Raw genomic sequence first — 288,358 nt, forward strand, 5'->3', positions numbered from 1 at the left:
TAGCACTGTTACTGTAGAGGGGGTGATTTGAGTTTTTTCAAACACCAGGGGTGATCTAAGTTGCGTTTGAAAATCAAGGGGTGACGTGTAATTTACCTTAAGATTTAATAGAATAGATGTCTTGTCATGATTTTTTAGACACTAGTGGCCAATTCCCAACTTAATATGAATTTTATTTTTTTTTAATCAAATTTTGATTGTGTGTTATAAATTGACAAATACAATTAAGACGAAAAATTACTTTCACCATGGGTGAAAAGATTTTAACTATTGGGGGTAGGGGTTTATCATTATTTCCCATACCCTTTATTGTTCCGAATTATAAAATGCCTTGGCACTATTCTATAAATCTCGTCAAAACCATCTCATTAAGAGAAAACTCAATCCAATTGAATCTAAATTTTATCTAAACTTGAATTTGTCAATGATTTTTCTATTTTTGAGTTTTTCGGAAGTAATTACCTATATCACTTTTTCCTTATTCCGGTAAGGTCCAACCACCATCAAAAGGTGAGATCCCCACAAGGAGAGACAAGGGGGAATAATAGGATGTCAAGCATTTGATGGGGGAGGAAGAGTCAAACAAGCAACCTGTCCTCCGAGGTAACCCATCTCTCAACTGCAATTGAGTATTTGAGTGACACCATCACCATGCCAAGGCACTATGACTCACTGTAGACTATAGGTTTATCATTAATTCCCTCCTCTATTATGTATGTGGTGAAGGGATTCTTGAAACCTCAATTTTTTTTAAAAACAATTTTAATTTTTGGCTTCCGCTTACACCTGTAAACTAGTTCCCTACTGTCCCAAAAATGGGAAAACCACTCTGACTCCGAGTTAGAGTGAGACCTACCATCTTCAATCAAAATTTTTCGTTCTCTACTTCTCTATCGCTGTCTCGTGGGCTCGCAGCTTTCTTGAAGCCTTGATACACCCTTTCTTGCCAAATTCCAAAGTCCAAATCCTCTCGGCAGATCTTCACTCTTCACTCTTCGTCTTCAAGGAAAAGTGGTTGCGGGAGCGGGACTACCGTTCATTCTTAAAAACAAAGACCCATCACTTATTCCTCAGTAAGGTGCTTTCCCACTTTATTTGAACTGAAGATTTCTGTTCTGTCCGCAGAATCATTCTTTTGGTTTTTTTGTCGAAACTCTGAAGTCCAAAAAACAAATGTGATCAGAACAAAGGAGAGACCGAATGGTCCCAAAATTGCGTTCTTTGAATTGCAGAATCATTCTATTTTTTTTATTTATTATTATTTCTTCCTTTGCTTCTAAAACTTGCCCCAGCACATGCAGTTCCGCATTCTGAAGTATGATGTGATGAAGACCCAATTGTTTGCAGTCGGTCATGGTCTTGCTTGTAGAATACAGGTGCCGCTGGTATGTCTAGTGGTATTTGTATCTATAAATAAGATTATGATTTATGACTCTTTTTTTTTGGTAAAAATGACTTATGACTGTTTAACGAGTCATCTTTCCCAAAAAACATATAGATTGACTGGTGTTGTGCAAAGATTTCTACCGGAGAGAAATCTACCGGCGACACAACAAATATGCTAGTGTAGAAACTAGATGGAATTGGGAATAACAGAGATGAGACAGAGGAATAACGTACTCTCTTTATTGATCATTTAATACTGTCTAATAAGTCCCCTTACATGAGGGTCTAACCCTTAATTTATAGTAATGGATGCGAACTTGGGCGATCCTTCTTGTTTTAGTAGTTTCCGTTTTTGGGTGCACGGTTTTTTTAGGAAAACTCCCATTCTGGTTGAGATCCCCTCCCATAAATCTCGGGACCTCCGCGATTCTTAATGCAAGTGGGACCTTCTCTTGGTGGTTACGTAACTGCCGTAGTGGGCCTAGCTTCATAACCATCACGCATGTGGGATTCTCCAGGCATGCTTGCAACTTCCTTGACTTTGCGAATCCTGGGGAGACCACGTGTACAGTCAGGATTTGAAGTACAAATTATGGTGTATCATTTGCCCCCTATTCCCTTTACCTCGGTTGAGGTGTAGGGAGTAATTTGATAAGCATCGTCGATGGGTCTCGACAAATTGCCCGAAGCTCGGGTTGCTGGTCTGGGTCTGGCTAATATGGAGACAGGCCTGGTTGGAGATGATTCTTCCTCTGTGGGACATCTTTTCCCTTCATTGGCTATCTATACCTGCGCTGCCACTAGCCGCTATTAGCGCATGGGAGCGAAATATCTGTCGCCTTTCGCGCCTTTTGAGGGGAGATTGATGGGACGTCATAAAGTTTAATTTTTGAACTTCCTTACTTTCCCGGTGTTCTTTGATGATGACGCTCTTCCTTCGAGGTCTAGGTCCCTTCCTCTCCCTATCATCTAATCCGTTGAAAATAATTGAGCATTTGGATCTAATGGGAGTTATGAGGGTGTCCCCAAGGATATAAAATGTTTCAGCCTTCCTTAGTTTTCTCATCTCATTGTCTTTAAGCTCCTCTGTCAAAGATATTTCTTTGAGTTCTGCTATAGCATCGTTCTGTGCATTCCTATCTTCTTCGATCGTAATCTTTTTCGTCCCAAGTAAGTGCTTTTCTCTCTTTCTCCTCTTCTTTTTATCTGCATTTCCTTTCTCTTCCTTTTTATATCCGCTTCGGGGAAATGGGGAAATCCAGGAGAAATTCTTCTTTTAAAGTTGACTCAGAAGTAGAATCCCTGTTAGACGAGGGTGAGAGATTATTCCACGGGGTTACCCAGGAAGGAAACCAGGGAATCCCCCCTCGATCGCCCCTAGCTGGAGGCGCAAGTTCTAGAATCTTCGCATTTGTTCTTCGGAGCTCCACTGGGGTGTTTGCCAGCACCTCTAGCCTTGACTCCATGAAACGACTAGGAAGGAGGGGTTATCGAGTTCGACAACCGCAACAGGATCCTACCATTGGAAAAGGGGTTGATGAGATTCCTTCCATTCTGACTGATTATAATCTTTTGGAGATCCAAAATGTCTATGCAATTCCAGAGGGGGTCGTTCTCAGAGTTCCCTCTCCCGAAGATAGATTGAACCAGCCCCGACCCCGGGAGGTGGGGCTTATCCTTGACACCTTTGAAGCGGGACTTCAATATCCCTTTTCTCCTTTTGTGGGTCGACTCCTCAGGCATTATAAGATGGCTGGAGGTGTGTGGGAGCCTTTTTAATCAAATGCTTTCGGCTGGGGAGATGCCCTTCCCCTGCACTATTCATCAGGTGCTTTACCTTGAATCAGAATAGTGGTCACCCCGGATGGTAGTATTTTCGCCAATGTGGTGTATCGGTAGTGGATTCTCTACCATAGTCCAACCATGGTTGGAAGCAGAGATTTTTCTGGGCAATATGTGAGGGGCCTAGGTGGCCCACTGTGTGGAATTACCCTAATACCACCGTTGAGAACAAAATTCCACCCTTGGACTCTGAGGATCAGGCGACTTTGGAGAAGATGATAGTTGATAGGAGCCGCATCAAAGTAGAGGTTATCGATGTCCAGGATATAGGCGAGCTAGAGCGGGGTGAGCATTTCGGGAATTCCTCCCTTCCCCCTTCCTGAGGTGTTTCAGGTTGTATTATAACATTTTCTTTGTTTAGTACCTTCCTTTTGTTGGTTGCAGTGGAGTTTCCTTTGGATTCCCTTGCGTCATTCATTGAGGAGGAAGATCTTCAAGTTATCGGGGATAAAGTTCTTGCCCCCTTGAACAAGAGCAAGAAGAGAAAAGCGTCCTCTATTGAGCTGGGTAAGGATTCCCCGAAGAAGGGATTGTTCAAGCTTCCCCTCGTGCCTCCCCGAGGTTCAGAAATTGTAGAAGCTTCCTCGGGTAAAGAGAAGACTCCAGGCTCGAGCTTGGTCTCCCGAGAGGAGGGGTCCTCCACGGTCCCGAAAGGCCTTCCTCTCCCCACTAATACCAAGAAGGACAAGGGCAAAGGCAAGGCCAGTCTCGAAGTGTTTGTTCCCCGATGGTCCATTAGCAACAACCAGAGGGTGATTGACAATATTGCAGCTGCCGAGAATATGGCTCTGAATTGTATTGCCCCAGTAGACCAGGACTGGCCCTCTGAGATGTTCGATGAGACATTGGAGAAATCCTCCCTTGCACGGGCCTATGAGGTGACGTTCTTTCCTCAGTTTGTACTCCTACTTGTTCTCTGTGCTTGTTGATCCTCATCCTCTCTCTATTTTAGACTTTGGCTTTTACCTCGGAGTTGGTGGAGCGCAAGAGGAAAGTTGCCTCGGTGTACCAAGAATCCGAGAAGGAAATGACAGAGTTGAGGAATGTTGTCAAGTACCACGAGGAACGGTCCTCTCTTTTGAATAACGAGTTGACCACTCTGAAAGCAAAAAAAGATTCTACAGTGAAAGCGCTAGCGACAGGTCAGGAGAGTCTGGCGAAGGCGGAGGGGCAAGTCTGATCCTCCGCGACATCTTATGGGAAGGCCAAAAAGAAGCTGGCCGAGAAGAAACAATTGCTCCGTGATCTGCAAGTTGATGTCGATAGCCTGAGGGTTCAAGTTAATGATGCTGGAACCAAGGCCCTTAACGAATATCTTGAATCTGAAGCTTGTACAGTTCATCATATGGCGACGGCTTCTCTGGCTATGCTGAAGATTGCTCTCTCCATCTGGGTTCAGGTGAAGGAGAGGCAACCGGATTTCAACTTCGAGGGGATATCCGAGGTGGAGAATATGCTTATGTGGTTAGAGTCAGGTGCCTACAAGCCTACCTCCTCGGTTGGAAAATTGGACATTCCTTGTCCCTCTTCTTTTGTGACTCCTCAGGTGCCCCTCAACGAGGCCGGTGGGCAAAGCTCTGGGGTCAGCCCTGAAGGAGCTACAGCTAGTGAAACTGGCCGGGCTGTGACTTCTGTTCCTTCTGAGACTGCCCCCGAGCAAAATATGATGCAGAGTGTTGAGCAGGGAGAGGAGAATGCTCCCCCAGCCATGTCAACCATGCCAGCTGCCCCCTTAACCCCTGAAGATGATGTAGACACCCCTATGGTTTAATTTCTCTGTTCCCTCAGATGCTATTGCGTTGTTGCTTTTTTCTTTTTTTTTTGTAATCCCGCGCACTTTAATTAATGAAAAATGGCCACGGGTTTTATTTGCTATTTTGGATTTCTTTGTCTTATATCCGACCATGACTAGGGGTGTCAATAAAGCTCGCTCGGCCCGAACCCGCCCTGAGCCCGGACCCGACCCGACCCTGATTTTTCAGCCCAAAGGGCGGGTTAGGGTTTAAGAGTAGCTTGACCCTAGCAAGGTCGGGTCGGGATCGGGTTTAGGCCTCGGGTTGAGCTCGGCCCGGCCCTACCCGACCCTGAATTGTTTATAAATAAATATATAGATAAATAGATATTTATATATATATTATATTATTCTTTATCCTAACAAAAAATAAATAAAAAAACACTCAAAACCCTTGATTTTAAAACTCTTTCCCTTCTCTTTCCCTTCTCTTTCCTTTCATCCGTCGTCCCCAAATCCCATCTCTTTTCCTCTGTACGCTGAGAAGTACTTTTCACTAGACTCTACCATCAACGAGAAGGGACTTCTATTGAGCTTCGAAAATCGCAACGGCAAACCATGGTGCTTTCGATATTCCTACTGGAACAGCAGCCAGAGCTATGTGGTGACTAAAGGCTGGAGCTGGTTCGTGAAGGAGAAGAAGCTTGATGCAGGAGACATCGTGTCCTTCGAGCGCGGTGTGGGAGACTTGGGCAAGGACCATCTCTTTATTGACTGGCGGCACCACCCTGATGCCCATCACTCTTCATCCTCACTCCAACGACTAGGTCTACCACTCCGTCACCCACTCTCCCTGGCCGCTCCGCCGCCTGTCCCACTTCCATGGAGCCAATTTTTCTGTCTGTACACTTTGTTTCTTGGATTTTCTTCTGGTTTGGAAATTGGATTGAGAGATTTGAGAGGTTTGAAGGGTTGTTGAGGTTGAGGGTTTTACTTCATCTCTCTCTCCACTCTCCCACACATCATCAGGGACAGGGTCAATCAGGGACAACCCGACCCTGCCCGACCCTATTAGGGTGGGGTCGGGTCGGGCCGGGTTAGGGAAAACCCTGACAGGGTCGGGTCAGGGTTGAGGGTTTCTTGGCCTTGCCAGGGTTGGGTCAGGGTCAGGGTTTAGGCAGGCCCGGCCCAACCCGACCCATTGACACCCCTAACCATGACTCCTTACCCCTCTTTTGCTTAGGACCATCCTCCCTTGTTTGGTATCATGGCTGGGGAGGCTTCAGAGCGTGAGAAGGAATTGCAATCTTGAATAGAAGCATATGATAGAGCTAATGCTATACTAAGGAAGCGTAATTCTCATTTGGAAGCGGAATTGGAAGATCATAGGTCCCTTTAGCCCTAGGAGGAAGATCTACTGGCCAAGCTGGAGTTTGCTCGGGATATTGTGGATAACGTCAGTGACTATCTCTGGGCTAAAAAATACGCTGCGGCAAACCTTACGATCAACCACGTGGTTCAATCGCCTGCATTCATGCATTTTTGCGCAGATAAGGCTTTGGAAGGCGCTCAACGCCTATACAATCGGGTGAAGGAGGTTGCCCCCTATTTCAATTGGGGGAAGATGAGGTTGGGTTTTGACCCTCGTGTTCTAGTACGGGAGGTTATACTTGACCCTTTAACACTATCCATACCTTTCTTTCCTCCTCCACAGAATGTTCCAGGGCCTTTGCCCCCTAATCCACCTCGTCCCGAGCTCACATACCTATAACTGTGGTTGTTGTATCTCGGGCAATGGTTGTCGCCCCTCGGATGTATGTGGTGTGTTTTGCTTTATGCTCATAATTTATTGAATCTATGCCACTTGGTTTTTCTTTCCTTGACTTGTCAAATCCTTCTTTTCTCTTAGCTTCTGGTGACGTTTGTCCTTTTCCCTGGTGTAAATATCCATCATGGCGCGAATCCTCTTTTCAGAGATTTTTGTGGATTCCCTACACTAACATTTATTGCTTCCTTGTTTGACTAACGTTCCACATACTTTTACATTAATGGGGCTGGTGAAGAAGCCGAATCGCTGTCTGGGTAATCGCACCCCTTCTAGTTTTTGGAGAAGCGTTTGTCCAATGGGGTTGGAGCACGTGGCCCTGGGTATAATTTCCCATTAAGTGGGGTAGTTGTTCCCTTAATATTCTCTTTCGCCTTTGAACCGTCGTTTTGCCCTATAAATAGGGCTGGCATCCTCCCCGTTTGTGCTCCCCAGGGAGATATGGGTTCTTCAGTGTTGTCTTTCCGTTGCCGTTCCATAGAAACTCTACGCTTCTTATGGTGTTTTGGTTGCCTTTGTTTTCTCAGATGCAGAGGTTGCATATTTTTGAAGGTTTACCTTCTTGGAAGTGCTACTTTCGGCTTCAATCTTCAATCGACATTGGCCTTCACAGCTTCGATCCTCAATCGACACACAGTGTCCTTTGTGTTGACAGGCCGTGATGGTCCCTCTCTGTGTGCTTTTCCTTTGCTAACTCTTTGGAGAGGGAATGTTGCATCAGAGAGGTGGAGAATCTTGAGGAGGCTGCTTCTCGCCGACTTCACTGTTAACGTATTTGGTGGGCGGTGGTGTGGATCTATCAGTGCGCTGGGGAACCATAAGCCAGTGAGATGCCTAGTGCTCTTCGGGCTCCTCACTTCATGTGGTTTGAGAGAAGTAGTAACATGGCTATCTTGGTGCTTCGGCGCATTGATGGTGAATCCCATTTAGCAAAACAGCAGCCTCTTGATTCTCAGGGTTGCTTTGGAGCAGGTGGGGCTGTGTGACTAATGTCGAGCTCGGTGTCGTCCTGCGTGATGCTGTTGTCAATGCTACCCCTGTCTCACACTTTGTGACCCTCGGTGCTCAATTTTCATCAACCTTCTTCTGCTCGGGAGCATGAAGTCAGTTTCCTGCTGTCGTCATAGCTCCCCTATTAGTTTGCCGCGTTTTCTCCTTTCGAAGAACTTGTCCTAAAACCGAGCATAGCTTCCTGTGGGTACTTGTAAACCTTACCGTGTATTTGTATTTGAAAGTTATGACTACTTTGTAAGCTTGTACCTGAGTCATGGCATACTTGTACTGGTAGACTGAAATATTAATAAAAGAATCTTGTTATCCGAGCAATTTTCCTCATATACATTCTTTGCATACTTTATCTTTGTGTGGCTTGGCCTCATATTCCTGTTTGGTGCTTACCTCCATGATCGGATGACCGTTTCCTTTGATTTGGGGAAGCGCCCCTATGGTGCAACTCACCATTATGGTCAGGTGACCATCATCTTTGATTTGGAAAAACGTCCCTATGGTGCAGCTCACCATTATGGTCGGGTGACCATCATCTTTGATTTAGGGAAACGCCCCTATGATGCAACTCACCATTATGGTCAGGTGACCATCATCTTTGATTTGGGAAAATGCCCCTATGGTGTAACTCACCATTGTGGTCGGGTGACCATCATCTTTGATTTGGAGAAACGCCCCTATGGTGCAACTCACCATTCTGGTCGGGTGATCATCATCTTTGATTTGGAGAAGCGCCCCTATGGTGCAATTCATCATTATGGTCGGGTGACCATCATCTTTGATTTGGAGAAACGCCCTATGGTGCAACTCACCATTATAGTAGGGGGACCATCATCTTTGATTTGGGGAAATGCCCCTATGGTGCAACTCACCATTGTGGTGCTTGCTAGCACATCATTAGTAACAAAAATAATAATATTGCAAAGAGTCATTATGCTTGCCATTAACTTGCTTTATTAATCATTGATGTCTCTATTGGTTGTGGCCTGAACTTTCAACAGATGATAATTTGGGATTCACACAACTGGGAACTGACCTTTATTGATAAAATTTTCACAGGTTCTCTGCATTCCAGGATCGTGGTATTGGTATCCCCTCCAGGGTCTCCAAATGATAGGCTCCTAGGGCTGCTTGTTTGGAGATTCTGATGGTCCTTTCCAGTTGGGTGATAACTTTCCCATGGATCTCGGGTCTGAGGCTTCTACCTTGCGTAGGACCAGGTCTCCCTGGTGGTACCTTCTAGCTTTCAATTTTGTGTTGTAGTGGCGTGCCGTTCGCTATTGGTGTACCGCATTCCTTACCCGAGCTGTTTCTTTGATTTCCTCCAACAGGTCTAAGTTTATTCTTAATTCTTCATCGTTCACCTCAGGATCATAGAGTTGCACCCTCAACGAGATTTATCCTATCTCCACCGGGAGTACTGCTTCTGTTCTATATGCCAGCATGAATGGTGTTTCGCCAGTTGCCAACCTCGTGGTTGTCTGATATGCCCATAGAATGTTAGGCAGTTCTTCCACCCATAAACCTTTGGCCGTTTCTAGTTTTTTCTTGATCCCATCTAACAGAATTTTGTTCATTGCTTCTACCAGCCCATTGGATTGGGGGTGGGCTACTGAGGTTTTCCTTAGCTGAATTTCATATTGGTCACTAAATTCCTTGAACTTCTGCTCAAACTACTTTCCATTGCCAGTAATGAGGGTTCTCGGGATTCCATACCTTTAGATAACTGAATGGAGGAAGAATTTCCAAACCTTTGCTGCGGTGATTGTGGCCAAGGCTTCCGCTTCTACCCATTTGGTGAAATAGTCGACGGCCACCACCACAAATTGTCTGCCTCCAGATGCCTTGGGGAAGGGTCTCAATATGTCCATTCCCCATTGGACAAAGGGCAATGGACTTGAAATTGAGGTGAGTTCCGTTGCAGGTTGGCGCGTGATGGGTGCAAACTTCTAACATTTCAGGCATTTACGGACAAAACTCATTGCTTCTTTGCGAAGATACGGCCAAAAGTATCCTTGTCTAATGACCTTATGGGCGAGTGCCATGCCCCCCAAGTGTTGTCCACAAATGCCTGTGTGTATCTCCCGAAGAACATACTCTGCCTCAAATGGTCGGAGACACTTCAAATAGGGCATTGCAAATGCCTTTTTATATAGTGTTCCCCCTATTATCGTGTACCTGGCGGCCCTCATTCTGACTTTCTTTGCTTCTTCCTTATCGGGGGCAGTATGCCCTCCTGGAGGTAGTTGATTAAAGGGTCCATCCAGCAAGGTTCCACCTCGATTGGTAATACTTCCTCGGATTGTTCTATACTTGGAGTACCGTGCACATCTAGGTACACTGTTCTGCCCAGGTCTTGAAAATCTGAGGTGGCTAGCCTAGAGAGGGCATCTGCAGATGCATTTTGTGTCCAGGGTACCTAAGGTATCTCAAAATGGCTGAATTTCGTGATCAGGTCTTGCCCTTTTCTCAGGTACTGGGCCATTCGTGATTCTTTTTCCTTATACTCCCCCTTGACCTGATTAACTATCAGTTGTGAATCACTACGGACGGTGATACGCTTTACCATCAGACTTTGTGCCAGTTTCAGTCATGCAATCAGGGCTTCATAGTCGGCCCCATTGTTGGTTGTCTGAAATTCAAACCTTAGCGCGTACTGCACAAGGAACCCTCCGGGGCTGGTTAGTATCAATCCTGCCCCACACCCTTATGTGTTGGATGAACCATCCACATACAGTGCCCATTCTTCTACCACTTCTTCAGGTTCCGCGGTGGTGGGAATTTCTTCTTCAGGGAGTGTGCATTCCACCACAAAATCCGCTAGGGCTTGTGCCTTTATGGCAGTTCGGGGCTTGTAATGGATGTCGAACTCCCCCAACTCTACACACCAGGCTACTAACCTTCCCGAGTGGTCGAGTTTGGCCAATATCTTCTTCAAAGGCTAGTTGGTGATCACTTCGATGGTGTAAGCTTGGAAATATGGCCTTAACTTTCGAGCCGCTGTAACCAATACGTAGGCGTATTTCTCCACACTGCTATACCTGGTCTCGGCGTCCAGGAGTACCTTGCTAACATAATATATCGGTTTTTGGACCCGCCCATCTCCTCGGACTAGTACCGCGCTAACTACAATAGCGGTAATGGTCAGGTACAGCTGTAATATGTCCCCTGGTTCCGGCTTGGCCAAAAGAGGTGGTTGCACCATATATCTTTTTAGCTCTGTGAAGGCTATCTAGCATTCTTCGATCCATTCGAAGGTGAGCTTGACCCCTTTGGTCTCCCGTTCCCTTGCTCGGTTCTTGAGAGCCTTAAAGAAAGGCAAACAGCGGTCCCCCGAAGTTGAGATAAATCTCCTGAGCGCCGCTATTCTTCCTGTGAGTTCTTGTAATTCCTTGACTCTTCCAGGCAGACGCATCTCTAATATAGCCTTGATCTTTGTTGAATTTGCCTCTATCCCTCTTCTTGAGACCATGAAATCGAGGAACTTTCCCGACGTGACCCCAAAGGCGCACTTGGCTGGGTTCAACCTCATCTTGCTTTCTCTTAAAACCTGGAATGCCTCATTCAAATCTATAATGTGGTCTTGTGCTTTCAAGCTTTTTACCAGCATATCATCTACATAAACTTTCACATTGCGGCCTATTTAGTGCCTGAAAAGGTAGTTTATCAAGCATTGGTAGGAAGCTCTGGCATTCTTTAATCCGAAAGGCATGCGAATATAACAGTATGTATCTCTCCCCGCGATAAAAGAAGTTTTCAATATATCAGGCTCATACATCCTGATCTGATTATACCCCGAGTAGGCATCCATGAAAGAAAGCAGTTCATGACCTGCCATAGCGTCTATCAATAAGCCAATACGAGGCAAAGGGTAGTAGTCTTTAGGACAAGCTTTATTCAGATCTGTAAAATCAATACACATTCGCCACTTGCCATTCGGCTTGGGCACCATTACAACATTAGAAAGCCATTCTGGATAGATAGCCTCCTCGATGAAGCCAGCGTCAAGCAGCTTAGTTACCTCCTCGATTACTTTTTCCTGTCGCTTGGGAGCAAAGGTTCTTTTCTTCTTAGACACTGGCTTGGTAGTGGGGTATACACTGAGCCTGTGTTCAGCTATTTTCCTGTCTATCCCTGGCATATCAGCAGCGGACCAGGTGAACACGTCTGTGTTTGTTCTCAAGAAGTTTATGAGGGCTGTTTTTCTTTCGCCGTTTAGGCTTGTGCCTACCTCCACGGGGACCAACTCCTCGGTTGGTTCGCTCCTTTCCTGCTCACGGATATCTTGGTTGTCATCCAGATGGATTAGATGCATTTGTGGCTCATTTCCTTTGGTTCTTAGGTATCCTTCATAGCAGCGATGGGCCGCCACCTGGCTTCCTCGATACTCCCCTACCCCATGGTCAGTTGGGAATTTTATGACTAGGTGGGGGGTTGAGACCACTGCTTGCAGTGCATTGAGTCCTGGTCGCCCTAATATTCCATTATGCGTGGAATTCACCTTTACCACTAGGAAGTTCATCATCATCGTAGAGAGTTTGGGTTCTGTCCCCACGGTAACCAACAGCTCAATTGATCCTTCCACCTGTACCAGGGCCCCATTGAAATCGTATAAGGGAGAGTCCACTCTTTTTAGCATCTCGGGTTTCAGGAGCATCTTTTCGAATGCATCATAGTATAGGATGTTAGCTGAACTCCCATTGTCCACCAGGATCCTCCCTACCATGCAGTTGGCGATAACCATCTTGAATATCTGCCAGGTCTTCATCGGAGAATGTTATGTGGTAATCGGTTCTCCTCTTTTTGACTGTCATCTCGGCTTGGAGTACATTCCGAGCGTGTTGCTTTCGGGAATTTGAGGTTTCTCCTCCCATGCCAGGCCCACCAAATATGGTTGTTGATTCCCTCAGGGGTGCATTCTTGGTATGGGGCTTACCTCGGTGTAGTTCCTCTTTATCAACTCTGGGGGGTGATCTTTGTCTTCCCTTTGGCTCTCGAGCACGATAGTCTGACCTTCGATCACTCCCTTCTTTATTGATGAATCGGCCTAAGCGTCCTCTTTGGATGAGAGCCTCTATCTCGTCCTTCAACTGTCTGCATTCCTCAGTATCGTGACCGTGGTCCTGATGAAAGCGACAGTATTTGTTCTTGTTGCGCTCATGCGCCGGCTTGACCATCTTGGCCAGCCACCGTAAGGTCACCTAGTCTTTAATTTCATTCAATATGTGTTCTCGGGTATGAGTCTGTATCGTATAAACCGGCCCGGATTCCAGCTCTACAGCTTTGGGGACCCAAGCTTTCATGTCATCTTTCTTTTTCCTGCCATCCTTGTCATCTCGACTGCGTTTTGAGCTAACTTCTCGGGGGGTCTCCTCCTTTTCTTGAGCTTTCTTCTCTGTTTTATCTTCTTTCTCAGCCGCAAGAACTTCAGCTAGGTTTATATACTTTTCACGTCTGGAGAACAGCTCATACATGTCTCCTGGTTCTTCCATGATTAAGGACTTTTTCAACTCGACATCTCGAATTCCGCTACGCAATGCCTGGAACTTCACCATTTGGTCCAAGTTTCGTACCTCCAACGCTTCTTTATTGAACCTGGTAAGAAAACCCCTGATGGACTTGTCGGGGTGCTGCTTTATGGCCAGAAGATTGGCGGTTGTCTTCTTGTGAACTCTACTGCTCATAAAGTAAGCCAAGAAGGCCCGCCCCAGGTCTGTGAAATTGGAGAGAGATTATGGGGGAAGCCGAGAGAACCATTGTCGCGCCTCTCCCTTCAGGGTGGAGGGGAAAGCCCTGCACGTTATAGCGTCTGAAGCGCCTTGAAAGAACAGGAGGGACTTGAAGGTTTCCAAGTGATCCTCTGGATCCGTGGTGCCGGCATATTGCTCTATGGTTGGCAACTTGAACCCTTTTGGGAGGGGCTCGAACCGCACTTCGTCCATGAACGCTAAATCCGTAGTGAAGTGAAAGTTATGAATCGGGGCTTGGTTCTTTCCCCTTATGACTTCTTGAATTTGGTCTTTGAGTTCTAAGACTTTGTCGTTCAGGGCTTGCTCAACCTTCATCATATGTGAATCTTGATTCTTGGCGTTTCCCTGTATCTCCTTGTTCCTTCGTCAGGTGTTGTTTGCATTGCTATGGTTCTCACTATGCTCTGGTGAACGAGATCTTTCTCCGTTCGGCAGTGGAGGAGGGGGTATGGGAATCCCCTGTAAGAGACTGCGCTGCATCTCCAACATCTGCTCCGTCTTGTCATCCCAGCGGGCCTGCATTGCGTCGAAGTGTTCCACCGCTACGTAGTGGGGTGGGTCCCCCGGGAGCCTTGGCTGAGACTCCTCCTGACGCAGCAGCTCTTGATCTTCTGGGATAAGATTTTCACCTTCTTGCCGGGAAGCAGTCGGAAGTGCTAAGGCTCCTCCCTGACCAGCGGCAGAAGGTCCTGCAGGAGGAATAGCCGCGGCGGTGGCTGCGGATCGAGTGATCCTTGACTGGTTTCTTGTGTTGGTCATAGTGGAATCTTCGTAGGTCTTTGTTCTCGATTCCCACAGACGGCGCCAAATATTGTGCAAAGATTTCTATCGAAGAGAAATCTACCGACGGCACAACGGATATGCTAGTGTAGAAACTAGATGGAATTGGGAATAACGGAGATGAGATAGAGGAATAACGTACTCTCTTTATTGATCATTGAATACTGTCTAATGAGTCCCCTTACATGAGGATCTAGCCCTTAATTTATAGTAATGGATGCGATCTTGGGCGATCCTTCCTGTTTCAGTAGTTTCCTTTTCTGGGTGCACGGGTTTAGGAAAACTCCCATTCTGATTGAGACCCCCCTCCCACAAATCTCGGGACCTCCGCGATTCTTAATGCAAGTGGGACCTTCTCTTGGTGGTTACGTAACTGTCGTAGTGGGCCTAGCTTCATAACCATCATGTGCGTGGGATTCTCCAGGCACGCCTATAACTTCCTTGACTTTGCGAATCCTGGGGAGACCACGTGTACAGTAAGGATTTGAAGTACAAATTATGGCGTATCAACTGGAAATTTGTGTTTCTACCCAAAACGAAAAAAGACTGAAAATCTGAACTTCACATGGTTCGTTAATTTTTGTTTAAACATATCATCAACAATGATTTTACATGTTACTAAATATTAAAAATAACATCTGAATTTTTCGCCTAAATTTGATTTTTGTAAACGAATAATTCTCGAATCCGAATCCAAATCCAAATTTTATTTTATCCGATTTTTTTACCCTTTTTTTGATCAAATCCCTAAATCTATCACACGCATTATTCTGAATAATTCTTCGAATAATCCTCGAATCCGAATTTATTAACTATGGGTGTAACCTGAGTCACATAATCCTCGAATCCGAATTTACTAACTATGGGTGTAACCTGAGTCACCAACGGTCAGTGGAACAGAGTAAGTTCAATAACGGTCACTGCGCGCTTAATGTGTACTGCAGCACTGGCTCCGAACGCCACGTGGGAGTTAGGGATATTTTGGTAAATCAGCGCTACATATAAGTTTTCAAATTTCAATACCATGCTTGGAGCTTTCCGTCCGTGGGGATGGATTGAGCGTTCGCGGCACCTGCCCCGAGTCTCTTTCTCTCTCTTCTGTGAGGTTGCGTGTTTGCAAGCAGAGTTAGCAAACCCTAAGCTTTTCAAAACCGTCTTCCCGAACTTTGGCTTTGAAGTTTTCATTCAGTTTCAATATTCCATTCGAGCCCAAATGCTTGAAATCTTATATTGTTTCTCTCGATCTGTGATATTGGACGGCGAAAAGTGTACAACTCCGGTCGATGATGGAGGTGTCGAAGGAGAATCCAGCGGGTGCTTTTGTAGACTTCGGGAGTTCTGCGGAGTCTTTTCAGAAATTGTTAGCATCTCAGACAGAACTTTTTCACATCCAGGTCGATCTACTTCAGAAGATTGTTGTAACGCAATGCAAACTCACTGGTGTAAATCCTCTGTCTCAAGAAATGGTACGACTCTTTTTATTTCCCTCTTGATTAGGGTCTTGGACTTTATAAAAAAGTAGAAGGGGACAAAAAGGGTAACATTGATGAAACATTGGGTGGTAATCAAATTGTTGTGTATGTATGCGTTGTGTTTTCCTGAAATGCAGTTTCTTGTGCCATCTTCTGAATTCATCTGTATTCGTTAGGTAACTTACGCTGGTAAGTCTCGTATCTGTAACCACGATTTAGCAGTCTGGTTGTGACCTCGATAGCATTTATGGTCAATTAGTTTTGTTGAATGTTCTCATTCTTGCTCATTGAATCTATAGGCCAGGCCTTAACATCTATTAGAGGTGAATTCAAAAAATTACGAGTTGTGCTGGATGAAATAGTGAAATTTGTTTAATTTGATCTTTTAAATTTGGTGCCATGGAGTGTTGCTGGCAGGAGGACTCCACCAGTGTTTTGCTGTCGGTCCCAAGCCCAGATAAAGGAGGAGGCTTGGTGCATCAGGTCGACAGCTGTCATAAAAAAAGCCAAACTCTTTTTGCATGGATCCTAGAACCTTATATTTCGACCTTATGCTAGGGTGTCCCCCCACTATACTTTGACCCAGGTGTAGTGAGTAGAGAGCAAGGGTTAGCTAGGGTGTCTCTTGTAACCAACAGGTGCCTGAATACGGTGATAAGTAGGCAAGGGTTTTCGAAACATGGATGAGTGCGGTTAAAGGAGCTAGTCCAAAAGTGTAGGATTAGATTAGCATCTTAGAACATAGGATTTTTAACGGGTAAGAATCTAGAATTTATAGATGTTATGAGGAGTAGAAGGATTACCATAGCTTGTATTAAAAAGACTAGGTGGAAGGTTAAAAAAGTGAAAGAGTTGGACGACTTTAAAACTTTGGTATAAGGGGGATAAAAGTAATAGAAGTGGAATGGGCATAGTAGTGGATAAAGATTTAAAAAATGATTTTGTGGATGTTAAAAGATTTGGTGATAGGATTATATCTAACAAGCTTATGTTGGAGAAAGAGGTTGTCAATATAATTACCACTCAAGTAGAATTGGATGAAAATAGTAAGAAACAATTTTGGAAACACTTGGATGAATTAGTGCAAGTTTTTAATCAAGGAGAAAAGATAATTAGGGTGGAAATCGACATGGATATGTTGGAATTGATCGTAGAGGCTATGAAACATGGAGGATATAGTTTTGGAGAGAGGAATGGAGGGGACTTCAGTTTTAGATTTTTCCATTTGATTTATCCATAGTAAACACATACTTTGAAAAGAGAGAGGATCATTTAGTTACCTTCAAAGTGGGGATCATAGTAGCCAAATAGATTTCTTTTTAACTAGAAAGACTGATAGGTTTTTATGTAAGGATTGTAAGGTTATACTAGGGGAGAGCGTAACCACAGAACATAGATTAGTGGTCATGGATATGTGTCTCATAACATTGAATCGTAAGAAAGTTGGGATTATTTGCCCTAGGATAAGGTGGTGTAGCTTAAGAGGAGAAAACTTGAAATCACTTATTGTTAAATCGGTTAAACAAGGAAGGTTAGACTTTGATGGAAACACTAATACGATGTGGTACAAGATGACTACTTATATTAAGAAGGTTGTTAAAGATGTCATTGGCGAATCGAAAGGAAAACGTCATTTGTCTAGGGTGACTTGGTGGTTGGATGGTGAGGTTCAAGTAACCATTAATGTTAAGAAAGCTAGTTTTAACTTTTAAGGCATGGTAAATAACTAAAAATGTAGAGGATTTAAAAAGGTATAAGTTTGCTAGAAATGAAGCTAAGAAGATTGTGGGAAAAGCAAGGGCGAAGAAATCTGAGGATCTTTATAACAATTTAATCACATAAGAAGGGGAAAAAGCTAGATAAGATAACCAAAATGAGGGAAAGGAAGAGTAGAGATTTTGACTATGTTAGATGCATTAAAAATGAAGATGATAAAACTATTTCTACTGCTTTATAAGGGATGAAGACAGTAAGGAGAGATGGAAAAACTATTTCTACTGCTTTATATATGAAGACATTTCGAGTAATAGTGTCCCGGAAGGTTGCATTACCCATCAAAACACCACATATCGTAGATATATATGAAAAATTAAGGTGCCTAAAGTAAAAGAAGCTTTAAGGAGGATGTAAGTAGGCAAGGAGCCAAGTCTAGATAGGGTTCTAATAAAAGTTTGGAAGAGCTTAGGAATCTGTGGTTTATCTTAGCTAACCAAGTTGCTTAATAAGATTTTGAGCACAAAGAAAATGCTAGATGAAGGGAGGAGAAGCATTATGGTTTCGATTTATAAAAGTGGAGGTGATATCCAGAGTTGTAATAACTTTAGAGGCATAAATCTAATGAGCCATACTATGAAATTATGGGAGAGAGTTATTGAAACTCACCTGAGACAAGAAACTATTATTACAAATAACCAATTTGGTTTTATGCCAGGAAGATCAACGACAGAAGGTATTTATTTAGGAAACTCATGGAAAGATATAGAGAATGTAAGAAGGATCCCTATATGGTCTTTATTGACCTAGAAATAGCTTATGACAGAGTCCCTAGAGAGTTAATTTGACAAGTATTAGAGAAGAGAGGTGTTTCAAATAAATGTGTGGACATAGACACATAGTTATAGATTTGTATAATGGTGTGGTAACTAGTGTAAGAACTGTGAGGGGGGGGGGTGGGCACTGTAATGCCCCAGATTTCTGAAAGCCTAAAAGTGTTAATGATTAATTAATTATCTATAACAGGGGTATTTTTGTAATTTACACATCAGGGTATTTACGTAAGCTTCACACCTCAGGGGCAATTCTGCTAATTTTTAAATATTCTTTTTTTATACCATTATGTGCAGAATCTAAATCTTAATTATTAACCTAATGCTGAATGTCATAGTTATATTTATGAATTAAAGAGTGCCTTATTTCTTTATTTAAATTTGTTTTGCGGATTTAATAATCAAATGGGCATCTAGCTTGGTGGTTGAGTTACTAATTAATTAAGAGGTCTTGGGTTCAACTCTTAAGGGTGGACATTATAGTTAAATTCTTTTTTATTTATTTCAGCCTTAGGCTGTGGACTCCACCCTACCAAACAAACCGTGAGAAGGGAAGAAATTTCAAAATTGTGAAAGAAGGAAAGAATAAAGGGGAATTTCTAGAATCGTGGACTACAAAGGGAAGAGGGAAAAGAGAGAGAGTTTGAAATCGAGAGGGAGTGTGAGTGGGGTGTGCATGAGGTATAAAGAAAGAGGAGAAGGAAATTAGAAACGTGAGAAAGAGGAGGGAGAAAAACCGAGAGAGAGAGAGAGAGAGAGAGAGAGAGAAGAAAAAGAAGAAAATAAGAAGGGGGAGGGGAAACAGCAAACCGAGAAGAAGAAGAAGAAGAAGAAGAAGAAGAAGAAGAAGAAAAAGGAGAAGGAGAAGGGAAAAGAGGGAATACCTGTCAGTTGATGCTACTGTGGCACTCTTTTCGGGGATTTGATCTGGCTATTAATTGCCATTACCGCCTTGCAAGTAAGCATCCAACCTGTTTCTCATATTGGATTTCTACCCATTGTTCATGTTTCCCGTATGGTTTCTTATTGAATTCTTACCCATTATCCTCTTGATTTTCCTATATGTTTTGTCCTATTGTAATACCTAAAAGGAAGAGATCAACCATTGATCAATTTCTGATTTGTGTTCTTCGAATTTACTGAAAACCCTAAATTCTATCTATAATTTCTTGATATGTTTTCGATCTCCAATTGACCTTTTTAATCTGTGATTCATATAAATCTTGATGATTTATACTCTATTACAATGTCAATATGATTCTTGATGATTAGTGGGATCAAATCTTGAGTTATTTTCAGTTCTTGAATAGGTCTCTCCCTGATTTCTGCATAATCAGATCTGACCTCAAAACCCAAATCGGTAGTTCGTTTCCACCCTGTTCTCAGATCTGAAACGGAAATCGATGTAATTAGTCTGATTTCTATTGGTTCTTGTGATGATATTCATAATTTTGGCTGGTTCTAACCCTATCTCAGCCCTATGGTATTCTTTTTATCCGATGTTTATTATAATTACAAAAGCTCCAGAATCAGGGATCGATTTTCCTATTTCAGATTTTTCTTAATCATCTTCTTGTTATGCCTTGGTTTTGGGCTACACTCTGTCGAGTAACCTACAGTACATGAGATTTGGTGCCTAGTTAGTCTTATTGGTACCTAGTCCTATTGGGGGAGCTTGTAGATGCACGTGCTGGGAGTTTATTTAGATGATCTAAGAGGGGATTTTGTTTTGAGAAAATAATGTCCTGGTTTGGTGCTTAGATTAGGGTATTAACGGAGGACAAATTGTATTTTGCAGGCTTGTGACTATTTTTGAGTATTTAGAATTCAAAGAGTTGAAGTAGGAGACTTGCAGACTGAGGTAAGTGGATTATAGTATGATTACAATATAGGTGAGTGGTTTAGTTGTGTGACGTGATGTGTGATATGCCTGTAACGTCGAGATGTGTTGACATGTGCATATGGAATTGTGTTTATGTGTGTGCCATATGATATAAGAGATAATTGGAGGTTGGAGACGAATATTTTTGTATAATGTATATTGGGATGTTGATTGTTACTTGGAGATTTCACTTGTGTTTTATGTGTGTTATACGATTATAGGAGATGATTGAAAGTGGGAGATGAATATTGTTGTATAATTTATATTGTGATGTTGATCATTACTTGGAGATTTTACCTATGTTTTCTTTTCACATGTTTGTTTTATTTGGAGAGTGATTTTGAAAGGTGAAATAAAGGAGATTTTGAGGGTAAATAGGCTGTACTGGACTAGCACCAGAGAGGTTGTTTATTCCGTGGAGCAGCGGAAATGTACCCACTGTACACATGAGTTGTCTGTGGGATATGATATTAATAGGAGACAATTGGAGATAATTGGAGACAAATGGAGATAATTGGAGATGGGCCATGTTCCTCTCTCGTGTTATGGGCAGTAGCAGCCTGCTTCCCCCAATGCCGGCTAAAGAATGATAAAAAGAAGATGATTTTGTTTTAAAAAGGATAGTTTTTTATTGAAAGTGTTATGTGATAAAAAGGAGATGATTTTGTTTTAAAAGGATAGTGTTTTATTGAAAGTGTTAGATGATAAAAGAGATGATTTTGTTTAAAATGGATAGTGTTTTATTGAAAATGTTATTTCTGAAAAACTAAAAATATTTGTTCTTACTATTGATTTTGTCTGATATTTGTCCTATGTTGTACTTTTACTATATTCTGTCTTGCTGGGCTGTTTGGCTCATCCCATTTTTACGTCACAGAGGATTGAGACGAAGGTATGCTTTTGGCGGAGAGTTCAAGGGTGACTTGAAGATATATTTTATCACTCACTCTTTTATCTCTTTTGATGGATGTAATAGAGAGCTATTTGAGAGGTAAACTCTGATGGTTTGGAAGTTTAGGATTTTAAATTTGGACAAACTTTAGACTGCCACCAGTAGGAGTTTTATGGGATTTAAGGCTATTGTTTGAACATTTTGTGTTTAAGATTTGAATTTGATGATTTGTTTTGAATGATTCCGCATGATTTTGTCGATCATTTGATCAGTGCCCGTGAGGGCTGTACCTTTACCTGTATCTGGGTTCGGGTCGTTACAGGCACGGTAGTGAATTCCCAATTACAATTATATTACATCAAGGATCAATTTTAATCCTATATTTGTTTGCGTTTATCATAGAAGAACTAACCAGAGACATTCAAGATTAGGTCCCTAGGTGTATGCCTTTTGTTGATGATATTGTTTTGGTGGATGAGAGAAAATTGGAGATTAATGCCAAGTTGGAATTATGGAGATCAAAAGATTTTAAGATAAATAGAAACGAAAACGGAGTATATGGTGTGTAACTTTAGTTACAATAGGACGGGTAATGAGGTGAAAATTGATGAGAAGGAGATTCCACAAAGTGATTGTTTTAGGTATATGGGCTCAATCATAAATAAAGGAGAAATAGAGGATGATTTCAATTAGGATGGATGAAATGGAGTGGTGCGTCCGAAGTATTATGTGATTGGCGTATTCTTTTAAAATTCAAAGGAAAATTTTATAGGACAACCATATGACCAGTGATGATGTATGGTGTGGAATGTTGGGCAGCTAAGAAACATCATATAGATATTCTCAATGTAGCTAAGATGAGGATGTTGAGATGGATGTGGTTAAACTAGGAAGGATAAAATAAGGAATGAACAAATTAGAACTGATTTGTAGTAGCTCTGATACATGATAAACTGCGAGCATAGTTCAAGAACTCGTCTCGAGTATAGTTTTCGACCTGGCCAAAGAGCGAGTTAGGGTTTTTTTTTTTTTTTTTGGGAACTCGATGGCTGGTTTCGGTGGGTTTTAGACCTAGTTTGGTCATGAAAGTTGGTATACAACCTATTTTGGGCCATTTAAAAACAATGGCACTATCAGATTTTGAAAAATCAAAGTCCAAATAGGAGTTTCACTTAGTGGGAAACCAAGATAGACACTTATGTCAGGAACCAGGACAAACACTTATTTATGCTTAATATCATTTAAGTAAATGTTTTGTATTTAGTTAAGATATTATTTATAATTAAGCAAATACCCCCTATTTGAATCCAATAAAAATAGTTAAAAATTCAAATTTCAAAAGGATAAAAAGTTAACCCCCACTTCAAGAACAAAAGCTGAATTTTTGATGGTAGGTGTAATTTTCAACTTTCTAATGTTGGGGTTTTTTTTAAATCTAAAAATTCCATAAATCTTAATATGGTAAAACATTGTTAACAACCAAAAGTGCGGTAAAATATTCATTTGTTTTGATGCCCAAAAAAATATTTTCATTCAGAGCGATTTTGAGAGCATTTCGTGCACACCAAATTAAGTTTGATCAGTACATAACTCCTTCAATATACACCAAATTTAAGCAATCTTGGATTTGTTGGAAAGCTTTGTTTTGATTGCTGATCTTGAGTTATTCTCTATTTAAGTAAGTGAAATACAAATACAAAAGCATTTACTTAAATGATATTAGGCATAAACAAGTGTCTGTATACCATGGTTTGCATAAATTGGTGTTTGTATACCAAGATTTCCCACTGAGATGACCAAAACCACTGAGATCTCGCTTCTCGCTCGAGATCTGGCACTCATGTAATGGTGTTTGGGTCGACCCAACCGAGATCTTGGCCGAGATGAGGTAAAAAGAGATTTCGCCCTTCGTCTTGTCTCGAGGTCTTGATTCTTGAAAAAGCGAGATCTCATGAGATTTAGTTCCATGGCTGCAAGAAAGTTGTTTGAGGTGGCATGATCATGTACTGTTGGATTATATGGGCCAGAATACCGTGGGGGGGTATTCTGGACCTTTTTTACTGTTTTATTTTTATCTCTATTATGTGGGTTTAGTCCCACATTGCTCACATGTAATTTTGTCTTTTATTTTTACTAATATAAGTACAGGCTTGGGGGTGATCATTAATCATCCAAGCATTCTCTCATATTCTATTTTGTTAACATGGTATCAGAGCTTATGGCAACCATACTACTACTCAGAAGGAGTTGTCAGTTACCAAATACTATGCTGTCCTCAAGAGCTTATGGCAACAATTGGATCACCATGCTCGATTTGAGCCCTCTACATCTGACGACATTACTGCCTATTCCAAGTATGTAAATCAGTTTCGGGTTTATGATTTTTTGGCTGGTCTTAGTGCTGAATATGATCCAATTCGAGTGCAAGTTCTTGGTCGGATTCCTTTCCCCACATTGGAGCAGGCCTTTTCTTATATTCACATTGAAGAGACACGTTGGGCTGCTATGATGTTGACTCCTACAGTTGAGAGATCAGCCCTACATGCAGCTGGTTCCAACTCTTCTACTACTACTAAGAGTAGTGCTTCTGTTGTTGCTGCTCCTGCACGTGAGCCAATCAAGTGTGATCATTGCAACAAACCCTATCATACTAAGGCTCAGTGCTGGAAATTACATGGGAAGGCCACTGATTTTGAGACCAAACGTGGTTGTGGTAAACCTAATGGCAAGGCTAATTACATTGAAAGTGTAACTACAGCCTCTACTACTGAACCGGTTTTCTCCCAGGAAGAATTTCAGGCTCTTAGGCGTATGTTACAGACTTAAGCTGCCTCTACTACATCTGCTGCCAGTTATTCTACACCATCAGGTTCTCATTTTGCCCGTTCAGGTATTCCCTTTGCTGATCATTGTGCATCGGTTGTCTCCACTCCATGGATCATCGACTCCGATACCACTGATCTCATGACAGGTTCTTCTAGCGTTTTTCATACCTATTCCCTTACTTCTGGAAGGGATAAGGTTAAAATAGCTGATGGGTCTCTCTCATCTATTTTCGGGAAAAGATCCATTAGTTGTTCCCCTTCTCTTACCTTGTCTTCTGTGTTGCATATTCCCAATTTCACTACTAACCTTCTATCTGTTAGTAGTATTACAAAAAATCTGAATTGTAAAGTGACCTTTTTTCCTCCTGATTGTGTCTTTCAGGATCCGGACACGGGGAAGACGATTGGATCGGGTAAGGTGCATGGTGGATTGTACCTGCTAGATGGTGACCCACTTGTTACACAGGCTTTACCTTCTCAGCTATGTCAGCCTGCATCATTCTCCTCTAAAGTACACAAATGGCATTCTCGACTAGGACACCCCCCTTAAGAACTTTATCACATTTATTTCCAGCATTAATAAAAAATTGTAATAAGGAAGATTTTTTTTGTGAGCCTTGTGTCTTGGCCAAACAGACACGTTCAAACTATCCTATTTCTAATAAAGGGTCTTCTTCCTTATTTCAATTGGTTCATACTGATGTGTGGGGTCCTAGTCGAAAAGCTTCTCTCCCTGGTCATAGGTGGTATGTCACTTTTATGGATTGTTATTCCTGATTCACTTGGGTCTACCTGATGCACACAAAAAATGAGGTTTTTTCCTGTTTTCAGCATTTTCACACGATGGTTTAGACCCAATTTAATACCACTCTCAAAGTCTTGAGAAGTGACAATGGGACAGAGTATATGGAAGGTTAGTTCCAAAGATACATTGCTGCCCATGGGATTTTACATCAGACCAGCTGTGTTGATGCTCCAGCCCATAATGGTGTGGCTGAAAGAAAAAACCGCCATCTCTTGGAGGTGGCCAGAGCACTTATGTTTGCTCGACATGTTCCTTCCTTTTATTGGGGAGATGCTGTCCTCACTGTGGCCTATTTGATTAATAGGCTGCCCAGTCGGGTTCTTGACTCCAAGGCCCTTGTCAAGCTCTTACTTGGCTCTTCTTCTTTTATTGTTCCTCTTAAGGTGTTTGGCTGTGTTTGCTATGCCAGGGATACTAGGTGCCCTGGTAAACTTGAACCCCCTAGTCTCCGTTGCATTTTTTTAGAGTACTCTACCACCCAAAAGGGGTACAAGTGCTATTATTCTCCTACCAGACGTACATTGGTCAGTATGGATGTTGTTTTTAATGAGATTGTGTCTTATTAGTTGTCCCCACCTCTTCAGGGGGAGAGTGTTGGTGAAGATGTGTTGACCATAGAACCTCCCTTACAGTCTGTCTACAATGAGTTTGTCCCTATTCCTCCTACTCCTAGTCCTCCCTCTGCTTCAGGGGGAGAGGTCCCTATACAAGAGGAGACCATCCCAGATGATGTTGTTGACATTCTTACTCAAGGGGAGCAGACTCCTGTCCAGAAAACCATTAGTGAATTTCAGAGGAGGATTAATGAATCGAATGTGCAGACTTATACTAGGAAACATAAACAGCTTCAATCAACTATTGCACCAGTACCCATCCAATTGTCGAACCTGGTTCCAGAACCTACCTCTCCACCTGGTAATGCTTGGTCTCCTGATTTACCTATTGCTATTCGCAAGGGTGTTAGGGCTTGCACTAAGCATCCTATATCCCATGTTGTTTCTCATGACTCCCTTTCTCCATCTTTTCGTGCTTTTGTTTCTTCTCTTTCTTCTGTTCGTATTCCTAACAATTGGCAGGAAGCTCTATCAGATGGAAAGTGGAAGGCAGCAATGATGGAAGAAATGGAAGCCCTGAAAAAAAAATAGGATATGGGAGCTTGTGATTCTTCCACCTGGGAAGAGAATTGCTGGATGTAAGTGGGTGGTTGTAGTGAAACAGAAGGTGGATGGCACTGTGGATAGGTATAAGGCACGACTCGTGGCAAAGGGATTCACCTAGACATATGGCATTGATTACCAAGAGACCTTTGCCCCTATTGCAAAGCTGAATACTGTTTGGGTTTTGCTATCCTGTGCAGTCAATCTTGGATGGGAATTGCAACAGTTGGATGTGAAGAATGCTTTCCTCAATGGAGAACTGGATGAGGTGTATATGGACATTCCACCAGGGTTCTCTTGTGACAAAAACCAAGGTAAGGTATGTAAATTGAAGCGTGCACTTTATGGGCTGAAGCAGTCACCTCGAGCATGGTTTGGCCGGTTTCACAAGGCCATGGTTTCTGTAGGCTATAAGCAGAGTAATGCTGATCACACTCTCTTTATAAAGAGGGTTGGTGAAAAACTCATTGTTCTTATATTCTATATTGATGACATAGTGGCCACTGGCAATGATGGTGATGAGATCAGCCGGTTGAAGTCCTTTCTTGGCTAGGAGTTTGAGATTAAAGATCTAGGAAAGCTACGTTACTTTCTTGGGATTGAGGTTGCTAGATCTTCTAAAGGTAGTTTTCTCTTCCAAAGGAAGTATGTCCTAGATTTATTGGCTGAAACTGGTTTGCTAGGATGTCACCCTTCAGATACTCCTATGGATGCTACTGTTTGTCTCAAGGAAAAAGAGGGTGAACTTGTTGATAAAGGCCGGTACCAAAGACTAGTGGGGAAGTTGATTTATCTCTCACACACACATCCGGATATTGCTGTTGCTGTGAGTGCTGTGAGTTAGTTTATGCATGATCCCTACTCTTCTCATATGGAGGTTGTTTTTCGTATCCTTCACTACCTGAAGTCAGCTCCTGGAAAGGGCATTCTCCTGTCTCCTCATGGTCACCTACGGATAGAGGCATACACTGATGCTGATTGGGCTGGTTCTACAGATCGCAAGTCTATCTTTGGGTATTGTTCTTTTGTAGGTGGCAATCTTGTCACTTGGTGTAGCAAGAAGCAGAATGTGGTTGCTCGTTCTAGTGCTGAAGCAGAATTTTGTGCTATGGCACAAGGCATATGTGAGTTACTTTGGCTCAAAGGCTTGCTACAAGACTTTGGGATTCCTATTCGTCTTCCTATGATGTTGTACTGTGACAACAAAGCTGCAATCAGTATTGCACATGGCCCGGTACAGCATGATCGCACTAAGCATGTTGAAGTAGATAGGCATTTCATCAAGGAGAAATTGGTAGAAGGGCTGATTTGTGTTCCCTTTGTGAAGTCTGCTGATCAGCTTGCTGATATTTTCACCAAGGTATTATCCGGAAAACTATTTCATCCTAATCTAGTCAAGTTGGGCATGATTGACATATTTGCTCTAACTTGAGGGGGAATGTTGGATTATATGGGCCAGAATACCGTGGGGGGTATTTTGGACCTTTTTTACTATTTTATTTTTATCTCTATTATGTGGGTTTAGTCCCACATTGCTCACATGTAATTCTGTCTTTTATTCTCATTAATATAAATACAGGCGTAGGGGTGATCATTAATCATCCAAGCATTCTCTCATATTCTGTTTTGTTAACATGTACAACGGAGGCCTTTAGATTCTCTAGTACAGAGGAGTGATTTGATTCAGATTGAAGAAGCTAAAAGAGCCAGGGATAGACCTAAAATGACTCTAGGAGATGTGAGGAAAGACATGCATAGCTTAGGCCATGTAACAACTAACAAGTATGGCTTTAAATAGAGCCAAGGTTTAAAATTTCGTTTCGTTTCGTTTCGGTGTTTCTGTCTGACAGAAATTTCCGAGATACCGATTTCGTCAAAATATGGTATTTTTTCTATGAGCTTTGCTTGGCCATTTGTAGGTGTAAAATGCCAAAATGATCGAAATAATCGAAATTTCCGAAAAGAAATGACTGAGATTACCGAGATTTCCAAAATTTCCGACCGAAAATTTTGAAATATTGCATTTTTCAATTCGAACTTGTGTTTCGTTTCGACTTGACCGAAATACTCGAAATATTTGAGATTTCGACCGAGACGAAACGAGTTTTTGAACTATGAATAGAGCTGATTGGAGGGTAAGGATACATGTAGCCAACCCCATTTAGTTGGGATAAGGCTGAGTTGAGTTGAGGAGTGTTGCTGGCAAGAGGAAGATCTTCCTGGGTAATCCTTTCCTCCAGCTTCTGTGGGGGAGGACGAGGAACGAAATGCTGAGATTTTTAAGGGAAATATTTGCTTATTAAAGCTATTTATTAAGTTTCAAAAAGTAGTTGGTGAAACAAGTGAACATAATTTTTCAGCAAAACCTAATTTTATCCAATTTGAATGGTTTTTCTGATGTGCAAGTGAAACGTTACATAATCAATGGACCGGCCTTCAACTTTCCATTCTAAAATAAAATAAAACTAAATTATATTGCTAAGATGTCCTACAAAACCCTAATGCTAATTTCCCTTAGAAAATTTTCCATTCATTGAAGCCAGCAAGGTATTATTGTTTGACAAGGTGAAATTACGGTTTAAGATGGAAGGCACTAGAAGAGTTTAATGAACATGAAGGAATTTTATATGCTGTGAGGCTAAGATAAGTTGGAAACATGATGAGGTTTTCTACTTTTCTCCATGGCCGTTAACAGAAGTACATGTACAGAGGGCCGTGGGCCAAGGGACTTTCAGGTTTGATGTCTTAGGCTTAATTGAGAAAAAGAAGTAACATTCCTTTTGGTGGGGCTGGCCATAGTGGGTGGGTACTATCCCACCCATCTCCTTTACTTGCAGTTGTGTTCACACATCCAGAGTGGATGACTCGATGCTGAAGTGGTTAAACAGACCACAATCTCAGAGGTTTACTGTATTTCTTGGATTATTAAATGTGGTCGTAAGGGTTTCTTTTTAAATAGTAGAAGGTTAAAAACCTTCCAACATGTTTTCCCCTTTCATTCATGATGAAGTTTTTATGATTTATTAGCTTGTACTTGCATTTTATTTTATGGCTTTATTTCCCTTTTTCATACTGAATCTAATTCATTTTTTTTTTAAATTGCACAGGCAGCTGGTTCACTGTCAATTAAAATTGGTGAGTTATGGAGCATATCTGGTTCTTGTTTATGACAATACCATGTAGTTTTAATGGTTTGTTCTTCTTAATTTCTCATCTCTCTTAGTGCTTTTAACATTTCGATTGAATCAACTTGAAATTTCTGTAGTTGTTGATGTGCCATGTGCTGATTTGGAGTAAATAACTTAACCTATAAATATTCTTTGGCGATTGTCTGTGGTGATATAATTGTCTGTGTGACCTTACTTGTGTATCTTGGTTAGAAATATCCTTTTTTTTGGATGGTAATTGTTGAAACATCCTTGTTTTCCAACAATATAGTTATACTAGGAACTGCCTTGTGTCTTTTGTGCTGTATCTTGTGCATCTATATTTCATATGCAACTAGCTAGTATCATATTATTTGATTATTTGATTCTGCAACCTATGTATTGGAGTTACCATTTAATTATAATATTACTTCCTTTGTAGGGAAAAGACCAAGGGATTTGCTAAACCCTAAAGCAGTAAAATATATGCAATCAGTCTTCTCCATTAAAGATACGATTAGCAAGAAGGAGTGTCGTGAGATCAGCGCTCTTTGTGGTGTTACTGTTACACAGGTTGTGACTTTCTCACATTGAGTTCTATCTAATGCATGGCCTCTAATCTTTTCCACCCTTATTCTGTAGTGCTTGTCTAATAAAGTGATCTTTTGTGTCTGATTTAGCCTTCAATGCAAAGTGATAATCTTGCTATTCTTAATTCTAGCGCAAGTATCTGAGCTTGTTGACTTTATGGGCACCATATTAGTGTCTCTTATTTCAATTTTTCCCCATGAAATTGCCATTGACTATCCATCCATTTAATTTACATGATCTCTTGTTGAAAGATAAAACATGACTTGGTATTCGAGTTCAAAACACCTCTTCAACTGGGAAGTTATTTCCAAAGTTTGCAAATCTAATAAGAAGATACTTACAAGCTTCTTTTCTTTTTTGGGGGGTTGGGGTGGGTGGGTGTTAGATTACTTCAAGTTAAATCTGTATTGTTTTGGCGTGCAGGTTCGAGAATTCTTTGCTGGTCAGCGTTCAAGAGTGAGAAAGCTTGTCCGATTGTCAAAGGAGAAGGTGGTTAGGTCTAATGCATCCAAGGCTTCCCAGGATGGATGCTCAATTGGCTCTGATCCTGCCATGTCTATTGATCAAGTGCCTTTAAATTCTGTGGACTATAAGACTGTTGAAGAAGTCCCCTCTTGCTCATTGCAGGAGGAAGCTCTACCTGACATAGACAACTCAGATAAAACTTTCCTTGAGAATATTTTCAATTTGATGAGGAAAGAGGAAACATTCTCTGGGCAGGTGAAGCTGATGGAGTGGATCCTGCAGATAGAAAATTCTTCAGTTTTATATTGGTACTCACCATTGAACTTTCTATGACCAGGGAAGATAATAATATATTGAGGGTTCACAGTGTAACCTAGCCATTTTCTATTTCCAGGTTTTTAACTAAAGGTGGTCTGATGATTGTAATGACATGGTTGAGCCAAGCAGCTTTGGAGGAACAGACAACTGTTCTCGTTGTCATATTTAAGGTGTTTAGCAATATTTATTCTGCGTGGTATCAGTTCTGTAATTTTTATCTAATGTATCCTCATAATGTATTGTAATGGTTATTTTGTAGGTCCTTTGTCATCTGCCACTACATAAAGCTTTGCCTGTTCATATGTCTGCCATATTGCAAACTGTTAACAGATTGCGGTTTTATAGGACATCAGGTGTGGCTTTGTTGCAATTTTTATCTTCTCGCTTTCTCTCTTTTCTCCTCCCTCTCTCATTCTATATGTGGATATGTATGTATCATCTCTTTATGTTTGTCTTTTTGTTTAGGTTGTAATTGATCCCTCTAAATTTTCATTGCTAAATATTAAGCCTAAATGCTGAACTATTGACCCTACTTTTTTGGATGGTTATTGCCTAGGCTTGAATTGGTACTATTGTCAGCTTATTGTTCATATAGCTTAATATCTTCAAAAAGCTACGGCTGTTTGTGAATTTGGGTTGTAATACAGTTGTTTATTTTATTCTTTTGGGTTTGGGGGTGTAGCTTTATGGTTCTATATTTTAGCATTTTACAAGTGAATTTATTAGTATCTAATATTTTTTGTTTTATTTAATCTCCGAAAAATGTCAACTATACTGATGAATTAAACTGCCTGAATTTAACTTGTTTTACAGCTGAACTATATAGTTAAGGCAATGCCTAGGTGCCGCCTAGGCAACAAGGCGAGCCTTGACAACCAACTCGACTAGTTGCCTTAAATGTCAAGGCACCTAGATCTAAAGATAGAGTCTTGGGCCCTCCATTTGTTATAAATCAAACGCATTTCTTGTTTCTACCTAACTTTTTATAGTATCAATCTTAAACCCTTGTGTTCTATTTTTAACTTTATAATTCAGCATCATATATTTATGAGTAGACACATAACTGGAATATGGAATGGCCTATGAAATATGGCGCCTGCTTGGTGCCTTGGCCATGCGCCGTGGGGGCTGGTCATCGCCTTGGTGCCATGACAACCATGTGAGCAATTAGTAGACCACTTTAGCCGTGCAACCTTTAGTTAGCTATGAAGTTTCAACGGAAGGAATATGGTTTCTTGTTCTTTACCCCTTTGTTTGTGAAAAGTAGGGTGAAATATTTTGTTAAAGGAAAAATAGAAGCATATGGCAGTTGAAACCTTGTTTGGCTGATGAGTTTGGATATTGGGGGAGGAAACTGGAATGTCCTAAAGTTTCATAGGGCATTAAAAATTGTCTAGTGTGTGTATCCAAGGATTGCTAGTCATGGTTTATTCACAAGGAAAAAGAAAAAGAATAGGTATTGGTTTTGAAAATATCAGTTTAATTCATTCTTAAAGAAAAAGAATAGGTCTTGGTTTTGAAAATATCAGTTTAATTCATTCTTTTTGAGACTTCCTACTTGGTGTACTCGTGAAAATATCTTACATAAAACAGACAATTCCTTTCTGTGCTAGTTACATTAAATCCTTCCCCTGCTCTTTTCTAAATTCTGCGCTTGACCTTTTGAAACTCATTTATCTGATTTGGAGATCAGACATATCAAACAGGGCAAGAGTTCTGTTAACAAAATGGAGCAAACTATTTGTGAGAAGCCAAGCTTTGAAGAAGCCCACTTCTATGAAATCGCCCAATGCTACACAGAAAGAGATAATCCAGAAGCAGAGGCATGCTTTTATCCTTTGTGCTTGAAGTCACATTTTCCTATCAATTTTTCATAATCAAACTTATGTCATCTGCAGGATGGGTGAAATTCTCTGTGATGAATCTTGGCAGTCAAAAGTTGATATTCCTGTAAGGCTTTGTGGCAATCAAATAGTTCCTTTAGGCAACCATTAAATGTCATGGAAGTTTATTTTCTTCTCGGCTTTTGCAGGAGATTCTTGCTCTCACTTTTGAGGGTTCAGAGGATTCCAGGCAAGAACCTTTTGCCACTAAGATTGAGCTCATGTTGGATTTGTGCTTAAGAGTATTTTCATGATTGTTGAGGTATTTAATTTAATTTTTTGTTCAGGAAATCAGAACCTCCGCGGACACTGAAACTGCTCCCTGCTTCTGCCGATGTTCCGAACAGAAGACACATTCGAAGTGTCTTTTCACCCCGTATCCTTAACTTGTGTTTTTCCCACCACACATTCCATTTTAACAATAAGTTCCATTTGTTTCCTGGTAAAAGCCATATAAAAGGAAAAATTTCAGGTAAAATCCTTTATTTATCCTTATTTTACTTGATAACTTTTCTTCTACATTGTTTTTACCTGGAAATAAGTGAAAATTGCAGTAACCCTGTTTAGAGGAGAACTAGAGTATGCAGAAGTAGCAAATTGGCTGGTCAAGGTTCGCAGCCAACCAACAAATCAGCATAGTTAGTAGCAAATTTTTTTTTTTTGGGGAAAAAGAACGCTAACCGGTTGCGTGGTTAGCATGGCTCCTGTGCCTGGACACAAATCAATGTCTTGTGCTAAAAGACTGTTCAGCCCCAAGTGAAATCTAAAATCGCATCCAAACCAATGTTTCTGTGCTCACTTTTGTTGGTGGCTACTGTGCTGGTGCAAGGGCTACATGACCGGTTAGCGTTTTCTTTCCCTTTTTTTCTATAGCCTAGTTAGTAACATTTCTTATGACATACTTAAACAACACGTACAAAACCACCACAAAGCCTATGGATGTATTCTAATCTATTGGTGAGCCATTATGGAACTCATACATCTGGAAGTTCAATAATAACGAGGCTATTCTTCTATAACTGGGTTGCCAAAGCACCTTGATCTCCAAAAACTAATTCGAGGTTTATTGCTTTGCTTCTACTTATCTACTGGCATTAAATTACCATCGAAGTTTAACATTCTCAGTACAAGGAAATTGAAAAAATCGACGAGTTAATATTGTAACTGGCTTTTAGGCAGCCTCAGCAAGTTAAAATTGAATTTTTGGTTAACTTATCGTTTATATTTCTCCCTAAGGTTGACAAAGATTAGGTTTGCATAACTCCTGTGGGATTGCAACAAAACCTACACTGATACTTTTAAACCTTGTAGTACCACTTCTTAGGTCATGGGTAGATATTGCTTTTCTGATCAGTGAGAAATTCAATTTCGAGATAAGAACTTGTATATCATTTGAGATTACTAAAATCTACTCAAAAAAAAAGGAAAAAAAAAAATTACGAACTGCGACATTATTACACTTAATTGATAACCTTCTGATGAAATGGGCGAAGTTCTGCTTATTTAGTAAAGTAAATTTTCTCTGGGAAAAAATCCTTCACTTGAACCTGCGGCATGAGGAACCCCTTTGTAGGATCTAAAAATTGAGTACAAGGGTCCAGAATCCAGATCACCAAGAGGAGGATTGGTAGTAAACTAAGCCCACGTGGTTGCATACGTTTTCTTCTCTTCTTATGATGCTTTCAACAATTAGACGGCTGAGCATGCATGTAATAGTATCTTATGCCTCTGCAACAATGATCTGCTTTACGTGTCAGCCGTGTCTTTGAAGCTGATGGAATTGAGAATAGGGGGCACTATTTCCTCTCTCAACCTGGGTTGATTGAAATTAGATCCACTGTCTGATTGCTGCTACTGACATTAGATTATGTTTGCTGCTGCTGCTGGCTGTTTATCTATGCCCCCACTTAGCTTTGCATTGTGACCTTTTATTATTATCTCAAGCCTTGACCACGAAGCCAAATCCCAAAATCATTTAAACTTGTTGGTCTAAATGAAAAACAACTGTGTATATGTCCTGGTCATATGTGTATATGTCCTGGTCATTTGGACGATATCAACTACAATGTGAGGATTCTTTTATATTTAAACTAAAGCTAATGGAATGCATTATTACAGATATGGGACATTTTATTTTTTAAACCTCTCATATACCAAAGGGGTGTTGTGCAACCCGTCATTGTTTATGCCTTTTCTTGTGAAATGAAGTTACAAGTTCAGAAGAACGTAGGTGCATTTGAACTCTTTATGCTAAGAGAGAATGGAGGGAGTCGACCCAGGGTACTATTAAACATGAACTTTGACTTGAAATATTTTGTGGGTGTCAAGTATTGCTGTGCGAAAATGGATAGGTAACTGTAAACAGCAGTAATGGGAACCCAGTGATGTCACAGCAGAATATGGTGGGAAGCTGACAGGGTTTTAGCAATCTGTATTGGCTGATCTGTATCGGTGTCAATTGTGACCGATACATATTTGACGATATGGTATAGATGTGGGTTTTTTAATGAAAAAAATGGTGTTTTGATTCAGTATCAGACCGATATAGATTGATACAACCGACCTATATCAGTATTGATGTCGGTTTTGCCAATGACCGATACCGTAAACTAAATCCATGGATGCTAAGGATCAACATGTGCTCAAAACAAATAAGCATTAATTGTTTCCAAAATTTTTGGTATTAATTTCCTTAGCTAGTTCCAGAAACCAAGGAACGCAGAAAAGTTCTGTTTGTTGAACAGCCAGGGCAGAAAACAGGCGGCAGAAGTCCACAGGTCGGAAGGGCATTGCCTTTGATGCAAGGGCGTCCAATGTCAGCGGATGATATACAGAAAGCCAAATTGCGTGCACATTTCATGCAGATTAAGTATGGCAAGATTGGTTCATCTTCTAGTGATGACCACAAACGGAAGATGGAAGATCCAATGAAACCTTCTGCTTCTTGGAGTAGCAATTTGCCTTCATCATCAAAAACACTTGTTAGGCTCAATGAGGAAAATGCTAATTCAGGTGTACTTCCCTCAACAATTTCTCCCAGCAAATTGGTAGATACTATTGAACCGAAGTCAAGCTTGGACCACCAGGAATCCTCACAAGAGAAGTTTAGGCGGGATCAAACCTCATGGCAGATGCCTCCAGGTACTTTCTTTTACTTGTCAAATGATTTATACTGTTGGATGGAGTGGATATTCATTTTAGGAAAGTCTCCGGTACTGGAGAAAAGCAATTTCAAGTACTGAATGGTAGTTGGTTACATACCCTTTAAGGGAACTTCAAAGGTGGGCTAATGTGTTAAGTAATTTCAAGTACTGAATGGTAGTCGGTTACATACCCTTTAAGGGAACTTCAAAGATGGGTTAATGTGTTAAGCAATTTCAATGACCCAATTTATTTTATTTTTGTGAATAGTGATTTAACATACAATATTTTTTTTAATTTATAAATAATGGGTTAATGTGTTGATTTCTGTCAACTAACCATGCTGATCAGGTGTGTTAATATTGGGCCTTGTGACTGACATTCAATATGCGGTCTTGATTGTACTACATTCTGTACTAAGTTGTTGAACATCCAAAGAAAGTAATGATCATCCCTTGAGTTCAAGTTTAAGTTTAAATAAACCTACTTGACTCTCTTATTCTGGTCTACTTTGTTGATGAACATCAAATGAAAGCAACGATCAGCCCTGATTGTCAATTTTATTTTTAAACAAACCTGCTTAACTCTCTCATTATGGTCAGTTTTGGTATCAAGATTTTTTAAGTGGCAGCTACTGAATGCGGCTGGACCCTTTCATGTTGGATAGTGGATGAAGTATGATCTTTGCCTGTAACCTGGTTTGCGCTAATAATCAAAAGATTAAAGATTGGAATACTCTCCATAAAGGAAATATTCCTTAACTGTCTGTTTGGACAGTAAAAATTGAGACTTTTGGTGGTTTATGCTTACTAGCTATCAATTTAAGATCAAATCCACCATTAGTTGTCTGTTTGAACTCACACTGTGCAAATAAATCCCAATTCTTAATTAGAATTCTAATCACAGTTTTGGATGGAGGTTTGAGTTCCTTTTGCCCTGGGAATCAAATTCGAAAGATTGGAAAACTAACCCCGAATGATTCCTGATTTGCTCCACTTGATCTACTGTAAACCAAGTATTTGACTGCAGGTTGTATTCTTGGGATCCAAACAGATGATAAAATATAAGGGAAGTAGTTTTCTGACCAGGAGTGTAGACTACACCACCACTCCCATGTGTCTATCTCTCTCCTCCTCAATACAAGGGGGCAGAGATGTCTTTTCAAATGAAGAGGAGAGAGATAGACTCATGGGAGTGCTGGCATAGGCCACACTCCCGGACAGAGAACTTTCTCCCAAAATATAAATAGTTGGTATTACAGAATAATGTTGTCTAGTTTCAGATAAAAGTAGAACAATATTTTGCTTTCAGATCTTCTGTTGAAGTCCAGATGATCATCTGGTGGGTTAACCAGGAATTGAAGAATCTTCTTACAAAGGGGTACCTATACCAATACATGGGCAATGAATTGTCTTACTAGCACTGTTTATTTTTCAGTACCTTTCTAATGAGTCTAGTATCTCTTACAAGAGTGCTCATTGCATTTGACTGGTTCTGCTGTCTCCTTTAAAGATGACCTGATTCCTGCCATTGGTTTTTTCATTGTTTTCTGAACATATAAGTTCGAATGGAGTCTGATTGCCCCATAACAGCTCTGCTTGATGAGACCCTTTGTTGAAATGGTGACTAGGTGGTCTCCCTTTATCAACATTGCAGGTCCAACAATTTTAAATGCCACTAGTTAAGGAACTTAACTACTTGAATCATTTGACTGATGAATAAATGGGGAATGCTCCTGAGCAGCAGTTAGATGATCATTAAATGTAAAAACACACATTTTCATGCAAGCATTTCGTTTGATATGGCTAGATCCTTCCTTCAAGTGAGATCAATTCTCTTTAGTAAATCACGTGACTGATGCAATGCAGACATGGGTTCAAAACCTGGATTTACACCTAATGTACTGACATTGATCTGCTTCCGTATCCAAAAACAATTAAAAGCTAAAAAAATGAAAAGAAAAAAAATAGAAGATAAAATTGATTTAAGTTTGTGGAGTTTAGATGGAGGTGCATTTTTTTGCTTCTGTTTGGTTGTGACTCAATCTATTGGCCCATGTTCTATTATAGACCCTTTTGATTTGGATGTGCAACTAAAGCAAATTAAATAAGGGAGTCTGTGTGTAGTGAGGTCAAATTTTCTGAAGCTGAATATATTAATCGGTTAGGGTAGCAATTTTATCCCGTTTTAGTGTTTTCCTCTTGTTTTTTAGTTTCGTTTATATGATCTCTTAATAGATTTCTGATTTTTTTTTTGGTCTAAAGTAGAATTTCAGATCATACTCTTGACAATTTCAGTATTTTGTACCCCATTTGTCTCTCTGCAGAGATGAGGATCAACAGTATGTGGAGGATTGGCACAGGAGAGAGGAGCAAAGAAGTTGAAGTTCAGATTGAGCGGATAAGACGGGAGAAGGAAACCTTTTACCACAGTAATCAGGAAATTCCACCTAATCCCAAGGAACCATGGGACCTAGAGATCGACTATGATGACACCTTGACCCCAGAAATACCAACTGAACAGCCACCAGATGCCGATGTTGCAGCATCATTGGCTTCCCCTATTGATAAAGGAAAAACCTCAGATACTTCTCCAGCCACTGCAACCACAACCAGTAAGGAATATTGCCCCCCTGCGGCCGCAACAAGTAATGAGTGTGCTCCTGAACCGGATCTTGAGTTGCTTGCTGTGCTACTGAGTAACCCACAACTGGTTTTTGCCTTGACTTCTGGCCAAGGTGATAGCTTATCTAGTGCAGAGACAGTGAGGCTTCTCGATATGATCAAGGCTAGTGGGATTGGTTTACCCGGGATTTTAAGTGGGATGGGTGGAAAGGCTGAGGAGAAGGTCGAAGTGACTACTTCTCTTCCATCACCAACTCCTGGATCAGATCACATAATGGTGTGTAACTTAGTTCTTACATTTGTATTCTGTTGGTTATATCCGAAGGACATATTGGTTAACATTAATCTAACAGGAATATGGACTTGCAACAAGAAACTCTATGACATGTTTAACCCTCCCATCTCAATTTTCATTCCATGGACTTCTATAAGTGATTACTGTGAATTAGCTGAAGCTACGAGGAACTTTACTAGTATAGGTTTTCACTGGTTTGATGTTCCCTTTTTGTGTACAACTCTGTAGGTCTTTTGTTTTTCTATATATATACCTTTGATCAAAAAAAAAAACACTATACTGCCACACCTGCAAGGGATTGTATCCACAATCGGTCATTAGTTTGGAAAAATTCTCCCAACCTTGTCTGACGGTTAAGGTAGACTTTTGTGTTGCAGACTATCCATTTGGGGACACTGATTAAAAGAGCACCCTTTTGGATCTCTGCAACTAGAATTCTGTCCTCTTGGCTCATAAGGACAATGGATCTTGTGCTCTTTCAACTAATTATAACCTGCCAACCAATGGGTTTCTCATGGTGGATCTTCCATGTTGCCAACACATTACTATCACTCTTAATGCTTAACCACTGGACTTGAGGGCTTGAGGCACTCTCTCATGGCTATTCAAAAGATAAAAAGAAAAGGGTGGGTGGTGTTGCAAAATGGTTGTGTTCAGTTGTTGGATTTTTGTTAATCATCACCTGCAAGTATGGCATATCTGTCCCCACAAATCTGATTAACGTTTGTAGGTTAATAGGCATCGTTATACTCTATTTTTTGGGTTAAATCCTCCATGTTCCCTCTTTTGATTGAAATTTCTTAATTTTGCAGAGTGGATGGAGATCTGAAGTAGGTAAAGATCGTTTCTCACATCCTGTTTCAGCAGCTTATAATGACACAGCGGTGACTTCCTCCATTCCTTCCATGGGAAAGCTCCCCCTTGGTGGTTCAGTGCAGCACCAAGTTCCAAGCCAAAAGTTTTCATCACCGCACATACCAACCATTATGCCCCAACAGCTTCAAGCAGCATTTGGTGCTGTGTTGCCCGAGAGACAACTACCCTCATCAACTCCATTTCTAAGCCAACAATCTCCCACAATTTACCCCTTACAACAGACTCCTACCAGTGAAGCTATCTTACCTGTGAAGCAGTTCTTACTTCCCAGTTCAGCCCAACAGCAACCAGAATCAAGAGGGCTTGGGCAAATGCACAATCTGAAGGCTGCAACTGTATCAATTGGATTGAAACCCACGAAGGAGAGGCCACCCGCTACTGCCTTGCATCCTTCATCAGCTTCGTTGCGGCCTCAACCAAGGCCACACCCGCCTCTGTTACCAGACCCTCCGCTCATTCAGCCACTGCACACCACATGGCCACCCAATGCAGTCGGCCCTGGGAGACAGGCTTCTGTGTCTGCTCCCCAGAATGTTAGGCAGTTTGCTGCATCAAGTAACCATTTCCAAGCTAACCAAAACAATTACAATGTATATTCACGGGGAATTGTGGGTGAGCCAGAGCTAGAGACTTGGAGTCCAGAGGATAGCCCAGTGAGGCCCCCATTGTATCAATCTGGATGGGGCTTTCATGAACCCAGAAGTGATTATGGCTGGAATATTAGACCTGATCGGTCAAGGCAGCATAACTCTGGGTATCGGGACCGTAGACATGGTAGAAGATGGCGAGAACAAAGGCACTGAGTCTCTGTATATTACTTACTGGCAATGGCCATGACTGCCAATTTGATCATCTAATGACAAGCATAGAAACTGTGTATAGGTCCAAAATTTGATTCAAATGGGCAGTTAGGGGGAAATATTCCTAGATTCAAAATTGAATTTGTTGATTAATTGAATGTTGAAGCAGTGAGATTTACCATTCAAAAAAACAAGGGAAGTCCTTTTCTTATTCTATCCTTTCAATAGTTTTTGTGAGGACCAGAGAAATGGGAGTGTTGAAATGCACATAGCATGTAATATATAAACAAATTTGGGCGTTGTTTGTTAATGCCTTAATGGTACAAAAATATCATAAAAAGGTGATGCTCAATGGGTTAACAACAAAGGGTATTGTTGGAGATGCAGGGGATCGAACCCTGTACCTCTCGCATGCAAAGCGAGCGCTCTACCATTTGAGCTACATCCCCGTTTGATTACATTTTCTGCAATATCAATTTTATTGAAATTTAATAGCAACAGATCGTTGCATCACCATGTAACCTCTGCACCAGTGTGGGGGGGGGGGGGGGCAATGAGAGCGTGTGTGGAAACATTACCAGGGGCTGGATTTTCTCTTTTCATGAGGGGTGGGGTGGTCATTTTCCCCCCATTGTATCTGGACTCACGACCACATTGTCTTTGCAGATTCTATATCCCTAATAAATATTAGGACCAAGTTTTCGTTCTCTTAAAGTTAAAAGAGAATCTCTTAATCCACGGGATCTGACACTTTGTTATTGGATTCTAATTTCGATCGTGGTTCAAGGTTTCAGTCTTAGATCAGTGAAATCACTCAGATCAGATCGGTATGGACTAGGAGTGATCACGATTCTTGGTCAATTCGATATTGATCTAGTGATACAACCAAAAGGTAAAAAGGTAATAAAAATAAATTTTTATTAAAAAGCGAAGGGCAAATCCGTTCGATCTAGCTCAATTCAGGGTGATTCGATTCGGTATCGGACGAGACTGACCTGATTCAATTTTCGACTACTAAAGCCTTGATTCCATTAATTCATAGGATGATCTGTTGGAATATTTCATCGGGTCATTTGACGACTTGGTTCTATACCAATCTAATGACAACTCTAGCAGCTAGAAACCACTATGGGATCTTTTGAGACCACTAGTTCTTGAATTATTTTTTGGTAGAAACTAATTCTTGCATTTAAAACACCATGAAACTTGAATTCTGCAATCCCGAAACATTAAATCTGTTATATGCATGGGAAGTTATGTATGGGAGTAGAACATTATTGTAAGAGGTTATATGAGTTAGTCTTGTCGTACCAAAAAAAATATATATAAGTTAGTCTTACATGGGTTAGCTTTGTGAGTTACAAGTAGTTAGTCTATGGGTGATGGACGTGTAGGTGTCTTGTGTAATGGAACGATGAGGTGTGAGTGCAATTATGTAACTAAGAGTCATGGGTGTAGTTGTAACTAAGTTGTAATCATATGGGATACCTACTTATATGGGCTCTTATGAATGAGAAAGAGACGAATAATTATCCTAATTTTTCTCTTTGGAGAAGGAGGCAAGTTTGCTCACGAGCTTGGATCAGGTTCTCGTATGAGGACCGTCCTTGGGAGCTAGATCCACCCACATGGAATTCATATATTGACCCCTTAGTGGGTCGTCTGGATTCCATGTGGGTGGATCCGAGCTCCTAAGGACGGTTCTCGTACAAAGACCTAACCTGACCTCCTTCCTCACCATAAGCCAAGACGTTATGGCTTCGTTGGTAAAACCAAAACTCTCCCTATTTTATCTTCCATCTCTTCTCATCTTCTTTATCCTATTTTCTCTCCTTATTATTTTTTAATTATCTCTTCTTTATCATCTTTACCTACTCTATCTCTTCACCTTGCTACGTACGTATCAAGTGGTTCTTTTTTTTCTCTCCCATGTACGAACTAAATTGGTATCAGAGCACATGGATGACGCTACCACTGAATTCCGTATCCATCCAATATTCCACTTATCATTACTCAAGCAGAAGATTGTGGATGCTCACTACGTACAAGATGACCTTCCAATGGTCTAGGATAAGACTACATTTTATTCGACATCACAAGCTATTATGAATTAATGTAGCCATATAAGAATAAAAAGCAGATTCACCTCCATTGGTAGGGATTATCACCCGTAAAAGCTACATGGGAAGATCTTACGGTTATCCAACGACATTTTCCTGAATTTGAGCTTAAGGACAAGCCTACTTTTCAAGAGAGGAGTAAGTTGTTACATGCATGAGGCCAAGTATGGTCATGCATGAGAAGTAATGTATGAGAGTAGAATATTATTGTAAACAGGTTATATGGGTTACCCTTGTGAGTTACAAGTAGTTCTTCTAAGGGTGATGGACGTGTAGGAGCAGTTTGTAATGGATCTATGAAATGTGGTGCAGTTATGACAAAGTCACTGGTATAGTTGGAACTAAGTTGTAAATATATGATTTGCCTTCTTATGTGGACTCCTATGAATGAGAAGGGGACGGATGATTATCGTAATTTTTTTTTTCTTTAGAGAAGGAGGAAGGCTTCCTCATCATAAGCCAAGACCTCATAACTGTTGCATATAGGTTGTCATTATTGGCAACCAAGCGCAGAGCAGTGATGAGATGGCCAGTCTTGAGGCTATGGCAGTGTCCAGTGGCTCAGGAAATTTTGTTTGATAGCAGTTCAGAGCATTGCAAGCATGGACAGCAGTGATACAAATTGTTTGGAGGTGATTAGTGGCTTATAGATTCATTCTTGTGTCCTATTTCACAGGTCACCGTGGCAGTGGTATTTTTAGGAATTTTTTCAGTGGGTCCTGCGGCAGAATTTGGAAGAGCTTTGAACTGGAAAAAGGTAATTCGTCGAGTCCTCTTTCCATCGGTTCAAACGGTTCGTTACTCTGATGTCAGACGAGGGAGTTATGAATTTTTTTGTATGGGTGCGCAGAAAAGGAGCAAACCTAAAACATATTTGAACTCAAATCATGCTCTCGGGTTCAGTCTTTTATCTTAGGGGTTTAATTGTAAATCATTAATAGTTATGCCTATAGTGGCATAAATAGGTGAAACAAGGGGGTCTTTTGAAATTAATAAGAAGTTGGAGAGATATCATAAAGATGGGTCGTTGGTTTATCACGTGAAGTCCGTGAGTGGCTGAGTTAAAGAAGGATTTATAAGTTCTTAGATTCCTTTTTAGAGCATTTGATTAGCTCTCCAAAAAGGCATCTCCTAAGCCGTGCAAGTCTCTTTCCATCTTCTGAGAAGTTCAGTTTTTTTAATGCCTAGCATGTGCTCCATAATCTAATTGAAGATTCCTTTTGTGAAAAGTTGATTGGCTCATCTCAAAAGGGCTTTGTGGTCTTTTTACAAATATTTTTATGATTGAAGAAAAGGGGTTTTCTTCCTTAGCATGTACAATTGACAGAATCGACTTAGAAGAAAAAAAGAGGGCTTTCTTCATTCTTTTGAGAGGAAAAAAAAAAATTATACATTGGGATGAACTCCACTCACTCAAGTTTCCAATTGAGAAATCCAAAGGTTGTTCTTCAGTGCATAAAAGCTCATTTCAAATGCTTCTTTGAAGATTGTGATTTGTTTATTGAAGCTTTGTTCATGAAGAAAGTGGGGTTTTGATTGTATTTTTGAGAAAATACAAGAAGAGGAAGAAGACAAGAAGAAAGAAGCTATTGTGGTCTCCTCATGGCAGTGCTTATTTGAAAGCTCAAATCTCTTCATAAAGGACAGAGTTGATACTTCCAGTGGGCTCCAGTTGATCTCATTAAAGCTCAGACCTCTTGTGTGAGGGTTGTAAGCATTTTTATCTCTCTTTATTTATTTATGCTTCATCCCTGTTAGTGATGTTTGTTAGAAATAGGTGAATGTTGTTGATAGACCTATTCTAGTTTGTACTTACTTGTAGGCATTGCTATAAGCCCAAAACCCTATTGATTTTTGCTCTGTATTTAGTGGGTGCTAAATACTGGGAGTGGGTGCTCTCAGGTAGTGGGTGCTATTTTGTACTGGCATTATTTGCCCTCTCAGTTCTATGCTGAAAAAATTTGGGTGTTGGTGGTCCTAGTTGTAGGTGCAGCAAAGTTGAGTATTGAGCAAATACGAAGCCCATAGTCGCATTGCTCCATGGATGTAGGCAATTTGCTGAACCACGTATATCTTGTGTTGTGCGTGTGTAATTGTATGTTTGTTCATACTTGCATTTGAAGTGTGTCGGTTGTAGGATGGGTGTACACACTTGGTAGAGCCTTTGAGTCTGGCTGAGGTGTGTACACGACTTTGTGATTTGTATTCAGATCCTCCCAGTAACTACCAGTGCCAGTGGGGAAGAAATTGAAAGAATTCAATCACTGATTCACCGCCCTCTCAGTGACAGCTATCGAACAACAATAACTTCGTCCATAAAGCCAATACACTCCCTATTTTATATCCCTGGCTCTTCTCATCTTCCTAATCATATTTTCTCTTAATTATCTCTTCTTTATCATTTTTACCTACTTTAATATTGTGTACATATCAAGTGGTTCTCTTTTCTCTTCAGTGTATGTACCAAAATCCTAAATATTGAATCATATACTTTCACATTCAGCATGAAATAATGAAGCTCTAAACCTTAAACCCTAAACCATTAATCATAAAATTTATTCACGAAAAGATGAAAAATGATGAAATTTGGAACCTAAAACAAGAAACCTTAAAGTATCAAGGGAAAATCAAAATTTTCCAAGAGCATAGATGGTTGTACGGAGCCTTACCCCCTACTTGTAAGAGAAATTGTTTCCAAGTTTTGAAACCACAACCAACAGGTTGCACTAGCATAACTTAACCACTGTGTTAAGGCTTATAGACCCTGCAGTAGTAGGAGCTTCGTGCATTGGGGCTCTCTTATAGTTGGTTATAGGCGGAGAGGGGATTTCAATCATCAGAACACTTAGTCAAGAACATTGAGATATTTGGTATGAGCCTTGGTTGCCAAACATGGACTTTTAGACACCCTCATCTAAATGTTGTAATTAGAATTACATATTTTAAGGGAAAAAGGTCCCTACTAGGCTATACGCAACCTATGCCTAGATACAAGACCGTGCAAAATGACGTCCCACCTCCCAAAATTAAAAAAAATCCCATCCTCGTTGATGTCGCTGCATGCTTTCTCATTGTCCCCATGCTTGTGCAGGTCCACACAATGTTTTTTCTCCCATATTTTAATTACAAGAGAGAGTTCTCTACCTGGAGTGCGGCCCCTACGCCAGCATGGGGGCCAATCATAGTACGCACAGGGGCATCAACATTGGTAGGATTTTCCCATTAACAGGGGTGGGGAGGTCATTTTGCCTCCCTTTATGTTTGTGTATGAGCACAAATGCCATGCTTCCAAGTAAGGTACCTGACCCTGAAATTGGACATTTCAAAGGCCTATGACATAATAGGTTGGGGTTTCCTTAGGACCATCTATGAATTTCAAGGGTTTGATTAGCATTGGTGTGATATGATCAATATTCTTTGTGCTTGTTCCTTCTCTTTCAAAATGGCTGGTAGCTACTTTGAATTCATTGTTTAGTCTAGTGGAATTCACAAGGATGACCCTTCGAACCCTTACTTTTTCATTACTGCGATGGAACATCTTTTTTGTTTTCTAGGAATATATCGTGAATTGTGCCTCTTCCATGGTATTAAGATTGCACGATCGACACCTGAATTGATTCATCTCCTTTTCGTTGATGATATCCTCCTCTTTGTTTGAGCTACTCTAGACGATGTCCTTACTATTAAGGTAATCCTCCATCTTTTTGAGGATCTTTTGGATACAAAATTAATTTGTCCAAGAGTAGTGTTTTCTTTAGTTCTAATACATCTCCCTCATTGTGAAAGACCATTTCAACCACTCTTAGAATACCGAAAATGTCTTCCTCTTTCAAATACTTAGGCACACCATTATTTCCCCTCGTTCTAAAACCCAGTGTCTTAACCACATATTAGCCCACGTCTATCATCATTTATCCGAATGGAAAGCCATCTCATGTATGAAGCTGGATGCTTGGTAGATGTAGAGGAAATATCGGCAAAGTTTCTGGACCCCCTGGACCGACAAAAGGTGACTCGGTTCGGCAGAAAATCCTAATTTTCCTAGGGCTAACTTCAGACGACATAACTTTGCCCACAATTAGCAGAATCACTATTATAATATGTTTTTGAAAATGGGAGACAGAGATCTACAAGTACTTAGGGCATCGTCTAGTTCAACCAACGTGTTTTTCCGTAATTCATTCGTTTTCAAGGCCGTCTGGGGATCCAAAGTTTTGGCGCAATTTATTTGACTTTTGAATTTTAGTGTTATTTTTGAATTTTAAATTTTGTATGGTCGAAATGTCCTATGACCTATTATATAAGGTCTCTTTGGGCGCTTGTAAGGGTGTCCATCGGTTCGATGCAAGATATATAATGGTGAAACCAAAACTAAACCAAACCAACTTATTCAATTTATAAAACAAGTCGTCGTCTTCACTATTTTCCATTGGGGTGTTGGTTGTTCCTATTTTTGCTCCTATTGTTCTTTACACCGATAGACTTGCAAGTGCGAAAGTTTAGGGATGGAACCGAGTGGCAGGGACGGGCGGTGGTGGGGTAGAGCAATAGGGAGTGGGAGTGGAGGTTGCCCAACAGGGCCGCGGTGGCTGAAAATGAGGTGGGGGCGGAAGTTGAGGTGGAGGTGGAGGTAGAGGATGAGATGGAGAGGGTAAAATAGGAAATTTGTTTAGGAATAGGTTTTTTTTTTTTTTTTTTTTTTAGTGTAAAGGGTATATTGGTTATAGAAATTTCATTTGTTAACACCGTTCAAAAATGGGTAACGGTTGATATTATTGTAGTCAGTGGATGTGCCTTAAAATATAGGCAAACGTTAGGGGGTGGGGCTAATAATTTCCCTTTTTTAAATATTGATGATTGATGTTACTTTTGTAAAATGGAACTTGAAACTCCTTGGCACCTCTTGTTCATTTGTCCATTCTCTAGAAGGATTTGGGTAGCAGGTCCGCTTGGATTGCAGACTAAATTTCTGTCTAGTTAGAGTCTTCTCGACCTCATTCACCAGATTTTTTCAAACCCTAACTTCTCTACCTCTAACAAATCTCTTCTCTTCAACATTGACTCTATCACTGATTATTTCTTATGGATAACCAAAAATACAGTCGCTTTCCACCACATCCTCCCTAACCCCTCTTCAATTCTCTACTCAATTACCCGATGAACCAATGACCTAAAATTGATCCTTTCTATCTAACTCCCGTCATTACCCCCCTCCCCCCTTCCTTATTCTTGTCTTAGACATTAGAAAATTTAAGTATCATTATCATTGATGGTAGTTCCTTTTGTGACACAAATGAGGCAAGCTAGGGAGTGGTTTTTCTTCCTAACCATCATTTTTGGTTGCATAATAGGATTCGAATATGTAGGAAGTCTTGAAGAGGCCGAGGCAAAAGGAATCAAGTAGGGGCTCCAAGGAGTACTTTCTTTGGGATGCTCAAGAGTGGAGTTGTGGACTGATTCTTAGAGCTTGACGGATTATCTCACAACTCAAAAACTTAACTTATGGCCTTGAAAACATTTATGCGCTCTGTTGCGTCAAGAAATCGCTCAGCGGTCCTTCGAGTGCCATAACCTGCAAAAGACCCTGGGGTGACAAAGGAGAACTGGTGTGGTTCCGGCCTAGGACTTTCCGATGCCTAAGTTAGATCTCTCTGAGCAAACAGTTGAATAGTAGTATTCAATATGAGTTAAGATGTCTTCTGATGGGATTGTGTACCTTGCCTTTTATGGTAGTGTATGGTGGTGTGGAGAGTCCCAGTTGATGTAGAGTGTTTGCTGTAGGTGATAGAGTCCCTGAGTAGCAGGGCTTATCCTTGACTGATTGTCTTCCCATGAGACGTGGTGTCACGGTAGACCTGGTAGTCGTCTTCCTGGGAGACATAGTGTCATGATAGACTTGGTAGTCGTCTTCCTGAGAGACGTAGTGTCATGGTAGACTTGGTATTTGTCTTTCTGAGAGACGTAGTGTCATGGTACACTTGGGAGTCGTCTTTTTGAGAGACGCAGTGTCCTTGATAGACTTGGTATCCTTGATGGATAGACCTATCTACATGGTAGATGAGGTTTCTGGTGTATGAGTCCGTTCAGACTACGTGACTTGATAGGCGGTGGCCCAGAGTCCTTGATGATGCGGTCTGTGTCTTGTTGATGGCGGTGGTTGCTACCGTGTTCGAGGGAGACTGTGCCCCGGGATGACGTGCTCGAGGAATCCGTGCCCGGGGTCTTCATCCATGTTTAGACCGGGCCCAGGCAGTCTGCACCCGGGGTGGCCCACGCCCATCTCTGATCTGCGCCCGGGGGTGGTCCGCACCCAGGGCAGTCTGCACCCAGCGCTGATCCGCGCCCAAGGCAGTCCGCGCCAGGGTTCGGTTTGGGTCAATTCTCTTCTGGATTGGCCTGCTTGGTTCTGGTCCTGTGCTGGCCCTCTTTCTTGGGTTAGGACACGTGGCAGTCCCTGATTGGTCAGGGTGATTTTGGGTTCATCACGCTCCTTTATGATCTTTATGATCTTATGACTCATTTTCAGTTTGTATCTACTTTAAAGAAACATAAGCAACTTATTCACCCTGCTCATCTTTTAGCTTTGACTGCTAGAAGTGGTTATATTTCCTATAAATGTAAATACAATGTTGAAGCTTTTATTTTCAACTAATTTATATTTTCGTTTCATAAAAAGGGGGGGGGGAATTTCTTTTTCCCTTTAATTATAGATTTAGTAAAATTTTGGAATGATCAATTTATTTATATTGGTTTTGTGGTCCACCTGGGAATTTCTTTTTGTACACCTCTAATAGTTATGTAGATTAATTGAGGTAGAAATTTTGTGGATAAGTAGAGTCCAATGATCCTTTACAAATGTAAGACTGGTCTCTAATGGAGCTGATTATTTGGTGAGAGAAGAAAACAAATAGATGGTTAAAAGTGGAAAGAAAAAAAAGGCATTAATTATAAAAATATAAAATGGAGTGGGAACTGATGCATATCATTGAATTTCGTCATATATCTAATAAGTGGCCAATTCACACCATAACCTATATATCCAACCGTTAAAATTGCCACATCATATTTTCCGCACAACAAAAGTGGGATAATTTCCTAAATATACTTCGATAAGAAAAAAAATTACAAAACAAGTAAATTTATGATAAAAATAAGTGTAAAGCAAAGTCAAACAGAATTGTTTTATAATTTTTTTTCTTATCTTAGTAGATCTAGGCATTTTCCTTAACAAAAACTAAGTGGGTGACCTAGAAAGACCTATTTTAAATACAGATGGGAAGAGAAGATCCATACAACATCATAAAGCCAAACGCACGCCACTTCTCAATTACACTACCTGTACTTGACGTCATATACATCTACCAGAGGAGACAAAAATGACTATCCTACCCCCTGCCCGAACACACTAACCGAGGTGGGATCCACGTGGGGTCCACCTCCTTCTATTAGATGTACTTGACGTCAAGTACAGGCAGTGTAATTGAGAGGATAAAAATGCCCCCACTAGATGGGGTGGCATAGAAAGACCTTCAGTAGATGTGGAGATCCATCCAACATCATAAAGCCAAACACCAAAGATGACAAAAAAATAACAAATAAAACATAACACCAAGGTTAGCCGATACTAATACTGATATCAATACAGATTGACCGTATTAACCCGATTTTGGACCTAGATATGTATTGGTGTCATATCAGTAGACCGATACGATACCTACATCCATACAAAACACACACACCAGAAGAGAAGCCGACCCTCGTCTAAAAGCAAAATGTTTAGAGGAATGCTTGATCTGGGCCTCTCCATTGAAGCAAAATGTTCTAAGGTCAAGGTTGCTTATCTATTTTCTAAGCAAACGAAGGAGACGTACAACCGTTGACGGAAGACGACAACCATGGTAGATCGATACAAATATCACAGTAGTGATGAATTATTGATGAAGATATACTGGGCAAATTAGCTGCCGTGATTTTCTCTCACTTGTGTGAGCTCAAATCAGATGATGAGGATAGAGGCATCTGTTAACACTTTCTTAAGAGGTAATGATGAAAGAATCAGCAATGGTGTAGAAGACTGGTTTGATGTCCGTCCAAGCAGATTCAGGCGCTTGCGCATTTAGACTGAACAACCGGCCACCACGAGCACAGCAAATCGCCACATTGTGACGGCGGAACGAGGAGCCTTCCACCCTGAAATCCAGTTTGTAGTAATTCACTTTCTTCGTTGGATCCTCTCTCACTGTTAATTCCATGAGAGTTGCTTTAACATCTGCAACTCCTCGACCTGATGATCCTCCTCCTGCAATTGTCCTCATCACTGCCTCCCCAACTTCTTTTGGCCCCCCAAAAGCTTCAATTCTAAGGTCAAACGATTATTTTCCAATGTCAGAAAATAAAAAATCATATTTTTCTTCAAGTCTATTATAAACATGAATCTGAAATCTTACGAGAAATCAAGAGGAACACGAGAAACAATGACGCTGACATTAAGCTCCCCGTTGGAGCCTGGAGGGCCGAATGCAACCACGGGGTCACTGAAATCCTGGCGACGACGACGTGAGGGAGATATTGCTTGGTTGTTGATTAAGGGAGGAGGGTCGAGGGATCTCTCAGACTCTGCCTTCCCGATTGCTCTGTACAACAGTGTCTGATCTCCCACCCAATTCACTGGATAGATGAATTCTGCTTGGCCTAGAAGAACCAATAAGAGAGATCAGCTCAGTCATCAGATGAGAATTTGAATCATTAGTACTTACCGAAGCCTTGGGAGGTGTCGAGGGAACGATTGTAACCACCGATGGGATAAACGATGTCCAGCTTCAGATTCCTCCCAGTCTCCGGGGAGAGACCCAGAAGAAAGCTTGTGATTCCAGTGAAGTTAGCGCCGAGGGCAACGAGGGAAGCAGAGCCAACACCGGTAAGAAGCCGCCACCTAAACACAGAAGCTAAGGGTGCAAAGTCTTCCGCTGGAGATTTCCCCAGTCGGGGTGTTTCCTCCTGTGAGCTGCTCTCTTTTCGGTCACCGGAATATTGTGTCTGATAAATCCGGTGTAGGCGATGGGTTTTGCTTTTGCTGGTAATGGTAAAGCAAGGTTGCAAGTGTAAGGCCATTACCTTCTCTCATCTACTTTTTTGGGTCTGATAACGTACATGAACCAATTATCCTGATCGAAGCATCTACAGTTCAGGCACGGTGGCTCCCTCATCCAAAATTGGGGCCAATATGCATCTGGATTCTGGTTGGAACTCAAGAAAAGGTCACCCAAAAAAAAAAAGAAAAAGAGAGTACGTTATGTTTGGCATGCATTCTCGGGGTATTTTGGGTCTAGAACGCATTTTTAAGTAAGGTTGTGTTTGTTATGCATTCTTGGTCGATTATGCATTCTCAAGCGATAAAAACAACTATTTTTATCATATGAGAATGTGAAATCAACTTAGAATGCATTTTAAGAATGCATATCAAATGTTACCAAAGAAAATAAGAAAAATCAGATTTCAGAATGCATTCTAAACCTATTAAACCTATAATCAATTCCGAAATGCATCCCAAACATAATCCTAAATCTATCATTAATTTTGTCTTATTATATTTTTTTTTAGGAAAAAGAACGTCCGAGAGTGTGGCTAACCGCCTACGCTAGCACGAGTCTCTCTCTCTCGCTCTCTCCTCATATGAAAAGGCGGACTTGGCTCTTGTGCAGCTCAAAAATCCACCCCAAATACAGGGGGGAGGTGGTCATTTCACATGTAGGGCCCAGGTGAGACCCACCTATGAAATGACTACCTTACCCCTGTTTTTGTTGAAGTTTAGCGGTGCTGCACAAGTGCAGCTCCCGCCACGGCTGGATAAGATCTTTTTCCATGAAAAGGCACCTCTGCTCCCGTTTTAAAGAGGAAAGAGATGGACACAATGCAGGCCACACTCCCGGGAGTCCCGGACAAAAATTTACTTCCCATTTTTTCAAAATCTATTTCTCACATTCCAAATATTAAAAAGAAAAAGAAAAAGAAGGTACCAGTCATCCTTTACAAGTTCTCATCATTTGTTCAACCTGGAAGATACCCCATTGGGGATTATGAAGCACTTTACAATACAACCCAGTAACCATTGTCATTCTCCCACCCTCCCACTCCTTCCATTATTGAGCAATCGACGGAACAAATGACCATCATTTATTGATTATTGTGATATAAGAAACATTTCTTGCTTTGTATCTCAAAAAAAAAAAAAAAAAAAAAAAAAAAAAAATTGGTTAAATAGTATCTCAGATATCAAGGTACAACTCAGAACAAGGTCACAATCTCATACAAAACTTCCTACACATGAAAAGGAGACAAACGATAGCTCCGTATCTTCCACTCCAACCAATCTAGGAGCATTAGCCAATTTAGCAGTTTGAAAAGTGCCCCATCATTTGGAATTCTTAGGAGAGCAAAAGAAACTTAAGGCTACGTATAATCAGGGCCTGTCTTTCTGTTTGCTGTGGTCTTCTGGAGGTAGTGATAGGAATTGCAAGATCTTCTGAACCTGCTCTGTATCGACCCGGAAATTCTTGGCGATCTGGTGGATATCCATAGGGCCATCATGGTCATCAGCCTTGCCCTCATGCAGAAGAATGATTTGCCGAAGCTGGGCCACATTCAAAGTTCCTGGAGGAACAGGCGTTTCTTCATACCGTCCTGATCCTGGCTTTGTATCCCGCAACTTAGGCATGGGGCGACTATACTTCTCCGCAACAAATGCCTACACCAAAAGCCTGGAATGAACCATCAATAACTCTAAAGTATTGCACAAAAGATATAGAAGATGATAAGCAATTAGATAAACGACACCTAGGGCTACCAGTGAAAGCATGCTCCAGCATGTAGTTTATGTGGCTAGCATACTTGGATGTGAAACAGATTTCATGATGTATGCCTGTCACGCCCATAGTTAGTACATACGCATGTCCGAATGTTTGATTCTAAATAACGTTTTTTGCGACTTTTTTTTCATACATACAGAAAAAATCGTGTATTTTATGAAACCACGTATTAAACATGTTTGATATGTATAAAACGTATAATTTGTTTAAAAAAATGCCCCCAACACCTCTCTCTTAGATCTGAATCCCCGCCCCAACATCTCCTTTAGGAATTCATCACCGACACCACCACTGCAGAATTCTGAAGCTAAGAATAATGAGGGAGATGGCATCCATGGTGATCAACAGAACTTAGAATCAGGGATTAGTGAGAGGTCATAATCGAAGAGACCCTACAACAAGAAGGGCAAGGTTCGCCAGAATCCCAGATAACAGAGGAGGAACATCCTCAACAAAACGGGCAGGGAGAGAGCATATCGGCATCAGCTGAGAATCAAGAAACTCGGTTGCACAGCATCATCATCAGAGTGAAAGCAAAAACAGAAACATAGAATCTGGGAATCAAGAATCACAAGAGCGAAACTGAAAGCAACCCAACTAAGAATCAAGAACCTCAACAGCAACAGAGCGAGAGCGAAAACCAAAAACCTCAGCAGCATTGACAAAGCGAAGTGTGATAATGGATACTATTAACCTAAAAAGGGCGTACCCAGTGCATGAGGCTCCCACCATTGCGGGGTCTGGGGAGGGTCATATTGTACGCAGCCTTACCCCTGCTTTCGCAGAGAGGCTGTTTCCAGACTCGAATCCGTGACCACTTGGTCACAATGGAGACTATTAACCTATTATAGAAAAATGACACTGGAAAGAACATATCTACATCATGCAAGAGAGAGAGAGAGAGAGAGAGAGAAGACTTTACCAAAATGTAAAAAGCGGTGATAGAAAAGAAAGAGAGAGAGAAAGGACTTTACCAAAATGTAAAAAGAGGTGATAGAAAAGTGATAATGGATAGTCTTTGGCGGTGGATGGAATTTCTTTGGGATCCACTCCTCTGTGTGATAGTGTATAACATTCTTCCTATGACATCATTATTTAACCTTAGGATTGATATCAATGATCACAATATACTATTTTAACAGCTTTTGACTTGAAATCCCAACTACATGTGTGATGCATAGGTTCTTTTGAACCATTTGGGCTTCACAATTCAACTAAATGTGTGATATATATATGTCTGTATTTTAGCTCTAGAGGAACCGTATTAGACACGGATTGTATCATTGCCATACGCGTTTTATTGCGCCGGATTTTTAATAAGTATTATTACTATCTAGTCTGTTTAATACCTGTATGTATCTGTTCCCGTTTTATTTCTGTATCTGAACTAACTAACTATGGTCCAAGGTTTTAGGTCTCGGTTTCGCCAGGCCATGAAACCGAGATCTAGGCGAGATCATGTATTTTTTTTTTTTCTCAACTCGATGGTAGGTTTTGGTGGCCATATGGCCAAGATAGGGGCTGAAACTTGACATTCCCCCTATTTTGGACCTTCTAAACACTGTGGAACCATTAGTTTTTACAAATTCAAACCCAAAATGGTACTTTGACTACGGACCCTAAGTTTGTAGTCTATGGCGTGTGTGAGGTCTATCCTAGGCTATTCCACACAAACAAGGTTAGCTCATGTTTCTATGAAAAATATAGTTTTTGAGATGAATAGTTAACTTAGGTTCTTGAGATGCAGCTTGGAGGAGATTAGTAGCTTCAATCTTCAATGAATCAAGCTTTGATGAGGTGTTGGAGGTGTGATTTGCCAAAAGAAATGAAAAAAATCACCCAAGGATGGAGCTTCCCCTTCATAGAGGCGAGACAGGCGAGATCCCATCGAGTAATGGTGTTTTATAAGCTTTAATAAGGTCGAAACTGAGAAATAGCTCGAGATCTCAGCGAGATACCGAGATCTCGAGCGAGATATTGTATTATTTCTGTATCCCATGTAATCTCGTCTCGAGATGCTACGAAACCGAGATTAGAGCGAGATCTATTTTCCCTATACTGGATTTTACTTGGAAACAAACCCTAAAGACTTTTATTTGGAAAAAACAATTAGATTTAGAAGCTTTAAAGCAATATGGTGAGAAAAGAGGGTAAATCAGAAAATAAAATAAAATGGTCAAGATGAGGGATAGCACCTCCCAACATCATACCAGTAGATGTTTTTGGAATCACACCTTGCAGATTGAAAGTATCATAGCCTTCAAGTAATGCAACAATAAAATTCTTCATTCATTAATCATAACAGAAATACATGAAAGTATATCTAGAGTCTCGAATCCTAAACTAAATGGGGACTTATGACAAGGAGTAAGTTGTACACCAAGAAAAAGAAAAAGAAACAAAGGAGACAAATTAAAAAAAGGAACACAATAATATCCCACTATGATGTGAAAATAGTACAGATCATTGTCAGAGGAGAAGAATTGTAGTCCAAGTGAAGACATGAAATATAAGAGTAATAAGAAGAGGAAGTCGAAGAGTGATGAAAGCTATACTTCTTCACAATTATTATGAATCAAAACATCACTAGTCAGCACTTGTATTAAAAAAAAAAAAAACAGAAGGTTTCTAAGAAATATTCAAATTCAGGGACAAACCAGTGTGATAAGTTCATACAGCATGACCAATATTTCAGCAGCATATATGGTCCCAAAATTGCCAAAACCAGCATACAACAGTTACTCCAGTTTCCATATAACAGTTTTCTAGCCCTTCTTTTTTTTTTGTAACTCCAATGGGGCAATGACAGTAAAACAACACGATAACAGTGGTATCAGTACTTGTGTCCACAGGAAATCCAAGAAACAAGAGTCCCATGGTTGAACAGTCATAAAACAACATTAAAGGATATAAAATACCATGTACAACTCAACTCAATTAAACCCTATCTCAGCTAATTGGGTTTGGATACAAGCTCTTCATCCACCTTATTTAAAGTCACAACAGTTGTTACATTTTTATATTGTAGAAAACACAGGTAATAATAGTAAAATAGTCTACAAGATTGTGGGATCAATGATCTACCAGAACAGGAAATAATAGTAAAATAATACCATTATATGCAATAGCTAATAAGATGAACTCAAGGAGACAAATTATCGACATTCCCATGAATGGAATAGCCCTAGTGCTATTAACTTAAAGGTTTCGGGTTTCAACCAGATTTCGATCGAAACCTAGGATTTTTCTGGGCCAATAGAAACCTAGGTTTCAAGGCCCAAAAAAAGGTTTTTTGACCCTTTTTTGTGCTGCCTATTTTTACCATTTTACACCTAAAACATGAATTAGTTTCACAAAAAAAGAAAAAAAGAACAATGGTACTTGTGATTTGGAGAGCGGGTCTTGGTGCAACGGTACTTGTGATTTGGACCCAAGTTAGGTAGCATACACTAACCCTATTTGGGGAGAAAAACCATTACCTTCAACCTCCAATCACTCACATCCAAGCTGTAGAAGGGTTGAATGAGTAGAAGAACGCAACAAAGTGGGAAGAAATCAAGTGATTTGGTCAAAAACTAAAAGTTTTTTTTTTGCTGCAAAATCCAATGGAGCAGTATCGAAACCAGTTTCAACCCTTGGTTTCATCTCAGTTAGTGTTGAAACCGAGCTGTCTTGGTCGAAACTGCGACCGAAACTTAAAACCATGCCATTAACAATATATTCCAACATATGCTCAGGTTAGTAAATTATTAAAAGAAAATGAAAGAAAAAGCCTAAACTTAAAGCTTTTGCCCATCTAACAAAAAGAGTAACTAGAACAAGTTAAATAACATATCTTTTGGAAGACTGAAAAACAAAAAATTAATGACTTTCATAAACTCACCTCACCCATTTCAAGTTTCCCTCCAGGTTTTGATGTAATTCTACCCATCATCTGACTAAGCATAGCATCATATTGTGGGTCTCGCTCTTCAAGGACATTTTCAGTGTTCACCGTCGAAACGTCCACTAGAAAAAAGAGAGAAAGGGAACATCACTAAGAGAATTTGAAAATTAAGATTTTGAAGCATAACATCAAGAACCCCCCCCCCCCCCTAAAAAAAAAAAAGATTTGTTTTATACACAAAAATCTAGCAATTATCAAGGTGACAGTTCAAAAGACTCATACATTGCAACTTGCACGCTCAGTAGATGACATTGATGAACAATAGGAAAGGCTATGAATTTTCTTCTCCGGTCATGGTTTGGATTGTTAGTCAATACCGAAAAGGGATTGAAAAACAGAAAAGAACTTCCTGATTGAAAAAAAGGAGAAAAACACCATCTTTGTTTAAACATTCGTGGTAATTTGTTCTCTTGGTTTTGCTAACTAGGCCTTACCTGGTCTGCTGAGGAGTAAAAAGGAAAAGTATCACAAAATTAACTTGACTAGCTAGTCTCCTTTTTTCTTTATGGATATTGATTTAGAAGAAAGGTTGGTCTAACCTTTTTGGGGACTGAAGGGGAATAAAAAAGGTGAAGGGGGGGGGGGGAGTGGTTTTTAGTCTTGTAAAGTATATATTCAATCAAAACTTCCAACCAAAAGTTAGTGAACAGAAGATAAATGAGGCTTGAACAAATATGAATTATTCCCAATCAACCATTTTGTCTGCCAAGACATTGGGTGGTCAACAAGCCTACAGAAGATAATTGCCCAAAAATTGGACTAATAGCAAAACAAAGGATACATATTTAATATAATTGAAAAGGAGAACTCCAGAGCAACCAATTTTGCTATATGGTTCCATTGTTCCATGTAAAATGACGAAAAAGGAAAAAATTCCTGTAAAATAAAAATTTCCACTCTTTGTGTCAATACAAAACAAACACACTAAAGAAGTAGGAAAATTCTACATGAAGAAAAATTTTCTTGTAACATATTATTTTCACGGAAAATTTTACATAGAAACAAACGGGGCCAATAAGTTCAATTACTATTCATCAAAAAGGGGTATGAGGCAGAGTGTTTTTTGGAGAGCAGGATGATCAACCTAAAGGTTTAAAGGTAAATTAATATAATCCCCATAAAATAGCCGAGTTTTATGGAGCAAAAGATTGAGCAATTAAGAAACAATGCATACTCACAATGAGAATAATTGAAAGGGAAATGTCAAGATGGATGAGTGGCAACACTAGAAGCCACAGATCAGAAATAAATTCAGAGCAGGAACTTGATGCAAACACAAATAGGCAAAAAGATGAGGGTAAATCAGTGGATATGGTCCAGTCATTTGCACCAGTTAAGAGTTTGACAAAGTACAGACCAACACTTAACCATTATTCAAGCTTGAAGAAGAGGAGGAGAGGAAGAAGAGATAGACGATGGAAGAACTTTGCTGAACCACAATAGACTGAACTTGAGTTCTATCGTGGTCAATCTACCCTTTATTTATACTCACAAATTACAACCTAATAGAGGTGGACTCTAAGTAGGAATCCTACAAGTAGGAATCCTACTTAGAGTACACGATACTAATTACACAGTAAAAAGGAAATAAAAGAAAAGAAGTAAACCAAGTATATCATGTTAGGGACATACCCCCAATCATGACAAAATAAACACATTACTGCAGGGACAATAATACCCCTGCGGTATACTTGACAACTTAACAGTTAACACTGCCTCTCAAGCTGGAGCATATAAATCATCCATGCCCAGATTGGAACAGCCCTTCAGGAAAGTAGGGCGAAACAAAAACTTGGTAAACATATCACCCAGCTGATCCGCAGAAGAAACAAACGAAGTAACAATCAACTTCCTCATAACTGCATCCTGCACAAAGTGACAATCGACTTCAAGCTTAGTCCTTTCATGAAACACCGGCTTACTTGCAATGTAGATGGCAGTCTGATTATCACAGAACATCTTCATAGGCTTAGTAACCGGAAAACCCAACTCTTGAAGCAGTGACTTCAACCACATCAATTTAACTATAGTATGAGCCATAGCCTTATACTCAGCCTCAACACTAGATCTAGCCACAGTTGTTTGCCTCTTGCTCCTCCATGTGACAAGATTCCCACCAACAAATGTGCTATACTCTATGGTAGATCGCCAATGACTGTCAGAACCAGCCCAGTCTGCATCAAGAAACCCAACTACATCAACATTTGGATGTGGCCGATAAATGAGCCATTTTCTTAGAGCCCCCTTCAGATACCTTAGGATACAACATGCTGCCTCCCATTGAGTCTTCTTAGGTGATTGCATAAATTGACTAATAACACCAACAACAAAAGATATATCAGGTTTAGTAACAGTCAGATAAATGAGTATTCAAACTAACTTTCTGTACCCATGCTTGTCCTCAAATTCCTCCCATCATTTGTCCCCAACTTCGTGTGGATCCATAGGAGTATCAACTGGTATAAAAGCAAGCATACTAGTAACCAGACTTAGACAAGAGGTCTAACACATATTTTCTCTGTGATAGACTAATACATTTCTTACTCTATAGAACTTTAACACCAAGAAAATACCTGAGGACACCTAAGTCTTTCATCCGGAAATGCAGATGGAGATAAGATTTTACTTCTTTAATCCCGGATGCATCATCCCCAAATATGATATACAAAAAAAACCAACACTTTAGAATTTCGACACTGAACAAAAACAGAGTGATCAAAATACCATTGTGTGAATCCACACCGAATAAAAATTGAACTGAACTTGTCGAACAAGGCTCGAGGTGACTGTTTCCATCCATAAATCGCCCTATGTAGCTTATAGACTCAGTGAGAATTCTCCCCCTGAGCAACATACCTTGGAGGTTGCTCCATATACACTTCCTCAAGCAAATCACCATATATGAAGGCATTCTTGACATCCAACTGATATAGAGTCCACTTCAAATTCACAGCAATAGAGATAAGTACACGGACCGAATTGAGGGGGGCAATCATTGAAAAAGTCTTAAAATAATCCACACCGTAGGTCTATTTGGAGTTGTAATCCTAATTGGTATCTAGCTTTGAATCCTAGTTGGGAATCATAGTTTTAGTTTGAGTCCTAGTTTAAGTCTGTTTTTCTATTCATCCATGATGCTATAAATATATAAGAGCTCTTGAGAGCCCGACGAATTAATGGATACAGAATTTTTGTTTAATGCAATTGTGAATGGAAGTGTGAGACTCCCATCATCATACTCAATCCACTCCCTCTCCTATTCTTCTATTTCCACTGCTGGGTCTTCAAGGTGATCCTTTGCAACTTCAAGAGGTTTCTTATATTAGATTTGGTGATTGTTTTCAACGACTCAAGAGGGCTACTGGATCCATGTTGGTGAAGAATCAAGTCACAGATCTGGTTGGAATCTGATTTCTCCCATTATTTGATCTCCAAGCTTCTTCTACTGCATCTTCTGAATTCTACTTCAAGTTATTGAATATGAGTTTGGAGCACAGCCTGCAAGAATTATCTTCTCTTCTCATTCCAGATCTGACATTCAATTGGTGACTGGTTTGTTTGAAACCCTAAGTTTTTATTTTCATTCTTCTATTTTCTAATTCTGTGATTTCACCATAACTTTACATCAGACCATCAAAATCCACCCAAACTTGGACCGAATCTCCCTCACACCTAGTGGAAAACTCGATCTTGGTTAGAGCCACAACAGACAACCCTAAACCCTAGATTCCATCATTATTCTCTTTCCAGAAACCCAGAGACCTAACCCTAAATTGCCGCAATTCAATTCCAACACACTTTCCCCCCCATTAATACTTAACGTAACCTTCACTGATAGACTTCCTACATCAACTTAGCCTAACCCTACCATCAAACCGTAGGTTCCATTAAATCCTAACCCTGATTTGACCAAAAATCCCAATTTTGACCTACCTGATTTACCAGTTCATAGCAGATCCTGGTTAAACAATCTTGGATTTGTTGGAAAGCTATCTAATTTATATTGAAGGAGTTATGTTTCGGTCAAACCTTATTTAATGTGCGAGAGTACTGTCAAAATCACTTTGAATGAAAATATAACAAATGAATATTTTACCGCACTTATGGTTTTTAGCAATATTTTATCATATTAAGATTTATGGAATTTTTAGATTTGAGAAAACCCCCAGCATTTAAAGGTTGAAAATTGCACCTACTGCTGAAAATCCCGGTTTTGTTCTTGAACTGGGGGGTTGACTTTTTATCCTTTTGGAATTTTATTTTTTAACTATTTTTATTGGATTCAAATAGGGGGGGGGATATTTGCTTATTTATGAATAATATCTTAAGTAAATGAAATAACAAATATAAAAACATTTACTTAAGTGTTTGTCCTGGTTTCTGGCATAAATAAGTGTCTGTATACCAAGGTTTCCCACCGAGATGACTGAGACCACCAAGATCTCGATGAGACAATGCAATCTTCTCATTTTGCCTAGCATCTTGTCTCGGTTTTTCAAAAAACCGAGATATTACCAAGATCTCGGCGAGTTCTTGTTCCATGTTCAGAGCTGGGTGACCACCTAGACATTTATGATGTGCTGCTAATTAATAAGACTAAGAGGCAAAGAGTTTACAGGCAGCAGCATTGTAGTGGAAGGAAACAACCTTTCAATATGAAAGCAAACAGGTATTTGGACATATGGACTTTGCCGGTTTAGGGTTTACTATTCCAAAGTTAATGAAATAAGAGACATAACAAGTAAGAATTGCTGCAGATGTTTTGGATTACTTGATATTCCAAGTTAGGAGCCGCATTGAGTCTGACATTTCATTTTTAAGTACAACGCTGCATCCATGATGTATGTTGGCTGTGTGCAGGTAACATAGCATTTAAGTGGTTATCTTATTTTCATCAATATTCTACTTCTTTCTGCCTAATTCTTTTCCCTGCTTAATTTTATCCCAAAGGTTAACAAGTTCAAATGTTGACTAGCCCATGAAAAAGTTTGAGGGGGGTGGGGGGGGTGCGGGTGGGGGATGCGAACCTGAGTCGCGAAACCCACTTTGGGTTGCTACGGGCCCACCTGAATAATAGAAACTCAAGAAATGAGAATAGTGGCAGTTTCGTAAATTTCACAACTCAATAAGGGCCTTATTTGGAAGGGCAAGAGAGCTAGGGTAATTGGTAATTATCTTGAAAGAAAAGGATCAACTTGGCATTCTGTTTGATCAAAGGATAAGTTTACGAGACAACAACATAATTGGCAAAACCAAGACTGGGGAGGGGTAAGGCTGCGTACATTATGACCCTCCCCAGACCCCGCAGTGGCGGAAGCCTCATGCACTGGGTAAGGCCCTTTTGGCATAATTGGCAAAACCAAGGGGAAGGAGATCTTAGTTGTAATTGATTAACTTGGTTGTCTTCAACCTTCAACCGAAGGTAAGCAACCCATAGAGCAGAACTCTACCCACACAAGACCCCAATCACCTTGTGGAATAAACAAATATTTTCATAATCTTCAGCCCTATAGATTCCAACCCATAGATATCCCCAACAATTTAATACTAGATTGCAAATAAACTTGTGAAACCAGATCTCGCAGAAGACGGAGCCAGGTCTGAGCTTCGATGTGGTTCTCTCAATAGGAAAAGCTTTAGGGGACGAGATTCTAGGGATTGAATTGCCCCTTGATTTATAAACACCCCTGACCCCACTGAATCTCAGGCCGAACGGAGTAGTTATGAGGGCTCTGCAAATACCCTTCGCAGATCCGACTGTACCATCTAGCAGTAAAATTAGAAAAGAGTATTGAATGTCAACAGTGAAGAAAGGAATCCAGAATGAAGAACAGGAACAGAAATGGACGAAGAAGGAAGAAGGAAGAAGAGAAGGAGAGTACCAGAGAGAGAGAGAGAGAGGAGGAAACAACAGCTAACATGCTGCCCAGGCCATGCAGGCACACTCAGAACGAAAACCCAATATTCATTCCATTTTCATTCGTCTAGTAAATCATTGGATAACAAGCATATTTATAAGAAAGAAACTGCACCCAACAAGGAAACTTGAAGCAAACTTAGACAAAACTAAAATTGGAGTATCCTACATTCCTACGTATCTAACCCCTACCTAAATAAAAGATTACACAATATTCTCCTAAATAAAATAAAGCTCCCTAAATATTGTACTGAACCAACAAACCATAGATGGATTGATTCATTTTAATATGGGCCTCCAAATGGGTTCGTAATGGTCCAATGCAGTGGTAATGCATCAGGGGATGGGCAATCAGCTACAAATTTGATTCACCAATTGGCTGCCTAGCCCAGCAAGATTAAATGCCTCTAGTCGCCTTTGAGCTTTAAAATACTGGCCCAAAGTAATGTGCTGCAAGTTCAAGGCTCTAAAAGGACAAACGGAATAAAACAAAGCAAATGGATTGAGATTGCCAATAATGAATAAGAGGACTATGTTCAATGAAGGACATGGTCCTCAGTTGAGTGGAATGGAGAACATAATCTGTGTAAAGTAGGATTAGCTGACCTAAGTCATTTTCTTTTACTCTTTCCCGATACATATAAAGTGCATTTCCATGATTAGTATATTCCCACATGAAGTGCTATGTGCATATAGTGTTTGGAAAACAACAGGTGGATTTCACCTTCCAAATAAAGAAAGATATAAGCATGTATCCATGCAATTATTTGCCACTTTGTTCCACTCTGGTACTCTTCTATAGGGCATTATACACATACCTCAGGTTTTGTATCCCTTGGAAATAATTTTTAAGAGTCTATAAAACTTTCAAATTTCCATTATCAAATCATTGCAAGCTTGTATGCTATAGATCCTGAGTGAAGCTTATAACTCGAAAATAAAAGCTGGCCAAATTCAAATGGAGCAAGTATCGAACAAAAGAAGGCAATTTAAGGAGGATTTGGAGAAAATCCATGCTTTCTTGACAAATAAGGAGTCTTACAAATTTATTAAATACAATGAAGAACATAGAAGCATTGTTCAGCAGCGAATAGTGCATATGTGCAAGATAAACAACAGATAATTCAGTGTTTTCCGACAGGTTAAGGACTACATGTATTTTCCAGAAACACAAACAGCGCGAGAAGTCAGACAAGAAAGGGAGAAAAGGAATCTTAATATATGGTTAAATGATCGCCGGAAATGGGTCTAGCTTTGAGAAAATTCAGCGTGGGATCCATCAGATGAAAGCCTGGACCCAAATATCATTCACAAAGTGGAGAAAATTTAGAGTTTAGACCATGCCCGGCTCCGATTTAACAGTTCAACGGAACATTGAATTTCGATGATTACGTACTGTATTTAGACAAGGGTTTTTTATTTTCATAACATCATAATACGCAGTAGAAGACACTTACCTGAATCGGGAACTCCAGTGGCTCCACCTTCGCTGCTCTTCGTTGAATCAACAGGAACCGCCGGTGGCCGCCGCTCCTCGACATTCTTCTTCACATGCGAAACCGATGTGGGCGCTGCCACGGGACTCGAACTCCGGACTCGTCCTGAGGCTCGGCGCAATGCCTGGCCCATTCCTAACTCCTCTGGTCGTTTCACCGATAGAAAGGTCTTCTGCGGAAGTTGGTTTGCGGGGCTTCAACTACATATACACTTGCTGCCGCAGAACTACGAACTAGGTAGAGTTTCGCCTCTATGGACTATATGATCCATCACTACTCACTACGGAGAGCATAACGGGAAGCGAATGGCACTCGGTAGGCAACGAAGGTTGCAAGCGAAGATGGAGGAGAGAAGAAAGAAAGCAGGGGAATGTCGTCTCACATGTCCAACTTCAATTCCTCAAAGTCGCAACTTCTTGTTGCGCTTTAGAGGTAGTGACTACAGCATTAAATGCAATCAACCCATGTGGCTCGTGGCTTTTGCCACGTGTTCACTGCCACTCTCCAGTCTCCATAAGAAGAGTTGAAATGGTCTATTTGATCCCCACTTCCTCTCCTGCAAGAGCGAACTGAAGAGAGACGGCAAAGAGGTCGGGGGAGAGACACGCAGCGATCTGATTAAAATAACGTCAAATGGGGTTCAGATTTTCTATTCTCAGTCCCATCTACAAAGCCTACATTTCTAGGATCTCTTCCCCGTCATCTCCACATACGAGAACGCGCTTCAATTATCTGCTTCTTCCCTCCAATTCTCATCTGCAAGACTCGTTGGTATTCTCCGACAATTATCATCCCCATTACAATATCCCAAGGAGATGGCACGTGGGTCATTCTCACCACCACCACCATCATTCGGGGGAAGAGGGAGAGAACATATTCAAGTTGGGTCTCGCTGCCGACGTCGCTCTTGCCACCGGGAAAGTTTTGACTGGATACTTGTCCGGCAGCACTGCCATCATCGCCGACGCAGCTCATTCTGTCTCCGACATCGTACGTCCAATTCACAGACTCAAGGCTTTCTCATTATTTGTCATTTACCTAGTTGCCTACTTTAATTACTGTATCTTTTGAGGTTTCTCTTTCTCTCTGTTCATTTCCGACCTGAATAACGAAGATGACTTGGTTGTGATCATTTCATGATTTTATTTGATAAATACTACTTCTGGGATCACCTTGTTCATCTGAACAGTCACAAAGGATCCTTTAGTGGGTAAATGATGTGCACACCCAAAAAAAAAAATGCTAGCTTTAACCTCTGCCAGATCGTCCGAAAAAACCATCAGGGGCAGATTGAATTATAGCACCCATACCATCTTTCTCTGTCTCCCCCCCCCACCCCCCCACCCCATGTAAATATCTTGGAATTTACTTACAGAAACAAAGTTTTGAATTTCAGTTCTGTTTTTGTTTAGGTTCTCCTGGATATAGTTGAACATATTGTAAAAGCCATGTGATTGATGAAAAGTGTTGATAATCATGCTTTCAAGATATAAATTGGGTATGATATTAAAAACAGGAAAGAATTTATTTCACCAAATTATATTTTAATGCAAAACCCAACAAACAATAGATTAACCGGTCTGCAAAGGATCACCCCCATTTCTTGACCAGTGTTTTATAGATAGTCTTGCATGTATGGGCCCATAATATCCAGGGATTCAGTTATTACGGTTTGTGATGTGGTGCATAACATCGTTGCAAGGTTTCTTGCAAGTTGTAGTAGGTAAAAACGATGAATTTGAAGTTGCAATTGTTGACTATGAGAATAATGGTATTTTATGTTCCCATGAAAGAAAAGCTGGAATTATCAGATCTAGATGTTCTCCCATTAAACACACACCTATATACTGGTGACATAAGCTAGAAAAATTTTGTAATATGGTTTAAAGAGATCAATACCTCTTGACATACACTATCATGCACTCCTGGAAGACTACCCATATTCACTCTACTTTATTGCTTGAATCCACTAGAATCTTTTTAATCTCCAATCACCACTGCCTCTGGAAAGTGCTTTCCCACCCTTGGCCCCAATTTCCGAAATATTCTATATGTGCAGCTCTCATTCCCTTGACTCAAAGATGTTGGAACAATTGAAATATTTCGTTGATGAATTAGGAAACATTGAGTAGCTTTTTGTATATATCTGTATTTATATCTATCTTTTAGAACATGGTGAGAGCTTAAGTTTGTATTCGTCCATGCTTATTTCCGTTATATATTGTGATTCTGCAGGTCCTTAGTGGTGTTGCTTTGTGGTCATTTCAGGCTTCGAGGGCTCCCAAGGACAAAGAACACCCATATGGTTGATTTGTACCTACGCGTTACTCTATGAATCTCAGAATATGCATGGCTAGCCTGTTAGTGCATCTGATATTACTCTGCATGGTTATTGTTATCAAAGAAAAAAGACAAATGAACTTATTTGAGTTAGGGATTTCCTTTTCGCTTTGGTAGTTAGCCTTGACTGCTCTGGTACTTTTTTGTGGTTGATATCTGGATGGAAGAGTTTGGATAATTTTATAAGCCACTTCTCGAACTTGCTATGCCAAAAACTTTCAAGGAATAAGGTGGTGTGATAATTATTATTAAGGTGAAGATCCATATAAACACCAAAAAGGCAAAAACAATGTCCAAAATCAACTGAAAATCCTGAAATTTGCTCTGTCTATTGGAATCTTATTGCCAACTAATTTAGGTCACAGATTTAATATAAAATTCACACCTTTTTCATGTTTCAAAATGTTTACAGATCGGAGTACTACTGTAATAGTTTCTTTGGGTCTGGTTTCAAACTGTCAGTAAAATTCATACGAGTCATATACTTGGTACAGCAGTTCCTGAGATCTTGTGGAAATATACTGATTGATGCTTTTTCAAACTCTGGAGAGACTTTACTTATAGTTTTCCTTAATAATGACCCACCTTTGCTAAAGGAGACAAATTCATCAACACTTAGCAAGCGTGACCTCAAATGTAGACCTTAATTTCAATATAATTTTGTTCCCATTTCAGTCGTCTGTTCACATTCATAGTGACAAAGGAAGTTTTGTCTTCATACATGATACGCCCAAACAAAAACTGTTGAAGTGTGTATCGACTTGGGGAGTCCATGGGCCTTGTAGCGTAGGATCATGCCCAAGTTAGATTACGATTTACCTTTATCTTTAGTGTTTATTCTTATCTTTCTTATTTTTCCTCTTGTAATTAGGCTTAGGCTTAACTAAGTATAGTTCTGTTTTGATTCTAGATTGCAATAGGTCTTTATTTTCAGAATATATAAATAAGTGTGGCTGGGAGATAGACTTACTTTTCTATCGCACAGCCTTCCTCCATCTGCTTCCTCTCTTTTCTGTTTCTCGTCTCTGGTTTAGCTAGTTCTGATTTAATCACATGGTATCAGAGATATTTAATGAATATTAGCATCTTCTACACCCTGCTAAACGCGGGAGCCTTGTGCACTGGGTACGGCCTTTTTTTTTTTAGCATCTTCTACACCAAGGTTTTAATTGGCGTTACATAATCTCTTCTCCTCAGTTTGAGAACTCGGTTTCGGTACTGGTTTCGCCCAGCCAAAAAACCGAGTTGGATGGAGATCTTGGCGAGTTGGTGCATTTTTTTTTTTTTGGAACTCGGTTGATGGTTTCAGTGGGTTTTTGACCAAGTTTGGTCATGAAACTTGGTATACAGAAAATTTTAGTGTTTTTCCACCGAGTATTTTGTCCATCACTGCTACAGAGATGCCATTGAGTGCGGTTCCGGTAGCCTAAGACAGAGGCGCCAGTAAGTGCGGGTTCCGATACCCCCTGACGGAGACGCCAGGATGCCATTGAAATTTAAGTTGGCTATAGAAGGTGCTACGATGTAATTGCATGAAATTTGGTGATCTTGGGTTTAGTGAAATTTTATGGTTGGTTTTCTATCAATTTTGAGAGATTCTGGTATGTAGAGTACTGATTTCTAGGAATGTCTTGAATCCTATTTTGCAAACAGAGTAATGTTCGTATGGGATCAGTTGACTCGTAGATGCCGGTTGTTCTGCTGTGTGGTGTGCATCAGATCTATTGAATGACGAAAGATCCAATTTCAAGACATAAATTTTATATAGAGTTTCATATGTTATCATTCATATAAATTTGAAGTGATTCCACTCGCTTTTATGACTTCAATTACTTGCTTTTGTTTATGCAATAATTGCAAAATATATTTTCTTAATGATGGTCTTGGGCTTATTTGTACCATCAACTGTGAACAACTTCTTCAAATCATGCTTTGGTAATGTTGATGTGCACTCTCTCTCTCTCTCTTGATGAATTTTCTCTATTTTCTTGCAGGACATGGAAAATTTGAGACTCTGGGAGCTCTTGGAATTTCTTGTATGCTTTTGGCAACAGCTGGGGGCATTGCATGGCATGCTTTAGATATTTTGCAAGTATGATTTCTTTTCCCTCTTTATTTCATTTCATAACTCCATCTTATTGTAATGGCTAGTTCTATGTCCTCTATATTGACTTTAGTTCTGAAGAAATAATTGAATGGCTTACCAATGTGGTAGCCCTCCACGATTTATTTATAATAGAAGTTCAAGCATAAACCAATTACAAATAAAACTCTAACTCTAACTAACTGACTGTAATAATAATCAGAATAGAACTAGGAATAGAAAATAATAACTAGAATAAGAAAAACACCCCATGGGTCGATCCATGATACTAGAATAAGAAAAACACCCCATGGGTCGACCATATATCATGGGTCGACCCATGTCACACGAATACCCATATTCCAACACTCCCCCTCAAGTTGGTGCATAGATATCAGTCATGCCCAACTTGCACAGTAGAGGTTGAAAAACTTTTCCACTTAATCCTTTGGTGAACACATCAGCCAACTGTTCTCCAGATTGCACATAAGGAACACAAACAGTCCCAGTATCCAGATTCTCCTTGATAAAATGACAATCAATTTCAATGTGTTTCGTCCTATCATGCTGCACTGGATTATAGGCAATACTTATTGCTGATTTACTGTCGCAGTAGAGTCGCATAGGCAGAGTAATAGGAATTCTCAAATCTTGTAACAAGGTTTTGAGCCTCAATAGCTCACAAATACCAAGAGCCATAGCTCTAAATTCAGCCTTTGCACTGGAACGGGCCACCACTGTTTGCTTCTTGCTGCGCCATGTAACACAATTTCCACCCACAAATGTACAGTAACCTGTGGTGGATTATCGATCATGAGAACCAGCCCAGTCTGAGTCAGTGTAGGCTTCAATCTGTAGATGATCTTGACGGGATAATAACACTCCTTTACCAGGGGCTGACTTCAAGTATCTCAAAATCTTGAGTACTGCCTCTAGATGATTAGATCGGGGATCATGCATAAATTGACTGATAAGACTCACAGCATAGGCAATGTCAGGCCGAGTGTGAGATAAATAAATTAGTTGCCCGACTAACCTCTGATATCTCCCTTTGTCCACTGGTTCTCCATCAATGTCTCGGAAACGAGCATTTGCCACAATGGGAGTATCCACAGGAGAACAGCCTAACATGCCAGTTTCGGAAAGAAGATCTAGAGTATACTTTCGTTGAGATAAGAATAGCCCTTGAGAAGAATGGGCCACTTCAATCCCCAGAAAATAGCGAAGTATGCCTAGATCCTTGATCTCAAATTCCTTGGCCAAATAAGTCTTCAACTTGGAAATTTCAGCAGGGTTATTTCCAGTGACGACTATATCATCGACATATACTATGAGAAGAGTAATAATGCTGCCCGATGTCTTGATGAATAAGGTGTGATCTGCGTTGCTTTGTTTATAACCAAATGTCAACATCGCCGTCTGAAAGCGACCAAACCATGCACATGCTGACTGTTTCAGACCATACAACCCCTGCTTAAGTTTGCAAACCTTGCCGTGAGTTGCAGTAGATGAGAACCCAGGAGGAACATCCATAGAACCCAGGAGGAACATCCATATATACTTCCTCCTCTAATTCACCATGGAGGAAGGCATTTTTAACATCAAGCTGTTGTAGACTCCATCCTAAGTTCACTGCACAAGAGAGAATTACCCTGATAGTGTTCATTTTGGCAACAGGCGCAAAAGTCTCCAAATAATCTATCCCATATGTCTGAGTAAATCCACGAGCAACCAGCCTTGCTTTAAAACGGTCAACAGTTCCATCAACTTTTTGTTTAATTACAAAGACCTACTTGCAGCAAACAGTCTTCTTTTGTGGTGGAAGTGTGACAAGGTCCCATATACCACTCTTCTTAAGAGCTTGCATTTCTTCGACCATGGCCTCTTTCCACCTAGTATCTACAAATGCCTCCTGCCAAGTCTGTGGTATGGAAACAGAAGATAAAGAGAAAACAATGCATGAAATGAGGGGGATAAAGACTCATACGAAACAACCTGTGAGATTGGATGTTGCGTACAAGACCTTTTCCCCTTCCTAAGAGCAATGGGTAGGTCAAGTGATGGATCGAAAATAATAGTAGAAGGATCCAAAGGAGCAGAATCTAAAGGATCAGAAATATTACCAGAGAAAGTGTCATTCGGTCCTGGTTCAGAGGACAACTCTTGGTGTGGTAATACTGCAGTGGTGGGCTGTCGTTGCCCTTTTTTTTTCTTCGATAATACTGCTGACTAAAGTCTTTCTCTGGCTGTACCTGCTGCTCTCCCTGGACATCATCATCTAAAGGTACATGATAGTCATCAATAGGTTCATGTAGAGGAGGAATAGTAATCGGCACATCTTCTAGAGTAGATGTAGACTCCCCCTGAAGAGGTGCCGAGGAGGGAAAGAAAGCCACCGCTTCATGAAAAACGACATCCATGGAAACAAAAACACGACGAGATGTAGGATGGTAACATTTATATCCCTTTTGGGTGGGAGAATAACCAATGAAAATGTAGCGGAGACCGCGATGGTCAAGTTTACCATGGGCATAGTGGTTTCGAACAAAACAAACATACCCGAAAATTTTGGGAGGAATAATATAGGAAGAAGACCCCTTTAAAAGGTCAAGAGGGGATTTATAGTCAAGAACCCAAGAGGGCATTCTATTGATAAGATAAGCGGCTGTTAAAACAGCCTCGCCCCAAAAATGAGAAGGAACATGCATTTCAAACATAATAGAGCGAGCTACATCAAGAAGATGTCTATTTTTGCGTTCAGCCACTCCATTTTGGGGTGGAGTGTCAACGCAACTGGTTTGATGAATAATACCTTGATTAGCAAGAAATAATTGAAATGCCCCATCTAAATATTCACGACCATTGTCCCTCCGGAGAGTTTGAATGATGGCTTGAAACTAAGTTTGAACCGTGCTATAAAAAACTTTAAAACAGGAAAACACTTCACTTTTGTGTCGCATTAAATAAACCCAAGTGGTGCGTGTGTGACAATCAATAAAGGTGACAAACCACTTAAAACCAGAAATAGAGGATGTGCGTGAGGGACCCCAGGCATCAGAATGAATCATAGAAAAAGGCTTGGAACATCTTTTATTTGAACTAGAATAAATAGAATGAGTTTGTTTTGCAAAAACACAAGCCTCACATAATAAAGAGTGAGGATTACAATGCTGAAATAAAGCAGGAAAATTTTTAGCTAATGTTCCTAAAGGTGGATGTCCCAATCGGCGATGCCATCGATGCAATTCAGATAAATGATGGTCAGCGGAAGTAGCAGTAAGAGCTTGGCCAGACTTAGCAGCAGTACTGGAGATAAGATCATCGTCAAGCAAATAAAGGCCACTGCACATTTTACCAGTTCTAATCGTTCTCCCTGTCCCCAAGTCCTGAAAGACACAATGTGAAGGATAAAAAATAGCTTTACAATTGAGATCAGATGTCAAACTACTAATAGAAAGCAGATTAGAAGTTAACTTAGGGACATGCAAAACAGAGGATAAGGATAAAGAAGGGGAACAATGGAGGGCTCCCTTCCCTGATACAGAGGAAAGAGAACTATCGGCTATTTTAATTTTATCTTTGCCAGAACAAGGAGAATAGCGAAAAAATAAATTAGATTGACCAGTCATGTGGTCAGTGGCTCCGGAATCGATTATCTAAGGATGAGATAATGCCGAAGCACAATGACCAGCAAAAGAAATACCTGGTTTGGAGAGAACAAGGTTGGATTAAGAAGAGGGAACCACAGTCGAGGTAGAGGTAGATGCAGATGAAGATGTGAGAGACCCAAAGTTGGTCATTATACGACGAAAGACAGCAAGTTCTTCTGCAGAAAGCGTGGTAGTAGGGGCTGTTTCAGTAGCCTCAGAAAGGTGGGCTTGTGTGCCACCACGACCACGACCACGGCCTCGACCACGACCACCACTACGACCATCAGATGAGTCAGAAGGCCGACTATGCAATTTCCAGCAATAATCCACAGTATGTCGTTCTTTTCCACAATGGGAACATTTAAGAGGTTCCTTCTCAGACGAGGAACGTGTACCAGTATTAGAAAGGCCACCCCCAGAAGTAATTAAAGCTGATCTCTCTGGCTGTGTAGGTGGTAACATGGTGGAACGACGAGTATCTTCCAACTGTATCATAGAGTAGGCTTGCTCCAAATTGGGAAAAGGGGAACGACTCAAAACTTGAGACCGAAGCTGATCATATTCCACATTAAGTCCAGTCAAAAAAGTATATACCTTGAATTTATCCTCCCTATGCTGAAATTTAGTAATATCAGAAGGACAATCAAGTTGAAAGTTATCATAGTAGTCAAGCTCTTGCCACAGACTACGGAATTCAGAGTGATATTGGGATAAAGTAAGTTCACCCTGTTTGGTTGTATGGAGTTTTCTTTGAATATCATAAACTTGTGCATCATTTCCTACCTGGGAATAAGTATCTTTAGCAGCCTTCCAAATTTTGGCGGCTGAATCAAGTAGTACATAACCACGGGCAATGGATGGAGTCATAGCACTGAGAAGAAAGGACATAATCAGGGAGTTACTTGAACTCCACTTATCTTGTAATGAACCAGCCTCACTTGGCTTGACAGTGTTACCATATATATATCCCTTATAGCCCCTTGAATCAATGGAAAGAAAGACTGATGTAGACCAGAGCAAATAATTAGTGCCATCGAATTTCACTGGGCTGGCTGGAAAAGAGGGATAATTATGATGATTCCCTTGTGTAGAAGATTGGCCAGTGGTGGTGGTAGATACATCTGAATCAGGCATATTGATGAGATTATCGATCACAAAAAAAAACCAAAGTATAAATATGATGTGATGAAAAGTGCAGGTATCGATTCCTGCAAAAGAAATAAGTCTTTGCTTTGTGTAGCAGATGGGATCCTTTATGGTTCCAATCTGATAGTGCAGGAAAAAATAAGATGAAAACCAAATATAAATCCTGGAATGCCGAGAGCCTCAATAACCGAGAATCTTCAGAAAAAAATTGCAGAATCTTCTGCAGTGGCTGAAAAATAATCTGCAGGTCTTCAAAAAAAAAATCTGCAGGTCTTCGAATCAGAAAAAGTAATCTGCAGGTCTTCAAACAGAAAAAAATCTGCAGGTCTTCAAACTGAAATAATCTGCAGGTCTTCAAACAAAAATCTGCAGGTCTTCAAACAAAAAAATCTGCAGGTCTTAAAAAAATCTGCAGGTCTTCGAATCAGAAAAAAATAATCTGCAGATCTTCAAACAGAAAAAATCTGCAGGTCTTCAACTTCAAACAGTGATCTCACTTTGTATGGAGATCATAAAAAAAAGGATAAAAGAAAGGAGGTAAGATCTAGGGCAGGTACTTGATCATTATTAGATCACCTCAAAGTACCGCCCCCATGAAACAGTGGAGACTTAAGAAGAGAAGAGAGAAGAAGGGTCTCGGTGGGTTTAGGGGTTTAGAATAACTGAGTTAATCGATCTAGGAGAGATCGATCTTGAAGGGAGAAGATGGATGAGGGAAAAAATCAATCTCAAAGAGGGAGATCGATTTTTGAAATGTGGGTTTTATCTCTCAGGTATTGATTTTCTGCTCTGATACCATGAAGAAATAATTGAATGGCTTACCAATGTGGTAGCCCTCCACGATTTATTTATAATAGAAGCTCAAGCATAAACCAATTATAAATAAAACTCTAACTCTAACTAACTGACTGTAATAATAATCAGAATAGAACTAGGAATAGAAAATAATAACTAGAATAAGAAAAACACCCCATGGGTCGACCATATGTCATGGGTCGACCCATGTCACACGAATACCCATATTCCAACAAGTTCCTTATTCTTCATAACTTTAAGATTATGATGTATTGAAACATTTTCAATTAATATCTTTCTGTGACAGATTAAGGCATTTTCAATCACTACTTACTGTGATACTTCAATATGTTTGACTGTTGAAGTGTTCTGCAATGGTGTTTGATTGATTGCCTCTCTTAGAATTGAATTTCCCTTTCGTATGCAGGGAGTGCTGACGTCGACCTCTGAAATGGCAAATCATTCTTCAGTCCATGAGCATTTGCATATCCATGGTCATGGTGGCCATCACCATGGAATCGACATGGCACACCCTATTTTGGCTTTGAATATGACTATTGTGTCAATTGTTGTCAAAGAAGGGTATGGAGCATTTTCTTACTGTATACCAAAAGAAACTTCCAATTAGTTTTTTTTTTTTTTTTTTTTGGGGGGGGGGAGAATCGCTTATTAGGTTTCATGCTCAATATCACTAGTTAATTTATTTGATGCTTTTTTCTAATAATATGATCTAATTATCTAAATAACAGCCTAAACTGCATACTGATGAGCTCAGGCTATTCATGGCCATATCTCTGTTTGCTTATTTTCCCATGCTTTCGTATGTGAGAATGAATACTTCTATTGCATCTTAGAACCATTCTCAGCACGTCCCTACGTTAGAAAGATTATCAGCTTCTTTGTGGCATGTTTTTAGTGTTAAACTTATAATTACTATGTTTCATTCCATGCCTTTGGAAGGGTAAATGCTATCAGATTTTCTAGCTCAAAGCATTGTTGATATGTCTCAAAAAAATTGGTGCTATTCCTTGCTGTTAAATATTCTACCCGGAGGGGGAATGTTTGATGTTGAGTTATTGTCTTGCTTTAAGTCATTGACTCACTCTTAGTAGGTTTCCTAATTTAATATATATTATGGGACTAGACCATGATAGGTAAGATTCTGGTTCCTATGCTTTAGAATTCCCCGCTTCTCCTTCATCATTTTCTCTCTTTTTTTTCTTTCTTCTTCTTCTCCATTCTATCACAGGTACTGTTTTCAGGTTCTCAACTGTCACTTGGTATCAGAGCTTTGAAGAAGAAAAAAGGAAAAAAATTGCTCTGAAACCCTAGTTGGAAAAATAAAAAATAGGGTTTCTTACCTTTTTATAAAGACTGGCTGCCATTTGTTACTGTTGTTCCTGCTGCTTATCGTCCCTGGTTATTCCCCTGTTTGGTTATTGTTCCTGTGTAACCTGTTGTTGTGCTTTGCTCCTGATATGGGAGTTTCTCTCCTCCTCTATGATCTGCTGTCCTGCTGCAACCAGAACTGTTTTTCTTCTTCCCTTTCTTTCCTGTTCTGTTTTGGGCGACTGGTTCAGCCCATCATCGGCCTGAAATTTTGGGTGTGAGTATCACTGGCATAGGCGACCTGACCCAAAGAATCTTGTACTCGAAAGTCACTCCTGCTATGAGAAAAAAAAAACCAGCAACAAGGGCTGGCGCTACATCTTCCGCTTGATTCAGCTTCACTTGCTAGATGTCACTCGTTTACTTTTGTTTTTGGGTGTTTTCTGGTTTGAATCAATACACCATTGAGTGATCGACCTACCCCAAGATTTCAGCTTAATTGATTCCTTCTTGGAGGAGTTCTTTCCATCTTATTTGGTTGCCGCTGGACGGTGTATCAGTTGTGTTTCAGATTAGGGAAACAATGGAGAAGGAAGGAAGATGTTAGAGAAGAAGGAGACAAGAGAGGGAAGAAGAGAGAGTTACGGTTGAAAGTTGTGTGTGTTAGAGAGACTTCTCCAACCCACCTATATTGCTCAAATAGAATTACTAGAAGTATTACAATCACCTCCCTAGGGAGGTAAAAGGTAAAAAGACAAAAAGTTAAAAATACATAATAAGGGAACTAGTTAGAAGTCTAGTTCCTGAACTACCCTTGATACATATTTACTATCAACTCTAACACTCCTCCTTAAGCTGGAGAATATATATCATGCATTCCCAGCTTGCTTAGAAGGATATTAAACTGAGGAGAGCAAAGAGCTTTGGTGAGGATATCTGCCAATTAATCACCAGTCTTCATAAAGGGAGTACAAATGCAGCCAGAGTCTATCTTCTCCTTGATGAAGTGTCTATCAACCTCTATGTGCTTGGTTCGGTCATGTTGAACAGGATTGTGGGCAATACTGATGGCTGCCTTGTTATCACAGTAGAGTCTCATAGGACCTTCAGTGTCAAATCCCAGTTCCTGAACAAGTCTTCTCAACCATATAAGTTCACATACTCCATGGGCCATAACTCTAAATTCTGCCTCTGCGCTGGATCTAGCTACAACATGCTGTTTTTTGCTTCTCCATGTAACCAAATTACCCCCTACAAAGGTGCAATAACCGGAAGTGGATCTCCTGTCTATAATGGAGCCAGCCCAATCAGCATCTGTGAAACCTTCCACTTTCAAGTGGTTGTGTCTGGCATACAACAATCCTTTCCCTGGAGAAGACTTCAAATATGTAAGAATACGGTACACGGCATCCAAGTGGCCACTCTTGGGAGCATGCATGAATTGGCTCACTACTCCTACTGCATAGGAGATATCTGGACGTGTCATGGCAAGATAGATAAGCTTCCCCACTAGCCTTTGGTACTTTCCCGCATCAACTAGAGAAGAACCACAATCTTCTCCTAGTTTATGATTTTGCTCAATAGGAGAATCGGCTGGTTTGCAGCCCAACATTCCTGTCTCTGTCAACAAGTCAAGAACAAACTTCCGTTGACATATATTAATTCCTTTCTTGGTCCTTGATACTTCAATGCCTAAGAAATACTTCAAGGGACCCAAGTCTTTTATTTCAAACTGTCGTGCCAAGTAACTCTTCAGGTTATCTATCTCAACTATATCATCTCCTGTGACCACAATATCATCAACATAAACAATAAGGGCTATAATGGTACCATGGCCCCTCTTAGTAAAGAGAGTATGATCAGCTTGGCTCTGGGAATATCCATTCTTCAGAACGGCCTGCCGAAAGCGCTCAAACCATGCCTTTGGTGACTGTTTGAGACCATATAATGCCTTCTTGAGGAGACATACCTTCCCTTCAGCTGATAGCATTTTGAAGCCTGGAGGAGTTTGCATGTACACTTCCTCTTCCAAATCCCCATGGAGAAAGGCATTCTTCACATCCAACTGGTATAATAGCCATTCTTTATTGGCAGCCAATGACAAAAGAACTCTAATTGAGTTGTGTTTGGCAACCGGAGCAAATGTCTCCTGATAGTCAATTCCATAGACTTGACTGTATCCCTTAGCCACCAACCTTGCTTTGTATCTCTCAACACTCCCATCAGATTTGTACTTGATTGTGTAGACCCATCTGCATCCAACAGGGACACGTCCCTTAGGAAGATCCACCAGTTGCCAAGTACCATTCTTCTCAAGTGCCATCATTTCCTCAGACATATCTTGTCTCCACTTTGGGTCGGACATAGCATCAATAACATTTTTGGGAGTAGAAGCAGCAGAGAGGGCAGTAACAAAGGCAAGACCTGTAGGAGAAAGAGCATCATAGGAAACAAACTGGGCGATAGGATTAGTACAAGCTCTTTTCCCTTTGCGAACAGCAATAGGGAGGTCTAAATCACATAAAGAAGGACAAGGTAGATCACCTGAGTTAGAAGAGTGGATCTCAGGTTGTGGATCTGGATCCAAAGAGGACTCTTGGTAGGTCTTCTTTCTTTCATTATGCAAGCCTTCACCTTTTCTGTATGTAATGTGGTAATCTTTCTCCTTACTAGGACCACTGGCAGTTCTGTCAACCACCGAATCAGTATGCACATCATCCAGATTCACAGACTTCCCAATGTCAAACATAAAGGGAGAGATAGGTAGTGGGTAATGGAGAGAATCAACAGCCTGTTCATTCCCACAATTCTCCCCCTGAAGAGGATGCTGAGATGGGGCAAAAAAAGGAACAGATTCAAGGAAGGTGACATCTTTGGAGGTGAAGCACCGGCGAGAAGAAGCATGGTAGCACCGGTAACCTTTAGAAGTAGAAGAGTAGCCAAGAAAAAGACACTTGAGGGGTTAGGGATCAAGTTTTGTGCGATGTGATTTGTTAACATGCACATAACAAACACAGCCAAAGATTTTAGGAGGAAGAGAGAAAGCAGAAACCTGTGGAGATAAGATGTCTAAGGGAGATTTGAAACCAAGAAGTTTGGTTGGCATGCGATTGATGAGGAAAGAAGCAGTGAGAAGAGCAGCCGACCAAAAAGTCTTGGGAACATGCATACCAAACAAGAGACTACGGGTGACCTCCAATAAATGGCGATTTTTCCTCTCAGCAACCCCATTTTGTTGGGGTGTGTCAACACACGCTAACTGATGGAGAATTCCATTCTTAGTAAAGAAAGCTTGGGGACTACTAAACATATATTCTCCCCCTTTACCAGACCGGACAACTTTGATACGAGTATCAAACTGAGTAAGGATCATTTGATAAAAATTCTGAAATGCCTCACAAACATCACTCTTATTTTTCAGAAGAACAGTCCAAGTGGCACGAGAAAAATCATCAACAAAAGAGACAAAGTAACGAAAGCCAAATAAAGAAGTAGTGGGAGAAGGTCCCCAAACATCAGTATGTATAATATGGAAAGGAGCAGCAGTTCTATTACCATGATATAGATAAGAGGAGCGACAATGTTTGGCCAACATACATGGTTCACATTCAAAAACATGGGAAGATGCAACAGAAGAAAATAAGTGAGGTAAATGTTTTCTCATTACAACAAAAGATGGATGGCCTAGACGCCGATGCCATAACATAACAGACTCCGCTGAATTACTGTCATCACGTCCACACACATAGGACTGAGCTGTGGGTACACCAGGATAAAAAAGGTAAAGGCCTTTCTCCTCACGTCCGCTACCAATAATCCTCTTCGTCACCAAATCCTGAAAGAGACAGTGAGAAGGAAAAAAGGTGACACAACAGTTGAGGGATTTAGTCAAGTGACTTACAGATAAAAGGTTAACAGCAAGGTTAGGAACATGAAGAACTGAGGGTAAGGGAAATAGAGGAGGTAACAGGGATACTACCTTTACCAGATTTCGAGGAAAGGGATCCATCAGCTATCCTGACTTTATCCTTACCAGAGCAATTGGTATAGGAACCATAAGTAGAGGACATACCAGTCATGTGGTCAGTGGCACCAGAGTCAATGACCCAAGACTGGGCTGCAGTAGAGGCTATAGCGGAGACCTGCAAGGTTGAGGACGAAGATGAGCTGGCCACGGTAGATGCAGGAGATGTGCTCAACTGGGATATAATCCGGCGGACTATGTCAACCAAGATAGGATCATCCTGTGGAGCATCTGCCTCAGTCGTCACGGAGTGAGCTCGAGCTCCCCCTCTACGACCACCACGACTACGTGTGCTAGGGGGGCGACCATGAAGGGACCAACACCTATCCTTGGTGTGCCCAGTTCTCCCACAGTGATCACATTTAAACCTGTCTCTCCCAACTCCACTGGCACCAATTGTCTCTACTACACTGGCTGCCTCACGATTGGGCCATTGGCCTCTACTACCCCCTCGGGTGTCTCGAAAAGAACTAGAATTGAGAGCTGACTTGTCATGAGATGATGCTGATGTGGAGTCCATAGTGACACGGCGAGTCTCCTCACTCTGTAGGTAACTACAGACCTCACTAAGAGATGGAAGAGGAGATCGGCCTAAGAGTTGGAGCCGGATGGGTTCATAGTCTGGGCTCAGACCACCAAGTAAAGTGAACACCCGCTCCCTTTCAAAGGTTTGATACACCTTCGCTTCATTTGCCGTTTTAGTCAAATGGAGGTCCCGGTAGTGGTCATATTCTTCCAAAAGACTAAGGAAGGCATTATAGTACTCAGAGATAGTTCTGTCCCCTTGCCTCATGGAATGAATCTTTTGGTGCAGCTGATACACTTTGGCAGAGTCACCCACTCTGTCATAGGCCTGAGAGACACTATCCCAGATGGCCTTGGTAGTCTCCTTTCTTATAAATCTTCTCCCAATCTCAGGCTTCATGGAGAAGATCAACCATGTCATGACTGTAGAGTTCTCAGTCTCCCATTTCTCATAAGTAGGTGCATTCGGCTCTGGAGGCTTGATAGCACCTGTGATGTACCCAAGCTTCCCTTTGCTCCTAAGGGAAAGCTTCACGGAATATGACCAGTCCAAGTAATTTGTCTCATCAAGTTTCACAAAGGAAAGCTGAAACTGTGTGCTTTCATAGGCAAATTGAGGAGAAGGGACAGGCTGTGATTCAGCTATACCAGGTCCCGAAATCTCAGAATCTTCCATTGTTCAAGTGGGGAGCACACACTCTACCCAAATCATAAAAAAAACTTCCAAACAGGTCTGATAAAACAAAACCAGCAAGTAAAGGCAGCCTGTAGAGGTTCAAGTAAAGGAAAAAACAGGAAAAAGAGGCTTCACCCTAGCATTCACCAAGAAATAACATATCTGAAACAATCTCAAGGCCCTCACACAGGCTGATGTTAAACATTTCTCAGCAAAGGCAGCAATACATAGCAGTCCAGAAACAAGAGGAGCAGAGAAATTGCAGTCCCGATATTACCTGGGCAGAAACAGAGATTCCACGAAAGAGAGTACTGCTCAAGCAGTAGTGGAAGATTGAAACCAAGGCCAGATGGGATGAAAAGAACACCCATATGAAATTCTATGGAGCCATTCCAAGGCTGAAACCAAGGCCGAGAGAGAGAGAACCAGGGGCTCGAACTTGAAGCTGGCGGTAATAGTTGCAGGTAATGGAATGGCTTCAAAACTTCATAATAGCTTCAACCAAGCTCAAAGAACACCTCCAAGCAGCTGAGTAGGTTATTTCCAACCTATTTCATACTTCTATACCACAGATTTTTTACATTGGTAGCTTCTCTTTGAAACCCTTTGAATCCTAGGATTCCAAAGAGAAGAAAAGAATAGAGAAGAGCAACCAAATACGACTCTCAAACCAACCTTCTCTGATACCAAGTTGAGTTTCAGATTAGGGAAACAATGGAGAAGGAAGGAAGATGTTAGAGAAGAAGGAGAGAAGAGAGGGAAGAAGAGAGAGTTACGGTTGAAAGTTGTGTGTGTTAGAGAGACTTCTCCAACCCACCTATATTGCTCAAATAGAATTACTAAAAGTATTACAATCACCTCCTGTTGAGAGAACAACTAGTTGATTAATGCTTTAGTGATTAATCCTATCACTTAGCCCTTTATTTATAGTAATAGAATCAAAGAGTACAACTCCTAATCAAAGTAGGAATGCTAATAACAGAAATAGAAACAACTAGGAATGCACACTCCTAGTCAAACTAGGAGTGCTCCCCTTGTCTATTCTAATAGAGATCGACAAGGGGAAAAATACAGAAATAAAAGGCAAATTACAGAATAATAAAAACAGAAAATAAAGAGGGAGAAAGTGGGAGATAAAGTGGGAAAAAGGACCAGAATACCCCTACGGTATTCTGGCCCATATATTCTAACACTCCCCCTCAAGTTGGTGCAAAGATGTCGCACATGCCCAACTTGGCTAGAAAAGGACGAAACACTTTGCCACTCAGACCCTTTGTGAACACATCAGCCAGTTGATCAGTAGACTTCACATAGGGAACACAGAGTAGTCCAGTTTCAAGTTTCTCCTTGATGAAATGTCGGTCTACCTCCACATGTTTTGTACGATCATGTTGGATAGGATTATGAGCGATGCTTATGGCAGCCTTATTGTCACAATATAACATCATTGGAAGTTGGACAGCAACCCCAATATCTTGCAACAACCCTTTAAGCCACAACAATTCACAGATGCCATGCGCCATTGCACGGAATTCAGCCTTAGCACTGGACCTAGCCACCACATTCTGTTTTTTACTACTCCAGGTGACGAGGTTACCTCCTACAAAAGAGCAATATCCAGACATGGACTTCCGATCACATGAACCAGCCCAATCTGCATCAGTGTATGCTTCAACCTTCAGATGACCATTGGAAGATATCAGAATTCCTTGTCCCGGAGCAGACTTCAAGTATCGTAAGATGCGAAGAACCACCTCCATATGAGAAGAATAAGGGTCATGCATAAACTAGCTGACCATACTAATTGCAATGGCAATGTCTGGCCGAGTGTGAGATAGATAGATAAGTTTGCCGACCAACCGCTGATAACGACCTTTGTCAACTGGTGTGCCTTCTTTCTCCTTGAGTCTTGTCGTAGCTTCTATGGGAGTGTCTGAAGGATGACACCCTAGCAGCCCAGTTTCAGATAGTAGATCCAGGACATACTTTCTCTGAGACAGAAATATGCCCTTTGAAGAGCGAGCAACCTCTATCCCTAGAAAATATTTTAGAGTCCCCAGATCCTTAATTTCAAACTCACGGCCAGAAACGGCTTCAACCTTTTTATCTCATCACCATCATTGCGGTCACTACAATATCATCAACATAAACTATGAGGAGAGTAACCCTATCACCCATACGTTTGATGAACAAGGTATGATCAGCATTGCTTTCTTTGTAGCCCAAAAGCATAGCCCTGTGAAATCTACCGAACCAAGCTCTTGGTACGCTTCAAGCCATAGAGTGCACGCTTGATTGACAAACCTTACCCTTGGTAGCAGGACTTGAAAAACCTGGAGGAATGTCCATATATACCTCTTTTCTTAGTTCACCATGGAGGAAGGCATTCTTCTCATCCAACTCGCGAAGATCCCATCCGAGGTTCACACGGATAGCAATACCCGGCAGTATTGAGTTTTGCTCTTGGTGCGAAAGTCTCCTGGTAGTCAATGCCATATGTCCGAGTGAAGCCTTTAGCAACTAGGCGTGCCTTGTACCGATCCACTGTACCATCCGCATCTCCGACCACAAACACCCATTTACAACCCACTGGTTTTTCCCTGGGGAAGAACTACAAGATCCCACGTATTGTTTTTGTTCAATGCTCTCATTTCTTCCAACATTGCTGCCTTCCACTTCCCATCTGTAGATGCTTCCTGCCAATTTTTAGGAATGGAAACAGAAGAAAGGGAGGAAACAAAAGTACGAAAAGGAGAAAGAGAACTATAAGAAACAAAACGGGAAATAGGATGTAAAGTGCAGGTCCTGGTACCTTTGCGATGTGCGATGGGTAGATCGAAGAGGAGGGCTCACTAGGAGGAGGATCGGATCTGAGGCGGCAACTGGATGGGTATCGTGCCTGATGAGGCGATTCGCCTCTGTTAGAACATCTCCGGTTATAAGTGAGAATGGTGGAATTGTCAATGGTCCTTTGAAAGTTACGAATGGTCCTCTGTACTGGAGTCAGCTCCCCCTGAGTAGGAACATTACCACCACCTATTTCCAAGGTCTCCCCTTGTATTGGAATCCCCCCAGGTAAAGGGACAGCAGCCTGGGGAGGCTGGGCAGCAGCCATGGGAGGCTGGACAGCAACCTCGGGAGGCTGGACAGCAGCCTCGGGAGGCTGGACAGCAGTTATGGGAGGCTGGTTGGTGGCTATAGGTGATGCTGGGAAGGGAAACCCAAGAGGATGAACCACATCTTCACTAGAGTGCTCCCCCTGAAGAGGCGGGGAAGAATAATAGGAAAGGGTTTCATGGAAAACCACATCCATACTGACCATAGTACGGCGGGTAGGAGGGTGGTAACACTTGTAACCTTTCTGGGTTGGAGAATAACCCAAAAAAAATACACCTCAACCCCCGGGGTTCAAGTTTGCCAGGGGAATGAGTATCCCTAGCATAACAGACTCAACCAAAGACCTTGGGAGGGACCACAAAAGAGGAATCACCAAGTAAAAGGTCAGCGGGGCTACGGGAATCCAGAACCCGTGAAGGTAATTTATTAATAAGGTAAGCTGCAGTGAGAACAGCATCACCCCAATATTGGGATGGAACATGGCGAGCAAACATTAAAGCCCTGGCCACTTCCAACAAGTGGCGATTCTTTCTTTCAGCCACACCATTTTGGGCTGGGGTATCAACACAACTAGTCGATGTATAATCCCGTGATCGTAGATGCTTGTTGAAATTGGGATTCTTTATATTCGATGCCATTATCACTCCGTAAAACCTTAAGAGGCCTGGAATTGGGTCTGGATCATTTTATGAAAATGTTGAAAGCAAGAAAAAACTTGGTTTTTAGACTGAAGAAGATAAATCCAAGTATTACGAGAATGACAATCAATAAATGAGACAAACCAACGGTGGCCAGAAATAGAGGTCTTACGACTAGGTCCCCAAACATCCGAATGCACCAAATTAAAACAAGAAGAACTCCTTTTATTTGATAAAGAAAAAGTTGCACGTGTCTGTTTGGCCAGAACACAAGCCTCACAAAAAAAGTTATCCTTATTACATTTGGTGACTAAAGAAGGAAATAAATGTGCTAAAATTCCTAATGGAGGGTGACCTAATCTAGAGTGCCATTGGTAAAGTTCAGAAGAGACCAAGGAGTTCTGATGTAGTGGAGAAGTTACCGGTGGAGAGAGATGACCATCATCAAGGAGATACAGCCCACCGTGAACTTTACCCAATCCAATCGTCTTCCCAGACGCCAGATCCTGAAAAACACAATGGGAAGGAAAAAAGGTTACCTTGCAGTTAAGATCACGAGTAATACTACTAATGGAAAGGAGGTTAGTAGTAAAATTAGGGATATGTAAAACAGAAGACAAAGGGAGGTTTGAAGTGCAGTTGATGATCCCTTTTCCAGAGATAGAGGAAAGGGAACCATCAGCCACTTTGACCTTGTCTTTCCCAGAAGTGGGAGAGTATCTATAAAATAAGCTAGAAGAGCCAGTCATGTGATCTGTAGCTCCGGAATCAATTATCCAGGGATGGGAAGCTACAGAAGCACAATGACCATCAAAAGGGATACCTGACCGGGCAAAATAAGAACCTGAAGGAGCCGAGGAATTGGCAGTAGCAGTGGAAGTAGTAGAGGCCGCAGCAGTGGAAGACCTGAGTACACGCAGGAAAGCCTGTAGATCATCCTGGGATAGACCAATGTCCGTAGCTGGGGCTGGAGCAACAGATTCAGATTGATGTGCCTTGCTCTTAGGTTTTTTCTTGGCAGCCCGCTTGGCTTCAAAGTCAGCCGGTTTCCCATAAAGCTTCCAGCATTTGTCCTTGGTGTGATAAGGCTTGTGACAGTGGTCACATGTAATAGGACTGGAAGTAGAACTACCAACAGATAACGTACCAATAGGGGCAGCAGTCTGGAGAGCTGATCTGTCCGAAACAAGAGGATGTAACATAGCAGCCCTGCGGTTTTCTTCTGAAGAGACCAGGGCATAGGATTGTTCAAGTGTGGGAAAAGGTGAATGGCCCAACACCTGAACACGTATCTGGTCATATTCAACATTCAACCCAGCCAAGAAGTCATAAACCCAAATCTTGTCAACATGCTTCTTATATGCAACTATGTTGGTAGCGGTATCAGGGTGATAATCTGAAAAATGGTCCAATTGCTGCCAGAGGCTGCGGAGAGTGGCATAATATTTAGACACAGTGAGGTCCCCTTGAGTAGTATAAAGAACCTTCTTGTGAAGCTCATAAACCTGAGCATCATTACCAAGCTACCCATATGTCTCCTTACATGCTGCCCAAATCTGAGAAGCCGTATCAAGTAAAAGAAAACCCTGTGCAAGATCCGAAGTCATAGAACCAACCAAATAGGACATAAGAAGACCATTGTGGGCTAGCCATTTAGTCCAGGCAGCACCAGGGGTAGTCGGCATAGGAATAATCCCATCAATATAATCAGTGAGGCCACGACCAGCAATAGCAAAAGAGGCTGATCGAGACCATAGAAGATAGTTGCTGCCGTCTAACTTGATAGGGTTAGGGTGGAGATCACGAAAATCAGACTTGTCATTGGTAACCTGATCAGATGTGGCAGTGGAGATATCAGTGGAGTCACCCATAGTGCAGAGAGGAGCTGATCAGCAGAGAAAGCCACTCGAAGAAGCCAAACAAGGGATGGAAAACACACCACCCAAAAAAGCAGCAGCAAACAAGGAGCCCTCCCCAATATTGATTAAGTTAGGGTTTGGAAGAAACCCAAAAAGAAAGCAATCGATGGGGGGAGAGGAAACCAAAACTATGCTGCAGATGAAGCCAGGTGAATCAGTCCAAGAGCCTGCAGGGTATGCCTTTGATGAAGAATAAAACCAAAAACAAACAGCACCTGTAATCAGCCCTAATCCCAATATCGATAAGGCCCAGGGTTTTGTTGTAGGAAAACCCCGAAAATAAGAGATCGAGTGGGAGAAGGGGTCTTGATACCAATATGAGGCTGGAAAACAGCAGTCAGTTTCGCAAGTGCTCCAATATAGGGAGAAGCAGTCCCAATAAACTCAAGCCTGATCTGCAATAAAATATGGAAGCTCCAATTTTCGCAAGAGGGAACCAGCAGCAGCCATCGAACAGGAAAATTAGGTCATGAATTAGGAAAAAAAAAGAGGTGAGAAGGGGCAGCAACTAGATCATAAGATCACCTCTGTAGTGCTGCCCTTAGAAAAGGAGAAGAAGCAAGGAGAAGGAAGAGAAAAGAGATCGAGAGAGAGGGGAAAGAGAAGAGAACACGATGGGAGGGTGGGGAAAAAAAAAATTTAGGTTAGATCAATTCGTAGCTCTGATTGTTAGAGTTGATAGTAAATATGTATCAGGGGTAGTTCAGGAACTAGACTTCTAACTAGTTCCCTTATTATGTATTTTTAACTTTTTATGTCTTTTTACCTTTTACCTCCCTAGGGAGGTGATTGTAATACTTTTAGTAATTCTATTTGAGCAATATAGGTGGGTTGGAGAAGTCTCTCTAACACACACAACTTTGAACCGTAACTCTCTCTTCTTCCCTCTCTTGTCTCCTTCTTCTCTAACATCTTCCTTCCTTCTCCATTGTTTCCCTAATCTGAAACTCAACTTGGTATCAGAGCAGGTTGGTTTGAGAGTCATATTTGGTTGCTCTTCTCTATTCTTTTCTTCTCTTTGGAATCCTAGGATTCAAAGGGTTTCAAAGAGAAGCTACCAATGTAAAAAATCTGTGGTATAGAAGTATGAAATAGGTTGGAAATAACCTACTCAGCTGTTTGGAGGTGTTCTTTGAGCTTGGTAGAAGCTATTATGAAGTTTTGAAGCCATTCCATCACCTGCAACTATTACCGCTACTTCAGTTCGAGCCCCTGGTTCTCTCTCTCTCGGCCTTGGTTTCGACCTTGGAATGGCTCCATAGAATCGCCCAGGGTGTTCTTTTCATCCCATCGGCCTTGGTTTCAATCTTCGCTCTTGCTGAGCAGTACTCTCTTTCGTGGAATCTCTGTTTACGCCTAGGTAATATCGGGACTGCAATTTCTCACCGCAATTTCTCTGCTCCTCTTATTTACGGACTGCTATGTATTGCTGCCTTTCTTGAGAAATGTTTAACATCGCTTGTGTGAGGGCCTTAAGATTGTTTGAGATATGTTATTTCTTGGTGAATGCTAGGGTGAAGCCCCTTTTTCTGCTTTTTCCTTTACTTGTGCCTCTACAGGCTGCCTTTACTGCTGGTTCGTGTTATCGAGACTGTTTGGAAGTTTTTTTTATTATTTGGGTAGAGTGTGTACTCCCACTTAGCAATGGCTGATTCTCGAGATTTCGGGACTGGTATACTGTCCCTTCTCCTCAATTGCCTATGAAAGCACACGATTTCAGCTTTCCTTTGTGAAACTTGATGAGACAAATTACTTGGACTGGTCGCATTCCGTGAAACTTTCCCTTAGGAGCAAAGGGAAGCTTGGGTACATCACAGGTGCTATCGAGCCTCAGAGCCGAATGCACCTACTTATGAGAAATGGGAGGCGAGAACTCTGATCGTGACATGGTTGATCTTCTCCATGAAGCCTGAGATTGGGAGAAGATTTATAAGAAAGGAGGCGCGAGGCCATGCGGGATAGTGTCTCTCGGGCTATGACAGAGTGGGTGACTCTGCCAAAGTGTATCAATTGCACCAAAGATTCATTCCATGCGGCGAGGGGACAGAACTATCTCTCGAGTACTATCATGCCTTCCTTAGTCTTTTGGAAGAATATGACCACTCACAGGGACCTCCATTTGATTAACCCGGCGGATGAAGCGAAGGTGTATCAGACTTTTGAAAGGGAGCGGGTGTTCACTTTACTTGGTGGTCGAACCCGGACTATGAACCCATCCGGCTCCAACTCTTAGGCCGATCTCCTCTTCCATCTCTTAGTGAGTGCAGTAGTTACCTACGAGTGAGGAGACTCGCCGTGTCACTATGGACTCCACATCAGCATCATCTCATGACAAGTCGGCTCTCAATTCCAGTTTTTTCGAGACACCCTTGGGGGTAGTAGAGCAGGGCCCGCTCGTGAGGCAGCCAGTGTAGTAGAGACAATTGGTGCCGGTGGAGTTGGGAGAGACAGTTTAAATGTGATCATGTGGGAGAATCGGGCACACCAAGGATAGGTGTTGGTCCCTTCATGGTCGCCCCCTAGCACACGTAGTCGTGGTGGTCGTAGAGGGGGAGCTCGAGCTCACTCCGTGACGACTGCGGCAGATGCTCCACAGGATGATCCTATCTTGGTTGACACAGTCCGCCGGATTATAGCCCAGTTGAGCACATCTCCTGCATCTACCGTGGCCAGCTCATCTTCGTCCTCGGCCTTGCAGTCTCGCTACGACCTCTCTCGCAGCCTGAGTCTTGGAGTGGTGACTGCGGTGCCATGACACACTGGTGGTATGTCCTCTACTTATGATACCTATACCATTTGCTCTGGTAAGGATAAAGTCGGGATAGGTGATGGATCCCTTTCCTCGATATCGGTAAAGGTAGTATCCTGTTACCTCCTTTATTTCCCTTACCTCGTTCTTCATGTTCCTAACCCTTTGTTAACCTTTTATCCGTAAGTCACTGACTAAATCCTCAATTGTTGTGTCACCTTTTTCCTTCTCTTTGTCTCTTTCGGGATTTGGTGACGAAGAGGATTATTGGTAGCGGACGTGAGGAGAAAGGCCTTTACCTTTTTATCCTAGTGTACCTGACTCGATCCTATGTGTGTGGAGCGTGATGACATAGTTCAGCGGAGTCGTATGTTATGGCATCGGCGTCTAGGCCATCCATCTTTTGTTGTAATGAGGAAACATTTACCTCACTTATTTTCTTCTGTTGCATCTTCCCATGTTTTTGAATGTGAACCATGTATGTTGGCCAAACATTGTCGCTCCTCTTATCTATATCATGGTAATAGAACTGCTGCTCCTTTCCATATTATACATCTCGATGTTTGGGGACCTTCTCCCACTACTTCTTTATTTGGCTTTCGTTACTTTGTCTCTTTTGTTGATGATTTTTCTCGTGCACTGGACTGTTCTTCGAAAAATAAGAGTGATGTTTGTGAGGCATTTCAGAATTTTTATCAAATGATCCTTACTCAGTTTGATACTCGTATCAAAGTTGTCCGGTCGATAAAGGGGAGAATATATGTTTAGTGGTCTCCAAGCTTTCTTTACTAAGAATGGCATTCTCCATCAGTTAGCGTGTGTTGACACACCCCAACAAAATGGGGTTGCTGAGAGGAAAAATCGCCATTTATTGGAGGTCACCCGTAGTCTCTTGTTTGGTATGCATGTTCCCAAGACTTTTTGGTCTGCTGCTCTTCTCACTGCTTCTTTCCTCATGAATCGCATGCCAACCAAACTTCTTGGTTTCAAATCTCCCTTAGACATCTTATCTCCACAGGTTTCTGCTTTCTCTCTTCCTCCTAAAATCTTTGGTTGTGTTTGTTATGTGCATGTTAACAAATCACATCGCACAAAACTTGATCCCAAAGCCCTCAAGTGTCTTTTTCTTGGCTACTCTTCTACTTCTAAAGGTTACCGGTGCTACCATGCTTCTTCTCGCCGGTGCTTTACCTCTAAAGATGTCACCTTCCTTGAATCTATTCCTTTTTTTTGCCCCATCTCAGCATCCTCTTCAGGGGAGAATTGTGGGAATGAACAGGCTGCTGATTCTCTCCATTACCCACTACCTATCTCTCCCTTCATGTTTGACATTGGGAAGTCCGTGAATCTGGATGATGTGCATACTGATTCGGTGGTTGTGAAGCGCCAGTGGTCTAGTAAGGAGAAAGATTACCACATTACATACAGAAAAGGTGAAGGCTTGCATAATGAAAGAAAGAAGACCTACCAAGAGTCCTCTTTGGATCCAGATCCACAACCTGAGATCCACTCTTCTAACTCAGGTGATCTCCCTTCTCCTTCTTTATGTGATTTAGACCTCCCTATTGCTGTTCGCAAAGGGAAAAGAGCTTGTACTAATCCTATAGCCCAGTTTGTTTCCTATGATGCTCTTTCTCCTACGAGTCTTGCCTTTATTCTGCCCTCTCTGCTTTCTACTCCCAAAAATGTTATTGATGCTATGTCGACCCAAAATGGAGACAAGCTATGTCGAGAAATGATGGCACTTGAGAAGAATGGTACTTGGCAATGGTGGGTCTTCCTAAGGGACGTGTCCCTGTTGGATGCAGATGGGTCTACACAATCAAGTACAAATCTAATGGGAGTGTTGAGAGATACAAAGCAAGGTTGGTGGCTAAGGGATACAGTCAAGTCTATGGAATTGACTATCAGGAGACATTTGCTCCGGTTGCCAAACACAACTCAATTAGAGTTCTTTTGTCATTGGCTGCCAATAAAGAATGGCCATTATACCAGTTGGATGTGAAGAATGCCTTTCTCCATGGGGATTTGGAAGAGGAAGTGTACATGCAAACTCCTCCAGGCTTCAAACTGCCATCATGAAGGGAAGGTGTGTCTCCTCAAGAAGGCATTATATGGTCTCAAGCGATCACCAAAGGCATGGTTTGAGCGCTTTGCAAGCCGTTCTAAAGAATGGATATTCCCGAGCAAGCTGATCATACTCTCTTTACTAAGAGGGGCCATGGTACCATTACAGCCCTTATTGTTTATGTTGATGATATTGTGGTCACAGGAGATGATATAGTTGAGATAGATAACCGAAGAGTTACTTGCACACGACAGTTTGAAATTAAAGACTTGGGTCCTTGAAGTATTTCTTAGGCATTGAAGTATCAAGGACCAAGAAAGGAATTAATATATGTCAACGGAAGTTTGTTCTTGACTTGTTGTGAGATCGGAATGTTGGGCTGCAAACCAGCCAATTCTCCTATTGAGCAAAATCATAAACTAGGAGAAGATTGTGGTTCTTCTCTAGTGGATGCGGGAAAGTACCAAAGGCTAGTGGGGAAGCTTATCTATCTTGCCATGACACGTCCAGATATCTCCTATGCAGTGGGAGTAGTGAGCCAATTCATGCATGCTCCCAAGAGTGGCCACTTGGATGCCGTTTACCGTATTCTTAGATATTTGAAGTCTTCTCCAGGGAAAGGATTGTTGTATGCCAGACATAACCACTTGAAAGTGGAAGGTTTCACAGATGCTGATTGGGCTGGCTCCATTACGACAGGAGATCCACTTCCGGTTATTGCACCTTTGTTGGGGGTAATTTGGTTACATGGAGAAGCAAAAAACAGCATGTTGTAGCTAGATCCAGCGCAGAGGCAGAATTTAGAGCTATGGCCCATGGAGTTTGTGAACTTATATGGTTGAGAAGACTTGTTCAGGATCGGGATTTGACACTGAAGGTCCTATGAGACTCTCTTGTGATAACAAGGCAGCCATCGATGTGCCCACAATCTGTTCAACATGACCGAACCAAGCACATAGAGGTTGATAGACACTTCATCAAGGAGAAGATAGACTCGGCTGCATTTGTACTCCCTTTGTGAAGACTGGTGATCAGTTGGCAGATATCCTCACCAAAGCTCTTGGCTCTCCTCAGTTTAATATCCTTCTAAGCAAGCTGGGAATGCATAATATATATTCTCCAGCTTGAGGGGGAGTGTTAGAGTTGATAGTAAATATGTATCAGGGGTAGTTCAGGAACTAGACTTCTAACTAGTTCCCTTATTATGTATTTTTAACTTTTTATGTCTTTTTACCTTTTACCTCCCTAGGGAGGTGATTGTAATACTTTTAGTAATTCTATTTGAGCAATATAGGTGGGTTGGAGAAGTCTCTCTAACACACACAACTTTGAACCGTAACTCTCTCTTCTTCCCTCTCTTGTCTCCTTCTTCTCTAACATCTTCCTTCCTTCTCCATTGTTTCCCTAATCTGAAACTCAACTCTGATACCATGTTGAGAGAACAACTAGTTGATTAATGCTTAAGTGATTAATCCTATCACTTAGCCCTTTATTTGTAGTAATAGAATCAAAGAGTACAACTCCTAATCAAAGTAGGAATGCTAATAACAGAAATAGAAACAGCTAGGAATGCACACTCCTAGTCAAACTAGGAGTGCTCCCCTTGTCTATTCTAATAGAGATCGACAAGGGGAAAAATACAGAAATAAAAGGCAAATTACAGAATAATAAAAACAGAAAATAAAGAGGGAGAAAGTGGGAGATAAAGTGGGAAAAAGGACCAGAATACCCCTACGGTATTCTGGCCCATATATTCTAACACCTCCCTGGGGAGGTAAAAGGTAAAAAGACATAAAAAGTTAAAAATACATAATAAGGGAACTAGTTAGAAGTCTAGTTCCTGAACTACCCCTGATACATATTTACTATCAACTCTAACAGTATCGTAAGGTTGAAGGCAACCTCACAATCGTGGGTTGTCATTTATTTTCCTATTGGCTTGATTTCCTAAATTGCCTGTACCTTTATTCTTTATCATCACATATCCCTTTACCATATTTTCATTCCAACATTTCCTTCTTTCTTTAGTTGTTATCTTTGTTTAATTGATTCCCTTCCTTCCTTCCTTCTTTATCCGAGTGTATTCCTCAATTTATTTCAGTTCTACAAATGCCCTTCGAAATCTTAGTTAATTCCTTTTACCCTCTTCCTTCTTGTTAGATTCCAGAATTACCCTTCACTTATAACTCACTTCCATCCAAGTCCACCTTTGTTTCTGTTTAGCCTTCGAACTTTCAACAAATTACAGTTCTGTCATTCTCTACTATTTTTTTTGGTACCGGGCATTTATATGAAGATCTAGCCGTCGAATTACCACCAATTTTTGCAGTCATATTTGTTTGACCGGTCAATATACTTGGTCAAAAAATCTGCCAGATCGGATTACTGTTTCTTGGGTTCCTTGGTAACCTGCTATTTTGGTGGGCGTACTATATGTAGTGCAAACCAGCCATTGGATCAACACAATATTTTGGTATTGTTATTTCTTGCAAGGAGCATTTGACCAAAATTTGGGAGACATCAGGCTCTCTGGTTTTGGGTTATTCATTTACTACTATTCTGCCCTGTTTGTGTCCTACATTGGAGTTCTTTATCTACTTTGATCTGATCCGTTGTTGCTATTGCAGCTGCTCTTGATTATGGGATTTATTGTTATTTCGTGATGCTGGTTATTGCTATCATATGTGTGTTGCTACATGTGAGGGGGAGATTAGAGTTATCATCTGATATCTGAATATTATTATTATTATTATCTGTTCATGTCACCTACTTGTGTCCTCAGCAACAAGACTATTACATGTGGTTCACAGCTACCTTATGTTGTTACTTGTGGTTCACAGCTACCTTATGCTGTTACTTGTGGTTCATAGCAACCAGTTGAGAAGAGAGGATTTGAGAGAATAGATTAGCTTGCCAAGGTGACAGAGGCCACAACTTTATTTGCAATATGAAATTGTTACAAATATGGAATGATTGACACCATCCTAATCAAGCACAATTAACACAATTAACATGTGCAAAATGGACCTAAACACTATAATGTATCTAGTCACACTAGGAGAACCAAACCGGGCTGCACTTCAACACAACCTTATGTTGTTACTTGTGGTTCGCAACTACCTTATGCTGCACTTTTATTAGTGGTTTGCAGCAACCTATGCTACACTTTTATTAATGGTTTGCAACACTTTTATAAGTCTTCTTTGTGAAGATTACTACTTGCCTTCCTTGATGTTGCTGTTATGATATTTTGGATTATGGTTGGTATTCTCTGCCGCTTATTTTGTTCGTTGTTGTCTAGATTTATTCGATACGAAGATTTTTTTTCTACTATTTCCATTGATGATTGGTGTGCTTAAGTTGGTATTACTATTAGAATGAAGTTCTCTCAGTGTTCACTAATGTCTACGACTGTTATATATGGTCAAGTTGGGCTTTGCTGATTATGTTTATCTTTTGTTGTTCCAAGCATGGTACTATATCTCGCGATATATCGGTATCTCGGGCCTACCGAGAGACCCGAAATATCCGAAATTTCACGAAATTTGGTTGAAATATTGCATTTTTTTTGCAATATTTCGGGGGTCCATCTCGGTGGGTATTTGGCCATATCTAGGCCTGATACTTCGTGGACACCCTTATTTAAGCTAAATAAACACATTTAAACCATAAAATTGTAAAAAAATGAATTCAAAGTGGTGTTTTGGGCTTGCACCCTTGATTGACAGTATATGGTCGCCGACCCTAATGTATAAATAGTTAAATACACATTGATTAGGCAGTTAAAGACATAAAAGAAATTTAAACAAACTAATTAAAACTCATAAGACATAATTCATAATTCATAAATCATATTCTCATAAACTCCGTAATAGTCAATAACTCTATACTCAATAGCTCAAATGCTTAAAGGCAATACACAAAGTGTCAAAGTCACAAACTCACAACTCACAAGTTCACAAATCAGTGAAATCACAACTTACAACTTACAACTTACAAGTGCTAATAATAGTTACTGTGCCTCCCTGGATCAACCTCACTCATGGCCCGCTGGAGTCGACGTCCATTGTTCTCTGTTTGAAGGACATATGTGGACCACGGTATAGTTTCGGAGAAGAAACGAGTGTAGTCATCCACAAGTGTCATGCAAATGGAGTCATCAACATACTGTAGGTAACCTATCCTAGGATATGGGCTAGGGTTACCAATCGATCCAGTCTGTGAAGAAGATGATCCAGTATGATATGATGTCGGCGCTGGCGGAAGCGGCATTGGCACTGGCTGCATGTATAGCTGGTGAGGTTGGTAGCTAGGGTATGCAAAGATGTCATCTACAAAAGATGATCCAGTATGTCCTTGGGACTGGGACTGGTAGTCATAGTCCCCTACCCCACTAAACTGCCCATATGATCCATATCCATATCCACCGTGAGGTTGTGATGCACTATAGTCCGATGGAGTGGAATATGCGTCAAAAGATGGGGCACGCCAATGCCCAATCGGTCCTCCCTCTCTAGCACCCATACTCAAACTGCCAACAGAGCTAGATAAGTCATCAATGTCCATATAATCAGCTTGTAACTGTGTTTGTCGACCCCTACGCTTCCTGTTGTATGGTTGTAGGGCCTTGCGGGTGGGGGTGTGGGGTCACGTGCTCCGTGGTCTGTATCCTATGTGGCATGATCAAATTGTGTCTCTTCAGTGAATCAGACTGGCTCTATAGGCGCCGTATCCTTGCCTACCAAATAACGCTCTCGCATTCCATCAAAACCTTCAACACCACCACCACCATCACCATCACCATCACCACCATCACCATCACCATCACCACCATCATCATCATCTGAGGACCTAGACCAGTCATCATCACCAGCAACATTGCTACTAGTGGGCTGGAATGGTATGGGTGAGGCTTCCCGTGCATGTATCTGACCCTCGTCAGCCATATAATCATCCACATCAGCACCAATCTCGGAAGCTATCATGGGGTCGGGCCTACCTCCCTCCTGATCCAACACTAGCTCACCTCTATCCCTTACCCAATCCACAATAGGGTCCTCATCGTCTGAGTCAACTTGAAAGATGTCGGCGAGGTCAATAGTGCCCCTTTGTCCCTCATGTCCCATGCATATGTGTTGCAGTTTTAGCCTCAAGTTGTAGTGCACATACACCATGTCAGATAGACGTTCAGACCCCAATCTGTTGCGTCTCTTGGAGTGGATGAGTGCAAAGGTACTCCAGTTCCTCTCACAGCCAGATGCGGAACATGTTTGGGCAAGGACTTTGATTGCTATTCTTCTTAAATTCTCAGCCGATTCTCCATACAACACCCACCATTTAGCTGCATTACAAGTTTACAACAAAAAAAAGACGTGTCAAATGTTGTTTCAACTTTCAAGTTTCAACTTTCAAGTTTCAACTTTCAAATTTCAATACATATGTAATTTAAAACTTAAATGAATTACCAGCATCACCGCGTGCTCTGCCTTGTATTGCAGCATCAGTTCCAAAACTTCCCAATGCATCCCTAAATATCTTGATCTACACCCATGTGGAAAATTAGTCAGTACTTCTTCACTACTTGTTTCACATCATCAATAAGTTGAGTTTCCAAATGAATTCTAAGACTCACCTCATTATTGCAAATAGCTTGTAGTGCACCATCTGGCTCCAACTTCTTCACTACTTGTTTCACAGTATCAATAAGTTGAGTTTCCAACCCAAACCTATTATTATATTGATACTTGGGGTTCAAGTAGTATGCTGAAATTTGACATATAGAAATGAGATATTGTCAAATGCATAGGTAATTAGTAAATAGTAATACTATGAATTAGTTATATAAAACAAATTTACTCACCAGCCTTATGCAGTGGATGCATAAGTTGATTCTCCCAGCGAGTATTGATGATATCCAAGAAGTGCTTGTTACTGCGAGAAGCCACACTGTAGACACTATCTTTCATCAAGTCCATTGCAGCATATAGGACTGGCATGGTTGGGCCCTTGAGAGCGGAGTCAACAATATGTAGAATTTTAACTACTGGCTCCAAAACTTTCACCAATTTGCTTAGTTTTGTCTAGAAGTCCTCAGATGACATGATTGCTTGTGCTTCCCTCCCACTTGCAGTATTGGAACCCTTCCATCCAAACCACTCCTCAGAAGCAAACATACTTCTCAGCCCGGCCTTCTTTGTTTCAATGCTCTTTAGGGCAATGTAGTTGGTGGCAAATCTTGTGATGCCAGGCCTAACCAAGTCACCCCCACATTTTTCCCTCAGTAGATTGAGTGCATAGGAGTGGTTGTATACAAAGTTGGTGACTTGTCTGGCACTTTCAACCACAGTCTTCACCAACTTTAACTTTCCCATATCCTTTAGCATTAAATCAATGCAATGGGCTGCACAAGGAGTCCAGAAGAGCCGGTACTTATTGTTGTTCATCATCTTCTCACCGGCTAGCTTGAAGTTGCTTCGGTTGTCCGTTACAATCTGGACAACGTTCTCAATTCCCACATCTTTTTTAACTACTTCCTTTAACAATCTGTAAATGTATTTCGCATCCTTTATCTCTTTGGATGCATCAACAGATTTGAGGAAAACTGTCCTCCCATCACAATAAACCATAAAATTGATGATGGACTTTCTTGTAGGCCCAGTCCATCCATCTATCATTATAGTCACCCCATATGTCTCCCACATACTCCTCATCTCCCTAATGTACTCATCAATCTCAGACTTTTGTTGAGGAAGATAAACATTCATTACCTTATATGGGGTGGGGCCCTTGAATTCTGGGCCAGCCTCTGCAATTGTATTTATCATGGTATCATAATGGGGGCCTTGTGCAGTGTTTGCTGGGATGGTATGGTGTAGCATCCACTTAGCTATTGATTATTTAACCAACCCCTTCATCCCCTTCCATGCTCCTTTGATTCTTGGTTGACTGCTTCCTTTCTTCCTATGCAGTTTAGGATTTGATGCTGATGGTGGTACTGGTACTGATAGAGGTGTTGGGGCTGCCCTCACACTTTGTGATCTTTTAAAAGGATTGAATGATCTAGAACCTCCAGATGTGTCAGCTCCTCTACTACCCCCTACTCTCTGTCTCTGCTGATCATCTTGAATACTAACTCTACTCCTTGAAACAGTCCGTCGAAAATCCCTAGCCTCCTTTGCTGTTTGTATATCATCAGGTACTACAATGTCCTGATCATCATCATCATGATGGTATTGTCCTCCTCCTCCCATTGAACTCTTTACTGTATCCTCAAGTTGTTCTCTTATCCTCTATTTGTCAGCCCTCCTCTTCTTCTTTCCCCTCAAACTGTTACCAATTTCTCTAGCTACTTGAGTAGGGACCATATGACAACCTACAACATCTTTAGATCCTCCAGTCAGATGTTGTTTAAGTCTACTGGACCCACCTCCCAAAAACTGCATGTGACAATAGTTACATTGGGATTTTCTCTTATCCCCATCAATTAGAGTGTCATGTAACCATGCAATGTCATCCCTATGCTGGCTGGCTGGTCTCTCTTGTTCTCTCTGTTCTCTTTGCTCCCTCTGCCCCCTCTGTTGACTACTTTCCCCCACCTTTTGCTTGCCCTTCGCACGTTGTCTTTCATGATCCGCCATAATAATACTTGTTTACTACAATGTAAGTAAAACAAATAATTAAAAACTTAATGTAGAAGCACTTCAATTGACACTTTTAGAATACTAAAACACTTGTATAGCTATTTAATATTTTTCCCCTAACCCCTATATTTTTCGCATAATTAAAAACAATTTTTTATATATAATTTTAATATAAATATTGACCTAACACAACAAAACCGAAAATTATTAAACATAATATATATCTAATGCATTTCAAAACATGTAGAAATTACTTTCATATTTTTTCATTATTTTTCAAACCTAAAACTCATATTTTTCCTTATTTATTTCTTTTTTTTTGTAATTTTTTAAATATTTTTCTTAATTTTTGAAAATTAAATAATTATTTATGGCCAGAAAAATAAGTTCAGCACCGTGAAGCCGTAGATCGGCCATTGGTGTCTAACATATATTTAATTCATTCCCATCTAAGTTATATTACCCCTAATTTTTTCCTATTTTAATTGTAGGAAAATCAATTTTTAAAACCAGAAAAAAAAAAAAAAATTGCATATGGAAAAAAAATTTCGACACTGTGAGGTTGTAGATCGGCCTCCGGTGTCTAACATATATTAATATCATCATCATACAACAACTCTAGGACATAGTATTTTCAAAAAAATAATTTTAAAGAAAAGAGATTTACCTTAAATAGTGAAAAAAAGAGGCTTGTAGGATGTGCTTAGATGAGCCTCCAATGAGTTTACCAGCGACAATCCGTCAACAAAGTGCTTGAACAATGGTTGGAGTCTTGGATGAGAGCTTGGAAGAGTGGAAGAAGAGGCAAAACACTGAAATTTCTAAGCATAAGCAGCTCTCGGTCGAAATATCGACCGAAACCTGCAAAATAAGGTATTAAAGCCCCAGCTCACGTGACACTTTAAGTGATTTTTCAACATTTCGTCGATATCTCATGAGTCCACGATATATCGTCGATATCTCACGAGATATCGACGAAATATTGTATTTTTTCATTTCGGATTGCCATCTCGTCTCGGACAGCTTGAGATTTACGAAATTAGGCGATATTTCGGCGAAATATCGTGAGATTTTGTACCATGGTTCCAAGGCAGAGCCTAGGATATATTTGCTCCAACTTGAGGGGGAGGGTTTAATATTGTACCGTGGCAGGGAGTCTTAGCTGTACTGTGAGGGAAGTGTTTGATGTTGAGTTTTTGTCTTGGTTTATGTCATTGAGTCATTCATTGAGTCATTGTTAGTTACTTTAAGTTGTCTTTGTCTTTATTTGTAATCAAACTTTTAGTAGGTTTCCTAATTTAATATATATTGTTGGACTAGACCATGATTGGTAAGATTCTGGTTCCTATTGTGGCTCTAGAATTCCCCTCTTCTCCTTCATCATTTTCTCTCCTTTTTCCTTTCTTTCTCTTCTCTTCTGTTTCTCCATTCTATCGCATGTACTGTTTTTGGGTTCTCAACTGTCACACTTACTAAGATAGCCTTCTTGTCTAGGATATCCATCAAATCTGTATAGAGGAGACAAGCTTGGGTATCCTGGACCATACATTTGTTTAATCATTATTTCATGCCTTATGTATTAGGATGGCTCCCGACTCCTGTAATGATTGTGTTTTCTGCTGCAATAATCGTTAGAGTTACATTGCCATCACTATTATATTTGATGATTCAGTAATTGATTGTCACAAATTAGTGTTTCGAGAATCAGTGAAATATGAATAATTGCATTCTGTAAATGGACAATTGTGTTTTTCTTTTTGAATATTAAATTTATCTGGCAATGTGCTTCAGTTTTTCATTATTTGGTATTGGTTTCAATTCAGAATGTTATGTGGTATTATAAGTAATTTAATTTACTTGGGTACTTATGCTATATTTCTTTATCTTATAGTCTTTTTTGGATAACAAAAAGAGCTGGGGAAAAGCAAGGAAGTGGACTGATGAAAGCGAATGCATGGCATCATCGTGTTGATGCTGTCTCGTCAATTGTTGCTCTCATTGGGGTTGGTAAGAACCTTTGTTGTTTTCAGACACATTCTATTATGATAACTGTGATAAGATTATTTGTTAAGGTTGATTTTTTTTTTTTTTAATCTAAATGATGCAGGACAAGTAGGGTTCTAGTACCCAAAGTCCCAAACTAACCAGATGCAATCTTTTGTGGTTAGGGTTTGGGAATATTTTGGGGTGGGACGTAGAAAGTGTTGGGGTTTCAACTTGAGGAAGCGGGGAACAATATGATATAGAGTTAGTGAAATTCAGGGTTTGATGAAACATGGAATAATTAGGTTGATTGAAGAACTAGGCTAGGAAAGAAGATTTAATAGTTGGCTGATGAGACAGGGATATATGCTAGCTATTGAAGGTATTAATGAAGGTTTATGAAGTTTGAGGTTTGGTTATATAAGATTATGCCTCCTTTTCTCCCCAATTTACTTCACTAACGGTGTTTGTTTCCATTGATGTGGAATGGTCAAAAGATTTTACTTGAGTTTAAATGCTTCTTGCCTTTTGAGAGAAATTTTTTTGGGAAGAAGAATGCTGTCCCGTCGCTTGTGCAGGGGCATCCAAAAGGAGGGGTGGGGTGGTCATTTCGCCCTCCTTGTGTTTGGGCACAGGGGAACGCGACCGGACAGCGTTCTTTTTCCTTTTTTTTAATTATGAAATATCACCTCATGAAGTTCAGCCTTGTGAACATAGGAGGCTCTATTCTCGGAGTGAAGTTTCTAGATCCCCTTGCGGGGCTCATTGTCTCAGGGATGATCCTAAAAGCTGGAGTTGAAAATGGGTACCAGAGGTATACCTTTTCTACTTTCTATTTTGTTAATCTTAGAGTTTAGTGTTAATTGAATCTATTGGGGTAAAACCGTAAAAGTTTAAAGAAGGAAGAGGGTAAGAGCGAGACTTCTAGTTAGTTTGCTTCGCTCAAATCCAACTCTAGAATTGTATGAATTGCCTTGGATGTTGACTGTATAATTCTGGGATGTCTAAGCATATGCAAGATCTTCCATATGTATTATTAAAATTATCTCTAGTGGCAATCTCTTCGCTTGTAGAGCTGTAGAATTTTTCTAAATTTATTTGTTGTGCCAAAAGTTTCTTTACTACATTGAGATCGATTAACATATACATGCAAGTGATCTGTGAGTATCCTTTGATCTTGCACTTTAAGTAGTCCACTTCAGGGACTGAATAGGCAAGAATAAAGCCTGTGCACTGGTTTGCAGTATTTTTGTTTTAAGGTAGATGCTCTCAGTAACATGATTGAATAAAGGGCATTAATAAATAAATTGTTGATTATCCTCAAATGAAAAGGAAAATAATGCATGATTCATATACTGACAACAGGATTCATTCATTCATCTTCTTTTATTTTTTATGGTATATATGGCATTGGTTTTTTATTTCTATTTATGATGAAACTTTCCGAGAGCTCACTTGATCTCCTCGTTTGACATGTTTGGTGGTTTAAAAATTTAGTGTCATGGAACTGGTGGATGCTGGAGTTGAGCCGCATCTTTTGGATCTTGTTAAACAAACAATACTCCAAGTTGAAGGGGTCAGGGTAAGTGCTATGCTTTTATCTTTTTCTCTTTTTAATTGGAAAAATTGTTTTTGTGTTCATGATTTAATCTCTCGCATTTATTCTATGATGGACTGGTTATTTTCTTTCTTGTTTTTTCTTTACATTTGAATTTTTTTTTTGTCATTCTGATCCATTTTTCTTTTCAAACGCCTAGAGGTATTGAACAAGCCTTTATTAGTTCTTTATTCAATATCGGTTATTATCTGTCAGTCATAATGGATAAACATTTACATATGGATCATTATGGACCACATGATACCTATTTAGCGTGCTTCCAGATACTAGTTCCAACTTTAGTTTTGATCAATCTATTATTGATGAAATGGCATTTTGGTGGTTCTACTATTCATGTTGGTGAGAATATGCATGTGCTCAACTTCATAATGATGTTTCTATCTCTAAAAGGACAGTCATAGATAATTTCCAAGTTTCCCAGGGGTATCCTGGGCAGTAGTCCATTGTACATGTTTAAAATAGTTTATGCTTCATCTGCTAGTTTGGTTATATTACTTGTTGCAATTTCAGACCTGGAACAACCAATAAGAAGAAGAAAACAAAGTAGATGGTGAAGAAGAAACATAGGGCAGTAGGGTTCCTGCCTGATGTGGGGATGATAGGTTGACACAATTCAACACTAACAACCTAACAGGAAGAACCAGAATCGCAGTGACAACACAGAAAATAAATGGACAGAATATAACAGAATTAATAACTATGAATCAAACATTGAATGGGGGCTGAAATCATAATCGGAAGAAGAAACTGTTATGCTGATTGAATGTCCAAATTGCAGATTAATCCAATGGAGGAATAGGGAGAAATAAACAAAACTGAAATTAGAAAGTAAGGAGAAACGGAAATAACAACTACAAGATTTTTATTTCTGTCAATCCAGCAGTCTGATGGAGACCAGACTGGGATCGAAGACAACAAACAGGGAAAGGATTATCATACTAAAAATTCAGAGCAATCCGATGGTCTGACCACTAGAAATCAAAGATGAAAAATCGGACTGGGAAAACTGTCCAACAAGGTATCGCAGGCACAAAACAGAGCAGGAAAACTTCAGAATAGATTAGGATAATGAAGAACAGTACAGTGAGTTAAATAAGCAATAAAACAATACTGAGATTACCTTCGTTATGAGCCACAGTAATGAAAGGATGGTTGCTGGACTTGGCTGAACCAGAATAACAGTTGAAGAACAAAAAAAAAAAGATAGGAAGAAGAAGGTTGACCTGGCTTCACCACCTAGGTATGCACCTTGAATCACCACAAGTTGCTGCTCCATTGAAGAAGACTCAAACATTCTTTTTTGCCAAAACCGATAGGGAGGTTCCCCCTTTCTTGTATTTATAATAATGTTAAAAAATCAGATTACAAAATTAGTAACCCATAACATGCGTTGGCTACTTGAAGGCTAAGAAACTAACTTCAACATCACAAGGGAATGGAGAGAAAGAAAATAGAAACTCCTAACTAACTAGAGTCATTACAAAGAAATAGAAAGTGACAAAAATAGTAAGTAGATAAGGATGTTGAAAGATCTCATCAGCAGCTCCTATTCTCCTCCATGCAACCTGGCTATGGGCCCAAAAGATCTCTTCTAAGAGTCCTCTCAAAATAAGGAAACAAACACCCAGCAATAGCCTCCATGCAAAGACCAGACTGGGCCCTACATAATCCCACAAAATCTGGAAAATATCTTCTTAAAGACCTGCTGACTGATGGCTGGACTATGATCAACATATAGACCTACGAAATCTGTCTAGAATCTCCCATTCCAGCTTCTGGTCAATGGCTATATGGGAGCAAAAGAGGGACTGGAATATGGGCTTATGCATAAGCCATATATGGGCCTAAGTGTGAGCCTGTCTAGGAATTAAATCGATGGCTATGTACTGCATCACTGCCGAGAGAGGCAAAGAAGAAAGAGAGAGATGAGGAGAGAAAAAAGGGAGAAGAGACTGCCAATATAAAAGAATAGAATGGCTATTGGCATTCCTCTCATATATTCATATAATAGGGTAAACAATATTACAATGCCGCAAGGACAAGAATACCCTTATACTACTTGTGGTAGGCCTAAAGTAAACCATAAAATTAATCTACCGCTGGGTATGATAAGTATACCCCTGCGGTAACATATAACACATCTTAACACTACTATTAACTGTCAATGAAATAAATTGATAATAAATATGATATTGTTGGTCATATATATACTTTTATTTGTATGTTTCCATTTATTAGTCTTCTTTCATGCTTGCTGCTATTGGATTTGACTGGCTGTTGATTCTACTTTGATGAATGTAGCATTGTGTTTCAGTTTTGGGAACATATTAGCCATGTTTGGGTTCTAATAGACTGTTGGCATCTTGCAGAACTTTCTTTCTTTAAAAGCAGGGGAAAGAAGAATTTCCCTTATTTGATGACTTGCTTTCATTTTGCAAAACTTACTTCGTTCTTGTTTGATAAGAATTTCTGTAACACCTGTAGGGATGCCACCACTTGAGGGGAAGGAAGGCTGGGTCGTGTATGCATCTTGATGTACACATTGAGGTCAGTCATTATGATTCTTGTGTTATTCTAAATGCTAAGACGGCCTTTAGTTTAATTTTAGTACTGCATCTGCATATAGCTGAACTTTAGTTCCATCTCTAGCTTTTGCAGCTTGGTATTTATTATTTTTCTTGCAGGTTGATCCGTTTTTGAGTGTTAGTGCTGCACACGAGATTGGTGAAAATGTTCGTCGCCAAATCCAGAGATCCCATACTGAAGTAGCTGAAGTTTTCATACACATAGGTAGAGTCATTAATGTTTCAGATGGGAATGTTGGAAAATGGTAAAATAGTAACTCTCATAAATAGTAGATCTGTTGAGATGTGTTACCCGATATTATAAGGGTATTTTTGGTATTTTATTTATGCTTTATTTATGTACTTTTGAACAAGGGTAGAATTGTAATTTGGGCTATGACGCTGTTCACGTGAACAGTGTTTCCCTTTATAATCTCTTTTATTATTATTATTATTATAAATAGAGCTTGACTGATCTCATTGATCATTCAAGTCATTCACGAAATTCCTGTTTTGTTAACATGGCATCAGAGCCAAATGCACTCTGATCTAGGTTTTCAAAACCCACCTCCCTCCCTTCGATTTTTTTTCTCCTTCCCTCCATCGACCTTCTTCCCTTCTTCTTTCTTCCTTTCTTTTGGTTCTTCTTCTCCTATCAGGGCAGCACTATTGAGGTGATCGTAATGATCTAGCTGCTGCCCCAACATACCTCCTTTTTATGCCTCTTTTTTGGATCGAGTGGAGCTGAAGAACTGTCTGGGATTTGAAGATTCCTATTTTTTTTTGGAGATCAGGCCTCTACATCTGTTTTGTCTGCATCTTCTATTGTGGGATCTTTATTTGATATTGTTCTCAGCCCCTATTCCCTTCATCAGATTGGTTGAAGACCCCAGCCCCTTATCGATCTCTCTTCTCAGGGTTTTTTTCAAAACCCTGACATTAATCGATCTTGGGGTTGGGCTGCTGGTTCCTGCTGCATCTGATTGGCACCCTTGCTGCCTTCATTCAACATCATTCCCAGCCTACATATCTGAGATTTTTTGCTCCAATACAACCCTCTTCTATTGGGGGTCGATTCCAGAATTTTTTTTTGGATATTTTTTGGCTATTTGCTGCTTCATTGAATATTGGTTACCTGCTGCAATGATTGGTTCAGATTCTTCTTCGGCCTCTTCTGGCATTGATGGCCAGCCCCGGACTGATTTTCTTCCCCTTGCTGCCCCAATCAAACTTGATGGCTCTAACTACCTGAAGTGGTCTCGGTCTACCTATTTGACAGTGGCTGGCCGTGGTCTCACTGGCCATCTTCTTGGGACAACAACTAAACCAGTGGAAGAGGGTTCTTAGCTCAACAAGTGGTTATCCAATTATGCGATTGTGATGTCCTACTTGATCCATTCTATGCAAGGGGATATCTCAGACAATTTTCTTCTACTGGACACAGCCCATACTATCTGGAATGGTGCCAAAGAGACTTATGGTCGCACGGGGAATGATGCATAGGTTTATGAGATTAGAAAGAAGGCTAATGCCACTACCCAACAGGAGCTACTATGTTGCCCTCAAGAACATGTGGCAGCAATTGGATCATTACTCCGACTATCAGCCCTCTACTGCTACTGATCTGGCTGCCTATCGCAAACACGTTGACAAAATACGTGTCTATGATTTTTTGGCTGGACTAAATATGGAGTTTGATCCTATTTGGGTGCAAGTACTTGGGCAGTCCCCTTTTCCATCCCTAGAGCAGGCCTTTGCCTTGGTTCATAATGAGAAATCTTGTCGGGCTGCTATGCTGCATTCCTCTACTGTTGATCGATCCGCCTTGCAAGTTGCTTCCAGTACTCCTTCTCTTACCACTACTGATGGTGGTACTGCTGTCCCTAAAGGTCCTGTCAAGTGTGAACACTGCAACAGGCTCTATCATACCAAGGCTCAATGCTGGAAGCTCTATGGGAAGCCTGCTGATTTTGAGGAAAAGAAAGCCCGTGGGAAGTTTAAGCCCAAGGCTCGTATGGCTGATTCTCCTACTACTGCTGCTGCTGCTGCCCCTTCATCTGACATTGGGCTTACTCAGGATGAGCTCCTAGCTTTCCGTCATATGCTATAGGCCTCTTCCGCTGCCTCCCCTCCGGCATCTGTTCCTGTTGCCCCTCCTGGGTCTAATTTTGCCTCAGGTACTCCAGTCAGTAGTCTGTGTGCATCGGTTATATCCAGTCCTTGGATTATAGATTCCGGTGCCACTGACCACATGACTGGCTTCTCCCATGTATTTCATCTTTATTCTCCATGTTCTGGCAAAGACAATGTTCAAGTAGCTAATGGTTCCCTTTCTCCTATTAATGGGAAGGGTTCCATACGTTGCTCACCTACCCTTTCATTAAAATCTGTTTTGCATGTTCCGTCCTTTTCTACCAACCTTCTCTCTATTAGTAGTCTAACTAGAGATCTGAACTGCAAATTGATTTTTTTCCCTTCTCATTGTGTCATACATGATCTGGAGACGGGGCGCACAATTGGGAGTGGTAAGATGCAGGGTGGTCTCTACTTACTTGACCCGGGTCAGCCTTCTACTTTGCATTCGGCTTCCTCTACAGCTCATCATTTACAGTCCACCTCGTCCCTTGACCTTCATCTCTGGCACTGTCGACTTGGTCATTCATCCCTTAGTACTTTGTCTCTTTTGTTTCCGTGCTTGATTAAGCATTGTAATAGGAATGAGTTTTTCTGTGAGGCTTGTGTTTTGGCTAAACAGACTCATTCCAGTTATTCTTCATTAAATAAAAGAAGTGAGTCTCCTTTTGCTTTGGTTCATTCTGATGTGTGGGGCCCCGCCCGTTGTACTTTCCTTTCTGGTCATCGATGGTTTGTCTCGTTTATTGATTGTTATACTCGTGCCACTTGGGTGTACATGATGAGCCATAAAAGTGAGGTCTTTCGCTGTTTTCAGTTATTTCATCGTATGGTTCAGACCCAATTTAATGCCACCTTGCGCATTTTACACAGTGATAATGGCAGAGAGTACATGGAGGGTCGGTTCAACTTTATTTGGCTGCGCGTGGTATTGTCCATCGGACAGTTGTGTTGACACACTTTGCCCGAGAATGGGGTTCTTTGAAAGGAAAAATAGACATCTTGAGGTAGCCGGGCCATTATGTTTGCACGGCAGGTTCCTTCTCACTACTGGGGTGATGCCATTCTTACCACTGCTTATCTCATCAACCGTGTGCCTACCCGTGTCCTTGATGGTTGTTCCCCCGTTGATCTCCTCCAGGTTCCTCCTCCTTTGTGGTTCCCCCCAAAGTTTTTGGTTGTGTTTGCTATGTTCGCAATCATCATCCTTATGTGAAATTTGATCCACGGAGCATTCGGTGTATTTTTCTGGGCTATTCTGCGACTCAGAAAGGATACAAGTGTTACCATCCACCTTCTCGTCGTACTTTTGTCTCCATGGATATTATCTTCCCTGAGTCCTTGTCATATTATTCCCAGACACTTCTTTAGGGGGAGCAAGATCAGGGTTTTGAAGATGTGTCTGCTATTCTTCCGGCTTCTATTCAGGGGGAGCCCTTTATAACTTCAGCTTCTACAGTGGCTCCTATTCAGGGGGAGCATAGACCAATCAGTCAAATCCCTGTTGATAAAGTATATACCCCGGAGCACACAGGACAAGTTGAGACTACCACCACCACCATACCTGTCACACCCTGGCCCGATTATTAAGGGCCAAGTGTGGCGGGATGTCTCTGACATCCAACCAATCCCCAAGGATCACAAGTGCAGTACCCTATTCACAATCATTGCTCACAGATACAGTAATCAGAGGCAGCGGAAACAATTTAATTAATAGAGATAACATCATTAGTTAGAGAAGTCTAAATGATATTTCATTTATATAAATGATAAGGCTTGTGATACAACTATACAGTTTTCAAAGGTAGCACAGAGTAAAAGTATACAAGAAACTATTCTATAACTATATAAAACATTTATAAAGCATAAAAGAGTGGGGAGGTAGTCTGGACTATCAGGCCAAGATCAGGAGGTTGCCCAATCATTACGTGCGTACGAAGTATCGTGCACTTCAAACTCCAGCGCCGCAAATCCAACATTAGAAGTAACTAAATCACCTGAAAAATAAGGATATCCACAGGGGTGAGCTCTCAACTGAGCCCAGTAAGGGGGGGTACCAGCATACAAACACAATAAATCCATGATGCGTGTGCTAAACTAACATGTTCTAAGACAGATACTAAGTCTCACGGGGTATAAGTACTACTACTAGTGGTAGATGCTAACCTCGGTCCCGGAACTAACCCTTCGGTCACCCGAGCGAAACCATTCTACCATGGTGAGGACCCGCCAGTTCCGGAACTAACACATCGGACCCCGACAGACCCCCAAATGACCAACCCTGCCTGTTTATTCCCACAGCGGAATTAGGGACCCGCTAACATGGGACAGAAGATGGCATCCCGGAACTAACACATCGGTCTCTGCCACGGGTTGTCCAACACCTTTCCCCCTGTTGGTAAGGGGCGCGATTAGGTAATAAATATCAACCTAGCCATCGAGTCTAAACATGATGAGGCAAGCATGATCCGAGTTATAATTTACCAAATTCCATCATCATAAATTCACATCATATAAATAATCAATGCAAATGCATCGCAGTATGTCTTTGTCGAACCTATTTTACATGCATCTAATGCATTAAATAAAAGCTAGAAAACTACATGCTCCAGGTATAGAGGTAATGATGCATGAGCTTGGTATTCAACATAAAGTTGAAATTAATGTGATAAACACGCAGAAAATTAAGGTCGAATCCGCTTACCTGTAGTTGTAGATAGCCTAGGTGAATAAACTCCAATAGGCAGGCAAGAACAGACCCAGACAGTCCTAAATATGAGACAATAATATTATAGATTAGTTATAGAAGGAATCCTATGTCAGTTACCCACCAACAATCCAACAAACCGACTAGAAACATTAGAAACAACCCTAAACAACATACTAAACACCATGCAATAGGTTTTGGGATGGTCCAAGGTCAAGTCCCAAGGGGTCTAGGTCATAAGGGCACAAAAATGGGGGAGCCGGATGCGGACTTCCAGGGAGCGGTCAACCGCCCCTGGCCCGCAACAAGATCCGGTCGGTGTCCGAATTTGGGGGTTTTGCTTGATTGGCGGATCTTTGCATGTATGGCCCAAAGTAGGAGTTTTAACATTGATTCAAGGTGGGTCAATCTATTTTGGGTGTTCAATTTCATAAATAGTTAGTTAATTTAGGAATTTCTTCAATTAAACCTAAATTAGCTAGGTTAGGGTTTACTATACAAGTAATAGCTTCAACATTGAAGGTTTGATTAGAGTTTAACACTCAATTTCAGGTCTGATTGGGCTGGAATTAGTTAGAACAGCCCAATCTCACAACAAAATCTAATTATTCAAGCTTAACTTTGAAGCTTTAATGGAGTCCAACCATCTTAGGTGTATTTAGACTAAAAATAAACTAAACTTAGAGGAGAAGGAGAAGGATACAGCAAGGGTTCTCGGGCTTACTAGAAATTAGAGGCGAGCAGTCTTGGAAGCACTTCTAATGGAGATTCAAGTTCGAGTTCGGTTGTGGGAGGTAAGCCTTCAAGCGTACCCTTGTTCTCTCTTCTTCTCTTCTCTTTTCCCTTTTCTTTCTTCCTTCTCCAAGTGGAACGAATTTTTCAGCTTCTCTAACTTGTAATGTGTTTTGTAAATGGTATAAGAGAAGTTATATATATATAGGATACTTAACCACTAAGGGGCAGAATGGTCATTTGGTTATAAATTATTTCTAAAATTGATTCTTTTGTATTTATTACCTTATTCCAGCTACAGATCGATGTCATGCGACATCAGGGATGATCCGAATACGGGTAACTGTCCGGAACCACATTCCCCACTGGGGAACTGGGTCCCACGGGATCAATTTTACTAAAATACCCTTCTAACCCTATTTGGTCGTACAAAACGTTATATAAATATATTTTAAATTATATTTACATTGAGTTTAATTAAGGGGGAGGTCCTGCAGTCTGTCCAGCCAGCAGACCAGACACAGGTAGCTCTGGTGCGGGGTCCCACAAGGTAAAAATTACTATTCTGCCCCTAATACACTAATTAATTAAAAATAAAACATATATACATATAAAATGGAATTCTTACCTGAGATTCGGCTTAAGACAGAGAGAGGCTTCGCAGGCCATCAATCCAGCATGCCAAGCTTATGTGTTGTCTTCCGCTAGACACCTCAGACTCATTTAAGGTCACGGTAGTTGGCTGATCGGAATGCCTTTACAGACGAGTCATGAGATAGGTCTGAATTTCTTAATCAAGACGGCCCACAACTTAGAGGCTAGTATGGGCAAAGTTGAACCAGAACTTGAAATCACACAGATTCCAAAAGTTCAAATTTATTCGGAAATTTGACCGGGTTTCACAATACCACCTCCACTATCGTCTGCACTTGATCCAGATCCAGACCCTGCTACATCATCTGGTAAGGATCCTTCCCTTGACTTACCTATCGCTGTTCCTAAAAACGTTAGGTCATGCACCCAACACCCCATCTCCAATGTTGTTTCCTATGATGCTTTATCTCCTTCCTATCGTGCATTTGTTTCTTCTCTTTCCTCTATTTCTATTCTTCAGAAATGGCAGGAGGCGATTGCAGATCCAAAGTGGAAAGCAACCATGATGGAAGAAATGATGGCCTTACTTAAAAATGAGACATGGGAGCTAGTTGTTCTTCCTTCGGGTAAGAAACCAGTCAGGTGCAAATGGGTATTTGTTGTCAAGCAGAAGCCAGATCGAACAGTGGATAGATATAAAGCTAGGCTTGTGGCCAGAGGCTTCACTCAGACTTATGGGATCGACTACCATGAGACATTTGCCCTTGTTGCGAAGTTGAACACTGTCCGGGTCTTCTTGTCTTGTCTTGTCAACTTTGGTGGGACCTACAGCAGTTGGATGTAAAAATGCATTTCTTCATGGAGAGTTGGAAGAGGAGGTTTATATGGATGTTCCTACGGGTTTTTCCTCTGACAAGACCCATGGGAAAGTTTGTAGGCTCAAAAGGGCACTCTATGGGTTGAAGCAATCTCCACGGGCATGGTTTGGTAGGTTTCATAAAGCCATGGTCTCCTGTGGATATAAACAGAGTAATGTTGATCACACTCTGTTCATCAAGCGAAAGGGGGAAAAGGTCACTCTTCTCATAGTTTATGTTGATGACATAGTTATAACTGGTAATGATACAGATGAAGGTTCTCACCTGAAGGCTTTCTTGGGATGGGAATTTGACATAAAAGATCTAGGACAGCTAAGATATTTTCTTGGGATTGAAGTTGCCCGTTCTCCAAAAGGCATCTTTCTCTCCCAGAGAAAGTATGTTCTAGATTTACTATCAGAGACTGGTTTGCTTGGTTGTCATCCTTGTGACACTCCCTTGGAAGCTACCACCCGTTTGCAAGAGAAGGATGGTGAACTTATTGATAAGGGTAGATATCAACGATTGGTGGGCAAGTTGATTTATCTCTCCCACACCAGACCAGATATTGCCATTGCTGTGAGTCTTGTGAGCCAGTTCATGCATGATCCTTATTCCACTCACATTGCTGCTGTTCTTCGTATTCTCTATTACTTAAAGTCAGCTCCAGGAAAGGGGATCCTTTTGTCTCCTCATGACCATCTTCGCATCGAGGCTTACACAGATGCTGACTGGGGTGGTAACCCTGACAGGAAATCTACCTCCGGCTATTGTACTTTTGTTGGAGGAAATCTGGTTACACGTAGCGGAGTAAAAAGCAAAATGTTATGGCAAGATCTAGTCTTGAAGCTGAATTCCGTGCTATGGCCCGAGCATATGTGAGTTACTGTGGCTTCAGAGTTTACTCTTTGATATACGTGGTTCTGTTCATCTTCCATTGATGTTGTACTGTGACAACAAAGCAGCAATTAGCATTGCCCACAATCCAGTGCAGCATGACCGTACCAAACATGTGGAGATTGATAGATACTTCATCAAGGAAAAGTTAGAGAGTGGGCAGATTTGTATCCCTTTTGTGAAGTCTGGAGATCAACTGGCTGATGTCTTCACCAAAGGGTTGAGTGGGAAGTTGTTTTATCCTAGTCTAGTCAAGTTGGGCATGTGTGATATCTTTGCCCCAACTTGAGGGGGAGTGTTGAGATGTGTTACCCGATATTATAAGGGTATTTTTGGTATTTTATTTATGCTTTATTTATGTACTTTTGAACAAGGGTAGAATTGTAATTTGGGTTGTGACACTGTTCACGTGAACAGTGTCGTGAACAATATTTCCCTTTGTAATCTCTTTTATTATTATTATTATAAATAGAGAGTTTGACTGATCTCATTGATCATTCAAGCCATTCACGAAATTCCTGTTTTGTTAACAAGATCAAGTCAGAAGCACACTAAAATAAAACTCTAGGCCAGATTTAGAAGCTATTAAGATCTCACAACTTGCTGGGCAGTGTTGGGTTTGGGTGTGTGTTGTATTCTACGGGTCCACATAATTGTAATTGGTCTGTATTTGTAATTAGGACGGGTTTTGGGTCAATTACATGTATGGGGTTAGAATTGTAATTATATGGGGGATTAGGGTTTTGGGTTTCCCTATATATTGTCTCTGTGTGGAGAACCTTGGTAATAAGCAAAGGGGAACACTTTGTGAGGTGGAGAGTGGTGTAGAGAGTTTTTCTGGAAATAGTGGAAAGTCTCTGGTTCTCTCGGGTGGATGTAGGCAATCTTGCCGAACCACGGTAAATTCCTTGCAGTTTGTTTGATTGTTTGCTTGGGTTCTTCCTTGTGGTTGCGCATTCGTCCCCAACAGGTAGATCACCTTCAGCTTTGGATTAGTTATAGGACCCAAGAAATGGAGATAACCCTCCAAACATCTTATCCAACAGATGGTTAGATTGTGAGTTGCAAACAAGGTCAGAATTAGAAAGTAGTTTCCAAAAATAGAGGCTTACTGCCACTGCCGATCTGTTCAATGAATGGAGATCCAAATCAGGTCGATGGAAGGCTCTCGAGATTATGCCTTAACTTCTGAAAATTATGAGGATCTGAGGCCTGATCAGTGGGTATGAAGGAGAGGAAATGAGCCAGAAAACACCCTAATTATGCAGGTGCATGGTGTAGTTGAGTGAATATAAGACTTTCAGTCAATCTCCTCTTTGTGCAACAACACTCCGCTTTAAGGTCACCACTGGACAGCAACAATAATAGGTCTCGAACAGCTTCAAACACTAACTGGAATTGCATGAAATAGGTAGAAGAAGAGAAGAAGGGCATATGACCAAGGTCTCTCACCTATGGCTTAGGTCAGTCTCTCTAACCCTAATGGCATCACACCACTGTTGCAAGGAATCTCATCATGCACACTGTCTCTCACAGCAAAGGCAACAAATGCCCAATTTTTTTTGACTTCATAAAATTGTGGCATGTAGTATGGCACCCCCCTTTTTATTGATAAACAACAATAGAGTTCCCTCTTGTCTCCTCATAAGGGAAGGAATCGATTCCTGATTGGGCGCACGTTTTCTCTCTTGGGGTTTAGGTCATGGCGGGTCCTCCCTCTCGAGAGGAGCTCCTCCCTGAGCCTCAACTCGAGGCTGACGCTGGTAGGGCCTCGGCTCCATCCTATGCTGCCGTGGTTTCCAAGTCGATGGCCATCCCATGTGTGAAACCCGGACAAATTTCCGACTAAATTTGAACTTTTTGGAACTTGTGTGATTTCAGGTTCCAGCTCTCAGCCTATGGTGACATCGATGCTATGGGCTGCATCGGTCGAGGACACAGATGAAATAATCGACACTCCTATGGAGGATTCCAGGGATTCTTCCCAGTTTGCCTTGTTGGAGTCAGAGGACCCCCATGAAACCCCGCATCGGAGTTACCGGTGCCGGATCTGCTGCCTGGAGGCTATCCCGGACCTCTCCCTGAATTAAAAACATTGTAAGTATGATTTAAATGAATTTATATATTTTGTTTGTACGACCAAATAGGATTAGAAGGGCATTTTAGTCAAATTGCCCCTGTGGGACCCACATCCCCAGTGGGAAATCCTGTCCTTAACAGTTACCTGTATTCGGATGATCTCTGATGTCATCCAACATCACTTTATGGTTAGAATAAAGTAATAAAAATAGGATTCAGGTTATAAACAGCTTTGAAAATCAGTTTTAGAAATGATTTATGCCCAAAAGACCATACTGCCCCTTAGTGCTTAAATACCATATATATATATATAACCTCTTACACTGTTTACAAATCACATTTACAATCTAAGGGAAAAGAATTCTGTCTTGGAGAGCAAGAAAGAAGAAGAAAGAAGAATAGAGAGGAAAGAGAGAAGAAAAGAAGAAGTTGTTCTTGAAGCTTGGACTCCATACCTGGAATTGAGCTTAGAACCTCCAATTGGGACTGAATTGCATAATTAATGGCTGCCTACACCTTGTTTCTGCTTCTACACAAAGGTAAGCCATGGAAACTTGCTGATTTTCCCTTTGCTTCCCTTCTTCTCCAACCTAAATTCACCTAAATAAGCTTACCACCATTAAAGCTTCAAGGCTAAGCTTGAATATTGAAATTTTGCTATGAATTGGACTGTTTTGGATCAGTCCCAGTCCAATTAAACCTGAAATTGTAGGATTAACCCTAATCTGACCTTAGTTGCTAAAACTGTTGACTATGGGATAAACCCTAAGCCAACTAATTTAGGGTTAATTGATAAAACCCCTAAATTAAGAAGCCAACCATGAAATTAAAACCCCAATTAGACTGACCCACCTTAGTTTTGACTTAAAACACCAAATTAGGGCCATGCATGTCAAAATCTGGCCATTTCAAGCTAAATCCCCAAATTCGGCCTCAGGGCCGGATGTAGTTGCAGGTCTAAGGCCGGTCGTCTGGCCCTGTATCCCTCTGAATCCGGCTGCTCCTTTTTATGCCCCTGCTGCCCTAGTATTCTCGGGATTGCCCTTAGCTTTTATCTGAACCTAATGGATGTTATCTGTATGTGATTTAGGGCTGTAATTCCTGTATTTTCTCTATCTTGACTGGATCTTTGGAAATATTTGGCTAGGCTAGCTTATCACTATAGGTAAGGGAACTTTGGATTTAATTTGGGCGTGTTTATCATCTTAATTTTGATGTTATGCTGAATGCCATCTCATGCATCATTGAAACTACTCTGACGCATATAGTTTCTTAGCTTGTGTTTTGATGCATTAGAATGCATATGATTTAGGCTGCACATTAGCATGGTGCATTGCATTGCATTGATATTATTACTATTTTGAATTGTTGATGGTGGAATTTGGTACTCTGTAACTCAGCTGAACATGCTTGTATCATCATAAATAGACTGCACTGGGTTAGGTTATTATTCATTACCCAGTACTACGCCTCTTACCAACAGGGGGAGAGGTGTTGGACAACCCGTGGTACAGCTGAAGGGATAATGCCGGGGTGCCATCTTCTGTCCCATGTTAGCGTGTGTACTCCGCTATGGGAATAAACAGTAAGGGTTTGTCTTTGGGGGTCTGTCGGGGTCCGATGTGTTAGTTCTGGGACTGGCGGGTCCTCACCGTGGTAGAATGGTTTCGCTCGGGTGACCGAAGGGTTAGTTCCGGGACCGAGGTTAGCATCTACCACCAGTAGTACTTAGACGCCATGAGACTTAGCATCTGTGCAAGGAGCATACTAGATTAGGACATGCATCATGAATTTACTGTGTTTGTATGCATGTATTCCCTTACTGGGCTCAGTGGAGAGCTCACCCCTGTGGATATCCTTATTTTATAGATGAAACTGCTTCCGTTGCTGTTGCTGGTTCTTTGGGGACTCCTTCTGCTCAAGATGCTCCTCTTGTTCCTGGAGTTGATATTCCTCTCTTTATTGAGCACGATGCTTCGTGCTCCTGCGACGATTACGCGTTCTCCTGATCTTCCAGACTGATCAGGCTACCTCCATCCCTTTTTGTTTATAACACTTGTGTAGTAGCTATAGTCAATAACTTTTTGGGTTTATGAGTTACTGTCTTCTTTCCTTTTTGAGAATCACAAATGTAACTCTGATGTACATATTTGTTCATATAATATAATGTTATCACTAGTTCTCCTTTACTATTGTCTTATTGCTCTATTTATTGCTTCCGCTGCATTTAAATTCTGATAATTGTGAATGAAATTGCGAATAGAACACTGCACTTGCGATCCTGGTGGGATTGATTGGGTGTCTGAGACATCCAGTCACACTTGGCCTTTATAAACCGGGCCGGGGTGTGACATTTAAGTGGTATCAGAGCGATCATGCTCTAATTGTATTTAGTTAAATTCATGATATGGCAGCTCTTGAACTCATTGACCTGAAGGTGAGTTCAGTTAGGGATAATTAAAAATCTCAACTAAAAGCTACCAAGTAAAAATGGAATTGATTGTGAAACTCAAGTTAGATAAAAAGATAAGTAATTATATATATATATATATATATATATATATATATATATATATATATATATATATGTACTTGGGATGTCTTTACAAAATTTCAGCCTTTGGGCTGATTTGGTACATCAGTTTAACATACTGAAAATATGACCTAGTCCTTACAAGTTGAAGAAAAGAAAACATAACTACTACAACCATTAACTGAAAACAAGTAAAGTGAAACCTAAACTGATTGAGGAGCTGTCCCCAGGGGGTACCATCAGTAGGGACGGCTGATGTCGAAGAAGAAGCCCCTGCATGACCATGAGTAGCATACTGAGGAAGAGTGGGTGGATCTCTAGGTACATCTGCGACCACCCTCTCTGTAGTGTCCTCCGCATCGGTGGTCTGGCCTGGGTCGGTGCAATTAGGATGCCCAAGCTCTGGAGAGAATGGAGGGAGTTCTATGCTCATCTTCACCAGAGTGACACGGTTGATGCTCATCCTCTTTTCTGTAGAAACCTCCTCATTCCTTAGGTTTACTCCAAACCTGGGAAAGATCTTGGTCAGAAGCCTACCAAGCAAGAGGTTACCCCGCCCAGGATTATCATGCAGATGTGCCATAGTGTGCATAATCGCATAAGGTAGGCAGATCTGGTAACCTGTATAGAGACAATATGTGGCAAGAATCTGCATCGTAGACAACTTAGTCCGATGGCCACTCTTCTGGACCACGTTATGACCACAAATCTTAGAGAGCACACAAGCTGATGGAAGCAAATCCAGCTCAGATTTTGGCCTATCATAAAACTTCCCATTGGTCAGAACTGAATACAACCATTTCTGCTCCTCATTAGCCAGGAACTCAGATGCATCAACAGCTGGAGTACAGTACCTCCATTCTGAAATCTCTAAAATCTGTGCCAAGTCAGCTGTGGTAAAGGTGATGGGCGTTTCCTTCACATAGGAACGAATGACAAACTCATCGCCCTCGAAGCCATAGGATAGGTTGCTCAAAAACAGTCGAACCAACCTAGGATAACAGTGTCTCTCTGGCTGTAGCATAGACAACCACCCCAGCCTTTCGAATCTTTCCTGGACCTTGAATGCAACAAGGTCATCTAACACTACATCTCTTTCTTCCTCCACCTTTCTCTGCATAAACCATTCACCATAGCACTCTTCTTCCTCTACGCTTCGGAAGTATCTCGGGTTGAACTGTGGTGGAGCAACAGCCCTACCCCTTCCCCTGCCTCCCCTACCTCTTCCTCTCCCTTCTCGACCTTGGGCTGCGGCCATTTTCTTTTATGCTGCAAATTTGGCAAACAATATTACTTAGTAACATATAGGACAGCAAGTTAGCTAAATTTATTAAGGCATTTGGCCTATCACTATACACATGTATATTCTAGAGTAATATTAAGCAAAGGTGTATAAAAATTTGTACTAAGCTAGATGAACCCTAACTATGGTTCTAGAACAACTAAAATAAGAATTACATAGTTATGGACAACAAGGACCGAACTGCTGCAGTATGGGCAGGTCTGAAACAAGTAATAAGAAAATAGGGGGAATACATAACTATGTTAAACATTGTTAAAACTTAGTAAAAGAGAAGTAAAAACAGTAAAATGTTCTAAAAACTTAAGAAAAGAAAGGCAAAAGTCCTAGATTGGGAGAAGGAACAAAACATAAAAGAATCTCATGATTTGGAACAATGAAGAGGGAAAGAAAAATGATAAATAAGTTGAAAAGAAAAAATGTAAATCATTAACATAGCATAGTATAAAGGGAAATTAAGGAATCAAAAAGCCTTAGAAACTTAGAAGAAATGGAGAAAGAAGACCTAGTTTGGTCAAGGCATGAGAGAAAACAAGAAATTTCATGATTTAGAGTACTTACTTGTGATTTGAAGGGTAAATCCAAGAATCAAAGCCAAGTTTGAGTGCTAAAACCCTAGAAAAGCCTTAGGAAACCCTTAGAGTGAACTTAGGAAAGAAAGGAGTGAATTTGAAATGTTTTAAGGTGGGACCCGAGCTCTTTTATAGGCCCAGTTACCGCTAGCCGGTCGATCGGCTCGGCTCGGCTTGGTTCGAGTGTGAATCCGACTTGTGCATCCGGCTGGGGCAAAATTTTATGAAGCCACTGACTCCACAGGCGGATGATCTGGCTTGATTCTCTATGAATCCGGCACATTTTAAGTCTGCGTCCGGCAGACCCAATAAAATTACAAAACTTTTTAAAATAAATTAAATAAATTATAATTATACATTATAAATATTATACATATTATTTAAATACAATAGGTATATTAATAGGTTTTGAAAATAAGAATATATAAGGGCTATAAGCCTATATCAAAAGTGTATATGTAATGTAATTGTAATATATAGATATTAGTATATATTATACTCATATATATAATGTTTGGGAAAATATATATAATTGTGTACTAATATGTGTAGAAAATGTATATGTATATGAAATATACATGCTTTTATAATGAATCTTATCTTATCTTGTCTTGTATATATTGTGTACCATGTATTATGTAAGCACTTTATACATTTATTGTATAATATAATGTAGGATTTATTTGTATATTTATTATATATGTGTTGTAAATAATAAAAATATTGTATTATTTATTTTTTTTTAAGTGTTCGAACCGTTGGCTTAACACGTAACTATAACTCGAGATGAGTTATGTGTTAAGGCCAATCGAGGAAATGCCTACAACCCCGAAAACATTGACGAGTTGAATCGAGCACTCGAGTTACTCGTCAATGACCGCTTGTATCTCCAGCCGATTCTCTGGAACGACAGTAAGTCCTTGATGGCTAGGGACTTTTATATCATTGATTGAAGGGTGGAATACCTTCAAGCTCACACCACTCGCATCAACTCTATCCTTCACAGATGGGCGGATAAGCTTCAAGGCCTTCCTTGAACTCTGTTAAGTATGATGAATCATGCTTTACTGTTCTATTGTTTTATATGACTGTGCATTCCATTTTATTCAAACTGATGCTTATGCTGATAGTTTGATGCCTATCTTTCTTTCTTTCTCAGCTGATCATTATAGATCCACGACCTCCTAATACTTATCAGAGGCATACCGCTGAGGGGTGTGCACAGGCAGCCTCCTCTTCTAACCCTGCCCATAATGATCCTCCAACTGGGGGTGTACAGGCAAATCCTCCTCCTCCTGACATGACTTCACCCGATATGGCTAGTCTTATAAGAACTATAATGGAAGGACAACAACAACAGATGCATCAAATGATCACTGATATGGGTGATCTGTTCCAGGCAGCCATCAGGAACATACAGGCTCCGCAGGCAGCCCTGCAGCCCCTGCTGTCCCTCCCCCTCCTGCTCCACAGAATGACACCGAAGGCCGCATGATGGAAAGGTTCCTCAAAATGCTGCCTCTCACTTTTGCTGGGATCAGCAAGGACACCCTATTGCCTGTCAAATGGGTGAAGGAGATGGAAAAAGCTTTCAATTTCCTTGGCTGCAATGAACAACAGAAGCTTACTTGTGCTGGATACAGACTCTAGTACGAAGCAAAAGCCTGGTGGGAAACCACTAAGCCTATTCTACAAGCAGCGCACCCGGTTTTAACATGGGAGATTTTCAAGCAAGCTTTCTTTGGGAACTATTTCCCTACCAGTGTGAAAAAGAGGAGAGAAGTTGAGTTGGCTGAGTTGACTCAAGGACCAAAGTCTGTGCTGGAGTACCAGCAGAAATTTGAAGAGCTGTTCTTATTTGCTCCTCCTTACTTGGGCACTGATGAAGCTAAGGCACAGAAGTTCGAAGATGGGTTGAGGCCACAAATTGCCTCGATAATGGCCCAACCCAAGGGTACTCAGAAACTGTGCAGACCGCGAAGACGGTAGAGGATAAGCAGAGGGATGCTTATCATGTTGGTCAATCAACTGGCAAGCGGGCAGCCCCGTTCTATGATAGGGGATACAACAAATTTTGCAAGCCTTCTGGATCTACTGCAGCACCATCTTTCCCACAGAGAACTCAGTCTGAGTCAACAGTGTCCGGACCGGTGTATGCCAATCCCAGCACCAAAGCAATAGATGCAGTGACTCCAACAAGTGCACCAAGCTTCAAATGTTTCACTTGTGGACAAGCGGGACATACTTCTAGGTCATGCCAACAGAGGAAACCTATGTATCCTACACACCAACCTACCAGTAAGCCTCAAGGCCGGATTTATTCTGTGACTGGTAGTGAAGCTGAGGCCAGTCAGAATGTAGTCACTGATATTCTTCTAAACTTATACATAATGGTGTTTTTATTAAATGGTATCATGCATATATAATTATTGAATCATGGCATATAGGTACCATTCTTATTTGCTCTGCCCCTGCATATACCTTGTTTGATACTGGAGCGACGCACTCCTTTGTGTCACCGTCATTTGCCAAGAGAATTGGGGTATCAGCAAAATGTTTAGAAGAGGGTCTAGCAGTTAGCACACCTACTGGATCAAGAATAGACTTGAATACACTGTATGAGCCGTGTGCTGTGATAATTGCCGGCAGAGATATGAACGCCCATTTGATACAACTCGATATGACAGACTTTGACGTCATATTGGGGATGGATTGGTTAGCAGCACACAAGGCTAGTGTGCTATGTGCAGATAGAAAAATAGTATTCCAGCCTAGAGGCGAGAAGGGATTCGTCTTTGTGGGTGATAAGAAGAAGACACCCAGAAAGATGGTGATTTCAGCCTTGAAAATGAAGAAGTTGTTAGACAAGGGATGCCAAGGATACCTTGTGTCAGTTATGGATACTAAGACACAGGTTAGGCCTATGTCAGAGATTCCTGAAGTTGTAAGACTTGATAAGTCCGCCTCCACCAAGGGAGAATGAGTTTGTGATTGATCTTAAACCAGGAGTAGCGCCAGTATCTAAAGCACCATATAGAATGGCACCGACAGAATTGAAGGAATTGCAAGCTCAACTTCAAGACTTGTTAAAGAAAGGATTTATTAGACCGAGTATCTCACCTTGGGGTCCTCCAGTCTTGTTTGTGAAGAAGAAAGACGGCTCCATGCGGATGTGCATTGATTACAGAGAGTTGAATAAACTGACAATCAAGAATAAATATCCTTTGCTAAGGATTGATGATCTCTTTGATCAGCTTCAAGGTGCCCAAGTCTTTTCGAAGATAGATCTCAGATCAGGGTACCATCAGCTTCGAATTACGGAAGTCGATGTTAGCAAGACAGCTTTCAGGACTCGATATGGATACTACGAGTTCTTAGTTATGTCATTTGGACTCACTAATGCCCCAGCAGCTTTTATGGCCTTAATAAACAGAGTCTTTCATGATGTCTTGGACAAATTTGTGATAGTCTTCATTGATGATATCTTGATCTACTCCAAGAATGAAGAGGAGCATGCCCAACATTTGAGATTTGTCCTGCAAAGATTGAGAGAGAAGCAACTATATGCAAAATTCTGCAAATGTGAGTTTTGGTTGTCTCAAGTTGGGTTTTTAGGCCATGTAATTTCAGCTAGAGGGATTGAAGTGGACCCTGGGAAGGTTGAAGCTGTAGTGAATTGGGAGAGTCCCAAGACTGTAACTGAAATCAGGAGTTTCCTGGGTTTAGCTGGTTATTATAGAAGGTTCATAGAGAACTTTTCCAAGATAGCTATGCCCATGACACAGCTTACCAGGAAAGGTGTTAAATTTGAATGGAATGAAGACTGTGAGAACAGCTTTCAGGAATTGAAGAAAAGGTTGGTAACAGGCCCAGTCCTAGTCCTTCCTGAAGGGACTGAAGGGATGGTGGTGTACACTGATGCCTCCAAGACAGGGTTAGGCTGTGTGTTAATGCAAAATGGATAAGTCATTGCCTATGGTTCGAGACAGTTGAAGGACCATGAGAAGAACTACCCTACACATGACCTGGAACTAGTAGCAGTTATCTTTGCACTAAGGTTGTGGAGGCATTACTTGTATGGTGAGAAGATTGAGATTTTCACTAACCATAAGAGTTTGAAGTACTTCTTTACTCAGAAGGAGTTGAATATGAGACAGAGAAGATGGTTGGAGCTCATTAACGATTATGAGTTCGATATTTCATATCATCTAGGGAAAGCCAATGTGGTGGCAGATGCACTTAGCTAGAAATCTGTAGATTGGGATATTGGAAGGGTATTCATTGAAGATGAAGTTCTGAAGGATCTGAGTGCAATGAATATGGAGCTCATATTTAGAGAGACTGAAGATTTGATTTCAGTATTAATGGTACAGCCATCACTGAGAGCTCAGATCATAGTAGCCTAGACTTCTGATGAAGAGTTCCAACGCATTGTAAGCAACATTTGAGCTGGAACGCAAAGAGATACTAATTTCTCAGTGACAGCTGATGGAGTCCTGATGTTCAGAGATAGACTATGTGTACCAGCTGATACTCAGTTGAAAAATCTGATTTTACAAGAAGCCCATCGTTCTCCTTACACTGTACACCCTGGCGGTACAAAAATGTACCGAGATTTGAAGCAGTACTTGTGGTGGCATGGAATGTAGCATGATGTGGCAATCTATGTTTCTAAATGCTCTACTTGTCAACAAGTAAAGGCTGTCAGACACAAACCTCAGGGACTTTTGCAGCCCTTAGCCATTCCAGAGTGGAAATGGGAGGATATAACTATGGATTTTGTCACTGGCCTTCCTCGCACTAGGAAGGGAATGGATACAATCTGGGTAATTGTAGACAGATTGACCAAGACAGCCCATTTCATTCCCATGAAGATTACTTACTCCATGGATCAGTTGGTAAAGCTTTATGTGGATAACATTATCAGACTTCATGGGGTACCTGTGAACATAGTATCTGATAGAGATCCCAGATTTACATCAAGATTCTGGAGGAGTTTACAGAAGGCTATGGGTACTGAGTTGAGCCATAGTTCAGCACATCATCCCGACCTTAGAAGATATGCTTAGGGCATGTGCACTAGAGATGAGTGGCAGCTGGGATGAGCATTTATCCTTGATTGAGTTTGCTTATAACAATAGCTACCATGCATCCATTGATATGACTCCGTTCAAGGCCCTATATGGAAAGACATGTCGTACTCCGCTGTGTTGGGATGAAGTTGGAGAGCGACGTATGTTGGGTCCTGAATTGATTCAGAGGACTTGTGAGCAAGTTGACTTGATAAGAGAGAAGATCAAGGCTGCACAGTCTAGACAAAAGACCTATGCAGATAGAAGAAGAGAGCATATCCAGTTCAGAGTTGGGGAGAAGGCATTCTTAAAAGTATCCCTAGTTAAAGGTGTTGTGAGATTTGGGAAGAGAGGAAAGTTGAGTCCTCGATACATCGGCCCATATGAGATTATAGCCAGAGTTGGTGCAGTAGCCTATCAGCTTGCACTGCCCCCATCACTTGCCGGTGTACATGATGTGTTCCATGTCTCTATGTTGAGACAATACATCCCTGATTCATCACATCTGCTGCCCCAGCAACCACCTGAGCTTATTGCTGATCTGACCTATGATGAAGTGCCAGAAGAGATTGTTAATGTAAAGGAACACAATCTGAGGAATCGAACTATCTCCTATGTGAAAGTTAGATGGAGCAACCACTCTGCTGCTGAAGCGTCTTGGGAAAGAGAAGACTTAATGAGAGAGAGATACCCTTACCTCTTCAATCTTCCAGGTACATCAATTTAGAGGACGAAATTTTTATAAGGGGGGTGGAGTGTGAAACCCGGACAAATTTCCGAATAAATTTGAACTTTTTGGAACTTGTGTGATTTCAGGTTCCAGCTCTCAGCCTATGGTGGCATCGATGCTATGGGCTGCATCGGTCGAGGACACAGATGAAATACTCGACACTCCTATGGAGGATTCCAGGGATTCTTCCCAGTTTGCCTTGTTGGAGTCAGAGGACCCCCGTGAAACCCCGTACCGGAGTTACATGTGCCGGATCTGCTGCCTGGAGGCTATGCAGGGCCTCTCCCTGAATTAAAAACATTGTAAGTATGATTTAAATGAATTTATATATATTGTTTGTACGACCGAATAGGATTAGAAGGGCATTTTAGTCAAATTGCCCCTGTGGGACCCACATCCCCAGTGGGGAATCCTGTCCTTAACAGTTACCCGTATTCGGATGATCTCTGATGACGTCCGACATCACTTTATGGTTAGAATAAAGTAATAAAAATAGGATTTAGGTTATAAACAGCTTTGAAAATCAGTTTTAGAAATGATTTATGCCCAAAAGACCATACTGCCCCTTGGTGCTTAAATACCATATATATATATATAACCTCTTACACTATTTACAAATCACATTTACAATCTAAGGGAAACGAATTCTGTCTTGGAGAACAAGAAAGAAGAAGAAAGAAGAATAGAGAGGAAAGAGAGAAGAAAAGAAGAAGTTGTTCTTGAAGCTTGGACTCCATACCTGGAATTGAGCTTAGAACCTCCAATTGGGACTGAATTGCATAATTAAAGGCTGCCTACACCTTGTTTCTGCTTCTACACTAAGGTAAGCCATGGAAACTTGCTGATTTTCCCTTTGCTTCCCTTCTTCTCCAACATAAATTCACCTAAATAAGCTTACCACCATTAAAGCTTCAAGGCTAAGCTTGAATATTGAAATTTTGCTATGAATTGGACTGTTTTGGATCAGTCCCAGTCCAATTAAACCTGAAATTGTAGGATTAACCCTAATTTGACCTTGGTTGCTGAAATTGTTGACTATGGGATAAACCCTAAGCCAACTAATTTAGGGTTAATTGATAAAACCCCTAAATTAAGAAGCCAACCATGAAATTAAAACCCCAATTAGACTGACCCACCTTAGTTTTGACTTAAAACACCAAATTAGGGCCATGCATGTCAAAATCTGGCCATTTCAAGCTAAATCCCCAAATTCGGCCTCAGGGCCGGATGTAGTTGCAGGCCTAAGGCCGGTCGTCCGGCCCTGTATCCCTCTGAATCCGGCTGCTCCTTTTTGTGCCCCTACTGCCCTAGTATTCTCGGGATTGCCCTTAGCTTTTATCTGAACCTAATGGATGTTATTTGTTTGTGATTTAGGGCTGTAATTCCTGTATTTTCTCTATCTTGACTGGATCTTTGGAAATATTTGGCTAGGCTAGCTTATCACTACAGGTAAGGGAACTTTGGATTTAATTTGGGCGTGTTTGTCATCTTAATTTTGATGTTATGCTGAATGCCATCTCATGCATCATTGAAACTACTCTGACGCATATAGTTTCTTAGCTTGTGTTTTGATGCATTAGAATGCATATGATTTAGGCTGCACATTAGCATGCTGCATTGCATTGCATTGATATTATTACTATTTTGAATTGTTGATGGTGGAATTTGGTATTCTGTAACTCAGCTGAACATGCTTGTAGCATCATAAATAGACTGCACTGGGTTAGGTTATTATTCATTACCCAGTACTACGCCCCTTACCAACAGGGGGAGAGGTGTTGGACAACCCGTGGTACAGCCGAAGGGATAATGCCGGGGTGCCATCTTCTGTCCTATGTTAGCTTGTGTACTCCACTATGGGAATAAACAGTCAGGGTTGGTCTTTGGGGGTCTTTCGGGGTCCGATATGTTAGTTCCGGGACTGGCGGGTCCTCACCATGGTAGAATGGTTTCACTCGGGTGACCGAAGGGTTAGTTCCGGGACCAAGGTTAGCATCTACCACCAGTAGTATTTAGACCTCATGAGACTTAGCATCTGTGCTCGGAGCATACTAGATTAGGACATGCATCATGAATTTACTGTGTTTGTATGCATGTATTCCCTTACTGGGCTCAGTGGAGAGCTCACCCCCGTGGATCTCCTTATTTTACAGATGAAACTGCTTCCGTTGCTGTTGCTGGTTCTTTGGGGACTCTTTCTGCTCAGGATGCTCCTCTTGTTCGTAGAGTTGATATTCCTCTCTTTATTGAGCACGATGCTTCGTGCTCCTGCGACGATTGCGCGTTCTCCTGATCTTCCAGACTGATTAGGCTACCTCCATCCCTTTTTGTTTATAACACTTGTGTAGTAGCTATCATAGTTGTCATGGCGTCACGACGATCCAAGTCGGTGGAGGGGTGTCACGTTGATATATCAACATGTCGCTCGCCATGGCGTTCATGTCGATCATGTTTTATTTTTTATTCTCTATTTTTAATGTCATTTAGTATGGTATAATATATGTCCTATAACATCAAAAATCAACATGAAAGTGTACTACTAATATACTATGGTTTAATTCATGAAAGTGTAATAACTATTAAAGCAGTGAATAGTGAATAGTGAATAGTGATGGACTACTGGCTTTAATAACTATTAAATCCCTCCCCCTCTTGTCTCTCGACTCTCTCCCTGTCTCTGTGTGTGTAAGTGTAACTATGTATGTGTGGGCCTGTGGCTGTGTGCCTGTGTGCAAGGTAAGAAGAAGAAAAAATAAAAAACAAACACCTTCTCTCGTGATCTGCAACCCCGCAACGCAAGGCAAGAAGAAGGAAAAAAACAAAAAACAGAGATAGTTCGGCTGTAATAAATCCCTCCCCCCTTCTGTCTCTCGACTCTCTCCCTGTCTCTGTGTGTGACACTGTGCAGGGTTAGAAGAAGAAAAAACAAATACATTCTCTGTCTATGTGGAAGCCTGCAACTGCAAGGCAAGAAGTCCCAAGGTCTGCGACTGTAAGCAAGCTAGTTGCAAGGCAAGAAGAAGAAAAAAGAGAAAAAAAAAACCGAGAGGACTATAGTTACAAAGACCGATTGGAATAAATCCCTCCCCCTCTGTCTCTCGACTATGTCCCCTGTCTCTGTGGATGCACAAGCAAAGAAAAAAAAAAAAAAAAAATCCGAGAGGAGTCGAGGACTACTAATCGAAATAAATCCCCCTCTCTGTCTCTCGACTCTCTCCCTGTCTCTGTGTGTGTAAATGTGCAGGGCAAGAAGAAGAAAAAACAAATACATTCTCTGTCTATGTGGAAGCCTGCAACTGCAAGGCAAGAAGTCCCAAGGTCTGCGACTGTAAGCAAGCTAGTTGCAAGGCAAGAAGAAGAAAAAAGAAAAAAAAAAAAAAAACCGAGAGGACTATAGTTACAGCACTGATTGGAATAAATCCCTCCCCCCTCTGTCTCTCGACTATGTCCCTGTCTCTGTGACTGTACAAGCAAAGAAAAAAAAAAAAAAAAAAAAAAAAAAAAAAATCCGAGAGGAGTCGAGGACTACTAACTGAAATAAATCCCCCCCTCTGTCTCTCGACTCTCTCCCTGTCTCTGTGTGTGTAAATGTGGTTGTGCAAGGCAAGAGAAAAAAAAAAAAAAAAAAAAAAAAAGATACTACTGGCTGTAATCACTACCGGAGGCTGGGAGGAGAAGAACTGAAGAAGAAGAAGTTAAGAAGAAGAAGAAGAGGTCTGCCTGGGAGCAGGAAGACGAACCAAATTAAAAAAAAAAAAAAAAATTTACTTACTTGAAGAGTTGGAGTCTTGGAGGTTGTCGGAGAAGTTCGAACTTCGAAGGCTGCCGAGACTCGAGAGTTGCAGGAATCAAGGAAGTTACCGTTGCCGGAGTCACAATCCCTCTCCTCTCGATTTTCCCTTTTGCGATTTCTATTTCCCCCCATTAGGGTATAAGTTATTATGTTTAATATTTTTAAGTTTTATGATAATGTGTATTGTAGGTGTAACTTTTCAAGTTACACCTCCAATACACATTAACGAAAAAGCATCTAAAGTTATTAAATCGTTTTAAAAATATATATATATATGTAAACCTGACTTTTATACATTAAATGTTCAAATATTGGTCGACATACCCATATATCGTGGTATGGCGTCCATGGCGACGCCATGGAAGCCATATCGCTCAATATTTATACATATATCATGGTGGACCTCGATATGCCCTTTCCCCCAGCGCCAGGACGCCATGGCGATGCCATGACAACTATGGTAGCTATAGTCTATAACTTTTTGGGTTTATGAGTTACTGTCTTCTTTCCTTTTTCAGAATCACAAATGTAACTCTGATGTACATATTTGTTTATATAATATAATGTTATCACTAGTTCTCCTTTACTATTGTCTTATTGCTCTATTTATTGCTTCCGCTGCATTTAAATTCTGATAATTGTGAATGAAATTGCGAATAGAACACTGCACTTGCGATCCTAGTGAGATTGATTGGGTGTCTGAGACATCCAGTCACACTTGGCCCTTATAAACCGGGCCGGGGTGTGACACCATGTGTTGCGATTGAAGTGAAGAAGCCTGCGTCATTGTTTGGTGACCCTGCGGTCTTCTTCACGAGGGAGGAAATAGAGCTGTCCGAGAAAGCTTTCTCCACAATGCTGATTGCCAAGTGCAGCTATGGTAGGCCCTCTCTGTTTGTGATCAAGGAGTTTCTGCAGAAGCATTTGTTCCTTCAAGGTTTCGTCATTGGACCTGAGGCATATACTTCTTCGATTCTTGGCTCTGTCCGACTATCTGAAGGTGTGGTTGAAAGATCAGGTTCATGTCCAGGGCTTCTTCCTGCGTTTTATGAAGTGGACATCGGAGTTTGTCTCGGGCTGGGAGTCCCCTTTCGCACCCATCTGGGTCTCCTTGCCAAGGCTGCCTATCAATTTTTATCAGGGCAACTTTCTAGAGTCCATTGCGGGGGCAATAGGAAGGCTCCTGAAGGTCGACGGGGCTACAGTTGCACTCGTACGGTTGAGGCGAGGTTCTGTGCTGAGGTGGACTTGAGAACGGCGCTGCCATCAAAGGTCTGGATAGGGTGTGGTTCAGATGGTTTTTATCAGAAGGTTGTCATTGAGAGACTCCCATCGTACTTTGAATCCTGCTCGAAGATTGGCCATTTGATTGATACTTGTAGAAAATTACAAAGGGGAAAGGGTGTTGTGGTGCCCTCAGAAGCTGCCAGGGGGTTGGGTGATCATCGGCTTAGTGGCCCTAGTGCTGCGAGTGTGGGAGATGACGCTGGGGCTAGAACCAGCGAGGGGGTCTTTATTCCAAGGGGAGAGGGGCCCTCGCATGGCGCAGTTGGGGGTCTGCCTGCTCTGAGACAGTCTGCTAATCTGCGGCCTGTGGCAAGACGTGGAGGGCGCTGGATACCTGCTCGGCATCAGGCCGTGGATCAACGAAATGTGCAAGCGGCGGTGTTGGCCCCCTGCGATGGTGTTTCTAAGGCTACTGTTCTCACGGGGGACCAATCGGATGGAGCAGCTTGCGAAGATAGGCCTGTTGACGGGGTTGCAGCGTAGCCATTAGAAGAGGGAGAGTTTCCTCTCACGAGGCCTGATGACTTAATTACAGAGTTGAATGGTAGCGTTGAGCACAGGGTAGTGGTGCTGGGTGCGTCTAGTGGTCTGGGGCTGGAAGCATTTGTGAAGGGGACTGTGGATGATGCTACGGGTTGGACCTTGGCTGAACACGGGGCAATGTTGGAGGGTGATGCCCCCTTGCCTTATTTTGATATTGGAGATGGGCCCACGAGGGCTAAGGACGACTTACTCACGTCAAGCCAGGCTGCCATGCTTGCCTTAAGCTGTGTGGTTTTACTGGAGAGTTTCAAAGTTTTTAATGCTGCCATAGAAGGGCGAATTTGCAAAATGCTGAACAGACTTAGTGAGGAAGGTACGGTCGCAGGGCAGTCAGGCCCTCGGGCTGGAAAGCTGCAGCCCTCTCGGGCTCTTTTTCTCACTGCTGCCCATGTGTAGAAGAGGAAGAAAATTAAGAAGGCTAAGAAGGTGCGACCAGTAAAGGAGGGACCTCCGTGACGTGTTACGAGATCGATGAGATCGTTGGATTCCACCCCGAACGGTTCCAAATGAGTTGCTTATTTTGGAATGCCCAGGGTTAGGGAATAAGCCTACCACTAGGCGGCTGAAAACTTTAATAAATCTGCATAAGATTGACATTGTTGCTGTTGCGGAGCCCAAGGTGCTGGTTTCAAAGGCGCGCCTGGTGCAGAGGCGGGTGGGTTTGGACTCAGTACATACTTCGGAGAGGATTTGGGTTTTCTGGAGAGCCTCGTTGCAAATTACTGTGGTTGAGGAACAACGTCAGTTTGTGACCCTTGAATGTGTGGATGCCAATGCAGGAACCTTTGTTGTCACCTTTGTCCATGGGCTTTGCTCGGTGGGGGAAAGGAGGGAGATGTGGGAGAGGCTGGAGCTGTTTTCCAGGTCTACCCCCTTCCCATTGTTGGTGGGTGGGGATTTTAATGCCGTGGTGTCCCTGTTGGAGAAGGCTGGTGGCAGCCCAGCGTGCTCAATGTCTCTGGATGAGTTTGGGAGTTTTGTGAGTGGTGTTGGACTTATTGATGCAGGGTACACCGGTAATATATTCACTTGGTCAAATAATTGCTCAGGAGCAGGAAGGGTTATGGCTAGGTTGGACCGGTTCTTGGTGAATGCTGTGTGGATTGGGGCTTTCCCCTGGTGTGAGGCGAGCCACCTTAATCGCACGTGTTCTGATCATGCTCCTATTTGGCTCGCCTTCTCTGCAACTTGGAGCCGAGCATTTTCAGCCTTTAAATTCCAGCAGATGTGGTTGTCGCACTTGGGGTTTCTTGACTTTGTCAAGGGGCAATGGGCTGAGCAGGTGGATAGTTCCTGCTTGTTAGGTTGTTTTTGAAGCTCAAGAGGCTTCATGGTGTGCTCCGAAAGTGGAATAGGGAGGTCTTTGGCAATGTGCATCAGAATGTTAGGGATGCGGAGGATGCGGTAAGCAGGGCTGAGGTGACCTTTGATCAGGGAGCTAGTGAGGAGGTTAGGGAGGCGCTGGAGGAGGCAAGGAATGTCCTATAGGGGGTTTTGCTTCAGGAGGAAATATTCTGGAAATAAAAGTCCAGAGTCACCTGGTTGAAAGAGGGGGATCGCAATACGAAGTTCTTCTACTCCACGGTTAATGTCAGGCGAAGTAAGGCCAGGGTGACTAAAATCAAAGGGGAAGATGGTGAGTGGATTTCAGACCCTGATGGGGTGCAGACTGAGGTGGTGCGTCACTTCTTAGGAGTCTTTGCTTCGCAAGGATGTTTGGTGGATGAAAGTTTGCTAATGTTGGCTCCCAGGGTGGTGACTGAGTCAGAGAATGCTTCTCTTTTGTTGACCCCCTCGTTGGAGGAGGTGAAGGGGGCTGTTTTCGCATTGTCATGTGATAGTTCGCCGTGCCCATATGGTTTTTCCGGGTACTTCTTCACGGCTTACTGGGAGGTGGTGGGCCATGATGTTTGGGCTGCTGTAGTGGATTTCTTCGAGGGTGGAGCGCTTCCTAGAAGCTTCACCTTGGCCAATCTGGTGCTTATTCCCAAGAAGAACAACCCAGAGGTAATGGCGGACTTCCGCCCTATTAGCCTTTGTAACTTTTCTTACAAGATTATTGCCAAGATCTTTGTTTCCAGGTTGGCGGGTCTGCTCCCATCCTTAGTTGAGGAGGAACAGGGGGCTTTTGTGCAAGGCAGGTTTATTCATGATAATATCTCTATTGTCCAAGAGGTTGCTCAAGACTTGAACAGGAAGGCTAGAGGGGGTAATGTGATACTCAAGCTTGACATGGCAAAAGCCTATGACCGGTTAGAGTGGAAGTTCTTATGGCTGTTCTGGCCAGACGTGGCTTCAGTGAAGCCTGGATTGCCTTAATCAGGAAGACCGTGGAGAATTGTTGGTTCTCAATTGTGTTGGGTGGTAGCCAGTCCGGTTTCTTCAAGTCTACCCGAGGGGTAAGGCAGTGGGGATCCTTTGTCACTGCACTCTTTATTCCGGGCAGAGGAGGCGCTTGAGCAGGGGTATCAAAAGTCCGCTCGTGGAGGGGCATGCGTCCTACTTCCGACTACCAAGGGGCTGCCCTGGGATCTCGCATTCTCTTTTTGCTGACGACACCATTATCTTCACTAGGGGTTTGAAGAGTTCTCTCAAGCAAGTTATGGGGTTTATTGGCAGATATGAGGGTTTTTCGGGTCAGCTGGTAAATAGGCAAAAGAGCTGTTTTATGTTGGGAGACAAGGTCTCCCTGGCGAGAGCCCAGATGGTAGGGGCGGTTACTGGCTTTTCTAGAAAGTTGCTCCCAATTACCTATTTGGGGGCACCACTCCACTCAGGAAGGCTTAAGATTTGCTATTTTGACGGGCTTATTGAGAAGATTAGAAGTAGGGTGGCAGGCTAGAAAGGAAGACTTTTATCGACAGTGGGACGCGTTACTCTGTTGACACACGTCCTCTCATCCATCCCTATCCACGTTTTTGCAACATTGGTTCCTCCAAAGGCAGTCATTCGAAGATTATATGGGATCTTTGCTAATTTTCTATGGGGCAGCTCGGAGTGGGGAAAACGTAGGCATTGGGTGAGTTGGTGGAAGATATGTAGACCTCTTGATGAAGGGGGGCTGGGGGTTAGGCGTTTGGAGGATGTCGGCCTCTCGCTCAGGCTTAAGGGCCTTTGGAGGGTCCTCTCAGAGCGCTCTCTGTGGAGTGATTTTTTCAGGGCCAAATTCTTCAGAAATGTCCATGTTGCCCTAGCAGGGTCGCATGGTGTTGGCTCAAAATCTTGGCGTAGCACGCTAGCTTTTAAGGGCTTCTTACTGGAGAAGTCAAGGTGGTTGCTTGGAGATGGCAATATTTCCTTCTGGCTGGATAACTGGTCTGGCGTTGGCCCACTGATTGACCAGGTTGACAATGGGCTGCTAGTGGACTTGGAGTTGCGGGTCAAGGATGCCCTGGGGGAGGATGGTGCTTGGAGGCTGGACATTCTAGCTCTCATTGATTCGACGGCTATCAAGGAGAGCATTAATCTTGCTAATTTTGCTCTCTCAGATAGTTGTGATGTCTTGGCATGGACCCCAGTTAGTGATGGTTGTTTCACTACTAGGTCGGCATGGAATGAGGTAAGGAGTGCTTCTCCTGTGATCCCTTATGCGAAGTGGATTTGGGACCAAACTGTTCCCTTGAAGATGGCCTTTTTTTCTTTGCAGCTCCTTAATGGAAGGATTCCCACGGATGATTCTTTAATGTTGGTGGGAATTCCCCTGGCCTCGAAATGCAGCTGTTGTAGGAGTCCCCGGAGGGAGACTACTGATCACTGTCTGGTGTCGGGTGGTACAGCTTCCAAGGTGTGGGGTTACTTCTCTCGTCTTTTTGACATCGCTACCGTTCCCTTACAGGATGTCAGAGGCAGGATCGCTCTTTGGCAACGCGCAGCGAGTGGCAAAAGCCTTAGTTCTTATATCATAGGAATCTTGCCTGCGTTGATCATTTGAGAGCTCTGGAAGGAGAGAAACTCTAGAAGTCACGGGGAAAGTTGCCGCACTGTTGGTTCAATACTGGAGTGCATCAAAGCTTGGGTAAAGGAGGTTCAGCTACCCTCCAGGGTTGGCCGGTTGGGGTCGGTAAGGGACAGGTTGATTTTACAGTGTTTTGGATTCTTGGCCCCTACACCCAAGCTAACACGCCCTTTGGCAGTTTATTGGTGTCCTCCCTTCACTTCGGTAAAAGTCAATGTGGATGGTGCTTGTCGGGGCAATCCAGGCTTTGGAGGGGATGGAGGGGTCATCAGGGACTCGAATGATGTCGTCATGGCGGCCTTTTCAAACTTCTAGGGTGCCTGTACTAACTCGATAGCTGGGCTCAGAGCATTGAGGGATGGTCTGGTCTCTGCCAGAGCTTAGATATTTTCGACATGGTGGTTAACTCGGACTCCGAGTCCATAGTCAGAATGGTAAACCAAAAAAAGTGTTTCTTGATGAAGGGATGGTATTGGTTCCGGGAGGTGCTGGAGCTGGTTTCTTCTGCTCTGGCTGTTGTGACCTTTGCGTTTTGAGAAAGCAATAGGGCGGCTGATTGTTTGGCAAACCTCGCTTGCGACTCTGGGTCGTCTAACATCTTCCATCAGGGCTTCCTCCCTTCCGGGATGCTCCAGGATATTCTTGGAGAGGACAAGGCTGGCCTGCCGATTCTTAGGAAATAGCACTTGTGTTTTTGTTGCCCTTGTTGGAGGAAGGAGTGGCAGTAAGATCTTGAGTGTGTTGGCTCAATGGGTTGGGGTAAGGTGGTATGTCCCCCCCATGTATTCTTTATTCTTTTCTCGGATTATCAATAAACTTTTAGGGGCTGGCCCGAGTCCCAGGTAATATTCGGGTTTAAAAAAAAAAAAAAAAAAAAAAAAAAAGTTCCCTCTTGTGTGGAGAAGGAAAACCCTACAAAATAATAGTCAATAAAAATGGAAACTAATCCTAGAATGAGATCTAACTTCTATAGACATTGCAAAATAGAAACAAGTACTAAAATAGCAAATACTTCTACATAAAAGAGTACTAACAAAATAGAAAGTATTAAAGAGATCTCCACCCATGGACAACTGAATATGTAGTGTTTGGCACAAGTCTGGCCAATGAAGACCATTTAGACTTGGGCCTATGCTGGCTGGCCAGAATGGATTGCTTGGTTCAATTGGCTTGCTGTATGCTGTCTGATCCATCTTCTCTTCTTCCTTAGTCGATTTACATCAGCGATACACCTAAGTTGCTGGACTGGTAAATAGACTGGCTTGGGTGATGCTAGTTTCACAAAAGAAAAATGAAAACAGGACAGCTATTATCTAAATATGAACTTTGTATGCTATAGTGAATTAGTTGGATAAAAATGGTAGACAAAAAGAGGAATATGATCCATGTCTGTTCCTCACAAAGCCTTCCCCACCTAAAGTGCGCCTGTGAGGAATAGACAAATATTTGCTAATGAACTGGTGGATGATGCTAGATCAGCTGGGATTAGGGGCGTTGTATGCTAGATTGGCCTTAAGAAGTATGAGAATATCAATTGGGAACATCTAGCAACCATAACGGTTGCAAACTGTTTTCTTTTTCTTACAAATTAAAAATTAGAAAAGAGAAAAAAAAAATAGAAATGACAGCTACTTTACTGAGGGACAAAAAAAACAAATGAGTGTAGAGGACCCTGGAGCCTCCTGTGAGATCAGCAACTGTTCTAGCTAGGTTCTCTAATCTCTACTCTTCACTGGTTCATGGTACCTCTCAAGTATTCTTCCATTCTTCTAGAGTTGGTAACAATAATTGTTGCAACTAGGGGATGGAATGCATGAAACTCATGGATCAGACTTTAGAATAGGTTCACCTATAAATCATAGAACGAGAACTCGCGAGATCTCGGTTTTCCAAGGGGTCAAGACGAGACGTAATACAAGTTCTAAAAGTGCATTAGCTCGATCGAGATCTCGAGTCACTCGAGTGACTCGAGATCTCAGGTCGACTCAGATCTCAACCCATCTTATACTTTAAAAGTACCGTAACTTGACAGAACTTGATCGAGTTCTGTCTAGACCCTCATCTCTTCCCCTATGAAGGCTGTGAGCTGCTGCTGCCTCATTGTGCCTCCGAATTTCAACGTACAACCTGCCGGAGAGTTGATTCAGCTACAAAATTACCTGTTTTTGTTGGAAAATTATGTACAACATATGTACATAATGTCCAAATTCAAATGGTGTCAAATAAATCATTACATTATAATGTTTATACCTTAAGTTCGACAATCAAAGGATTGAGTCAGGGGTTTTGTGGACATATTCCCAGTCCCAAACCAGCCACATCCATACATGTCTCAATATCACAGTAGCAGTGGATCTCACACCTCATGGCAACCGGCTGGTCCGGCTCTTCTATACCCTGAGATAGGGGACTTAACATATGTTGATGACAACACATATATGAGTACTGTGGCACACTATGTACAATACTTCAACAACATGATGAGCTGGGAAGAATATGTGGATCGACTCGTTCTGAATGAGTGAATGCATCACATTTTATGGGATGAGGAAGGGAAGATGTAATATGTGAAACATATTGATGTATTGTACACTTTAACATTTCTAATGCTTACTTAAGTTGTTTTACATTAATTGAATGCTTTGATTGCTTTCTATTACTAAATTATGTGTAAAGTAGGGTATTTTACTACGTTGTCGCCTACCAACCTAGGGTCCAAAGTGAAAGTCCTTTTGGACTTTGTTTTTGCAAAATTAGATAGTGTCATTGTGTTTAAATTGCCTAAAATAGGCTGAGTACCAAGTTTCAGACCCAAAACTAGGTCTAAAACCCACCGAAACCCGGTTTCGAGTTGAAAAAAAAATGCACCAACTCGACCGAGATCTTGAGATATCTTGAGACAACTCGATTTTTCCCAGGGTCAAGTTGGGGTCGAGTTCCAAGTTTTATTACCATGTTATAAATTATGCCTCTAAAAGAAAATGAATTATATTCCCAAGATTTTAACTTGCTTTGTTTCCTTTTTCTTTGTTCCAGAAAAGGGAAAAACTTGCAACATTGGTACTGTTGGACCCAGTACAGCTGTATAGAACAGTTATCTATAAGATTTATGGACTGTCCACAATGAGCTAAAGGAAACCCAATGAGAGGAGCCCAATAATGGCAACTATGTCATATTGGTCATAATGAAGCCCAAATGGGAGTGGCAGTTGGGTGGGTTAGCAGGCTAAATAGAGATTTGGCAATTTCCAAAATGACATCTTTGCCTCTTTTTTTTTTATGTGATAGATCCGGCGATTTCACAATTCTCTTCCCAAATATCAAACCTGTCAGAAAATGCGAAGGGAATGGATCTTATGAATTTGAATGTCTGTTCAAAGAAAAATGACGTTGAAACTGTTGTCTCTGACATCCTTGCATCTAAGTTTACAGAGGTATCTCTTCTTGTTTTGATTTGCTTTTTTTTTTTTTTTTTGTTTTTCTTTATACATATCTCTTCCATTCTGTGTACTATTATTCACTGCTGCTCTCATATCATAATTCACACTGTTGTTATTGCCTTTTTTTTTTTTTTTTTTTTGGGGGGGGGTTGGGGGTGTGGGGGGTGTGGTTAAATAAAAATTCATTAACAAAAGAGGAAGGAGATACAAGGGCCCCCTATAAAGGGGGAGAAGAAAAAAAAATAAAGAACTAACAGTACAGACAGAACAAAGCCCAATCCTCAGGAGGAGGCAGAGGGATGTAGAAGGGAGAAAGGCAGACCCTAGGACACAACAATATGCCTGTTCCTTGGGGAATCCACACAATGAGAGGTGACCGAAGATGACCTGTTTCTTACTTCAAAGGAAACGGAGTCCCAAATCTGCTGGAAAGATCTAGGACTGGAGAACCATTTCCCAAGAGTGTGTTCCATCCAAATATGATTAATAGCGGCACTAAAGGCGAGTTTTCCCTTCTCATCGCTGGGAGACTTACCAGCAATGGACATATCCACCCAAATCCATTCCCTCGCAAAAGTAAGAATCCTTCTACTCCTTGGCCAGCATTTTGCCAGGAGCCCTTTCCAAATTGAAGAGGAGAAGGGGCAAGCAAAAAAGAAGTGGTCTACCTCTTCAGAAGTTATTTGGGCGAACCCCTCTGGTTTCCAACAGTTGCCATCTATTGCCTTATGAGGTCATATTATCTGAATGTGAAAGCTGAAATGCCTAGTGGATATGGGGAAAAATGAATGAACAGAACCTTATTGAACTGTCTCTCGTCCATCATTCCTATTTCTGTATGAGGTGTGGTTCACAGAAGAGAGGGTTTCAGTAATCTGAGGAACCATTGTCTGCCCCTAAGAATATCAATTTCTTTGTCTAACCAATGATATGGACCAATGGCAAGTTGGCAACTATACCTGCAACTCATTTAGTATAGTTGGCAAAATTTCAATCCTAGGAGGTTAACTTTTAGGTTGATGATTGTTCAATTTTCAAGGTAGTTTTTGTTGGTATTCTCCTCGCTCCCTTTTTCCAATTTTCATTACAGATAACAGTGTGTTTTTCATTGATATTTGTTTCCTCATTTCCAATTCGTGACAAACGACTAGAAGGTTCATATACCTCAAATTCCTGCAGGATCTGCATTCTCTTTTTTTTTTTTTGGGGGGTGGGGAGATGAATAAGGTTTATATTAGGTAACTAAAAGAATTAGTTCAGTGGGTTTTGATTTCAAGATCCAAAAATAGGAATTGGCTTAGAAGCACACTATCAAGTTGCTTTTAGCAAGAATGTCAGAAACAGAAACGTCCAGGCACCTTTCTCTCTCCTTGATTTCTGGTGTCGCCTTGGTTGCCTAAGCAAGGCCTTATTGCCTTGTTGGTGTCTCCTTGTTTTTAACCCCCCTCGATCGCCTTGGTGCGCCTAGGCGCCATGACAACTATGCCTACAACTAGAAGATGGTTGGTGGGGGAATACAGGATATAGGTGAAGAACTGTCTTACTGCTGCAAGAAAGCATATAGACTGATGGAGTCACAATCATGTAGAACTATATTCAGTTTTTTGACATTACACCTAAACAAGCATGCAAACACTGCAGCCTGTCCTATTAAGAAACAAAGTATTTTTCTTGGCTGTGTCGGAAAGGAATTAATATGTTGTGTACACATGTTGCTAGGGCTTCCTTGTTCATAATACGTATCTCAAATAGAAACCTCTAGGATCTTCCAACTTTCAATTTTAACCGTTGTCCCTAAATTTTAAACCTATTTTTAACTTGAATTAGAAAATAAATTCAAACTAGTTACATTCTTTTTGGGGTAGCGAACAATAAACCTACTACTAGCTGAAGCCTGAATATAGATATTTAAACTTTAGATAATTAGTGACCAATTACAGGCTGGAACTCACTTGACTAGTAGTTTTGCTTCAAAGAACTGACCATGTAAGTTCATTTAGTAGCGAAGACAACTCATGCAATGGCCTGGGTATGTCAATGAGCATTCTATTTGTGCAGTGAGCTGTTGTAAATATGACTAAATGAAATTGATTCAAGCTATCTAAGTTTGTGTTACAACTGTAGGGGTATTTTAGACCCCTTTTCTTATTCTTATGTTTTTATGTTTCTATTATGTGGGCTTTAGTCCCACATTGCTTATTTGTACTTTTATTCTCTAGTCTCATTGATATAAATAAAGAAGCTTGGGGTGATCATTATTCATCCAAGCCTTACTCTAATTCTAAATCTGTTAACTTGACATCAGAGCAGGTTTTGAATTAGGGTCCTCTACCTTCTATTTTCAGCTCTTTCTTTCTCTACTCTCTCGGTCTCCTCTTCTCTTCTCTCTTTTCTTCTTTTGTTTTCTATTCTTCAATAGGGCAGCACTGATGAGGTGATCCATTGATCCAGCTGCTACCCTTTCTCACCTCATTCCATGATTACATAAGTTTCCATATCAACAACACCTTGGCTGCGATATTTGAAGCTTCCGATATTTGATTGATTCCACCTCCACTGTAAGGAATCAATCTCCCTTATTGAAGATCAAGAACTGCAGCAAGTTTCTTTGTTGAATTTTTGAAGACCCCCTAGATCGATTTCTCCAAAAACAGGGTTTTTTTCAAAACCCTTACAAATATCGATCTAGGGGCTGCTGTCCTCTGTTGGGGCTGATATTTGGAGGGGTTCTTAGTCTCTTCTATACCCATACTCAAGCCAAGTTTCAGCTCAATCCAGTGCTGTTTTTGCAGGTTTCTCTCTCTACATCGATCTTAACAAAATCAGGGTTTTTTTCAAAACCCTGAAAAAATCAATCTCAGTGTTTTGAGCCTCTGTTGGTGCTGGTTTTTTGAAGGTTGGTTTTCCACTTATAATTACATATCTGCCCCAAATTTGAGCCTCAACTATTCAGTTTTTGGGCCTATTCCTCCCTATATCGATTTCAGTCTAGCAGGATTTTTTTTCAAAATCTTGAAAAAATCGATATAGGGGCTACACTTGTCTGCTGCTGCTGATTTTTGGAGACACATCTTGTGACATTGAAAGGGGATTCTCCAATTTTCAGCCTTTAATTTGGAGGATATCTTGTGTTTCTTGTTACCACAGCCTTCTCTATGATTTGATTTGTTCTGCTGCACTTATGGCTGAATCTGAAATTTCTAATGGAACTTCTACTGACAATGGGTATAGTAGGAATGATACCCGTGATCTTCTCCCTAATCCTATCAAACTGGATGGGAGCAATTACCTGATATGGTCTCGCTCTGCCTACTTTGCCATTGCCGGCCGTGGGCTTGCTGGCCATATTGCTGGCACTACTGTCATACCAGCTGAAGCTGGCCCTTCTCTAACCAAGTGGATCTCCAACAATGGTGTACTTATGTCCTATTTGATTGGCTCAATGCACTCAGACCTTGCCGATGGTTTTCTTCTCCTTGATACAGCCCATCAAATTTGGTCTACTTGCAAGGAGACATATGGACAGCTCGGTAATGATGCACAGGTGTATGAGCTCCGGAAGAAGGCCAATAGTACTACTCAGGGGGAGTTATCCATCTCCAAATACTATGCTATTTTACGTAGTCTCTGGCAGCAACTGGACCATTTTTCTGATTACCATCCCACTACAGTTGCTGATATCATTGCATATAAGAAACATCTAGACAAAACCAGGGTCTATGATTTTTTGGCTGGTTTGAACATGGAGTATGACCAGATTCTTGTTCAGGTATTGGGTCATTCCCCTTTTCCCACACTTGAACAATCCTATGCTTTAGTCTCCTTTGAAGAGAACCGTCAGGCTGCTATGCGCCACCCTCCTGTTACTAACAGATCAGCCCTACAGTCTGCTACCCAGGCTACTCCTGCCCCTGTCGGACATGTTTCTTTTGGTGATTCTACTACAGGGATTGTTACTTGTGAGCATTGTCACAAGCCTTACCACACCAAAGAGAAGTGCTGGAAACTTCACATGAAGCCAGCCGACTTTGAGGCTAAACGGGCTGCCAAGAAAAAGACAAAAAATAAGACAAACCACTCTGAATATGTTCCTACAGCCCTGGCTACTGACATTGGCCTATCCCAGGATGATCTACAGGCTTTCCTACGACTGCTAAGGTCTTCTGCTGCTGCTGCTGCTGCCTCTACTACATCAGCTCCTGCCACCTCTTCTGCTCCTTCAAGTTCACACTTTGCCTGGTTAGGTATTCCATTTGGTGGTCATTGTGCTTCTGTAGCTTCTCATCCTTGGATCATAGATTCTAGGGCTACGGATCACATGACCGGTTCCTCTAACCTGTTCCATCGGTATGCTCCCACTTCTGGGAAAGACAAGGTCAAAGTAGCTGATGGTTCCCTTTCCTCCATATCTGGAAAAGGAATCATCAATTGCACTTCCTCCCTTACTTTCTCTTCAGTTTTGCATATTCCTAATTTTACTATTAACCTTCTTTCTATTAGTAGTCTTATTCGTGATCTTAACTGTAAAGTGACTTTTTTTCCTTCCCATTGTGTGTTTCAGGATCTGGCCTCTGGGAAGACAATTGGATTGGGTAAAGTGCATGGTGGCTTGTACCTGCTTGACGATGGTCATCTCACTCCACCATCGTTACCATCTCCACATCAAACTCCTTAGTCTCTTCTGAAATTTACTAGTGGCACTTTAGATCAGGCCACCCCCCATTAGGAATATTAGCATCTTTATTTCCTACTTTGGTCAAATCATGTGATAAGACCGATTTTTTTGTGAGGCTTGTGTTCTGGCCAAACAGACACATTCTACTTATTCGGTTTCAAATAAAAGGAGTTCTTCACTTTTTCATTCGGTACATTCTGATGTTTGGGGCCTTAGTCGCAGAACCTCCCTCTCTGGTCATCATTGGTTTGTTTCTTTTATTGATTGTCATTCTAGGCATACATGGGTTTATCTTATGCACACTAAGAGTTAAGTTTTGCCTGTTTTCAGCATTTCCATAGAATGGTCCAAACTCAGTTCCAAGCTAATCTCAAGGTTTTGAGAAGTGATAATGGCACCGAATATAAGGAACACCAATTTCTGAAGTATTTGGCTGATAATGGGATTATTCACCAGACTAGCTGTGTTGATACCCCAGCCTAGAATGGTGTGGCTGAAAGGAAGAATTGACATTTGTTGGAAGTGACCAGGGCGTTGATGTTTTCGCGCCATGTCCCCTCCCAATATTGGGGGGATGCTATCTTCACTGCAACCTATCTCATTAATCGGTTGCCTTCTCGGGATCTTGACTCTCGCAGTTCGGTTGAACTTTTACATAGGAATTCCACCTTTGTGGTTCCTCCCAAGGTGTTTGGTTGTGTGTGCTATGCCAGAGACACGAAATCTCATGGTAAACTTGACCCTTGTGGGTTGCGGTGTGTTTTTTTGGGTTACTCTCCAAACCCAAAAAGGTTATAAGTGTTACCATCCCCCTTCCCGTCGTACTCTGGTCAGTATGGATGTTGTTTTTGACGAACGTCTTTCCTATTATCCATCTCCTCATCTTCAGGGGGAGAATTCTGGTTCTAGTGAAGATGTGTTTGTGCTTCCTCCCCTTGAGTCTCCTCCTATTTTGGAGCCTATGGCTGCTATCCAGCCTACTTTGGAGCCTACTTTGGCTGTTGCCCCTTCCCCTATGGCTGTTGTCTAGCCCATTTTGGAGCCTACTTTGGCTACTGCCCCTTCTTCCACAGGGATTCCTTTACAGGGGGAGCTTGTAGAAAATAATGATGATCATGTTCCTAGTCAGGGGGAGTTAACTCCAGTCCAGAAGACCATCAATGAATTTCAGAAGAGAATTGACAACTTGAATGTTATCACCTACCAAAAGAGGGCAGCATCAATCCACTGTGGCACCCATACCTATCCAATTACCGGCTCAGGATCCAGATCCTCGTCCTCCTCCTCCTGGTGAGACTTCTCCTTCCGAACTACCTATTACCCTTCGCAAAGGTACTAGGACTTGCACCTTACATCCCATTTCTCGCTTTGTTTCTTATAGTTCTCTTTCTCCGTCTTTTCGTGCATTTATGTCTTCTCTTTCTTCTGTTTCTGTTCCTAAAAATTGGCAGGAAGCTTATGCAGATGGAAAGTGGAAGGCAGCTATGTTGGAAGAAATGAAAGCCTTAAGAAAAAACAATACTTGGGATCTTGTAGTTCTTCCTCTAGGGAAAAAACCAGTGGGATATAAATGGGTGTTTGTGGTTAAACAGAAGGTTGATGGCACTGTGGATCGGTATAAGGCACGTCTGGTTGCAAGAGGCTTTATTCAGACATATGGGATTGACTACCAGGAGACTTTTGCTCCTATTGCAAAGTTGAATACAGTCGGGTTTTGCTATCTTGTGCAGTCAATCTTGGATGGGATCTACAATAGCTGGATATAAAGAATGCCTTCCTAAATGGAGAACTTAGTGAGGAGGTGTACATGGATATTCCACCAGGGTTTTCTTGTGACAATAATCAAGGTAAAGTGTGCAAGTTGAAGTGAGCACTTTATGGGATAAAGCAGTCACCTAGAGCTTGGTTTGGTCGGTTTCACAAGACCATGATTTCTGTGGGCTATAAACAGAGTAATGTTGATCACATTCTCTTTATAAAGAGGGCTGGAAAAACCATCATTGTTCTTATAATCTATGTGGATGACATTATGGTTACTGGCAACGATGGTGATGAGATCAACCGGTTGAAGAAGTTTCTTGGGCAGGAGTTTGAGATTAAAGATCTAGGGAAGCCACGGTACTTTCTAGGGATTGAGGTTGCCAGGTCTTCTAAAGGCATCTTTCTCTCCCAAAGGAAGTATATCCTATACTTGTTGTCTAAAACTGGTTTGTTAGGATGTCACCCTTCAAATACTCCTATGGAGGCTACTGTTCGTCTTAAAGAAAAGGAGGGTGAACCTGTTGATAAAGGCTGGTACCAAAGATTGGTGGGGAAGCTGATTTATCTCTCACACACACGTCCAGACATTGCTGTTGTTGTGAGTACTGTGAGTCAGTTTATGCATAACCCCTATTCTTCTCATATGGAGGTTATCCTTCGGATCCTTCACTACTTGGAGTCAGCTCCTGGAAAAGGCATTCTTCTGTCTCCTCATGGTCACCTACGGATATAGGCATATACCGATGCTCATTGGGCTGGTTCTACTGATCGAAAATCTATCTCTGGGTATTGTTCTTTTGTAGGAGGCAATCTTGTCACTTGGCGTAGCAAGAAGCAGAATGTAGTGGCTCGGTCTAGTGCTGAAGCAGAGTTTCGTGCTATGGCACAGGGCATTTGTGAGTTACTTTGGCTGAAAGGCTTGCTACAAGACCTTGGTGTTCCTGTTCATCTCCCTATGATGTTGTACTGTGACAACAAAGCTGCAATCAGCATTGCTCACTGTTGGTAGAACCATGAGTCAGAAAGAGAAAAAAAAGAATGGAATGGCTTGTTGTATTGATAGGTAAGCCCTTCTATTTATAATAGAGGGGAAGTTACAGATAATAGAAGCTAGGTGATGTGGGACTAAACCCACATAGCCGACATAAGCTAATAACACTTAATAACATAAAATTAACCCGAAAAGGACCAGAATACCCCCACGGTATTCTGGTGTACATTATTCTAACACTCCTCCTCAAGCTGGATTATACAAATATTAAAGAAAGAAGATCCAGCTTGGACTAAAGAAAAAAAACTCTCTCCATAAGAATGCTAACACTCCCCTTCAAGTTGGCGCATACAAGGTACTAATGCTCAACTTAAATAAAATGGGAAAAATAAGTTGTAGCAGAATCTAGCTCCAAAATGAATGCAGCTCCCAAATGGACCTTCAAGAACTTGAAAAAATAGACCTTCAAACTTGGATAGACTTGATCAGCAAAAAGGCTTCTCTCACCAATCTTTGTCCAATAATGAATCTCTAAACTATAGTCTTGAAGATAAGTAACTAGGGTAGCCGGCAGATGAGTCAAGCAGCAGTAAAGATCAAGCAGCGGAAAAACCAACCAAATTGCCAGCCAAATTATAGGATCTCATATGGGCAGGCAATAACCAAATATTTTCAAAACTTTAAGGCCAACCTCCCCCTTATGACAAACTTTAACCCAATAACAAAGTAGATACCCATTGGCAATGGTGAAACTTCTGACCTTCTATGTTTTGCACCAAGTGTCCCTGCATGTTCTGCTCACTGCAATGGCTGCAGGTATACTGTATATAATCCCCCCCTCACGTGTAGTGCACGTGGACATAAGAGAGAATTTTAGAGATGGGGCAAAACATAACATTCCAAAATATTTTAATGGCTGCCAAGTGTAATGGAAAAAGAGGAAATGGTAAAGAAGAGAATACCATGATCTTCCAAGGTGTTTATGGGAATGCCAAAGGTATGTTTCGGGAGGTGGTGAAGGAAAAACAGCAATGGGATAATGAAGTAGGAGTAAATTATGCAACATATAACGTGCCAACCATCTTCCATCGATCAAACGAAATCTGTTGATGGAAACCCCTGCAGGGGAGAAACTCCTAACTCCAATATTCAAATCTGAGAGGTATACAGATTTGATTTGAAGTAAGGAAATGCTCCATTCTTCAAGGCTTGATCAATCTTCAAACAAGGAGGAACAAGTGTGCAAAAATTCCAATGTATAAAGTCCCACATGCTAAACAGTACAAACGAAGATATCTGGACAGGAATGAACGGAAGTAGCTTCAACAAAACTGGATCAGATTTGTATCAATAACAATGCTAGGATTCAAGCTCCGAAGTATGCCGGATATGAACTAGAAAAGCCCCACATAACTGAATAGGTTCGTAGGTGCAACCAAAAAATCTTGGAACACACTGTTGTAATCCCCAAATAGGCTGATCTCCAGGGTAGCAGATTCGAGTCTTCAATAACGAAAGAAATTCGATCTCCAATAAGAGGAAACTCAGTCACAATCATAGGGCAGCAGTATTCCACATGAAGGCAGCACTAACACATCAACCAGTCATGCTTACAGAAGCCAATCAATAACACCAGCTAGGTAGGTATGAAAGCTCAAAATAACCAGCAAATATAAGATAAATAACCTGACAGATCCATAGGTAGTTGAACCAGCCAGCCATATAGGAACAAGTAAGAAACATAGGTTGATAATTGGATACACCGAGCCATAAGAATGAACCTGAATTTTTCCAAAAAGAATTGATGAATGATGCTGAAATAGGGGCTGAATACTCCTCAGATGTCTATAAAACTCTCCTAAAAAAATCAGCAATAGTGGACTGCCCTAACCCTTAGATCGATGATAGTCAGGGTTTTGTAAAAAACCCTGAAAGGGAAGATCGACTGTAGGGAAGGGGGCTTCAACAAAGTGATGATGACTTGTCAAAGGTGATGTCTTCTGGTAATAGATGCTGACCACCACTGCTGGAATGGATCTCCAGTTCGAATAACCAATCTCCTTGGTAATTGAGACTTGATCTTCACGTGGGAGAAACACCAAAAAATTGCAGAAAAATAGGGCAGCAGCTATCATGTGCAATAGACCTTCTTCAAGCCAGGAATAGTTGAAGTAGAATGTCCTTCTTGATGGTAGAAACACCTCCAAAAAACTTCAATAGGAGCAATCAACCCTAACCCTAAAATCGATATTTGTCAGGGTTTTAAAAAAACTCTGAAAAGAAGGATCGATTGGGGTTATGGGTCTTCAAACACTTGGAAAGAGGCTGAAACTGAGGTCGAGTGATCCTTGTAGGTGGAGTAAGCATCCCTCCAAGAGGCAGCAAAAAACTGAAACCTGTAACCCTAATGTCGATTTGAGTCCGGGTTTTAACAGGTAACCAAAAATAGCAGGTTGAGAAGGTTTTGTTGTAGGTACAAATCCAGCCATCAGATAGTGTCCAAACTGAGCTCGATTAAGGCTGGTAGTAGTAGGAAATTATTCTTGAAAAATTAGCTGCATCTGACAAGGGAAGCCCCAAAATCGATTGGAGTCAGGGTTTTGAAAAAAAACCTGACAAGGTGAAATCGATTTGGGGATTTAGGATGGAAAACAAATAATAAAAGATCAAGATAAAGAAAAAGGGAAGTTAGGTTTAGGAATAGGGTAGAATAGGGCTGGAAAAAGGCTGCATAGGGTGTTCCTAAATTAGAGGATCAGGTTCATAGAGATCTGATCTCAAAGAAGGGAAACTCCAAATCGCAGATGAGGCTCCAGTAGGTTTTTTAATAAAAAACGATAGAAGAGAAAGGGGGGCAGCTCTAAATCATCGATATTATGTTTACCTCATTAGTGCTGCCCCTTTTTTTAGGCTGAAAAGAAGAAGAGCAGGAGCAGGAGAAAACCGAGAAAAGGGAGAAGAAGGGAGATCGATAGAGGAAAAATAGGGAGAAAATAGGGTTTTTTTCTCTCTCTAACCTAGATTAGACCAGCTCTGATACCATGTTGGTAGAACCATTGGTCAGAAAGAGAAAATAAAAGAATGGAATGGCTTGTTGTATTGATAGGTAAGCCCCTCTATTTATAATAGAGGGGACGTTACAAATAATAGAAGCTAGGCGATGTGGGACTAAACCCACATAGCCGACATAAGCTAATAACACTTAATAACATAAAATTAACCCCAAAAGGACCAGAATACTCCCACGGTATTCTGGTGTATATTATTCTAACACTCACAATCCAGTACAACATGATCGCACCAAGCATGTTGAAGTGGACAGATATTTTATCAAGGAAAAGTTGGAAGATAGATTGATTTGTGTTCCCTTTGTGAAGTCTACTGATCAGGTTGCTGATATTTTCACCAAGGGATTGTCTGGAAAATTGTTCCATCCTAATCTAGTCAAGTTGGGCATGATTGACATATTTGCTCCAACTTGAGGAGTGTTATAATCGTAGGGGTTTTTTTGGACCCCTTTTGTTATTCTTATGTTTTTATGTTTCTATTATGTGGGTTTTAGTCCCACATTGCTTATTTGTACTTTTATTCTCTAGTCTCATTGATATAAATAAAGAAGCTTGGGATGATCATTATTCATTCAAGCCTTACTCTAATTCTAAATCTGTTAACAGTTTGGATGTCAAAAGTTGCAGTCTGGTTAAGTTCTTTATGAAGTTATGGCAGAGTTTATTAATCCTTTGAAAGTACGACTCACAGAATTCCTATCTGACTTTACATCTAACAGTTTTTAGATGTGCTCAATACTTAAATGATGCAATGTGAAGGTGCCAGTTATCTCAGTTGGTAGGTCTTTTGCTTGTTGTAGCCAGGCCTGGGATCAAGTGCTGCCTTCACCCTCCCCTCTCTCCTATCCCCAACCCTTACCCCAATTAAATGCAATCAATTTCATCTAACCCCCCACAACCCCCCCCCCCCCCACCCTAAAAAAAACCATTGCAGTGTGTTAGTAAACCAGAGATTAATAACCAGACCAAAGTATGGAGACAAGGAGAAGAGAGAGAGGTTAACGCAAGTCTCAAAGGAGGAGAGAACCTGCGAACAGAATTAAGGAATCTGTCGTAGGTCTACTCCCTTATATAAAAGTAATAGAATGTAAAAACGTAAAAGGACAAGTATGCCCTTACATAATTTACCCTACTAAGTACAAGAAATAAACATAAAAATAAAGACAAAAATAAAGACAGTTTTGCCCTTATAATAACAAATCTCAACACTCCCCCTTAAGCTGGAGCGTATATATCACCCATGCTCAACTTACTACAACACGACCGAAACTCAGGAGCAAACAAGGACTTGGTGAACACATCAGCAACCTGATCAGATGAGGAGACAAAGTCTCAACAAGCTTCTTCAAGATGGCGCTCCGAACAAAGTGACAATCCACCTCTATATGCTTGGTCCTTTCATGAAATACCGGATTACTAGAAATATAGATGGCTGCCTGGTTGTCACAAAACATCTTCATAGGGGTTGGAACAGGAAACCCCATCTCAAGAAGGAGAGACCTAATACACATCAACTCTGCAGTAGTATGAGCCATGGTTCTATACTCCCCTTCAGCACTGGACCTGGCAATAGTGGTCTGTTTCTTGCTTCGTCACGTAACTAGGTTTCCTCCAACAAAGGTACAATACCCTGGAGCAGACTGACGATCACTAGTCGAACTTGCCCAATCTGCATCAGAATAGGCAATAAGTTCCATATGTCTATTTGGCCAATAAATCAGTCCCTTCCCAAGGGCTCCCTTCAAGTACCAAAGAACTCGAACTGCTGCATCCTAATGCGACTTACATGGGGATTGCATAAACTGGCTGAGAACCCCAACAGAATAGGATATCTGGTCTAGTGACTGTCAAATATAGCAACTTCCCAATCAGACTTTGGTAAGCATGCACATCCTTAAGACCCTCACCATCATCAGAACCAAACTTGTGATTAGGATCCATAGGAATGTCCAATGGCTTTGCAGCAAGCCAGCAAGCATGCCAGTTTCGGTTAGGAGATCTAAAACATATTTCTTTTGGGACAGGTTGATTCCCTTTTTACTTCGAATAACCTCAATCCTAAGGAAGTAGTAAAGCTGACCCAAATCTTTAGTTTGAAAGTGCTGTTGTAAGTAACTTTTCACCTCTTTGATCCCACTATCATCATTTCCTGACACAATGATATCATCAACATAAACTACCAGAACCACCAACTTCTCTCCTTGGCGGCGAACAAACCCAGAATGGTCTGAGAAGCACTGAGTAAAACCGCAATCAGTCACAATAGAACTAAATTTTTCAACCCATGCTCGGGGGGACTGTTTCAGCCCATAAATAGCCTTGTGTAAACTGCACACACGTCTACTATCCTCCCCCTAAGCAACATACCCTGGAGGTTGCTCCATGTAGACCTCTTCAAGCAGGTCACCATAAAGAAAAGCATTTTTTATGTCCAACTGGTATAAACATCAATCAAAATTTACAGCAAGTGATATAATAAGACGAACAGAGTTCAGTCTAGCTACAGGAGAGAAGGACTCAAAGTAGTCAACACCATAGGTCTGGGTGTACCCCTTAGTAACCAAATGGGCTTTAAGCCGCTCAACAGACCCATCAGAATGATACTTAATAGTGTACACCCACCGACACTTAACCAGATCTTTACCAGGAGGTAAATCCACCAATTCTCATGTATATCGAGTTAGCAAGGCATCCATTTCCACATCTATGGCATTTTTCTAAGCAGGGATAGTAAGAGCCTCGGTGCGAGGCACAATATAAGAAGATAAGGCGCAAGGCTATAAGGACAAGATGGAAGATGGGACAAGGAGACAAATTTCTCAATTGGATAGGCAACTAAAGACTTTTGAGTACATGAATGTTTACCTTTCCGAGTGGCAATTGGTAAGTCATCAGGATCTGGATTAGCTGGAAGGGCAGGAGAAGTAGGTAAGGTTGGATCTCCACCAGAGGTTGAGGAAGGTACAGGAAGCGATGTAGATAGGCCAGGTTGATCAGAATGGAGCTGCCCAAAGTGCCTCTTGCGCCGGTACACTTGTAGTGGAGAAGACAAAGGAACAATGGTGTGAATAGGAGGAGGGTCAGACACAGTTAATGGGTCACTAGACACGGTAGGCTGATCCGAAAAATAGGATGTACCTTCAAAGAAGATGTCATCAACACTAACAAATTGTTTCCTAGTAAGAGGATCATAACACCTATATCCCTTCTGAGTCCTAGAGTAACCCAAGAAGATACACTTGGTTGACCGAGGGTCCAATTTATCTCCATGGAGATGGTGATTATGAACAAAATGAACACACCCAAAAACACGAGGTGGCAAAGTAAAACTCGAAACATCCAGAAACAAAACAGAGAAAGGGGACTTGTCACCAAGAATAGATAATGGCATTCGGTTAATCAAAAAACAAGCAATAAGAACTGCATCACACCAAAAATGTCTGGGCACTTGCATGTGCAACGTGAGGGCCCGGGCAACTTCAAGTAAGTGCCTATTTTTTCTCTCCGCTACTCCATTTTGTTAAGGAGTATAGGAACAGTTAGTTTGATGAATTATTCCATTAGTAACACAAAAAGAGGATATCTCAGATTGAACAAATTCCAAAGCATTATCAGGTCGAAAGACCTTTATAGAAACATTAAATTGATTTTTTATTTCATTGCAAAAATTCGGAAACACAGTCAAAAAAAGTACAGCCAAGTAGTTCTGGAATAATCATCCACAAAAGTCACAAAGTAACGAAAACCATATCTGTTACTTGCCCGATAATTACCCCATACATCTGAATGCACTAACAAAAATAAAGAAGTACTACAGGGCAAAGGACGAGAGGGATAAGTAGCACGATGATGCTTACCCAACTCGCAGCCCTCACACTCTAATTTATTCAAAGTCTTAAACTGAGAAAAACCTAGATAAAGATAAATGGCCTAGCCTACAATGCCATCTAAAAGGGTACTCTCCACCAACGGTAGTAGCCGCAGTCGAAGCAGAAGGGGTAGCACCACTAAGATAATATAGCCCATCTTGTTCACACCCTCCACCAATCCTCTTCCTCGTGTGAAGGTCCTAAAAAACACAGTAAGAAGGGAAGAATGTCACAGAATAATTCAGATTCTTGGTCAGTTGACTCACAAAAAGAAGGCTTAAAGGAAACTGGGGAACAGGTAAAATAGAGGAAAGGGAAATATGAGAATCAAGACAAACAGTACCGTGACCGGTAACGGGCGTGGAAGAACTGTTGGCCACAATAACAGGAGGGGTATGGGAGTCGGATGAAATAGAGCTAAAAATTGATGACTTACCAGTCATATTAGCGGAAGCCCCTAAATCAATGATCCAGGGTGTGGAAGTGGAAAAGAAAGCAGTAGGTGTACCTGCATGAGCCAATGTGGCAGCGGTAGCAAATGCCCCAGTAGTGGAAGTAGATGCCTCTAGACTCTTGATACGACGCATGAGGTGTTGCATCTCATCACGGAGGTTGGTAGAAGAATCTCCCACGGTTGAACCAGCCTTAGCTTCATTAGGAGTAACAAAATCAGTACCATCTTCTGGAGCTGCATGATTAGCCAAGTTTTGAGCCCATTCAAGTTTCCCATGCTTGGACCAGCAAGTATCAACAGAGTGATTTGTCTTCCCACAATAAGAACATAACCGGGCTGTTTTATCACCATGCTGCCCACCAGAATTTCGACCATCAAAACCACGGCCTCCCCCTGAACCACGGCCTCTAGTTGTACTAGTAAAAGCTGGATTCTCCTTAGGGTTGGTTTCAGGCTTGGAATTAGGAGATACGATGCGTTGGATTCGAGAGAAGGTGTCATTCAATGTGGGGATAGATTCACCAGCAAGAAGATGTCCCTTTACAACCTTGAGGCTAGGATTCAACCCAGCCAGAAATTTAGATACAAAAAATTCATTCCTTTGGGCCTTCAACTTCTCAATATCAGTGGTAAGTGGCTGGAAAACATTGAGTTCTTCAACCATGCCCTTAAAGGCACTGTAACAATCTTGAAGGGATTTGTCGGACTGCTGAAACTGAAATAACTTTTCATAGAGCTTGAAAATCCGGGTCATACTTGAGAATATGATTCCTTGAGGTCTTCCCACACCCCCTTTGTGAAACCCGGTCAAATTTCCGAATAAATTTGAACTTTTGAAATCTGTGTGATTTCAGGTTCTGGTTCAATATTTGGCCATGCTAGCCTCTAAGTTGTGGGCCGTCTTGATTAAGAAATTCAGACCTATCTCATGACTCATCTGTAAAGGCATTCCGATCAGCCAACTACCGTGGCCTTAAATGAGTCTGAGGTGTCTAGCGGAAGACAACACATAAGCTTGGCATGCTGGATTGATGGCCTGCGAAGCCTCTCTCTGTAAGAATCCCATTTTACATTGATGTATGTTGTATTTTTAATTAATTAGTGTATTAGGGGCAGAATAATAATTTTTACCTTGTGGGACCCCGCACCAGAGCTACTTGTGTCGGGTCTGCTGGCTGGACAGGCTGCAGGACCTCCCCCTTAATTAAACTCAATGTAAGTATAATTTAAAATATATTTATATAACGTTTTGTACGACCAAATAGGGTTAGAAGGGTATTTTAGTAAAATTATCGTTGTGGGACCCAGTTCCCCAGTGGAGACAATTACCCATGTTCGGATGACCTTTAATGTCACCCGGCATCAAGTTATGGATAGAATAGACCAATAAATACGAATTCAGATTTATAAACTATTTTAGAAATTAGTTTAAATCTAATTTCATTCAAAAGACATTTACCCCTTAGTGCTTAAGTAGTTAGATAAATATCAAAAGCCTTTCCAATTGATCACTATTCACAAGTCAAGGGAGCTAAAAATTCGTTCGACTTGGGAGAGAAGGAAAGAAAGAAGAAAAGAGAAGAGAAGAAGAGAGGGAAAAAAGGGAAGCTTACCTTAGGGCTTGTCTTCAACACTGAGTGAACCAAGAATCTCCATTAGAAAGTGCTGCTGCACTCTAAATCTGTTCTATAAGCGAGGTAAGCCTTGGATACTTCTGTCTTCTTCTTTATTTCCCTTCTTCTCCATCTCTAGTTCATTTATTAAGAATTTCGCCATTAAAGCTTGGAGACAAGCTTGGGTTTGTGAAATTGAGCGTAATTAGACTAATTTGAAACAGTTTTTGACTCTCTAAGACCTGAAATTTGGGAAATTACCAAGTCGAAAGTTGTATTCTTGTTCTTGATGGCAATTTATAAACCCTAAACTAATTAATTAGGTTTAATTGAATAATTACCAAAATTATGAAGTTATTTATGAAATTGAACTCCCATATAGGTAGACCCACCTTTATATAATGTTAAAACACTTAGTTTCTTCCTTGCATGTGAAGATCTACCCAAAAATAGCAAAAACCCCAAATTCGGACACACTCCCGGATGGAGTTGCAGGTCCATGGGCGGTTGACCGGCCCTGTTGGAGTCTGCATCCGGCTGGTCCTTTTTGGTGCCCTTGCTGCCCTGTTATGTTGGGAATTGTCCTGACTTCAAATTAGACCTAATATATATTGTGTTGTTATGATATTAGGGTCTGTTTCTCTGCTGTCCTTGTGTGCTTTGCTGACCTATTGGAGAATTACTTAGTTGAATTAGACTTCGATCCAGGTAAGGGGATTCGACCTTAATTTCCTGCGTGTTTATCACATTAATTTCAACTTTATGCTGAATGTCATGCTCATGCATCATTACCTCTATACCTGGAGCATGTAGTTTTCTAGCTTTTATTTAATGCATTAGACTGCATGTGAAATAGGTTGCACAAAGACATACTGCATTGCATTTGCATTGATTATTTATATGATGTGAATTTATGATGATGGAATTCGGTAATTTATAATTCGGATCATGCTTGCCTCATCGTGTTTAGCTGCATTGGCAGGATGATATTCATTACCCGATCTTGCGCCCCTTACCAGAGGGGAAAGGTGTTGGGCAACCCGTTGCGAGAGACCGATGTGTTAGTTCGGGATGCCATCTTACGTCCCGTGTTAGCGGGTCCCTAATTCCCATTGTGGAAATAAGCAGCAGGGTTGGTCGTTTGGGGAGTGCTGTCGGGTCCGATGTGTTAGTTCGGGCTGCGGGTCCTCGCCGTTGTAGAATGGTTTCGCTTGGGTGACCAAGGGTTAGTTCGGACCGAGGTTAGCATCTACCAGCTAGTAGTAGTACTTATACCCGTGAGACTTAGTATCATCTTTAGGAACATATTAGTTTTAGCATGCATCGTGGATTTATTGTGTTTGTATGCTTGTACCCCCCTTACTGGGCTCAGTTGAGAGCTCACCCGTGGATATCCTTATTTTTCAGGTGATTTAGTTACTTCTAATGTTGGATTTGCGTTTGGAGTTTGAAGTGCACGATACTTCGTGCGCGTGATGATTAGCGACCTCGATCTTCGCCGATAGTCCAGTGCTACCTCCCCATTCTTTTATGCTTTATAAATGCTTTATATATTTATAGAATAGTTTTTTGTATACTTTTGCTCTGTGCTACCTTTGAGAACTGTATAGTTGTATCACAAGCCTTATCATTTATATAAATGAAATATCATTTAGACTTCTCTTACTAATGATGTTATCTCTATTAATTAAATTGTTTCATTGCCTTTGATTCTGTATCGTGAGCGATGATTGTGAATAAGTCTGCGCTTGTGATCCTTGGGGATTGGTTGGATGTCAGAGACATCCCGCCACACTTGGCCCTTAATAACCGGGCCGGGGTGTGACATTTAAGTGGTATCAGAGCCTTTGTGCTCTACTCCTATTTACAATCAAGTTCACAGTATAGCAGCTCTTAGACTCATTGATCTGAAGGTGAGTCTACTTAGGATAAATAAAAGCTTCAACTAAAAGCTACAACAAAAAAATAAATTAATATATTAATTAAAAAAAATAAAAATTTATTGTACAACACAAGAGATATTAAATAGAAATTAAAAACTTTATAAATAATTGAGTCTTGATCTGATAGTTACAAGTTTTTACAGGACTTTAAGCAAGGTTCAATAAAGAACAACTGAGGAAAGTAAAGTAAAAGCTAGACTGGGATGCATAAGTCATCACTACTGTAGTGGTGGTGGGCCCATAACCCACAGGTCCCGGGATCTCCACTAACCCAACTCTGTCTCCACTACCTAGACACGGCTGCTAACATGAGTGAAGTCTTTCTTCATGCCATCAAATCCCTATGCTATGGATCTCTCTAAGCCCTCAAACCGGTTAAAGAGCTGTCCCCAGGGAGTACCATCTGCAGGAACAGCCACAATAGACGAGGAAGAAGCACCCGCATGACCATGTGAAGGGTGTTGAGGAGGAGGAGGTGGATCTCTGTGTGTCTCGAGTATGTCCTCTCTCTGTAGCATCCTCGGCCATGTATGCATGCCGTGTGGTGCGATCGGGATGACCAAATGCGGAAAAAAAGGTGGAAGTTCTATACCCATCTTCACTCGGGTAATCCGGTTGATATTCGGAGACTTTACCCCCGAAGCCTCCTCATTCAATAGGTTTACACCAAATCACGGGAAATACCTTGGTGAGTAGCCTCCCCCGATGTGATTTCCACGCCCAGGGTTATCGTGCAGGTGTGCCGTAGTACGCGTGATGGCATCAAGAAGGCAGATCTGGTATCCTGTATAGAGACAGTATGTGGCAAGGATCTGTATTGTGGACAACTCAGTTCGGTGAGCACTCTTCTGGACTACATTGTGTCCACAAATTCTAGATAAGACACGAGCTGATGAAAGCAAGTCCAACTCAGATTTCATCCTCTCATAGAACTTGCCATTAGTGAATATACCCATTTATGTTCTTCATCAGCCAGGAACTCAGATGCATCAGCACTTGAAGGGCAGTACCTCCACTCCCCTTCATAAGATATCTTCTGAATATTAGCTAACCGGGCTGTGCTGAAAGAGATGGGCATGTCTTTCATATAAGAGTTGATGATGAACTCTTTTCCTTCATATCGGTAAGATTGATTGCTAAAAAAGAATCGCACCAATTGAGGGTAGCAATGTCTCTCCGGTTGTAGCATGGATAACTACCCTAGTTTCTCAAATCTTTCCTGGATCTTGAATGGGATATGGTCAACCAAGACTACATTCCTTTTTTCTTCCACTTTCAGGAAGATCCTTGGGTTGAATTCAGCTCGAACTGTAGCTGCACCTCTACCTCTCCCTCCACGGCCATGAGTTGCAGTCATTTATGGTAAATGCTGCAAATTTAAGAAGAAAATTATTTAGGTAAAGTCTAGGACAACAATAAAATTTGAGGTAAGATTGTTAAATCTATTAGGTACTAAGGTAGGAAACCTATCAATATGTCTAGGTAAACTAATTTTGTAGGAATACATTTGGAATATATAAAATCTGTTTAGATTCCAATATAAGTATAAATAGATGCAACCACAAAAAAAAAAATAGGGTAGTATAAGGAGAGAAGGTAATTATATAAGAATCATAGTATATTAATATAGCATTAGACAGAACACGTGCAAAACATAGAGTAAATTTTAAAAACTTAATAAGAAAATATTAAGAACTAGGTAATCTTATGATTAACACTGTACTATGTTTAAAATGAACAAAAATAATATCTAATATTAAGACCTAACACATTCACAATGATAGATAAGAATCAACAATGTACCTTAGCTACGAAGAAAATATAAGAAATGCATAAAGTTTAACAAAGAATAAAAGACATACGTGTTAATGGAGTAAAAGAGTAAATACTTACCTAAAATCTAGGAAAAATGCTGAGCCATAGTTAGGTTTGAGAAGAAAAAAAAAATGTACAAAGTTTCCAAGTTTAGAACACTTACTTTAGATGTGGAGGAGTAGATCTTATGATTTAAGCTCTTATTAGTGTTATAGGAACCCTAGAATAACCTTAGGAGAAGTTAGAAAGTGTTAGTGAAGAGAAAGAAATGAAGTTTGATGTGTTTTGAGTGGGTTTTACAAAACCTGTTTTGCCTGGCAGACGATCCGGTTGGATTGGTGTCTGAATCCGGGACAGTTTAGGTCTGAATCCGGGACACCCAAATTCCTTATTGAGCTACTAACTCCACTCTCGGATGCATCCGGCCCACCCAAATGGTTTTAAAAATAAAATAAATAAATAGAACCTGTGTTACATCAAAATAATGAAATATATAGAAAATAAAATAAGATTAAACATGCATATTGTATATAAATTTGTATATATATATATGTATTAAAAGTATATATATTAATGTAGTAAGTGTGAATAGAGAAAGAAACTAAATACATTATGACACTAAGATGTGCATTCTTGTGTTATCATAATTATTAATAATGAATCTAGTGTATGATTTGGTTGCTTATGTAATTGTAATATATGTAAAGTACTATATGATGCTCATGTTTCTTTTTAGGAACTCACCGTGGTAGCATGTTGCCTTTGCATCTCGATAACGAGTTATATATTGAGTATCTAGGGTAAGTAAGTAAAATTAAAAGACCTAAGAATGCTAGTTTAGGCAGCCAGTCAAACACCTTGTAGGAATTAGAATAATAAGCTCTTCCTAAAATTTTTAAATTCCTTCACTTTTAAACATAATGCAATAAAAGCCTAGAACAATTGAAAAAAAAAAAAAAAAGAAGTTGGAATTGAAGGATGTGGCCAAACTTTGCTCAACAATAGGTATGAGTGGAGTAATGGGTCCCCGAATGTCCCCTCCGTTATTGGGAGTGAGCAATAGGGATTCCATCAATATTCCAATTCATCCTACAATTGAGTTAGGTATTGCATAACCAGAAGGGAAAGTCTTCATAATGGAAAACCCTATAAGCAAGAATTATACATACCTATACACTACAACCTAAACCCTAAAAATATTGATAAAATATAATAATCGAATTATATGAAAATATAATGAACATAATAGAATTTAGATAAAAGAAGAACATAAATGAACACTAAAGAATAATAAGAACAAAAATAATGATGAAAATAATAATAATGAGAATATTTTCCTTTTATTTTTAGGTTTAGGTACTTTGTCAATATGGTGATTGAGCCTTGTAATGAATTGTTCCCAAGTTACCTTAGATACTCTAGGACCCCTCCTCTTGTATATTCTTGTGTGTTTAGGGAAAGAATAGGAGAGTTTTGGAAAAGAGGATAATGTCTTTGGTCGGTTTAGAATACTGTCTGACCTGAAACAGGTCAACAAAAGCCATCGACCTGTAGATTATACGATACCCAAAACAGGAAACGACTTAAGGATGTAAGTCATGATGCTGTTGAAATAACCTCAACTGTTCGGATTGCTAGGTGCATCAATTTCGAGGACGAAATTCTTATAAGGTTGGGAGAATGTGAAACCCGGTCAAATTTCCGAATAAATTTGAACTTTTGAAATCTGTGTGATTTCAGGTTCTGGTTCAATATTTGGCCATGCTAGCCTCTAAGTTGTGGGCCGTCTTGATTAAGAAATTCAGACCTATCTCATGACTCGTCTGTAAAGGCATTCCGATCAGCCAACTACCGTGGCCTTAAATGAGTCTGAGGTGTCTAGCGGAAGGCAACACATAAGCTTGGCATGCTGGATTGATGGCCTGCGAAGCCTCTCTCTGTCTTAGGCCGAATCCCAGGTAAGAATCCCATTTTACATGTATGTATGTTGTATTTTTAATTAATTAGTGTATTAGGGGCAGAATAGTAATTTTTACCTTGTGGGACCCCGCACCAGAGCTACTTGTGTCGGGTCTGCTGGCTGGACAGGCTGCAGGACCTCCCCCTTAATTAAACTCAATGTAAGTATAATTTAAAATATATTTATATAACGTTTTGTACGACCAAATAGGGTTAGAAGGGTATTTTAGTAAAATTGTCGCTGTGGGACCCAGTTCCCCAGTGGGGAATGCTGTTCCAGACAATTACCCATGTTCGGATGACCTTTAATGTCGCCCGGCATCAAGTTATGGATAGAATAGACCAATAAATACGAATTCAGATTTATAAACTATTTTAGAAATTAGTTTAAATCTAATTTCTGTCCAAAAGACAGATTTACCCCTTAGTGCTTAAGTAGTTAGATAAATATCAAAAGCCTTTCCAATTGATCACTATTCACAAGTCTAAGGGAGCTAAAAAATTCGTTCCAGCTTGGGAGAGAAGGAAAGAAAGAAGAAAAGAGAAGAGAAGAAGAGAGGGAAAAAAAGGGAAGCTTACCTTAGGGCTTGTCTTCAACACTTGGAGCTGAACCAAGAATCTCCATTAGAAAGCTGCCTGCACTCTAAATCTGTTCTTATAACTGAGGTAAGCCTTGGATACTTGCTATCTTCCTCTTTATTTCCCTTCTTCTCCATCTCTAGTTCACCTATTAAGAATTTCTGCCATTAAAGCTTGGAGACCAAGCTTGGGTTTGTGAAATTGAGCATAATTAGACTAATTTGAAACAGTTTTTGACTCTCTAAGACCTGAAATTTGGGAAATTACCAAGTCTGAAAGTTGTATTGCTGTTCTTGATGGCAATTTATAAACCCTAAACTAATTAATTAGGTTTAATTGAATAATTACCAAAATTATGAAGTTATTTATGAAATTGAACTCCCATATAGGTAGACCCACCTTTATATAATGTTAAAACACTTAGTTTCTTCCTTGCATGTGAAGATCTACCCAAAAATAGCAAAAACCCCAAATTCGGACACACTCTCGGATGGAGTTGCAGGTCCATGGGCGGTTGACCGACCCTGTTGGAGTCTGCATCCGGCTGGTCCTTTTTGGTGCCCTTGCTGCCCTGTTATGTTGGGAATTATCCTGACTTCAAATTAGACCTAATATATATTGTGTTGTTATGATATTAGGGTCTGTTTCTCTGCTGTCCTTGTGTGCTTTGCTGACCTATTGGAGAATTACTTAGTTGAATTAGACTTTGATCCAAGTAAGGGGATTCGACCTTAATTTCCTGCGTGTTTATCACATTAATTTCAACTTTATGCTGAATGCCATGCTCATGCATCATTACCTCTATACCTGGAGCATGTAGTTTTCTAGCTTTTATTTAATACATTAGACTGCATATGAAATAGGTTGCACAAAGACATACTGCATTGCATTTGCATTGATTATTTATATGATGTGAATTTTTGATGACGGAATTCGGTAATTTATAACTCAGATCATGCTTGCCTCATCATGTTTAGACTGCACTGGGCTAAGATGATATTCATTACCCAGTACTGCGCCCCTTACCAACGGGGGAAAGGTGTTGGACAACCCGTGGCGAGACCGATGTGTTAGTTCCGGGATGCCATCTTACGTCCCATGTTAGCGGGTCCCTAATTCATTGTGGGAATAAACAGGCAGGGTTGGTCATTTGGGGGTCTGTCGGGGTCCGATGTGTTAGTTCCGGAACTGGCGGGTCCTCACCGTGGTAGAATGGTTTCGCTCGGGTGACCGAAGGGTTAGTTCCGGGACCGAGGTTAGCATCTACCACTAGTAGTAGTACTTATACCCCATGAGACTTAGTATCTGTGCTAGGAACATGTTAGTTTAGCACATGCATCATGGATTTATTGTGTTTGTATGCTTGTACCCCCCCTTACTGGGCTCAGTTGAGAGCTCACCCCTGTGGATATCCTTATTTTTCAGGTGATTTAGTTACTTCTAATGTTGGATTTGCGGCGCTGGAGTTTGAAGTGCACGATACTTCGTGCGCACGTGATGATTGGGCAACCTCCTGATCTTGGCCTGATAGTCCAGGCTACCTCCCCACTCTTTTATGCTTTATAAATGCTTTATATATTTATAGAATAGTTTTTTGTATACTTTTGCTCTGTGCTACCTTTGAGAACTTTATAGTTGTATCACAAGCCTTATCATTTATATAAATGAAATATCATTTAGACTTCTCTTACTAATGATGTTATCTCTATTAATTAAATTGTTTCCGCTGCCTCTGATTACTGTATCTGTGAGCAATGATTGTGAATAGAGTACTGCACTTGTGATCCTTGGGGATTGGTTGGATGTCAGAGACATCCCGCCACACTTGGCCCTTAATAACCGGGCCGGGGTGGGACACCCTTAGCCGTGGTGTGGAACATTACATTGGCAGCAACATCTGGCTCCATGCTGTTCCATAACCAAATAAGTATGATAGCATTCTCCTTATTCCAGGTGCCGTAATCCTTGGAATCAGGTTCTGGAGGAGGAGAGGTAATGTAGCTAAGCTTGTCCTTAGTTATAATGTAAACCCGGACAGCTTGTGCCCACAATAAGTAATTAGAATTCCCCTTCAACTTGATAGAGGTAATCTAAACATTGACGTTGTCAGAAGTCTTCGAATCAGCCATAGTAGGTATCCTTCACAAATCGATAATGGCAGGCACTCAAGGCAACAACCGATTGTGAAGTAGGTAGAAGATAAGAAACCAACAGTCACTGATCACATAAAAAAACTCTCGGCAGCAAGGAGAGTAGTACCAAACAGCAGCAATATCAAAACTGGAGAAGCCAGCCAAAAAAAATCGATCTCAGGGATTTTTTGAGAAATCGATGTTGGGTATTGGTAGCATAGTTGAAGGCCCTTGATGAAGCATCAAACTCAGTCACTCCAGGTTATAAAGGCCACCAGAAGAAGCAAACATAATAGGGAAAAAGAGCTGAATCGAAGAACTCCAAAAACCAAGCCTCCAGAAAAAAATCGATCTCAGTTTTTTTTTTTAATTTATCTTGGCATCGATTTAAGAATCTTCAAGAACCAGATATGTGGAACTCCAATAAGCCATGAAAAGTAGAAGAACAATAGCAGAAATCACTCCATTATTGTTCAGAAAGGAGTGGTTTTAAGCCATAAGAAGTACAGCTATGGGTGGCTGCACACCACAAGAGAGAATCACAAGACAGAGATTAGTAGAGAATCGTGGGGGGGACTCTGATCTGATTAAAAGAGCTCTGATACCATGTTAGTAAACCTAGGAGATAAATAACCAGACCCAAGTATGGAGACAAGGAGAAGAAGAAGAGGAGAAGAGAGAGAGACTACCGCAAGTCTCAAAGGAGGAGAGAACCTGCGGGCAGAATTAAGGAATCTGCCGCAGGTCTACTCCCTTATATAAAAGTAATAGAATGTAAAAACATAAAAGGACAAGTATGCCCTTACATAATTTACCCTACTAAGGACAAGAAATAGACATAATAATAAAGACAATTTGCCCCTATAATAACAAATGTCAACATAGTGCACTCAATTGTTATATCTGATCTTCATTTATAACTGATCTATTCTTCTTTTTTTTTTTTTTTGGTTGCATCACTTTCTAGCAACTTGGGTTTTTAGGACTCTTAACGCTGGACTTGAATTGATTCGAGCTAACTCTGTATTTTGAGATTTATAAGATGTTCAATTTAAATGACAGTTGTGCATTATCTGTAAAGAATCCCAGAATCTGTATCCAGTGCCTGGCAAAGAGAAGAGAGAAGAGAGAATGAGATGGAGAAGAAGAGAGAACAATGGGAGAAAAGGGCTGTGGGATAGAATGTGTATTCTACTGTACCAGCCAACATATATTTATATTAAACCAAAACGGAATTACAAAAGGAATATAACTCTTACCTAATTAAGCCTAAAGCCTAAAACAAGAAACTTACTTAGACTAGGAAACTAACAATTAAAGACATAAACTAATAAAGGAAACCACGATAGGGGGACTCCCCCTATCGTGTTACATATCTCTTAACACCTTCCCCTCAAGCTGGAGTATGCACATATCAGAAGAAAGCTCCAGCTTGGACCAACAAGATCAAAAATGAAAGGCAGCACCAGTCTTGAACACATGTAGTCATAGACGCCAGCAAGCTCAAAGTAGCACTCCAATCAATAAATCCATCAACAATAGCAGTCCAAACAAATCCAATCAACAACAGCAACACGCCAATACCAAAAACTCTTCCCAAGGAAGTCAACAAAATGAAGCACCCAATGGCTACACCAAACGTCCTTCCCAATGATGGCAATAAAATGCAAGTAGTAACCTGCTCCAACAAAGACAAACAAAAGTGCAACTCCAGTGGTTACACAAAATCCCATAAAAGTGCAGCTCCGATGACTACACAAAAGCCCGTAAAAGTGCAGCTCCAGTGGCTGCACAAAAGTCCACAAAAATGCAGCTCCAATGGCTACACAAAAGTCCATCTTGAGGAAGGCACTCCAACAACAATCAGACTCACTCTTGAGTCCCGAACACGTAAAAAGGTCTCAGATAAAATTGCTTGCAGTAGACACCTTCACAGATAGTAGACATCTTCAATCTCCCCCTCACGTGTAGCATTACACGTGAACAGATAACGACCAATAACATCTCAACAAATCTTATAAGCAAGACCACCAGCAAATAAGATCCCAATAAATTAATCTTCAACCAAGAGCAGCTACATATAATCGCCAATAAAAGAAACACCCCTCACAATGGTAACTAAAATCCCAAACCAATGCAATCTGGGGTCCACCAAAGCAAGATAATGGCAAATTTGTAATTAATCTATCAATCCCAATATAATCCCAATCTTAAAATCCAACTATTGATCCACCCAAGAGAGGTAAAACACAAATACAAGGAAGTAGTGGCAATCTGGTCAACCAGAATTTTCAAGTGGCTCTTGGGTAGATAAATAGGGGAATGGCAGAATGGTCAATAACTCAAAGTTGAAAAAAGGAATTGTATGGCTGTAATTAACCAAATAGTGGAGGGTCAAATGATATATAAAAGCAAAGGACATAGAAGGAATTGGCATTTATAGATGGGGCACATACTTGGAAGGCATGGTAAAATATGGACATAAAGAGATAAGTGAAGAAGTGAGGGGCAAAAGAGGAAAACTAACATTAAAAAAAGATATGGACAGGAGACAAGAAGGTAACGTGACTGTCTTCTTCTCCTTGATAGTCACGCAACCACCAAAGCAAACAAATGGCAAGAAAATAAACTCAAAGAAGAAACCTATTCGTAATAGAAAACCTGAAAATCAAAGAATAGCAGTGGTCTCCCATCTTCAGCTTGAACCAGAGGCGGAACCTGGGAATTGATCATACCAATATCACTTCAGAAGGCTCTGGTAGGTCAAATCGAACCAAGAATCCAAGCAAACAACAACCAATCGAAGCACACAACAACCAATCTCAATCGCAATTCCAGCGAGACCAGAAGCAAATCGAAAAGGGATTTAGAAGCAACCACATCTTTATCCTTCAAGAGACGCAACCAGGGAGATAACTATCTTCAACCACGACCGACAGCCTCGCTATCGAGAACCAATAGCTTTCCAGATGCAAGCTCGATTCCAAAAACCCCTAGACGGTAACCCACAAATTCTCCATTCAAGCACGAAGCACCGAAAGTATGGCAGCAAAATCGATTCAAGATCAGCAAATCAATTCAACCATAGCACATATTGAAACACTTAGCAGCAACAAGAGTAGTGGTGTTGCTATCGAATCAGATCGAAGAAACACTTAGCAGAACCTAGCAGCAGAACAACCTTCAGTCTACAAAAGATAGTAGTTGAAATACTTGATCACTCTTGTTGAACAACCTTCAGTCTCAATATACGAAACCCTTGTTCAGGAACAGTTGAAATACTTGATCACTCTCAATAGCAGTAGCAGCAGCAAATTGATAGGCACATGCTTCATCATACAACAATCTTCATTGAAACCAAACGAATCTAGAAAACAAAAAACGACTCTCAAACCGGCAACTGGTTATAGCTCTGATACCATGTAAAGATTCCCAGAACCTGTAACCAGTGCCTGGCAAAGAGAAGAGAGAAGAGAGAACGAGATGGAGAAGAAGAGAGAACAATGGAAGAAAAGGGTTGTGCGATAGAATGTGTATTCTACCGTACCAGCCAACATATATTTATATTAAACCAAAACAGAATTACAAAAGGAATATAACTCTTACCTAATTAAGCCTAAAGCCTAAAAGAAGAAACTTACTTAGACTAGGAAACTAACAATAAAGACATAAACTAATAAAGGAAACCACGATAGGGGAACTCCCGTTACATATCCCTTAACATTATCCAACATGGCATGGCTAATAAATATAGAATTCACGTAGTAAGGGTATTATTAATATTATGGGTACTTTGTTAAATAAGCTTTTGTTTTACCTCCCTAGGTATTCTTATGTTAGTGTGGGAATATTGATGCAACATTGCAAGTTTTTCACAAGTTAATAAATATAGGGTAGAGAAATCGATTCTCTCCCCAATTTTTTCTTGCTCAACTTGAATGGTATTCAGCTTTGCAACAGACGCAAACCTCTCCTGATAGTCAGTCCCATACGTTTGGGTGAACCCCTTTGCAACAAGTCTGGCTTTGTATCTGTCCACTGTTCCATCAACTCTCTGTTTCATTGTATAAACCCATTTGCAGCCCTTTGGTTTCTTGCCAAGAAGAAGAGAGACTAGTTCCCAAGTGTCATTCTTGCCAAGGGCCCTCATCTTCTCTATCATAGCATCTTTCCATCTCAAATCTGCCATTGCATTCTACCAAGATTGGGGAATAGAAACAGAAGACAACGAAGATACAAATGCACGATAGGAAGGAGAGAGAGAGAATCATAAGACACAACATGAGAAATAGGGTGTTGAGTGCAGCTCCTAGTTCCTTTACGGACAGCAAAATCAAAGGATCTAATTAAGACTGGAATACCAGTCCCAAAAAACCCACAAAAAATCCAAACAGGAACAGTACCAGAATTAGAAACTTAGGGTTCATGATCAAACCAGCCAAGTGATGGTCACTCCACTTGGATCGAGCGTATAGAATAGTAGGGGAAAGCTTGCCTCCAAAATTGGTTCAGGTCTGATGGCTTGATGTAGAGATATTGAAGAATCACCAAAATAGAAGGTTTGGAGAAACCTTCCAAAACAGAATTGTTCTGGACTTCCAGCAGTAACCAAGTGTCAAGCTTGGTGAATGAAGTCTGTTCTGCAAATTTTGGCCAATTCTGATGGTTAGAATTGAAGATGGGAGGGTGAGAATGAAAATAGAAAGTAAAGGAATTATGGAGGTTTCAGGCAGTGGAATGGGGTGGCAGTGAGGCTCGGATGGAGGTAATGGAAGGGGGAAGCTGAGTTTCAAATCCCAGAAGGTGTTGGTGATGATTGAAAGTGATATGGGATTAGAAGGTTGCAGTCAGTAGAGTTGCAGGGATGCAGAAACAGCTCCAGCCGATGGTCTTCTCAGTAGCAGCAATCACAAAAGGTGACTCCAACCTTGATGAGGATCTCCAGCAACAGCAGCAGTTTGAGACAACAGCAATAGCAATCGGATGACTTCTGGGCAAAGGAATAATCACACAGCAGATCTGGCTCGATGGGGAAGAAGAAATGAAGAAGATAGAAAAAGGGGGTAGAGGGAATGGCTCTCTCAGCCTGGGCCTCTCACCCACAGCTATCTCAGCTGTTGCAGCAAAGGAGGAACTCCTATACTCGATGGCTAAATTGGCCAAAATATTCTTTTTTCAAATTGTGTTTTTTCATTAAGATGTGATGCTTATTAATAGCTTAGGCAAGCTTACAATAGAATAGAAACTTCCCAAAAATAAGAACTAATCTAAAATAGAAACTACTAAATCCTAACTAAATAGTAGTTAACTGAATTAAAACTACTTGGCTTTATAATTCAGCCACATGCAAGAAACAAATTAGAAACTAAGAAATATAGAAACTACTTAAGTGCACCAATCCTAGCTGACTGGTCAAAGGAGGATTCTCTCAAAATCGTGGAGCATCTTTGACTGGTCAAGGGGGATCCTTATCACAATCGTGGGGCATCTTAGATCCCTTCTTGGCTGGCTCCAGTTGCTCCTGCTGGGCTAGCTCGAGTTGGTCCATCTCTGGACCAAAACGGGGCCTGGTCTTTTCTCTTCCTATGGCCAGAATCTACATCAGGATCAATATCACTAGGAGGAAGAGGGTGACCAGGCTCAGAAGAGGAGACTAGTGGTCCTGGATCTGAAGAGAGCGGTTGGCTAGTTAGAGTGGTCGTGGTAGTAATATTTGCCGAATCTTTGCAAGAACAAGACTGAGTGAACACCTACAATGGTTTAGCACTTGGTACACTATTAGTATTTGGCTGCTTCCCCTGCACAGAAGGGTTCACATCAAGCTCAGGAAGAGACAAGGAGGGGCTGTCAAGAGGAACAATCAGTGGCACATCGTCACTAGAATGCTCCCCCTGAAGAGTTGTCGAGGAAGAATAATAAACAGTGGACTCATGAAACACGACATCCATAGTGACTAACATACAACGAGAAGGCGGATGGTAGCACTTATAGCCCTTCCAGGTGGCAGAATAGCCAACAAAAATGCACTGGAGCCCCTAAGGGTCAAGCTTGCTAGCAAGGCGATGATTGCGTGGGAAACCTACACAACCAAAGACCCGTGGAGGGAGAATATAAGAGGAACGATGCTGAAGAACATCCAAAGGAGACCGGAAACCCAACACGCAAGAAGGCATGTGGCTGATTAAGTAAGCAGGATTAAGGATGGCCTCACTCCAATAGTGTTTAGGGACATACATTTCAAACATTAGAGCGTGTGCGACCTCCAACAAGTGGTGGTTTTTAAGTTCCGCACACCATTCTGTGCAGGAGTATCTACACAACTAGTTTGATGAATGATACCCTCAACAGCAAGATAAGACTGAAAAGAAACCTCAAAATATTCCTGGCCATTATCACTGCAGAGAACCTTAACAGTAGCATTAAACTGGATTTTACTCATATGATAGAAAAGCTGAAAACAATGAAACACCTCACTCTTATGACGCAAAAAATATAACCAAGTAGCACGAGAATGGCAATCAATATATGTAAGAAACCAACAATAACTAGAAATATACACACAACGAGAAGGACCCCAAATATCAAAGTAAATTAAAACAAAAGGTGCAATACTTATATTATCTGAAAGAGGGTAAACAACATGAGTTTGCTTGGCAAAAACACAAGTATCACAAAAAAGTTCATTAGGATTACACTTCTGAAATAGATTGGGACAAAACAAGAGATAAAGTCCTAAGAGGTGGGTGGCCTAAACGTCGATGCCACCGATGTAACTCTGACAAAGTGGAAGCAGAAGCAGACGAATCTAACTGATGAGCCTGAGGGGTAAGAGCTGAAGCCACAGGGTGACTGTCCTCTAGCATATATAAACCACCACTCAATCTATTACTGCCAATCGTTGTCCCCATCACCAAGTCTTGAAACACACAATTAGATGGAAAGAAGGTGACCTTACAATTCAAGTCTCGACTCTTGAGTAATGCTACTAATAGAAAGAAGACTAGTAAAAAAATTATGAACATGGAGAACAGATGATAGTGGTAGAGAGGTAGAACACTGAATGGATCCTTTCTCAGAGACACAGGAAAAAGGGCCATCAGCAACCCGAACATGTTCTTTACCTTAACCTGGGTAAAAATTAGAGAATTGACTAGAGGAACCAGTCACATGATCTGTGGCGTCAGAGTCAATCATCCAAGGAGAGGAGATAGCAGAAGCACTACGACCAATAAAAGAGATACATGAATGCACGAAGTTGAAGGCAGAAGAGGTCAAACTAGACGTGGCAAAGGCAACAAGAGATGGTGATGATGAGGAAGTGGGTTCCAACTGGACATCAGACGACAGAGAACTAACAACTCATCCTGGGAAAGCTGGCCATCTGTGGATGTGGGAGGAGTCACCTCAGTATGGTGTGCAGGAGCTGGGTCTGAAGCACCACATCCACGGCCACGACCATGCCCACGTGTAGAGGTGGGACGACCGTGTAGCTTCCAATAATACTCCTTCGTGTGGCGTTCCTTCCCACAATACTCATATTTCACTAGATCATGATCAGATGAAGGACGACCAGTAGAACGAGTGGAACCATCCCGGGACTGAGAACCAAAGCTAGTGTAGAGCGCTGATCTCTCCTGAGAAACGGGCTATAGCATGGCTGTTTGCCAACTCTCCTCAAGCTGAACAAGAGCATAGGACTGCTCCAAGGAAGGGAAAGGGTCCCAACTGAGAACCTGGGACCATATATGATAATACTCTACATTCAGTCCGGCCCAAAAGTCATAAACGTGAATCATATCTTCATGTTTCTTGAAGCTGGCAGCATCAATAGGGCATGCAGTCTGAAAGGTCTCATAGAAGTCGAGTTCCTGCCACATGCTGCGCAACTCATAATAGTACTCGGACAAGGACATCTCCTTCTGGGTAGTCCCATGAATTCTCTTGTGTAACTCAGACTTGAGCAGCGTTTCCAACCTGAGAATATGTTTCCTTGGCAGCCTTTCAAATCTTCTCAGCAGATTCTAGAAGAAGATAACCACAAGCAATAGAGGGTTACATAGAATTTCTCAAGAATGACATCACAAGCGAGTCATCAGAAATCCAATTTTTGCAATGGAGGACCAACGGCTGTAGGCTTCGCAACATCATCTATAAGGTATCCGGTAAAACAACGGGCAGCAATAGAAAGGAAACAGGAGTGTGACCACATCAAATAGTTGCTGCCACTCAACTTGATGGAATGAGGGGAACTCGCTATGAGGGCTGCGACTCATTACTTCAGTATTAGTTGAAGTGGTACTGTCGCCTGACATGATCGTTGATCAAGAAGTAGTCCAATAGCTCGCTACAACACAATGAGGTTGAAAAAGTGGTTGTAGCAAAGGAGCATCACAGGGCAAGATGTGAGCTAAAAAAGAATCGCTGGTTTAGGCCATAAGAAGTAAACCAATCACAAAAAAAAGGGACCCTTAGTGGGAAAAAGAGGACTACTGAGGGTTAGATCATGTAGGAGGCCCTCGGAGAAAGAAGGAGGGCTTTAGAAGAAAGGAAAGGTAAGGCGTTAAAGAGAGAAGAGGTGCGAAGGCCTGAAAAAGGAAGGCGGTGGTGGTAGGAAGTCGAGAGAGCGGTGATGGTCTAGGGAGTCGAGAGAGTGAGTAGGCGGTGGTCTAAGGAGGAGAGAAGTGAGTCGCGCACGTGCGCGAGAGAGAGATGGTGATGGCGGTGGTGGTGTTGCGTCACGGTGGCGGCGGCAGCATAGATATTAGGTTGGGGATCCCAAGACTGATTTCCGCTCTGATACCATGATGGAAATGATTGGGAGAATAATAATTTATGTCCTTAGGGATCACAGCCAAGCTTTATTTGATGGCGGTGGTGGTGTTGCATCACGGTGGCAGCGGCAGCATAGATATTAGGGTGGGGATCCCAAGACTGATTTCCGCTCTGATACCATGATGAAAATGATTGGGAGAATAATAATTTGTATCCTTAGGGATCACAGCCAAACTTTATATATAATAAAGAAGAAAGAGCACAAATTACAAGTATACCTCAGGACAGAATATACATATAACCCAAATTACAACACCTTGGATCTCATTTCTCTTGTTGCTAAAGAGGATAGTTTCTTAAGGCAAAAATCCAGGGTCAAATAGTTGGAACTTGGCGACTCCAACACTGTTACTTCCACAGATCCATGGGAGCTATAACCAACATCAACTCCATCCCCATACTTTTGGCTAGAGATGGATCTTCCCTCTTCTCAAGTGTTTCTTGTGTATCTTCTTCTTGAGGAATTTAAGGAAAATTAACGTGATTATGATATATATTTAGTTCTGATCAATTTAAACTAGCTGAAGATTTTCAACGTTATTGGTAAAGACAAATGGCGTAGGTATCCCAAACCCCGCAATAGCGGGAGCCTCGTACACTGGGTACAGCCTTTTTTATTTTTACAAATGTAGGTATTATCACAAACTAGTTGAACTTCATACCATGTTTACCCAGACATGGCAAAAGGATACAACTTAGGTGCATCAAAGATTCCATTTCCTGCACTAATTGGCTTTCATGAATTGTTCAACATGGATATGCTGTATAATTTGGACTGTCCAGGTAACATATCTTCATAAATGCTTGGATATGGGAATTGTTCTAATGGAGTCCATGCTGAAACAAAATCTCAATTTCATTATCCTCTACTTAGATATTTGTTTCTTCTTCAAACCTCATATTAATGTGATTTTCAATGATCACATTCAATCAAACAACTTTGCAGTATTTGTGATGTTCTTCTGTCTGGGTTGTGGGGAATTATCAGCTTTGCATGGAAATGTTTCAAATGTGACAGGACTTATTGTGATATATAAAGCCTATCTGACTTTGATCAAACAATACAGGTCTTAACTCTTCACTTTCCGATAACCTACATTCAGAATCTCAAGGCATTGGCTGAATTGTTGTAATTATCTACTCCTAATTGATGATGTCAAATCATCTGATTGTGGTCCTGCCTCTACAGGAGGTGGACTTCGTTAAATAAAAAGGTCCAAATTGATGAGTAGGTGGGACAATAGTATGTGTGTGCTTTTTTTTTTCTTTCTGAAAATACAACTAATTGTAAGTTACTGATACGTCAGTTGGGATATTCTCAAGGCGTCATAGGACATAGTATGTGATTTAGATAGTTAAAAGTTCTCTTGGTACAGCACAGTTCCCCTTGAATATGCACATCATTCAGGAGCTTTGGAAGTCATAGTGATCTTCTATGAGAAGGATTTATTGAAAACTTCTTTGCATACACTAAACAGTATCTAATAAAAAATCATGTTCTTTGTCATGTGTCTAATTTATTGTTGATCTGTTTTTCTGAAGTCTAGACTGTAACAATTTGTTGCCTTCCTAGGGGGGGGAATCCATTTTCTGTCATTTATAAGTTATATAGAAGCATTGGTGCATCAACTAAACTGGAATAAATTTAATTTCAGAAGATGGTTGTTGAGCACATAACGCGCCACCAATTACAAGGCAACATTTTACTTGAAGTTGAGGTCTCCATGCCCGATGAGATGTTGATCCGGTATATTTCCCTTAACCAATGCCTGTTAAGTTCATTTTATTTTTGTGTCATACATCAGGAAACTTCTAATCTTTAGTTGGCCATCACAGGAATGCAATTGAAGTGGCGAAAGGAGCAGAAAAGGAAATCTTGAAGACAGCCCCTAATGTAAACCAAGTGAGCATCTTACTGAGGTTGGGCCATCCAATCGCACGCTCGAAAACCATGAAAATCTGTAACCGTTGAGGTATTCTTATTAATGGGGAATGCTTATACTTCTTGTCATATTTATTGGAAATAATGTAAAATCCTTAATTCTTCTTGTCATATTTTTTGGAAATAATGTAAAATCCTTATTCTTCTTGTCATATTTTTTGGAAATAATGTAAAATCTTCACTCCATGTAAAGGGGATTTTAATTTAACAAAGCCAAACAGGTTCTTCCTTAAAAAAGCTAGAGACCCCGTGAGTTGCATAATGTATACGGTTGAGAAGTGTGCTAGTGCCCTTCTGTTCTGAATTCCAATCGAGTGATTACATTGTCCTTTGCTCTCTCCATCTGAGGATAGGCCTGGTTTGAGAAATCCTATTTCGCTGTGGGTTACAGCAAAATATTTGAAGTGAGAAATCCTATTTCATTTTTATCCTAGCTCCAAGTTATAAGCTGATGGTGATGAACTGTTGTTCTCGGTAAAAATGATTATACGTTTGGTTGTCCTTGAACGAATCGGATCCTCTGATGATTCTTCCTGATCCACCTCTTGCTCAAAATCGTCGATTAATTTGTATGACCATCGAGGAACCCTTTTACGGATTTCTTTTATTCCAATAGATTTTGTTTTTTTATTCTTTGAATGGGTTTACAACTGATGATCACTATTCAGTGTTCAGTGACATGATAATTTTATATTAACTTGGGTCCACAGCATTCTATACTGCGTTTGGTATGCTTCCTCAGAATAGATTCTGGGTCTAAAATGCATTCTGAACCCAGATCATTCTCTCTTTCCTTCTTCGTTACGTGTTCTAGACCCAGAATCTATTTCAATAACTCATACCTGGGATAGCATTGTCATGACCACAAAGACTTGGAATGATCCTTCACCATATCCTTCAGAGCCTGAGAAGAAATCCAGATGTGAGTATTACAACTTAGCTTATTGTCTACTAAGATGCCCTAAAGGAGACCTTGGGCTTCAGCGTCAGTTTGATTTCTTGTCGGCACATAACCCAATTCTATCAAAACAAAAAGGCCTCGGTACAATTGACCATAGGCCCGACCTAAATCGTTCGAGATGATGTTAGAAGCTCATGTGCATATCAAAACAGGATAACTCAAAGTGGGCGAAGAAATGATACCTAAAGAATAAATTCGTTGGGTGGAAAAAACCAAATCAATAGACTTTGAGAATTTGGCTGGAGAGAGCTTGGAGGAAGTGATGAAACTGTCCTTGGTTCTGTCATGAAAGAACCGAAACAGGAGACAGACATGCTGCATTGAGAACCTCCATGGCATAATTCTAAACCACATGAAGGTGATCCAGACTCATAAGAAATTGACAGAAAAAACTTCCATTCCCATGAGAACTGAAGGTCTCGAGATTCCTGGTTTCCTCTGATTGGTAGTGCAAAAGAGGAAAGGAATGGGAAAATATAGCTTTAAGGACGATTGTGTAGAGGCTTGGAGTGGAAGTAGGAGCTGATGTGGAATGGGAGATGGACAATAGAAAGGTTACACGTGGAACATGGATGAGAGATGCTCCAATATGGGTTCCAAGTGGGATGGACTCTTCACGTTTCTTCAGATTGTGTAGCTCAGAGAAAGAAGTATTTTCAAGACTAAGAAGAAAGAGGGTAAGGGTAGCAATGTACTACTTCTACTAGGATAGGACGCAGAAATCTTTGAAACTCAAACTCCTAATGCGTTATCAAGGATTTGTTGATACATGATTATTGTTGGATCACATGATTTATGAGGTAAAAGAATAATGTAACTATTAATCATGGGAGCTTCAACACATAGTTGGTCATTGTTACATGTTTTTTTTTTTTTTTGGGTGGAAAAGAGAAACTGCATTAATCAAACATAATACTTACAAGGTCATCCATACAGTCAAAGCTTAACTTCTAAATCCTAGCAAAACGAGATAATCTATCAACAGGTTCAATGTATGATCTATGTTGTGTTATAATGTTTACAGATCCATGGGATGCAATAAAAAGGGAGGTATCAAAAAGCCAAGTAAGAAGATGATATGGCCAAGTCTGGTCAGCTGGGTTGGAAAGCCACCCGCGAACTTCCTCAGAATCAGTCCAGATAGTTATTTGTCGACATTCCAGTGGAAGTGCCTTTTGGAGTCCTGCTTGGAGGCCTCGTAATTCTGCTTCTTGCGGTGACCCTACAAGTCCAAAGTTCATAGAAGAAGCAAATAAACTGTGATTACGAATAATCATGTAACCCCAACCTCCTAGGGAAGTCGTGGGACAAAAGCTCCCATCTGAAATAATGACACACATATCCTCCGTGTCCAATCCCAAGTAGAAAGACAAAGAACAGGGGGGAGTCAATGAAGGATTAACTTGGGTGGGACCCTGTGCCTCAAGTGTATTTTCCAGCTCAAAACCATAGAAAAGTTTCAAAGAAGTGACCCATTTAAACACATTTTTCAAGACAAAGTGAGGATTGGGTGCCTGATGTTGGAAAACCACATGGTTCCTTAACCCCCAACTGAAATATGTAATCAGGCACACGAGGCTAAGTATATAGATTGCATGCTGCTTAGATATGCTCCCAGTCGATAATAGTGTTTGAATAGAGTCCACAAAAGAATCCCCGATTAGATATTCAGTTCTGATGCCCAAGGGTGTTGCAGCCCAAATCCTCTTGGTGATAGCACATGAGAGGAAGCGATGCCAAGGTGTTTCTGGGTGGGAATGGCAGAAGGGACACAAATTTGAATCATCTCGGAGCCAACACAATTTGGACTTAGTAGGAATACGGGATACCATCATGTAGTAATCTCTACAGGAAAATTTGAAATTTTGGTGGAATTTTCAGTGTCCAGAGAAGTTTCCATATTTGGGCAAAAGAAGTAGTAGGAGGTTGAGGTCTTGTAGATAAAAAAGCAGCAATTTTCTTTGTGTTCAGTTTCCCATTTTTTATCATGGGGGAAAAAACATGGCCACTGAACGGATGAACAGAAATAGGTAAGGAAATGATTGAATTTGTAATTGGTTGGGGAAAGAGAGATTGAATTAGAGGTATATTCCAAGAACGGTTAATTAGAGATCACTTACCTTAGAAAACATAGGATTCGTCCCTACCACCTGATTCAGAGAAGTGAAACAGGTAGAAGGAATCCAGGGTTCATCCCAAAGATTAATTTTAGTACCATCTCCCACTTGCCATCGTACCATACCCCTAAGTAGGGCTGCAAGTTTGGCCCTGTAGGCCCGACCCTGCCCTGCCCCGTCCTGAGCCCGAACAAGGCCTGGGCTAACATTTCTGGCCCTGAGGTCGGGTTTGGGCCAGAAATTCTTGACCCTAAGTCAGGGTCGGGTCGGGTCAGGGTTGAGACCTCGGGCTCAGCCCGACCCTGATTTTGACCCTGATTTTGACCCTGATTTTGACCCTGATGGCCCTGAAGAAAGTTCTTTATTTATTAATTAATAGAAGGTATTATAAATATTAACAAGTGTGTGGGGCACTTGGTAGTTTGTGATGCATAAAAACTAATTGCTATAAGGAGGTCTTGGGTTCAAGCCTCCTCTTTCACATCTTCCCTACACTTGTTATTTTAATTTACTTATTGCAGGGCCAATCAAGGCAAGCTTGGGTTGGGCTTGGCCCGTCAGGGTCAAGGTTAGGGTCAGGGTATTTAGGCCCTGAGTCAGGGTCAGGGCGGGCTTGGGCCCAGCTAAGGGGACTCAGGGTTGGGCTAGGGTTTTAAAAAGCCCGGCCCAACCCGACCCTGTTGCAACCCTACCCCTAAGAGTTGGGATTACAGTCCTAATGCTGTTCCAAATCCATGAACCACACCCCAACCTAGTCCTTGGATTAAGTAGGGAAGAATTTGGAAAGTACTTACCCTTCAGGACACTGGCCTACAAAGAATTAGGTTCAGTAAGTAGGTGCCACCCCAATTTCAGAATAAGTGCCCGATTATGTATCCAATGTGTTCGGAGTCCAAGCCCCCCCCCCTTATTAAGGGTGTCAATTGGGACGGTTCCCGGTATTTGGGACGGGACAGTACCAGTACCGGTACCAAAAGTACCAATCGCAGTACCGTCCCATTTAATTAACAGGACCAAACCTAGATCCCAGTCCCGATTACTAGTGGGACGGGACGGTACCGGTTCTTAAACGGTTCTAGGCACGGTAGAAAAAGGGAAAAGAAGTTTAATTGTTTCTAACAAGGCAGGTTTATTAGTGTTGTGGAATTTTTTCACTATCATGAAATCTAAGTTGTCAACTGCTTTTTATAAAACAACTTAAATTATGAAATCATAGTTCATACCAAAAAAAAATTATGAAATCATAGTTTTACTTCTTCAAACTCCCTAAGATCACATGTAATAAGCTTCTCATTTTTTTAAATCTAGAGAAGTCCTACAAAAGGGAAGAATCCCACTGTGTTTCCTCTTTGATTTTCCCAAACAAAACTCTATTTATCACACATGTCACATGGTAGTATGGTACGAAGTACCAAGTGCAAAAAGGAAGAACCTAGTAGATGTAGTTGGTCGAGGGAGGAGGGAGGAGGGAGTAGCACTGTAGCAGGTTCTGTGAGAAGAGACTTCAAGCTACGGCTGTTGACCTGTTGTTCCTCTTCGTATTCAAAAGGCAATTAGTGAAACCCTAATGAGTCGTAATTCTTATACCCCTTTTTTTTTAAATGATATTATATACTCTTTCTTTTAAACGGTACTAGTAGTGTCGATACCATCCGGTACCTAATTGGTATTTCGGTACTGGTACCGTTGGGAATTCCGTCCCAGAATCGTCCCGTCCCATTTATCATTCGGTACCAAAATCAGATACCAGTACTGTCCCATTTACTAATGGGACGGTCCGGTACCGGATTTTAACGGGACGGTATTGGGACGGTTCCCGGTTCCGGTCCCAAATTGACACTCTTACCCCTTATGTTTAGGTTGACAAATGTGCGACCAAGGTATTAAAGTGAGTCTGTGCCGTTGTGCAGGTTTCCCCCCCCCCCCCAAAAAGCCGAGCTAATGGAATCAAGCTTCGAGCAGATAGCCTTTGGAAAGAGAAAGCAGGACATATGAAAGGTAGGTATTGAATGGAGTACAGATTTAATCAAAGTCAACCTACCCGCTTGGGAAAGAAAATTTGTTTTTCAATCCGTTAACTTGGTAGACACACGGCTTAGGATAGAGGTCAAGCACCTAATCTTGGACCGATGATGGAATAAGGCTGTACCAAGGTATTTTGAGTCCTCCCCCATAACCTTCATATCTAAGGCCTTGCAAATCTCCTATTGCAAAGGTTTGGTGGTATTTGCACTGAAAAAAATACGACTTTTGGTCAAGTTCAATTGTTGGCCAGATAGTGATTCAAACAGGTTTAAAATAGCCTTGAGAGTATGGACATCCTCTAAAGTTGCTCGACAGAACAAAAGGGTGTCATCCGCAAAGAAGAGATGGGTAATCTCAAGAGCAGAACACGCAATCTTAATACCACGGAAGAGTTTCAAGTCTTTGTAAGTTTCCAATAAACGTGAAAGGCATTCCATGGTTAATAGGAAGAGGTATGGACTTAAAGGGCAACCCTGCCTAAGCCCGCGGGACGGTTGAAAGAAATCAAAGGAACTGCCTTGCAACTTGATAGAGAAAGAGCATTGAAGGAGGGTGGAAAGAAGTTGAGTCCATTGGGAGTCGAAACCAAGAAAACGGAATAGGGATAACAGAAAACCCCACTCAACTCAATCATAAGCCTTGGACATGTCAAGTTTAAGCGCTAAATACCCAATCTTCCCCTGTTTTTTCTTTTTAAGATAATGGAAAATTTCTTGGGCTATGATAATGTTATCAGTAATCTGCCTCCCCTTAATAAAAGCTTATTGGGTGGGTGAAATAAACAGAGGGAGAAGACGTTTCAGCCTTGTTGCGAGGATTTTTGAAATAATTTTGTAAGAGACAGTGCATAAACTGATAGGTCTAAAATCATCAACTTTGCAGGGGGAGTTTGTCTTAGGGATCAGGGCTATGAGAGTGTGGTTGATCCCTGCTGGCAATAAGTAATCAGAGAAGAAATCAGTGACAAAGTGTAGAACATCATCTTAAATAATGTCCCAGCAAGAATGAAAGAAACCTGCTGATAAGCCATCAAACCCAGGGGATTTAAACGCCCCAATACTAAAGACAGCAGACTTAACTTCATCGAGCACAGAAATAGACACCAATGAGGATGTGGAGATGGATAAGGGACAAAACAAACAATCCACAAAATCGGGATCAAGGGGTTCAGAAGAGGTCATGATAGAGGAAAAGTGGGAAGCAAAAAGATGTGCCATATGAACAGGGTTGGAAACTAAATTCCCATCAGGGTCCTTTATGGCTACAACACGATTTGATCTAAGCCTTTGCATAGCCATAGCATGGAAGAACTTCGTATTCCTATCACCGAAAGAAATGTATTTTTCCCTGGACTTTGAACCCAAAAAACTTCCTCAGCATCGAGAATCCATGCGAGATGGGAGTAGGATTTTCGAAGTGAACGAGTAGTATCCTCCGATGGAGAAGCAGCTTCAAGAGAAGAAATTTTTTAAGTAAGGTCCACCTTGATTGCATCAATTTTTTCAAAAATGTTTGTATTCCAACCTTTCAACAAGTGGGTGAAGCTTGAAATTTTGACCATAAGATTATCAGAAGGAGCCCTCCTCCACGCAGAAGAAACAAAGCTATTGAAGGTTGGGTGGGAAATCCAAGCAGCTTGGAAATGAAACAATTTTTTTAAAGACAGAATGGGTGGTGTAGTATCCAATAGCAAGGGATTATGGTCAGAACCAAGAGCAGGAAGGGTAAGAAGGGTTGCAAGTGGCCAAAGAGAAGACCAAAGTTTATTTACCAAACACCTATCCAGATGTTCCCGGATAAGATTAGGTGGTTTCTGGTTATTTCTCCAAGTAAACCAATTGGGTACTGGTCTCAGCTCATCCAAGCGAAAATCCGAACAAATGTTGGAGACTGCCACTGCAGAGGGAGACTGAGTAAGAAAAGCAGAACCCCCCAACTTGTCCTCCGAACAGAGGATCTCATTGCAGTCTCCCAAAATAATAAAAGGACAGGAAAGAGTGTCAAAGAAGGAGTGAAGAGCTAACCAAAAAGGGAGACGTTGAGGGGAGTGCAGGGGGCATAAAGACAAATTAAACACCAAGTATGTCCCACAACCGGGTCCAAAAAAAAAAAGAAACCAAAAAATGATCAAAATTCATAACATTATGAACCACCAAACCAGGTCGTCCCAACAACCACAAACCTCCCCCAAGACCCCGCACACCAGATCCACTCTGAAACCCCAGGGTATTATAGGAACAAAGCACCCGAGGAAGGAGAGGTAAGTCAAGGGATGTCAATTTGGTCTAACATAAGAACAGAATATCCGGCTTATATTTACAAACAAAATGTTTTAAAAAAGTAAACTTAGATTTTGATTTCAAACCCCTAATGTTCCAGCTACATACCTTCATTTTATACACCCCGTGACAGAGCCTTTGCATTTAAATTGTTCAAGAAAAAATAGCAACACAATAAAATAGTAGTAAAGACAGTAATGACAGAATTTAAAGCTTTGTAAGGGTTGAAAAGTAATACCGAGGTTGAAGGAAGATCGGGACTGGCAATGCGTTGTCTGGCGCCCATCCAAGGTTTCAGAAATAAGAATGGATCGCTTCTTTTGGGAAGAAGCATGGAACTCCTTGTCTGATTTAAGCTCACAGAGCTAACTTCTAAGTTTCTTAGACAAAGCATCAGGAGAGTCAATCAACTTGAGAATATCAGCTGAAAAGTTCTTGATAATATCCATTTCAGCTTGGTCCTCAGATCCAACAAAATCAGAAGTTTGGTCGTGTCTCTTCCTTTTACTCCGAGCACCACTAGTACCAGCTTGTTGTTTTCCCTTGGCCTTCGATTTACCCTTTGACCTCTTCCTGCTGTTAGTAGTGGACCCAGAAGAGGTGGAGGAATTGGAGCCAGGCATAGAAGACGATGGAGTAACTTGACCAATTTCAACCGAATCCCTACTGTGAATACCAGCACCAGAAGTAGAAGATAAGGGATCCGATGGGGGATGCAACACAGCAGTCACCTTGGGCACCTTAAGCTTTTTTGGCTCAATAGCGAGAGCAGCAACGGGTACAACATTTATAAATCTTAACAACAATAGGCCTGCTTCCAGATTGGGATAAAGGCTGTGGAACCTGTTGCACAGAAGCCTCACCAAGGGGAAAGACAGAGGGAGGGGTGGAATGAGAAAAAGAAACAAGAGGTGTAGAGTGGGAGTGAAGGTGGCGCAAATGGTCATGGGTATGGTAAAGCAAATTTGTAAAGGAAAAAGGATTGGATAAGAGAGTAGGGTTTGGAGGAAAAAGAGGGCTAGCCAAGGGAATGTTTGGGTACAGAGTTTGAGTAGGACAGGAAAGTATGGTAGGTTCAAAGAGGGGAAGAGTGAACCCCGGGGTAGGCAAAGGCTCCAAATGGTGAAGGAAATCAGGACTGGAAATGAAAAGATCAGAAATGGAAGGGGGTGATAGATCAGCCAATAAGGCTAATACAGGTGGCAAAAAGTTTGGGTCTAAGAGGGGATCCAACACGGATGGCTCAGAAGCAGGTATCCAAACAGACACGGGTGGATCAGTGGAAGGGGCATCAAAAGGAGAGGACAAATGAGGTAGGCTGGTAACTAAAGCTAGAAGAGCATCAAACACATCAAGACTGCTCTCCGATTTAGGCAACACATGGGAGGTTGAAGGTAGAGGAGTGCAAGTGGAAATAAAGAGGTGTGACACTCCAGAAGAATGTTCACAGGTGGAAGATGGTATAGGCGAAGTTGAGATTTGAGATAAAGAGGAAACCACCGAAGAAGAACAAGGTCCAGAAGGAGGTGGTAAACGATTCTTCTTAATTGGCTTAGTAATGATATTACTAACAGCAGAAGCCGGATTAGAGGGGAACAAGTCTAGGATTCGCCTATCTTCATTTGAAAGAGGGGAATTCTTGGAAGCTTTCCAACCATAACAATCATCTTTTTTATAGGTCACACGACCCCACCAAAAACAAATAAAAAAAGTCTCAAAGGAGAGATTAACCTGGTAACCTTTGCCAGCAGAATCATAAATGGTTACCTCAGAGATAACAGGTTGACACTTCGGGACGGAGAGTTTTATGCAAGCAGTAAAAGGGGGTAGGTGGTGTTGTTCCCAGTCTAAATCAATTTCTAGAGGGGATCCTACAGCCTTAATTGCACAATTAATGAGATCCTTGTCAAAACAAATCAGTGGAACTTGGAGAATCTAGACCCAAAGAGTTAAATTTTCAAACTGTAAAGAAAAAAGGGGAGATTTCGGTTTGACAGTAAGAAGATGAAGGAGATGCCCCTCAAACCACCAAGGAAAAGCTTGGACCACCCTGTCCCTGTGCTCCAGAGAACTAAACTCAACGGTGAAATGTCCCTGGTCTTCAATCCAAATAGTCTTGGCTCCCAACTTTCCTCACTTCAAAACCAAAAATTTCCCTAACTGGTCTTTAGCGGGCGAGAAATCTCCTATTACACAACCAAACACAGGTGCCTGAAGGTCTTGAGGAGGTTTGTGCTTCACAGAAGGCGATGGCGATGGCGAAGAGTGATGCTTGGGCTTCTTTGAAGGCGATGACCCCGAAGATTTACCTTTGACAGCTTCAGGTTTGAGTGAGAGAGAGCCTTGACCATGACAAGATGATGAAGAGTGGCGAACATTGGGGGATGTCCCACCGCCAACAGTTTCTTTCCCTTTAGAACCCATCAAAACAAGCGGAAAAGACGTTGTGTCGACCAATAAGGAAAGAAGACGAAAGAGGGTTAAAAATAAAGAAAAAAACAGAGGAGAGTGGGGTGATAAAGGGTGATAAAAAGAAAGGGGACCACAAAAGGAACAGGCCCAGGAAGCTGGATGATTAAAAAACCTCAGACAAGGGTAAAAAAAAGGATGGGCTAGACAACGCTACCAGACCCATAGCTCACCAAAAGAGAAGAGATAGAGAAGGTAGAAGTGGGATGAGGTTCATATTCATTTTTCTTCTTGATTATAATGGTAGAAGTAGGATGATTACATGTTAGGTGTATGGGTAGTGTAGTCAATCAAGTGGTTAATAGTGAGTGGAATGAATAAATAGAGAAGGAAGGTCTTGGAATTAAAATCACAATTTTATCTCTAGAGGTCGGCTACCTCTCAATAAACCACACACCTTTGCTTCGTCCGTTAAACCCCTCTCTCTTTCTCTCTCTCTCTCTCTCTCTCTATTATTTTTATTTTTATTTTTTATTTTTTTTTTAGATTATCTTGCAAATAACAAATGGCATCAGAGACATGAATGAGAGAAAGGGTCGAGAAATTGGAAGAAGTGTCTTGTTGATGAAGGTTAGGGTTGAGACTTGAGGGTTCAACAACTACCCTTTCTTCTACTCTTCATAAGTCTTTGATTTTTATTTTATTTTTTATGTTTTTGACTTTTGATTTTATCTTGTATTTATTTTAATAGATATGTGATTCCATGTATCAGAGTGCATAAAACAATATATATAAACCAATAGAAAATCTAGAAAAAGAATCGCATTATCTTAACTTATAAAATTTTGTAAAAATAAGAAAACAAAATCCAATAAGGTAACTTAATCAAATAGATGGACACAAAGATATATTTCAGACATTTTATTACCGTTGGATTGCTAAACGAATTGGATAATAATCGGTTGAATCAGGGGATTATCATATTCGTTTTCGATGGGATTCGGATTCTCCTAAATGGATTCGAATGCGGATTGAATACGTATTTTTAAATATCAGTTGACATCCTTAAAGTTTGGATGGGCAAATGTGTAATTTACATTTTACTCATAACTATAACGTTCCCCTGTATTTCCTATCTCAAAAAAAATCTGTAACGGTCACCTCTCCCCTGTCCATGATCCTGTACTTCCTACTCTCTTCATCAAGCGGGAAATTTGTTATTTTAATTGCAACCTTAAATCTTTCTTTTTCTCTCTGTCTCTCTCTCTCGCTCCCTCGCTTTCTCTCTTCGCCTCCATGGCGAGACGTAAACATATTGCCACGAAGTCCGTAGGCACACGAAAATCTGGACGATCATCAGGTTTGCTCTGTGTGTGTGTTTGTTGAGAGGAAGTTTATCTTAATTTCTGTGCTGTTCTGAATCGAGGAACCTTCATGTTACTCCCTGTTCCATCTTCTAATAGGAAGAGCTAGAGCAACTTCGGCATCTCCTGGCCTGAGTTCGGTACTTCTCTCGGATTTCACTTTATCAGTTTCTCTTATTGATTTTCTTCCCTCTTCCATTTCTATCATAGAATTGATTCCTGAAGTTTTTTAAAATTTTTCTGTTACAAAAATTAACAAATAGGCTTCTGGTCCACGCGCTAGAGGAAATGCAGCCGACGCACCGGAAAGTAAGTCTTTGCTGCCTTCGACTCTGTAATTGGTGGTTTCTCTTTCTGAAATAGTGAAATATGGATGCCTCAGGCTCAGCAGCAAGACAGAAGCAGCGTAAGCCTTACCGCCACCGCCCAGGAATGGTGGCTCTTCGGGAGATTCGCCAGTTCCAGAAAACGTATAAACTGCTGATACCGGCGGCACCTTTCATTAGAACTGTGAGTTACTAACCTCACATTGATGTTTAGTGTTGTTCTTTCTCACACTTTGTTAAGGGAAGCTAGTTTGAAATCGTGTCTGATAAAAATGATACCAGTTAAACCTAATATGACTCTTAGTTTGGAAATTATTGGATCCTTGAATAGAACTGTTTGTTTAAAGGACTGAACAAAGACTGCAATTATGCCCTGAAGACGTGCGTTTTATACAGGCAGCTTTGTTCGCCAAAATCTCATAATGCACAGTGAAACACAAATTTGTCCTGAGTTCATTACCGTGGACAGCATTCCTGGACATTGACCCAAACTGTCTGACTGTTGCGTAGCCATTGAATTGACTATAGAACCGAACACCATGTTTGTATTACTATTTTTGTCCATCTGATTGAAGCAATGGTACTCTTTGTAACCAAGAGCTCTGCTATGTAGGTTTTTAGGATCATCCAAGGACTTTAACTGGTGTAATGTTTAGTTCATGATCAATCAGAAAAAAAGTTTGGTTCATTGCCGGTCAAGGAGATGTTCTAGTGTGTGAAACAAACTAGATAGATCTCTTTGAAGACAGTTTGTTTATGGCACCCACTCACATTTTCTTCTGTACAACACTCATTCAGATGGTAGGATAGGTTTCATAGAAACAATGAAACCATTCCTTTGTTTGTGGTTACTCAAAACGATTGGCCCAACATTTTTTTTTGGGGTGGTCAGTCCATATACACCAACTCAAAAAAAATTATTCAACATTGTTGCAGTTGTCCAATTTTAGGTTCTGTTTGGTTTGGTTTGTGATAAACTCTTCTTTCATGAGTGTGTAAATGGATCTTAAAGCGAGGATTACTTAAAGTTTTAGTTGTTATTGTGTTTGTTTTTTGGTGATGATTTGCTTTGTAGTAAGCTTTGAAAAGAGCTGATTGGAGAAAATGGATCCATGTAGCCAACTCCATTTAGTTGGGATAAGGCCGAGTTGAGTTGAATATGTGCTTTGTAGTAAGATTTCTCATTTGTTGTTAGTTAACTGAGCTTTGTTGATCATTTGAATTTAGGTTTAAGCTTGTAGGAAATGAGCTATTAAAAAAAGATTCTAATGAGTAGCTTCATTTTTGTTTCAGGTAAGGGAGATTAGTTACTTCTATGCCCCAAGGGTAACTCGTTGGGCTGCTGAAGCTTTGGTAGCTCTTCAAGAGGTACTAAAACCATTAGTTTATACCTATACAGTCCAAGCACACTGAAATGCCTCTGGACCATGTCTATTTAGAAACTCATTTTATCCCCTTTGTCCTATGGGAGGCATCCTCTATCTCCTCGTATATTTAATTCATCATTTAAATGTACAGTTGAATTGTTATTATACTAATAAGTCAAATGAAAATCGTCTATGGAATCTATTTCTGTGTTGGTGCTACTCACCAAAGAGTTTGCTATTATACCTTCTCTAGTAACTATGCCAAGCCAGTACATCTCATGGATCTTCATAATATATGTTGCACTTACTGAGTGGCCCTCTCTGTAGGCAGCAGAAGATTATTTGGTTCATCTGTGTGAAGATGCAATGCTTTGTGCTATTCATGCGAAGCGTGTTACTCTTAGTAAGTTGTGGTTCTTAATGAAGTGGAGTTATGATCTTTCTTTTCATTTACCATCCTGTTTACCTCATAGATTTCTTGTGAATATTCATGATACTTAGAGCTGGTGACAGGTTCATATGCTTATTGATTCCTTCTCTACTGATAAGATCATTTCATTCAACGCTATTTATTGACAACAACAATGGGTTCATAGTCATTTTCTTAAAGTCTTTACTTGATAAACCATGATGGTTTGGGAATAAAAGAATGCCGTCTTTTTGTTCTCAGTGCTGAACGTCCTGTATTCATGAAACTCTAACAAGCTTGTTTCCTACCATTTTGTTCTCGTGTTATGCATGATCAATATCATTATGTCAAGGAAGTGATCATGGTTTTCAGTAGATGGAGGCTCTCCTTTAATGTGAATGAGCAAATTCTCCATTGTTTTGGCTTGGTGTCTATCTTTGTCAGACTGAGGCATTGATTTCCTTATCTAAGTTTGAGTAGGATTAGCTGCAAGATAGGAACCGTGCTTGGACTAGCATAGATATAATATGAAAGGATAAAACTTATAGGTAGAAAGTGTGTAGAATTGACAAAGAGGGATGGTTTGGGCATGATTCCATTACACACTTATGGTTGGGAGGAAATTACTAGCAATTTCACGAAGTTAATGGCATTGAACATTTCACATTTTTAGCTTTAATATGGTTCTGGAAATTTGCATGGAATACTTGGAATATCTTGTTGAAGTTTTGAGTTTGTCACCATTATTTTTGCACTTGTGTGTCTGCTTAGCTATCAAACCATTAGAGAAGACAAATATACAGATATAACAAAAAGACAAAGATGCTGCCATTACACCTGATCCTGGTTTCTATGGGGTTCTGAGGCAGGCTTAGATGCTTTCCAATTTACTTCTAATAGCTGCTTTTCTAGCAGATGGTGTAGGTTTGGCGGCAGCTAGGCAAATGATGCTCACATCTTTGTTTCTCCTGGAATGGTTCTTAATCCCCTCCACCTAGTTCTTCATTTTTAACTGTATGGCTTTTGCTAGTTGCTATTGCAAACCAATTTCTGTAGCATTTACTCTGTGATGTTCTAAATATCAGTTGTCACCAAATAATAAAGTTGGAAAAGCTGATGCATAAGGTATAAAATGGGGAAGCCCTCAGGTACATTGTATAATGCTGGAATCTGCATTGAGAAACTAAAATAATGTTAAAAAACTAAGAAGTGCAACTTATAATACAAGTGTATGTCATAAGTCAAATTTCATTTTCAATATCATTCATTATGTATTCAATTATTTTTTTCTGCTAAATATGCTAGTATGGCCCTAGTTGTACTGGGATGAAGCTGTTACTGACCTCTGTATTTTTTGATATTGACCTTCTCCCATCCCCCTGAAGTTAAATTATTTGACAAGATATTTTTCAGTACTTGCTTCCATTGTAAACTAACTTGTCTTTGTTTCTTTAGCTCTCCTCCAGTGCAAAAGGATTGGGCACTAGCACGACGGCTGGGAGGGAAAGGTAGGCCTCGGTGAGATGGGGTGCAGCACTTATTGGTATCACAAATTCACAACTTGTGGATGGTAAACGTTACATGCATTTGACAGCATTTTTTCTTAGTGTAATCACCTGACAAAATTTGGCAACCAATAATCAATCTTAAAGTGTTTTTGTGGGTTCTGTAGCATCTTCAGAGGCTTATAGTGGAGGGTGATGGAGTAATCTGAGTCTTCTCTGCATCATAATCTAGCCTGGGATTCTTTTTTTTTTGGGTTGGGGGTGGCTTGAATGGATGTTGTGGATGGGGGTGGGGGGCATTCAACAGGAGATAGCAGTGTGACCAGTGGATCTCTAATCAAATATATGCTTCCAAGTTTCTATTAGTAGACCACATGTTTGATTGTGATATCCTGAAGTCAAAGGGCAAAAATGACCAACCTTCTAATAATTAATTTTTAGCAGGATTAATTCCTTATAATAAGTAAATAGTTTTTGAAGGAAATACGTTTAGCATGCAGTTATTAACCTTTAGTACAATAATGCCTACCTACTAATTACTATTTTAAGATGTTTTAGTATATTTTTAGCCTGGATAACTCATTGGAACGGCCTAGCTTTGGTAAGCTTACCAAAGCGTCCCATTTTTATTGTGCCATGTGGAATGATGATGTGGCAATTCTGACTGTTAGATAATAGTACATGCATTGGATTAACCATGTGTCAAATTTCAAATTTTAATTCAATCAATATACCTCCTGTTAGGGGTGTCAATCGATCGGTTCAGTTTGGGTTCAGTCCGGTTTTTCGATTTTGGTGGGGCTTTTAGGGAAACCGAAACAAACCAATAAGGGCTTTTTGGTTTTGGTTTCGGTGCAGTTTGGTTTCGTGTCAATTTTAGTTTATGATAACGGGTTGATAGTGGTTTGGTTTCGGTTCGGTATCGGGTTTTTTTAAACAAGTTCGGTTCGGTTTGTGCCTATTTTCTTCTCTTTCTCTTTTCAACTATATAGAATATTTCACTAGCCCCACATTTAAAAAGGAGATCAATGGAAGAAGCATTGTTACAAATCAATTTCCCTATTTTCATAACCTCATACTCATTGATTTGTAACAATTTCCTTTACAACCATAAATTTGCTCATTAATATTGAAATCAATTCAAATATTCATAACCTTATACTCATTGTTTTTTATCGATTTCATTCGGTTCGATTTTCAGTTTGTTATCGGTCGGCCCGGTGCGATCCGGTTTTCTGTCGGTCCCGTCATACCCCAATTCAAAACCAATCCAATAAGGATCGGTTTGGTTCGGTCTTAGGTTTTTTCGGTTGGTTTCGATCAGTCTTAACGGTTCGGGCTAGACTTTGACACCCTTACCTCTTGTGTATTAGCATGCATCCCCATGTATAGCCTACGGTACCTTGGCCACTACTATGCAGTTTTCTAAAGTCTTTAATTTTAAATCTCTATTTTGCCACTTGGCAAACTTTGTTAAGATTGAAATTTTTTCCATGTGAGCAAGACATTGGGGTTTACATGTTGGGCCCCATTTGATCTGTAATGTGGCAGATAGTTGGGATGCAGGCAGTTCTAAAAGTGTTACCTTTAGAATACTGTTTCCATTAATGTTGACATATAAAGTGGGGAAGGAGGTGAGGGGGTGGGAAAGAAAAAGAACCAGAACTAATTCTGTAGTGCAAGTTTCTGAAACTGGTGGTAAAGATGAGATCAAGGTGGATCCGGAACCTGTTGCTACATCTACATGGATTCTTATGCTTAGATATATTTTTTTCACGAATATGGTAGGCTCCAACTAAGTTTGTAACCTTGTTACACTAATGGATATATGTCATGGATATTTATTATTTGGTTCGAGGTCGAGTTTTATTTGATTCTGTTTGATGAATGATGCATGTTTCGATGGTATATGTTAGATTTAAAATATTTAATATATACTTTATTTATTTTAAGTTTCAAAATGATTTGATTGCTTTGTTATGGTGTGGGACCCATGTGATTAAGGAAGTAATGGTTGAATTTCAAAGGGTTGTAACATCCTATGGGTACCCTAAAGTCCATTCATGGTCATTACTATGAGTGGAAAGGTGGGTCAATAATATTGATTGAGATTAATTCCATTTATGAAATTAATTCTCAATTCATGGCCATAGGTTATATCTTTCCCTTTATGGGGTTTTAAGACCTTTTATGATCTTTAGGGGGGAATGACCATGAATTAGGAATTGATTTTCAATTCATGTCCATAAATCTCATTCTCCAATTAAATTGATTATTAGTAGGTGGTTATTCTTAGGGATTCCAAGGGTGTGCAAGGGTTGGTTTTGGGCCTATATAAACCCAATCAAATGCATTGCAAAACACATCTTGAGATACATCCATGCTCATACTTTGCAATCACAATAAGGTTTATCTTTCTTTCTATCTTTTCTTCTAAGTCTGTTAGAGGGTTGCTGTACTGAAGCTCTTGGCTCCTTTAAGGGACTAGAAGAACTGCTTTATCTTCTAATTGGAGGTTGTTTTATCTTGGGGTAGTGGTGCAGAACAATCCTTGACAGTAAGAGGCATCAATTACCTTAAAAGCAGCACCACAAATATGACTCCATCTCAAGCTTGTTCAAGTTGTTGCGGGTGTGACTCAACATCAAATCCAAGTTTTGGTCTTCTCATTTTAGCCAAAGAACAAGCCTAGTTTCTATTGCTTAAGCTATTGTATTACAATTTGTGTTGTTTCAATTGTTTGTAAGGAATTGCAATACAATTACCCAACAAGTTTAAGGTATAATTGATTATTATAAGATCTCATGGCTGATCTTGGAGTTGTAAGCAATAAGGATGATACCTCAAACAACACCACCGCTGATGGAGCTGCCAACGAAGAAAACCCTTTAAACAACAGTATTGAAGAAGCAATCAACAACCAAGAAGGCGGAGTTCCTGTTAGCCGCAATGGTAAGGAGATTCCTTTTTTTTCTACCATTGACTCAATTCCTACCAATGTTATCCCGTCGGTGACGGAGCTTATCCTAGATTTGGGTAAGATGAGGATTGTCTCTGAATTTGAAAAGATCGAACAATTTGGAGGTCAAAACTTCTAACGATGGAGGTAAATGATGCTGTTTGCTGATGAGCACATTTATAATCTTAGGGCATAAAGCATATATTTTACCACATTGGACAGAGTTACTTTGGTGCTTTCTTGTGCTTTTCAAGTTTTAGGTGATTTCTTGTGAAAATGGAGCAAAAGATGCTAAGAATAGCCGAAAGCGCCCAAGAGTCGAGAAAATCAAGTTTGGATTGAGCACTGAAAGAATAACGGCATTCAATCAAATTTGAATGTGATTACAGTGGGCCCCTTAGCATAATTTTGAGGTGTTAATAACATGGACGCGTAGCCCATCGAGTCAGCTTCGCAATGGTTCAAACGGCACTTGATTCCGAGTTGAAACGAAAAAGTTACGGCTGTTTTCGTGGATAAGGATTTATTTATAATTATTAACAGTCGACCGGGGATAAAGTAAAGTAGAAGTTCGAATTCTAGGGGCCTTACCATAATGATCAAAAGTTATCTTTCTATCATCCGAAAGATTCCATTTGGAAGGCTCTGGAGCAGTCCAACTTCAACTTGAGATATCTTGGGCTCCCGAACTCCAAATTGGACGAAATTTGGGTCTATTTTGGGTGATTTTTCGTAAGGAATACAAAAATGAGGCCCATATAAGCATCCCATGCTCCACGTTTTTTGAAGGATAGATTTGACATTTCATTAATTGTGAGTGGAATCCTAGTCATCACCCTTGCTCTCTCTCTCCTCCAACTTTTCAAGGGCATTTTTAAAATTCTACTTGGGATAGATTTCTTTTGAAAGATATTCTCTCATCTATGGAAAGTTGAAAAATCAAAGATGTCTTGATCTCATTGCTTGGAGAAGACACCTACGAAGAAAAGAAAGCACAAATTAGAATTAGAAAGTTACTTTTTAATAAATAGAAGGTTTGTGTATCTAGGATTCTTTTCTCTCCCTCTTTCTATTTTTTTTCTTTTTTCTTGGGATTTAAGGCAATGTAAAGGAGGAAGGGGAAGATAATATTCTCTTTTCTTAGGGAATATTTCTCCTACCACTTCCCTCTTCTCTCTTGTCCCTTCCCCCTATAAATACCCCTTGCCCTTTGGGTTGTAAGAAGTTAGTTCTAGTTCAATTTTTAAGTTAGTTTTAGTTCAGTTTTAATTCAGTTTTTAGTTCAATTAATTAGTGAAATTTCCTCTTTTCTTCTTCTAGTTTTTGGCTTTCTAAGTTCTAGTTTGATTTCATGCTTTCAATTCCATAGTTGTAATACTTTTGATTCATGCTTTAATTTTATGTCTTCAATATGATTGTAATAATTCTAGTTTAGTGTCAAGCTTTCTAGTCTAAGTTCCTAAGTTGATGACAAGACTTGGAGATTTAGAAGAGAAAACCATGCAAGTTTTTTTTTTTTTGTGATTGTGGTTTGTGGCTGCAAATTTATCCCTTCCAATCCGCGTTAGTTTGATAGGTTAGATGGATATGTGTAGGACGTCAATTTAATTCGTTAGATGCTTGTGAGTTAGGATCCGTTAGTTTATTAGTTTAATTAGTTTAATTTAACACTTTAATTTGGTTCACTTTGCATTACTTTAAAATAAGTAAAATAGGATGGCGTATATCTCCTCGTGTTCGACTCGTACCTACGATTGACCCGTACGCTTGCGGTATTATTTTAACTCAAACATTTGCTTTAACCCAAATTGGGGTGGTGTTTGTCTTGACTGAACCCATGTTGGAAAAAAACAATGATCCTGAAAAGGAGGACAAAAGGGTAGCTTGGATTCAAGCGGATTACCAGTGCAAGGATCAGATTTTGAATGCATTATCAAATGACCTATACCATGTGTATAGTTCTTTGGAGTATGCATGTTCGATTTGGAATGCGTTGGTAAAAAAGTACTCTCTTGATGATGCTGGTTCAAGGAAGTACTTGGTGGCTAACTTTCTAAACTTTGTTATAAAAGATAATGACATCGTCTTAAATCAAATTGATCAATTTCAAATTTTGGTTGAAAATATAGCAAAGGAAAAGATGGTTCTACCGGAAGAATTTGTGACCGGTGCCTTGATTGAAAAGTTTCCATCTTCTTGGGATGCCATTAAGGCGTCTATGAAACACAAGACGACGGAGTTGACTCTAGACCAATTGATTGTAAGGATCAAAATTGAGAAGAAGAATCGGCACAAGGACAATGGTGAAAAAGACCTTGGGGAAATATGCCTAAAAGTGAACTTGGTAGAAACCAACAAACAAAGCAAGAAAATGAAGAATGGTCAAGACAATGATGAGCTTTCTTTCAAGAAGAAGAAACTTACTTGTTTTGTGTGTGGTAAGCTAGGGCACTTCAAGAAAGATTGTTGGTTCAGGTAGAAAAATTCTGAAAATGTGAATCTAGTTGAAGACAACGTCTTTATTGCTATGATCACGGAAGTAAATTTGGTTGAAAAACAAAAGGATTGGATATTAGATATCGGTGCCACAAGACATATTTGTGGTGATCTGAAGATGTTCTCCTCTTATTCCAAGAGTATAGAGGATTGAAAAGATATTTATGGGAAACTCCTAGAGTGCCTCTGTTATGGGAAAAGAAAAAGTGACTTTAAAGCTCACTTCGGGGAAGACTATAGTTCTTACCAATGTTCTCCATGTGCCGGACATTAGGCGCAATTTAATTTCAGTTCCTTTGCTTAATAAAATAAAAATGAAATTAGCTTTCGAAAGTGATAAGGCGGTTATCACTAGAAACAATATTTTTGTGGGGAAGGGATACCTTAGTGAGGGGTTGTTTGTACTAAGCGTTGAAAATATTATAATTGAAAAAACTAGTACTTCTTCCGTTTACATGGTTGTCTCTTCTAATTTTTTTGATTTGTGGCATGGTAGGTTGGGTCATAGTAGTGTGAAATATATCACCAAACTGTGCAAGTTAGGCATAATCACTGATAAGGTGGAATCCCCCGTGAACAAGTGTATAACTTGTGTAGAGGCAAAGTTAACTAAAAAGCTTCACAAAACTATGGCTAGGAAGAGTGATCTCTTGGAATTAATCCATAGTGACTTAAGTGACTATAAGTCATATGAGTCTAAAGGAGGAAACAATTATGTCATAACTTTCATAGATGACCACTCCAGATATACCATATGTATTTACTCAAATCAAAGGATGAGGCCGAAAATGCGTTTTATATCTTACAAAATGGAAGTTGAAAATCAACTTGACAAAAAGATTAAAAGACTTAGAACCGATAGAGGGACTGAGTATTTTAACCTTGATAAGTTTTGTGAGGAAAATGGAATTATCCATGAAACAACTGCTCCATACCAAACGGAATCAAATGGAGTTGGCAAAAGAAAAAATAGGTCTCTTAAAGAGATGATAAACTCTATGTTATTGAGTTCAGGTGTACCACTTGATATGTGGGGGGAAACTATGCTATCGGCATGTTATCTATAAAATAGAATCCCACATAACAAGACTGGTATGGTTCCATTTGAGAAATGGTTTGGTAGAAAACCAAGTCTAAAACATCTACGGGTTTGGGGTTGTTTGGCTAAGGTGTTGTTACCGGATTTCAAGAAAATAAAATTGGGACAAAAAACATGTGATTGTGTGTTTTTGGGATATGCTACAAATAGTACGGCATACTGGTTAATGATAATTAAAGCCATGAATGATGTTATTGAACCAAATAGCATCATAATCAAGAGACGTTGAGTTTTTTTAAAATTTATTTTTCTTTAAATCCATCTTACCTACAAGTAAGAATAGTCAATTGACTAATGGAAAAATGGAGTCAAATGAAATGATTACCAATCAAGAATTGAGTAATGATGATGAAAGTCGGTCTAAGATGAGCAAGCGACTCAAAAGACCCAAATATACAGATGATGAGTGATTTGTCTATTTAGTAGACAAAGACCCTCTTACATGCAAATAGGCTATTATATCACTGGATGCCGTTTTTTGGAAAGAGACAATCAAGAGTGAACTAGATTCAATCTTGGCGAATAACACTTCAAAATTGATGGATTTACCATTCGGGTCCAAAACTTTGGAAGCTAAGTGGATATTTCGAAAGAAATTAAAAAATGATGGGTCACTTGATCGTTTCAAGGCCAGACTTATTGTCAAGGGTTTTAGGCAAAAACCTAATTTGATTACTTTAATACATTTGTCCCAATATCTAGAATTGTCACGATAAGGGTTATGTTGACAATAGCGTCAATACAGAACCTGGCCATCCATCAAATGGATGTAAAAACAACATTTCTTAATGGGGACTTAAAGGATGAAATTTACATAAAGCAACCAGAAAGTTGTGTTATAATTGGTCAAGAGCGAAAGGTTTGTAAACTTAAAAAATCCTTATATGGATTGAAGAAGGCACCGAAGCAATGGCATGAAAAATTGGATAAGGTTCTGATTTCAAATGGGTTCGTTGTAAATGACGCTGAAAGATGTTTATATAGCAGGTTCTATGGTGGTAGGGGTGTATTCATACTACTATATGTAGATGATATGCTTATAATGGGAACAAACTTGAAAATGGTTAATCAAGCTAAGAAACTCTTGATGTCTAGTTTTGACACAAAAGACTTAGGAGAGGCTGATGTGATCTTTGGGATCAAGATCATCAAACAAGAAAATCATATTTCATTATCCCAAACCCGTTATGCAAAAAATATACTTATAAAGTATGGGTACCACGAAGTTTTAGCAGTTAAAACACCTTTTGATATGGGGTGTTATTTGAAAAGAAACCTAGGTGAACCAGTGAATCAAAAAAGGTATGCTCAAATTATTGGTTCGATCATATATCTAATGAATTGTACGCGTCCAGATATTGTCCTTGTGGTAGAAAAATTGAGTCAACATACTCACAATCCAAGTAAGGAACATTGGAGTGCGGTTGATAGATTGCTAAGGTACCTAAAAGGTACTATAAACTATAGTTTACACTATAGTGGTAAACCAGCGGTTTTGAAAGGGTATTGTGATGTAAATTGGATCTCAGATACAAGTGAGTCCTTAGCTACTAGTGGGTATGTATTCACACTAGTAGACGGTGAAATATCATGAAAGTCCACAAAGCAATCTTGTGGGATGGGCTCTACCATAGAAGCTGAGTTCATAGCCTTGAAAAAAATAGGAACGAAAGCCGAATGGCTTAGGAACTTAATGGCAGATATTCCATTATGATAAAAACCGACGCCATCGGTATCACTACATTGTGATAACCAAACGACTATTCATCTAGCCAAGAACTGGATATACAATGGTAAAAGGAGGCACATATGCCTCAGTCTCAGACACAACCTTGTGAGATAATACATAGATGAAAGAATGATAGCTATCGATTATATGAAGTCAGAAAGTAACCAAGCAGACATGTTCACAAAGCCTATGTCTGTCAAGAACTTGTGTAGTGCATCTATAGGAATGAGGTTAATGTCTAATCCATATGTCATGTGATGGACACCCTACCTATGTGAAGAGGCTAAATGCCTGAATTATGTTTAAGGGATACAAACGAAGTCACCGGTTGACCGGTTCTATACTACTACTTATACAAATATTCATCCCAAACTGTAGATAGTAAAAGTAGTACTACCACAAAGAAAGAGGTTGAATGTTAAAGCTCTTAATTAGTCTAATCCCAGAAAATGTAGATGTGTGTCAGTTGTGGTGCACACCAAGGACTAACCTAAGTGAATGTAGGGGGTGTGACAGCCGTCGATGGGAACTTATAGACGAGTTTTCTAAAACATTCATGAGTTCAAGATAAGGGACATGGCTGGTTCAAAAGTTCAAAGTGGTTATATGATGGGTAGCTCAAGAGTCGACCAATGGGATATGGTTAATGGGATGGTCAGCTACACCAATGAGGAAAGGTTCAAGGAGTCTGACTCTACCTCTACTCTGTAGCGCGGTCCATTAGACCTAGTGTAGGTTCAAGTCCGGAAGACACCTACAATGATGTGTGCTATAGTGTCTAATTCAGTCACAGCATGTGTCTTTCGTGTCATTTTGAAACTTGTGGGGGATTGTTAGATTTAAAATATTTAATATATATTTTATTTATTTTAAGTTTCAAAATGATTTGATTGCTTTATTATGGTATGGGACCCATGTGATCAAGGAAGTAATGGTTGAATTCCAAAGGGTTGTAACATCCTATGAGTACCCTAAAATCCATTCATGGTCACTACTATGAGTGGGAAGGTGGGTCAAGAATATTGATTGAGATTAATTCTATTTATGAAATTAATTCTCAATTCATGGCCATAGGTTATATCTTTCCCTTTATAGGGTTTTAAGGCCTTTTATGGTCTTTAGTGGAGAATGGCCTTTTATGGGATTTTAAAGCCTTTTATGGTCTTTAGTGGGGAATGGCCATGAATTAGAAATTAATTTTTAATTCATGTCCATAAATCTCATTCTCCAATTAAATTGATCATTAGTGGGTGGCTATTCTTGGGGATTCCAAGGGTGTACAAGGGTTGATTTTGGGCCTATATAAACTCAATCAAATGCATTGTAAAACACATCTTGAGATACATCCATGCTCATACTTTGCAATCACATAAGGTTTATTTTTCTCTCTCTCTTTTTTCTTCTAAGTCTGTTAGAGGGTTGTTGTACTGAAGCTCTTGGCTCCTTCAAGGGACTAGAAGAACTGTTTTATCTTCTAGTTGGAGGTTGTTTTATCTTAGGGTAGTGATGCAGAACAATCCTTGATAGTAGGAGACATCAATTACCTTAAAGGCAGCACCACAAGTGTGACTCAACCTCAAGCTTGTTCAAGTTGTTGCGGGTGTGACTCAACATCAAATCCGAGTTTTGATTTTCTCATTTCAGCCAAAGGTCAAGCCTAGTTTCTATTGCTTAAGCTATTGTATTACCAGTTGTGTTGTTTCAATTGTTTGTAAGGAATTGTAATACAATTACCCAACGGTATATTATGTCTAGAACAATCTTGGTATTTGGGTTCTTGTAGATGATTCATGATCAGGATAAATTGTGAACATTTAAATAAGTTCTATATGGGTGTCATCGGGGTTTTAGTAATCAGTATCTGGACCGATACCGATCTGATACCGATCTGGATTGGTCCAACCTAAATTTCAATAAAAATTGGTTTTAATTATATTTTTACCCTTTGTCAGTACCCTGAATCGGCTGATACCGATTCCTTAAACCATGGGTGTCATTGATAATGTTGCATTGGCAAAAGCAGAACCCGATACTTACAAACCCATGGTTCATCCCTCCCCTACTCTTGCCCCACCTTTGTTCTTCCTCATGCCCTACGGCCCCTACCCCTTGCAATCTTGCTCCATCCTTTCCCCAAAAATGGGTCCCCCTATCCTCATTGTCCATTCAAACGCTTACCCATCTCCGATCAATAGAAGCAACAAGAGCTGACGTTGCTCTGCACATAATCGACAGGACTCTTAGCACCACGCTGGCTATCTTGCATCTTCCTTCTTCTCTCTCTAAAACCGGGAGGACCCCAACCGAAAATTGAAATTGAAATCGAACAAGTAGGCTGCAATAAGCTCGGCCCAACCCAACCCTGAGTCCCCTTAGCTGGGCCCAAGCCCAACTTGGCCCTGACTCTGGGCTTGAAAAATCCAACCTTGGTTAGCCCTCAGGGCTGGACCATGCTGACCATTATTGGCCCTAGCACTGAACAACCTTAGGCATGAAGAGAATTAATCTGGGCCTTCGGAACTGCCTAAGCTGTCAAATTGGTTGGTTGATTGAAACTCGCTAACTCAAATAAAGGATTTTCCAATTACAAATGAAAAAATATTGACACTTAAACATATGCTAAAAAGATCTACGCACCTCATGGACACCCTTGGGAAATCATATCAAAATTCAACGGGAACAATGGAAATTGAAATTAAAAGCCACTCGACAGTGGACACCCATGATATAGTTCCTTGTCCATCTCAATCTTCAGCATTATACATAGCACGGATGGAGAGCTGAAATATGAATTTCTAGTCCAACTCTTTCAGATAAAAGGGGAAGGGGGATAAGGGGTTGGGCTAGGCTGGGGAGAAGAAGAGGAAGGAGAATAAGAAAGCGTCAGGCTGGGCCGGGCTGGGCTGAGTCCAAGACTTCAACCCTAGCTCGACCAGACCCTAACTTAGGGCAGGAAATTCCTAGCCCTGACCTGCCCTCAGGGCCAGGATTTCTCAGTCCAAGTCCTAATTGGGCGGACAGGGCCAAACTTGCAGCCCTACGAACAAGAGCTCTCTCCCAAACCTTCCTCCTCTAGCTCTAGGGATTCCGATGTTCGTCAAGCCTCGAAGCTCAGAAGCCCTGGAAACATCAATGGTGTGCCCAACACCTCATGCTCCATAAGTGGATGATTGACGTCCCTACCTGGATTAAACTCTGACTGGTTAGAATCTCCTCACATTTGTTTTTACTTGCTTCTTATGTTGCTCTCTAGACTCTAGTCTGATTAATTTTTTGGAAGATTCGTCTTGAACTTTATTTCTAGCGGAGTACTTATCAATGGGATAGTTTAATTTTGGTTGTTTAGGTCTAAAGCATATCCATGTGTTCCATAGGAATAATTTATAGTTTGAAAGTTGCGTGATTGTTGAAATCTAGAAGTTTATGAAGGGGGAGGGGGTGGGGGGAGGTATCGATGGCTTAATAATATGAGTTTGGTTCCTTTGCACGTACGTTCTGGTTCTGGTGCACGTACATGTGAGAGGCAACCCACCTGTCCTATTTTTGCCGTTTACAAGGGGAGGAGGGGTATTTATGACAACAAAATAAACATGTGATTGGCTCTAAGATGTACGTCACCTACACTGCAGATGATCCATGTCCAATATGTTATCAATGGAACTCCAATGAGGTCATCGATAAAAGCTGAGAAGGGTGGGACAGGCAATCGGAGAAGGGCAGGTGGAAGGAAATTAAGGGTAAATCTATCAAGAAATTTGAGGGGCACACTCTATTGAGTAGTTATGTAAATCCCAACTCAATAATTTTTTGTGGGGAAGTAGATATCTATCTGGGAGTGTGGTCTACACCAGCACTCCCATGTGTCTATTTCTCTCCTCAAAACAAGGGGGTAGAGGCATCTTTTCAAATGGAGAGGAGGAGATAGACTCATGGGAGTGCAAGCATAGGCCACACTCCCGGACAGAGAACTTTATTCTTTTTTTTTTCTTTTTCTTTTTGTGAAAGGAGAATTTAGTGATGACAAGAGCATGGGTCACCTGAAGCTTTTACCTCACAAAGGAGAAGAAGTCGGGAGTGGAAATAGGCCAGACTGTCAAACATGTCCTTGACTTCTTAGAAGTATTTGATGACCTCAGCGTTATCCGATTCAATATAGATTCTTCTATATCCTGCAGATAGAGCTTGAGATAGACCTATACGAATGCCAATAGCTTCCCCAAGGAAAGGGGGGGGGGGTATTGAAGAAATCTCTATCTGAAGCAGCCAATAAAGGGATACCACGATCATCTCTTATTAAAACATCAATGCCTTCACTTGCAGTGTCTTTGGGTGTAATCTTATAGTTTTCTCAATTAATTTCTACATAGAAAGATTAGCAATATTATAGGAAATAGGAACTTTAAAAACACACAGAACAAGAAAGATTAGCAAGCTAAAAGAACTTTAAGAATCCACCCTTAAAGATACTGATCAAATAAATAGAACATTAGAACCCCACTTTTAGAGGAAGAATTTTATAAATGAACAAAACTTCCAAGTTAAAGGGTAAAAGGTCAAAACATCTATCTCTCTATGTATAAATTACTCACTTTGACACATAACCTATGGTTTAAATATTACACTTTCCTAACTACATAATAATCTCCTATCAGATGATATGTATTGGTGCCGTATCGGTATCAGGCTCCTGCAAAACTGATATGTATCGAACAGTTACGATAACTATGTTTAGAACACTAGTGAAGATCCACCATAAATAGCTTTCCAATGAAGATTTCTTTTAGTTTGTTAAGTTGGAAGGGATCCCTACTTTTCCTGGACGAGTCCTCCTTGGCAATGGCAAGACATTTCTTCAAATTAATATTTTCCTCCTTCATTATCTCCAAAGCTAAGCTTAACTGCCTTATGACTTCCCTCTTTTCTTCATCTTTCTCCATCAATTGGGCTTTCTGAATCCTGTTTTCCTCCTTCAATATCTCCAAACCCAAGTTTAACTGTCTTACGGCTTCCCTCTTCTCTTCATCTTTCTCCATCAATTGGGCTTTCTGAATCCTGTTTTCCTCCTTCGATATCTCCAAACCCAAGCTTAACTGTCTTATGGCTTCCCTCTTCTCTTCATCTTTCTCCATCAATTGGGGTTTCTGAATCCTGTCTTCCTCCTTCAATGTCTCCAAACCCAAGCTTAACTGTCTTATAGCTTCCCTCTTCTCTTCATCTTTCTCCATCAATTGGGCTTTCTGAGTCCTGTTTTCCTCCTTCAATGTCTCCAAAGCCAAGCTTAACTGTCTTATGACTTCCCTCTTCTCTTCATCTTTCTCCATCAACTGGGCTTTCTGAATCCTGTTTTCCTCCTTCAATATCTCCAAACCCAAGCTTAACTGTCTTATGGCTTCCCTCTTCTCTTCATCTTTCTCCATCAATTGGGCTTTCTGAATCCTGCTTTCCTCCTTGAGTTTCTCTATTTCTCCTCCCATTAGTTTCAGCACTTCACTATCATTATCTTCTGTTACAACTTCTGCTTCTCTGGTTCCAACTTGGCCTTGTTCCTTCTCTGGCTCCTCAGGGTCATCAACTTCAGACTCCCCAGACTCCGCTGATTCATAGCTTTCCGAGTCAGTGTCATATGATTTCCCCACAGGGCTTGTTGATCTCTGCAACCGGTGTAGGTTGTGAAGGGTCCCCAACAAACGGTTTCCAGTGTCTGATTTGAGCTGATCATACCGCTCAGCCAAGGAACGGTGGGCACGGTAGAAATCTTCAACCATGGTTATTAGCTCCGGTCGCTTCTCGTAGTACATCTCTGCTCGCTTAGCGAAGGAGTCCGCGTCTTCCTCGATCAACTTCAGCATTGCCTTCGTCTTCTGGTCTAGCTCTGCTCAAAGTAAAATAGACATTAATCTTTCAGATTACTACCTTTGCTCAAGTAACATTAGAGAATCTGATGTTTTGATCATTGATACTAAGTGTTTGTTCCCTTAGATTTTGAAAAAGATACAGAGCCCATCATATTTTTCATAAAACCATTAAAAACCTATGCTTTACCATCAAAGATCTTAATAGTTAATAGATGAAATGTACCTGAAAGAGTGGATTGGAGCCATGGAGTACGTCTTGGGCTGTTGTGACTGTCAAACCACCACGAGTGAGATGGCTTCTTCAGTAACATCTTCTTCTCTACAAAACACGTTCCATAACCAATAAAATAAGGGATCAGAACTCAGAAGGTACAAATTAATTAGGATTCATCCAGAGTGATAATGATTTCTGATTTTAGTCAAATTTGGTGCAGATTTTGATATTTTGCATTCATGGCATGTATTTAATACTATGAATCTCTCTCTCTTGGAAGCGTCAATGAAATGCTTCAGAGAGAAATGAGTACACGAGGTACGAAGGTGACCTGAAACCCTAACATTGACGAGATAATCAACTTAACCCATTTTAAACCATCCTTACCCTATCTCTAGTTTGAACTTTCAGGTAAGAACAAAACCGGAAAAAGGAGGGCTCCTACCACTGCCGGAGAAATGGTAATACACCGTTCCCACTTATGTAAGTACCACTACAACAACTAGAAGAAGTAAAAACAGACATAAACAATGGAAAAGGAAAGCCAGTCTTGGGGATCTGCAGAGAAGAGAACTACTTGATCTTCCACCAAAATATTCTCCGGCGAACGGATTTGAACCAGAAGAAGATTAAGAGCGGAAGAAGACCGTACCTGATATCCTCTCTCTTCGTCTTAAGACTCTTTAGTTTCAGACGAAGAGAAAGAGAGAGAGAGAGAGAGAGAGAAGAGCGAAATCCTCTCTTCGCAAGTCGCGCAAGGTCTCTCTGTGTCTCCACTGCGAATAAGGGGAGGGAATCAATGTTTTTGAAAACGGTTTCCCCATTGTCAGATTTCCGACCAATAAAATTCCGACACGTGATGAGTATGACCAGAGATGGAAGAGCCCGAGGGGCGGGGGAACAAATTAATAAAAGTAAACCAAAACCTAACGTTCAAAAACAAGGGAGGGTAGAAATGGGAAACGGTTCTTTCAGCCAATCAGCCGACAGATTAAAGGATATATATATCTGCATGTTACGGTAACAATGCACTTTGTGTACGTTCTATCCCCAAAAGCAAAACAAAATAAAAAAATATGTAAAATGTGAGTTGTTATTTTTCTTATGAAATTAATAAATTATTTCATATGTAATGACATCTAAACTTCTAAAATCGATTGATTTATATGTGCATAAAAGAAATTTTTAAATCTAAGGATATGGAGAGCGCACTTGCCTCAACGGTCCAAAAAAATATAAGTTGTCAAGTCAATGATGAGTGATTATTGATTAAACAACTACAGGGATTGTAATGTTACTGATGTGACCATGTGTTCTCATCCCTATCTATAGTATAATGAAAATAAGAGAGGAATGAGCGATTCAGTGTTTATAAGAAAAACATTTAATCTTCAACGGCTCTTTTGTTTCTTAAATCAACTATATGTAGAAAGGATTGGGTAATGAAAAATAATAATGAGAAGTTAGAATTATTCACATAGGAGCCCTACTCTCTAGTCGGCGATTTACAATTCTCACCGTTAATGAAACCCAATATGTAATCTCTAAAGAATGGATACCTGGTTTTAAGAATTGAGGATTCGATCTGTGAATCGATTAATTTGAATTGGAATGAACCCAATTTTGAACGATTTAATACGGCTGATTCACTTGTTGTGATTCTAGGGCTTTTTAGGATTGAATCAGGTTGAATCGATTTTAAAAAAAAAAAACCCTAAAAATATCAGATTGATTAGAATCAGGATTGGTTGTGATCGATCCAATTTCAATTCGCCAAACCTGTTTCAAAGAGACCATCTAGGCATTAATTTAAAACAGAAAACTGAAATTGAAACCGATCATTAAACAACGAACCAAACTGAGTAAGGAACCGAATACATTCTATTCTTTTTTAAAATTTTAATCAATATGGATTATAATTTTTTTTTAATGTTTGAAAAAAGTTTGATGGATTATAGTTGACAAAACAAAATTTTTTTTTATTTGTTGTTGTTAATGAAGATGTAAAAGGTTGACCAAAATATCTAAAATAGGATTTAAATCGAATCAAAACCAAATATGAGATCGAGTAAAAACCAAAACCAAACTATGCATGTTCGGTTTTGGGTGTGAGAGTCTATGCTGAAATTCTGAAATTAAAATTCCTAACTTGAGACTATCTCCAATCCAATCAACAAGAATCCAAAAGAACCATTAAGAAATTAACATAAAATTTCAGAGATTGATTTTGGGTGTGAAAGTCTGGTTCAGGTTTCATATGGGAGTACTCCCCACTTCGACCAAAACCTCGGATCAAACAGAGTTAGTTAACTTTTACCGCCAATACCAACTAGAAAATTAGAACCAGAATAAGAATAAGGGGAAAGGAAGAAGATAATAAAAGAACAAGAACAATGGAAGAGTTGCAGACTTACCTGAAGGAAAGGATTGAGAAGAAACAAGCAGACAGAGAAGGATATGTGGCAGAACAGCAACAAGCAACAATAAAACTTTTCTTACTAACTCTAAATTTTTAATCGTTGGTTACATCCAATTTATATAAAAGAGAAAGAAAGAAAGAAAGAATTCCTTATCAAACTCTAAAACATAAAAATAGAGTTCTCTCAGAATTCCTAATCAAACTCTAAAACTAAAAATAGAGTTCTCATTCGTACTACGTACAGTCCTACTTAACTAACAAATAGATAATATTTAAAATTGAAAATTACCAAATTAATCTCCAATTAAGAAAAAGAAAGGAAAAAAACCAAAACCCAACTATCCACATGTTATTGTATCACCCACACTCGTAAGTCGTACCCAACTATCCACATGTTATTGCTTCACCCACACTCGTCGTTCTCTTTCTTTTCCTCTCGGTTTTTTATTAAGAAGAAGAAATAACTTTCATTGAGAAAACAACGTTTCCCATAAAATCCACGGAGTGATATCCAACCATCAATTAAGAATCAAGAGAAGTGAAACAATAGAATCTAGGAGGGAAACTCGGCCGGGTTTTTTAAAACCCTAGCCCAACCCGGTCCTAGGTCAGTCTGAGATATCTCAACCCAGGTTCAATCCTGTCATGCTCAACCTAGCCCAGCCTGGCCTTGATTAACCCTGATCGGGTCAGATTGGGCCAGATTGATGATGATTTTCGCTAGGACCTAGTTGGTCCCGATTTGCTCTATTTTTTTTGCCAATTAAATTGTCCTATGCATTAAAAAATGAGACACATATGATTGGGTATTGTTTTGTTTCATACTCAATTGACTATTTAGATTTTTCTCATTACCCAAAAAAAAGAGACTATTAGAATTTTCTTTGGGTTAAAAACCTTAATCTAATCTTAAAATTCTAAATATTTTTGTTCAATAGATAATTATCTTCTTTTTTTTTTTTTTTTTTTTGTAACATACTAAACAAAAATTGTAAAGCATAACCTAACACAGGGCAAGGCCGTGCCAGATTGGGCTTAGCCCGATACCTTAACCCTAACCCAGCCCGACCTTGACCTATGACCTGAAATTTTCAACCCTAACCCGCCCTCAGGTTTGAAAAATCCAACCCAAGCCCTATTCAGGCTCAAAAAAGGCAAGGGCAGGGTTAGGCAAACAAGGCCAAACTTACGCTCCTAATAGAATCCTTGTGATTTATACCTAAAGCCAACCCTCTTGTACGCTCTTTTCTCTCCACCCATTCTTTCTACATTGGCTTCTTGCTAGTCCTTGTACACACATTGTACCCGTTGGACTCTCACTTAGATCCTCACATGTTGGATGTTGACTTGGATCATCACTACTCCTTATGGTAGACACTTCTCTCTTTTTACAGGACTAACCTTCTTGACATTCTTGAAGACTTCATCTCCTTGGAAAACTCTAACCTCTTCCACCACTTTTGGAAGACTCCACCTCCTTGGACTCCAATTTCTTCCTCCATTCTCTTCCACTCTTGTGGAAGACTCTTCTATTTTCCCTATCTTGATGTCCCTCCAACCTAGTCTCATTCTTCACCCTACGCCGCTAGTCCCATAACTATTTTAAATCGTGACTTACTTAAACCCTGAGCCGTCCATTAGTCCCTCGAATTGACCTCGACTTCATTCTTCACCCTGTACTCCATCTATGCTAGTCCCTCGAATGACCATCATTCCAGTCTTCACCTTGCACTCCATCTTTGCCAATCCATTGAATGAATGAACACCTATGGTCAGCTTTGGCCCATTCTTCAGCCTGCACCCAATAGTCCTGATCCCTTGAATTGAATACGGTCTCAGTTATTGAGTCATGCAAAATAAAAATTGCCTTTCGCTCTAAGCTTGGTTTTAAATACAGAATTGGATCAAGCATATCCATCGATCCTTACCGATTCCATAATGGAATACGGTATCGGTTACTGATCAGCAAACGGCTCAAGCTGAAATTTGGGTAATCCTACCGTTTTTTTTTTTTTAATGTTATCCACAATCAATGGTGCACATCGGTGATTCATAGGTCGGATTTGTAGATCTAAAACCCATCATCCCAGCTTTTTGTGATTTTTAGGTATATTTCTCAATGTTTTTTACTATTTTTTCATGACTCCTCATTCAATATCTTGTGTTTTTTAGGTTTAATCACAATGTTTCATTGTATGATTTTCATATATTTTAAGGAAAATTTATAAAAAAATAGCATTAACTCACAGATGGAAAACCAGGTTTTATGACACAACTTGTCTTGTCTTTTAGAAAACTTGGTGACTTGGCCTAACCAAACTCAAACCTAGTTAGGAAAACCAAACATCATTGTTGTTTTGTTGTCTAAGGTAAAAGGCAAACACTCTACCTCAATCGAGGTAGTACATATAAACAAAAGAATATTTTGTTATCCGAAGTTCAAAAAACAACTTTGAAAATGTATTATTGGGGGTTAGATAGAGAGTTTACATTTTTTTCTTTTTTATATTTATTGATTTATTTACTTAAATCAACTCAGTTACAAATGATTTGAAAAATGATTAAGCACACCGAGTTTATACGGACTTGGACGATTTATGATCGAATCTTGTCATTTTTTACCCTGATTGAGTTTACACTATAGTTGAAAAACCAGGTTTTGGCTCGGACAAGTCACCCGAATATAATCAAAATTTTTGAAAACCTGATCATGAGATTCACACAGACTCACTTAGTCAGGATAAAAAATGACAACGCTCGGTCATAAATCATCTGAATCAAAAAAGACTCGGTCTTTTAACTTAAGCAAATATAAACTCAGCGAGTCTAGTCATTTTTCAAATCTTTTGTAACTAAAATGGCTATTAAGTAAATCAATAGATGAAAAAAAGAGAGTAACTTATACTTGAAGTACTCAATCTTTGATAAAAGTACATTTAGGATACCTCAAATTTTGAAAGGGACGTTTGAGATTCCTTCAGCTTAATCCTACCCTTAAACTGAATAAATTTACTAAATTGTCTTTTTAATTATTCATCCACCCCACCCACACCCCCAAATCCCCATCCCACTCCCATCCAGTGCTCTCCCACCCACCCACCCTTGCGAACTTACAACACCCCCTCCCTTCCCAGTAACCCTACCCACCCCTTCGCTGTTTGCAACCTCCCCCTTCCCCACCCCATCATGCTCTTTGCAAAACCACCTCATCCCCCACCCCCTGTCCCGATCCTACCCCAACCATCCTTTTCCAAACCCACCCTCCACTTACGCTTCCACTCCTGTTGCAACCACCCGCCACACCTTACATTGACCACCCCACCTCATTTCTATTTAATATCCTAGTGTATATGGTGAAGGAGGGGCGTGCATATGGTGAAGGAACAACAAAGGGTCGGGCAGCGGAGAAGGGATTGGGTGAAGGAGGGGTCGAGGCTAGGGGAGGAAGCTCTGCAACTCGGCGTCAGCGGCACGAATCGTCAGCAGCGAGTCTGGTAGCATAGTGAGGGAGTAAATGGCCATGAATCACCATTGATTTGTAGATCTCAACGATTAACTCTCAACATACTCCTTTAGTGCGGGCTTTCCCCTCCCAAATCCAGCCCCACCTCTGCCATTATTGTAGCTAGAGATGAAGATCCTGGAGTTGGCGAATCCAAGCATCAACTTCAAGTAGGCATCCCTGATACGCTAGAAGAGCTTCTTTGGTGAGTTGATGCCGACAAAGAGCTAGAGGTTGGGCGTCACCTTGATCCACCACAATTGCCTCCGACGACTGTGGTTCTACGCAAATGCGTCTTCCAAAGAAGAGAAGACAACTTCACACGATTCTTCCAACACCGAAACCGATGAGACCCATCTAGACGCTCATTGTCTTTCTCTTCCACTTCCCTCTTAGGCCCTTGTACAAGCTCACTGATATTCCCACCATTATCAATTTCTACTTTTGTTTCTATTCACTCAATCTTCATTTCTTTTTTATTAGCTTGCTCCTCCATATTTGCTAAATGCCTTCCACATAATATCTGTGTTGGAGGGGTTCAATCTATCGCTCTTGTTTGAATTTTGAAGAGAAGAAGAGGGAGGAGAAGGAAGCGCAGAGCTTTACGATAGTAGCAGGTGGGAGCAAAGGGTTACAAGGGAAGGAGCGGGAGAGGTAGGGGGTGCTACAATGGTGATTGTGATAGCAATGGTGGTGGTGGTGGCGACTGCGATAGGTGGAGGTGGTAACGGATTTGGTAGGTGGTGGCAGAAGTGTAAGCGGATGGGGATGAAGATGGGTGAGGGGTGAGGGGTGAGGTTGAGAGGGGTACACATGAAATTTATTCAATTTATGGACCAGATTAAGTTAAATGTAACCCCAGACGTATTTTTATCAAAGATTGGATACCTCAAATGTACTTTACCCCCCAAAAAACAAAATATAACCTCCTTCTCATTGCTCCATAACTCCCCAAAAGCATTTTTTTCAAAGTTATTTTTGGAATTTGGACAACAAAAACATTCATTGCTTGAATTTTATTATTTTAAACTCATTTGTGGACCTCGATTGGGGTAAAGTATTGCCTTTTATGTTGGAGTCTAAATGGCTCTTGATCAGGTTTTTCAGAATTTTGACTCGATTGGGTGACTCACCCAAGTCAAAACCTAGATTTCCAACTATAAATGAACTATACAATTTAATGGTTTTTGTATTCTTCAATTAATAATAAAATAATAAATAGAAAGTGTTGTAGATATTCAAATATGTAGATCAAACTTATATCTACAACATTCATTTAATAATGTTTGATTTTTTTTTAATATTTTCAAAAAAATAAATATGCAAGAAAAAAACATTCAAAATGATTTCTTGAGGATTTTTTTGTAGAAAATTCCCCCAAAATTTTAACATTATTAAATAAATGGTGTAGACTCAAGATTGATCTACAACATATTTAAATATCAGCCACACCTTTAACGTATTTTTTATTTTTTAATAATTAACCAAAAATACAAAAACCATGAAAAATGCATAATTTATGCAATTTATTTACAAATTTTCCTCAAAATACATGAAAATCACGCAATGAAACATAGTAATCAAAACTAAAATACTGAATGCAACATAATAAATTATCCCCCCCCCCCCAAAAAATGCAACATAATGTATGGCAAAACATGAAGAAAAAAAAAAAATGGCAAACAAAAAAATGAAGAATCTTCAAATTTCACCTCAATCCGAGCTCAACCGAGATAAACCTGATGCTTTTTTTTCTATTTCAGTCCATTTTAAAACAGAAAAGCAGATTTTTGTTTGATATCCGGTCAGATCGATGATGGCTGGTCCGGATCCATAACCGAAATACCATGCCAAATGCCGTATTCGGATTGTCCTTGGATTGGTATCAGGCTCGGCCGATATGCTCGATCCGATACTGTTGTTCCGTGGGGGATCATTCATGGCAAGTATTTAATACAATGAGAATCTCTTGCCAGGATCAAAAGGAAGTGCTTCAGAGTGTAAAGACTCTGTATTCTGAATCAAGAAAAATAAAAATAGCCTCCTATTCTAAGAACCACTTTCTCATTATCTGAGGGGATCATTCTTAGCAAGTAATAATACCATGAGAATCTCTTGCAAACATCAAGGAATTGCTTCAGAGTGTAAATACTCTTTTTTCAAATGAGAAAAAACAGAGCTAAGTAGGATCGCTAAGCGCCATAACAGAGAGAAATGAGTATATGAGATAAGAAGGTGAGCTGAAATGAAACCCTAACAATGAAGTGATAAACTTCAAGGTAAATCCGTATAAAACAAAAAAGGTGAACTCCGACCGCCGGAGAACTGGTAATACACAGTTCCCTACTTAAGTAACTACTACTACTACTACTACAACAACTAGAAGATGTAAAAATATAAATGAAAAATCAATCTTGGAGATCTGGACAGAAGAGAACTACTTGAGCTTCGGGAAAATGGATTGCAATAAGAAGAAGAAGAAGAGCGTACCTGATTTTTTTCTATGTCTTCGTCTTAGTTAGTTGCAGCAGAGGAAGTGAGAGAGAAGGAGCGAATTCCTCGCGAGTTTCGGAAGGTCTCTCTGTATCTCCTCCGCTTTGAATTGAGAGACCTTCGACAGAGAGAGAGAGAGAGAGGGGTTTTTCAGGAATCAATGTTTTTTAAAACGGAAAACGAAATTGTCAGGTTTCTGACCAATAAATTTGACATGGGATGGAGAGGACCAGAGATGGGAGGGGAAAAAATTAATAAGTGTTTTCAAACCTAACGTTCAAAAACAAGCGATAGACATGGGAAACGCTTCTTTCAGCCAATCAGCCATTCAGCCGACAGCTTAAAGCATATATCCGCATGCTAAATTCACAATGTGGAAAAATTTCGCTGCAACCCGGGTTCCAGCCATGTTCCTGATGTCCCCAATGGTAGGTGCAAATTTAGAGTAATCCCTTTCACCTTTGGGTTCACAAATACCCTCTTAGGTTTTGGTATTTTCCATAATATCCTTCGCAGCAGCTACATAGTTACAAACCGGACAACAGCCAATTTTTGTCCGCACAATGTGGCTAGTTATTTTTCTGTATATGGAATTGATAAACCATTTCATATGTAATGAGATCTAAAGTTGTAAACTTTTAAATTTGATTTGGGAAATAGAACACTATCTGGTTGTGTGCAGTGGTGCACGGCCTATGCTTGACATAGGACCGTGCAAAATGACCATTGCATCCTTAGGAATTTTTGTCTTTCCAAGGGGGCATGACGATGATCAGATAGCGTTCTTTCTCCCATTTGATTTATATGAGCATCTAAGATAAATTCTCATCAAATATGATGTGGAGAGTACTTGCCCCAACGGTCAAAAAGAATATGTTGTCAAGCCAATGATGAGTGATTAAAGATGATTTAGCTCGAGCTCACCCAATCTGCCCTGAGTTTGATAGGGCCTAAGTTAGGCTTTTCAGCTCATGGACTGGACTGGGATTAAGGCCAAATTTGGTCTGATTTTTATTTCAATTTTGGATTGATTTCAAGAAATAGTCAATAAATAGATTTTTTTTTATCAATAAATTAAAATTGTTTTGATTGCATCAATCTGAAATATTTCAAGGGTAAGAAATCCATTGGGTAATTCAATTTCTGTGAATAAATTCTTTATATTTCTTTAGGAAAGGGTGGCAATGGCATGGCGATGGAGGGGTGGTGGGGGTGGCGATGGAGGTGGTGGGAGCATGGTAGTGGCGGTGTGGGTGGTTGTGAGGAGGTGGTGGTGGAGGCGGTGACGGGGCATGGTGTTGGTTAGAGTGTTAGACCATTAAGAGAAGAAGAAGGGTGGTGTTTTATTTTTAACATAAAATAACTATTTTGCCCATCAAATTACTCATGTGTTCATTAAAGAACAAAAGTGAAACCGATTCAATTTCAAAATTGAAATTGGTGAGTAGTGGTGCGCTTCATGCCCATGCTCACCAGGAAGTCTCAAGTTCCAGTCTTCTGGTTGTTACCTTCCTCCTCCCCAGTTCCCCACCCAGCCCCTCAAAAGAAAAATGGGAGAATGTTCTCTATGCCGGGGGCGCAGGCTGCGCCCAGACACATGGGGGTGGGTGGAATGACCACCCTGCCCCCTGATTGGCAAGCCCATGTGTCTGCGCGCAACCTGCACTGCAGCACAGAGAACATTAGCCCAAGAAAAATATATATAAAAACTCCCAATTCCAAAAAAAAAAAAAATTTTGAAATAGTTTCTCAACCATTTCAAAAATTTTATTCCATTTGATTTCTATTTTACTGAAATAAGGTGCAAAATCAAACCAAGCAATTTCCGAAATAAAAATCACCCCATGAAATTGAAAAAGAAATCATACCAAATCAGGCCAAAGATTTCCAAGCTCGGAGTAGGGTCGGGCTAGGCCTGGGCTTGAGTCCAGCTCAGTCTAGCCCTATATATATATATATATATATATATATAAAGGGGGGGGGGAGGAGCTCGACCTACCCTAGCCCTAAAATGACAAAAATAAGGGTTGCTAGGGTCAAATAGGGCCAACCTGGCCTAGCCCGGCCCAATCAGAGCCAGACTAGGTTGGGTTGAGCCCCGTAGGGTTGTGCTTGGACTGCGATATCCCGGCCCAACCTAGGGTTAGGTTGGGCCTGGATTGAGCTAAGGGCACCTAGGATTGGGCTAGGGTTTTAAAAAATCCGACTCAACCTGGCCCGCTGGCACCCCTACTGATGACTAACACAACTACATGGGTTTGTAATCTCAAGGGATGGAGGTCCAAACTCAAAATATAGCAGAAACACCTTCTTGTACATCTATCAAAAACTCGTAAGGAAAAAGGGGGAGGGGGAGGGGGAGGATTGCTACGATGCCACAGTGCAAATTTCCACCAATTAGGGGATGGGGAATCAAATCATCCGGTAGGGAGTTTTAACAATGAGAGAGAGTGTGGAGTCCCCGGGTGGGATGTGAGGAGCGTGCTAGGACTTTGCACAATGGCATCGTGGCTATTCTTTTCCTTAAAAAAATTGAGGTTTTCTGGTTTGGCAGTCCACATAACTAATTCATAGTCTACTGCCTATTTCTACCATGTGGTAGATCGGATTGGGCTGAAATTTTATGGATAGGTCAACTCTAAAGTCTAGAGCTCACATGTGAAGTTTCAACGGAAACAGGGTTAGCCATATCACGGAATAGATTATTGAAAATTCTAGAAGTTTGACATGGGTGCAAGAGACTACTAAGGGGTTGCATGGTCATAAATGAGAGGGTACAACAAGGCTAATGCTTGAATTTATGTTAGAAATTTGACATATGGTCTATCTAGACCATCCCCTAGGTATCTAATGATCAAATTTAATATTTGATCCTTTCCCGTGTGGAAATAGTTGTCACAACAAGGGGCCCCTAGGTATCTAATGATCAAATTTAATATGCAAACGATCTGATCTGGTACATTGATTTTTTGATGTGATCAGATCCGTCAGATTAGAAGATCCTACGGTCATGTTTGATATGGTATGACTGTTGTGAACAACTTTATCTCTGGTTTAATCTGGACCGTTAGATCGGATGGCAATCTAATAGTTTAAAGACAAAATGAACAAATATGTCTGTTCAAAAGAGGTGCTTCACTTCTATAAAATAGAAGTGCAGTGTTCAAACGAATTCTCTCTCTCTCTCTCTCTCTCTCTCTCTCTCTCTCTTGCAATCAGTGTCTCTCAAAGATATTATGTGTTTCGTTTTTATTGCTTTGTTGAGTTCTGAAGGTGAATTTTGTCACGTGGGGACAAATATCTCCTTTAAGATAGCGAGTACGCGTTCAATAACTATTTGAGGGATCAATGAGTTGTCATATCTTGGAGGTTGATTCACAAAGAACCAAATTTGCATTATAGGGGACAACTACAATCTTAAGGAGAATCACCGGCAACTCACCTCAGCCTACTCTCAGTTGGCTTGTGGGCAGCGCTGTGGTCATGACTCATGATAATTGTTGGAGTATGCATTCGTGTGGTTAAAAAACCCAAAAAAAAACAAAACTATAACAACTACAAATGTATTGAAAACTACCATAAACCTCATTGCGCCCAAACCGCACTCTAAAAACTGGAAAATGGAATATCCTCACTCATTTCCACCTATCCAGCTTTGAGGACATAAATCCAATGGTTATTTATCTATTCAATTACTGAAAATGCTTCCCCTTGCTTTCAATCCTCGAGTTCAAATGAAACTTGAAGTAGAGAGTTGTTATTGTTATATGTACAATTTATTTGTAGGAAGGTTGAAGAACAATGTCCAATGGCGGTTTATAACTAACATCTGGTGAATAGGTATTGTTTATTTAGGTAAGTGGAGTACTAAGCATAGCTTTTAAAACTGGAATATTTTTTTGTCAAATTACTGTTTTTTGGTTGCTTTCTAATAGCAAAGGGAGTGGTATATCTCACCATCCCCTCTTCCATTTTCCTATCAGCCACAACCTTAATAACTGCCAAGCATCAGCATTTAATCGCTTTTCGTAGATTATCAATCAGATAATCAACATCATTACCACATATTTATATAATGGGTAAAGGCTGGCACGGCTCCTCCAACCCTCTATAGAAATGACACCCATGCCCTCCCCTTCCCACCCTCTCCCATTGGGTACAGCCGCTAGTTCCAGGAAAACCGGCAGCGTGCCCAACCCTCTTCCTCGTATAACTCTTAGAAAAATAATTAAGGAATCGTATTCATGGTGGTCCATACAATTCAAATTCAAATAGTCATAAATAGAACAAACTGTGTTATCGCTCATTGATGCCTGTCTTACTTGGAATTGTAATTCCTGATGCTTCTGGGAAAAGGAAGAAGATACCATAAGGAACAGAAGAAAATCTCGTAAGAAATAATATCCATGGACATATTTCAAGATATACCAGACTGAGTAACTTGGTTAAAGTGAGAAAACAACTAATATAAACGAACTACATGTTTTCATAATATTGAAGCGACATGAGTCCATAATCATAAAAGGCTATCCAAAGTATATCGAACTAAAGGGAAAATTGAAGTTGAAGCAGACTTTCTTCCATTCCTTCCTTCTATCAATCAAGCACTTTTGTTCTCAACCAGCTTCTCAATCATATCTGCAGCATCCTGAACAGTAGCGATAGTTTGGGCGTTCTCTTCCTCCACACTGATCCCAAATGCCTCCTCAAGCCCCATTACAATCTCAACCTACAGCACATTCCCATGCCTGGCCGATTAGAACAGAACACTAAACAAGCTAGCATTTAGTCAATTTGAGAGGAAAGGGAAAACCATAGAAAACAACATATTATTTTTAGTAAGGAAACAAATGCAGACCACCACATTCCCTCCTGGTAACCTAATCAGAAAGGCCATCAAGTTCTCTGTTTACAATGTTTGTGTACTTCTACAAAATACATGTGGGAAGGGAATATGAACAGACACATACATTCAGAATGTCGGGCAGCACAGTGGATTTATTAGTGAGACATGAAGGTTGTGGAAACTGCATATGCATACAATAAGAATACACAAAGCTGAACATGGGGCTTTTGGGTCATAGAGAGATGGCTAATGACTGTTGCTTTCTCAGTCAAACTTCATCTTACTACATGTGGTGTTTACATGTGCCCATTGAATATCATTTTGGTTGTTTGATTGGTCATTTGTAATCATAAACACTCCAATTGTTCACTTTTCACACCAAAAGGCAGCAAATTAAAAGTAGTAGTCACTAGCGCTCTTCTTTGGCTGTGTTCTCTGTCACAACCTGATGGTCTGAGTCTCAAGATACCGACTGATGAAGAGATAAAAAACAACACAAACAAGGTAGAAGATGGATTCTATTGGATGAATTTTGCGAACCGAATCATCATGATTTTAATGAGTTAGCCCAACAGTGAAATTTGAGCCACTATATCCAATAGCCAGTTAGCAACATCAGAATTTATCCAGGGCCATGAGAATCTAATACATGCACTAAAACGGTAGCATATTGATGTTTGTGTTTAGAAATTTGATACCGTATCAAGAGAATCAGCTCCAAGTTCTGTAAATTTTGATGCGGCAGTGACCGCAGAGTCATCAGGTAATGCCAACTGCTTCTTCACTATTTCACACACCTTTTGAACAGTGTCTTCTTTGGCCTGCACAACAAAATTATCATCTCTATCACTGGTTGCAAGATCCAAGCAAACACTATCATATATGCGTGAATGACTATATACCATGTAACATGCTTTATGGCATAAAGCACTTGACTTCAATCTCTTTTACATTACTCATCTTCTATCCTCTAATACTTTCCAGGGGAATATCATGTATAACACCATGGGTGATGTTACCTCACTCCTCCCGGATAACTCCATATCCCAAAAGTCACACCAATTAATTGCTCGAGCAAAGTAAATTAATGAATCTTTGGTTGGGAGTTGCATATGAAAACCATGCAAGGCAAGCTGTTGGATGGTCAACATCACTTTGCCAAGCTGGACACAAATTCAGTCACTAAATGAGTAGACCAAATCATCCTTCTCCTGTGCCACACTGCACCATGTTTCTTCTTTTGGGAAGAAGTGGAATTAATTTGTATATGCTTGCTTCGTTTGATAGGTTGGATTGAGAATACATCCCATATAAATCCATGTATGAAATATTTTAAACAATTTGATATGGGCTTCCATTCGCTGTGCTACTGTAACAAAATTGCATTTTGGCAAAATTTGGTTGATGTAGTACATGAAAGTAAGCAAAGTCCATAATCGGTATCTACTGGTTATGTAGATGAAACAGAAAGGGAACAGAACATGCAAATGAAATCATAATTTGAGAAACATACAGCACAGGAAACCCGGAAGCAAAGTGATCTCAAACCAACTGATGAAAAGCTTTTCCTTTGAGTGGAAAAAGAAACTGATTTCAGACTGGAAATCAATTTTGTTGGCTGCAGAACAAATTCAATAACAGTAACTTGCATTAGTACATGAGCAGACACTAGAATATAAATAACAAAGAAAAAACACAATCACCAAGGTAAGATAAAAGCTCTTTCTCTTTCCTTTCCAAGAAAATTGCATCATATGCGAAACTGTTTTGTGCCATAACTTTCAGTATAAGCTCAAAGAATTGATTAACAGGGCAATTTTAATACAACCTGCTATACAACATAGTACTCTTTCAAATAACTTAATAACAAGACCAATATTACCATGACCAAAATACAATGATACAGTTTAAATATGACAACTGCAACCAAAAACATATTCTGGCCATTACTCCAACAGATTTGAGTTACCAAGAGAGCTCCTTTTCCAATTATTTAATGGCAGGGACTCACTACCCAAACAGCGATATGTATATGGTACATTGTTATTTCACATAGCTATACAAAAAAACGAGAAAACACCACTCATGAACTATACCAACAAAATATATGACAAGCTATACAGAAAAGCTCTGCCAGTAGAAACTCCATAGGGACCAATACAATAGCATGGATACAAAGATTTGCAAATTCATTTGAGATGGAAAATGCATGTGATGCCTTCAATTAGGGTGGGGCAAAAAAGGTGATTTGCATAAAATAAAGACATGTTAAGTAACTACTCATCCTATTACACATAGTTGCAATAACCTGGAACCAACTTGAACAATAAGAAGAGTATGCTTGGTGCAGTTCTTGCTGCTGCTAGTGTCGTCGTGTTTGTGTCACATGAGTGGAGATTTCTTTTGATAGTAACAAAGATAACAAAAGGAACTCTCGAGGCCTCGACCATCTTTTTCTGACTTGCAAAAAGGACGTGAACTATACAGGTCAAAGGCCCAACGAACTAAACCAGGGGAGTTAATTTCTATTGCCTAAGGGACTTGGACTATATTAGGTCAATACACCAAAAAGGTCCAACACTAAAGTCTTGAACAGATTTTGTTGAAGACTAACCATATATCATTATCCCATCTCACAACTCACACATGTGCAGCCAACATTTCGGCGAGAAGATCTACCAGTAACCTCAAGAAGGTTAAGCATTTGGCCTTCTCTCCCTGGGTCAGGGATTAATCGTTGCATAGATCAATAATCAGATGCAAGTTAACAGTTCTCCGATAAAGATTTAGCTTTGCAGAAGTCATGATCGAACAAATCCAAGACAACTGTCACAGATCAGTCGAGCAAAAATAGCTATTCTTATCACCAAATCGTTAATTCAAGTACATACAAACTACAAAATTATAAGAAAATTCAGATCAAGACCAGGCGAACGCAAAGCAATGGATGGCATCAATTACTTCTAACACAGTTCTTAGAATTCATAAAGATAACCAGATCCATTATCAATACATCAAAACAAGCACAAAGAGGAAATGCAAAAGGAACAAGATGAACCATAAGATGCTCTGGAAACCCATGACGATACCTGGCTCTGTTGGAAGGAAAGCGATCTAGAAGGAGCAGAAATCGACATTCCTGCAATAGACGCCATAGATCGATCTGGCAGAGATATCCCAGAGAGAGAAAGAGAAAGAAGGAAATGGAGAAGGACGGAGAACACGAAGAACGGGAGAAGGGTTGTTGGGAGGCTGCAGTGATGAATCCTAATTGCGCAGTTATATAAGGCCTTTTGGCTTTGTTGTTATCGAAGTTTTTGGCATACGTAGACCAACCTGTGTGCCCGAGAAGTTGAGAATATTAAACCCTCAAACCCCTTCTCGCCCATTTCGGATTAGCTGTTAGACCGGTTTTAAGTATTGGAATCGCCGGTTCCTGATGGAAAATTATCCCCTGCAATTCTCTGCCCAGTTCCCCAAGTCCCTCTAATAGGGGGTGGACCCTACCTGAGCAGGGTGTTCGGGTAGGGGGTAGGGTGATCATTTTTACCCCCAATGAGAGAAATTTGATGAAACAGATGGGCAAGGAATTGTAAGGGATAAAGATCCGATCCTGATAGGATAATAATCCTCTCCAATTTTATAAAACTGTGCAGTTCGGCAGTTCGAGGTGGAGATGTCAACATGTGGCAGTTCGGACATTCAACGGTCCGAGCTTATTGACTTACGTTGAGTTCAGGCCGTTGGATATCCGAGCTAGCACTGCCACACTGCACACTTTTAGGAATTGGAGAGGATTAAAATCCTACCTGATATCGATATTATATCAATACCATAGTAGGGTACTGGAATAGGATCCGGCTCCTTGAGCGCCCAAGGTAGCATCCAACGACTGGGCTGTGCTGCACACATCTCGACGCATATCAGTCAACCATTGAGATGTGTGTGGCACAGCCCAACCGTTGGATGCCCCCTAGGCGCTGAGCTCCCTGGAGACGAGCTCTATGCACCAGAATAGGGAAATGGTCCAAAAACCAAGGTATCAGTATTTTGAAGGGCACCGACTCGATATGATTGATCAATATCAAGATCTGCTGAGACGAATATGGGTGTCGATAATGATACCTAAGACCTAATAATTACTCATAATCAAGGAAGAACAAGGTTATAGTGAACCAAATTGACAATGGGATCCTTTTCCACCGATTCTGAATTGTTGGAATCGATAGGAAATCGATGAGAATCGGTCTAAACCCTAAGAATTGATCTAATTTGTTAGCAAAAATCAGGTAGAATCAATAATTGTATCCAATTGATTTCAATCCGATTCCAATTCTTAGATCAGTGATGAAAAAGGGTTCCTTCATCTTTTACTTTTGGTAAAAAGGACTTTATTTGGGAGCATTCCTCATGTGCCACACATGATGGGGCAAAATGACTGACCTACCACCATGAAAGATAGAATCCTATCCCTGTTGATGCTTCTATGCGTGTTTCCATTGGCCCATATATTGATGCAAGGGCCATGCTCTCCAGCAGAAAACCCTTCCCTCTTTTTTTTTTTTGGGTAATCAAGGCTCCCAATTGCCTCGTTACCTTATTGGACCGAATTTCCCTTCACCATAGGCATTGATACCGACAAATGGCCCAGGGAAGAGGTAGTTTCGATCCCAAACAAGAGGGAATCATAGCTGATGATAGGACAAGAGTCCACAAGTGTTGAGGGATTCTTTCACCCACACCGGTTAAGGAAAATTTAAGCCTCACCTAGATACCTAATTGAAAACCCCATCATCCAACCAACCATCAATAGCAATTTTCAATTGTAGCTAACCTAATCATTCAAATGTTTTATTTTATTTATTTATTTATTTCTGGTAAGAATTCAAATGTCCTTTACAACAAGGAAATTTCATGACAACAGCGCGCAGCTGATTTGAGGTTAATGCTGTAGAGCCTAGCCCCAGGAGATTTTGAGTTCTAGACCTTTGTTCCTATCTAGCGAAGGATCTCCCTCCCCTTTCGTCCACACCATAAAACAAAACGGAAAAAAATAAATAAATAAATTCCATAACAAGAAAAACATAAACAGTCCTTTCTATTTTAGTTTCCCAACAAAAATGAGTGTTCTTTTTGGTAATGAAGGCGTGTATATGCTTTCACCACTATATTCAAGAGTCATGACCACCATTTTGATAAATTAACTCAACATGGTAGGGTAAACAGTTCATGAGTATTAAAGATACCCTTACTTAGAACTAAATTAAAAATTGAATAACATTATCTAGTTGGAAATCAAGTTGGAAATCAAGTAGGTAAGATTAGGACACCAAATTTAAATCAAGAAAAAAATTTGTTAAGGCTGTGTTTGGTATGCATTCTTGAAATGCATTCTAGATCAATTTCGCATTCTTGGATGATAAAACTAGTTGTTTTTATCGTCTAAGAATGCGTAATTGACTTAGAATACATTCCAATAATACATACCAAACGCAGCATAAGACACCAAAGAGAAAATGTGACAAATAAGAAAATAGATTGTCAACTTTCTTTAACAGAAGCAACCAGTCAAATGGGTTGGATTATTTTGACTGGTCCAATACAAACAGCACATTCCTATTGACTTAGCTTAAATTAGAGGTTGGACCATTTTAAATTGAAAGAAAAAAAAATTCCTAGGCAACAAATCCTTACTTTCTATCTGTTTCCATGAGATATTTTCCATGGAGGAAATGGAGCCCTCCTCAAGATGGGTGTGAAGTAGGAAGGTGGCAGGTAAATGTAATGACAACCAAGAATAAAAGAATAATCTAAGAAAGATAAATGCACAAAACTTTTCTTTCTATTTATTTTTAGGCAAAAGTTTCTATCGGATACCGAAGAATATCAGAATTGGTCCTAAAATTTTTTAAATTGGCCTTTTAGATCTGAATCCAGTGATTTGATCCTAAAAACCTCAGAATCGGTCGTTTCCAAATGGCCAGAATTAGGTTGGTCATGGTTAATTTCGATCCAAATTGGCCAATTAGACTTTTGGATATATAGAGAATGATTTGGAAATTTAAGTCTCAAATTTTTTATTTTAGTGAACAAAAGTATATTACCAACGAAGAAAGGGGCCCTCAAAGGGAAAGAGTATACAAGCAAAGCCAAGAGCCAAAAACAGAAACTTCACACCCACACTAGAAAGAGTGGGGGAGATTCAAACGCCAAATTTGGTATGATTTTTATTTCAATTTTGGATTGATTTCACGAATTTGTCAACAATTAGATTTTTGTCAAGAAATTGAAATTGTTTTAGTTGTATCAATATGAAATATTTCAAGAATAAAAAAGTTCATTTGGTAGTTTAATTTCTAGAATAGATTCTCTATATTTCTTTTGGGAAGGGTGGTGGTGGTGGCGGCGATGGTGGTGGTGGAAGGGTAGTGGTAGTGGTGGTGGTGGTGGTTGTGGCGGTGGCATGGAAGTGGTGGCTGTGGTGGTGGTGGGGTGGTGCAAAAATCAAACCAAACAATTTTTAAAATAAAAATCACTCTCTGAAATTGAGATGGAAATTGTTTGGTTTGATTTTTGCACCCTATTTCAGTGAAATAGAAATCAAGTGGAATAGAAATTCTAAAATAACTAAGGAGCTGTTTCAAAATTTCTATTTCATTGATTTAACCCTTGCTCTTTAATGAACACATGGTTAATTTGTTGGGTAAAATAGTAATTTCATGTTAAAATTAAAACACCATCCTTCTTCTTCTCCTAATGGTGTCACCACTGCCACCATTGCCATCACCATTGTTACCACCACCACCAATTCCACGGTTCCACCACTTATGCCATCGCCACCATTGTGATCACCACCGTTACCACCACCACCCTTCCCAAAGAAATATAGAGAATCTATTCTTAGAAATTGAAGTACCAAATGGATTTTTTTATTGAAATATTTCTTATTGATACAACCAAAACAACTTCAATTTTTTGACCAAAAATCTATTTGTTGACTATTTCATGAAATCAATCCGAAACTTAAATATAAATCATACCAAATCAGGCCTAAGATGATACAATGTCTATTTTGTAGGAGAATTCACACATTTATTAGTGGCCCTAGACAATTTGCTTGATGTCAAAGGAGATGGAATCCCTAATTTGTTGGAAGGACATGGAGTTGGAAGTCCATCTTTTGAGATTATGCTCCTCAGTCTCAAATTCAATTGTGGGGAAAAAATATTATATGGTCGTGTGGCTCCTATGTCTAGACATAGGAGCGTGCAAAAGTATCGCCCTAGCCCCCATGAAATAAACGATGACATCTATGTTGATGCTCCTGCGTACACTCTCATAAACCCCCGTGTTAGTGCAAGCGCTACACAACCAGACAGCAATCTCTTCCCCTTCAATTATATATTCTTCCCTCTATATTTTATTGGCATATCCACCCATGTATGCCTTTCCCCCTTTGGGTAGTTGAGGTGGAGGAACTAGACTTCCCATCTATACAATCAACCTGCATTTTTTGTCATATTATAATATGTAATTTAACAATATTTGATTTGACACATGCATTCCATGATAATATTTTTGGGGAAGAGGCAAGCACGCAACTGCAGTGTACACAAGCATTCCACGATAAACATTTTAGGGGAAGAGGCAGGCACGCAACTGCAGTGTACACATGCATTCCATGATAAACATTTTTGGGGAAGAGGCAGGCATGCAACTACAATGTACACATTCCTCTCTCTCTCTCTCTCTCTCTCTCTCCTCATTTAATGATGTAACCCTCCTTATATGAATTAACACATAGTTGTCAAAACTTCTCCCCGCATCCAAATGTGAAGGGTTGTAAATAGATAACTGAAAATCCGAATTCAATTTGCATCTATATCCGTTTAGGGACATCTGTATTCATTTAGAGATATCCAGGAGAGAAAAAAAAAATCTGAATACTTCGATAAAAATTCATACGGAAAAAATCCTAATACCTATAATAAAAAATTAGGCCAATAATCATCTTGAGGGTTTTTGTATGTTCTTCAAATTCTAGAATATGAGCGAAAAAAATCATGTTCTAATAGATATGGATTGAGAGTGAATTGTATCCGCTAGGGGGAGGAAGGTCCGGTTACACAAGATAGATCGAGATGTAAATGGATAGTTGAAAATCCGAATTCGATCCACATCCGAATCCATCTGAATCCGTTTAGAGGTATTTGTATTCAGTCAGAGAATATCCGTATCCGATCACATCCGATTCATATCTGAGCCGAATTCGATCCCAGCATAAGAGGTAGCCTATCAATTATTTTTTTTATTGAGCCTATCAAATTTTAAAATTGTGAGGTCAATGCGTCTGCCATTTCACTCAAGACAATGACATGACAAAATGATGAGGCATTTTCAAATTATTTTGAAAACCTTTTTTTACCCATGAATATGATAAGGAGCAGTCAAAAGAAGGTTATAACATCTCAAATTTTTATTTTAGAGACAAAAATTTGCACTATGTATCTAATTTCCATATATAATAATTGTTTATGAAACCTTATTATGAATAAGTTTCCAAATTGTCTCAAATCCCTTCCATAAATTATTCTTCTAAAAGCACACATAGCAAGATTAAGCAAACGAGATTTTAGATATTTGATTTTAGGGAAAACAATTTACATCACGCTTGAGTGGAAATTCCTTCTCATGCCTTCTCACATAATGAGTCACAGGGCCACATGGACATTCTTTCTCTTGAAACAAAATATGGCCCCCTAATTAACAAAACCATCTTTCACCCTCTCATTGGTGTGGTTTTTCCATCCTTATGTAGTGGAAAACCTTTGCCCTTGATTTTATATCTATTTGTCTGGATATTGAATTCAAAAATTATTTTAATATTAGGTTTGAATTATCCTTAAATCATGGTGAAGATGGAATTCCTTCACCAATGGTCATCATTGAAGAGGGATGAAAATTTGGGAACAATGAAGGGCATTTTGGACCTTCAACTAGTAGGGGAAGTAATGACAACGATGAACAATAGGGTTTTAGATGAACCCCTCTCTATGGGTGAAGAGAAACTTTCCCATAATAATAACTTTCTTGGACCAGCAACCAAGATACTATATTCCTATAATTATCACTTATATCCACATACCTTCATATCTTTGTGTGGAAGAAATAGATTGGATTTTTTTTGGGTACAAAATAGATTGGATTGAAAGTTTTCTAAATTGATAGATGATGGTATAAACATTATAGCCACAAAATTTGAATATTAATGAAGCTACCACATTATAGATATTTGAACTATCATAGGACTATGTGAATGAGTTCTCCCCTTTGTGAGGGGGGGGGTATTAAGGAAGTGAGGTAGGAGTCAATATGCTGTATTCTCAATGTCTAAAACTCATGCATTCTATGCATTTGCTTTCGCTTCCTTGAAAAAACTTCTAACTTCAATACTTTGTTATATGGAAAAAGGAAGGGTGTGCAGATTCTTGTGCACACCCTCTCACATGCCACCTATGGACCCCATGTCTTTTTTCCCCAATAAATGTCCCCCTATTGGACAATTCATCACCCGCCTACCAGCCCTCTATCGGTTGAAAACTGCACTTGTCATATGAAACCCTCTCCCTTGTTATATTTATGGAGAAAGTTTTCCTTCATTATGGGTGAAGGAAAAGTACACTCATCTAAGATCATTATTACCCTTTACGAAATTGATAATACCCCTCCCCAATTGTTCCCAATGCCCAATCCCAAGGCACCCATACCCTTCGGTGAGGGAATTCCTCTTTTGTTGTGGACGAACAGAAACTGCCTCCTATATTTATTGTTAAAATAAAACCAAGCGGTTGGAGAAATCAGAAAAATTGGTTGACAATTTCAACCAAGATGTTCATTTCACTTCATTTTTATGGATATAAATAGGAATCTGGGCCACCTCTTGTGGGGGCCCAATTAAGTTAATTGGCCAAGTTCATCAAGGGCATTTACTTCTCGAACTCAGATTTCCTCCAAGCTCCAATTGGCAACAACCTATCGTGGGTTTGGCATAGTATTATGGAAGGAAATAATTATGGTACATCGGCAATTGAGAGAAGGTGAAGATATGGGAAAGCAACTGGGTCCCTACTTTGGCGAATTTTAGGTTAAAACACTCTAAGCCCCCACTATGAGCTATCAAGAGTACATATACCATTGACCATGGAAACCGAAGGTGGAAGGAGGAGGCCATGAAGTTATATTTCTATCCAACAGACATTCAAGCTATTAAGGCAATCAACCTGTATTTATTTCCCACTGAAGAGCACCTTATATGGGGAGGGGCTAGGAATGGTACTTTCTCACTGAGATCAGCATATCACCACTTATTTAACACGAGGGACATTCGAACAATAGCTCATGCATCCTCATCGCACAGTCATGAGTGGGATGGTATCCATTCATCAGTGAAAAAGGATCTAGTATAGTAAAATTCCCCCTAAAATCAAATCATTCATTTGGCAATCTTACGCCCAAGGAATAGCTTCAGGGGAGGGATTGCTTAATAGACGTATTCCAATCAACCTAAGTTGTTGAAGGTATGGGCAGGCAGTCGAAACCAACAATCACATACTACTCAAGTGCCCATTTGCAAAGGCTGTCTAGTTCGGGAACAATCTCACTTTCACAGTGCCAATCGTTGATTCCCCAAAGCTTTGTCAAATACTGTATAATTGGGAACAGTTTGGTTTCCCAAATAAGCAATTGAAAGTCAAGACTCTCATCTTCTTCTTCTACGTCTGCTAGTACTTGTGTCTAGCTTGAAATGATCTCTGCTTCAATCATAAGGACTGGTCTTTGGTAGAAGTAATTTCTAAGGCTCAATGGGCATTTAATGAATTCTAGTCTCTACCCAACAAATCTCAGTAGTAGAATGAAACAAATTCCCATTCTCCCTATTAGGAATGAAGCCTGTCCAATCTTGGGTTTGCGAAAATCAATTGTGACGTGGCATTACCAATGGAATTTGTTCAGGGAGGCCTTGGCGTTGGAATTAGGAACCACCTGAGAAATATCAACCTCACCTCATCGATCCCATTTGTATTCTTTGAGGCTTTACTAGCTGAATTATGGGCTGTGCAGACTGGTCTTCTTCGAGCAAAGGATATGGGCTTCTCTCACATAATAATGGAATCAGATAACTCCATTGTCCTTGCTAATGAAAAAAATAAAGACACCAACTTCAAAGCCCCTAGATAGTAATACGTAAGAGGAAGGTGACTAAGCAACTATGCTACTATTCGCACCCCAACCTAAATCATTAACCAGAAGATAACTCTCCCCTCCAGTGCTGTAGGTTTTCTCCAAGATATCCAAAGCCTTGTTTCTAGCTTCACGGCCTATAATTTTGTTGCTATTTCTAGGGACGTAAAAAGAGTTGCTCACTACCTAGCAAGGAAGGCTCTATCTATGGCAAGTATGACAGACTGGTCACATTCAACTCCCTGACTTCTAGACCTTTGTAAGGAAGCCTTGAGTTCCTCTTGCCCCTGCTCCATATAATCTAATCTTTTACCCCCAAAAAAAAATCCTGAAAAAAATACTATAGATATAATATTTTAATAATGATTGTTTGCGAGATTGAGAGAGAGCAAAGTGAAATTCTCAAAATTTCTGCTTGATTGAGCAACTTTATGTAGGGTGCTATATTTCAAAATGATTAAAAAAATTTGAAAGAGGAACATAAATTTTTATGGGAAAAAGAGATGCAGATTCTAGTATCCAACGTTTTCACATAATGAGATGTGGAGTCCACACTTAAAAGTTCTCTTATTTTTTTTTTTGACCCATGCATGTGAATCCCATATAGGTAATACCATTCTCTGCACTGCAATTGGTGTGATGTACAGATCTCTCACCATATTGGTTGTTACACCCGCACCCGAAATGCATCATAATACCCGGGTCAAATTGGACATTCACTTAACAGGTAACGCCGCGATGGCAATAGTCAACACCTATGACCTTGGACCCTAAATCCTATTACGAGAATCCCCTCGAAGTCCTGAAAGTATGAGTCAAAGCCCCGCAACTTTCTTTGAGGTTTGGGCCCTGACAGCAGCAACGGAGTCACGAACGGACTCACTAGACTGGTTCCATTCGTGAAACCGTCCGTACTATTTCTTGCCCCTTCTGTTGAATTTTTGTGGGACCTACATCCCCGTGTCCCGGACACCATAAGTAGGTCCTTGGACAAGGTGGACTCCCACCCTTATCTTCTTTTGGTTAGTTGGGCCATGAAAGTGGGCCCACAAGACTTAACTTAAATAAATCGTGGGTTCTTCTATTTAGCTTGAACCAAACAAGCCCTTAAACTAATATGCCCTTGTAGGACCTTAGGCTAAGCCAAATGTGACCCAACCAATTAGACTTATTAGGGCACCTTAGCCAAACAGGCCTTAAGGCTCACTTAAACCTAAAAGACCATCCTTAGTCTTAAGGGCACCTAGGCAAATAAGCCCTAAGGCCTCTTTTGGACTTTAAAAGATAGGGCTTAGCCCCATATTCTCCCATCTCTCCCCCTCCAAGCCAAAACCGTGGAGGAGAAAAGGAAAGGAAGAAGAAGAAGTAAAGAAGATGAATGGGAGGGAAAAGGAAGAAGATGGAAGGCATGCCAAAGGGGTTTGACTGCCCTACCTTCCCTCCTCTTGCTGTCTGAACAAGGATTGAAGAAAAGAAGAAAAAGGGAAGAAGGAGAAAGGAGGAGGTGGATCTTCAAGGCTGCCTAGAGCTGGGATTGGAGCTCCACTCACCAAGGTATGTTCTATCTCTTGGTATCTCCCTCTTCTCCATTTACATTCTTGAGTTGAGTAGGTTTATTGAATTTGAGCTAACCTAGGGTTCCATTTGGGACTCAAGGTGAGGTTTAGCCCTTAAATGGGGCTCTAATAGTGAAGACCAAGCTCTATTGAAGGCTCCTATCAGCCATCTTACAGCCTTTGTTGCTAATTTCCTGATTTTCAAACCCCAAGCCCTATATTGGACCAAAATAGGAGTTAGTGGCCTTATGTGATCTTGGATCCATGAGGTAGGCCTAGGTTCTAGTGACCCTAGGAAGGCCTAAGACTCTCCTCCATGACCCTGAGTGCCATGTTAACTCTAGGTTCCAAGATGGAGCAGAAAACCTTAAGAAATCTCGGAAAGAACTCTGGCGGATGCACGAACGGAGTCACCGTCGTGGTTCCTTCCGTAAGTCCGTCCAGTGTATTCTGGTAGCTGGTTCGAACGGATGCAGGAACGGATTTACTCTGTTGCCTCCGTTCGTAGTTCCGTTCGCTCTCGGGCATGTTTCAGGGTTTGGACGGATGCAGGAACGGATTCAGGTGGAAATTTAGTCTATGGGTCTGTCTCTCATGTTTTGACCTTTTGGCCTGAACGGAGTCAGGGACGGACTCACCCTGTTGATTCTGCCCATGAGTTCGTCCGTGCTATCTTGGTTGAAACTCAACTTTAACCTTAGGTGCATAACATAGGACCCCTCTATACTTCTTTTAACGTTTGCTCTTATATTCTTAGGCTAGCCAACTCGATGGATAGAAGGTGCACCTGTCAGTTTCATGCCAACCACATCGAGTGATACCCGAGTTAGGTGAGTGGGTTTTGGGTGATTTGTTTGGATTTGAATATTTATTAAACAATCATTATCATGCTATTATATGAGTATAAGCATCTTATGCATTGCATTATTGATCTTGATTGTGAACGGTTACTAATGTGATGTGATAATATTCTCATTATGGTATCGGGTCACGGTGTCGGGTGTACTAGTACCGGAACCCCAGAATTGATTATAAAACTTGTTGACTGTCATCCTGACCTATATGCGCTGTGTCGTGTTGGTACCCGGGTACCAGATGAATGAGATGATGATGCACCTGGAATACCTCTAGGGACGATAGGACTTGCATGTAGTATATCTGTGGTTAGGATTCTTGCTCTCTTATGCTACGACCCTTACCAACATGGGTTTATGTATTGGATAGTCTGAGCACCTGTTGCCTGTGGGGGAGAGAGGTCAGGTCAGGGGTAGCAATGGCTATCGAGGTCTGCCACTGGGAGGTCTGATGGCTTCTACTGACGTAGGCTCCCTTATGATAACTAAGGTTTCATTGTGGCGATAAGTTAAGTGACCCACAGTGTCTCCCGAGTAATTACAGTAGCATACACTTAACTTAGAATTTGTGTGCTAGGTGAAAAATGAATCTAACATTTACATGCATCATGAATTGTTCGTAATTGCGTGTTGTGTGTATGTGCATTCCCCTTTGCTCTCTCACTAGCTTGTGGAGCTAACCCCGTTGCGCAACCTCTTTTAGTTAATATGTAGGTAATCTCTTGATACGCACTTATGGTTACGAATCGAGTGAAGCCGGTGGCTTGGATTTGGATGTCGATGTACACCCAAGAATGGTGCCCTTGTGGCGTAATTTAAACCTTTATTTCTGTATTCATCTTCATTCATATATGAACTTCCTGTGTAATGTACGAAATTTACCGGATGGATATAGGATATTGTAACTGTAATATAAGTTATCATTAGAGAAATGATACTTTGTATTTATATGATTTAAAAATGATTTACGCTTCCACTACTCTCAATCTCTTTAATTGGAATAAATTATTCCCTTGGTTTACGTTTCCTGACATTATCATGCCTTGATATTTGGGTAGACTGTGGCTCGGGACACTACATCTGTGATCCTGATAGTATTGGGATGATACCTGTCATCCCAGTCACCCCCTGTACTTATAAAATCCCTTTATTAGATTGGGGGCATGACATTGGCGTTGTGGGGAATCCTCTTCCAAACTATATATAGTCTTGTATAATTGTAAATATGAGCGAAATTGTGCAATGGAATGAGAACTGTATGATTGAATTCAGACTTTATATTTGACATTTGACTAATTGTCCTTTTCTCAATCAAGGATTTTGATTTGTTCACTTGGCATATAACATAGTAGAAATCATGGTGCACAAACAAAGGTTCAAGCACGTGGAATTGGCAATGGAATCCATTTCTATTAAAATAAATACAAGATTCGATTCGGTTCAAGATACATAATAATAAAATCAAAATCGAATTGAACCAAGAATAGGAACACATTTTCAAAACCAAAACCAAATTGACTCGGTTCAATTTTAATTCAGTTTCATATTCGATTATCAAGCAAATTGGGAAGAGATTTTGGTATTCTAAAATTTATTTTGTGAGTACTGGTTGAAGAGAGTATATATTGTACAACCGATGATATAATCATCTATGAGTGGAAGGAGTTAGGGAACTCTAATGTAACGTACAAATACAAAATGTTCAAGAAAGCATTGAACATTTTGGGTTTCCCTATTCATCATGTTGTGCTGTTGTGATAGGATTTAAAGGTAATAATGGGACTAATATATATACATGTGTTTTTTTTTCCGGTTTAGTTTAAAAAATAGTAAATTTAGTTCAGTTCTAGCTGTACGGATTCACCTTTGGAACCAAAATTGAACCAAACTGAGAAAAGATTTCTTATTTTAAAATCAAAATGAACCAATTCTCCTTCAGTCGATTCGGTATGATTTTAAATGATTGGTTTCGGTTCCAAATTGACACCCTTAATCTTGATTCTGAACTAGCCCGAATTGACCGGAATTAGATCAAGCCAATTTCGGATATGATTTGATCAAAATCCACGATCTAATGCTAATTCCTTGAACCATGTGCACAAACCATTTGTTTCATAAAAGAATACATCCTTTTTGCCTTCCTTCCCCTTAAATGCATAGTTGGAAAACCATGTTTTCTTACTCAGATTTACTCTTTTCAAACCTGATAAGTCGAATGAGTCAATCTTGATATCATGTTTTTTTTTTTTTTTTTTCTAATTTAAAAAAAAAAAAAGGTGTTTCCTGTTTGTATGCTACGCCGACAAGAAACACACATTCACAAGTCACAATCCCTGTTTGGTATATTTAAAGGGAGTTGTAGACACTGAATTTTGTCACCCCCCGGCGATGATGACAACAGGACACAGACAGAGATCGGTATCTCTCTCAAGAAGGACTCTTGTCCCTACATCTAAACCAAATCACCCTAACATCCCTAAAATGACTTATAAGACCCTTTTATCAAATGCTGAAGGAGGTACTGCTCAACCCCCCACTACGGCGGTCCCACTGCCCCATGGACTCTTCCCACGGTGCCGTGGACGCCTTCCCACGGCACCGTGGGGATGTGTACCGAATTTTCACGGTGCCATGAGGGGGTGTGACATCAGCCTGCTGATGTCACCCACGGCGCCGTGGAAAAGTCCCCCACGGCGCCGTGGAGGACTTATCTAGCCAGGAGAGAGAGGGAACCCCTCCCTATAAATAGGAGGGTCTCCCCCCCTCATTTCTCAAGCTTTTCTCAGGTAAGGAGACCCTCCAGAGCTCGTTTTCCCCCCTTTTCGCCCTCTTTTCCTCCGTCTTTTCCTCGTGAGTATGTGAGTGAGTGGAGTTCTTCAACGTGGGTAGATCTTTCGGTTACCCATCCAAGCATAGAGCGATTCCGCTCTTGGGTATTGTTATCCCGTCAGTGTACGGATAACGAAAAACCCCCTTTACAGCCGTTATTCTGTCTATATATAGATAACGAGAATCTCTTATATAGCCGTTACTCTGCCCGAAGTCTGAGTGACAAAACTCTTCTTGCATAGCCTCATTCTGTCCGACAAGAGAGAGAGAAGCCGATCGTCCGTCTCCACCTGAGCCGTGGGACATCACATATTTCGCCCTCGGTGCACTTTCATTTATTTCTTGCATTTCTAGATAGGTATTTGTCTCTTTCCCTTTCATTATTTTTGGCATAATGTAGACAATTAAAGCAACTCGTTTAGTGTACATAATAAATGATTTTCTCTTCCTTTGTCAAGATTAGTGTATCATAATTTAGCCTTACATGCTAGTATAAGATATATTATCAAGGAAGAATATTCAAAAACCAGCATCTAGTAGAAAGACCGGTTTATCCAGGCGAGGTGGGTGCCTAACACCTTCCCACCCTCGTAACCTGACTACTTACCTTGAATCTTTGACCAGACCATATGGAATCACATAGCCCTTTCCGCTAACCCCGGATGGGGCTACACCCATTGGGTCCTAGGCCCTAATCCTAGGTGGCGACTCCATTCCTTTATAAAGCATGATCCCAATCCCCATGATGATTTATCGGAACGATACGCCGTTATTCATCGAACCCAATCTTTGTCGCCATAAGGCTGAGGAACCCTCGTCCCGAGGACCACGGTACTTACAGGAGTGCATTAAGGTCATTACACAAGGGGAGGAAGGAGGTAGAAATAGAGGTCTGAGGGTGTAGGGTATACTCTCGTATAGAGAACATTATCCCTTTTTTTAATATCTTCTTTCTTCTCCTGTGAGGGACTAAGGCTATGGTTACTTCACAAGTGAGAAAAAAAAGGGCTAATATTGAGAACAAAACTCCACGATTTTATTTAGTTTAGACTAGACTTGTGGCATACCCTATGAATCATATATGGCCTAATAATATTAAGGTGAAAAGAATGCTACTTGGTTATATGCAGCGCGCGACTCCTACACATAAAAGGCCGCACGAAATGATTGTCGCATCTCATGGAAAGGCGGATACATCAAGATGTAAGAGCCACACGTGACCGGGTAGCATTCTCTTTCCCTAAAATGAAACCAAATTTGGGGAGTTTTACAAGAGAAACACCAAGTCAATAAGAACTCGGACTAACTTAGACCTGGTCTGATCATTTCTTAAACCTAGACTTGTCTTCATGATTCCTGACTTGATTTCATATTTTTTTTATTTGGCTGGGATGAATTGTCCAAGTCAAAACCTGGTTTTTCCAACTATGCTTATATGAGAAAAATCCTTGTGAAAATATTTGGAAAGGAAAGTTTCCACCACGCATGAGCCAAGTCCAAATCAGCTTCCTGTACTTGGAGAGTAACCTCTTCACATAGAGTTTCATGACAACACAAGTCTTTTCTCTTCCATAGATACCTCTTTAAAGACTCTTAATAATGAGTATAATTCTTCTGCAATGACATTAACCACCACAATTGATATGTGGTACACCTCATGGATGGTGTGAGATCGATTGTGGTGGTTAACGTCATTGGAGGAGATTTAAACTCTTAATAACAGCATAAAAAGACATTTATGAAAACGAAACGACATGTGCCTTCACGGTACTATAAATGAAACTTCACATATTAGAAACTGAGCTAGCCTGGGAATTATGTCATCATGCACTAATGTGAGCCGTCGATCAAGATGCTTTGGAATTGTGGCCGTTGATAAAATGTAGAGTGACTGAAGATCGATTTTGAGTCTTGACACTGTATAAGAGTTTCCATTCCTATTAACTTTTGATTCTTAATCCAATGATCCATATTAATGTTAACAGATCTAAGGATAGGAAGTTCCTTCCAATAAAATGAAAAAAGTTGTATAACTTTATCCAAGTCCTTCGATTGGATGATGACTGCAACTCTGCGAGAAAAGAAAATAGCTTCAACTTCATCTCTGCCAAGGAAAGGGGATCGTTGGCTGTGGTCGATGGCAAGAATTTTGAACTTGAAATCGAGGGTTGAATTGGTTCCTGCTGATTGGAAGCGGCCCCAAAAACCCTAGAATCCGCCTCTTTGAAACGTCCACGACTAATTTCGATCCGAATCAATTGATTTGTTGATCAACTCCAAATTTAAAAACAATGGTCGACGATGATGGCTGATCTATGTAGAGCAAATTCGATGGTAAAGGAAGAAAGGAGAGATGGTTTGGAACATAATATTACCGTTGTTTTGTCATCCAGTATATTCCTACTAAACTGCATCTATTGGTTAATTTAAATATTAACTTTTACATTTGATAGTGTTACCAAAAAAAAAAATTTATATTGGATAGCTACATTAAAAAATAACCAGTGTTCATTTTAAAAAGTTTTTCTATGTGTAACCATGGCTGATTACATTGAGCATATAACACCCTTTTTCATATAATAGAGCTTGAGCATGTAACAACAATTCAAAATCTAAGGTAGAAAAAATGCTAACCAGTGCTATGCCTAGGTGTGTACCTGTGCTTAGACACAGGCCAATGTGAAAAGACTGGTGCTGCCCCTTGGAAAGGCAGAAAAGACCAGGGGCAACGTCAAATTTTTTTTTTTTATGTTGGACTGTGTCTGGCACAGGTACACACCAAGGCACGACTAAGGGTGTCAATTGGGTATGAAACCGGGTATTCGGTTCGGATCTAGTTCGGTTCCAAGCAGTGGTAGTGGGATCTCGATCCTGACCAAGTCCCGGAACGGTTTTAGAATTGAATACTCTATCTGTTCCTAGACAGTTTTGGTTCGGATTTGGTTACAATCCAGTTCTTGTATTCGGTTCTTATCTAGTTATTACATCTGATTACTATATCCAATTTAAATTCGGTTATGCCATTCGGTTCTCGTTTGGTTATGATATTCACGAGACAAATCAATGTTTGTTTCTCCATAAGAAACTTGTAAGAAACCACTCAATTGACACCCTTAGTCAGCGACAAATCCTTCGTTTGCAGTTTGCTTATCCCAGGGAAGATGAAGCGATAAAGACTAAAGAGAAAGAAGTACGTGAGAATTGAAGGGTTAAGTTAACCCCGTAACAATCAATTAGAGTATTTGAAACCTAACAAAATATTAGGGTTTTATATTAATTTTTTAGGTGGGTATTTGGTCCGGATCCGGATAGATCCGTCAGATAGGTGAGTAGATCCAGATCCGATCCGATCCGAACCAAATTATAAAGACATTTTCAGATCCAGGACTTAACCATATTAACTTTGGTTCGGATCGGAACCAGGTATTCGGTCCGGATTAGATTCTCTACTTGGTTACTGGTTACTCATTGACACCCTTAGGCATAGCACCGGTTGGTGTTCCTTTTTCCTTTTCTTAATAACTTAAAAAAATTATAAAAGCAAAAATAAACAAGAAAGAGATAATGTGACGGTGCATAAATTTTTATCCGGTGGAATAATTCTAAAAGTGCTTTTCGAAGGGTTTACTTATTTTTTTAGAATCCCTAGAAAGTATATAATAATTGTTATACTTTACCCCAATTGGCAACCCTCCTAAAGGAAGGTAAATTTTGAAAAAGAAGAAATGATGATTTGATTTGAATTTTTTCCATTTTTATATTAGTATGGAAAATCTTATAACTAAAAAGGAATATCTCTTTTGGACTTGATTCCATTAAATTATTTTACTCAAAAAAAAAAAGATTCCATTAAATTAGGGAATGGTTCCCTTTAAGGCTCATGTGCAGTTTTGGGCGAAGGAGGAGGTATTACGGGGATAACCCTATAAATAGGGTATAGAGGGGATTTCCATGAAGGGTGAAAAATAATATGGGTGAGGGCTGGCAGTTTCATTTTCATGCGTTGTGGAGATCTTTTCTCTTAAAAATTATTTTATCCAATCATAATTATATTCACTATTTTGCAATAATCTACAAAATTGGAGTTATATTCTCTATTTTGCAAGCAATACACACTTTCTTTAATATTTTGAAATAATAATACAAGGATGATATTGGTCATCATTGATATTGATACGGATCGACTATATCAGGTTAGACTAGATGCTTTTGCCTTCAAGATTCTGATATCTTGTTTTTTTACTATTTATCTTAATTTTTTTTAAAATCAATCTAGTATCGACTAGCTGATAGCAATATAGATCGGTTGATACCAATTACTAAATTCATGCGATAATATGTTGTACTTAATAGAATGGAATGTCTTTGTCCCCCCACCCCCCAACATGTAGATGTAAATATACTTTTGGTTATCATTTTTATATTCTTTTATTAACTTATACAAAAATGAAAGTAAATTTAAAAAACTATATGTGGATAAGAGTTTGCAATGGAAGAAAACTTGGCATGTCGAGCATGAAGATGCAAAATGACATAAATTACCTGCTAACACTCATCTCATTGGTCAACTTTTAACTTCTTGATTGACAATCTATACATTCTTTTGGATTATTGAATTTTAGAGCATAACAATTTTGAGAATGGCTGCTATTTTTTTGCAATGATGAAGTTTTGGCATATCATTACCAAACCTTAAGAGCAAATATTACTTTCACCTTGTGTTATATATGCATCTTTAATGTGATACGTGGCTCTTCCCCAATTTTATTGCATTTATGTACTTTGGTGGTAGTTTTACTCATAACAATTTCATTTGAAAAGAAAAGAAGAAGAATAAGAGAAGCATGATAGATTTTTTCACTGTCGATATGTGGGCTTGATTAATTATCAGGTCAGTCATTGACGAGAATAAATATATGGACTGACGTGACTTGCTACTAGTTATTCTTGAGTTGAACCAGACCGACCCATTGTGGAAGTAGGTTAGGGTTTGGGAGTATTATTAATACTTTTGGTGAGAGTCCATACATTCACTTTTCCCTTTTCTCTTTTCTCCACAAGAAAGAGAACTCTAAGGGAGATTTGGAGACTGTAGAAGATTCTCATCGCGGCTGTGCAAGTTTGTTCGTAGCTTCACAATCGTTCTTCATCAACATATGTAGGTGCAAGGTATACAACTCTTATATCTTTTCGTTTGTTAATTCCACTATGTTCTAGAGATTCATACATAGTTTAGCATAAGGTTTTTGATGAAAATCCTTTTAGTTCTAACAGAGTATAGTCCAAGTAAAAAAAAATAAAGGATGGGCACCTACCCCCAAGTAAAGTTTCAATCTAGTCGCAATTGGGCCACATGGCAAAAACAAAACATGAAAAAAACTCAAGACAACCAAGAGGATGCATGGGGTTTGGGAAGGGTGCACAGACATTCATGGGAGCAGATCCAAGGATAAATGATTGAATTTGATATTGAAAATTTGATATATGGTCTACTTATACTATGTATAAGTATTCAACACTCTAGATTGTCTGTTACTAAAAAAAAATAGTCTGGATTGTCAACCTTAAATTAAATGCATCACCCACCAATTTTGTTTGTGAATACCTTAAAAAAGAAAGATATAATCATAATAATACCATTTCTTTATACATGGTTTGATCATGAATAATTTTCATTGAAAAAAAAAAAAAACAACCATAGGAATTGTGATATCTAGTGATATTCATGCAAATTTTTATTAATTTGGACTTACTTTGAAGACACTTCTTCTATACATGAGATCCACTTATATGTTCCACATGATAATGAAATATGATCTTTTGATTTTGTGAGATCCACCTATATGGTCCACACAGTAATGAAATATGATCTTTTGATTTTGTAAGATGCGACATTTAACTCCTCATTAAGACCTAGTTTTTCTTCACCACTTCACCCATCATTTTTGTCAGTTGGACAAGACTTCCAGAGTAGTGGCAAAAGCAGCTCCGACCAGCATGTTCACTGTGAGTGAAAGTAAAACTTTCTCCTTGAAACTAAAGAGAGGGTTCCCATGACGCAAATGTGAGAGAATTTATACGCCACACAGATAGCGATGTTGAGAATGATATCATTCATATGGAACCCACATGCTAGAGCAGGGGAAAAAAATAACAAACGATCCCCATGTGAGAGAGAAATAGTACTCTTAACATTTTGGCTATTCTTTCCTTCATAAATTATTAGAGGGTTGTTATGTGTCTAATGGGGCCCACTCTAGCGTATGGGGGCTAGATTGGGCCAGCCTAGTATGAGATAGGTTAAAGGGTTTGATTTAACGTGTTCCATCAGCTCTGGAGCTTTTGGCATATCGGTCATGTACCTAGCATTTGATATTAGATCCAGATACCATGTCACGGGTTTGAGTCACGGAAAGGGCTACCTAGGAGAGGGCTACTTAGAGTAGAGTGAAAGTCATCAAGAAAGGGCTACCTGCCACTAGACAAAAACCTTGGAGCAGAGTGGAGCCGCTTGGAAAGGGCTACCTATTGCCAGAGTGAAAACTGCTTAGAGTGAAAGCCGTGAAGGACGACGACTGCGGAAGCGTGGTGGTCTGTTATGTGCCCAATGGGGCCTACTCTATTGTATGGGTGCTAGATTGGGCCAACCTAGTATGGAATAGGTTAAAGGGTTTGATTTAACGCGTTCCATCAGCTTTACAGTTTTTGGCGTATCGGTCAAGTACCTAACAAGGGTGTTATCTATCCTAAAAAATTTGGATTTAAAGTTTCTAAGTAGTGGCCTTTTTTGGCCATCATTCATACATTCACCTTTGGCTATGTACCATAGGTTATCATCTAACAACTTCCCTTTTATTTTGATAAAAATAGACGAGGGATTGAGACACAATCCTCATACATTGTCACCAAATACACTAGAGAGAAGTTTACCAAAAAAAAAAAAAAAATACACTAGAGAGAAAAACATCTGTTTTTGTAGGTGTCAAAGTCTACTATATGAGGACTCACGTATTGATTAGAGAGAAGAGAGAACAAGGATCTTAAACTGAGAAGTTGGGGTCGAATCAATCCTTTCATATTTTGATTCAGATCGATCTAAATCGGTCACAACTAATTCTAATCTAAATCAATCGATTCAACCAATCTGATTCAGATTTTTCAATCCATAAAAGATAACGTGTGAGAGGTTGTATACTTATGAGGTTGCATATACATCATCTTCCCTAAATAAAGAAAGGGAGTAAGTTCCCTCTAACACTCGTGTATAGTTTTAGGCGAACGAGGGGGATAAAAAGGGAAACCTTTTTAATAAGAAAGTATTTAATACATTTCCTAGAGGAGCTACAATGTTTCGCACGAAAGAGGGGGAAACATTAACCCATTAAAAAAAGACATGCTACCCAGTTGCATGGCTCTTGCGCTCTTAGTTAGTAAGTTCGGGAATGGCAATTGAACGGGAACGGATACGTACGGCAATTAAACGAACTAGACGGTAATAATATTTTTTAAAAATCCGGCTTCATAAAATGCATACGATAATAATACGGTACGTGTTTAATACGGGTATAATACGGCATAGACGGCAATAATACTTTTAAAAAAACGGACATATATTCATTATATAACATGCATTCATCACCTAATAAACAAAATAATATCATGATTTTATGAACTAAAATAAACACAATAATATAATATGCTATATAACATCTCTAAGATTATCATTTAACATACCAAAATATCAATAATCTACAAGAAATGAATGTAGATTGTCTGAAAATGAGATGAGCAAGTTGATTATCTTATCATTAAATCATTCTTCCAACATTACATTTCTTTCTATCTACAATGAGATAACCATATATTTTTAATCAGATGTGTTCTTGTGAAGGGGGATGAGTTCCCACTAATTAACTAACACAAGACAAGAGGGAGAGTTCCAGATATGGATCTCCACTGTACACATTAGCTACAAGAGACAGAAAAACAAGAATAAAATAGAATAGAGATTGAGCCGTTCTCGCCAATATCACACCAGATTCATTTGCTTCACTACCACCATCAAAGTTCAAAGACCAGAGAAACAAAAGGAGAGTACAAGACTTAAGTGCCGCTTTGTTGAACTGAGATGGGGAGGATGATTGGAGATGGAGGGCGGCTACTGTTGCCTGCTATGGTTGGATGTTCAACGCAAATCGAAAGGGACGAAAGGAAAAGTGAAATCGTTTCCCTAAATTCTAATATTTTGGATTTTAAAAAAAAAAAAAAAATGTATAATGCACGTATTATACGAGTATAATACTCAATCATTTAAAAAACACATTTTTTTTTATAAAAATATGGGAACTGGAGTATTATACGTTTAAAAATTTGGGTACACGTATAATATGCATATTTACTAACTAAGCTTGCGCTCGGATACAAGAGTACGTGAAAGTACAGTCCTATGCCTACGAAATAAAAAATCACACCTATGTTGATGTCCCGGAGTACATATTCTCATTGGTCCGTGCGCTGGTGCTACACCACCAGATAGCAATCTCTTGTCCGACAAGACAAAAATGAAATCTAAAAAATCCTTTTTTATGATCCGGTCAAAGCCATTGGCGTGGCAAGATCTACTACCACACGTGGGGGAGTGTAAAGAGCCGAAGGGGGAGTGTGTGGGACCACCAAAACGTGGAACCAACTACGGCTCCCCCGCCTTCCCCGTTTCTCCTCCGTTTTCTTTGTTTTCTTTTTATTTTGATGTCAACGTTGTCTCCCCAGAGAGAAGAAAAGGCTTTCAAGAAAGAGAAAAGTGACGTTATAATTAGTGATCCACAAGAAAGGTTTAACATCATAGGTGTATATCTCATACTTAACCGTCCGATTCGAATCTTTTTCATACATTGAAACTAATCAAATACCGACAGATGAATCGGACGGTTCTAAAACGGAGACGTAAAGCTGAAGCTCGTACTGAATAGGGACTGTCATGAGTTTTTGTTGGCTCATTCAGCCGAGCCGGCTTTAATTGGTGGAGCCGAAAAGTGCCGAACCATAACTGGTACAACCGCCCTCTCTCTCCACTCTCAAGAGCACACAACTAACTGACCAACTCCATAATCTCCAGACTCAGCTTTCACTGCTGCAGAGCGTTTCAGTCCAACAAACGCTCAGCGAACGCTTCTCGCTGTCTTCTCTCTGGTGTCTCCACCTGCAAGGGTTCTCCATTTTCAGAAGCCATCAAGGATTGGTTCCGTCGTTTCGTAAGTTTCCTATCAAAGCCAACGACAGTCTCGCGCCATTTATTTCTGCTACCTCATCTTCCTTAAATTCGTCGCTCCAGCTACTTTCCACCGTTATTTCCCGACCTAGGGTTCTACGCCTTTATTAACTTTTCCAAACTTTTACTCCTCTTTCTCGTTTTTGTCATTTTTTTTCGTTATGGTCTTTGATTTTTGGCATTTGAACGATCCGAGTGAAAAGGCTTTTGGAAATTTGTCTTCTAATGATTTGAGCATTTCTGGATAAGTTTGACTGACGTTTGAAGGTGTTCTCGTCTTCCGGTTGGCAGGTTATTGCAGCAAAGTAGAACGAAGACGGTTTACGAAGTGATTGTGTTGTGTGCTTTTTCTTCCACGAACACTCTGTCTGTTGTACAGGAACTTCTGTGTTCGGTTTGCAACAGTGAGATTTTGAGGCGTTCTTCTTATGCAATAGGCAGATTTTTGCAGCATATTAGAAGGAAGAGGATTAACGGAATTGTGGTGTGTGCTCTTTCATTCACAAAAACTTCGTCAGTTGTATCTGGTTTTCTGTTTTCGATTTGCATCATTTAGATATGGTGTTGTTACATTAGTAAGACCTGCTTAAGGTTCAATTACTAATTGTAGAAATATTTTTTTTTCCGTTGTCCACTTTGTTCTTGCAGGAAAAACAAAATATTGGAGTTCGATCGCAGGTTACAAAGAAGGCCGATTTAGGTTCCCCGTGAATAAGAATCATGAATAAAGAGCTTTTAGATATTCAACCCCGTGAGCTTAAGTTCACGTGTAAGTTGATAAGACTAGATCTTTCCTTATAGTTTATTTGACAATTTTTAGCTTGGTTTGAGATGCTTTTCTCTTTCGTTAAAAGCAAGAGGATATGAAGCCTTACATGTTCAAACTCAACCTTCATCCTTTTCATTTTGGCGAAGAAATCTAGTAGATTAGTGTAGTTGATCCCTTTTGAAAAAAGGGGAACGGTTCAATTAGTAGAGAGAAAGATTCCTATTCGCCCTAGATTACATTTTATGGTTTCTCTGTCTACTACATCTGATTGCTGCTGTTTTAAGATTATGATAAAGAAACTGGATGTCAGATAGTTTATTGTACAAAGATTTCCTAGGAAGGACAAAATTTTCAATGGAAAGGATATCTTATGGGGCAATGTTGCTTATCATATGGAGTACTTGTTATTGTCATTATTTTGGAGGAGTTTAGAGTATTAAACTTTTCTCATTTCATTTTCTTTTTGTTTTTATAAATAATAGATTTTTATTTCTTCAAAAGATGAAAATTACAGTGCAATCCTGAGGGAAACATATATATATGTGGGTTTTTCTTATTGAAACCCCTTGAGGTGTCAAATAGTTTGTATCCTTAATTTTTTGCCCTTTTAATAGAACACTCTTTTTTTTCAATGACTTTTTTTCTTTACCATCTTCCAATGTACTGGTCTCCATTCCATACATTGAAATATCATTACAAGAGTTATGTGACATGACAACAGAGTCACTATAGTAATTGCAAAAAAATCTCTTTTATTCATTAAAAAAAAAAAAGTCCTAACAATACTCCTTGCCTCCACTTTGTAGCTGTCCTTTTTAACATTCACCCTCAAAGTCTTGAATTCGTCATCCTCTTTAGCCCTTCTCAAGCTTGAAACCATTACCTCAAGTTTATGCTTTCTTAGAGAGCTTCTGTAAATGAATGAATTATGTCTAAAATAATAATCAATATTGCATTAAGTCCTTTTTTAAAGTCATACTTCTTTTTTTTTTTTTTTGGGGGGGGGGGTGGGGGGTGGGGGGGTTTGGTGGTGTGCTTGATTTGTGTGTATATGGATCCTAGTTGGTTAAAACGCATTAAAACAGCCGTGCTGTTTTAAAAGCGAACTCCTGAACTGTTGTCAAATGAACACTGAAAAACTCGTTCAACTTGACTTAGCTGATTAAATGTGTTTAAAATGCAACTGCCTTTTAGTAAACTAGAAAAACGACAGCAAAAAGGAGCTTGCAGCGAGCTTCTCCTTCTCTAGATCGACTTTGCTCAGGTGGAAACTGGTAGCTAGAGCATCAGGGCACTGAGTTTGAGTCTCAAGAGGGATCAGAGGGATGATCGACATCTACGTGGAAAGTTATTGAACCTGTTCTTACAGAAGTAGAGAGACGAGGCTGGGTGGACGCCGGATCAAGCGGGCTTCCAGGTGACCAGGATCTTTAAAGTGTCCTTCCGGCAATTATCTGTTAGGATTGAAAGTGCTATTGATCTTCTCTTCAGTGACTCCTTCTTCTTCTTTAGTTGATCTGTGTGAGACGATGGACAGGTATCCATGTGTCTTTCCGGCAAATATCCGTTAGGATTTAAAAAGTAATCTTGTCTTCAGTGACTTCACCTCCTTATTTAAGTAGATCTGTATGAGATGATGGTCGGTCAGATGGATCGTTCAGATGTGAGGAGTGAAGAGCAGTGGTAGTGGTTTTCAAGGGAAAGGGGAGTTCCTCTCAACTTGCTATCGGATGGGAATGGTGTGGTATTTGTTGGCTGAGTCTCTTCGTCCTCAGTGGGATTCAGTAGAACACATTTGTACCGAGCTCCTCTTGGATGATTCTTCTCTCTTCTTTGGTGAAAGAGGGCAAAGGTGTGTGGGAGAAAGAAAACTAAAAGGAGAGAAGAATTCGTCCACCATGGGTTTAACTGTTTAAGGGAGAAGGGTCCATGCAGTTAATGCTGTACGGTGCTAAGATGTCTGATGTAACAAGCTGTAATAGCTGGGTATAAATCCATAGGTTGCATGTGACATGAGTTGAGCTGGTGCTTTAATAGCTAGGAATAAATCCATAGGTTAATGCGGTAGGGTGTTAGGATGTTTGATGTAAAAATCTGTCAAGTTACTAATAAATCTCTCTCTCTCTGGAATTTGGAATTTGGAAAGTGGAAATAATAGACAGCAGTGGTCTGAATGGTTACATAGGGAGAAATTGTAGAGGCTATGAAAGTGTGCATGGTGGTTATGGATTTGGGGAGAGGATTGAGGAGGGTATCTTAGTCTTGGATTTTGCGGTTGCTTATGATCTGTCCATTGTAAATACTTACTTTGAAAAGAGAGAGGAGCATTTAGTCACCTACAGAAGTGGACATCATAATAGCCAAATAGATTTCTTCCTAACTAGAAGGTTTGACAGATTGTTTCGTAAGGACTGTAAAGTTATCCTAGGGAAAAGCTTAACCACTCAACATAGATTGGTGGTTATAAATGTGTTCCTCACATAGGATCGTAAGATAGGGGAGCCTATTTGCCCTAAGGTAAGGTGGTGGAATTTGAAAGGAGACTCCTTGAAGCCATTCACTGACAAAGTGGTCAATCAAGGAAAGTGTGAGTTGGAGGGAGATACTAATCTGATGTGGAGCGAGATGTCTACATGTATTAAGAAGGTAGCTAAAGAGGTCCTCGGGGAATCAAAAGGAAAACGTCATTCTCCTAGGTAGACTTGGTGATGGGATGAAGACGTTCAAGCAATCATCAAGACTAAGAAAGTTAGTTTCAAGGCATGACAAAAGACTAAGGATGTAGAAGCTCTAAATATATATAAGAGTGCTAGGAATGAAGCTAAGAAGATTGTGGGGAATGCAAGGGCGAAGAAATACGAACATATAACAACCTGAACACCAAGGAAGGAGAAAAATCTATATATAAGATAGCTAGAATGAGGGAAAGGATGAGTAGAGACTTCGACAATGTTAGATGCATTAAAAGTGATGATGGTAGAGTTCTAGTAAGGGATTGAGATATCGAGGAGAGATGGAACGATTATTGCTACAGCCTACTAAACAAAACCAATCCGAGTTATAGTGGACTAGAAGTAGTCACCACACATCAAGTCACCTGTGGTAGGTATATATGTAAAATTAGGGTTTTTGAAGTAAAAAAAGCACTAAGAAAGATGAAAATAGCCAAGGATCCAGTCCCTGATGGGGTCCTAATAGAAGTATGGAAGAGATTACGAATCTGTGGCTTATCTTGGTTAACTAAGCTGTTTAACAAGATTATGTCACTGAGAGAATGCTAGATGAATGGAGGAGATGTATTGTGGTCCTGATTTACAAAAATAAAGCGATGTCCAAAGTTGCAACAACTATAGAGGCATAAAATTAATGAGTCATACTATGAAATTATGGAGGAGGGTTATTGAAACACACCTAAGTTAAGAGACCACTATTTCGGAGAACCAATTTGGTTTTATATTAAGGAGATCCACAACTGAAGCTATCTACAACTCTTGGAAAGATTTAGATTTATTGACCTAGAAAAAGCTTATGACAGAGTTCCTGGAGATTTAAACTGGCATGTGCTAGGGAGGTGAAATGTTCCAAGTAAATATGTGGACATAATTAAAGATATGTATGATGGTGTGGTGACTAGTGTAAGAACCGTGAGGGATCAAGGTAATGTAGTCCTAGATTGGTAGATAATCCAACTTGGAGCCAATAACCAGGATCTGCTATGAACTGGTAAATTGGGTAGGCCAAAATTGGGATTTTGGTCAAATTAGGGTTAGGGTTTAGTGGAACCTAGGGTTTGATGGTAGGGTTAGGCTAAGTTGATGTAGGGGAGTCTATCAGTGAAGGTTACCTTAAGATTTAGTTGGGGAAAAGTGTGCTGGAATTGAATTGCAGCAATTTAGGGTTAGGTCTCTGGGTTTTTGGAAAGAGAATAATGATGGAATCTAGAGTTTAGGGTTGTCTGTTGGGGCTATAACCAAGATCGAGTTTCCCACTAGGTGTGAGGGACATTCGAGTTTGGGTGGATTTTGATGGTCTGATGTAAAGTTATGGTGAAATCACAGAATTAAAAAGTAGAAGAATGAAAACAGAAACTTAGGGTTTCACAGACAAACCAGTCACCAATTGAATATCAGATCTGGAATGAGAAGAGAAGATAATGCTTGCAGGCTGTGCTGCAAACCCAGATTTAATAACTTGAAATAGAATTCAGAAGTTGCAGCAACAGGAACTTGAAGAACAGGCAGATCGAGCTTCAATGGAGAAAACCCAGAGTTCAAACAATGCTGTGGACTGATCCTCCTTCAAACAATGATCGAATGGCCTTCTTGAATGACTGAAACTAAGTATCAGATCTGTTGAAAGTATATTTGAACTTTGCGGAGAATTTCCAGCAACTAGAATGATTCTCCAAGAGATCGGTTAGGGCAAAACTGAGGCTTGTTGAGGAGTTCGATAGAAAGGGGATAGGAATGGAAGAGAGATCTCAGGATTCCATAATGCTATAAGAAAGCTTTGTATTCATTCCATATAGAACTCAAATAAAAGACTACATTAAGTAAACTCTAAACCTAATCCCACGATTTAGTGCTGGTGTAGGGGAATTCCCTACACCTACACTACTGAATCCCAACACCTGTGGCTGGTTTTAGACAGCCGATCTACATCACAAGATAGTGATTTCCAAATTATAGTTGGCCTACATCAAGGATCGAAATTAAGCCCTTATCTGTTTGCGCTTATCATGGATGAGTTAACCAAAGGCATCCAAGATGAGGTTCCTTGGTGCATGCTTTCTGCTAATGACATTGTTTTGGTGGATGAGATAAAAGCCGGAATTAATGCCAAACTGGAATTATGGAGATCAACCTTGGAATCAAAAGATTTTAAGATAAGTAGAACGAAGACAGAGTATATGGTATGTAAATTTAGCAGCTCCGGGACGGATAATGAGGGGGTGAGAGTTGATGAGACGGAGATTCCTCAAAGTGGAGGGAGTAGTCCCAATTCAAGATAAGCTACGAAAAAGTCGGTTGAGGTGGTATGGACATGTTCAACGGAGGCCGCCAGATGCTCCAGTTCGGAGGAGTGTCTTGATTCAGATTGAAGGTACTAAAAGAGCTAAGGGCAGACCTAAAATGACCCTAGGAGAAGTGGTGAGGAAAGACATGTATAGTTTAGGTCTTGTGTCTAGTATGACGTTGAATAAAGCTGATTGGAAGGCAAGGATCTGCGTAGCCGATCCCAGTTAGTTTTTTTTAGGCTGATTCGTAGCTGTGGTTGTTATGTTTCCTTTCCTTTATTTTTATTGTAATCGGTTTTTTGTTTTTATTTTAATTAGTGTCCTAGTAAGGATCTATGTAGCCGACCCCATTTAGTTGGGATAAGGTTGAGTTGTTGTTGAAAGAATAGACGGTAGTAAGTCTCAATGTTTATTGAATCTTGGTTCAAATATACTTTATTAGTTTATGAAATTTAATTTTATATTTAATATAGAATTAGAGGAAGAAAAAGAAAAAGAATTTTCTTCTTATTTTTCTCCCCCAGCTCTCCACTTGTGTATACATTGTGTGTACATTGACGTTTTTTGGGTCTTGTATTTGAAAAATCTCAATGTTTTAGACTCATACTGTCCGTTTCCGTTTGTTTGCCATTCTCGAAATGTTTGGCCATTTTTTTGACTATCCCGTTTAATTTCTAAGCTGTTTTAATAAAAAGGCGCCCCGAACAAAGTTTTTTTGTCGTTCCCATTTTAACTAACTATGATCTTGATCAGTGGTGCTTGACTGAAATGTGTGGATGCATAACATGTCAGGTCTATTGATCAAGTGTCGGTGTAAGATTTCTAGTCTTCTCTAGCTAAACTATCAAGTCAAGAATCTCCAAATTCTATGCGGAGATAGGTTATGTTTTAATACATTTATATTGTGGTGGCCAAGAGCAAGTTTGTTCTGTCAAGACACTGTCATTACATAGAAGGTGACAGTCAAAATCCTCACCTTATGGTGCAGTGGACATAGAAAATCCTGGTCTGGCTGTACCCTCCAAAGAGAGGTAAGAGAGAATAAAAAATAGATGAAAGAGGAAAGACAATGCCAGCCAGAATAAGAAGCTGCTTGGTCAGTCTTTGCCACTCAAGAAATTACTCTCACTAAATTGCCAACCATATGCTCCTTAGAATTCACTAATTAAATGCATCATCTGTATCTTCTTGGAAGTATTCTTGAATTGGTGTTGACCAACCAGTGGTGATTCAATGACCCAATCAATTTCCCCCTAATCTTCAGACTTGTGGATTGGCGTGTTGGAGTCTGGAGTCCCCAATGAGGCCTTATTCTAGATTATAAAAGCCTGAACTGTGACACATAGATTGTTCACTGGTAGGGTATCTTGGATTGTGGGCCACTGATAATCCTACTGATATTCCTTGGGGATGCTCTCTATCGCTTCATCAATGATACTGCACGTGATACATTAACCTTCAAGTGTAGAAGGGGTTTGGATTTACTTGATCCAGTTTTAGTTTAGCAACATGTTCTCCGGATGTTAAAACTCTCATGTAGCTTCTTTCAATTAATGCCTTTAGATTTCATTTTTGCTATGTCATCAAAGTTACCGACACTGTATTGTTTTTTCTTGCTGCTTCTTCTTTGTACAATATAATGTAGTTGTTCTTCGTATGGTTTTAAGGACTTCAGTAAATGCAGAAAAACTTGCCGACCCCATTTAGTTGGGATAAGGCTTTTTGTTGTAAATGCAGGAAAATAATGTTTGCAATGCTGTGCTTTGCATCTTTGACTATCAATTGTATGTTAAAGTTGATGGATCTGACATATTAAACATTTTCGTTTTTGTCAGTTGTCCTGAAGAGGCGAAGTTCATGCTCAGTCCAACTTGTCAATGACTCTAATCAGTATGTTGCTTTCAAGGTGTGAACAAAATTTTGCATGAATATCATGACATTGTTTTAGTTGCTGATTTTCCTAGTTTTCTATAGTAAATCTGAGTGTTCTTTGATGCTGCAGTTCCTCTCACCAAAACACTTATTTTATTTTTAAAGTTCTCCGACTTACGTATCCCCCCCCCCCCTTCTTAGTTTTTCTTTTCTTTCCTTTTTTTTCCTGATTATTTATGCACTTCCATTATGAAAGAGGGTCAAATTATGAAATGCAAATTCTAGGTATTGGACAATGTATCCTGCTTGATCTCTAAATCTTTGTTGCCGCATAAATACAGCTTTTCAATTTAATGGAAGCCATAAATCTTTGCTCTAGTGAGAGGTTGATGGCAACTAATATATCCTAAGCATCATATTTGCAGGTTAAAACTACATCTCCAAAGAAATATTGTGTGCAACCCAATGTTGGCATTGTCTTGCCAAGTTCTACTTGTAATTTTACAGGTATATGCCCTCACTTTAAATATGATCCAAAAATCTTCGTTAGGGAGCTGTTTCATGACAGTGAATAATCTCTTGAGTCTTGAGTTAATACCCTGTTCCAGGTTTTGTCTGTTTTATATGTAACAAGGACAACTGTTGAAGTCAAAGACTGATGTGGGGTGTCTTTATGATGATTTGCAAAACCAAGCACAGAACATTGGAACAATTCTCATTTATTATGAGATATATTTTGTCTAACATTATTTGGTTCATTTTGTTCTAAATTATGTTTGACGTGTGAAAACTGCCCTTTGTCTGATGCTGCCAATTTTCAGATGTAGTATTTTTGTTGCCTGGGCTATTGTTGTATTCATGGTTGTGTCACCCATGCACAACCTAATGCAGTTACAATGCAACATTAGGGCCTGTTTTGAAAATACTTGGTTATGGGTTTTTGTTTCAAGTGTTTTTATTTGTAATGGGCTCAATTATAAAGCCCTAATTTTAGGTCCGAGGTACCCGAATTTAGTCTTTTAATTTAGTTTTCAAGCATATATGGGGCTCCCTTAGTCTTGGGTGTTGAATAGTTATAGTCTAGTAGTTTATCTAGAATAGTCTCATGTATGCTAATCTAGTTAGTGTTTGTGTTTATGTCCATTAGGTTACATAGTGGTTGTTTAATTCTGTTGAACCTTATCTAGATATTTAATGTGTTTGAAGTTTACTTGAACACTACTTTTTGAGTTCTTTATAAAAGGATGTAAGCCCCTTATTAGAGGGTGGGCCTTGGTGCAACGGTAAGGTTGCTCCATTGTGACCAAGTGGTCACGGGTTCGAGTCTGGAAACAGCCTCTCTGTGAAAGCAGGGGTAAGGCTGCGTACATTATGACCCTCCCCAGACCCCGCAGTGGTGGGAGCCTTGTGCACTTGGTACGCCCTTTATGCAACCCCTATCAGATAACACTGTTGAATAAGCTAGTATCTCTTTTCTTCATTGTTCACTGTCCCAGAACAGCCAGTATCTCTTTTCTTCCTTCTCTTCTCCTTCTCTCTTCCCTAGATCTGACATTTATGTCAATTATGTGTTCTGTTCTTAAACCAGAATTGTTTACCCGGTTAATTTCTTGTTCTGAATCCATAATTAAATTTGTTCATCATTGTTAAACTCTATTTTTAGCCATCGCATATAACAGTAAATCCTTGAGACTCTTTGCATCTGAGTTTCATACTCGTTGAATATCAGACTGCATCACAACCAGTCAACAACTGTTGTTTTTCTAACGGACATTTGAGTTGGTCTTCGAAACTGATGCAATGCAGTTATTATGTCGAAGTGTTCTAGTGATAGTTATTCCCCTGTAACCAAAGTGAAACTTAACATTTTTACTTCTCTACTTGTATCTGTAGCTTGGAATGGAAAGAGTTGAGAGTTGTTAGCAAAAAGGTTGGAAAAATTGGGAAAAAGACCTCAAAACCTGACACACAGACACAAGGAAAAGGTTGTGGGTGATTCACTCACCTTTCTTTACCATTTGCCCCTTCATTTGCAATTTGGAGGGCTGATGTGGCTATTCGAACCTTTGGATAGATAGGGGACACTTTGAGTTAATCACATGCCAAATTTCATGAGCAACACAACTATATGAACCACTATATTTTACTTTTAATATTTAGTTTTTCCAGGAGAGATTTTTGTTGCCACATGGTGAAAAACATACCTAAGCCGAGGGGCTGCGGCCAGCATATAGACCTTTTCAGGGAGCCAATTAAGCTCCATGTGACAGATAAAGGACATGGTGCTAGTATCCTATAAATGTGTGTATTTTGTTGAACTAGGTATGATCTGGAAGTATTTGGCTCCCCCCCCCCCCTCCTCTTCTCGATTCTTTTTCACTGGGGCTCAGTTTGGTCCAATGAATGTATTTTTCTGGAATCGTAGGAAAACCGAAAAAAAAAAAAAAAACTTCTTAAGAAAAAGGGCTTCGGTCTGCTGTAGTCCCACATGGGAAGAGTTTACTGTATTGCCCTAATATCTGCCACATGTGACCCAGTGGGGCCAAATTTTGTGGGCAGATAGGGCTCAAGATCTGCTGATTACATGTCATAAGTTCAGCCCCAAAAGGAGTTGTCTTTGTGGCAAAATAAAATTTTGAAGTCCATTATGAAAATGAAATTTTGTGAAAAATGGTTGAAAGCTCATAGATGACTGAAAATACAAGGGAAAATACCAATAGAGGGGGATGGGTATATGATTTAGTAGGCTCTGAAATTCGACTCATGGACAGTTCAGACAATTCCCTATCTTATCCAATGGTGGAACTGCCAACTCACCCCAAGGATTTAAGACTGGTATCGGGGTTGGATCGGCCGCCAGCGATTCTGATCCGATCCTGGTGATATTGCCCAGGTCAACTGATCTGACCAACAATCCAGTAAACCCTGGGATGGATTCTCCAAAAAATTGCCAAAAAATCTAAAAATGTTTTGGAGAATCTATCCTAAAAAACGCTTATTAACTCTTGTAGCTTGTCCTCTTAATCTTGACACTTGTACTTCTCTTCAGCAAACACCAACTCCATCTCCTCCTTCGTCTTCTTGCATCTGTGTTTGTCTGTAGCTCTGCCTCTTCGACTTGATGACAATGAACAACCAGTTGGAGCTATGAACATGCACTATGGAGAAGCTTAACCAGAGCATATCTCTGCTCTCTGATTTTTCATAGCTTACCAAGAGCATATCTCAGTAGTTTTAAATCTTTATGTCTCCTCCAAACACAACTTTTTCCCCTAATTTTTGCAGGGATTGGGAAGATCTAGGCAACCAACCAGCATCATTGAGTTTCACAGCTTGGAGAGTCCAGATCTGAGAAAAGACCCAAAATCTACTGTAGTTGCATTTGCTTCATCTTTCCCCTGTTTTAAACCTTTCCAATCCAGCATGTGTTAGATCGGATTATCCAGCCAATCCAGCTGATCCGGGTCTGATCTGTCTGATCCTTAAAACACATACATGTATTGGCAACTGCTGATTTGATCCCGATTCTTAAAACCATGTTGCACCCCTCTACATGGCACAATTGGGGGACCACATAAAGGCTTTCATGTGTGGGCTGTTCAAAGAACTTCCTGCCTTGGAAAGAATTACTAATTATTTATAAACTTCAAGACTAGGCATGAAAAACAACTTCCCTCAACTTGCCAAAAGAATCATACTATTCCCAATGGCATTCCCTTAAAATAGGGGGACAGGGGACTTCGAGATCTACAATATCCAAGAATACATAATTTCCGTAAATGGGATAGAAGAGTTGAGCTGCTTAAATAAATTCATAAATGACTAATGGAAATATCATCACTGTTCCAGCTTGGATGTGAATTTTTCCAGTATAAATTGAAGGATTGCAATCCTTACTGTAACAACAGAAAATCGACCTTACATGCCCATTATTTCTCTTTTCATCTTGAAGGTCTCTTTCGGTCTTTAACTTGGAATTGATGTTCTCTTCGAAACTTTTGTGTCTTCTTTGGTCTTCTATTTTCAGTTGATCTGCACTTTGTAATTTTTGTGAATCCTATATTTCCTGCTGACTGATGGATGCTTATGGATCATAGAATGACCTTCTACATTTTTCATTCTATGGCAATGAATTCCATTTTGTGTGAAGGTAGTATTTATCATGTAATGCTCTCATTCTCTGGTATGCGATGTTACTGACTAGATAGGTGCAAGCTAACTTAAATTGATTTCTTACTCCTTTGCATTTTGTGTCAAAATAGTTACCATGCAAGCTCAACGGGAAGCTCCACCTGATATGCAGTGTAAAGATAAATTCCTAATCCAGAGCACAATTGTCCCCTTTGGGACAACTGAGGATGATATTACACCTAGCATGGTAAGTTTTAGTAGTTGTGATTGGATTTAAATGGTTATCTGTGTTTCTCATTGTTACCTTTGGCAGTTCACCAAGGATGGTTTCAACCATATTGAAGAGAATAAGTTGAAGGTGGTTCTTGTTAGCCCACCCCTCCTCAAGGATGGTTTCAAACATTTTGAAGAGAATAATTTTAAAGTGGCTCCTGTTAGCCCACCCCATTCACCAGTACTGCAACCAATTAATGGAACCTTGAAACTGGATCCTGCACATGAAGCTTCAATTTCAAAAGACCAAGTAATCAATGGAGTTGAAAAATATCCTCCATCTCATACGGTAAATGAAACTATTCCATTAATGGCAGATTGGGCACTGGCATAATGTTTATTTCATTGTAATATTTTGTTGTCTTTACCTTTCAATTTTGTTTTTCCTTCCCAATGCATTTTTGCCTCCTTATTTTTCTGAAAAACAATTAGGGACATTATTCATTTATTGATCTTTGAAATTACACAATGCTTTCTTAAACTATGTTTAGGTGGCGGCATGGTGGAGCATTCTAAACAGCATTTTTTTTTTTCTTTCTTTTGATAAGTTCTATAAAGAACATTATATCGATTGCCTAGGTTTCATTTGTGGTTGGAAACTGTGGTATTTCCAAATCAACCAGGAATCAAGCATTGGTATACCCTTTTGAGGCCTCCTGTTTCCGAAAGAAGTTGAGCATGCAAATTATACTATAGAACTTTTTCTTCGGCTTCCATTATAGAAGAATTCAGCAGACTGCCCTTCATGTGACAATTCTCCCCCCGCCCTGCCAGGTAGCTAATGCTTTGGAGGAGTTGAAACCTGGTAAAAATGACGATTTGAAACCAACGGACAATGTGGAGGAGTTGAAATTAGCAAAGGAAATAGAGGACTTGAAACTAGCGAAGGAAATCGAGGAGCAAAAGCTGGCTAAGGCGACTGAGGAGTTGCAGTCAAAGCTCAATGAATGGAAAGTGAAGCTATGTGAGGTCAGTATGCCTTTACAATTTCTGCTTCCAAGTTTAAAAGAATTATAAGCTGATGCTTTCCACCTTGCTTTCTCCCATTTGCAACGTCCATGCAAAGGGATGGCAACTGCTGGAGCCAGTATTTGGCCTCTTAGTCTTTATCTCCTGAAATCATGTCATAAGCTAGTTATAGACCCTCTAACCAGAATTCAGGAAATTTCATGAACTCAAATATCTATAGAGTGTCAACTCATCAGCATATGGAGCTCACACCCTCTCTCTTTCTCTTGCTGTTCTTGTGATGAGGCGAGAAGTCTATAGAAGGTTGGGGGATTTGATAGAGTTCCTTTCCTTCAAAATGTTGGTCTATCCGCCCAAGAAAAGTTTGCCAATATTTTCTGATTTTCTTTGTAGCTGGAGTTTGTATTTTCACATCATTTTCACTAGTATTATTCTTTATTGATGAAGTTGTTGGCATTGCTTTGCAGGCTGATACTTCCATTGCAAAGCTAACAGCAGAGAGGAATGCAATCATTCAAGAAAGAGAAACATTCCGACAAGAACTTGTGAGTAATTTTTTAATTGTACCCTTATGACATTCTTTATTTTTGTATGCTTGTGACTGAAGGTTTAAACCCTGACATCCTTCCAAACATCTCTAATTTGCCACCAATTAGAACCAATTAATAAACTTGATGATTGGGTGAAAGGTCTGTCATATGGCTACTAGATGTATCTGTTGTTTATTTTAGTTTTTGTAAACACACCAAGCAGAGGCCTCTTTATAAGTGATAAAGATAATGAGTTGAGTACTTCATCGGCAGCGTTCCTTCCCTCCCACTCTCCACTGGTCTTACTGTCCCTTCTCCTCCTCCTAGTGGAGAGATGGCCTGGAGCTCTCTTTTTAGCCACGCTCCACCGCCTGCCGGAGGGCCACCCCCTCCACTTTGTCTCGCCATCTATTGTAGGGACCTCCAAGGTAGCCCTTTGCCCTATAGGGTTATTGGAAGTGGAAGCATCAAAATGGAAAAATTCGTTGGTTGGGCACTTCATCAGTTCATCGGCAACAAACCTCCATTCCATAATGTCAAGTTGTCTCTACACAAACAATGGAAAATTCATGGGTCTCTGGAAACATACCTGATGGATAATGGTTTTTTCATCTTCAAGTTCTCCAACGAAGATGACAGGATGCGTGCTCTTGATGGTGGGGGCCTTGACAAGTGGGTAGAAAACCGATCTTCCTCCGGCAATGGGATCGGTATCTCCAACTCAATCGTGTCGATCTTTCGACTATTCCCTTATGGATCACCTTCCCCGGGCTGCCTCTTCATTTTTTGTGTGAAGATGGGCTCAGCATTATCAGGCTGGTGATGGGTAAACCTCTGTATTCAGATGGTCGCACCAAAAACATGGACAGGCTTACCTTTGTGAGGATATACTTTGAAGTTTCCACGGAAGAAAAACCTCTGTCCATCATCACTGTGGCCAATGATGAAGGCTACTCCTTTAATCAAGAAGTTCACTTTGAATGGCTCCCTCCTCAATACTTGGTCTACAAGGTCTTCAGGCATGATTCCAAGCTTTGCACTTCCAGGTCTACTACTATTGTCGATGCCCCTTTCAAGTAACTGTTGGCCTCAAGTACTGATACCACTGCCCCAAGCCTCCATTACAGCTCCATCCACCCCCTCCCCTGCTTCCTCTACCCTCCATGGCCTTCGCTCCCCTAACCATGGACGAAGGAAAAGCTGTTGTCATTGAGACGGACAACAGAAAGACAAACCTGCCTCTGGTTTGTCATGGGGTCATGAAGCAGCTCCTCCGTACCTTCGGTCCATACCTCCGCAGCAGTGACTATTGGTTCTAACTACTTCTTGGCTTTGTCATCGCTTGGCGCCATTCCCTCTACTGACACCACCTTTGTCCCTCCTATCGAAATGTTGGTGGGTCCTCCTGTCGATAGCCTCTCCCCTCTTTGCTGGTCGAGTTGTCACCATCGTCTGGTGATCCACACTATCCGCCCACTGGTCCCCCAATCCCTCTCCTTTCTTTAGTTCCTCCATCCCCTGCTCTGTCATCCCCTTCTCATGGCGTGCTTCCCTCGGTGTCTTCGCGAATCAATGCCCCTTGTCCTATCCTCTCCCCCCTTTTACCTAATCCCTCCCCTTCTTTTGAGATGCCCCCCTCCTTTATCTAGCGATTCTATTCTGCTTCCCTCTGGTGTGCCTATTGTCCAACTAGGCCCATCCTCTCCTTCTGGTTATGACTTAGCCCCTTGCACTTAGGCCTGTTGGGCCACTTTCTCCGTCCCATTGGCCCACCTCTTCAAGTCCATCCAACTCTTTCGACCCCTTATGTCATTGGTCAAGCCCATCTAGCGTCTACCCTCATTGCCCATCACTCGCCCAACACCTGTTCTCTAATGGCAATTTCGGAGCCTATTCTGCAAAACCTGTCCACCAACCTGCCAACCCCTTCTCCCTCACTCGATGATGCTATCCCCTATTCTCCTTCCGTCCCAATTCTGAGGGCCATTTCCCCCCTCCCATCACTACTTTATCTATACCCCTTATGGCAGCCTACTCTCACATCCCTTCACTACCAGCCATTCCCCGCTCTTCGTGAATATCGCCAACGCCACTAGAGTGCCCCTCAACTTCCCGTATTGTCTCCCATAGCCCAAGCCCTCCCCCTATTCAATGAATGAAGGATTCCTTTGGAATACCCTAGGTCTCAATACCTTGTCCAAATAGGCTGAGGAGTGCTCCCATATCAAAGCCTTGCATGTTGTTTTATGTTGTCTCATAGAAACCAGAGTCGAAGAAGAGTACGTTTCTCATGTTGTTTCCCTTATCGCCCCTTGTTGGTCCCTTTGTTCCAATTATTCCCACCACCCTAATGGCCACATCTGGCTCCTCTAGGACCCCTCCAAAACTCAAATTTCTGTTCTGTTCTCCTCTTCTTAGCTTCTTCATCTCCAATTCTCTAACGACCTTGGTAATAACAACTTCCTTTTCTCTGCTATCTATGCCTCTAACTATGCCTCTGAGAGAGCTACTCTTCGGGGAGACCATCATATTGCTTTGCAGGTTGGTTTACTTCCCTGGGGGCTGGGTGGGGACTTCAATGTTGTCAGATTTGGGCACAAAAAGCAGGGTGGAGACATTATTGATGTTTCCTCTGTTGTGGAATTCGACGACTGCCTTCTTGATATTGGTATGCATGATCTGAGATGGTCCAGTCTTAAATTCACTTGGCACAATAGAAGAAGTGGTCTCTCAAGAATCGCCTGCAAGCTTGATAGGATCCTAATTAATGAAGCTTGGCTTTCAGCCTTCCCCTCTTCCCATGTACCTTTTGACCCTCCGACATCGCGGATCATAGTACCATCATCATTCATATCCAGCCATGCATCTCCTTTGGCCATAAACCCTTCAAATATTTCGACATATGGCCCTCCTCACCCCGACTTTCTCTTCATTGTTAAAGAAGCCTGGGATATAAGCAAGTCCAAGCCCATTCCTCCCCCCTTATAGCCTACACCTGAAAAATCTATAATGTTAAATGTGCCCTCAAAAGTTAGAACTCCTCTTTTGGGAACATCTCATCTATGCGTTCCTTATGCAGAGACAAGCCTACAGATATTCAATTGAGGCTTCAATCTGACCTCCTCAATGACTCCCTTGCTGGGAAAAAAAGTAGTGTCCTCAGTTCTTCTTACTTTGGTTGCCCAAAAGGAGAGCTTCCTAAGGCAAAGATCTAGAATCAATGGTTGGAGCTCGGTAACTCCAATACTGCCTACTCTCATAGGTCAATGAAAGTTAGAACCAATGTCAACTCCATTCCAATGCTTATTGCCAGAGATGGTTCCTCTCTCCACAGTGTTGCAGCCATTAAGGGTGAAGTTGACTATTTTACAGAGATCTTTCGGCTTGCTTCCACAAATTCCACTGATCCTCCTATCCCTAAGGGTCTTCTGAACAAGTTCATCCCTAGGCGCCTATTGGTTCTCTCCAAGTTATCCCCTCTAAGGAGAAGATTATGGCGGTTGTCCTCTATGACAAGGCTAACAAAGCCCCAGGCCCTGATGGCTTTAGTATGGGTTTCTTCTCTTCCTCCTAAGACATTAAAGAAGCCTCTCTAAGTCCCTCAAGAGTTTCTTCTTCAATCCTAGCCAGATCAGAGGGGTCAATCACTCCTTCCTTTACCTCATTTCCAAGAAGGAAGGTGCCTCCCGCTATGCCCGACTTCAGGTCCATCATCTTGTGCAACCTCTTGTACAAGTTCATTGCCAAAGTCCTTACCAGTAGGTTGTAATTGGTTATTGAATCTCTTGTTAGTGACAACCAATTGACTTTCATTGTCAATAGAAGTATCTCTGATAATGTTCTCATTTGCAACAAGCTAATGAGAGGTTTTTGCAAAAAATCCCATTCTCCTGCTGCCCTTATGAAGATTGACATTCACAAAGCCTTTGACTCCTTCATGTGGGACTTCATTACTAAAGTTATCCTCAAGATGACCTTCCCTCCAGTTTATGTTAATTGGATCTACCACTGTATCTCCTCTTCGACCTTCTCTGTGCTTGTCAATGGTACCTCGGTCGGCTACTTTGTCTCTACTGTGATTATTCAGCAAGGTTGTCTCCTCTCCCCATTAATCTTGTCCCTAGTCCTCGAAGTCCTCTCCATAAGCATTCAGTCCATTACAGACCAACACCTCATCTCCCCCTCGCTAAGTGCAAGGGCCTCAAGCTCTCTCACCTTGCTTTTGCTGACGACCTAATGATCTTCTCTAATGAGAATATTTCTTCGATTGAGAATATTTTGCCCTGTTTGCATTATTTCAGGGATTATCGCCTTTGAATCAACCTCTCCAAACCTAAGTTGTTCTGAGTTGGGATCTCTGACATGGATAAGGCTATCTTCATTAAGAAGACAAGATTCTCCATTGAGCGTCTACTTGTCAAGTACTTGGGCTGCCTTTGATCCCAGCCAGATTTTACTGCTCATCATTGCGCTCCAATGTTAGATTGATTCGCAAGAGGCTTCAACTTTGGAAGGGCAAGCTTCTCTCCTATGCAGGTTGTCTGGAATTAATTAGTTCAGTTCTTCAATCCTCCTACATCTATCGATGTGGTGTTTTCGGGCTTCCTCAGTCCACTATCAAGCCGATGGAGTCCCTAATGTATACCTTCCTCTGGAAAGGATATTATTCATCCAGATTCTTTCCCCCGATCAGTTGGCTGCAGTTTGTCTCCCCAAGGATGAGGGAGGTCTGAGTTTGAGAAGGGTCAAAGAGGTTAATTCTGTTGGTATTCTCAAATTGATTTGGAAAATTGTGGCTAAGAAGAAAGCATTTGGATTGATTGAGTGTACTTCGGTCTTCTTCTCAATGATTCTATTTGGACGGTTCCTCTTTCCTATGATGCTTCCTGGGTTTGGCAGCAGATTCTGAGTCTCAGACCTCTTCCTCTTGCGGCCATTTCCTTTAAGATTGATGATGGTGTGTCTACTTCCCTTTGGCTCGATAACTAGCATCCTATGGGCATTCTTCTTTTTGTAGCCGGTGCAAGAGCTAGCTATGATTTGGGTATTAGTAAGCAGTCCTCAGTTGCAACCATTATCCATCAAGGTGATTGGGCCCCTTTGGCTTTTTTCCCTCCCCCCACCCCCTAGTATCTACCATATGGAATGCCTTGCCTCCCTTCCCCTCTGGGCCTCGAGGTAGGGGTGATATGGTTGTTTTGCTTCCCTCCTCAAATGCTCTCTTAAGTTCTAATTTAGCTTGGGACTTCATCAGAGCTCGCAGCCCCTTGTCTCCGTGGTGGAAGATTGTGCGGTTTAAAATTCATTCCCTCGTCACAGCTTCATTGTTTGGAGGCCCCTCTCCAACTGCCTCCCAGCGTAGTCCTCCATCTCCAGATCCTCGTCTCTCATTCATGTTGTCTTTGTTGGAATGGAGTGGAAGATGTTGATTACCTCTTTTTTCCTTGCCTCTTCTCCTCTACGGTTTGGAAAGGGGCCTTGGGCAAACGCTGGCCAAGGTATAGGAGAATTCTTCCTCTTGCGAGGGAATGGATTAGTGTAGATATGACTTGTGTCTGGAAGTCTATTTGTGAAGTCATTGGCAAACTTGCCTTTGGTGCCGCCATCAATCATATTTGGATGGAGCGTAACCTCAGAAGATGGACTCCCAACTCTCGATCCTTCGACAAGATTTGGAAATCCATCTCTTTCAAAATTAGTTCCAAGTAATCTTTGGTGACTCCCCATAGTGTCGTTGACTCCTCAAGGAACAGGCTTATTGTTACATGCAGGGGTTGGTGTATGGCGGGTTTGGTTGGGGTTATGTGGTGTTTTGTTTAGCCGTATTATAAGTTAATTATATGTGGGTAGGAGTTATGGTAACTATGTATGGTCGGTTATTGTATGCGAGTAGGGAATGTGGTAGGATTGGTTGAAGATAACTATAAGGAGTTATAACGGTTGCCATGCAACACTATTTAGTAGTTACATTTGAATGAGGAAGGCAGCGAGATAATCACCCTACAATTTCTCTATTGAGAAAGAGGATTGGCGACCTCCAAATTAAGCCAGGACGCCCTTGCTTCGTCAGTAAAACATACCTATCTTTTATCCTATTTTATCTCATCACATATCCGTGCACGTATCACTTATTGTTGTATCGTGGGGCTTGTCCATCTTCTTACTGTAGCCCTCTGTCCCATCCCCTTGATGGTTGAGTGTTGCTTTGTTGTATTTGCTCTCCTGTAATTTTCTTCTTTCCCCCTATTTGGGACCCCTTGTTTCCCTTCTTTCTTTGGTAATGAATTCTTTATTCACCCAAAAAAAAAAAAAAAAGATAATGAGTTGGTACCCTGTTTATTATAAGTAATGTGGTATCATAACTCTTCTTAAATTGATATTTTGCTTTTGTTTATTTTGTTAGAACAGTGATACTTAAGCATGGTGCACAAACTCTGATTATCCAGTGCCGTTACAGTTACACCCTGATTTAATCAATTCAAAGCACTTTTAACAAGATAAATAGTTTGCATCCATAAACCTCCCAGAAATTGTGACTTTTGACTCATGAATGTCCTGCTTCTTTGGCGAATTATTTATACTATTCTTTCCCTCCAACTTTACCTGAATTTTTACAGCATCTTACTGCTTGATCCATATTCGTGCGACTAAGTTTTGGTATTTGTTATTCTACTATTAATAAGCATAAATTATAGATGAAGCTGCTTGTATACTGGTTTCTGCCTCCATTCCCAACCCCCCCCCCCCCCCAAAAAAAAAAAAAACTTTCCTTTGTAGTAAGTAACTAATCATTAGCTAGTTTCCATTTTACTTCACTCTGGTGTAATTTTGTCTGCTAAGTGGAGTACTGTGGCTACATGTTCTTCCTGATTACATTTCTGTTGTTGATATTACCTTCTTCCTCTTGTCAGGTTGTTTTGAGAAGGAAGAAAGGTGTGAGAAGAGTTACTGTTGTGGGTTTCCCCTTTCTGTTCGTTTGCATGGTTGGACTTATTGGTGTAGTACTTGGATACATTCTACACTCCTAAAGAGAGGACTTATCCTGAAAGGTAACTAGAGAAATACTTAGAGCTGTGCTAGTTAGAAATTCAGGGAAATGGCCTTTTCCACTTGTAAGTTCAAAAGTATGGTGGAGTAAGGGGATCATAATCTGTGTTTATGTTGATTTTGCAACGGATTTGTTGATAATTGTAGTTGTATATATAAAGGGGTTCTGTGCTGAAAGAAATGTCTTGTAAAGTGAATGATAGTAATATGGTTGTCTACAAGCCTTCCTAAACTTTGAGGCAATATGGAAATAGAGCTACCACACCTCTCTCTCTCCTCCCTAAACGTTGAGGCAACGCAAAATGGAAATAGAGTAACACACCTCTCTCTCTTACACTTGAGGTTCTCTAAGCTCTGCCCTCTGTAAGGAAAAATGTTGCATCAGAAACCAATATAATCACTGCTACTAACACCTTGGATAGTCATTGTATGCAAGCTGTACCAACAACAACATTGAATGACACTTAACCCAAAGAAAAAATGGAAGGAGAGTTTTTTCTGCTCCAATGAAGAAATAACTCTTTTCTTTTTTTGATAGGTTTAAAAAGGAATTGCACCAGCCGGGAATCGAACCCGGGTCTGTACCGTGGCAGGGTACTATTCTACCACTAGACCACTAGTGCTTCATGTTTTATCATGAATTCTTGCCTAGGATCAAAAACTTGGAATCAGGTCCAGCTGAATCCGATCGGGCTGAATTAGCCATATGCTACCCAAACGACCGGTCATTTCGAATTAACCGGAATAAGATCTGCATATTTTTCCAGACCTGCTCACACTTCTTATTTTTACGGAGTTGAAAACACCCTTTCCCTGGTTCAATGCAAAGATTAGATGACGTGACCTAAGATTTTCTCTCTTCAACGTGGGTGAAGGGAAACTCCATCCAACACAGAATGACTCTGTATTCTAGTAAATCATGATTGCATTTCCTAGCGTTTTCACTTTCATGTGCTCATTTGTTATTGGTGAAGCCTGATTTCAGTCTAGAAATTGCAGTTGGGATCTTTGGAAGGTCGATCGAAACGAACTCGGATAGCCTAAAAAGCATATACGTTATCGTCAGAGGCGGAGGCGGTGAGTTGTGTTGGACTCGTCGAGACCTTCAAATCGATATGTTTTGAGACATATGTTATGTTTTGCTTTGATCCTGTCCGGTTTGACATTTTTTGGGTCCGATGGTATTTGTATATTTTTTCGGGTTAGGTTTTTTTTACTATAAATTGTTTTTATCTCTTTGAGAGGTTAGATAGTGAAATAAGAGGGTTTGTTACATTTCCAGAGGTATGGTGAAATTCGTTCTGTTGCTTGGCCGTGGACGTAGCTTCCCATTTTGAGGATGAACCACATAAATCTTTTGTGTTGTGTGTGTTGCTTCTTTTTTGTTTTTCTTTTGCAAATCGCCATTTCTGGGCATTGTTTTCTTGACATCATTCTTGTTTGGGAAAGTCACAGAGGGTAAACACTGGCGGTGAGTAATACGACTCCGAAACCGAAACCCCTCTTATATTTTCTAACCTGGGAATTGGAATGGAGTGATGGACCACTAGGGCACTAGTGGTACTTGCATCAAAACGCAGCTCATTCCAATAAGTCCGTAAGCACCAGCATACTATTACTTTTCGTCAGCTGAAGAAGAATGAGTTGAGATGAAAAATGATAGATCTAGTCTCTTAGGGGAAAATAGGTGGGAAGTTTGTAAGAGATAGGGTAGAGGCAAACTACATTCTTCTACTATAGCGAAGGAAAACATTAGAGTGATGATAGAGATCATCCCCATCATCATCAAGGAAATTTCCTATTTAGCTACTTGTTTTAGGAACTGCTCCTTGTCCTTTCTCTCCAGGGAGATTAACAGCATAGCTGACTCCCTGGCTAGGAAAGCTTTGTCTTGTTCGTGTGAAACAGTTTGGCCTCTCTCCACTCTCTGGTTATTTGATGCTTGTAACTCGGATGCCTTGTGTTGAACACGAATCAATAAATAAATTTTCTTTCTATCCAAAAAAAAAAAGAAAAATTACACTACCACTCCCTAAGGTTTGTATTAAATACAGAGCGACCCCCTGTGTTTCTAAATTATACAGCTGCACCCCCTGAATTCCTACTCCGTTAGTTAGGTGTTACAATGTTCGTTAAATTTATCCTCAAATGATTAATATACCCCCTTCAGGGTGAACTTACCATTTTGCCCATAGGGCATCATCCCTAACTTCACAACCCCCTCTTCCCCTCTTCCCCTGTTACTCGAATCAGGGTGGTTTCATCCTCTTCAGCGTCTGTACCTTTCTTCGGTTCCTCTGGTTATTTCTATCATTTGGGTCTGTTATTTCATTTGATTCCCTCTCTCAGGTTTGTTCAACGATCTAAAGGTATACATCTACGATCTCCCCTGAAATACAACAGTGACTAGCTGGCAAACGAGCAGTGCAGTAAGCATCTGTTCGCTGCAGAAGTCGCTATACACAAGGCTCTATTGAGTAGTGATGTAAGGACGCTCGATCCATCGGAAGCCGATTTCTTCTTTGTTCCAGTTTACATTTCCTGCAACTTCAGTTCTGGGTGGACCGTGGGTTTAAAATTTTGTAATATTCTTGAAACAAGCACAACATGATTCATAAGATTCTCTCAACCATTAGATTTTGTCCCATTCATTTGGAAAAGCCAATAAGATGTGTACATACAATCCATAATCCAAGACTAACAACATACTTCTGCAAATCAAATCGTCAAGTTAAAGAAGACAAGTTTCCTTAACAAAACACCCGTTAATAGAAAGCCAGAGAGATTTCCCTTTTGGCTATACTGTTGACTTGAGAGTTTCTCAAAGCTCTCTCGGCCATGAAATTACAAAAAAAAAACGTTTTAAGAAATACATTTTAAGAAAGGCAATCAAAGAATAATTTTAAAGAAAGCAATGGAAATCTGGAATCTTTCCTAATTCGCTATTTTCCTTAAGTTATTCAGAATTCAGAAACTTGGAAAGCCGAGAAAGGATGGAATTAATCCTACTACACCTTTTGAATTTTATTTTTTTTTAAATTTTGAAAGGGTTTTCCAAAATCTCGAATGGCATTTGATTAATCAGAAGTAACGTGTCTTGGATTATGAAGGAGGACGAAGCAATCGCAGATGGGATCCCGAAGTTCTTGAAGAGATCGATTATATTGCAGACACTTGGAGTCAGATACCGGCATCCCTACCAAGCCATGGAGAATGTGCTGATTCCGCCACTTGTGTCACCGGAGAGTGTATAATCGATGCTTGAGAAGACGCCGGAGAGCGGCAAGAGGGATATTTGGGTTTACTTCAGAGGGAAGATGGATGAAACCACCGAGTAACAGGGGAAGAGGGGGTTGTGAAGGTAGGGATGATGCCCTATGGGCAAAATGGTAAGTTCACCCTGAAGATTGTCATTTAAGGATAAACTTAACGAACATTGTAACACCTAACTAACGGAGTGGAAATTCAGGGGGTGCAGCTGTATAATTTAGAAACACAAGGGATCGCTTTGTTTTTAGTACAAACCTCAAGGGGTGGCAATGTAATTTTCCCAAAAAAAAAACATTAGAGTGATTTTTTTTTTTGGTTGAATAGAGTGATGATAGTCAAATGGTTGTGATGGACTACAAAATTTAATACAGAGTGGTCTATCTATGTAAGCTGTTATGATGTTATCTCTACAACAGTTTAAAGCCAAAGCTTCAGAGTTTATTTGGCAATTATAAATATGGGAGACCAATGCTATTTATAGGAGACCAGTGCTGCAGCGCAGCATGTACCTGCGTCCAGGCACATCTGTGCGTGAAATGACCGGTGCACCCCCTGAAAAGGCTTCTGAACCAGGAGTGCATCGATCATTTCGTCCATGGCTATGCCTGGCTACAGGCACACGTCGTGCTCCTGCACTGGTTAGTGTTCCTCATGTGGAGCAATATTTTCTACAACCGATTCTATTTGCACCGATTAGCATTTCGTGTCACATTTGCCACGTGTAGACATGTCAACCCTGAACTGCAATGCACTCAGGGAAATTTTTCGTCTAAAGTGCGGTGCGTTCCCCAATGCAACACTTGAGAATCCAACTATCCACCCAACACTTGAAAGGATAAAAAGATGTCATTACCCATGTTTTTACAGTTGGATTCTCAACTGTAGGGCACGAAAATCCCCGCACTCTGACTATGCAAGAATGAGAGGATTTAAATTCGATTTTTATTACTCAAAAACGAATTGATTCAGAAAGACGTGAACCCCTCATCGATAAGGGTGTACACTGGGCGGAAAATAATCTTTTCTAATTCTCTAAAGTTGTGCAATACCACAGTGCTAGATGGAGATATCGATACATGGCAGCCTGGACATCCAACGGTCAGAGCTAGATTACGGATTGAAAATGCTTAAATTTTAGGACGAAAACGAGCCACGTGGCAAAATAACCATCTGTCTGGTATGCCTAGTGCTAAAATTTCAGTAGAGAACCAACCGGACTGAAGCCTCGTAGCCTGTCTGAAGCTAACATTTCTGAATTCTGATGGACAGAACTTTGGTTTTGGATCCAATAGGGAAACCACCTCAGTTTCTTCGGAGGTCGAAAGCTGAGCAATACTTCTCCCTGCTACTGCGACAAAACCCCAGGCTCAAACTGCACGAGCTCAAGCAAGTCCACGCTCAACTCATACGCAGAGACCTCCACCATGACAATATTCTTATTACAAAACTAATCTCTCTCTGTTCGGATTCCGGAACCATGGACTATGCAGGTTGTCTCTTCAACTATGTTGAAGAACCTGATCTCATCCTCTGTAATTCCATACTAAGAGGTTATACCAGAAACGGTCACTTTGAGCTAGCTATCCTCTTCTATATTCGATTTATTCTGAGGGAATTCATTCCGGACAACTTCACCTTCCCTTATGTCCTCAAGGCTTGCGCTGCCATGTGCTCCACCCACCTTGGACAGCAAATTCATGGCTACCTGATTAAGAACAGTACTGTTTCTCAAGATATTTTTGTGTTAAATTCACTTCTGGATATGTACTTTAAATGTCATCAGAATGAAGCTGCAATGCTAGTTTTCAAGCAAATTGCTGAGCCCAATTTGACTTCTTGGAATATCATGTTATTAAGATTTGTGAGTTCAGGCGATTTGAATTCAGCCCAAAAGATGTTTGATGAAATGCCTCAAAGAGATGCCATTTCTTGGAATACAATGATTAGTGCTTATGCAAAATCAGGGCAGTTAGAAATTGCTAAGAATCTATTTGATGAGATGCCCGAAAGAAATTTAGTTTCGTGGAATGCTTTGATTGCTGGATATTCTAAAAATAATAAGAATGTTGAAGCTTTGTCAATATTTTCCCAAATGTTGAAGTGTGGAATCAGACCTGACAATGCCACAATACTGTCGGTAATATCCGCTGTCTTTGAGGCTGCCTCACCAGACTCAGATGCTGTGGAACAGATCATCGCTTTTGCAAAGTCAGCTAATTCCCTCTCTGTTTCAACAGGACTCTTAAGTCTTTATGCTAAGCTTGGGAGAATGGACGATGCTAGGAAAGTGTTTGATGAGATTCCGGAGAAAGATCTTGTGACATGGAATGCGATGATTGCAGGGTACTCCCAGAATCAAAGACCAATGGAGGCAATTAAGCTGTTTCGAGAGATGCAATCAGAGCGTAGGATAGGTGTTAAACCTGATCAAGTAACAATGGTTAGCGTGATTGCTTCTTGTTCTCAGATTGGTACTTTGGAGCTTGGGGAGTGGGTACATGCTTACATAAAGAAGAATGAGATCATGTTGGATGTTTTCTTGGCTACTTCTCTTATTGACATGTATGCCAAATGTGGAGACGTTAATCGATCTCGTCACTTGTTTCAGGAAATGCCTACAAGGGACTTGGCTGCTTGGAATGCAATGATCAAGGGACTGGCTATACATGGGCAGGGGAAAGAAGCTCTTGAGATCTTTTCCCTGATGAAAAGGGATGGGGTATTACCCAATGATATTACCTTTGTAGGCTTGCTTAGTGCATGTAGTCATGGAGGCTTGGCAGCCGAGGGTTTAGAGGTGTTCAATTTGATGCAAAATCAATGCAACATTGTTCCACAAGTTGAGCATTACGGTTGTGTTGTTGACCTACTTGGTCGTGCAGGACAGTTAACTGATGCTTATGAGTTTATAAAACGCATGCCTGTCCAGCCTGACAGGGTTGTCTGGGGGGCATTGCTATGTGCATGTCAATCCCACCAAAATGTTGAATTGGCTGAAGAAGCAGCTAATAGGCTTATTGAGTTGGACCCCAGCCATGATGGTAATTATGTTCTTTTGTCCAATGTGTATGCCTCAGTGAGGAAATGGAGAGACGTTGCAAAAGTGAGAGCTTGGATGAAGGCCAATCATGTGCAGAAGACTCCTGGATGTAGTGCTGTTGAACTTGGTGGTGCTTTACATGAATTTAGTGCTGGGGATAGGTCACACCCAAGATCTGTAGAGATTTATGCTGCTTGGGACGAGCTCGTGAAGCGGATCAAGTCAATGGGGTATGAACCCGACACGGGGGTCTTATTGAGGAACTTGAATGAGGAGGATGGAGAGCAAGCCTTATATTGTCACAGCGAAAAATTGGCGTTAACATTTGCACTAATTACTTCAGAACCTGAATCACCAATCAAAATTGTGAAGAACTTAAGGATATGTGGGGATTGTCATAGAGCCATCGAACTGGTGTCCAAACTTGAAAATAGAGAAATAACTGTGAGAGATCGTAACCGTTTTCATCATTTTAAAGCTGGGTTTTGTTCTTGCGGAGGCTACTGGTGAACCATGTAATTGCTGTCGTGAGCTTAAAAATGGAGAATTAGCTGTGGGGGATTAATGGAATCCACCAAGTGATAGCCCAGTTAAATTAAATCTTGATGCCAGTGGTTTTGGAAATCCAAAAACCAGCAGGAATGGAGTGTTTAGAGACCATTTGGGTAATATCCTTATGTTATTTCCAGGTCCCATTGGAAGAATTTCAAGGTTAATGAATTTATGCCCATTAGCCATGGACTCAGTAATGGAGAGACTCAAATTTGGTAATCAAATGGTTGTCACAGAATGGAGATGTACCGAGGAGGTTGGTGGACCTAATGAGGGCTCGAGCTATGTGCATAAATGTGAACATCTTGTTTTCTTGGAGATCAAGATCGATGAACTCCTTTGCAGATGTGCTAGTGCTTGAAAGGGGTGAGGTGGTGTTGGATATGTAGATTTTGTATATATTTGTATACTTCATTCATCTTTTGGTAGAATGCCTAATAAAGTCTTTGTTATCCTATCCTCCACCACCAAAAAAAATTAAAAAAATAAAATCAAGAGTATTGCTCTTGTGTGGTCACTATTGAGATGAAAAACTGACACTAATGCAATTAGAAAAGATATCATCATGAAATATGTGGAGAGTTTGGGCTCATTGGGTATCACTTCTTAGATTGATGTTTGAGGTGTTTTTCATTCTCTGGAGCCATTCTAACAAGAACCACACTCGAGGACAGATTTGATTTTCTGGAGCGATTCTTTGATTTGGGGTGTGCATGTTGGTTGAATCTTTTCATTTTCTCCATCCAAAGAATCACTTTCTCATTTTGTTTGGATGATTTATTCTTAACGATTCAACTGTGAAGTGCTTCACCGAAGAGTCAGGTATAGAAAATCAGGAAGTTATACAGAATGCTGTTTACATTGCCAAGGATCCTCATCTACATGACTTTGCTGGTGTGCTCCTTCCAAATAACTGGCTTCTTGTTTTTTAGATCAAGGTTTAATGTTCACGGATCAGATACATTGATGTGTTCAGGGCTGAAATCAAAGATATTTGGAGCCATGAGAAGGAATTATTTGAGACAACAAACCTTGAGGAAGCATTTGACAGAACAAATGGAGCTGAGTAGGTACCTATTGAATTGAGGTGTAAAAAGACACATGCGCCGGATTACTTTGGGAGGTTTCAAGTCATACAATTGCCAGTGTGATGAACCATGTTACTTTATAACCAGGATGGTGTTCAGGCTTCAGAGTTGAATCTTCTGTTGTTATCTGTTTGGTGTCCGTGAGTTCGATGCAGCTCTAGGATTTGTAAGCCTTGCATTATGAGTTCCTTGGTAATACTGATACTCATACTTTAAATTTGGATTAAATTTTGTCTTCAAATTGATTGATGATTCACCCCAAGACTTGGATTTCAAATCAGCACTTAGATGTGCGCCGGGTTCCACGCAAGCACACATCCCGGTGTACGCCCAGTCAACCCAACCGTTGGATGTTCATTGATCACTCATTGGGCATGGGCGATTGGGCGCAATATTTCTAATTGGTCCGAGATTCTCACTCTGACCATTGTGGAAGTTCATCCCCACGTGCATAATTTCTAATTTTTCTATTTTTACCAAGGCAAAAAGGTCGCGATACGTACGTGTGAAATAGGTTTGCGGGACATTCTTCCCTGGTGACCATTAGTTTCACCTAGCACAATCTGAGTCGTTGAACGTTTTCCACCAGTTCAATCGAAAACCGGCGACATCAAGTCATTATTTGAAATCCCTATCAACGGCTATGTGGCTGAATCCCGCGGAAGTCTCTTCCCTTCCGGAATCTTAGGGAGAGTGGGAGAGTGGGACGTCTCTCTATCTGCGATCTCCATTTCTCTCCCACAGTCTCCTTCGCTGCTCTCTCTCTCGGACTTCAATCCTCGTTATGCGAATAACTCCGAGGTTTTTCTGTCTTTCTCTCTCTCGTTTCTGCTCTGAACTGGTTACTCATTATTCTAAAGTAATTACAGTAAGAAGGGTGAATCTGCGACATGTATTTCATCAAAATGAAATTCTGCTCTCTTAACCAATCCCCACTCCCCCTCCGGAAAAAAAAAATTTCCTGCTCTTATTCCCCTAAAAGATTTAATAATTCATTTGAGTCAATGGTCTGGATTTCTGATCCGATTTTGTGAACATTCCTATTTTTTTGTTTATCTCATTTTCTTTTAGATGGTAAGGTATGCTATTCTTTGACGGAATACCTAGACTTGTTAATGCGGCTACTGGCACTGGCAACACTGTTACCTATCTGGCTCCTATCATTCATCACCTTCAAATGCATGATCCTCAAATTGGTCTAGCTGATGGAACTTTCGATAGGGTTGGCTTCCAATGAAAACAATCTCTCTCTCTCTCTCTCTCTCTCTCTCAGAAGACTGTACCTCCATTGATAGGGTGGCTCCTATTTGTCTTTGCTGTATGATCTACTTCAATCTAGCATTATGGCACTGAACATATTGATTGTACACATTTCGAATGACTCCTGGTGCCTTGTATCTGAGAATGGCTACTGCAGGGTCAAACTGGCAGCCATTTTGAACAAAAGCCTGTTCCACCCCCTCTCCCAAACAAGTGTAACTGGGAAATTGATCCTTCTGAGCTGGACTTCGCCAATGCAAGTATTATTGGAAAGGTATGGCTTTATTTCCTTGTTTGAGATTGATGTGTGAAGCAGAATTTGGAAAACTATTATCAGTTGTTACATTTTTTACGAAGTAAATTAATCACTGATAATGGTCCATGTAGCTTGCTTTTTGGAAAATTGAAAATTGAGACCTAGTGCTTACCAAATATGGTGAATAGGTTTTGTCTTGGTTGGCCCTTGTACTGTTGAAAACAAGTAATGTCTTTGCAATGATGGTTCCGTTAAAATTTTCCTTTGATTCTAGATTTGAGAGCAATTTGGAGAGCCCTCCCTGATCACAATAAGCTGAATTTTAATGAATGTTACTTGAGAATCTGTTGCCATCAGGAATGAGGGGAGGGGGAACTTCTGTTGAGATAAGGCAAGAATGACTACTTGGGTCCTAAAGAGTAATGCAACTATGGACCTACAATCTATGCCTGTCGACAAAGGCTGGAAGTATTTAATGGCTTTCATTTTTGTGGCATAGTAGTGTAAGGTGTGTTTAATGATGCTGGTACTTGTGCATTAACAAAGGAGGTAAGTGCTACCGATATTATCATCTATCATCAAGCATGTTCCTTGACTGATCTTTTCCCTTGTTCCAAGGGTGATCTGGAGCTTAAAAGGGTTGTAACTGGTAGACTTCACATTTTGAGTGCATGTCCTACTGTAGTACTGATTTTGTATTTTTTTTAAACAAATTAGTTTTGTTTTCATTTTTGGTGATTATAAATATTCATGACTCTCCTTTGAGTTTTTTTCCCCATTCGTCACCTATGTCTGTATAGCATTATATGACATCACTACTCCATTTTGTTTTTTAACAAATTATTTTTGTTTTTGTTTTTTTTTTTTTTTTTTTTTTTCTGATTATAAAATTTTCATGACTTTCTTTTGAGTTTTTTTCATCAATAGGTAAGCAAGGTATTAAGGTGACCCACCTCTTGTGTCAAAAAAAAAAAAAAGGTGACCCACCTCTTATTGTTTTTATGCATAGCTAAAGTATGCATAATTTAGTACTCCTTTACACTTTGTTCCTAATACATTACTTGTGGAAAGTGTTCACCATCTTCTGACATAGAATTTGGAAATGGATGTCACATGTTTGGAAGATACTACTGTATACTGCAATGGATTATCTTGTTTCATGGTTACAACATTCACTGCAATGTGGTAATGGGAACTCCACCTTGTTCTGGTTAGATCACTGGCATCCTCTGGGAATTTTGCTTCACCATGTCAGTCCAAGAATGATCTATGGCTTTGGGCTGCCTAGAAATGCCTTGGTGGCTGATATTCTTAATGTTGATGGTTGGGATCCACCTGATTCCTCTAACCCTGCTCTTACCTCTATCTGGACCTTATTGCCCTCTATTTCCAGAAGACCTTATCCCAGGGACGATTGTGTCTCTTGCCTGCTTAGTTCATTGGGAAAGTTCAGCACTAAATCAGCTTAGGATCTTGTTAGAACTCATCTCCCGCTTGCTCCTTGGAGGAAACTTGTCTGGTACAAGCACCACATCCCTCGACACAACTTCACGGTCTGGAGAGTCTTCTCCAATTGCCTCCCAACGCAAGCTTTCCTCAAACACCGCCACATCATGGTCTCTCCCAACTATGGCCTTTGTTGGAATGGGATCGAAGATGCAAAACATCTTTTCTTTGACTGCCCCTTCTCCTGCTCTACCTGGAAGGGTATCCTTTCCAAATGCTGGCCAAGAAATAGGAGGATCCTTCCTTTCGACCGAGAATGGATTTGGGTTGATATGACCTTTGGTGGACCTACTCTTTGCAATGTGATTGGGAGGATGGCTTTCTCTGCTGCCATCAACTACATTTGGATGGAGCGCAATCTTCGGAAATGGACCTCCAAATCTAGATCTACCAACCAGATTTGGGATTCCATCTCCTTTGAAATCAAATCTAAACTTAGTTTAGTTGCTCCATCTTTTTGTATTGACACCCCAAGGAACAAACTCGTTGTTGTATCCGAGGGCCTTCCCTCTATCTCCCTTATTCCAGCGGGCTCCCTTGCTTGAGCTCTGCTGCTGGTTCTTGTTTTCTCCCTCCTATTTGAGGGCTGTTCTCTTTTTAGCAATGAAATTTTTATTCATCCAAAAAAAAACATTCACTGCAATGATACTGTATAGGATATCATGCTATAGGATTATCTGTGAGACTTCATTTGATTTAACTATTTAACTAATGCAACATTAGTAGCAACTGTTGTACGTTCACCAATTTGTTCTCAATTAGATGGGGGCAGACTCTTTGTGAATGTCAGTATGTGTATGATTAGGGAATACCATTTATGTGTCATTATGAAGCAACTGCAGAATGACTTTTTTTAATCTCTAGCTTGAAGCACCATGAGAATGTTTACCTCCTAACTTCAATATATTTACAATTCTGGATATATTTGAGTTATTGTAGAATGTGTAACATCATATCACAACTTCCACAATGCCATTTTTTTAGGACAAATTATCTTTGATTGCCAACCACTGTGCTGCAGCCAGTCAGTCTTCTTTAAGCTTTCAACTGATACTGACTCAGTCATCTCATATTATGGTGACCTCATATGACGCTTCATCTCTATATTGTGTTAGATACCATGTGAAAACTAACAAGTTTGTTGTACCTAGGTTCTCAACATGTGTCTGCAGAATGCATTTCATATGTGATGGGATTTGTTTCTATGTTAGCATGGGTTAGATGTTCCTACAGGCCAGACAGAAGCGAGTACTGGAACTGGTATGAATAATGTTCCAGAAAATAAAGTTCTGGAGTCCATTAAAGAGAAAATAAGACTGCACGGCCTATGAACTGTACCAAGTGAAATAGTTTGAAGGAATGAAAACAGGAAAGGAATATGAGTTACTTGCCTTTTGGGGTCTATCAAGAAGGGAGAGCCAAGGGGCCTGGGGGTCCACCTAGGTAAAGGAGATCTATCTCCGGGGAAACTGCTACAGATCCACTGGAAAACATAAATTCATTCAATTAACCATTGTGCTTACAAATAAGGATGAGTTCCCCTTCGTATAGATTTTTTGAAGACATGCAAACATTGAATAACCCTTAGAATTCCATGACCCATAAGTTCCTAATCAAACTAGATTCACCTAGAAGATACTTGACCAATTAGTACTTCTTGAATGAGTCAAGCACTCAAAGGCTTGTTCACTGTCCCCAACTACCTTGGGTTGGCTACACAAATATTTTCTTGTAATTTCACTTAATTTTAAGCCTTCGGTGGGCAGACCTTCTAAGTTTTGAATTTGAGCATTATGTAGCACTTCACTTCTAGGAAACACCCTAGTGTTCATATTTGAGATGCTTCAAGTTTATCCTCCTGTGGTAACTCCCCTCCCCCCCAAAAAAAAAAAAAAAAAAAAAGAAAAAGAAAAAGAGAGAAATTAAACTAACGTAACTTCTAGGTGGTTTCGGAGCTTTGCATAGGCCATTTGCCAAATTTTTAATAATAGTTGAAAGGAATATGGTAACCTGGTGATTGTTAATATAATTGATGAACTTTTGGAGTCCAGGATCTTTTGTGGGAGCCATTTAATTGTGAATCCAGACCCTTGCATGACTTGTATGGTTGCACAATTGATACTTCTCACTTAAGATTGATGAGAAAATAGTTTTCCTTGTGCCATAAGTGATGCTTCTTTATTGACTTCATTTGCTTTTGAATGAAATATGTATATTTCTTGTATCCACAAGATTTGCTTTAACATATGACGTCTTTTTTTTTCCTTTTTTTTATCAGAGGTCTTTTGGTGAGATTGTGAAGGCCTCTTGGCATGGAACACTTGTAGCTGTGAAAAGCATTCTTCCTTCTCTTTCAGATGATAGATTGGTGATGTAATATCCTCTGTATACCTCGGCTGTTCCCTAGAGCAAGTTAAAGTATTTTGGTTCTATAGGGCTTAGTTGATCCATGATTTATGTTTCATCTATCGTTTCCTTTTCGTTTGTTTCAAGAATATTATTTTCTTTGTAAAGCAAAGCCATCGACACCACAAATTCACTAGAAGGAGATAATTTTCTGTGCCACTTGGAAGTGGCTTTACCTGGCATACTCATGCCATATGGCAACACCATAGATGTTTACAACTAATCTCCAAGAACATTTGATTTTAACAGGTTGAAATGGGATTTATGAGAGATTATTGGATTAATCCTTTTTATCCACCGTGGAAGAGATGGTGTTGCTTTAATTAAAAACTGCTGCATCAATCATTCAATTCCAAGAAACAATGATTTTCCATTGAAATTGAAACTAATTTATATTTCATATTTTAAATTAAATGGATTGACTGTTATAATAATGGGTTTTATAGGCGTATGTTTCCTAGTTTATTTATTTCTGCTTTTAAAGTACAAGTTCCTTATTTGTTCTATGCTCTGTTGATTCAGCCAGGATTTCAGGCATGAGGTGAATTTGCTAGTGAAGCTACGCCACCCCAATATTGTCCAATTCCTTGGAGCAGTCACTGATAAGAAGCTGCTGATGTTGATCACTGAGTATCTACGAGGGGTAACATTGATTCTTAATTCTAGTTGATATTCCAGTTTCCCTTTTTTTTTTTTTTTAACCCGAACTTATCTGGGACCCGGGGCAGCCCCTAAAATTTTATTACTCAATCCAAAAATAATCAAAGAATACAAGGGGGGGACATCCCGCCTTACCCCAAACCACATCACACAACCACACAGAGACTCACACTGACACTCTTCATGCAAGCAAACCATGCTAGAGCCTAAAGACCGGCAAGCCAGCCTTGTCCTCTCTAATGATATTAGCGAAGCCCCCAGCAGGCAGACTGTCCTGGAAGTAGGTGAAGGAAGCCCCTGTATCACAAGCGTTTCTAGCCAGCCAATCAGCCGCTCTGTTGCTTTCCTGATATGCAAGAGACAAGGTGGCCCGAGTCCGCAAGACAAGAGCCAAAATCTCCTGGAACCAGTACCATCCCCTCCATAAGTTACACCTCTTGAGGTTGACCATACTCACCGTAGTGGCCGAGTCTGAGTTAACCACCACGTCTGCAAGGCCCAACTCCTGACATAACTCCAACCCATCCCTTAACGCTCTGAGCTCAGCCGTGGCGTTTCCCCTTTTTTTCCTTATAGCTGATTTTTAGATAACCGGGCCAAGTTTTTTGCTCAACTACCCGCTTTTCTAAATTGTAGTTACATTTATATGCTATGTCAAGGTGATCTTCACTAGTACCTCAAGGAAAAGGGATCAATAAGTCCATCTACCGCTGTTAACTTTGCTTTAGATATAGCCAAGTACATAAAACTTGTAAGCTTTTGTCTTTTACCTTTGCAATAGTTGGATGTTCTATTATCATTCTCCTTTCACTGAGGGAAGGATTAATTACACGCCCCATAAATGGAAGTCACTTGGTCAGACAATATTGATATGGGTAGAATCAGAACCATACAATTGAACCTCTCATCCAAGCAATTATTCACATTGATGTAATCCCAGTTCCTCCTCACAATGTCATTATTGATCCCCTTGATTACAGAAGGAAATAAAAGTTGAATTTTCTGCTTTCCAAATCAGTAGTTCACTGGAGTGACTTTTTTCTTGAAAAGACCAATGATTCCTCTCCTTCAATATGTTCCAACTTTTTAATAGGAACAAATTCTTTCACGAGTGAGTAAAACCTTTCTCCAACCATCATAAGTTTTATCAGTCATTATTATATTCACATAAAAAGTTTCATAATTAAGGTTTTCAATTTTAAAGGTTTTCTTGAGATATACAAAGGAAATTATAACTAGGAAGAGGGGAAAGTAAAACCTTGTGGGAAAAGGAGGAAATATGGATGTCATTTAATTTTAATGATTGCACTGCTTTAGTATTATTTTTTTTAACTTGTACTCTTGTAGTATACCTCCAATGTTTGGAGTTGTAGCTTTTCCTGAAATTTTACACCCTTCAACCCCATTGAAGCTTAAATCCTCAGAATTCAAGATTATGCAGGCTGCTTACGGGCCTGTAATAAGTAAAAGACTTCAAACCATTTGTGAATTGAGAACTTAGGTATTGATTGGAGTCTTGATTATTAATGCAGAAAATTTACATACATCCTTTATTGTTAAGGCACAACCAGGAGTGTACTTGAAGCACTCCTACCTTATGATCCCTCTCTTGCACCTTGATTCGGGTGCATCACTTCTGTTGGGCAACTGCCTTTTGAAGTATCATATTTACTGTAACATCATGCCCTTTTTTTAATAGATTATAAGTACTTATAACTGTAAACAGATTCAAAAGGGGTGTGAGAGACTGCGCCTGCTTTACTATACGTTGCTAATTTTTTGCCAATTGAGTTGACTTCCAAAATTCAGTTCAGTTTGGAGCGAACAAGCACTGAAACAATTTGCCAGGGAGATCAATTTGGAATATGCTATCTCACATTGCTTTTAGCTATTCTTTCTCCTACCTTAAATATATTACTGCAGATTAACCTTAGTTACTTGTCCATGCATAACCCCAGTTTTGTGATCATATATTGCAAAGGTATGGCTTATCTTCATAATGAACCAAATGTCATAATTCACTGAGACCTAAAGCCAAGGTGAGGGTTGTTTTGTGTCCACTGGAAAGCTTAGCCTGGCTATGAATTTCTTCTCTTTTTCTCTGATGCCCTTCATAAGAATATTTACATTGATCTTTGGCATTATTTGGTAAATCAAAGGCACACAATAAAAAGGTAAAGCTTCTCCACATTCACTGAGTATAATGTGGTTAATCTCCACATCCTGTTTCTAGTTACCAGATGAATTTTGTCTTCTTATTTTGCTAGCAACTTTTAATCTTGTTAAAGTAACTGTTCATTACTTGTAGCCTATTGTAGAGGAGTTTATATAGTATTTTTTTCTTATTGGGGGCTTATGTGCAAATACATATAAGTTCATATTTAAGTTTGTATTTATTACTTTTTTGCTTTAATATACATAAGGGAGTAGGACTCACAGTTTCATTATTTAGAGAACCCATGAGCTAACTTTCCTTCTTCTATATTAACATGGTATCAAAGCAATTAATATTCTACTAAAAAAAAAAAAAAGAGCAATAAGTAAGTATCTGCTATCCTGTTCCTGTTTGTTCTTAAGAGTCCCAATAGGGTTTTCTCCATTGTAGTGTGCAGCCACTTATGATGTTTTGTCTTTATGAAACCCTAATTGATTGAATATGGAAAATTAGAGTTTCTTGTATTGATATGATCATATATCTCTATTGCTCTGCACTCTGTGGTTGCTGTTTTCCTTGCTGATCTGTATATTGCGGTTGTTGGTTTTTGTCTTCTTCCTGCGCAAGAAGTCTCATTGCTGATCTGCATGCCCTTATCTCAATATGATTCGATATTATGAAGATCACATGTTCTTCCGTGGCCTGTTAAGAGTGTCTTCTTGCTGATTATTGGGGCATCACATTTTTTACTTTGATTCAAGTTTTTTGCAAGCATATCCTTCCTGAGATCCACCTGTGGTTCCGCTTTTCATATAATTTCCTTCTCCATTTGGGACTTCTATGTCCAGCATCATCTAGCCATCAGATTTGACTGAAAGTTTGGTGACTTATTATCTATATTAAGGGGTTGATTTGACTATGATTGATCTAATCAGACTCCCTGATTGCTACTTCTTGGCATTCCTATATTTTAGGGACTCTAGTTTCTATTTCTGAAACAATCCTGTTAACAAAACAAGAATTAGGAGAATGCTTGAATTATCTAATTGATCAAACAAGTAATGTATTTATAATGTAAAATATTACATGATAGAAACAAAAATACCCTTAGCAATAGCCGACTTGGCTAGGCAGCATATAAACTACACTTATAAAGCAGTAAAAGACCAGAATACCCTCACGGTATTCTGGTGTACATTATTCAACACTCCCCCTCAAGTTGGAGCAAAGATGTAAATCATGCCCAACTTGACTAAATTCGGAGGAAATAGCTTTCCGGATAATCCCTTAGTGAAAATATCAGCAAGTTGATCAGCAGACTTCACAAAGCGAACACAAATCAGCCCTTCTTCCAATTTCTCCTTGATGAAATGCCTATCTACTTCAACATGCTTTGTGTGATCATGCTGTACCGGGTTGTGTGCAATGCTGATTGCAGCCTTGTTGTTACAGTACAACATCATAGGAAGACGAATAGGAACACCAAGATCTTGTAGCAAACCTTTGAGCTAGAGTAACTCACAAATGCCTTGTGCCATAACACAAAATTCAGCTTCGGCACTAGAACGAGTAACCACATTCTGCTTCTTGCTACGCCAAGTGACAAGATTGCCACCTACAAAGGATCAATACCTAGAAATAGACTTGCGATCTGTAGAACCAGCCCAATCAGCATCAATGTATGCCTCTATCCGTAGGTGATCATTAGGGGACATGAGAATTCCTTTTCTAGGAGTTGACTTCAGGTAGTGAAGAATATGAAGAAAAGCTTCCATATAAGAAGAGTAGGGATCATGCATAAACTGAAAACCCAATTTTACCTTTATGGAAGGAAGGGGGAGAAGGGTGAAATTATTAGTAGTGTTGTTTGGGAGACCATTCTTTCTTCTTCATCTTTGTATTCCAGTAATTCTTCAATTACTTCACTGATTGGATTTTAAAATAGAATGGGTCTTGTTGATGGAGGATTTCCTGTACAATTTTTTACCATACATGGGCTTTTCTCTTTCTACTGTTGTAATTCTTCAATTACTTCACTAATCTTTTTCCAATCCGGTTCTTTAAACTGTGGTGGTGTTGTTATTTTGGAGTTATTCTATTTACACTATCTCTTAATTATAAAAATTGCAAAGATATTAACACTATCTACTTTGGGTGAAACCCCTTACGCTGGTTCTGCTAGCCTTTTCTTCGTCTTCTCTCTTTTGTATAATGCATTCACATAATAACAACATTTTTGTTGTACGTTCCTGCTTCATGAGTATTCACAATAGAATTCTCCAAGGCATGAATCAACTGCTTCTTCTAAGCAAGAAAGAATGACCGGCCCTTCTTCTTATGAGCTATGAAACAGTAACAACTGCAAAAAATGCTGCTAAGAAATTTCATACAGATGACATTGGAGAAGAGGGAGAGAGAGAGAGAGGCATGGCATGACATATACCAACAGGAATGTATTCAGCTAACCAATCCCTCTATGAGTTGGGGACAAATGTGCCTACATAACTAAACCCCAGGGTGAAGAATGAAAAAGATTGAAGGAAGGTATATGAAGTAGTAGTTTTTCCCAATTGCAACATCAGAGCAGCCACAGAAGAAGAGGAAGGCTTCAAATCTGAGCTCCAGCAGGTCAGTTTTCTGTGGCTACCTAATTGCAGTGTATTTTCCATACCTTCAGTTATAGTTTCTTATTTTTGGAAGACACTCTGATCACCAGTCTCACTATTCCCATATTTTTGTTACCAAAAAAAAACTATTCCCATATTTTCTTTTAACATCAGCAAGGAGTTGGGCCGGTTGAAAGCGAGTATAACCTTGATGGATATTCTATGGACAACATTCCAGTGTAGATGACCCAATTATTTCCATGGACAATGGTAGCAGTGCTGATCCACAGATACAGATCTGGGGTGCTCTGTTTTTCTTAGTATAGTTCTGTTGTGAGTTCAAAGAATCAAGTTACACCATACAAAAATGTGTTAGAGCATGATGCTTTATCTGTTGTGGATCCAATGTCCTGAATGTAGGAAACAACTGCATGATATAGAGAGGTGGTGTACATGAAAATTTTTAACTGGATGGTTTTGGTATCCCAAGCTAACAAATAAGATCTAGTGCTACTGAGAGGGTTATGAAGTTGAGTATCGGTTCAAAAGAAGGTAGCTTAGAGATTTAAGATTCCAAGGCCTCCACATGTTGGTGGAGGTGGAGATCTTTCCTAACTCAAATAACACTTCAGATTTGTTTTTTAGGAATTGAGTTGATGTACAGATTCCGTTTGATTGCTTAAGGCATGAATTTGAATTTTCTTTGTAGTTAAAAAAAAAAAAAAATTTGTTACAAGTGATTCTTTCCCCAATGGTTGAAGTCTTAAATGTTGAAGAAGAAACATCTGATTGTAGTTAAAATCTCTTGCTTGTAACCTGTAGTCTTAAATTGCTCTCATTAGCATTCTTATTTGTGAGTCTTTAGCTCAAACTGGTAGAGCACTTGGGGATTCCCCAAGAGATGGTGGTTCAAATCCATCAAGACTCATTGAATATTTTTATGGCTAATGTTATATATTCTAATGGCATGACTGCAAATGACAATTGTATTGAAAATATGGAAAAATGTTGATAAGTCATTGGTGCTTTTCATTTATTTTTGTAATAAAGGAGGGAGTGTCGTAGGATCCATTTGGGTTCATTTGGATCAGTTTCCCTATTCAACATGTTGGTGCATGTGACTAGTGACCAAAAAACAGTTTCCCCTAAAAACAATATTGATGGTTTATATATTTTTTAGTTTTCTCACTAGTACATGTACTCCAATCGGGCATTTTGATTGGTTATCCTTATGTACATGTAGATTTATGTGACAAGTGGCCAAAAAAATCATATAGGTCAAATGGTTTCCACTAAATAGGCCATTGGTGCTTATTACATTTTTCATTTTGATGAGATCATTTAGGTTGGGTCAAGATTTGGATCAGGTCCCCTAGTGACAAGTGGTAGGACAAAAAGAAGAAGCAAAGCACAAGGCCATAGTTTTCTCACAAAAAAAATCCATTGATTTTTTAGTATTTGTTTTATTTTAATGAAATCATAGAGGATGCAATATAAAATCATTGGATCGGCATTTGGATTAGGTCTCCTAATCGGCATGATGCTTATGACAAGTGGCAGGGAAAAAAATCCAACAAACTATGTCACATTGTTTGCATTAACAAATCCATCGTTGTTTAATTTATTAAAAAGTTTACCACAATAATAGAGCATGCATCGTATGATCTACTCGGGTTGAGGCATTTGATCGATAAACCTTTGCAACACACCGGCTCATGTGACAACTAAACCCAAACCCAAATCAAACTGAAAGCAGTGAACCCATATTGGATCGTGTTTTGGACTCACTCATTTTCACATCGGAACTGGTGAAACTGACCCAAAACTAGACCTAACAAGGCTCGGCCAGTTGCTTCAATGATTTTGGATAACCCTTACAACCACTAATCAATCGATCGAAAAACAATCGGATCAAACCAAATCTTTATCTATCTAGACTTTTATAAAACAAGTAGCAAAGAAAATCGGACGAATTGAAATGTGTATATCTGAAAAACCAAAACTAAACTATTAACTAATCTAAAAATATTATTACCCAAAAAAATATATTATAGTATAATATAGTATACTATATATTTTATATTAAAATAATAAATATTTTGTAATACTAATATATTATAGGATATGAATTGAGTACAAGCACCGAAACTGAATAATCAATCCAATAATTGGTTTATTACATATGAGCTCAGCCAATAATTCTTAGATCTCAATTGCACTTGAACCTAAGGGTGTAAATCGGTCCGAAACCAAATATTCGGTTCAGTTCAGTTGGGCTTATAGTTTACGTGATATGGAATCGAACTAAGAACCAAATTAGTTCTGAAAATCAAATATCATAACCGAATCCACAGGTTTGGTTTGAATATTGATTTTCAAAACTGATTCAGTCTGAATACCTGGTTTCAGACCGATTTACACAGTTAGGTTCAAGTGCAATTGAGATCTCAGAATTATTGGCCTAGCCCATATGTAATTAACCAATCATTGGACCGATTAGAGAACATTAAGAAAACCAGATAAAGACTGAATTGAGCCAAACTTGTCTATTAGATTTATTTGTGTTTGGATAAATATTAGACTGATATTGGTTAAACACGATCGAAATTGGACCAAACCTGTCAAGCCTCCATCCCAAGCTTAGGAATAAACACAGTCAAGAGGGTGATTAGGATGACACGCACCATCCTATTTCCTACCAGGATCAATGACACAGTGTCCCAATCTATAGTCACAACCAAGGACCCACCCAAATAATTACAGTTTATAAGAAAGAAAGAATATTCCATTAAAAACAGAGTTAATACAAGCGGAAGCAATATATATAGCAATTACTATATGTTCAGCTGGCTAGGTGATACAATAATTGTCTAACACTGTTTGCCGACTAACCATGACGTAATTACTCAAAAGAATAATAAGTTATTGCAGATAATGTTCATAATGGGCACGAAGCCCCAAAAAAATCAAAAGAGGGGACAATTCCCAATAATGTCACGGCCCATAGGCACAATCATCACAGGGGCAGCCATCGCCGTGTTCTTCTGACACAGCCTCAGGTTCCTCCATGCCAATACTATCATAATCTACCGACTGGGCCTCTAGGCTAGCTAGATAGCCACCATCTGCATCAAAATCTAAAAAGGTGTGTACACAGGGGGTTAGCTCCACTGAGCCAGTGAGGGGAAAGGGGAATGCACAAACACACAATCACACATAGTCCATGATGCATATAATGTTAAATAGATTTTTCCACCTAACAAACAATCTAAGTCATAGTATATGCTACTATGATAACTCGGGAGACACTGTGGGCCACTTAACTTATCGCCACAATGAAACCTCAATTATCACTAGGGAGCCTACGCCGGTAGAAGCCATCTGGCTACCCAGTGGCAGGCCTCGATAATCAGTGGTCATCCCTGACCTGGCCTCTCTCCCCCACAGGCAATAAGGAGCCCGATCACCCAACACCTAACTCCCTGTTGGTAAGGGTCGTAGCATGGGAAGGTAAATCCTAACTGCAGATATACTACATGCAAGACCTATCGTCCCAAGAGGTATTCCGGGTGCATCAACGTCCCATTCCATCTAGTACCCGGGTACTAGCATGACACGATGCATGCAGACTAGGATGGCAATCAATAATTATCATAGACATTTCTGAGGTTCCGACACCATAACCCGATACAATAAAATAAAGTAAACATATCCACATTTCATCAATTCGTATCCAACATGGTTTTATATGCAAGGATGCAATATGACAAGAATGGATGCAAGCATAAGCACAATCATATGGCCTATATATATATATATAACAAACCCAAATATCACCCAAAACCCACTCACAGTTTGCTTGCTTGTTGTTCGATGTGTTCGATAAGATTTACCTTGGTGCACATACTCCCGTATAAGTTACAAAGTCTGAGGACGCGTGAGAACAAATTTAAACCTCTCTAACCCATGAGGGGTCCCAACAATTTATTTGAAGTTTAGGCCAAGACAGCACGGGCAGATGCAGGGACGGAGGCAACTAGGTGAATCCGTTCTTGGCTCCGCCCAAGCACTTAGTGAAAAATAGTTGGAACGGATTCATGGACGGAACTTCCAAGTGAATCCATTCGTGCATCCGTCTAAACCCTAAGACATTCCCGAGAGCGAATGGAGCTACGGACGGAGTTACCAATTGAATTCGCTCATGGCTCCACCCAAGCCAATCGGTTAGACTATACCGGATGGAATCACGACACTGGATCCGTTTGTGGATCCATTGAACCTCTCTTTGAAATTTGGAAAGATTTCCATCTCCAGTCTTTCATCCATGGAACCACAAGGGTCTTAGGGTTAGAGAGGTGAGGCCATTCCTTCGTTGGGGTCCTAAACATCTAGCCCTTCATAGGACTTAGAGGATTCAAGGGATTGGAGCCATCTCCAGGTTTTTCCCAAACTTAGTTTTAGGTCTCTTTACTTTGAGAAGCAGTTCAGGCCACCAAGTCCATGAAGGCAGCAAGGGAGAGAGAAGTAGGTCTCAATTTGGGGATTTATTAGGGATTATTAGGTTCCCAAGAGGAAACCCTAAATTGGGAATCGATCCCAAGTGGATCCCCAAGCTTGAAAATGGAAAAGAGAAAGAGAAGGGGAGAGCATTCACCTTATGGATGAGCCAATAGATGGCTTCCACCTCCACAACTCCCTCCAATCTTCTCTTCAAGCCTTCAAAGCTCTCTAACCTTCCGTGGTTTAGGTAGGTAGGAGAAGTAAATAAGCCATAAATGGCTGGGCTTTACCCTTATAGTTAGCTCCCACTTAGGGCCTGTTTGGCTTGGGGCTTTAAGAGTTAAAACTCATTTAAACTCCAATTTAGGTAAGTGGGTCCACCTCGATAGCACACACACAATTTAAGAAGTCCAAGGGTAGGGTCCACCTTGTCTAGGTGCTTAGGTAGGATGCCTAGGGCATGGGGTGTTGGTCCCACATGAGAAAAACACCCAAAAGCCTAAAATAGTACGGACGGACTAACGGACGAAAGCAGTCTTATGAGTCCGTTCGTGCATCCGTTGCTGCTGTAAAGGGCAGAACCCTAAGGAAATTGATTGGGCTTTGGCCCACACTTCAAGGCCAACAAGGAGAGGGTCTACTAACATTCACAAGGGCAGTATCTTACCCCTCGACCGTCACGATGTGCCCATGATTCCGAAGAGTTTTTCGACCGCGATGCTAAGCTCATTGCCGAAAGAGGTGTGTAAGTATGGGGACACAGGAAACGCCTTCCAGTACTCTTCACTCTGGGGACTCGTGCTAGGAGGATGGTCGATGAAATCATCGTCAATAAATCTCCCCCACTGTCAGTTGAGGAACCTCTTTTCCACAGGCAGGCCTGTGAACTAGTCAACAATCTTGTGGCTAGGTTTGACCACAAGTGAAAATAGCTCACCAGCATACACGGCAGCAGAATCTACACGTCACAAGAGAGAGAAACTATAATTAATAACATTCTGGCACGGATATAACAGAATCGACCAATTAACAATCCTAACTGTTAGGAAAAAATAATAGATAATCTTTTTTCTGAGTAATCTTATGGAAGAAATTAGAAGAATGAACCAATTGCCACCGCCGAGTGATGAGAAATTAGTACACCCAAATGTTACTTAAATTGGATTGAACCAACTTATTGTGATCGCCAACCTAGGGTGGTTCTGCATAAGGGGGTCAATTTGGTACCGGAATAAAAAACTGAGACCGGATCTGGATCGAATAATCTGAACGAACAAAACCAAATAGAATTTGGTTATACTACGGAACTAAGGAATAGAACCTAGGTTGGACTTGATTACCGGATCCAACATACGAACCAATAAATAGAATCGAACTGAACCAAATTTGGGTACCAATATATTAAATTACAATAATACTAACATATTATAGTATATCAATACAGTATAATGCTGCTATATTATAATATATATTTTACTAGTATTAATATAGATTTTATAATACTACTATATTATGGTATAATATGAATCATACTATATATTTAATATGAAATAAGTACAAGAACCGGATCAAAAGAGAAACGCATATTAAGCTAAGGAAATAAGTACATAGGTTTCACACAAAAAAAAAAAATATACAAAGGGGATACCCCTTTGCATATATATATATATATATATATATATATATATATATATAATTTTGATCAAGGGAGGGCAGCAAAGCTACCCACTGAAATTGCAAATTTATATTAGGAAATGCCAATTCTGTAATAGGATTTTTTTTTTTTGGTAAACCGTAATAGGAATGGGAGTATAGAGAGAGAAGAGAGAGAAGATCCTCTCCAACGAGGATTTCTCTCTAAGTAATAGCTTCTTCTTATACCACATTTTGTGTCATGGGATTATAGAGAGAGAAGAGAGAGGAGGAATTTGGATCCTCTCCAACTACCTTCTTCTTATGCCACGTTCAAATTCATGGAAAGAAAACTTGTTACATGTCGTTGGAGAGGATCGGGATTCTATGAGGAGAGGGAGATAAGGAGTAGGAAAAGGGAACTTATAGAAAGAGCATAAGTACAGCAATCGAACTGCAGACTACCCATTATTTGGATTATAGAGAGTGAGAGGGGATCATGGTTCCCGCCACCACTGTAGATCTCTTTCAGGTGGACTCGAGTGGTACCATTCATTACTTGGAGGATCTGCACAAAAATCAATGGCTTGTTAG

General features: G+C 40.4%; 9 protein-coding genes, 1 long non-coding RNA gene and 2 other non-coding genes across 15 annotated transcripts; 6 read left to right on the top strand and 6 right to left on the bottom strand.

Moving 5' to 3' along the window:
• The first annotated feature begins 15,471 nt into the window (after nt 1-15,471).
• Nucleotides 15,472-40,200, top strand: LOC122666825 (homeobox protein LUMINIDEPENDENS-like). Its single transcript, XM_043862905.1, has 13 exons — nt 15,472-15,786; nt 29,007-29,034; nt 29,488-29,618; nt 30,060-30,409; nt 30,496-30,589; nt 30,679-30,772; nt 32,113-32,242; nt 32,318-32,369; nt 32,452-32,492; nt 32,590-32,678; nt 35,009-35,443; nt 37,770-38,344; nt 39,175-40,200. Exons 1-13 carry the CDS (start codon nt 15,604-15,606, stop codon nt 40,039-40,041), a joined length of 3,069 nt encoding a protein of 1,022 aa, XP_043718840.1. The 5' UTR covers nt 15,472-15,603; the 3' UTR covers nt 40,042-40,200.
• Nucleotides 40,201-40,414: 214 nt separating this feature from the next.
• TRNAA-UGC lies at nt 40,415-40,487 on the bottom strand. The gene has a single exon. It is a non-coding gene; the product is annotated as a tRNA-Ala (tRNA).
• A 9,671-nt stretch (nt 40,488-50,158) lies between these two features.
• Nucleotides 50,159-65,134, bottom strand: LOC122666827 (psbP domain-containing protein 7, chloroplastic). Its single transcript, XM_043862908.1, has 4 exons — nt 65,112-65,134; nt 50,915-51,284; nt 50,606-50,840; nt 50,159-50,516 (listed from the first exon to the last, which is right to left on the bottom strand). Exons 2-4 carry the CDS (start codon nt 51,267-51,269, stop codon nt 50,192-50,194), a joined length of 915 nt encoding a protein of 304 aa, XP_043718843.1. The 5' UTR covers nt 51,270-51,284; nt 65,112-65,134; the 3' UTR covers nt 50,159-50,191.
• On the bottom strand, nt 52,552-64,643 carry LOC122666829. The gene is made up of 3 exons (XM_043862909.1): nt 64,344-64,643; nt 56,907-57,031; nt 52,552-52,902 (listed from the first exon to the last, which is right to left on the bottom strand). The coding sequence occupies exons 1-3, from the start codon at nt 64,513-64,515 to the stop codon at nt 52,618-52,620; spliced, it is 582 nt and encodes a 193-aa protein (XP_043718844.1). The 5' UTR covers nt 64,516-64,643; the 3' UTR covers nt 52,552-52,617.
• LOC122666826 (metal tolerance protein 2-like) lies at nt 64,932-174,342 on the top strand. 2 transcript variants are annotated; one of them, XM_043862906.1, is made up of 13 exons: nt 64,932-65,372; nt 66,618-66,687; nt 68,717-68,814; nt 74,824-74,978; nt 100,973-101,088; nt 101,782-101,878; nt 102,562-102,646; nt 105,167-105,229; nt 105,367-105,472; nt 138,319-138,464; nt 173,817-173,908; nt 173,998-174,160; nt 174,243-174,342. In XM_043862906.1, exons 1-12 carry the CDS (start codon nt 65,016-65,018, stop codon nt 174,131-174,133), a joined length of 1,521 nt encoding a protein of 506 aa, XP_043718841.1. In that variant the 5' UTR covers nt 64,932-65,015; the 3' UTR covers nt 174,134-174,160; nt 174,243-174,342. The 2 variants fall into 2 exon arrangements, with proteins under 2 accessions (XP_043718841.1, XP_043718842.1); XM_043862907.1 differs by having other exon boundaries at nt 173,998-174,156; nt 174,244-174,342.
• A 10,807-nt stretch (nt 174,343-185,149) lies between these two features.
• Nucleotides 185,150-188,930, top strand: LOC122669427 (histone H3-like centromeric protein HTR12). 2 transcript variants are annotated; one of them, XM_043866183.1, is made up of 7 exons: nt 185,150-185,254; nt 185,358-185,398; nt 185,522-185,567; nt 185,641-185,768; nt 186,878-186,952; nt 187,279-187,354; nt 188,827-188,930. In XM_043866183.1, the coding sequence occupies exons 1-7, from the start codon at nt 185,191-185,193 to the stop codon at nt 188,880-188,882; spliced, it is 486 nt and encodes a 161-aa protein (XP_043722118.1). In that variant the 5' UTR covers nt 185,150-185,190; the 3' UTR covers nt 188,883-188,930. The 2 variants fall into 2 exon arrangements, with proteins under 2 accessions (XP_043722118.1, XP_043722119.1); XM_043866184.1 differs by having other exon boundaries at nt 185,358-185,393; nt 185,544-185,567.
• Nucleotides 188,931-201,884: 12,954 nt separating this feature from the next.
• LOC122668510 (protein NETWORKED 3A-like) lies at nt 201,885-211,727 on the bottom strand. Its single transcript, XM_043865065.1, has 5 exons — nt 211,687-211,727; nt 203,870-203,920; nt 203,227-203,322; nt 202,596-203,020; nt 201,885-202,499 (listed from the first exon to the last, which is right to left on the bottom strand). The coding sequence occupies exons 3-5, from the start codon at nt 203,312-203,314 to the stop codon at nt 201,885-201,887; spliced, it is 1,128 nt and encodes a 375-aa protein (XP_043721000.1). The 5' UTR covers nt 203,315-203,322; nt 203,870-203,920; nt 211,687-211,727.
• Nucleotides 211,728-216,022: 4,295 nt separating this feature from the next.
• Nucleotides 216,023-219,809, bottom strand: LOC122669990 (acyl carrier protein 1, chloroplastic-like). 2 transcript variants are annotated; one of them, XM_043866916.1, is made up of 4 exons: nt 219,567-219,809; nt 217,991-218,098; nt 217,176-217,298; nt 216,023-216,360 (listed from the first exon to the last, which is right to left on the bottom strand). In XM_043866916.1, the coding sequence occupies exons 1-4, from the start codon at nt 219,630-219,632 to the stop codon at nt 216,232-216,234; spliced, it is 426 nt and encodes a 141-aa protein (XP_043722851.1). In that variant the 5' UTR covers nt 219,633-219,809; the 3' UTR covers nt 216,023-216,231. The 2 variants fall into 2 exon arrangements, with proteins under 2 accessions (XP_043722851.1, XP_043722852.1); XM_043866917.1 differs by having other exon boundaries at nt 217,991-218,095; nt 219,567-219,804.
• A 22,834-nt stretch (nt 219,810-242,643) lies between these two features.
• On the top strand, nt 242,644-262,879 carry LOC122666593 (vesicle-associated protein 1-2-like). Its single transcript, XM_043862608.1, has 9 exons — nt 242,644-242,711; nt 242,874-242,994; nt 249,847-249,917; nt 250,309-250,390; nt 254,146-254,261; nt 254,328-254,576; nt 255,062-255,256; nt 255,724-255,801; nt 262,698-262,879. The coding sequence occupies exons 2-9, from the start codon at nt 242,946-242,948 to the stop codon at nt 262,812-262,814; spliced, it is 957 nt and encodes a 318-aa protein (XP_043718543.1). The 5' UTR covers nt 242,644-242,711; nt 242,874-242,945; the 3' UTR covers nt 262,815-262,879.
• Nucleotides 262,880-263,385: 506 nt separating this feature from the next.
• TRNAG-GCC lies at nt 263,386-263,456 on the bottom strand. The gene has a single exon. It is a non-coding gene; the product is annotated as a tRNA-Gly (tRNA).
• A 1,667-nt stretch (nt 263,457-265,123) lies between these two features.
• Nucleotides 265,124-265,974, top strand: LOC122669906. Its single transcript, XR_006334097.1, has 3 exons — nt 265,124-265,392; nt 265,919-265,920; nt 265,963-265,974. It is a non-coding gene; the product is annotated as an uncharacterized LOC122669906 (long non-coding RNA).
• Nucleotides 265,975-267,290: 1,316 nt separating this feature from the next.
• On the top strand, nt 267,291-269,842 carry LOC122666705 (pentatricopeptide repeat-containing protein At4g21065-like). Its single transcript, XM_043862753.1, has one exon. The coding sequence runs from the start codon at nt 267,365-267,367 to the stop codon at nt 269,651-269,653; it is 2,289 nt and encodes a 762-aa protein (XP_043718688.1). The 5' UTR covers nt 267,291-267,364; the 3' UTR covers nt 269,654-269,842.
• Nucleotides 269,843-288,358: the final 18,516 nt, after the last annotated feature.

Source organism: Telopea speciosissima, chromosome 7, assembly GCF_018873765.1.
Source record: "Telopea speciosissima isolate NSW1024214 ecotype Mountain lineage chromosome 7, Tspe_v1, whole genome shotgun sequence".
NCBI classification, from domain to species: Eukaryota; Viridiplantae; Streptophyta; class Magnoliopsida; order Proteales; family Proteaceae; genus Telopea; species Telopea speciosissima.

What these genes read in the sequence shown, in the direction of transcription:
- LOC122668510 (XM_043865065.1), bottom strand. Translation starts at nt 203,314, where the DNA reads ATGTTACTGAAGAAGCCATCTCACTCGTGGTGGTTTGACAGTCACAAC. An exon ending in GCTCCAATCCACTCTTTCAG is followed by an intron (nt 203,021 to 203,226) that starts GTACATTTCATC and finishes TACTTTGAGCAG; the next exon opens with AGCTAGACCAGAAGACGAAG. An exon ending in GAGAAATAGAGAAACTCAAG is followed by an intron (nt 202,500 to 202,595) that starts GAGGAAAGCAGG and finishes GAGATATTGAAG; the next exon opens with GAGGAAAACAGGATTCAGAA.
- LOC122669427 (XM_043866183.1), top strand. Translation starts at nt 185,191, where the DNA reads ATGGCGAGACGTAAACATATTGCCACGAAGTCCGTAGGCACACGAAAA. An exon ending in CATCTCCTGGCCTGAGTTCG is followed by an intron (nt 185,399 to 185,521) that starts GTACTTCTCTCG and finishes ATTAACAAATAG; the next exon opens with GCTTCTGGTCCACGCGCTAG. An exon ending in CTTTGGTAGCTCTTCAAGAG is followed by an intron (nt 186,953 to 187,278) that starts GTACTAAAACCA and finishes CCCTCTCTGTAG; the next exon opens with GCAGCAGAAGATTATTTGGT.
- LOC122669990 (XM_043866916.1), bottom strand. Translation starts at nt 219,632, where the DNA reads ATGGCGTCTATTGCAGGAATGTCGATTTCTGCTCCTTCTAGATCGCTT. An exon ending in TTTCCTTCCAACAGAGCCAG is followed by an intron (nt 218,099 to 219,566) that starts GTATCGTCATGG and finishes GAATTTGTTCTG; the next exon opens with CAGCCAACAAAATTGATTTC. An exon ending in GCTTCCGGGTTTCCTGTGCT is followed by an intron (nt 217,299 to 217,990) that starts GTATGTTTCTCA and finishes TTTGTTGTGCAG; the next exon opens with GCCAAAGAAGACACTGTTCA.
- LOC122666827 (XM_043862908.1), bottom strand. Translation starts at nt 51,269, where the DNA reads ATGGCCTTACACTTGCAACCTTGCTTTACCATTACCAGCAAAAGCAAA. An exon ending in CGACACCTCCCAAGGCTTCG is followed by an intron (nt 50,841 to 50,914) that starts GTAAGTACTAAT and finishes TAGGCCAAGCAG; the next exon opens with AATTCATCTATCCAGTGAAT. An exon ending in CGTGTTCCTCTTGATTTCTC is followed by an intron (nt 50,517 to 50,605) that starts GTAAGATTTCAG and finishes GTTTGACCTTAG; the next exon opens with AATTGAAGCTTTTGGGGGGC.
- LOC122666826 (XM_043862906.1), top strand. Translation starts at nt 65,016, where the DNA reads ATGGGGTTCAGATTTTCTATTCTCAGTCCCATCTACAAAGCCTACATT. An exon ending in TGTTGCTCTCATTGGGGTTG is followed by an intron (nt 101,089 to 101,781) that starts GTAAGAACCTTT and finishes TTGTGAACATAG; the next exon opens with GAGGCTCTATTCTCGGAGTG. An exon ending in GTTGAAAATGGGTACCAGAG is followed by an intron (nt 101,879 to 102,561) that starts GTATACCTTTTC and finishes TTAAAAATTTAG; the next exon opens with TGTCATGGAACTGGTGGATG.
- LOC122666705 (XM_043862753.1), top strand. Translation starts at nt 267,365, where the DNA reads ATGGACAGAACTTTGGTTTTGGATCCAATAGGGAAACCACCTCAGTTT.
- LOC122666593 (XM_043862608.1), top strand. Translation starts at nt 242,946, where the DNA reads ATGAATAAAGAGCTTTTAGATATTCAACCCCGTGAGCTTAAGTTCACG. An exon ending in CCGTGAGCTTAAGTTCACGT is followed by an intron (nt 242,995 to 249,846) that starts GTAAGTTGATAA and finishes CGTTTTTGTCAG; the next exon opens with TTGTCCTGAAGAGGCGAAGT. An exon ending in TTCTACTTGTAATTTTACAG is followed by an intron (nt 250,391 to 254,145) that starts GTATATGCCCTC and finishes GTGTCAAAATAG; the next exon opens with TTACCATGCAAGCTCAACGG.
- LOC122666829 (XM_043862909.1), bottom strand. Translation starts at nt 64,515, where the DNA reads ATGGGCCAGGCATTGCGCCGAGCCTCAGGACGAGTCCGGAGTTCGAGT. An exon ending in CACTGGAGTTCCCGATTCAG is followed by an intron (nt 57,032 to 64,343) that starts GTAAGTGTCTTC and finishes TCTTTTTTCTAG; the next exon opens with TGGACGTTTCGACGGTGAAC. An exon ending in GGAAACTTGAAATGGGTGAG is followed by an intron (nt 52,903 to 56,906) that starts GTGAGTTTATGA and finishes CTTTTGGTGTAG; the next exon opens with GCATTTGTTGCGGAGAAGTA.
- LOC122666825 (XM_043862905.1), top strand. Translation starts at nt 15,604, where the DNA reads ATGATGGAGGTGTCGAAGGAGAATCCAGCGGGTGCTTTTGTAGACTTC. An exon ending in GAGGGTTCAGAGGATTCCAG is followed by an intron (nt 32,493 to 32,589) that starts GCAAGAACCTTT and finishes TTTTTTGTTCAG; the next exon opens with GAAATCAGAACCTCCGCGGA. An exon ending in CTGGATCAGATCACATAATG is followed by an intron (nt 38,345 to 39,174) that starts GTGTGTAACTTA and finishes TTAATTTTGCAG; the next exon opens with AGTGGATGGAGATCTGAAGT.